This window comes from Colias croceus, chromosome 20 (assembly GCF_905220415.1).
Source record: "Colias croceus chromosome 20, ilColCroc2.1".
NCBI lineage: Eukaryota > Metazoa > Arthropoda > Insecta > Lepidoptera > Pieridae > Colias > Colias croceus.
Window position 1 is genome coordinate 8,212,340 of NC_059556.1, and position 243,697 is coordinate 8,456,036.

The following is a 243,697-nucleotide window of genomic DNA, read 5'->3' on the forward strand; positions in this document are numbered from 1 at the left end:
CGTGGGGCACAGCTACATTTACTTGCCCACAATTTTGTCTATGAAAATAAAAGAATGCTATGCATGTTTTAATTTAACTCTATACTTAACCCTGAGTTTCCATACTACGAATACGTAGGTAAAAAAACTAAAAAAATATTTTATGCTATATGTATTAAGTACCTACCTACTTTATATTTGATAAAAACGCTATTATTTTATTCTGTATCTGTGCAGACTTTTTGCTTGTTGTTTTTATATAAACTACAAAGCAGACTTCGAATAATTGTAGTATAATTACAAAAAATCGAGTTTTCCAATCCACAATGTCAAACGGAAAATAAATTATGAATTAAAACTAAAAGAAGGAAAGTCATGTAGGTAATCCCCGTTCTGGTAATCCAAATCGAGGGAACAGAGAACTCAAAGATACGTTATGATAGAGTCATATAATTGTTTTAAGATCAGACCCTTGCTGTCGAAGACGTTGCGTGCGCGCCAGCAATTTACTTATTTAGACTGATTAGTTTCAAGGAACCAAATCCGCCCGGTGGCTCGGATACTCCGGGGGAAACTGTAGAGACGATGTTGGTGCTATATTTTTTGTGTTACGATGTCGATGAGAAAGAATAAGCTTTGCTCATAATATTTAAGTAAACTACGAAATTGACTTATAGGTACCTACTTACAAACAAAAAAAGTAAAGTCACTCTGGCTTTAATTTGTATCAATGTTACTGTAAATCATAATATAATTGTAAAACTTAAAATAAAAAGAATATATAAATAGAATTGCAATTAAAATAGCATGCATAGGGTTTAATTATCACACATCGCCACTGACCACCCTGTATTTATAATATAGAGTACCTAGGCACTATTACTAATACCTACGATCAAAGCAATGTCAAGTAAAATGCATTCAAAGAATTAAATTGAATCTTTCAAACCCATGATTAAACTTTATTTAAATAAAACACAATACAACTCCAATTCATTTCAAATTATAATAATATTTGACCCACCAATTTAATATTATTACTACACGACTCCATTCATTCAGAATTTCGGTACAACATTTTAGTCTCATTACGGTGTCAATAGAAGATTAGGGATAAGGTAAGTTTTGGACAAAAAAACCTGAGAATCGTAATAAGCCACTTTTTTTCGAGCTAGCTTTGGACACAATTACCGCCGCAAGACATAATACAATTAGATTTAAAGTGCCAAGCGTGTGCCGGTTAAGGATTATTGTATTTTATGTTTAATTAAAAGATCGAGTAGTTATGAAATTTTATAATATCTAAATTGAACTGTGATCGAAAGTCTCTTGCAAGTACAATACATATTATATATTAAAATAATGTATTTTATTCTACAATAAATTATCATTATTTACTTACTTACACTACACTTACAAAAGCTAAATCCTTATAAAACATTAATGATTAAACCTACATCATTTAATCAGTTATTTCAATTACTAAAAATAAATTATTTCGAAAAATTTCTGCTAATTAAAAATCATCTCTGTGAACGTTTTGTAACAATTAGATATTTAAATGAAGTAAGTAGCCATATAATTATAATTATAGTAGATAATATTTTTCCACGGAACCCTAAATACAATGTCGAAATTTAAAGAGATTACAATACCCTAATAATAATATGCAGCATTTTGATTGACAGTTCTGTTCAGACCATTGCCGGCGCCGTTTAAAAAAAAGCACCCGATTTAAAAATCGAATCGAATTGGCCAATGATTATTATCGGTGAAATTTTCGTGGCATATGTTCGAATTTCAAATTTAAATTAGTTCTGCTTTTTAATTTCGTTTTTGTTTTGTGAATATTGCCGCCTTATTTTAATGAATGATTCAAATTTTGAAATTGTTTATTTAAACATTTAACATACCTTAGTTCGCATGTATGATTATATTATTGTTTGGTGTAGTGTGAGTGTAGTTTTAAAACTTATTTTGTGTTAATAATTAATATGTATGTATGTATCTATGCAAAGTTTATATTAATAATTTTAACCTGAAAATTATTATAGAAGCTAGCGCTAAGAATCTCTACGAAGTACGCAAGCTTATCAAAGCTCAGAGAACTTTACAAAACTACGTAGTTCGAGCGGGAACTAATAGATGGCGGTAAGGGAACCTTTTTACTATTAATTTGCTATACATTGAAAGATTTGCAGCGGGTTTGATTCCCACTATGAAAAATATTTTGTGACATGCTTTTAATATTGAAAAACTATGTCAAAATGTTATAAATTAATCAATTGGTTTCATTATTCGGGATTTTTAAATATTTCTTGATAATATAATAGATATTATAAATTATAATCGTAGTGTTTTGTAAAGGTATCTCAATTTATGTATCTACTGTATATACCTACATTATATTTAACATTACATAAATTTTATGTAAGTATGTATGCAGGAAATTTAGGTAACTATATAATATATATATATTTTTTATCCAGCTTTACAATAAAGCTTCACATAAAGACGACGACTACCTACTCACTGCTGAAATTAGAAAAAAATATATTGGAAACTTGAAACACACAAATATGCCGTATTAGAGAGAAAGAATGAAAATAAATTGTGGATTACATTAAGGTAAGCACAATTATTATCTGACTTATAATTGAATGCTTGGAAATTCTTATTTTAAAATGTTGATTACATTACACGTAAATATTGGTCGACCTATTTTATATACGTATCTATAGATAAGATAATATAAATGAAATAACCTTTTTTAACATAATAGTAATACAATTATTAAGTTAAATTATACAATTAGTTACAATAACCTTGACCTACATTACAAAATAGCAATAAACTAAAAACACCATCCTAAATTAATTAATTCTACGTAATTACGCGATAAGTATATAATTTTAAATAAATATGATTTCATATTCTAACTACAAATAATGTTTATGAGACGTTCAAACAATAAAATGAAAATAATGCCGCTTTTATAGACACTTGTCCTCCGAATTTTTACTACAATGTTGAGTGCAAGTTATAGGAGTTTGTTAAATTTTTGTTTTATTACACTAGCTTTAATCTATATAATATTATCTATAGGTAGATATATTATATAAAAATGAAACCCGTTTTGGCAAGAAGTTGTACTGATAAAGTAATATATCTTTATTAATTACAAATGCAGTGCACATATCTCAATAAATTTTACCAATTTTTTACATCGACCGGTTCAGGACAGCATCGCGACATCTGATATGTTTTTAATTTTAAATCTTCGATTATTTTGACTTATCACAAAAAATTATAGTAGGTATTCAATAAATTTGGACGCTATGGGAAAACTCATTACGTGTATCATATAATTTTCATCAATATTAAAAGCTAGATGAAGCCCGCGCGGTTATACTTTCCTGTTACAAAGATAATAAGTACCTAGGTAGTCTATATGTGCTAATATATAGACTATAATATTAATAGCTATAATATCTTTGCATGAAAGGGAAACAAACATCCATCCCTCCTAACAAACTTACACGTTTATAGTATTGATTAGCTACATATTATGAATAGCACCATAACTTAATTTCTCCGTAATAACACCTAAAAAAACCCAATTTCAAGAACAACCGACAACGTCACCAGTAACTACGTCTACATAGGTAGTTATTACAAATCCTATAAAAACATACGACATTCATCCTACAAACAATCATCAAGTTCAACTTTTTCATTTCACCTCTAACATTTAAATTCTAACCCACAGTACGAACCATATTCAAAATTCAAACGTTACAATGTTGACTAGTAATTTCTTAACTCAACATCTAAAAAATTACGTCGCGTAAAAAATTAAAAATTACAAGTGTCATTTCATATGACACTAACAAGACATTTACGGTTGCATTTTTGACACACGAAACGAGTCGAGTTGCCAAATTATGCGTGTTTTTGTGGAAATTCCCTATAAATATAATATATTTTCAAGATAAAATATGGATATAAAGCAAGCAAGTCGGTTTTAATGAAGCCCGTTGGTAATGTAAGGGTTTTTGGGCAATTTTATTTACTTTGTTATGGTCATTACTTATTAAGAACATATTTTAATGGCCCGATGTATGATGACTGCAAGGAGTTTTTATTTTATTATTTTTATTAAGGCCAACTAGCCACCTGATGGAAACTGGGAAGTGAAGCATATGGTACCTACATAGGTTATTAAAAATTAATACCTTACATGTTTTTAGCCACTTATTTTGCTGCTAAATTATCAAGATAAGATTGGGAAGAAATAAGGAACGTCTATTGTTTGCTAATGCTATATTTATCTTTAAAGATTAGAGTATATTTTATAATGATATTTTTTTGCTCAAAGGCAGCTCTACCATCTTATTTCTATTTTCTACTCGATGACTCGATGAACTTCATATCACCTTTAGTTATTTTTTTATGTTCGTTTAAGCCTTCCCTGCATCACGACAAGCATTTCAAACCGAAACTAGCTAAATCTCGAATGTAGAGACACTTCCGGACATAAATTGATTTATAATATTATGTTCAGACAATTGTTAACTAAATATAATTATTTTATACTTTGTATTGTTAGCTTTTGATGTAATTGCCTGAAGATGAAAGGTATGTGGGTATAACGAAATTGGTCGTAGTTTTTATTATAAAAATTGAAATAAAAGTAGGTACCTACCTAATTCATATTAAAATGGAACAAGTGAATTGTTATATTTCCCATACCTTGCACCAGCGCCTATCAAAAGTAGATTGTTAATGCGTGCGCGGGGGTAATTTCGGCTTGATTTACGTCAACGATGTTTTTGGGGGTGGCTTGTAAATCATAACAATATGGCACTGGCTGCGACCGCGGCTTCGCTCGTTTATTGCACTGATTTTTATTGGCTATGAACCGTTTAAACTTACTACTCCTCTTTTGTGATTTTTTGAAGTGAAATTTTTTTAAGAGTAAAATTTCGAGGTCGCTTCATGGAAATACCGTCATGTCAAATAAGGCGACGATTTGGGTATCTTTGAATCTTGCCAAAGAAGTTTCACTTCTGAGTTCTGACACGTGTGCTCGGCATACACGTTCTTTTTTTGGAAATATTTTGTTCATTGTTGTGATTTAAATACCTATTGTTGATGTTTGATTTTACAGGTCGTGGATTTACTTAAGCTTTGATATTGTAATAAATGTAATTTAAAATATTTTGCGGTTAACAGTAGAGAGGAATTAACATAAAAAGACTGATTGAGGTTTCATTGGTCGAGCCTTACCAACATGCATTAAGCAGGTAGGTATTATTGGTTAAAATTCTAGTTTATACTGCTCAAAGTTTATTTTTAAACCTATACACGTGTAACCTAGATTAGATTTAACTAAGGTATATAAAAATAATACAATAGACTAATAGAGAATCCAATTTAACGAAAGAGAATCCAATTTGATAACTTAATAAAAACTTAACATAGTTATTCTTAAATACTGACATCATTTTACAATTTTGCTGCTCGTTAATCGAACTAATTCTCCCTGTTTGTCTACATACGTGCCTACATCCCTACTATAATAATATTATAAATGCGAAAGTAAGTCTGTCTGTCTGTTACGCGTTCCCGCTTAGGTAAACCTCTCAACCGATTTTGATGAAATTTGGCACAGACAATCTTTAGACCCTGAGAATGAACATAGGCGTTACCTTTTATTGTATTATGTACCACGGGCGAAGCCAGGGCGGACCGCTAGTATAAAATAAATAGAGTTTTGAAAAACTAAAAACACAGTTATTAAAGTATTGTCACTTATCCTGGATAAGTGCAGTACCTACCTACAAAGTTTGAACTAAATCTGTCCGTTTAAAGTTCGTCAAAATCGACTCATAGAGTAGGTTACATGCAAACACTGTGCTTACAACTTACAAGTGAAGCTAATAATACAATAATTATTACAATAATACATATTGTATAATAAGTATAAGTGTGTTAAAACTTTAAAGTATACCTAAATATTGAATAATTAGAAACATTTAAAAAATTGATTTTTTTTTATAGTGGAGCTCTGCAGAGCGCTCTGCGAAATTCGAAAGTAATTCTGTCTGTCTGTTACTCAATCACGCTTAAACTACTGAACCAATTTGCATGAAATTTGGTATGTAGATATTTTGATACCTGAAAGGATATAGGTACCTAGACTAGGTACCTTTTATTGCGAAATATGTACCAAGGACGAAGCCGGGGCGGACCACTAGTATAATACTATACCTACTACTTATATAATAGGTGGGTTTTATAAAACTACGTCTTCGTAGTTTCTTAAAAGAATTTCACTTTCTGTACCATGAATGAGTTTACACGAATGTGGTAGTGGCACGAATGATATCGAAATTACGTTAATAAGACTGTTCTCTGTAATAGAGGTACTATGACTGTTTGCAGTTAGCTATTTTAAATTCTTAGAGTAATGTAACTAATAATAATATTTATTTCATATAGAGTATATTGAATTGAGAAGCAATAAATATTATACTTTATGAACTTTTCTCAAGGAGAATATTTTTAATACGAAGGTTTTCCATAGGATATTAAAAAATATTTTTGTCTTGACCATTGATATTTGACCATATTATTATGCCCTAACACATCTTAATTATTATCTAAATATTAAGGGTCGTTGTAAATATTACGGATATTAAAAAAAAAAAATGTCAGTAGGTAGAGTCAATTTGCAATTTTCAACATTATTTTAACAAGTGGCCATATTGTAGGTATGTGAAAATCATTAAACGTGAACGTAACATGTGCAATAGGTACCTAATATGTAATAATATTCAAATTTATATTTAGAAAAGTAACAAAAACATTGTCTCTACACTCTATATTTATCTATTGTTAGAGCATGAGGGAGTTTACTAAACAACTCGTAAAACAAGCTCTACCTACACTATTTTTTATGAAGTTTCAATTTCAATTCTTAATAATATATAATATTATCATGACTACATGAAACATTTACAAAAATACACAAAACGAGCCAATACTCGTTCAAACTTAAAGTATTACCTATGATAAGCAATTTGTGCAGTGAAAGGGGAAAATTGAAAAAGGGGAAAAAAACATTGTATTAAACATTCGAAGGCCGCTGGCACGTCCACACCGACCGGCCGTCGAGGGGAAAATGCGAAAAATCTCCCCATCGGCGGCCATCTTGTGACGTCACCACCATTCACGGGGGACGTATTCTAATGTGACTTTCGAAATTCGAATACACCGTAACGTTTGACTACTTTTTTATGAATTAGAATTTACTTTTAACTGCACCGTTTATGAAATAACCACAATAAAAGGATTAAATTTACTCAACTCTCGCAGTACAATCTTGATTATAAACAAAACAATATATCTACAATCGGCGGACTGATTCACGAATGCCACAAAAAGAAGCCAACAATACTTATGATATTCCCTTGTAAACGTCAGTACTGGCATTTTAGAAGCCACTGAATAAAAGCGATTTAAAAAAAATAACAGAAAAAGTTTCAAAGAAATCGCGCGATGAGTACGAAAAATAAAAATATGTTCAATACATCCCAGTGCGGGTCGAGATAGAGGCGGCGTTGCGATTGGCCGGCGGCGGTCGGTGGGCGTGGCCTGCGGGAGCTCCGCCCTGTCAGCTAGGGGTCTTTGTGGCCAAGTGGTCAAATGACATCAGGCGCTTGGCGGTCGCGCCACGCGTACACGGTCCGTCCGTAAAAAAACGCGAAAAAAATACCACAGCGTGACTTACCATGTGTTGTGTGTAGTGATCGAATTTTATGTGGATCTATGAACATGTGACGTGAACTTACGTGATCGTGAACAATTGACGAATTCTTCCAATGTATTCCGTTTGATAGGCTCAAAAATTCTTCCAAAACGCGTTAAGATTGTTTATATATTGTGGTGTCGGATTTGTAAATAACAAGCAGAACAAAAGCAATAATTGAATCTTATAAGAGGTGTTGATACCTATTAGACAAACGATCTCGAAAAATATGCTCGTAAGGAAATATGAATTGTAAAAGATTTAAGCATTTCTTTGGAAGCTGATTTCTATGGTGTGTTTTTAATACAGAAGAATCTGTAGAATAAAGAAAATTTCTTCGATTTTGAACAAGAGAGTTAATCTCAAAGAAAGAAAAGTGACTTATCTAAATTTAAAATAACATCAAGCATGTGATTATGATAAAAATAATTATGAAAATAAAGAAAACGTAACCTTTGTTGTAAATAAAGAAAAAGTGTATTAAAACAGTGACATTAAACAGTTATTGATAAGTACTATAGTTTCTTATATTTGCAAGGAATAGGAGAATTTCTCTTTGCTTCAAGCTAAGAATTTACATTCATTTTAATGCCAAATTAATTGATACCTATTTATGTTCATTACAATTATTGCAATATTTACCAAATTTATTTATCAAAAGATCATCAAATGAAGTGATATATACAATTTTACATCGTGCAATAAGTTCATTTGCTTTCAAAATCATATTTTCTAATTTTTTATAAAAAGTGATGTGTGTTGTGTCTGTTTACAATTGACTTGAAAAACTCCAAAATTGTGCAACATCAACTATCAAACAAGCCCAAATTATTTTCGATCATATAAGTTGTTCCAGATAGTTCGCAAATCTAGTGTCTTCTAACTAACATCCATAGGACAAAAAACAACGTGTTCCATCATACATTAGAAATATAATTCAACGTGTTCCAAACTAACTTATACCAACATCACATTCAACAAAACAATCTATTCCGCGGCAGAGCGTCAAATTTTTTTTAAGCCCTATCAGTTCTGGACACGTTGTATCAAAACGTTCCTAGACTGTTCTACGTCAAATAGAACAGTTCGTACCGCGCGTCACAAGACGTCAAATTGTTTACCAACTTCGTAAGTCCTGGACACGGTGTATCAAAGCGTCCCAAGACTGTGTTCCACAATAGAACTGTTCGTACCGCGTCTACCAAGACGTCAAATTGTTTTCCAACTTCGTATCAGTTGTGGACACGGTGTATCCCAGCCCGTTCGACGGCCCGGGGGCGCTCAGCAAGATAGGCACAGAGTCGAAGCTGCAAGTGTGCGGCTGGAGCGGGCCGGGCTACGCAATCGATGGCGTGGACAATGGCCTGCTCCGGCCGCCGCAGCCGCACGCTAGCCAGCTTGGCACGGTGTACGCGACCAAACGACGACGCAGGAACGGCAAGAGGTTAGTGTGAATTTGAATTGTTTGTTGAATGATGTGCTATTAAAATTTGAAATCTAATTTGAATTAGATATAAGCTGAATGAAATTATTTATAGTACCTATAGATGATAGATTGTTCATGGTTCGTGTTCATGGCTTGTAATGTAGGTAGGTACTTGCCTTTGCATAAATTAAACCTGTGAATATCGACTAGAACTAAATATGGCTTATGAGCGTAAAAAGCTCTACTCCTAGAGCTTTTTATTTGTGAAAGATTTTTGGACATAAATTCATTACACACGAATAAATTCTTTCTTCTTTCATATTATGACAGATGTAGAATATGTAAATAAAACCTACAGAAGGTATATTAGGTAATTAATTAATATCAAATCAATACGGGAAAAATATAGGTAGGTACAACTGAATAGTGATTTTTCACAATATTTTTAAAATCAGTGTCATAATTTGAAAAATCAAACGAATATTAGGTAGGTACACATTATCCTTTCGCTAGATATACCTACCTAGTTGAAATTTCTAGAAGGTGATGGTGCAATTTCGTGTAAAATATTATTTATGATATTATGATAAATATTTAATCTTTCATGTGACCATAATTCAATTAAAAGGGTTACAAAACTATTATGATATTATTGTAACTGTAAGAATAGAGATAGAGAAAATATTGCGTGTACCTAGTTACTAAGCAGGTAATCTATAATAGGTACCTATTAGATACATAATATCATAATATACTGAAATATTAATATAATATTGAAATTATATTAACTAGGTACCTAGTTAATTATTCAGGTAAAATATGTGACTCTATTTTACATTGGTATCTTAATTTTATAAACAACTGGGTAGGATAAACTAAACTGGCTTTTAAAAATAATGACTTTATAATCTACAGAAAAAACATAAATATATACAGAAATATTAAGTTATTTTTCATATAATAAACGAGGCAGAAATAAAACACGTTTGGAATTCTCGTGTCTCTGAATTGTATCTATACCTAGTGACGTAGACAAATGAAATCGAATACCACAGAATGAATATTACTGTAGACAAAATTAATTAAAATAACAATATATCAATTCACAAATGGTCGATAATTCGACAAGATTCAATATAATTCTATAATATCTATTTTAAATGCGATAATATGACCTCGCATATTATTATTTCATTTAGGATTTCCGTCGGAAAATCCGCTGCGTTTTTTAGCTCAAATTGTTTGATTAAACTTCTTATCCGAAACAAAGTAGATTTAAAACACTGTATCTAATACTAGCTTACCGCCCGCGGCTTCGCCCGCTTTGTCTAAAACCTAATAAATTATATAAGTACTGAAACCTTCCTCTTGAATCACTCTATCTATTAAAAAAACCGCATCAAAATCCGTTGCGTAGTTTTAAAGATTTAAACATACAAAGGGACATAGGGATATAGAGAAAGCCACTTTGTTTTATACTATGTACCTACCTACCTACTTAGTGATAGCTTTTATAATATTATCGGTTGCTTTTCTTGTTCCTATAAATTAAATAATAAAGAATCATTTAAAAGGAAAACATGCCCTATCGTTTCTAGGCAAAAGAATATAATAGATTATCACTAAGTACATACCGATACAGGTATTTTAGATTATTAAAAAATAATATTAAGAAAAAGAATTAGCTTCCTTTCAATCAATGGGTAAAACCGATATTATGAGACATTTAATCCTCAAGATTTTATTCAACCGTGTTTTATCAGTCTAGGTTTTTTAACGATTTTATTTTTTACCTAACATAGATATACCTATATATTCATAGAGAAAACCTTAAACTGAAGAGAACCTTTAATTTATATTTCAAAACTCTACAACAACAACAATGTAGGTACATTTTTACCTTAAAAACAATACAACAACAACAGAAACAAGAAAAACAGTTGAATAATCCTTTTAAGTCAAATTTCCTAATTTCCAACAAAATAGAAAATGGCGTTATAACGAACTGCCAAATCCGTCCGCGTGACGAAAGACACGTTCAAAAATTAGTCTCGGTCAATAAATATATTCGATTATAGTTATGAGGTGAATAATCGATATATCGATTTAAATCGATTGACGCCATGCAATTCGCGATTGGTAATAGCTAACGGATTTGGTAAACTGTGAAAATGTTAACCGTTTGGTAAGTTTCAGGCTATAGGTACCTAGTTATAATAGAAAGATGTAAAATTCATTCAAAGTAGTAGGTACCTAAGTATGTATCTATCTGAAATAGAGGTAGAATCTACCATCGACATCATCTATGATAGCTACCTACTTAAAAATATTTACTAGATACCTATTTCAAGTTTTATTAAAAAAAATGTAGTCATTTTGGTCATTCAAAAAATATTTAATAAACGTGAAATCTACACATGACTTTTTAACATTTTTATTCCAACGATAAAAGTGCTCTTCAACGCGTTAATACGCAGTCACATGGAGCACAATTCAGTTGTTTGGTCCTCACACGAAGATAAATATAATGTAATGTTAGAGCGGGTCCAGAACAAATACATTAGATATCTTTATTTTAAGCTGTATGGGGTGTACCCCTTTTACCCGTTAATGTATCCTACACTATTCATTTTGGGTATGGTAGGATACAATGAACTGAGGGTTCGACGGGAGTTCTCCATAGCGCTATATTTAATAAAGTTATTGAGGGGATATGCGCATAACCCTGGAGTACTCCAATCCCTCTCTCTATGTGTGCCGGACAAGTACATTGAGAAGCGCCACAGACCCCCGCTATTCTGCGTGCCTCAAGCACGAACCAAGCTGCTCGCGAAGTCTTCTCTTGTTCGAGCGCTCCGGGTTTTTTAATGACCTCCATGGGAGAGTGGATATATTTACATGCAAGTTGGGTGAATTAACAAAGGTTCTTCTTTATGTCATTTGTTATTAATTATATTGTTATTATTGGATGGTGTTAATTGTATGTTCTTTTAGTAGGTTGTAAGTTATTAGTTTAAGTTGTTAGTATAAGTATTAGTAGTATTAGTTTAATATATATGTATAACATCTATAGTTTTAAGTCAGTACCGAATTAGGAAATCCTGTAATGGTATTTGATATGTGTGAATAAATAAATAAATAAATAAAAAACACCGAATCTATTAGTGAATTATAAGTACCTATACGTAGGTAGGTAGGTTCTAAATTCTAATGGTACTAAATAAATTTAGATAAATTAACGACCGTCAAAATAGGTACAGTATAAATTTTGTATTTAACTTTAAAGTTTAAATACAGTCTAGAAGGTTCTATTTTATTTAAATTTCGTAGTTACAATTATGATTAATTTCAATTCTTGTATCAAATGTTCAAACACTTATTTCATTAATTTCCAATATTACCTACCATATCATTAAAATATGACCCTTATATAAAACAGAAGCAGATACCTAATAGCATAGGAGTCACTGACCAAAAATGACACATGTATGTACATCCGTTTTAAAAATGTAATGTTACTTTGTAATAAACAAAAATATTAATTTATTATTTTATATCAAAAGGCAAATGTGCCACCTATTTATGGCTAACAAGAATCCATAATAATCAACATAACCAGTCTAAAATGAGATATTATTGAAGACAAGAATGAAGAAACAGAAGGGTTGGATAGTCTGTGACCTTTTCACATATTGTCAGCGATAACAGTATAAATAAACAACACTATTGGAAAGGAATTATAATTCGATTGAGGGGTAATTAATTTAGCATTAAAAGAAGGCTTCACCCTGGTAATAATGGCCAGTACTGCTTAGTGCCTACAGTAATTTCTTACACCAACAGCTAAAATTGATAGCTACTTGTCATAAACAATTACGTAGAATGTTTTCGAATGATCGTTCTCTAGAGCTAGAGCGCAAGAGCAACTTTTGTCAACTCTATGGGCTAGTAAGAAAGTGCGCGCACGTAGCACGCAACTTCCTTAGAGTTGATGGGAGAGACAAAATAGTTGCGGAGACAAAAGTTGCTCTTGCGCGCTAGCTCTTAGAATGTTTTTATGAAAACTAAACCTAGTAGAGTGTTGTTATAAGTATAATTTTTAAATTTAAATTACAAATTCACTTCATTACCTGCATGAAAATATCTCACCTTTTTTACGATCAAAATATTCCTTTTCTGTCACATTTTTACATATTCATAAAATCTATATTACGTGAAGTAATCCTTAGATATTTAGCCAATGTCCAATAGATTCAAATGCACATAACACGCAATTATACCAATAATACTTGTGTAACAAGTAATATTGACGCAGTAAAGAGTATAATTTGTAAATGATAACCTGGTAGGTGATCGTTTGAGTGCCCAGTGACCATGCGACACCTTGGTGTTTATGTTGTTATCTGTTATGTAAGGAATTCTTTGAATCTATGGGATTTGGAGTCACTAGGTCAGAAGATTTTTTTTACAGGTAAGGTTTTATTGGTAAATATCGGTTTCGTTACAATTGTAGAATTTATTATGGTCGTTAAAGTCAAAGTCAATCGTTACACAGAATACTTAAAATTTTTTTTTATAAAAGATTTAATAACATTCAATGGAATTTTTGCAAAAATCAATGTCCAACCAAAACCACAACATGACCAAGCTGAAGCAAAGTTAGAAGTTATTATACATTTTGTTCATTTGCTGCTCGTATTGGATATTTTAATTATTATCAGTCAATAGTCAAACTCAATATATGTATTTCTTATACACAATATACCTATCTACATCATCATCATCAGCCCATATACGTTCCCACTGCTGGGACACGGGCCTCCTATGAGGGTACAGGCCATAATCCACCACGCTGGCCAAGTGCGTGTTGGCGGATGACACATGTCGTCGAACTTTTTTTTTTTTAATTCTTCGACATGTCGGTTTCCTCACGATGTTTTCCTTCACCGTTCGAGCAGTGGTGATGTTACAATATGCGCAGATAAATTGAAAAATCAATTTATTTCCTGCGCGCTCGCCTGGTCTCGATCCACAGACTTATCGATTCGAAGTCCGAGGTCTCACCACTGAGCCACCACTGCTCCCTATCTACATAAATAGATATAAAAAGTACAAACATGTACTCAAAATATTACACCAGCTCTTCAATCATCGATATCTCCAAATCTTTTGAGTGATAAATACGTTCACAAAATTGAGTATTTATTAGGTGCCATTAGTGCAAATTTATCAGTATCCGACTATAACAACGTTATTAACCGCAAGATAAAGTGTAAGAGCCAATGCATCAGTTTAATACGTTAATCGCAATATATAATAATTAAAGGGTAAAAATCGTAGGCATCTGCTGCAGGTGTTCCAAGCCTTCACACTTGCACCGCTTATATGTTATCTGTATTGTTATGATTGTAATTTTTAGGGTTCCGTACCTAAACGGTAAAACGGGACCCTATTACTGAGACTTCATTGACTGTCTGTCTCCCGGCTGTATCTCATAAACCGTGATAGCTAGAAAGCTGAAATTTTCACAAATGATGTAGTTATATTATCCGTTGCTGAATTAAAAAATATATAATTATATTAAGGCGGTGTCCCCATAGTGCGGAACCCTTCGTGCGCGAGTCTGACTCGCTCTTGGCCGGTTTTTATTTTTATCTGTATTGTTATGATTGTTATTTTTAATTGCTATTTTTTGTGTTTTCAAAGTAGCCGCTAAAATTGTTGAACTATCGCCATAATTATATCACGTTCCGAGTTTTTACGCGCGCTCCCAAGCATGGCAGAATAGTAGCGGTCACCCATCAATAGGCTGACAGCGCCTAGTGACACTTTACCCGCTTTTCGATGCGTGTGCGCAACTAACCGAAACGTGTAGACTTTCTTTATCTTTGAGATAGGTTTGAATTGGTAATTAATTTGAGGGTATAATATAATATAAATATGAATATTGAATAGTTGTAGTTCGTTTTGGAAACATGACTTAATTTCGCTGGGTTTAAGTTTAAGAAAAAAAAAAACGACGTGTGGCACTCGGGGACTGCCGCGGTAAACCTATTGCATGCTATGCCTTCAAGGCACACCTCCGCCCGACGGAGTGGGGAGCGTGAGGTTTTTTCGTTACGGAATTTCTCGATTCGGTCCCCGCGCTCAGGGCCCGCGATAGAAGCTATGCAATAGCTTAAGGCGTTAATAGGGGCTAGCGACCTTGGCGACGATTTACTAGGCGGGATAGGGCCGGCGCGAATCTATCGTAGTAAAAGTACTACGTATAAAAATTATTTAAAAAGATATTCGTATATTGAATCAAAATTTAAAACAACCATGCCCTGTGTTTCAATTTCATAAACACACTGTAAAAACACTACAATAATTGACATTATATTGACTTAGCGTTTTGGTTTAAAGTACAAAAATCGACCTCAATTCATGATTTTTTTCCAAAAAACCTGATTGTAAAATAAATAAATTAAAACAACCATGCCCTTTATCATATTCGAAACTATAATATACTTACATTTTTTTTAGATACCTATGTACATAAAGAATCTAAGAAGAAAAACGGTTATAACTAGAGTTAATTTTCGGTATCAAAAGGGGATTCTACCCGATTCAGGCCTTAAAAAACTTAATAGCATCTGTAGTGCTCTATTCTTTTTATTATGCTTTAGGTATATTAATAAGGTTGTCAAACATTATTTTTATTCTACCAAAACTTCGCATCTTCGAAAAAATTATCTGTTTTTTAAAATTACTTCTTACCTATTTATGTTGTAACTTATGCAGCTATTTCTATGAATATTATTCAGCATCTAGCTATAAAATATAACTATTATAGTGTTCATATTATAAATGCAGGGTTAACACATGTGCAGAATAGAAACGGCATATTTATTATTTACAATTTTAATAAAAAATATTAATTTTATTCCCATCATGTTCAGCATTAATGTCAGCATTATGTATTTGTATGTAAATTATTATTACTCATATTACAATATTAATAACTCTCATTCTCTCTAGGTACTATTTTTATTTAAATATGACAATAAAATTTATATTATCAACTATTTCCTGATTCAAAACGTCAGTTTACCTTCTCTACCTTGTTCTCTACATATAAAAAACAAAACAACAGAGATAGAAACGAAAACAATCACAACAGTTTTAAATTAAATAAAAATAATCCTCAAGCCTGTCAATACAAAAAATAGGTATATAAACTTATTCCATAGTAACTATTAACACCTATTAACAAGAACCGACGATCTTCAGACTAGTGATAATCTAATATACCATAACACACAGTCTTTAGGTATAATATGGTAACAACATGGTAACAACATAATAAAATCAATCACACAAGCCTCCAGCACGAAATGATTTATAGGATTTAAATCACGTCCAAACTCACAATTATCAGTCCTTAAACACAGTAATATGTACCAGCTTTGGGCATGTACCTCGTGACCCGTACGATAATTGTTACTTCTCTTGTAATATCATCAATACATGCTCTTTCTTCATTCTTTGGTTGGTTTTTGAAAGCTTTAACATTAATATGCTGGTGAGTTATGTTAGTAATAGATAGGCTTTAGTATAAATTGGATTAGATATTGTGGTAATAGTATTTTAAAGTCCTTGCACATAATGGACAATGTGCAATGTGCAATATATTTACAGTTTTTAATGTGTAGGGTCGTATTATGAAATGTATAGATGGTGATCGCTATGACGTTCTTAGAAGTCTTATTTCTTCAAATATGTAAATGGTTGAGATTCAGTATTCAATAAACTGAATGATGAAGATATGCATTTATAAGATGTTTTTACATTCTCATTCAAGCGTTACATAATTAAAAGAGTTTGATCAAATCGTTGCGATAACTATGAAATGCTGAACATAACAGAAACCGATCGACACCTTTACTGGAACCTTACGATCTCCTATCACATGGTGTTGTCGCTCCCAGCTTCTCTTTATTTTCTTACCTATTGATTGTTGGTAATCAGAATAATTTCTATACTAATATTATTAAGTTGAAGAGTTTGTTTGAACGCGCTAATCTCAGGAACTACTGTTACGATTTGAAAAATTATTTCAGTGTTAGATAGCCCATTTATCGAGGAAGATTATAGGTTATATATTATCACCCTAAGACCAGGAGCGGAGCAATGCAGGTGAAAACGCGAAGCACATCTAGTTAAATATATTATGGAGTTTCTTGTCGATTCTTCTCCATAGATATTAGATACTGCTTTCCGGAACCGTGGCAAATGTTAAAACTGTTATGACGATTCAAAAGTGCTTCTAGAAGTCTAATTGAATAAATAAATGTTTGAGTTTGACCTGAGTAACAATACTTTATGAAACCCCTCAAAACTCTTATTTTCACGCGCTCGACCACCATTGAAACAGGTAAACAAATAATTTCGCAATAAAATGCTCCATATTAAGAGTGATCGTACGGGATGCAAGAGTTGTATAAATGAATTAATTTTCTGCAGTTTTCACCGCAAGTATGGTTGGCTTCACGCTCCGTGGGTCCGTTAGAGACGCGCTTCAACTAATACGATGGATTTGGATTTTAACGTCGTTTATGTTGGCTTGGTCAGTGCGGGTTTTAGTATGAAAGCATTTACGAAGTGAGAGGATGTGATAGAGATGAGGATCAAAGGATTCTTTTTAGAGAAACAGAGGCGTATGGAAATGAAAGACTTGCGGAAATTCATTAGGTGCATTAAGCTAAGCTAAATAAACTCTACATCTTATAGCTTAGAATATGATATTCAACATCATTCTACCATTGCTTTTTGAAAGCTGCTAGTTTATAATAATACTAGCTTACCGCCCGCGGCTTCGCCCGCTTTGAGTTAAACCTAATAAATTATACACTAAAACCTTCCTATTGAATCACTCTATCTATTAAAAAAACCGCATCAAAATCCGTTGCGTAGTTTGAAAGATTTAAGCATACAAAGGGACATAGGGACAGAAAAAGCGACTTTGTTTTATACTATGCAGTGATGCTAATGCTTTGATTATGGGACGACTCATAAGTCATAACTCATTGAATGCATGGAATATTGGAATAGGTGGGTTATGCGTTTTATCTACTTTAAGATTATTATCAAGCAAATTCAATATGCCAAATCTGTTCAAAAACAAAGTACCTACCATCTTTATAATTAATAGGTTTATAAATGTTCTTGTATAAAAACTTCCAGGCGTTTAATCTACCTCAATAAGAAAAAATGAACAATAAACAACATTCAAACACTTTTCTCTTGAATAGAACGCGTATTTTCATAACAAAATACTACACAATAACAAATTCACATCATATTTTGTTCAATATGCCCCAAGTAATAAGTACAAGCATACTATGGTACAAGTAAAACCGCGTGCACAGTGCAATATAGGTAATATAACTGTCAGTACAACACATTTGCCATCTAATTTGCATACAACATGATTTCTTTGAATTATGAGGAAATGGCTTTTTGCTATTTTAAACCGTTGATGATAAACGCGGTAAAATTATATTATTGTACTTATGTTTTGTCATTGTGGGGTAGGCCGTAGGGGAGTACGTGGGTTCGAATCCTGATGTGTTTAAAAAAAACTATTTTTTAATAAATAATTGATACGTCGTGTTATTTTATGGTTCGGGAATGAACGTTTATTAATTTTCCCTATCAATAAATTTATAATAAAGTACTAGGTACTTGAAAATAATACTTGTATACGTAGTATATTATGTGTCTTTCTAAAACACACAGCGTTGGATGAAGAAAGCAGTCTATGAATCCTATATATCTCTATGAAAATAGGGTCATCTTATCAAATATCGATGGATCTTTCACCTCACTAGCAAGAGCGCGTCCCTAGTATGTAATCTATCTATACATATAATAAATCTGTAGAAGGGTCAATTCTGTACATTGAAAATATTGAAAAAATAAATAGCAGGGGGTGTTACTGGATCGATACCAAACCCAAATATGTGATTAAAAAAATTTTTGTCTGTCTGTCTGTCTGTCTGTATGTGAAGGCATCACGTGAAAACTAGCGGTTCGATTTCGATGAAACTTGGTATAATTATACCTTATTATCCTGGGCGTAAAATAGGATACTTTTTATCCTGGAAAAATACGTAGAAAAAAATTAATCTTAATTTTTCAGTTTTATCCATAGACGTTGTTCCGTAGAACCGCGAACACACGTTGCGTATTATTATAGGCCTAGCCGTATTTGGGAATTGGGTCCAATAGATATTTATAAGATGTTATTGACAGAGGTACTCAAAATGGAGAAATAACCATCCACGCGAAGACCGACATCCACGCGGACGGAGTCGCGGGCGGAAGCTAGTGAGAAATAAGTTTGAATTTGTTTCTTATTTAATACGTAATATAATAACATAAGAAGCGAGTGAAACCGCGGGAGATAGATGGTTTATATTAAATTAAATCATATTATACCTACACACATTATTAAATTATATTCAGCAAGATATGAACTAAACTCTCCATTGTTCTTTGACATTGACTGATTATCTTCAATCTTCAAGAAAAACAAATTATTACGTACTCATCTAGATAATAATCTTTGCAATCTTTTATCAATTTCTTTCTAGTACTTTCTAGGTCCAACTCAAAAATACCGAGCCAAAATGAACTTTACTTCTTGGTAATAACATCGCTATTGGATTGTTTGATTATGCCTAATATAGATAGGATGAAATACATTAATCATAAACCATCAAATTGTTTAAAATTGTAATCCGATTAAAGGATTTTCAACTCTATCCCATACGCGTAAAGGTCAAATTGGGTTATTTAGGTTATTTAAGGCGAAGGTGCTACAAGATTGACATTTAAATAGTTAAGTGGAAGTGAAAGGTGATAGTTTTGATTAAAATTTGAAAATAATTGCGTCTCCCACGAGGTTGTAATGGCTCAGTTTTTTGTTAAATCCAATGTTTAGTCGCAATTGTACTGTTCACTTCCTGTTGTTAGATTTCTAGTTCAGGTCAAAGTTAAAAAGGTTAACATGCTGTGACTAACAAATATAAAACTAATTTTTCTATAAAAAAATACATATGAATGGAATTAGCTGGTATTCTTTCAAAAATTCCCTGTTATAAACTTTTATTTGCAATAACATTAGCCAGACAAATCAGACCACCACACCAGTTCAAGACCTCCCAACGGACAAACGAACAAAATAGCGCTGCTTTTACGTTGTTTTCCACGAATCGTTGATGCGTTGTATTTCCATCAATTAGTTGGTAATTGCGAGCGGACAGATAAAAATAGTGTTGTGGAGATCCATGCGGAAAGAAAACATCTTTACAAGAATAACTGCAAATCGAATAATTTATTTGATACGCGCCTTAAATGGACAGAAAGTAATGGAGTCGAATTTACTTTTTATTTTTTGAAATTTGAGGAATGATCAAATATGTGTTTACATTGATTGATATAAGTATGAGAAATAAGGATGATAACAAACTCAGAGACCTAGCGTTAAAAACTGATGTAGGTATAGGTACGTAAAATAAGAATTAATATTAACCATGATTTAAAAGAACGAGCTCATTTCTAATTAAAAGTGCCATAATTTATGATTTAAAATTAGATTAACATTATTTAACTCTTTGATGATGATTAATCAGAACCCGTCATAAATTATTTAAAAGCGTATTAATTAGAACAAGTAAAGTGTAGAAAGTGTGGAAAAACGTTTTCAATACTGTTAGTATGAGTTTCCATTAAGAAATAACATTCTGTATATAATATTAATATAAATAATCGAAGCATACGACTGTTGGACAATAAAAACAATAGAGTAGATAATAATTAATCTTGTAAATCTTAATGAAATAATAAATAATGTAACTGAAATTTGGTTTAAACAAAGCTTCGGTCCTTCAATAAAATAACATAATTAAAAAAAACCAGTTGTTTTGTGTAAAAAAAAATTGCAAACTTATAGGTAGGGAAACAACTGCCCACACAGGCTTGCACTAAAATTTCGACCACTCATTGCAATTTTAATGTAAAAATATCAAGTTGGATTATATATTTTCAATGTTTATCCTGCTTTAATTGTCAATTTTATATCATGTTACTTTGCAAATGACAATATTCCCTTATGAGCGATTTTATCAGCAATATGTACATTGTTATGCCTCCTCCACATTACTCGCGAAGTTGAACGAGGTTAGACGAATAAACTAATGTAGAGAGGCACTTCGGCTTACTTCGTCCAACTTTACCTCGCCTCGGCCGACTTCCGTTTGTTGTCAGTTTTTGCGCCCGAGTCAAAGGGCACGAAGTTACCTGAAGTTCGTTGAACGTATGCGCTCCTCGCGAAGTTGAACGAGTGTGTAGTGTAGCACCGCGGACTTCAGTCAACTTCGGCAGAGTACTTCGCCGAGGAACTTCCCGAGTAGTGTGGAGGAGGCATTACAAGTATTGCCATATCTAAAAAATTAAAATATTTTACAGAAATAAAATGCAGGAAAACAAACATTTAATCCTGTACGTTGGATAAAATAAAAATAAAAACAATGATAAATAGCCTATGTAACATTGTCATTTAGAGAAATAAAAATTGTCGGCTATTTCAAAGGGCATACATTTAACGGTTGAAATTATAGCACGCGATATTAGTTCATATTCCTATGGGTTAAAAAACGATATTCCCGTAACGCAATTGAGACCTTTGACATTTGCGAAAACATCTGTCGATTTGAAATTTTAGCGGGTGGTCCTTAAGCGATGGTACTTGAAACTCAGAAATTGATAAGTCTAATTAAATTGAGTTCTTGTGATTACTATAACGAGAATTTTAATGATAACATTTTATACGAGATGGAAGTAATGCGAATTAAATTTAATTATTTTGTAGTATTAATGGACTCCGGCCATTTTGTATTATTAGCCTTGTCATAATAGTTCGTATTATTATGATGAATAGAAATCTTAAATGTAGGTACTTTATATGAATAAAATTAAACTGCATTTATTAAATTTATATTATACCTACTAGCTTTCCGCCTGCGGCCTCGCCCGCGTTTTTAAAGAAAAACCCGCATAGTTCCCGTTGACGTGGGATTTCCGGGATAAAACCTAGCCTATATTGCTCAGTGAAGATGCAGCTTTCTAATGGTGAAAGAATTTTGGAAAACGGTTCAGTAGTTTACACATCTATACTAATATTATAAAGAGGAAAGGTTTGTAATTATGTATGTATACGTATGTATGGTTTTCACGCATAAACACACATATATATATATATTATATTCTAAATAAATACATTATGGTTAGGGAGCCAGGTGCAAATTTGGTTCATTATTTCCTCTCAAGAGATAATTCGTCAGACGCATCAGAGTATAGTATTATAAAGCCTCGTGAACGTCAGCTGGCGCTCGGTTGGGGGGGTGAGCGGTAGTAGCCTCCCACGCACGTAGGAAAAAAAAAATACATTCATTCATTTCCTCTCAGCTAAAAATTTGTCAAATTGTAGCTAACCCAATATCTAAACGAAAAAAAATAATCAGCTGGTTACAACATGGTGTATTATACGTCAGCTGGTGTCTCGAACATGAAAAAAATAAAATTATTTTCCGTGATTTCCTCTCAAACAAAAATTTACCTGATGATAGCTTATATGTAACTGTGGATATATATATAGGACAGCTGGCTGTATCTTGGTGGAAAAACCGTCAGCTGATACTTTGAAAGTTATTACATAGGAGTTAGACAGAAGCATCTATTGCCAATTTATATGCATCAACTGACTAGGTTTTCCTCGAATTATTGCTAGCTGATTTTTTTTATTTATCGCATCAGTATATTAACAATCAGCTCACAAATTTTCATCTGAGATGAAATGACGTATCTTTAATTATTATCGTTATTTTTAAAAATTCAAGCAACACACGCTAGCATAATATAGACAGTAATAAGGTACTTGGAGGTGGTTAGTTGTGCGCATGATCGGGGTACTACGTACATTCAGCCACATCGGTAAACATGTTTTTACAAATATTATAAACTGCATTTAAAAATAACTATCATATCATCAAATTCACATAACTACCTAAAAGTGTAACAAATATGAAATAACCCACTAAAAACATTAGTTAACTATAATTATTAAAAAAATAATAGTATAATATATAATTAATAAAGTTATTACTTATCTTTTACGGGGACTTATGTTGATGGAATTCCACGTATCTCGATGATTTTGTTAATGTCTCATTATATTCGAGACACCAGCTGACGTATAATACACCATGCTGTAACCAGCTGATTATTATTTTTCGTTGAGATATTGGGTTAGCTACAATTTGACAAATTTTTAGCTGAGAGGAAATGAATGAATATACTTTTTTTTCTTACGTGCGTGGGAGGCTACAACCGCTCATCCCCCCAACCGAGCTCCAGCTGACGTTCACGAGGCTTCATAATACTATACTTTGATGCATTTTACTAATTACCGCTTGAGAGGAACTTGGTCATAATATCTGCTTCTGGCTCCCGGACCATTAAAATTAACAACACAACCTATTTCCATAATTTTCATATCGATTAAACATTTTTAAATGTCGCGCTATTATGAAACAAAATTCCTGAAAGAAATAAATTATTTTATGCAATTAATTTATATACCAATTTATTTATATTTTGCTCTTTCACGCATATCGAGTTGTTTTTAAGTTGTCAAACGTGGCTAGGATACAGATAAAAATAATGTAAAATAAATATGGTTATGAATTATGACATATCTATAAAACATAATTTAATGTCAAAGGTCCTTCTTACCCTTTTGGCTCGGAACACTAAAAACATAACAAACATTTAGACAAGCGTAAAAATAACAAATATATAATAACAAATTTCCATAAGCAAGGAAATAAAGTTGTCATATAATCCTTAATTAAAAAGATTGTTTTCACTCTTCTGAAAATTGACTAGCGGTAATATTTAGTTTGCACACAAGTCATTAGTAGTAGATAATAGATATTTCATATTATCACTACTGTTAAAAGTATCTGTAAAAAAACTATGGAAAAAACGCTATAAACGTTTTGTCGTCTGCATCACTGCTCTTATGTCATATTCTACCTATTACAAAATAAAAAATGTGCGCGTGTACTAGTGTACACACACAGGAAGTGAAACTTCTTTATGACCTTATTTTTCAAAAAAATAATTTACTATATGCATTATGGCGCGTAACGGAAAAATGTCACGCGTAACGAAAAAATGTTACACAAAATTTTATGTAATAATGTTATGAAAAATTGTTAAATAAAGAAGTTTCACTTCAATAGTTCAACTACACACACAACACCATAACACATTACACTTGACAGTTTTGAACCTGCAGGAGCAAACAATAAAACAATACCTGTGAAAGTACCTCCAGTTCTGTAGTACTACGTTACCATAAAATCATAAATAGACTGCTGATGACCATACTATTTATTCATACATAATCCAGTTAGCCAAACCCTTCACACTACACACACTTATGATACAAAATAAAATACGAACGACTTTCATAATTGGGCCTTATTATGCCGCATCAAACAAATGTTTCGGAATTCATTCCACGAAATCTATATAAGTAGCGTCAGAAGAATAATCCTGCTCTTTTGTAATAGCGTCAATTATTCGAGATTATATGTATTACTCGCCAATTATAAGTTTGTAATTTCGTTCGAAGGATGCGGGAATAGATTCTTGCGAAGTGTGTTATTTTGAGTGCGTTGACTTATAGGAAATATACATGGGTTTAACTATAGGTTTTTAGATAGGTATGCTTTTTTTTAATGTAAAAGCGTTGAAGTAAAATACATTTGGTGTGCCTTGTGACCTTTTACTGATTTCCAAAATGAAAATTTGGAAGGAAGAAGATACTGAATAAACATTTTATATTTCAACGGCGATTTGTTTACCTACCTACTTACGAAATTTGTAGAGACCTTTACATCAATAAGTCCATAGAAACTCATGATTCCTCTAATAAGTTAGAACTACCATATTATAAAGAAGTTTATCAAGCAGTTTCCATAAAAAGATGGCATGTAAATTTTTCAATTTTTTTTATAAAATGATAATGATCCAAAAAATAAATTGCCATCATTGCTGACGCTACTCCATCCTCCGGGTACCGTTTAAGCGACTTATCATTATGTAATTACTATCATTGTACACACACATTGTATTGTTCATAATCTATGTAGGGACGGAATTGGATGATCCGATTTTGAATTCAGTTGAATGATGTAAGGAAACTAGAGAGCTAAATTTTTAAAACATAAAAGTGGAAAGTTTTCTGAACATTTTTCATCAGATATGCGAATTTTTTTTGTAAAAAGTGAACGATTGTGTTTGTTTTGTGCATATTGAATAGGTAGTTGTATTCAAAATAATTTCATTGTAAGTGAATTTGAGCTTCCCAAAATTAAGCGTGGTAGAGCTATAGTTAGAGATGGAACATTTACGTATGAATGGATCGAGTTCAAATTTTGTTCAAATATTATTAATTATCTGAATACCTATACAAAATAGCTTTGCCCTCGTGAAAAAGACAATTGCTTAAATAAAAACAAATACGTATGAATTGAAAGGTAACACGAATCTTAGTTTCCATTGTTGATTATGCTGTTTTTCATTATTTAGAGCTTTATCAAATTTTAACCCCAAAAATAACACATTTTGAAAAGTTTGCATAAACCTCATTCTCCTTATTTTTGCGAAGTTATAAGTAATATGATAAAATTACACAATACTTTATATATCCTAATTCGCACATTACGATTACGTCAGTAAGCAGTTCAAAAGAACTATATTGGACAAAGAAACCGCTTCTAAGAATCCCTTGATTAAATTAATCAGAGTTATTAGATTTTTTCATGAATTCCAAAGGACAATGACTTGCTGGTTGTGGTTTGAAGGCGAAATATAAACTATTAACGTAGGATTTCATATTTAATTGATGCTAGAGAGTTCTATAATTATAACCTTTTTAAACATGGTTTAAATATTTTTTTCTTGTTGATAAAGAGTGAGTAAAAACTTAAAACATAAATTGCGGTAAAATATTATAATATAAATTTATTATATTAGGTGTGTATCGTGCATAATTCCGTCCAAAAGCTTAAATTTCTTCAGTTTTAAAATAATGACCAGTTTATACGTCGTTAAGTTGTTGCATCGGTCCGAGTTTTCGTACAAAATAGAAATGATTTAGCATTTTTCATAAAACACAAATGTCATACTACTTACTGTATCTGCTATATACCTAGACTAGAACTACGAAAATGTTCCAATTCTTGACATAAAAAGATTGTGGCTCCAAAATGAATAAAACAGGCGTGAAAACAATACAATAACTTACGACAGCCGTGCTGAGATAATTCCCTGTAAAACCTTTTCAAACCCTTTCGTCTCGCAAAAAGGTCAAACTGAAGCTGACGTTAAGAAGTTAAATGTTTAATGATACGGAAAATGATTTGGTTTAGTAACTTAATACTGTACACTGGCTACTTATTACCTGCGAGGAAATCACAACCTTATTATTAAGGCGTTTAATTTCAATTCAGGACAACACTTTTCGTGCACGAGCTTTCATGTAACTCTGAGCTTAATTTTAAAGATTTAAGGTTGAATTTTGGGTGGTAAGTTCATGACATTTGAGTTGTGGTAAGCCACTGTTTAGTGTCGGCTTACACATACGAGTTTCGATGTCCAAAATTCGATTCCCGTTTACTTAAGCTTGTTCGGGGAAAAGTGTTTTGTTGGTTCAATAAATAAAAATAGTATAGGTCGCGGTTTTAAATTATTAATTAATACAGCATCTCAAAAAATTCAGTCTTATTCTTTAGAGAAATTAATTTTACAGTCACATGCCAATTATGGGGACGTGGGGAAAATAACTTATATAGGTAAGTACCTTTTTAATTTTTTTGGCTAAAAATGTCAAGCCACATTCAAACTAATTTAAACGACTTACGACTTACCTAATGATGATATCCAGGTACTATATTATTATATCTTTTATGCTGAAGAAGTATAATTATCTCAGTCTGTGGCCTCTGTGCTACCTTCGCTGAGAGAGCTTTGTATTTCTTAAGGCACCGTTCTAAGCAAATGACCAACAGTTTTATAAAATACAAGATAGATTCGTCAATACTCTGATATACTTCTTTTGCAATACATATAAATAAATAAATATTTATTAATATTATATAGGTACCATTTCTTTATTTATTTGCAATACATATCATTCTAGACTATTGAATCCTATCAACTGCTGAAAGCAATTAGGTATTATGGTCCATATTTACTTACACTATACCAAATTCTTATTCACTGCAGTTCAGCTCGTTACTATTGATTCGGCTCCCATGTTAAAAAACACTTTATTCTTATCCTACACTAAACGATACATACGAAATGAGTCTCACAATCCAACCAAAACATTAATAAACCTCACATCTTTAAACCTCCGAAACACGTGAATATATTTATTCGCTAACAAGCTCCCCAAAGGGTAAAATACCCACAAATAATATCACAATTTATAAGATCATTTACACTAACAGTTGCATACATGTACAAGCATATTGAATTGTCCCCCACTGCGCACGCGCAAAGCACGCCGATAATTAAGACATATATCAGCCATCTTTGATAGCAACCGGATAACGATGTTCAAATAACGTTATTTTTATTATGTTTCTATTAAGGATAGTGTACCTATATGAAAAATTGTATAAAACCAATGCCTAATATCTGGGTATTGATTCAGTAAATGTTGACTACCAAAATGAAAATAGGTAATAATTTCATTCGATCTCTCTAACTAATAAGCAAGCTAACACTCATAATTAAATTCATTTGAATTTGTGCCTTCAATTCACATTGATCAATTAATTAGGTACTTGCAAGACGAACTTTGTATTATACTAAAACAGATGTATTCCATTCCTTTCGGACAAAAACCTACCACTGCCAGTAAGATTTATGGATGTACAAACCCTTTCTGAACTGAAACTAAACGGATTATGTTTTAAAATATTTTTTATTTAAAATCTAAAAAGTTTAATAAGCGCAAGTAAGCAAAGTAGCGCTTAGAACTATCATAACAGTATTGGCAAGTCCTATTTCTGGTTGTCATTCAGAAATGACTGTATCTACATATAAAAGCACAGGTTTATCTATTTTCCTAGATTAGTCTTCAGCTTACAGCTAAAAGTAACAAAATTTCAAATGATACCATTATGGCAAATAACTTATTGATAGATACCTACCTACTTTTAATTACCTATCTTCATTTCTATGTTTGTTAACATTTATAAATTTGAAACCAAAAGTCAAGATCACCATAAAATTTAAATCGAGAAAGCTAGTCACGCTAAACCTGTGATCATACATTCCCGACTTAGGGCGCATTAACCAAAAATTACTGAGCGCAACTAACAATGAGGAATGCAAATTTTGGGATGAAAGAGGCTACTATTATGAATCTGTATACATTTCTTTATTATAGAGTTTACGTTGCAACGGTCGATTCTCCCAAATCTAAGCAATACTGTGCTCATAAAATTTTATAATCTGCTTCTTGTTTTTATTTCTCCTTTGTTTTCATTAGGCTCCGTTATCTGTGGTAATTTTTGATACCTACGTAATAAGATACTATCTTTTGTTTCCATTTGCTTTCTCGAGTGCTTTATTGATTTTTTTTTATGGTAGAAGAAGGCAAACGAGCCGACGCTACGCCTTGCCTGATGGTAAGCTAAGGGCGCCGCCCATAGACTACCGTAACTGGGTTACGGGTGTTGCCTACTGGTAAGGGATTTGGAAGGAGTTAGGTAGAAGGGGCGAGGATGGGAGGGAATGAGGATAGGGAAGGAGAGGATGGGTAGGGGATGGGAAGGGATGTGGGCCTTCGGACCCCTCACTCACCGTACGGAACGCGACAGTAAACTGTCACTATGGCGCCAATATTCTGTGAGGGTGTGGTACCTTCCCCGGTGCGAGCGTGGCCCAATTCGTGCCGAAGCATGCTCGACTCCCACTATCAAAATCGAGATCGATATAGCTACTGTTTCTTCTATTCTTCTATACTTAGGTATTTGATGAATTGTGTGTTTGATTATATTATTGTAAATACCTAAGTACGTAGTCTGGATTATTATTGTGGCTACTAAATATATTATAATAGAAAGTAAGAATATCAATATATTAACGATAAAAATATGCTTAAAAGATAACATTTCTTAAGTCAAACCTTGGTTTTCTGATTTCTTACGATCAACGAAAACAACATATGTATAGCATTCTAGCATCAAGACGACATCCACAACTACATCTAGCCTATGCACATCCAACGGGAAATCATAATCACATCTCGACCTTCTACACGGCACGCCATGATTAAAAATCAGCAACCATCACGCTATCCATTGACAGATACACGGTCGCGTGCCACAACCACGTGGCCTAGCCGTTATATGTTATGTACACGCAAACACGCGAACGCGTAAGCTTACGCACAAGCTTTGGAAGTGCACGAAGGCAATTTGTATGCTTGGTATGGTCATCAAGGTGAAGACGTCACTACGTAACAATGGTAGTTGTTTCTATGCTATACGATATACGAGTTGATAGTACATAGTACAGTATAAGCCAGTACGTTAATTGAGCATAGCGTTTGTCTAACAGAGCATTTAAGCGAGCGAATGTTCATTCTAACCCTACTATATCAAATTATTTTAGTGTAAACAGACGGAAAGCATTCCTTCGTTTGTTCTTAGTGCGTTTGAAAAGATTCTATGCATGTGCATTTAGATCAAACGAACATAGAGCTAGAGCAAGAGCATTCTTTCGTGATCTTTTAGTGTAAACGTTTATTCGTATTCAGTATTGTTCAGTATTAGAACATTGCATAGTGTGGTTAGATCGAACATTCTCTGCTTTGATGTAAATGCACCGTTACATAGTATAAGGCAGTACGTTGTTCGAGCATGGTGTTTGTCCATAAAAATAGTCTGCAAAAAAAGTATTGCTATGAAAAGCAGTGCCCCGGTATTTCATCTGAACGATCGATTCGATTCTATGGTTTGTAAAGAATTTAACATCGATTTAGCAGATTGTAGAATCTTCTTAGATACATCAAACTATAACTTTCCTTTTATAATGGAATATCAAATGAATAAACGACTTAGGACTGATTTTTCAATCCTTGGTTAAAACTTAGTCATCGAATAACGTATTAAACTACCGTTTCAAAAATGAATTCTATTTGTCCGTGTATGACAGTCTACAGGTGACATTTTAAAATGTTCGTGTAATACTTTATTGGACGGATAAATTTTAATCAAGGAATGAAAAATCGGTCCTTAATGTTCGAACTCGGCGATCAACCAAAAATAAAAATATTTATTATTTACTTTTATAGATACCTAATAGATTATACATATTTAATATTATAAGAACAATAGTCTCTATAATATTACGTCTATTGTTCATTTATTACGTTTCTATTATAATAAACGATAACAAAACTCAGTCTTGTAACGTCAATGCGGTAATTCAGTGCATTCCCCTATAGCAGTGGTGTGGAACTTGCCCATGCTTTTAATGTTGTTTTTAACTTGATAACGGAAAATAATTTCTTGGAAATACGATCTGATAGATAAAAGATTTTATACTTAGTATAATGCACTTTTTGTAGTATAAAAAAATTAGATGCTTTTATGTTACTTTTATATTGCTAAGTAAAGACGCATTACTTCCTTATTAGTGTATTGAATGAGTGATTTAAAAAAACGTTGTTTAATTATATAGAGATAGGTGATCTTAAAAATATTCCTACTAACTATATTTCTTTTAGAAGCTCTATCGTCACACAAAATAGGCAATAATTATTATAGATTATCATACTGAGTAATATTATACTGTGATACTTAAAAATCTATTTTTAATTACAAAAATAAATTCATCAGGAATAAACAAAGCTTTGTAAATAATAATAGGTAGCGTTATAAATAAATTCTTTATATTAAATAATTGATATTATATTCTTAATATTAATTTAGATTTAGAAGACGATAGACGTCACACAAAATGCGCAATAATTATTATTGATTATCATACTGAGTAATATTATACTGTGATACTTAAAAAATCTATTTTTAATAACAAAATTCATAGGGACAAGACTAAACAAAGCTTTACAAATAATGATAGGATACGTTATAAGTTTATAACTATAAATTTTTAGTATTAAATAATTGCAAGATTATGCTCAGTGATAACGATCGTCACGCTGTGTGGTTACAGCTGACGGGTTCGATTCTCAGTAGATGTAGATAACTAGATAGTGGATAACTCTTGGGAGTATTTGTGTAAATATTTTTATGAATAGAAATGCATTTAAATTATAATAAATCTTTTATATTCTCTATTATTTAATTAGTTTGTTTTCTATTTTATTTATGTATAATAATTTTGCTAAGAAATTTCTACTTAAATAAATTAAATCAGCCGAAATCAAATCATACATAATCGTAATAGTAACAAAGAAAATTGTTTTATTTCAACTACCTACAGCTACATATTTCATTGTATTCAGTTACTATTATTAGATAATCCATTTATGAAAGCTCAGTATCTAATTCGGTAAATATTCAATACATTTTAGTGATATAAATCGAAACGCCACGTCTTCAAAGTGGCCATAATTTATTACAATACAATTTAGGAAACAAATTACCCAAAGCATTACTCCAGATCATTTTCAACAACATACCTATAGATATACTCTAATGTTAGAGTGGGATGGTTATACTGAATTGTGGATGTTGGAGGGAGACAGAAATCTCTCTGAAGGAACCACGCCCCAATTCTTTGAGGGTAAGTCGGGGTGGCGAGGGAAGAATGATATAGTTTTGCCTAGTTATATCGCTGATTGAGTCTTATATCTTGGTATGTAAGTAAAACCTTTATACGTTCTAGAATAATTCATTATAGATCTAAAATATTAGATATATATTATAGCATAGTAAATCGATATATACCTAGGTACGTACTGTGCATAGCTAGGTTACGTACTATGCATATACAGGGTGTAATCGTTAAGTGTGCACAAGCGATTATTCCGTAACTATTGCAGATACCAAAAAACTTTAAACTGATATCGAAAGTACTTAACCTAATGAGTAAAATGGCCATAATAAATTTTTAAAAATAAAACGAGAAATATCCAAAAATGTTACATTAAACGCTCCCATACATTTTATTTCCCATACATTTTGTATTCATAGCAGATTTTCGAAGTGATGTCCTCATTGTGCAATACAATGAGGAGCTCTATTTACAGTTTCTAAATGAACTTCCCTTCAAATTTGCCGAGTAATTAAAGCAGAAAACCAAAAAAATAAAGAAAAAGCTAAAATCTTTCATATTAAATGTACTAGGTTGATCCAAAAGTAATGATAATTGGGTATTTCCTGTGCACATAAAAATATGAAATAAATGTTTTTTGCTTGCTCATGTATTTACTAAGTAATCACAAAAAAATCATATCAACAGGCCACGTTTCCAATTATTTACATTAATTTGAATGTGAACCGTGCGTGCCAGAATGTTTCCCGACGAAAAGAAGAAACAACGATTCGACATGTAGAGGGTAAATTTCTAAATTTTTAATGATATCAGGATAATTTTTGTCACGTTTTGTGATCATGGACGTTACCCGAGTTCACCATGTTTATGCTGAAACCAAAAAGCAATCAATGTCCTGGATGCGAGCTTCCAAAGTGACGATGAAGAAATTCAAAGTGAAAATCAGTAGGTTAGATTAAAGCGGTAGTTTTTTGGGACGCTGAAGGAATAATTATGGTGGAATATTTTAAAAAGGTAGCCACTATATTGGGCTCTTACTAAACAGATCAAATTTAAAGATTGCGGTTGGTTAGTAAGGAAAAGAGACATGGAAAACTGCGGATCTGAACGCTGTTTCACCAAGACAACGCACCAGATCACAAAGAGTCAGTTGCGATGGCTGCCATTCAAAAATCGGCATTCCAAATGCCTTGAACACCTACCCTATTTTTTTTTAGATCTAGCTCCTATTTACTTTTATCTCTTTCCTCGGCACAAGAAACACTTTCTTAGCAATAAATTATTTTAAGACGACAGCAAAGTGATGGCCGCGTGGAGGGGTTTTTGTGGATGAAGTCAGTTTTTATTTTTTAAGTTTAGGAAAAAAATATTGAAGTATATTTTCTAGTTAGAAGACTATCTAGAGAACTACATAATTATTATAACTGTAATGACCTTGTTTAATATTGATTATCATTACTTTGGATCAACCCATGTACATGGGATATTCGTATCCCATACTAAATGTATGGGAGGGTTTCAAGTTAATTTTTCAGATATTTCTCGTTTTATTTTTAAAAATTTATTATGGCCATTTTACTCATTAGGTTAAATACTTTCGATATCAGTTTAAAGTTTTTTGATATCTGTAATAGTTACGGAATAATCGCCTGTGCACACTTAACGATTACACCCTGTATACTATGCACCTTACTCTTTCACGCAAATACTACTGAACCGCTTGCAATGAAATTTAGCACACATATACAGGGTAACTTGGATTAACACATAGGATAGTTTTATCCCGGAAATCCCACGGGAACGGGATTTTCTTTGAAAACGCGAGCGAAGCCGCGGGCAAAAAGCTAGTTTACGATAAAACACCCGGACAACGAACATTTCTTAAACAGTTAAACTTTAACGAGATTATTTGCCAATTTCTGTTTAAATACAGTATTGAAAACAGACCATTCCAAACATTCAAATATTAAGTTATTGTTGTATTAAATTATTTGTGTTACACAATAATAATAACTAGTAGCTTAGTAAGCTTGTCAAATTAGGGTAGATAAAGCCTTAGGATAAAATAATAATTTATTATAGTTGAATTGCATTTAAGGCACACCATCTGGGAGGGTCACGAACCATATGGTTTGACTTTGAGTTCGAGGTTTTAGTTAAAATTGTATTAAGCTTCGTGTTTTATGTTTAAATGTTTAATTAAAATTGAGAATAATTTTAATTGCTATGCATTATCATTTCTATTCTATTTTCAATAAACTGTTTATAATACAATTATGGTTAATATGATATTTAGAAATTTTTGTTAATTTTATATCGATTTTCAGTATATTCAGAGTAAAACGACTTTAACGAAAAGCTCGACAGAGCTTTGTGCTTCGAACTTATGCATCTATCTTAGATAACGTATTTCACAGTAACTACCTATCAAATCTTTTTATAGACTTCCTCTTAAATTTCATAAAAACCAACCAGATTATAGTTCATAGATATACATAAACGAGCGATGCAGTAAGTTCATATATATATATGAACTGCCTTTAAATATATGTCGGCGCAACGACAATAAACGACTACCGTCAAACTACTAAATAATTATAACTAGCTAAAGTTTACTTAAATCTTTTTAAATAAGTGATTAAATTAACGAAATAATTAATGTTTGTTAAAAATGATAAAAATTCATTGCAAAAATTAGAGTGGCAACACTCTCAAACTAATTCTTGTGAGTCATGGTTTAATTTAAATACGAGCGTCCGACGGCACAGAGCACATTCACGCGCCGGCCGTTGGAGCGTTCGGAGCTCTCTCTATAATTATGACGTGGAATAAAAGGGCAGTAAAAATACCTACAGGCGTTCTACTTCGAGTATGAGCGCCTGCCCTGATGATGGTGACGTCAGAATTGCTGACGTCACTCTTTTTAAAAATGGCCTTGGGCCTCTTCTTCCGTCATATATGAACTGAACTAATCTACTTCTTTTGCCAGTAATAATAATTTCCTATTAACCTGGCTGGTACATTTGCCAATAAATTTCTTGTAAACCTGGCTGCAGGTACATTTCCAGATCCATAGCACACAATACATTGCAAAGTCAATTCACACTTTCCAACGTTCCAACAACTCGATACTCAATTCATACACTATTCCAACCTTGTTCCAACAAGCCTATACAATTTCCTTATAAATATTTAGACGTACTCCATCGATCTGGCTCCCGGCGTTGCGTGACCAGTAATTATCTGGCCATCACATGCGCGCTGAAACTTTTATGCGACCGAGGTACGCTTCCTATTTGGATACTGTTTGTAAATATACTGTTGTTGTACAGTATAGTTGTAAGATAGTTGGAGGAAATACAGTAAATCGATGGACTATTTTTTGTAGATGAAAGAGTGTAGTATTGACCAAGTTAGTAGGACAAAAGCAATGTAGAGTTGGTTTGTGGATTGTTAATTTATTTTTTTTTAATTGGGAAATTACTTAGCGAGTGCAATGAAAAGGTGTCTACTCTAAAAATAGAATTCACGATTGATTTTATTGCTATTTATATACGTTGTTTGAATCGAAAGCCTAGATAAACTACAATATCTAGTAATTTCTATGACAAAGTGATCTCGATGTCTATTATTAGTTTTAAATTTAAAGCTTGTTACGCAAAGAAAACTTTATAAAATATCCACGACTTCTGAATAGACCAGCGTTTCACTTCTATGAGATTCGTTTACACACTTTAACGTCCTATAGGTAGTTCATATTGGTAGCATCACAACGAACGAACAATTACTAACAATTACTTATTATCAACATATTGGTTTGATGAATGATTTCGAAATAAGATAACTGCATACGATGTTGACCAAACTCTCGATGAATAGAAGATAGTAAAAGCGTTTCAAATACCATATGCTCGAGCGTACCTATTTTAACGTTGTCTTAACATTGTAACATTACAGTTAAATCCAAGAACAGTAGACAAAGTGTGAAAATCATTACCAGCGTAATGAATACTCAGTTTTTCTCCCCATAAGCTCTCGTAATTGGCAGTTTGTTTCTTGTGACCTCTGGAAACAATGGATTCGTATGAGGTAAAAACTTTTTCATTAATTAGTAATTGATGAGGGTTATTGTGTTATGGTGTCAATGTTGCCCATCTTACGATTGTTTTTCGTTTGTTGTGTGTGGTGGGATTAAGGGGGTTTCTTTGGAAGATGTTTTAAACATAATCCATGTTAGTGAGAGGCCAGACATTGGGAATGAACTTTGAATTGGTTTATCAGCTCTTCACTAATGGAGGCATTTCACAGGCAATTTTCAGGACAAACACGAACGCATTATAGAGCCTTAATACTGTTATATATTTCAATATTACTTTTATTTTTTGAAAAGTTAGTTACCTACTTAGCTATTTTGATGAGATTTTACAGTTCTTCATTTTCTGGTAGCTTTTAGAAAAATCAAAAGATTTTAAAATCACATTCTTACATAAACAATAATTACCACACATTTAATCAATTACATTAAAAACACAGGACGACCTGTAAACAATATTAGCATAACAAAAATCCAACGAAAAAATAACAAGAAACTCGACTTTCACGTAAATCCCACACTGTTATTACGAAGCAAACTTTTTTCTCTTTAATTAGTTTATTAATTATGCAAATTTGTTTGCGAATCCACAATGCTTTATTGCTTTTAATCGTATCGAGATTGCGCGCCCGATAATGTAGGGTTTGCAGTTGAAGAGGCTAGCGGAATAATCAATATGGCTTGCCCCGCCGCCATCTTGGATTTGGTAAAGACGTCGACGTTCGGAAATAGAGGGCAGAAAAGTTCAAAAATTCCATGTTTGCTTATAGAGAATGAAAGACAAAATTCAATAGAAAGATTCAAATCAACTGAAAATTTCAAGTATTTGTACTTATTTGTATTTTTTACTAACATAAGTCATGCTAGTTAGTTAATATTACAGGGGTCTGTAACATTTTACAAAAAAATCAAGCATTGACAAATTATATTTCATATTACAGAAAAAGGCATTCTGCATTATAATTTATCGCTCAGAATTAGTTGATCTTTGTTGAAAAATGCCTTCAAACACTAATACAGTAATCCATATTAATATTATAAATGCGAAAGTAACTCTGTCTGTCTGTCTGTCTGTTACTCAATCACGCTTAAACTAATGAACCAATTTGCATGAAATTTGGTATGGAGATATTTTGATACCCGAGAAAGGACATAGGCTACTTTTTATTGCGAAATATGTACCACGGGCGAAGCCGGGGCGGACCGCTAGTACTATATAAAGGCTTTAATTATTTTCTTTCACTCGCTACCGCTCATAACGAAAAGACAAAGTAAACATAATGTTAGACGATTATGACTTGCCGCTGGGGTGGTTTTAGTACAAGTGCTGTTACCAAGCACTGGGTACATGAATATTCATCATGTCACCCTAGTTTACATCTTGAATTTGTTAATGACTCATGAATGACTCACTTAGTGTGCCGCGAAAATTTCACTTCAAATGTTGTTATGTGATTGCTTAAAAAAACATGCTATCTAACTTGTTAGAATATTTATCCACACAGAAAATATGTATATATGTACCACGTATCGATACATGAATATGTCGTAGGATTTGTATCGATCTCCTGACAAATTTCATGCTTATCTTTAGTGCATGCAATTATTTCATTTGTTACATTTCTTTCAAATCGTGTAGATATCACCAAATGTATTGTGTTTATTTACATTAATTGCAAAGTTCATTTTAAAACTCACTACCATCCTAATCCATGTACCAGGAATACAGAAGTCGCAGCAGATACCTACAATCCCTCGGGATTACCAAGCTCCAAGTCCACACACATTGACAACAAGATTGTTACGCTATTAGCACACATGTGTAGCAGACATAAACTATGTACCTACTCGTTTGTACTACGGCACTATTTGCTACAATGTTTCCATGTCCTATCAAGTATTAGTTAACTAAATGGTTTTCTTCTCTTTATGAACAATTCTTCCTTTAAAAATATGATCATACTACATAGCATTGACCATTGGTTGAGAATTCTGCTTCTGACCTGAAAACAGATCAAATCGTCGATGATATTGTAACTCTTTCGTTGAAAAATCATTAGTTTCTAAGTACGTAATATGTTGAGAAGATGTTCAGTATCTCAGACCTTTATAGACAGACTTTACAGACACATTGATTGCCAAAATGACTTTAATCCTAATTGTTCGCAGCCATTAAACTAATCTTACGAGCTTTTGTAAAGCTCTCAGAGGCATATAATACAAAGTAGATTCAGTCCATCATAAAATCCTTTACTATTTCTTACATAAACTTCAACGACATAAATAACAGCAATACGTTTTTTTTACAAAGAATACAATCTCGTATATACCTACGTACTCCCTTTACACTTAATGTAGGTAATTCAGCATGACCTAATAATCCCTTCGACCTTCAAATATCGATTCCTGAACGTTGCTTCAGTCCAGAATTTTCCCGCAAACACTTAAACACAAAAGTATTATTTGTACATTAGCTATGAGCAACTGTGTCGCCAATTAAAATGATTAGACGACGCTGTGCGGCGCTAGTTACAGCGATTTCATAGTTACTTAGTCATTTTATAAAGGTATTTTAGTTAAATGCGGGTAGAAATACAAAAATATAAGCATAGGCTGAAGCAATGTTAATTTAGGAGTTACTACGTTATACAATAGATCCTCCTACTTGATGATATAAATATAAATAACTAGGTACTTAAATAGTATCTAATTCCATCAAAAGAGTAACCTACACATTGCCAAATTCAGGTATTCAAAGTAGATCTAAAATCAATACTATAGTAGATATCTAAAAGAAGAAATGATAAATTAGGTTCGCCCTCCATAAATAAAAAATGTATCAGGCATTTAATTAACGACTAGCTGTGCCCCGCGGTTTCACCCGCAATTCTCCGCTCCTGTTGGTCTTAGCGTGATGATATATAGCCTATAAGCCTTCCTCGATAAATGGGCTATATAACACCGAATTTTTTTTTCAAATCGGACCAGTAGTTCCTGAGATTAGCGCGTTCAAACAAACAAACAAACTCTCCAACTTTATAATATTAGTAAAGATTCAATATTAACACAAATAACACTTTACAAACTTCCACGCTAACACTGCAAGCAATCAGGCAAGCGATTATGAATTATGTAAATTTTAAAGTCTCGATTGTGGTGTTCTTACGGAAAAAAATACCTTCCATGCTTCGTCTACCGCTCATTAAGATAATAACTTCGCTAGTATTTATTGACGATTTCTGAATACATTTTTTTGAAGCGCTACTGGTTTAGGTTTAGTTTACTCTTATGTTTCTTGCCGGTTCTTCTCCATAGATACTGCTTTCCCAATCGGTGGTATATGTTAAAAATATGTATTGACGTTTCAAAAGTGCTTCTCGAAGAAGTCTAATTGAATAAATAAATGTTTGAGTTTGAGTTTGAGTTTTTTGACGAGAATGTTGATCCAGATCGTAGCACGACTTCAAAAAGCACGAAAAAGACCGATAGAATACTACAATGCTAACTTTATGTTACCCTTGGTCATAATCCGCATGCGTACGAAACTTTAGTTTAATTATCTTAGTAGGTTTGTCGTAAAAGATAATATAACAGCTCAACTTATAGTCTCTTTTTTAAATTTTCTATTAAAAATGTCGCAGAAAATAGGATAAGAAGTTTTTAAACCAACTTAAATTCTGATAAAATAACTACTTATAACCCTACTAGTGGTTCGCCCCGGCTTCGCCCGTGGTACCTACATGTTAAACTATCCTATCTCTCAAGTTGGATCGAACTGGACATGGTGTGCGAATTTTATTATAATCGGTTAAGTGGTTTAGGAGTCCATTGAGGACAAACATTGTGACACGAGATTTATATATATAACCCTATAAAAGTACATAATACCTAATTAATTAATGACAGTTGTCAAATGATAGTTAAATTACATGTCTCGGGAATACAGCTGATGTGTTTATGGTAGAATATAATTGTAAAATTTTATATTAGCTTAACGTTAATGTTACGTTCAGTTTAAAAATTAAAACAAGTATATTATAATATATCAATCACTAGGTATAGAGAACATTATGACCAGTTTTTATAAAAAATATAACAATAGAAATGTATAAGTTTCCTAGTATCCCTTTCCTAAAGGTAAAGTTTCTTGAAGCTTTCCCGGTAGAAATTTAATTTATTAACCGTAGAATTAGGAAAGCATTTATTTTAATCAACAATCATACATGATAAGAAAATTGTTTCATTCTAACAGCTCTTAGTCTAATTATTATTGTTCAGAGGATAGAAGCAATTACTCCACATTATAATAATTGAAAAAAGTATAGAAAATACCTTATTTACTATAGTTGTCTGTTCTGTTGTTCAAGCTTGATCTCTCAAACGATTTTATGGTGCAATTTATAAAGGTAATTTCTATTAGCAACGTATTAAATAACGTATATCTTATTAGCGATATTCAAACCCTATAAACTAAATCCGCAGAACCGCGAGTGCGTTCACCTTAATTCAATCAGTGGCCTTACTAATCGAATAAGCCGTGTTTAACTCATAGAAAGGGTTCACGTCGTACACTGGACGGAATAAACGCCGGTAAATAAACGCGCGTTTTTATATTTTTTTGCAACTGTATGGTGCGATGTAAGTACTTTATTCAATTTGCTCGTATATAAATTAGCGTTTCATGATGATAAAATCGGATAAATATTGTATTTTGAATAGAAAATATTGTCGATTGTATGGTGTTATTATGGCAATGTTTCGCATATTTTGTCCCACATACTGTCAAGATATGAAAGTAAAGTGAAAAATGTAGAGTTTGGGTGCTGATAGAATCATATTGACGACGTCAGAGGTTTCTGTCCACCTAAATATGCGTTTTTTGTTCCAGCGCTATGGTCGCTATGGCGTATTCAGGCTTCCAGTGTGTGTTAATCTTTATTAGTACTAAATACAGTATCGCCGAGCCGCCGACGGTGAATCCAATAGGTTTTCATTTAATAAAACCCTTTTATTGGTTTAACTGGGATTTAGCTAGCTTTATACGATGCCAGCTAAGCTCTTTATACGCCAACATACGGTGCATACACATAACTAAATACAAAGCTCGATATAAATCTAATTTAACTTAATCTACTCATGGTCCGATTTGCTTCGTTTATAAATAAATTGCAAACCGAGAACGCACAAAATATATTAAAATATGAACGGAATTGCGCATCTGCGTTGTTTTATATTCTATGATGGACGGTGCAAGAGTTTTGTGCAATACATATTTGCATGAATCAACTGTGTTAACGCTATTATCCAATTGTTTTTACATTTAAAACCGTATTGCGGGGTTTTAGAATTGTTTATTCTTTGTGTACAATGATGTACTTAAGGGCTAAACCCATGTTATTCTCTGATCAAATCCTTTAAGTTAGTTTGAAAAAATCCGTTGTCATTGGTTGTGAGGCGTGGTCCCAGTAGAATATTGGAGGTATAGTACCCGTTGGTATCCCAGTAATCCACCTATAGCGAATAATTGTGAAGGATTAGTAGAAATCTCGTTATCAGCGCTGCGAATGGCGTATTTGCGAGTGATGTGCTGCTAATTCAACTAACTGCATTACACGGTAAAGGCGCGTCCAATGAGGAGCAGATGATAACGTGGTGTGGCCGTAGTGAGAGCGGGCGATGTGTGGTCGAAAACCGCAGCGAATTGGGGCACCGAGCTGTGACAGGTACATGTAAATTCATGAGAAGGAAGGGTGGCGAAATTTTCGTATGCCTATTTCAAAACCCAACTATTTGCCATTCTTGTAAAAAAATGTGAAAACCGTAATATTATTTTTTGGTAAGTGTTGTTCTGTTAAAAATTATCAGATCTTGAAACCATATTCTCCGTACCATCAATGTTTGAAAAAAAAACACATAAAACATTCATACCATACGTATCTACTTGTGACATACGTATTAATAACAGTATGAATATTATAAAAGAAAAACCGCACCTGTCAATTTTGACTAACTAATCTTTGAACCTCAGTACCTCACCCACCGTTTTGTGGTAACAAAGTAAGTACGTCATGTTACAATCAACAATGTAATCAAAAGCTCTTTTACACTGAAACTAAACAAATATTTACTGACAATAATTAAAGGTGTTACATACAATATCATTATTGAATAATATAATAATAATATCGATTATTTTAGTTTTAACATCATCTCATATATATATATATATGAAATGTTAATGGGAAATAAAATAATACTAATTCACGATTTTAAAAAAAAGATTGTGATTAATCGTTCGAAAAAGACACTAGTTACCTAATATTTTTTATACTGGATTACTAGATTTACGTCCAGATAATGCTTGTCCAGACTGTAAAACTAAGCTCCTTTCTGTGTTCTACACAGAAAGCTACATTGCTTAGCTTTTCAATCTACACCTTATAATCTCATAGTTTCACTATCATACGATTCTGTTAAATAAACTGTTGTAGCTGTTCTGATAATTAGACATTTAGAGGCGTAAGGCTGGTTGCAGAGCTTGACCGACCATCAGTGCGTACCGTCGGTCCTGACGATACGCATCAACAATTTGTATGACTATGACACTCGCATGACAATACGCGTGCGTATGGTCGGTCTAGCTATGAACGGTTTTATGAATTTCCATACATATTATGACAAGCGCGACTGACGTACGCACTGATGGTCGGTCAAGCTCTGCAACCAGCCTTAAACCGCATGCGAAACACACATAGTTTAACCATTCAACACAGCTCACAAATAACAACACTTCAAATTCTGAAATATCGAATATTATTAGATTATTTGATCATATAATCTAAAACCAAACATCGTTCGGAATCCAGTTTTTCCAACAATTTCCATATATCTACCGCGCACTGGTCAAGCGCAGTGGTGCGCAGCACATCACATAATGTTTTTTTTTATTATTTACCGTTACAGACCACACTTGAATGCTGTAAGTGACCTCATTAGGGGGAATGGTAGTGTGGGGTAAATATTGTTATTGTGTGAAAACTATCGCAAAATCCTCTCAATAAGAAATATTATTCACTGGCTTGAAAGCTCTAGCCCGAGAAAATAACAAATGTGGCTTATATCACTTGTACTCGAAGTCCCGAAAATAAAAATTAGGACCTATGTCACTCAAGAACAACAAGGAAACAATGGAGCTCCATACGGATGAAATAATTTTTTAAATCGTTTTAGAAGTTTTCATGGAGAGTCTGAACCATCTGAACTTACAATTTTTTTACTGTGCGAAACTAAAATAAGAAAACGATTACAATTGTTCCACTATTGTGTCACTGTATTAGCTTCCCGTCCGATTAGGGCCCTTCTGGCCTCCTCCACTCAAGCGACAGCTCAAGCCGAGGTTCGTGGTCCCCGTCAAGGGGGGACGCCCTTGTGCATGTCGCTACCAGGGTGAACCTTCAGTTCACCCCCGCGTCCGCGTTAAAATGTAGTAGCCCTTCTGGCTAACATTGAGAAACACCATACAAAAAAAAAATGTATTAGCTTCCACTGTGATAACGTTATTATTAAGAGGTAGGTAAGTTGTAGATTTCATTTTTAATGTACAAAAAATGTATCATCTGTAAATCCTAATGTAAAATCCCCTTAATTTAAGACCAGATGCAAGATGACATTATGGCACAATCAAATTATAGCTATTATAATAAAATATCGAACAAAACAAATAAAACTGCACCGTTTACCGCCGATCGAAGCTGACTTACCCGATATCGAAGATGGATTCGCTCGTCTGTGATACATTCGCGGAATTCCAGTTATTTTCAAATAAAGGGCCTTCTACAATAGTCTTGTAGTCAAAGGAAAATAAAGATTATCGGAATTAATTTAATGTGTATATGCGCATTGTACAAAAAGAGCAGTTGCTTAGCTGTCATGACAAAAACGTCAATATTCAATTTTAAATTTTTTTGTATAATAAAAAATGTAACATATTATGTCATATTTTCATTATTCATTTATACTCACTTTTCATACTGAATGATTTCTCGTTACATTTATTAATGTATTTTTTATCAATCAAACTCATTTTCCATTTACTGCCTATTCAATCGTTTAAATATATATTTAATTAACTCATTAACATCAACAAAATACCAAATTTAAATAAAACACGACAAATGTGCAGTCTCCCCAACAGCGTATCAGGTTACCTAACTACTGTTTGGCCCAGACTTCACTCCGCGCTTATCTTTAATCGATCGAGACAACACCCGCCACGTTTTCTTCTTATTTCTCTATTTAATGACACGAAATTTAGAGGAATTAATTAACGAGCGGCCGTGATTTATTTTTACTTGGTACAGATTGTTGATATGTCAAATTTTACGCTTTTTTAAGTGGAGCGACACGCGAGTCGCTACAATTTTAAATTGTTCTGTTTTTTTTTAATGTTTTTTTGTTTATTTCTTTTATTATTGTTTTGTTCGCGTTTCACCCGCTACTTGTACATGCTCTGATGTTATCCTTTCAATCTTTATTTAGAAAATGCAATGTTAATACGAGTTTATTATACGTTAAAGTGTTAATGAATTGATTAGCTTTAACTTAAATATGTTGTTATATTTCTTTCGTGTTTTACTCCGGTGACGTTTACGTTTTTATCATCATTATATTTTTATTAAGGTATTTATACCAATATAATAATTAAATAAAATAGTTTTATCATCTTTGTGATATCTAGGTAATTTATTGACACAAACATAAAACATAATATCTACTTCAAATATTTGTGTGATGAACCTATGTTCATGTTTGCTCTGTGTCTGGATGTTAATTATCTATATAACTACTAGCTTTCCGCCCGCGGCTTCGCCCGCGTTTTCAGAGAAAACCCCGCATAGTTCCCTTTCCCGTGGGATTTCCGGGATAAAACCTATTCTATCTCTCAAGTTGGATCGAAATGCACATGGTGTGCGAATTTTATTATAATCGGTTTAGTGGTTTAGGAGTCCATTGAGGACAAACATTGTGACACGAGATTTATATATATTAAGAAAGATAAGTATCTATTTAGAAAAAATATATATTTTGTATGTTTATCAGCCATCTGGTTTCCATATCACAAGCGAAAGCTTAGTAGGTATGGGATAATGGGATAGTTTCAAATCGTGCCGTGTGTGAAAATTGTCCTGGAATATTTATTAACTACTATGTACATGCTAAAATTATTTCTCTCTCTCTGCTCATTAAAATAAAATAAAACAAATCTTTCCATAACATTAACCTTTTATCCAATAGTTCACCGCATTCATGGATATCATCATCATCATCATCATCAGCCCATATACGTTCCCACTGCTGGGACACGGTCCTCCTATGAGGGTACAGGCCATAATCCACCACGCTGGCCAAGTGCGGGTTGGCGGATGACACATGTCGTCGAACCTTTTAATTCTTCGACATGTCGGTTTCCGATGTTTTCCTTCACCGTTCGAGCAGTGGTGATGTTACAACATGCGCAGATAAATTGAAAAATCAATTTATTTCCTGCGCGCTCGCCTGGTCTCGAACCACGGACTTATCGATTCGAAGTCCGAGGTCTCACCACTGAGCCACCACTGCTCTCGGATATAAGAACTTCATGGATATAATCGATATAAGAACTAATTATGCATTTTATTAAATAATCAAAAGCAACGTTCAAGCATGACATACAAATATGGTAGAATTGTAATTATGTAATTTTTTTTGTGTTAAAAACGATAATACGTAATCAGCTTATCGACTTCATTAGTTATTCTGAAATATTGAAAGCAGATGCCACTGATAAGGGAAAGAAAAAAGACTTTTTAAATTTAAGTAGGTACATTCAAGAAAGTTTTTTTTTTTCACTTTAATTTTTAATATTAATAATTGTTTGTTAAAATCTATACTAAAGCTGAAGAGTTTGTTTGTTTGAACGCGCTTATCTCAGAAACTACTGGTCCGATGTGAAATAAATATTTCAGTGTTAGATAGCTCATTTATCGAGGAAGGCTATGTATGTAATATCATCTCGCTTAGACCAACAGGAGCGGAGCACTGCGGGTAAAACCGGAGCACAGCTACTATATCATATGATAATATAAAATGGTATAGTCATATTTAATAGGTAATATCATCATCATCATCATCACTGTCAGCCTACACTCGTCCACTGCTGGACATAGGCCTCAGTCATGGCACGCCACTGAGCTCAGTCGTTTGCTCGTTGTCGCCAGTTTTGACCAGCAACCCTGCGGATGTCGTCACACCACCGTGTAGCAGGGCGTCCTACGCTACGTTTACCGAGCCGCGGTCTCCACTCTAAGACATATGTGCCCCAGCGGTTGTCCGTTCTGCGGCACATATGACCGGCCCACTGCCACTTCAGCTTGCTTATCCGTTGAGCTATGTCGGTAACTTTCGTTCTCTGGCGAATAACTTCGTTCCGGACCTGGTCCCTCAGAGAAATACCGAGCATAGCATAGGTAATATATTAATTACTAGCGGTCCGCCCCGGCTTCGCCCGTGGTACATATTAACGTTTTCTCTACATAAGAACCATCCTCGTACTTCAAGGAATATAATAAAAAAAGAATTATCGAAATCGGTTCAGCCGTTCTCGAGTTATGGAATTACAACGAAAAGTGGCATTGATTTTTATATATTAGATCAATTAAATAGGTATAATGGTCGAGTTTTTATACGGCTTTGACGATTAAGAGGCTCTAGATTCGAAACGGGAGCCCAATGAAAAGTAAGTAGGTACCAAAGTTAATTTTTACGTGCATGTTAAGAAAAACGAAAGTGAAACAGATGTGAAGTGTGACCCATATCGCAAAAACGAGATTTCACTTTTTTGTTACGTAGGATCAAGTAAAATATGTCAAACTAGTTTTTGACACGAATGCGAAAAGACAAACTAAATGGGAACTCTATTATATTAAATGCTAATCCTCTAGATATGATCTTCAACTCGTCTAAAATAAAAAACAAAGATATGTTTTTCTGTTTTATTTATTCGCAATTATTGATTTTTTTTTTCTTTTGTTGTCAGAACCTTGTACACACAACTGTGTCTATGGCATAACTATTAACAATTAAAAATAATTATTAAACCCATGTAATTCCCACAAATATTAGGGCAAGGCGATATTTTAAATACAATCAGCTTTTTACGAATCATTCGCTAAGAACAATGATAATAAACTTAGTTTTAATTAAAGCCGATAAAAAATTGTACACAGTAAAAATAATTATTGGATGTACACGGTCTTTAAATGATTGAATGACTCTTCAATTTTTTGCAGTTATTAGTTATTACTTATTACCATTTAAAGATATTTTCATACTTAGCTAAATATACAGATAAATAAGTTTCTGCAATTTTAATTATATATTGTGGAATTGATGCCAACTCTTAGACTACCACGTGGAAATTATTATAAAAGTTTTTTTTTTTGTAAGAGCTAATACCTAGGTACCTACTTTTGCGTATAAATGACTAAATCATGTTTAACTGTGTCATCCCTTGTTTCTAATTAGTACTGTTTAATTATAACTGAAAATTTCAATAATTTAAACTTTATTACCTACCAGTTTAAAATTGTTTTATTTTGTTCTTAATGTATTGTTTTTGCGCAATATCCCAAAAAAATACATTTTCTTCAAAATGCGATACTTGTACATAATAAAAATAGTAATTAATTTTACTAAACTCATACTAATAAAACTTACCACAGAACATCTATTTATACAAAATGATATATTACTCTATATATCACCATTCGTATTAATTCATCACTTGAAGTAGCAATTATTAATTACAAGGGTCAGTATCAAGAAACAATTAACTGCAATTATCTTTATGTGGTCCATTATTGAACCACAACTTAAACATATGTGAAACTGCAAGAATAATTACTGAAAGACAGCTATTATGGAGGGTAAATCAGCCATAAAATTGTGGGCAATATACACAATTTTATTTCAATATTGTATTCAAGAGAGTCTATAGGTAACTGTCTATATACCTATTTAATACCTGATGTTTAGTTTCGTCATTCTGTTTTTAACGTAAGTACTAAGTACATCATCATCATCATCATCATCAGTACATATAGATACAATAAATCTTTTAAAATTCGGTATCTACATCTCTTAGGACTCTTACAACTCTTAGGACTCTTACAACTCTTAGGACTCTCATCAATTCAATAAAATATAGAAATATGAAAACTAGCACGTGTCACAAGTGAAACTTCTTTGCTACGATACAAAGATACCAAAATTGTCGCCACTTAATGACGTGACGGTATTACCATGATGCGACCTTGAAATCTTACTAAAGAAGTTTCTCTTCGAAAAAATCAGTAACCCTCAAACGCGGATGTAATATTGTTTTCCTTCCCCCGCTCGACTGGTCAATATGACCACATCCACGCACACTAATACGCATTAGGGTTTCGGTAACTAATGGATTGAAGGGATTATTGCGCGTCACTTTCCGAGCTTATACTTCTTTGGGGAATAAATGTTGTGGTAATTGAGATGGCTGTATGGGGTTCTTGTGTTGAAATATAAGAAATGACATAAATGTGGCGTGTTTAAACATTGACAAGCATAATCTGTCACAGAAGTATCTTAAAATATTATGCAAATAATTCAAACATATGAATTGGCAGTAAGAGAAATTTTTAGATAAAAATTAGTATTTGCTAAATAAACTAACAATCCATACTAATATTATAAATGCGAAAGTAACTCTGTCTGTCTGTCTGTTACTCAATCACGCCTAAACTACTGAACCAATTTGCTTGAAATTTGGTATGGAGATATTTTGATACCCGAGAAAGGACATAGGCTACCTTTTATTGCGAAATATGTACCACGGGCGAAGCCGGGGCGGACCACTAGTATTATATATTTTGATAACGCTGTACTACGCTGTACTATTTTTAATTCGAAGATGTTGAATATGACACATACGAATATTACATTTCTAATATAGGTAATATTAGAAATGTAATACACGAGGGATACACGCCCTTAGCTCTTTTTATACTATGTTCTTAGCTTCAAGTAAAACCATATTTATAAAACCTTGTTCACCAAACCGTGTAGGTAAATCCTAACGATCTGAACGAACGGTATCCTAACGAAAAGTTTATTTAACTACTTGACCATATAACATACGATGTGATTGAGATTCTTTTGTTTAGAACCGTGTCATTACTTAACATTGGCCTGGAGCCATCTTAATATTGTTTTAATAGCGCTTAGCCGGTGAATGCTGAGGCTTTTGTTTTTTAAACCACCCGCGTATTGTAATTTTGATATTAAAATATAACTGTATTATCAATGATACGAACCATCAAATCTTACGTTAACGTAACAACTTAATAGTTGAAAGGTGCAAAAATCATTATTATAATATGTTTTTAGTGCCAAATTATTTTTCGTTATAATAAGTACGTAACTAATATGAATGACTCCATTTAAATAATTTATGGTGACACCTGTTAAATTTCATACAATCATTTACTAACAGTACACCAAAGTCATCTCAATAAACCACAATTCAATCAATATTTAAAAGCATTTGCTCCGATCATTAATATCCCCATACAGACCGTGCTTATTCAATTAATGTGCAAATAAACTTGGAAATAAATGTACCAAATCGACCCCAACAAGTGAATAAAGGGACAATAGAGCACGCGCAGGGTTCCAATATACTCTATACAGGTAAAGACGACCCTTGTATTAACTCCTGTCAAAACACAAAGCGGGTATTTTAGACCCGACACCGATAGGGGGAAATTTGCTACAGCAGTGTAGGGTTAAGCGTGAAATCGGATTATAGGTATTGAAGAATAGTGTTATAAGTGTCAATTATAATTAAGTGTGGAATTAAATTTGCTGGTATTTAGGTTTCCTAATTGTTGGCGTTTTGTCGGTCTTTTTTAAAGCGAAAATTGCTATTTTAACAGAATTATTTCAAATATATTTTTAAGCACTTAACAAAACCATAACTTACCTTTTCTTTTATCATAGTGTAAGTGAAGAGAAGTTGACCAATTTCGTTAAAATTTTGTAACGGAAGAACCTTCTTTGTAAGCATTTAAAAGACTATACGAAACGTTCTACATGTACGCAAAAGTCATAATTGTGGAGGAAGGAAGGTGGAATTCCTCCATCGAAAAAGGGAGGATCCTCGACCAGTCTACTCGACCAGTCTACTCGACTGGCCGGCCGTGAAGGTCCCCATGGATGATGTCGGAAACTTATGTAACTAAACTTACGTATGCTCTGTAGCGAAAACATTTCGCTTGCGCGATTCAGAGCGAGGTGTCACTACAATAATTACTAAATTTTACCTGAGGATATATACGTATTTATGTCACAACAAAAAGCAAAAGCAATAATAACAGAAAGAATCAATATAATATCTGTTGTTTGAATAATTATTATAAGTTGAGAACGTGTGAGAATCTGCAACGAGAATCTCATAATGAGTCCTATAAAAACAGAATCAAATATTTCAATTCAAATTCGCTTGACACTTTTATCCAGCTATTTTACCTTATTGTACTTATCATATCAACGTAAACAGGCTCATCAAAGGTAATAGACAAGTACAATCATAATATGTAGAATGCAATTTGTGCCAATTGCAATGATTTCTAGTAATCACCTAACGACCTGGGGTCATGGTGGACTGTATTTTTATGAAGAGACTACGTAAATTATGGTAATGGGCTTATGATTCTCATTCTAATGTTGGATATTAATTTCTAAACTGTGGTTAACCCTGTTGTAGTAAAAAGTAAAAACAATAAGGAAATATAATATACTAGCAAACCGGGCGAACTCCGTTTCGCCACCAGCCTTTTCTTTGCTATAAACCTCACGGAGCCCGAGACCTTTCCAACGAATGCAAAACTGTGGAAATCGGTACGTGCATTCTGAAGATATAGCGTCAGGAAGGAAAACCCGACTCATTTTTATATATTCTACTAGGTTTCCGACCGCGGCTTCGCCCGCGTAGTCAAAGAAAAACCCGCATAGTTCCCGTTCCCGTGGGATTTCCAGGATTGCGTCATTTTCCCGGGATAAAAAGTAGCCTATGCCCTTTCTCGGATATCAAAATATCTCATGAAAATTAGTTCAGTAGTTTAGGCGTGATTGAGTAACAGACAGACAGACAGAGTTACTTTCGCATTTATAATATTATAGTATGGATTAGATAAGGTCTATTTAATAAAACGATTGTGATGAATTCGTAAAAACTTGGTAAAATGTTTTAACTGAACAATTAAATACAATACATAATATTAATATTACATGCATGCATGTATCATGTATTTGTATTTATTATACTGTTTGTATATGTTTATACTGTTTGAAGATGCCCTTAGCATTGATATCTATTTACAAGAACGGTAAATCATTAAATAGCATAGCCATCGATTCATGGAAGGTTCATGGCATTCAGTAGTTTCTACATAATTAAACTAGTGCATTGTTATAACGAGGTCCCTATTATCGCATATTTAGTAACTTTTATTAACGTTGTTGTGGAAATAACAAGTGTTTTGTAGTGTCTATTGTTTAGACTGCTTTCAAAACAATCGACACGAGCTCAGTCACCTCTAAGCGGATCTAAAACTAAGATAAAATTATAGGTATTTATTGGCTTATCTTTCTTATTAAAGTTCTTCAGTAAATGTTAATTAATAACATTAAATCTATTATATTCAGACATGTTTCCCATGTATAAGACCTTGACTGAAATAGAAATGCGTAAATACGAGAAAAATCGACGGAAAACAGCTATTCCAACGAAGGCTGGACGCGATCAAGCGAGAACGATGATATTGGCACACTTAATTTTGCTTGGCACACATGTGCATCCATGTACGACGTCTATCATACAGTCAATATTCAATCTTAAATCATCAGCATAAGAATCAATTCCACTTGAACTAAAATCGGCACTTATGACATTGGAAGTTTTCAATTTTTCAGCACATCTTACGTTAGCTAGTAGTTTCAAAGGATTTCAATCACTATGCGTATCGATATAAGGGTTGTTTTTTTATCCTTGTATATTAATGCTTGTCCTAAAATAAGTTATAGCATTCAGTTATTACAAGTGCATTGAAGGTTATGTATTGTTCATAATTAGGCATTTTTTACGAACATACTTATCTACGATGAATTGTGGAGATAATAACTTTAGAGTTTTATTTTTTCCCAGAATTCAACTAGCGGTCATGGTAAATGCCACCTTGTCCATTTGATGCACTTCTTCATTCATATGCTAAAGATATTTTATCGCTTTAAAAAGACAATTTTCTCTTTCACCCATAAAATATGATCTGTGCTAAACATAGTTTGATTTCTTCTTTGGTGTCGGCTCACTGCATGTTACTAATAGAACATAATCTTCTTCTCCATAGATCACTGCTTTCCGAATCGGTGGTAAATGTTAAAATAATTATGTAATGACGATTCGAAAGTGCTACTAAATAGTAGTCTAATTGAATAAATGAATGTTTGAGTTTGAACATGTAAATCAAGCCGTTAATTATCACTTAAAACACCTTTATCGCTTTAATAGACCATCAATATTCCTATTCTCTGACAACATAATCGAGCAATTTTCGTAATTATCGCCCGTATTCAATTTTCAATGCAGTACCAAAGTTATTAATTTCAGATTATAATTATTTATTCAAGAAACTTACGTTGTATCTGTGTTAAGAACAATAAAACTGATTCTCATTACAAAGTGGCATTTGTTTGTGTTTTATATTTGCATTTAAAATTGGTTTAAAATATTGTATTTCAATGACTGAAAAAAGTGTGTTGTGACACATTCATTAGTTTCAAACATTATTTATAGTAGCGGACCAAGAACGCACCCGCGGAGACCCTATTCATAGATTATGAATACATGCGTGATGTTTACATCCACACCAAATGTGGCCTTAAAACAAAACCTTCAAATTGGCCTTCACCCTTTCGGCCGTTGACCTCACTAATACGTTTATAATTATACCTTACAGGACCGACGCATTTGTAAACATAGGGTCTATGACGTAACACACAACTACTTGTTAATTTTTTCTTCACTAACAGCATCTTTGAGATGAAACGAATGATGGGTGGCCGACGGTACACTTTTATTTTTTGCTAGCTAAGATTTAATATGAAAGGAATAAAACTCTTGAATCAAGAGATAAAGAAACGCGCTATATTTGTATAGAGTTTCGCTTATTTATTGTGTATTACTCAAAAAATGTCTAGTTAAAAGATTTAATACGCATACGACATAGGCATTCCATAAAAGACAGCTCGAATTAAAGTTCACCTGCTTACTCACGATGACAAAAATGCATCTGAATTTACGCTAAAGAGACTTCACTTCAATCTATATATATTCGATACTAACGCATTTGAAAACTACCGCACAGAAAAACCAGTCAGATTATGACCTAACCTATCCACCAACCGAACACGAAATCTTGCAAGGAACATGTTCAGCCGTCATAACAATTATAGGTGCAAACAAGTCATTGACCAAGGGAGACATTGAATGGGTTCCGTGCAGACATGCGACCGAATGAAAACGAATCTTGCTGCTGTCACGTCACCGTAGAACCCTTTATCTTACATGCTAATGCGTGTTCTGATGTACCATGACTTTACTAGCTACTTCATTTTTGTTATTTCAAGGCTTTTCAAGGACATTTTACTAATTAAAATGAATCTTACTACTGTCACGTCAGATCATTAATCCGTCTTCTTACATGCTAATATACTGTCGTGTTCTGATACATTGTCACTTTACTAGCTCCTAAATTTTTGTACTTTCAAGGCTATTTTAGTTAGCTATGGGATTCATAATAAATCTTACTGCGGCTATCACATTATCAGTGTAGTAACCCTTTATCTTACACGCAGATACTTTTCTACGTGCGAAAACTTTTGTTATTTCAAGGACAGTTTATAAGTAATATGGCTGTCTATATTTTACTAATCGTTCAGAGAAGAATGCTATAGAAAGTCGTTGTCAAATGTAAAATATGTCTAATATGTCAAATGTGAATTGTGAAGGACGTTAATTGAAATAACAATTGTCAAATGGACATTTGAATTTGGTGTATTAGTTTGTTTTCGCTTCGTTTTGTTTCATAGTTAACTTGCAGAGTTTTTAATACGATAAGTTTTTCATTGTACATTTTAGCTTTAAGTTCTAGTTTAGTTTACGTGTAATGATAATTTGAAATGGAATAAACAAAGAAACATTTCATCAAGTTCGTCGAACCAAAACTGTCTAAACGTATCAACTATTAGGCGCAAGACACCTTAAAAGCTCCAAATATTTCTCATGTTTAAAGCTAATTTAGTGTAATTTTTACGTCTGATGAACATTTAATAGCCGCGATTTCTTATCGTTGATTTAACGGTGCTCTGAACGTTTTTGTTTTGTTCTTCTTTTAAGGATCGAGCCGAAGCTATCTCTTGTAACTATAGGTATAGCGCCCGGCAAACTTCTTGGCCAAAAAGTAGCGTGGTGGGCGAAGTTTGCGCATCAAGTTTTAGTACATTTTAATATGCGCAAGCTTCCCCCACCACGCTACTTTTTGGCCAAGAAGTTTGCCGGGCGCTATATATGATACTAAAGGAATGTGTAGGTATTGCTACATTGTTTTACTGATTACGGCCTAAAATAACATTGAAACACTAACTATATTTCTTCCTATCGTCAAAAACATATTCTGTGGAAAAATTCTAAAGAGAACCCGGAATTAGAAACTATGAAAGTTGTAATAATGTTTTTATTACGAGTTTACTATCTCTGTGCAAAAAATCACATCAATCTCTTGCTCCGTTGCAGCGTGAAGGAAGGACAAACCGACTAACACACTTTCGCGTTTATAACATAAGTATAGGTATATGATAGAAAATAATTACGTTAACACTTTTAAATTAAAAGATTGCAAAAAAAGATTTTTATTTTATTTATCTTCTTATTTTTCAACATTATCCAATTATTCAAGTTACCTCAATTTCGGTCTGAATGATTCATGGACTTCAGAAACAATGAATATTGCAAAAGAATTTACTTTCCAATGCATAATAATAAATTATCTGATTCTATTTTACAAATAAAATGTTAATCTGAAGAATTATTTATATGCAACTAGCTTTTCGCCCGCGCAGTCAAAGAAAAACACGCATAGTTCCCGTTCCCGTGGGATTTCCGGGATAAAACCTATCCTATGTCCCTAAGTAGCCTATGTCCTTTCTCGTGTATCAAAATATCTCTATACCAAATTTCATGCAAATTGGTACAGTAGTTAAGGCATGATTGAGTAACAGACAGACAGAGTTACTTTCACATTTATAATATTAGTATGGATTAACATTGAATTTGTATCAAGCAAACTGTAGGCATCATTTGGAGCTTAAAATTTATCAAACATTTATGATATTTAAGAAATTATGTTACTCTGAATACACGATATAAATCTTGTTATACTACTTTTAGAGCTACAATTGTACTATCAAGGTATTTAGCCGGAGTTTCCGTGACTAATACCTATGAGTCGAAATATACACATTCAATGAATTATTGGCGTACTGATGACAGATTACGTATATACATTACACGATATCGATTATAACTTAATCGAGTTACAATTTATAGAAATAATCGGTGTTGATTTATCGATTATAACGCTCGATACTCACAATCGAATTTAGACGTTATCACCCACGAAATATGATGTATTTTTGATAGAACACAATACGGTACGCATATAATTTGTATCGGAAAAGTATCAAAGGGCCGAGGCGCGTTGATACTTTGAATAAATCAACAAAAACGACGGGCGGCAATGAGTAATGCCATGGACGAATATAATCTAGTGGACTGGTAATGGTCATACTAGAGATCGTACCCCGTAATTTCAGACTATTACTAGATGGCGCTCTGATTTGAGCTTATTATTTAATTTGCAGCTTTAAAAGCACCACTAGTGACCAATTTTAGAACTATGGAAACAGCAAACTATCGATTTTCAATTATTACATCTAGAGGGCGTTGTTTTAAAAACTCCGGTGTTTTTGAATTATTTTAGTTTTTAGTTAAGAGCGTTCATGCTCCTCACAGGGCTTAGTGCAGAATTACGAATTAGAATTATTATTAATTTTTTCAAGCGTTGAAATAGTTTTGCTGAAATCATCATATCTGCTGTTTATAAATGTGATACTGTCTTTTAAACTAATAATTTCTTGCTTTATACAATTTAAATCTGACGAAATCCTATTCATAATTGATGATTCCAGTGAGCGCCGCAGCTTTTCCATCTCTTCGGATATAATCTCTCGAATAGAGTCAGCTGATAATGCATTATTATTCACAGCGATAGGGGATTTAAAAGATGTGCCACCTCTACGTGTTGTAATGTTATCAGGACTTCGTTGTAACAATTGAGCGCATGAGCGTACTGGGGTATTTTCAGTATTCAGAGATCTTGACTGATGAGTGGAACATTCAGGGCAAAACCATTTTTTTTTAAATTCGCTTGTCAATTGTTTCTTTTTGTCAGTTGGGAACAAACATGCAATATGATAATTTCGTTTACAATGAGGGCAAGATAAAATCCCAGCGCTGCCTTCTGTTGTAGCTTTGCAACAGGCAAACTTCATAATGATTGGAAAATTTAAGTAATTAAGAAAAAAAAAATATAGTAATATATATCTGATAATATTATGACCCCTGTCAGGATCGATCTTCCTACTAACTGTTTTAAGTCCAGTTCACTTTGTACAGAGCTACGAGTGTCTTGTAATATTCAACGAAATTATGTTTCTTATTGTATCTGGTAAATCGTCACGATAGATGACAATGTTAATTTGTAACTTTTGTTTTTAATATACCGTCAACCACTTTTATCACTTTTACGCATAAAGTTTCCAATGTTAATTTCAATAATAAATCATGATGTATAACGCGTATTCGTCCACAAATCAGATTGTTTTTGATAACTTAAGCACCACTAATAAAAACTTCCAACAAGATATACTATTTCAATTAGATTTGAATTTAATTTGTAACCCGCTTGATCAAACACGTACGCTTCACACTGACGTAAGCGACTGACTGTGTTGGTGTTATCAAGTTTGGGTCGCTGGCTAAGACATGCTGGACATTTCCAAGAAGACTTCTTTTCAGGTAACATGGCATAAAATCTCTTATCGTTGGTTCCAGCGCACTGCAAGTCATACGCTAAAGAACATAGGGAGCATCTAAGGAAGTGAGTACCTTTAATAAGGTTTCGACACCCACTACAAACATTCGACATAGTGATCAGAGTAGTGTATATATATTCTTTATTTTTTGTTAAAAAAAAATGTCTATATCTTTTTTCTTCTTAATTATTCCCTTGTAAACAGTATTACATATTTATATGAGCAAAAAATACGGGAAAAGAAAAAAAATCTAGATGTACGGCGATGATTTGAACCAGCGTCCATCAGTTTATAAGTACGAGACTGAGTCAATACAGCTACAGACACTTATACGTCTTACGTTGAAATTTATGCTCTAATTGTTCGAGTAATTCTTAGATAAAAACAGTTCATAGCAGCGTGGTCCATGATGGTGGTCACGAAGTCACTCTCGAACAGCGATGATCGAAGTGAAAACTGAAAAAATAGGCGGTTCATCCTAAGGAGCGCTAGGGCAGTGAACTCTCATAAATAATTATTATAATAAACTTGTGCTCATTCATTTAACAATTAATATATCTTTAATTTAAAATTAAATTTATCGTATACCTAAACTCCAATCGAATATCAAATGCCTAAATACGGAATCCAATAAGAGTGAAAGAGAAATTTTGCGACAGTCCTGCGGAGGTCCTGCGCGAAACCGCGATGTTGCCGCATCGCATGACAGCAGCAATTGCGCGCGACAAGCGCGCGACGTTGCCAGTTGCCACTCCTATATTATAAACAAACAATAAAAATACGCTCGCGAAAGCAAATTCGGGGATTTTCTAATTATTAATTGATGATCATTGAATTCGTTTTGAAATGGCCTGTACTTTATAATTTTTAGTGTTTAAATGGACATTTATAATGTGGTGCTCATTTTTTTTGTTATGAATTTACTACGCTACTGTATTTTCTTTGTTTTAGTTCAATAATTGAACACCCGTACAATTTTGTCACGAGCCGCCTCTTGCCTTTATAATATTTTACGTTTTATATTTAACGTTATAGTTTACGTTTTTTGCGTATTATATTTTACGTCAAGATACTATTTGGCACATTGATTTTTTTTAGAAGCGACATCTAGTTGAGACAAGAACCATTCAATTATAAAAAAATGCCAAATGATACTGCGAGTGACATCTATCGACTAAATTGGGAACTGAGAAACGAATTACGCTGTTTTCTATGGCTATGATAAGTCCTCTAGATATTTATTGGGTCCATGGTAATGCCCAAATGTATGCAGCAATTTCGAACATAGAAATGTGTGGAGCTACTTAGCGCTTGAATAATATTATAATCACGTGACATAGTAAGTATAGTAAAAGTATCTATAAGAGAAATAACTGGTCGTATAATGAGTTCAAGATATTAAAAATTGCATTGAATTATAATAATTGATTAAAAAAAATGTAACAACATTCTTTTCACAGACGATAGTGCACAACAATGTATTTTTAACATTTCAATAAAAAAATCAAACAAAAACTTGAGCGCGACTGCTAAATATTGTTTTAATGAACACCACACACTTTTATACGTAAAAATACTCATCTATATAAATGGCCATAAAATCAAACTAACAACGACTCCACAGCACCTCTGTCCGATACTAATTCGTGCTTACCTATGCGAGCGAGATGTGAACACAAATTAACAAAAACAAATACCTTTTGTATATTTAAACTGTAATTTAACGCTAACTAATGTTAATTAAAATAGATCACCGCTGCGTTGCCTTGTTGCATTTAATATAGTTGTTTGAATATGTTAATATTTGAACAAGAGCCTTTTGTAATACATGCAATAGTAATATTTCTGAAAGTTTTTCCTAATAAACATAATTTTTAAACGTCAAAGATTGAAAATTCAGCTTTCATTCAAAAAAAAAATCTTATTGCTGATATTTTACAATACCTATTCTTTATCGGACCGCGGACGGTTAGGAACTTGTAGGAAAGTCGCCCCTCATAATATTTACCCATTTAGAGTATTTAATCGTATTTACTGTGATTTTTACCCGACTACGAAAGAAGTAATGTCTTTAGAGTGTTACCTATGTCTTTGGCACGCTCTACAGCCCAAACCGCTGAACGGATTTTGAATTACAAGGCCATCTCATTGAGGCGTGAGTCGTGACCTTTTAATTATCAGAATTGTGTTACATAGGCTACATAAATTTGCCTTAGGTTTTTTTTTATAATAATTATAATTATTGTTTTATAATCTTTCTTCCAGCATCAAACCACCATCGAAAGACGGCGTCACCAAGAGCAACCCCAGCAAGCGTCACCGGGAGCGTCTCAACGCGGAACTCGACACGCTCGCTTCGCTACTCCCCTTCGAGCAGAACATACTTAGCAAACTGGACCGCTTGTCTATACTGCGGCTATCTGTTAGTTACCTGCGGACGAAGAGCTATTTTCAAGGTACGTTGTAGTATTAGTAGTAATGTCCTTTAAGTATTGGAAATTTAAAACAATGCCGACAGAGTTTTGCAGCTAAATAATAATAAGAAAAAGGTACGTTTGTCGAGAGAGTATAAATAATTGAACGATTATATTAATATTATTATTTCTTATGGGAGGTAAATATTATTAGTGTAGGTATTGTACCTACTTGAAACTAAATTCTTCATTTAATTGTGTTTATTAAAACAGTAGGTCAACTGGGAATATGTATGTATTTTATTATTATTTATTATATTTGACACTTCATTACACACATTATTTTTATAAAATATAAAAGTAAATAATAAATCACAAAGTTACAGTTTTAATGTGTAACGGGGCGGCGCGGCCTTATCACTGCAGAGTACCTATTCAGATTTTCAGATTGTATTTTTCAATAATTATCAATTATTGTTTAATGTTTATGCATAACTGTTACAACGTTACCGTAACGTTACGCATAAACCACCGATCTATATCAAATCACCGATTTTCGGACGAATTATAAATCAATCATTCACAACCAATCATTATGTAGAAGAACAGAAATACTGGACCTAGAGCAGAATATTATAAAATCCTTTCCAATCCCTTAAAAGAAAATCAAATTAAAATAAACTGATCTAATTTATTCACTGAACGCAGAACGCATACCGATATTCGATTACTTATAAATTAATGTGGACTACCGCACATATTTAACGCTGTCAGGCAATTTTATTATAGGCTGTATGTATTAATAATATTCGAGAACTCGACTCGTTTCGAAATCGATACAGCAGTTCGCGAGTGATTAGATTTCCTTATCTTCGCATCTGATACTGAGTCACGTTTGTTTTGTCTAATTGGAAATGTTTGTGAATTATGTTTAGTTGTATTTAACTTGATTTGGTGGTTGATGAAAATGTATTAGTAAATCACAAATTTATACCTGAAGAAGAAAGGTGGAGGCGAAAATTTGGTATCTCTGAATCTTGCCAAAGAAGTTTCACTTATGACACGTGTGCTCGGCATACACGCTCTTTTTTATGTAACGTATTAAATCAAAAACTACTTGATCGATTTCTAAATATCTATACTCCCGCTACGTTTGTGCCAAGCAACAGCTATAATTATCTAAAATATGCGTAATAACAAAATCGTAACCTAATAACCATACCAAACTTATAAAAGCATTAGGCATTTAATCCAGAACGTACAATCGAAGCTGGTAATTGGTCGCGTAAATCTTACCCCTACTTTGCATATGTCCGCTACCATCGTATATCACAGAGTGAGTTATTAAGCCTCTTTATAATTTTATATCGAAATTCGAATATAAAAAGCAGTGGGGGGCTACTCGTCGAAAAGTCGCTGATGAACGTGGTACTGGCGAGTCGAGATGTGGTTTTACAAGCCGTTAAACAATGTAAGTGTAACCACGTTCTAATGTGAAATAAGGGGATTTTTTTTTGGCTTTTAAAAACTTCTTAATTTTATTTGTGTGCGAACTTCTACTATATTATGATTCAATAATACCGGTCATGCATGAGGTTCTTTACTTCATGATCAACATTATTCTGATTCATTACCTGCATAATTTGACCATCAATCAATAACTACGTCACACAACATAAATAAAGAATATTGTTTCAATCTATTTAAATTTAAAATCTGTATCAGCCCTCTGATATATTTCCTTTATAACAATCACTTGCTTCACGCTTTTGTTCATAACACATTCCCCACACGACTGTACATAAAAATATCGATAATTCTAATTAAATCGATTGTTGAGGCATCGATTACAAGACCGAGAGCAGCCGTAAAGATTTCGCCGCGACGCCACGGGATCTCGATAGTTGAGATTTTGTGAAATATTTAAATTCGATATCTCGGTAGCCTGATTGTAAATAACTCGATTCTCAGAAGGTTTACCGTTTATTCCGATTATTGTGATTGTTTATGAGTGAGACGAGTACGTGTAATTGTGGTAATTAGGTTATGTATTTTGGATTGCGGTCTTACGGCGTATGTGTTGAAAGGATTTCTTTATCTGGAATAATAATAAGAAAATATTGAATAATTTGTTTTCAGTGTTATCGTTTTATAATATTGTAAAAGTATTTAAATTTTAAACATTTCATTCCACTAAAATTGTAACCGTAATTAAAAATTAATGTTAAATAAATCTCAATAATTATTTCTCTAGTCGCGTTACATGCGACATAAACTAAATTAAAATTTAAAATCCCGATGGAAACCAAAAAGATATTAATTGAAAATATTGAATACTGTAAATTAGATATCTACCTACGTTATGCTAGAAAAATGAAATCACACTTCAGAGAATCCTACTAATATTATAAATGCGAAAGTTTGAATGGATGTATGGATGTATGGATGTTTGTTACTCTTTCACGTAAAAACTACTGAACCGATTACAATGAAATTTAGCACACTTATAGAGGGTAACTTGGATTAACACATAGGATAGTTTTTATCCCGGAAATCCCACGGGAACGGGAACTATGCGGGTTTTCCTTTGCAAACGCGGGCGAAGCCGCGGGCGGAAATCTAGTTAGATAAAAACTAACGCAACTCATAGGTGTTTTCAAATAAATCAGATTATTTTTTGCTGCTTTATGTAAACTACAGTAGATTATCTATATGTACATTAAATGAACTCATAACCGACTCAACCATAAAAAATTCCACCAATAAATCCATATAATCCATATCCAAACAAAATACATATATAATACCCCGTGCCTGCCTCCGCTCAGCACTGCCGGAAGGAACTCTATCGATCTGATGTTAATTCGCCTTACTACGATTTATTGATGCCAACCCTGTTCGAACTATGTTGCGTCATATTATGCTATGTATATGAGGAATGGAGAAATGTACATAGAAGGTAAAGTAAATAACTGATTTAGAACATAGCATAAATAAGTTATTCTTTATTGACTTCAAATAAAGTTTAGTACACTTTGACTGTAGGAAAAAGCCTAAAAGAATGACATACTCTTACATGTGTGGAAAACAAAGAATAGAAATGTAAAAATGTTGTTGGTATATTCTACGAGTAAAACATACTTACTACTAATAAGTAGTAATGTATATAGTAATATACAACCTATAGAAACCATTTAAACTTTAGAACACGTTGTCTTTAGGGAAAAAGCTCAAAAAATAAGCTTACAAAGCTTATACACACATTGATTTCGAAGAAAACCAAAAACTATGTGGGAAACAAATTGAGTAGAAATGTTGTATATATATAGTAACTGGTAACTTCTATAGGATAAAAGCTTCAAATACCTACTGATCTTAAGAACATGGCAAGAACCTAAAAGGATAAATATTATGTGGAAAACCATCTGGTATAAAAGTATTGAAATTTGAAAGTATGTATGGTTACTACTAAGTATAGTGTTTACTACTAAGAATGTTTGAAATTCAAGATTTTACCAAAAAAATACACTTCCATTTTATGCATACGTCATAACTCAGTAACTATAATCCGACTTAACAAACTGTCACTAATCCCCATCGAAAAACCGAAACTCGTGGTCCACTTTAAACCAGCCGGGTTGCCATATCGGAGTATTTAATCAAGTTCGCTCAAGCAAAAACAATTGCCACCACTATGATGGATTACCGTCCCTTATCTGAGATTATTGTTTTCCATAAAACACTGGCCAGGGAAATCGACTAATTTGTTACAAGAGGTTGTTCACGAAAATGCAATTCAGGTTTTGTTAAGAGGTAGTAATGATGGATAAATTTAAAGGTACTTAAAGATTTGAAATTATTGTAATGTGACAACTCGTAGGTAAACAAGTGTGTTTTAATTATTATCTATTAGCATGGCTTTGTCAGAGTGGATGTTAAGATTTGCTGTTTGTCTGAAAACTTTCTTTAATATTATTGTATTTGAGCAAGTGACAAGAAAAAAAGGTTAACAATAAGAAAATTGCAATTGGAAAGCTGCGTTAACCAGTTTTAGATTTCCAATTTTGTGTTCTGGGAAAAGCTCTAAATTGAACGTTTAGTTTATTACACCTTTAAAGGAAAAATATCAATACCAGTCTTTTTAACGAGCAAAGCTTTCTTCCATTTTATAAAACAACTTTATTAAAAAAAAATCGAAACATCCTTAGATATTATTTATTTTAGCATTATCAGCAATAAATATATAATTATTATTTATAACAAATGTCGGTTTTCAAGACAAAAGTCAAAAACGCAATTAAGTACTTTTAGTATCCTATAATTAAAGTCCGAATAAAAATGTGCAAATATTCAACATACCAATAATTATTAATAGAATATGAATGAAATAAATTAAAATATTATTAACTTTTAACTTGTAGATGTATATCAAGATTTACGGTGGACTCATTTTAATTGCTACCATGGCAACGAAACGAATAATGAAATAAATAAACAAAACATTATAATCATTAAAAATATAAAAAATCAACTATAAAGGTGTTTCACCCCTTATCAGATCAATTATACCATCCATTCGCTGACTCACGCTAACTTCGCCTTTAATATACTTTTTATAATGGCGAAAATTGTTTAATGTTTTATTTAGGTTACGTCGTTTATTAAATTAAAGTGTGGGCTTTAGTTTTTATTTCAACGATGAATGACAAGCAAATATTATTTTCAAGCTAACGAAAATGAAAAGCATTTCATTTGCAGCAATTTGAAAGTTGACTGTTAAAATTATTTGTACATGGAAATTTAAAACAAATTAGTAAATTAAACAAAGACAGATATAACACTTCTGCAAAACTTTAAATTCCTTATATTGTAGGTATAAGGTACTTAATATAGAGTATAAAAAATATTTTACAATTAGTATCACCGATCACGCAATATCATGTCACTTTACTAGATTTCCGCCCGCGGCTTCGCCCGCATTTTCAAAGAAAACTGGCATAGTTCCTGTTTCCGGGATAAAACCTATCCTGTGTGTTAATCCAAGTTACCCTCTATATGTGTGCTAAATTTAATTGTAATCGGTTCAGTTGTATTTGCGTAAAAGAGTAACAAACACACACATCCTCACAAACTTTCGCATTTATAATATTAGTAGTTTTTAGTGAATTCTCTTTTGTTAAGATAACCTGATTACAAAAATAAATAGAAATATCTTGCCAATATATTAGAGATTTACTATTATATCTTCTATTTTTAACTTCAAATCGATATTTATGTTCCATAAATAAACACAATACACATAAATACCTACATAATATGTTATGAATTTGGAACATTGAACAAAAAGTTAAATTTGAGACACGTACAAAGTCAAGTTGCACTAATGCGACCGAAGCTTAAGTGATTAAAGGTTTATAATCGCTTAAACTTAACAGCTTGAATGCTTAACGAGTAAAACAGCTCGTAAACTTAGCGCATGCTATATGCCGTTTATTGACTATTTATACAGGGTGTGTTGTTGGCGAAACACTATAATCTATACTAATATTATAAATATGAAGAGTTTGTTTGTTTGTATCAACGCGCTAATCTCAGGAACTGCGGGTAAAACCGCGGGACGCAGCTAGTATATATGATATAATTAGCTACGCTTCGCGGTTTCACCAGCTTGGCTCCGCTCCTGTTAGTCTAAGCGTGATGATAATATAATAGCCTGCCTTCCTCGATAAATGGGCTATCTAACACCGAATGAATTTTCAAATCGGTTTAGTAGTTCCTGAGATTAGTGCGTTCAAACAAACAAACTCTTCAACTTTATAATATGTATTAGTATACATTTAGTCCATAATTTCTGAGATATCATTTTATGAATAAAACTTTCAAGCCATATTAGAATTTTTACGATAGTGAGTATTCAATGTAATTATGAATTAGAGAGGTTTGTGTATTTTCTGATATCTTTGTGTATTCTAAATAATATTCAATATATCAAATAATCTCAATAATAACAAAGTAGATGAACATAATTATAAATTTTATTTCATAGTTTATAAAACCCCATAGGCAATAACTTTTATCATTCCTTTAGCACTGACTCACAATAATTAATTTAAAACGAAACAACTGGATTGTATTTATACAGCCGGTCGTCCAAATTTAAACCTATCAGATAATAAGGCTTTCGCAACACCCCCTATATACAAGCCTGGGCGGGCGGGCGGCCGCCCACGGCTCGCTTATAAAATATAAGCCTTTTGTTGCTCAAACTTGTGTATAGCCTTTTTAAATTTGTTATAAATTATGTAGTATGTACCCTTTGTTAACGAAAATGAGAAGGAAATTATTTGAAGACATTTTCTATTTTCCAGTACAGTTAAGTAGTGTTTGTGATATTTATATTATGATATATTTACATTTAGGTAGTCCATAATTTTTTACTTTATGTAGATACTAGCTTTCCGCCCGCGGCTTCGCCCACGTTTTTAAAGAAAAACCCGCATAGTTCCCGTTCCCGTGGGATTTCCGGGATGAAACCTATCCTATGTGTTAATCAAAGTTACCCTCTATGTGTGTGCTAAATTTCATTGTAATCTGTTCAGTAGTATTTGCGTGAAAGAGTAACAAACACACACACACACACACACACAGCCTCACAAAGTTTCGCATTTATAATATTTGTAGGATTATCTTATTTTTATTATGTTTCTCGTGTTTCTCTCACAAAGTTTGTATATAGAGGCTAATTTTGTTAAAATCCAATGTTTGTGTCTGCTTATATACTTATAAATTATTACCGGATTATTTCAAGCAAATAAAAGAAAGCGTTTATTGTGATCGGTAAATATAACAAGAAAATTGATTGTCTTTATGATTCATTGCATTTCGATCGTTTTATATTCTATACGTTATTTGACATTCGGCCTGACTCATAAACTGTAAGTTGATTGATTATCATAAAGGGTATGTCTATTATAAATAATAACACCAATAAAACTGCATATCGTAAAATTCTTTGAAAGACTCAGCCAATAAGGCGCGTAAAAAAGTAACCCCACTGGGGTGTAGGTATCCCTTAAATTACGGAGGGTAGTTTGTGAAATTCGCCGACTCCTTGCGGGGGTGAGGGGTGAAACAACCCTTAATGGCGCTATTGCGTGACAGAATTTCGGCAGTGACCCAACTCGCTTGTTGAAAGTGAAAATATTTATATGGAGCTGATGGTACGCTTTGTGTTGGTTTACTTTTAAATTAAAGCGATTTGCACGTGTTCAAGTTTATTACAAAGTGGGTAGAATTTGAATATACTTTTGTAATGATTATAAATTATGACACTGCGCTAGAACTATTATGCTGTTTTATATTATTTTTATGATGATACATTTACGATCATAGGACATATTTCGGATATTAATTGATTTAGAATTAAACAGCACGTAGCTATTATAGCAGGTTATTAATGATTATAATATTAATAATCAATAAATGTATACCAGTAGCATTTATGAAGAAGGTATTAACAACTCCAGATATTTCCCTGACTATGGAGTCTCCTTGGAAAATTTTATGATAACCAAATTGTGAACAATATTTTCGTAAATATTTTGTTGAAGCTTGTTTGGGTTTTGTTTCGCTGACATAAATAATTATCTAAATATACCATAAATAAACTGGTTTGCGAGTTTCATTATTTCAAAGAATAATTGAAAGATATAGAATAAATTCCCAATTTTACAAATTACTTACCAAACCAACAGACAAACCATACCACTACCTACCTATAAATTGTGCCTATATTGTAGAAACTATGAATCATGTAAATTGTAAATTATTTTTGCCGTAACATCATTCCTTCCATTATATTATCAATTGTAGCTTAATTAATAAGTATTTTCTTAATACTTCCAAATAAGAGAAAAGCCAGGAACAAATACATAATTATTATGACTCAAAGAGAACACCAAAATGGCGTGTCAAACATTCTATTAACCTAATATAAATATTTAATTTCACGGAAAATATGACCTCGTTATACGAGGGGTAATACAGATAATATTTTATTACGAAATATTAAAATAATTTATGTGACACATTGAATATAATGAGTTTATGGTAATCACAATGAAAACCACACCGCTTTGAAAAATTAATATCGTGTTTGTGTGTGACTTTTTTACGGAGCCATTTTAAAACATTACCTGTGACATTACCCTCCTGTCAGTTTTTCCTTTAAACTTAAATTATGGACTTTCTAAATTACTTTTAAATCTAGTACTAGAACTGTGCCTTAACTGTGTATACACTATACATGGTAAAGAGTAAAGACAATAAGTACTTTGAAAAATTACATGAGCAAAATGAAATTCACAATTGACCGTTTTGTGACAGTAATAGAAAAAGGAGTGTATATTGAAAAATTAAGGACTTTACGAGCTTTTAAACGCAACTTATTCCAACTTTTTACGACGTTAATATATAACGATAGAACATAGCTTATTTAATTAATTAAAGTATCATATCACACTCGTTAAATAAAATACCCTTAAAATTGATAATTTATTTAGTTTTTTTAAAGTCTCAAGTTATACCAAAAATATCTGTAGAACAACTCTCTACTCTCTAGTGTCTACTACAATATTTAGGTAACGTCTTATAAGACATGTTTTCAAGAACCTACAAAAAATAAGTACATACATGCATATTAATTAATATTTATCAAAAGATTACCTTTAATCATATACAAAGTCATATTAAATCGTTGCAAATATCAAGTAACAGAATTAGTGCAAGCATCCACCGTAACACCATACTAACTCAGATAGATATAATCTCGCATTTTCTCTTGAAAACATTGAAAAATTACACTATACAATAAAATACAGTGTCTGGACTAGAAAGTGGAACAATCTGCGCTTAGCGGTTTAAGAGTGGGCATAAAGCCAGAGAATTTCTAAAGTTATGGGCCCCGCCCTAGCGCGCCATGCCGCGCGCAATCATTCTTCCATCATACACGGCTCACCGTACTTACGTAAAGTTCATCGGACGCTAAATTAAACACAATATTCTTCGCGCGTTCAACGCGTATTTTCGGTAGTTAGTATACAGTGAAGTTGAAATCATGGCAAATTATGTAATATGATAATTTATTATTATTTTTTAATTTTTATTTATAATTATTGATGATAATCTATACGTATATAATAAAACAGTAAAAAAAGTGTATACGTATGTAATATATTCAAAAAAACCGGCCAAGTGCGAGTCGGGCTCGCGCACAAAGGGTTCCGTAGCAGCAAATATAATAAACTTATTATGTCAATTTATACACCTGGTGAATGGAGCCTAAACTCTCCCGATATTTTGCCTTGTACTTTTATGTATGAATATTAATATTAATGGCGTATTGCTTGAATAAGCTAATATTTCTCGTAAAAAGTACCTACATTATAAAGATTTTATATCATCGCGGATTTTTAAAGGTGTACAATACTGTAGTATATTTTTTGATCTATCTTATAAGGTTCAGCCATCGTTTTCAGTGTAAGCACAATAACTTAACCAAAATTACAGTTAAATCAACCTATCTCAAAAACTATAAGAGATACTTTGATCAAACCAAAAATCGTTGAAAGAGTTAATTAGCATGCATCACCTCTATTTTTTTTAGAATTTTATACCCCGTAGTTATAAAAATAGAGGGGGGGGGGACATACTTTTTACGACTTTGAGAGCTGATATCTCAAAAACCGTTCACTTTAAGAAAAATGTTTTTTAGAAAACTTTATATCATTTTAAAAGACCTTTCCATTGATACCCCACACGGGTATGTACATCGAAAAAAAAAATTTCATCCCTCAGTTACATGTATGGGGGGCCCCACCCCCAATTCTTTTTTTTACTATTTAGTGTCATATTTTTGTAGCGGTTCATACAACACATATTCCCATCAAATTTCATCACTGTAGTACTTATAGTTTCCGAGTAAATCGGCTGTGACAGACGGACAGACGGACAGACGGACAGACGGACAGACGGACATGACGAAACTATAAGGGTTCCGTTTTTGCCATTTTGGCTACGGAACCCTAAAAACGATATTAGGGAAACAGTATAGAGCACGAATCCGTAAAAAATTCTGTCTGTTTGTTTATGTCTGTTTGTTTGTATGATTTGAATGAATGTTAAATTGTTGTGTTTATACTTTATATTATATTTATTATATACTAGCTTTCCGCCCGCGGCATCGCCCGCGCAGTCAAAGAAAAACCCGCATAATTCCCGTTCCCGTGGGATTTCCGGGATAACACCTATCCTATGTCCATTCTCGGGTATCAAAATATCTCTATACCAAATTTTATGCAAATTGGTTCAGTAGGCGTGATTGAGAGTTACTTTCACATTTACAATATTAGTACAATATTAGTATAATATTAGTACAAGGTAAATTAGCTTGGAGAAATATTTGCATATCTAGTGGTGTGTATGTCGTGGTCATATCGTAGATTTGATCATTTCATGATATGAGTGGCCATTTCACGAAATGGTCGCATATCGTGAAATGGCCAATTTAGTTTGGCCACATCATGATGTGGTTTGGGCAGATCAATGATAAGAAATCGTTTCACGATATGGCCAATTAACGCACGGTTTTTTCATGAAATGATCAAAATTATTTGATCATATCGTAAAATAGTTACATTAATCGTTGGTAGAGGCGCTGCAAGCTCTGTGTTTATGTGATAAGATGGCGGCCGCTGGCGAAAATTAAATTATTCGCAGTTAAAAACTTCATAATTCGTTTAAGAACAATATTATGAAGAAAGTCATAGCAAAGAATTTACGACGAAGAGGTACGAGTACTATGGAAAATGTGGATATCTTATATGTATTTAAGAAAAAATGCGACTTAAATAAAATAATTTAAGAAACTACTACTATATTATTATAATTGTTTGTTTTTTAAAAAGCGATCCGCTTCTGGCACTCGCCGGCCGCTGCCGCGGCACGCTCGCTTTGCTCGCTCGGCTCGTGCGTTGTTTATCAAAGTCTAACCTAACCTAACCAAACTGTTTTCTATTGCAAAAACGATTCGCTTCTGGCATTTGCCGGCCGCTGCCGCGGCACTAACTTAAATGACATTAAACAAGTTTTTAGAATATAGTTATTCTGAATTTTTTTAATATTTTATGGACTCTTTATATTTTATACGATCTGGCCAAATGTGGATGACCAAATCGTGAAACGTTGACGATTTAACGATCTGATCAAACTATGTTGGCCATTTCACGATATGCGACCATTTCGTGAAATGGCCAGTCATATCATGAAATGATCAAATCTACGATATGACCACGACATGTATATTACTCAGATCTTAGAGCGCGTTTCCACTATAACGTTCAGGCCTATACAAAAATGTTTCGATATCCTTACATTATTATTTAATTTTATACTTATTCCTAGCAACACTCTGATTTTTGTTTTCAATAAAAACAAGTTTTTATTTGAAAGAAAATGGTTTTGACTTTATAAAAAAAAAATAATTATCATTCAATTTCACGTTCTTGAGCAAACGACAAAACGACTACCGTGAAACAATAAAATATCGTGTCCATAATAATTTGTTTCGTTATTAATATTTGACCATAATAATTGCGAAACAAAACAAATAAATAAATCGTCACTTGATAGTTGAAAGTGGAAACACGCACAAAACCAGAATAAACCATATAAACCAGTTTACGCTGTCCGCAGGTACCACGTGCAGTCCGTGAGTCGCTTGGTACCGTTAGAACATAAAGCACACATTTCATTCAAAAGTTATAATTATTACGTAATTGTTAAATTTTGTATTTGTTGATTGTTGTTATTATTTGTTATTATTGTTATAATATTTGTTGAAGTGTTTAATTTGTGTGTAAGTGTTGTAACTTTATATTGTTAATTGTTAATGTAAAAGTTATACGTTTGTTAAATGTGCAAATATTAAAATAAAGTTTCATCTTTTTCAGAGGAGAAACACATATAGTTTAATTTAAAATCCCATATACAGGGTTATTTGTAAAACACCGGCAACCTCGCAGGACAAGATAGCTAACATCATAAGTAACATTTGTTCTACGACTTTTGGCTGTTGGCATAACGAAATAAATTATTTTTAAATGATTTTTTAAGCTTTTATTGTACTCTCCTAACGTTTGTAAGTCTATGTTCTACTCATCATCGAAAGGACAACCGCGACGCGACGCCCCCTTTCCCCTCCCGTTCGCTTCTTGTTTACGTAATTTTTGTGATGCGCGTAGAGTTTATAATATTCAAACGGAAAATGAAATGAACATTTATTTTTTTATGAAAATAAAATCTAACAACTTATGATGTAAGGTATCTTGTCCTGCGAGGTTGCTGGTGTTTTACAAGTAACCCTGTATATATAATAAAAACTAAAAATAAAATGTTGTTTTTTTTTATTTGCTGACCATACACTACTACAAACGCAAAAATTTAGCAAAATTAGAAAATCCCCGAATTTGCATTCGCGAGTGTATTCATACTTAGGGTTGCCAAACAGTATTCTACTGTTTTTCACTAAATTATACTTTTTACTGTTTAACAAATAAAAAGTATTTATACAAAAGACTGTTTTCAGCATCAAAGTGCAGACACATAATATAGACAGATATAATGTGTTACATTTAGACGCTCACAATTTTTTTTTATTTAGTCAGAGGGCACACACTACAATAAATACTGTTTAATATTTTTTTTTACACGGTCGTAAGAGACGCCATGGACAGAGACCGGTGGAGGCAAATCATCCGCTCCAGATGCAACCCTGATGCTGACCACGATCCTCAGACATGAGGGACCGACAAGAGAGAGAGAGAGACCTGAATAATGAATATACGTACTTTATTTCTTGTAAAAAAAGTTGGCAACCCTATTCATAGTGTTTGTTTATAATATAGGAGTGGCAAGGTCGCCGTCGCGTCGCGCGCAATTGCTGCTATCACCGTCGGTCGTCGCTTGAAACCGGCGCTCCAAAAATGGATATTCCATCTTTTGATTCACGCGCAGGACTGTCGCGAAATTTCTCTTATTGGATTTCGTATGTAGGCATTGTACTGAATGTTGTTTCATATGAGCGCAATCGAGAGCGCTCCGTTTCGCGTGTTACTTATGAATGATATATATGTATTTTATTTGTAACTAGCGGTCCGCCCCGGCTTCGCCCGTACATATTTACGTTTTCTTTACATGAGAACCATCCTTCATCCTTCAAGGGATACAATAAAAAAAGAATTATCGAAATCGGTTCGGCCGTTCACACGTGATACCGTGACAACGCGAAACGGGTTTCATTTTTATATATACAAATATTTAGACAAGTAAAGTTACTTATTTTATTTAATTTTACGATAGATTTCAAATAATGAGCAGGTATAACTTTATAATTTACTAGAGGTCCGCCCCGGCTTCGCCCGTGGTACATATGTATTTCGCAATAAAAGGTAGCCTATGTCCTTTCTCGGGTATCAAAATATCTCCATACCAAATTTCATGCAAATTGGTTCAGTAGTTTAGGCGTGATTGAGTAACAGACAGACAGACAGAGTTACTTTCGCATTTATAATATTATAGTATGGATTATAATTATTTATGGGAGTTCACTGCACCAGTGATTATTATAATACAGATTGTGAATATATTATATTATATATATCTACTATTCACAACCTATTTACGTTATTTACTGGAACAACCATAGGAATCTACAAATAGGTAGTAGGTAATCATAGTAGTAATGGTAATAAGTAATAAATAAAAAAATATACTAGGTACATATAAATCTTTCTTGATTTTATTGATGTAACACTATGAATGAAATATTTGTATCCATATAATATATACCTATATATATGTTTGTATACCTAAGATCGTCGCGTCAATACTCAGCCCACGGAAACGAATTTATGCATTTGCATAAATTCGTGTGAGTGTGATTAGATATTACATATTTATGTAATATCTAAACTCACCTGCATAAAGTTTCTGAAATGAATCGAAAGTCGTATTTTTTTATTAATACATATTATTAAATAATAATTATTATTATTTATTATAAATAATAATTAGGTATTTATTAATATGATTACAATACTATACTTATCTTCGAAAATTAGTTAGATATCATTTAAATATGAATCTCTTTTAGTTCTCGTTTCTGAAGTTTCAATGTTCTTTTGTTGTTTACCATTTTCAAAAAAACAATATTGAAACAATATTATTAAAAAATCGGCGCGCGGCACAGCAATTTAAGCATGGTCTACTCGTCTCAACGGAGCGATAGCGTCTGATGTATGAAATAGAATTATGTTTGAAGCTCCTAGAACGTGCGATGCAAGATGATTTCTTGCGTAATTAAAAATATAGTAAGCGCCAAAAGTGTTTTATCGTGATTAAATCAAAACTAAAAGTAATTAGACAAAAGTGGTATAACAAAGTTCTCACAAATGTTTCAATATAATTGTTTATGAAAAAAATAACATAATAGGCATAACCATGTCAAGTAAAAAACGTCAAAGTGTGAAATTTAGAGGTAACTTCGTGAATTATTTCTATCGAGTCAATTTCAATATTTTATGTTTTTGATCAATCAGGATAATCGAAAATATTATCAAGTTTTACATATATTTTATTTTTTATATTTGGTCTTGAATATAACACGTATCAACTAAATGTTGATTGGTGATTTGACTTTAGTCGCGTTCTTAATTATAACATTTCTGGAATCAAAAGAATCGAATTTTATTAAATAATCGAAAGGGGATGGTAAAGAAAGTATTGCAACAACTATTGACTGAAAAATCTTTTAACACGATGTTTGTAAAAAAATAATCCTATGAAAACCGGTTTAGCTATTTCGGAGTTGCAATTCCATACACTGATGATCACACACTAGCGAAGTTATCTACACTTCTTCTGTATTAACAGTAGTAACCATAAAGTATTTAATTCTTACACTAGTGCCTAGTTTGCTCCTTTTAAAATGGGGTCAATAGCAAAATGGGGAAATACCGCACCCTTACTGAAGATACATACCTACTACGTCGAAATAATTCGGTATTGTATCTACTTATGTAATGTGCATGAATAAATAAATTATTTTAAAGTGTAGGTAACATTGAGCACCATATAGGAGACGATTTTACGGTAAATAATAATTTCTATTTATTCATAGGAAGTTTTCAATAGATAATTGTTTCTCATAGGACTTTGAATATCAAACTACACTTGAAGTTTACACTATTTAGCAAGCTACAATTAATTATTCTATGCTATTGCTGAAAATAGACACAAATATAAATACCATTTAAAATATCCAATAACACGACATAAACAAATTTATCAAAACTCACCCATTAAATAAAATAGTCTTAAACGTCGCATAATATTGAAAGCCACATAGTATAAATTCCCGTGTAAGTGTAGGGTATAGCAATTGATCAAGTAATTATTGCCTTTAACTACTATTATCTAATTAAGACGTGACTGTTGTCACCAATGAGGCAGGTGGAATTTTGACGTCGATAAATCAATATTTATATGTAATTACGTTTTTACATGAGTTGGTTGAGCTTTGTAGTAGCTTTATCAATTTAAGTTCAAGAAAATTAAGTGTCAAAAATATGTATGTAAAATCGTGTATTTCCCCTTCAATCCTGGAGGTGTTGGATAAAACCTAAGTGAGTGTGAAGAGTAATTTTGGTAATAGTAAATCATGTTCTACCAAAGGTATCTATATTTTTCAATCACTTTTAATAATAAAAACTGCGTTAAAAGCAACCGACTTCAAAAACGCAAAAGTAAAAAATAAATGCTATTTACTAAAAAGGTTTGAAGTCGACCGACATCAATCCTTTTTAGTAAATGGCACATCTAAATAATATATGTAGTAATTAATAATATCAAATCTATTTTATTTTTTACTTTTGCGTTCTTGAAGTCGGTTGTTTTTAACGCAGTTTTTATTTAATACTTTTTAGTGTATTTTTCAACACGAATTAAACGAGCCCATATTCGATAAAGTTGAGTCAATATATTACTGAGTTCCTATGGCCACCTTCCGATTCCATCATCAAATCAGCTCTATGTCATGATAATGTTTCATAGCTATCCAATGTACATACTCAATCGGTTACCGGGAAGTGAATCAAAAATAACAATAAACACGTATCCTTTAGTTTTTTCCATTACAAATAATTATATAAAAATGCTCATCTGTTTATTGTCAAATGAAAGTTTCCCAACAATTAGGTCAAACCAAAGATATCTCTATAATCCTCTATAATAATGAATGTCATAATTGTATAATTATAATGTTTTCTCTCCGTTACTTTCTACTATAATTGTTCTAGTTACCAATACGACACTATAATTGGAATACATAAAATTCTTACTGAATCATTAATCCGTAATTATTACGCCTGTAAATATTCTCATTTTCGTGGAATTAATTATGATTATGAATTGCTTTTCTTTTTGTTTCGTCGCGTCATACAACTAGACTGACAATTTTCCTCTGTCTTTTTCTTTTTCTTTGTATTTTTTATCTTTTTTACTTTGTATTTGATGTTATTGTTTTTTCATTTTCTTTGTATTTTATTGGATGGTTAGATTTTATTGACTGAGCTAGTTTTCATCTGTGGCAGTCTGCATGACTATTTGTTTTTATACCTCTTTATTGAAATAGACAGCTAGCAATTTCCGGTCATATTTGTAGATGTTCTTTTGTTTAAAACTTTGTTTAAATAATAATTAAAAGTAGTAGTGGTATTTTTATTTACTATATTTATAACTAAACTAACAATTAATATAGTTACAACTCTACCTTATGCCAGAGCATAGGCTAGCAAGCTAGCTTTAAGCTATTCATCTAGCTTTAAGAATCATAATCTGATATGTATAAAATATGTCATTAATGGCTTTTCTCTGAAAAATGGATTACTAAAGATGATGTTGAAAAAGTTTGTTAAAAAATAGTCAAATGCTCATTTTATTTTATATCTTACCCTAGGTCATATCCATTAAGCTGCAGTCACGTAATAGCATAAATGTCACCGAGCAAAGCCACGGGACAACACTATATCCTCATTAACACGAGAGCCGAGGAGTGCGCGGGTGCGTCGATCACAATCGCATTTAAATGAGCACAGCCAATTTATGGATACGGACGGTTAGACGTTTCTCGAAGTGATCTAAAATTGTACTCAAATTTGTACTTTCGACTTTTTAGGATTTTCAAGAAATTAGATTTTAGAAGTATTTTCATGCAGGATAGGAGGCAACTTCATCTCTACGTCTCTCTCTCTCTCTCTCTACGTTCTATGAAGTATTTTAAGTATGAATTTGTTAATATAATTTGTAGTACGATAGAAAAGGACAAAGAAATGTTTAAAAGTTGGTAAACCTAGCTCATGCGTAGCACTTGATTACTATAAATGTACGGGCTTTTTGCATTTTTATCCGCCATTGGGTGATATTTATATTACATCTTAAAATTAGAGGCTTATAATAAAGCAATTATTTATCTGAAGTCCAAGTTTTGACTAGCTGCGAAGTAAAAATGTTCAAACTGTTTACATGTCACGTAAGCATGCAGCGTATAACAAAATAGCATGTTTTTATACACCACAGGTTTTTAGATTTACGACTGAAACGCATCTGTCTACTTTATAATTACAATTAAAATATATTGCTTTTATATTAACTATTATGCGACCGCTTAGTGACGCGTGCGGTGATCAAATAATTTATTTTTTATTTAGAACGTGTAATATAACCTTATGTGCCTTTTTAACATTTCAACTGAAACGCACAACTGTGTCTCACAAGTCACAACAATAACATTTGAAAGTTATTGCTTTAAAATATATGAATAAGAATAAAGGAAAGAAATACAAAGGTATTTTTTTATTATAAACTAGCTGTGCCCCGCGGTTTTACCCCCAGTATTCCGCTCCTGTTGGTCTTAGCGTGATGATATGTAGCCTTATAGCCTCCCTCGATAAATGGGCTATTTTACACTGAAATAATTTTTCTAATAGTTCCTGAGATTAGCGTGTTCAAACAAACACTATTTATAATATTAGTATGGATAAAATAAACTTAATTGTTATTCAATATCCACTGCTCGTCAAACAATTTATAACCGTCTTGATATTTATGTTATAATCTTTAGTTAAAAATTATTTACGTTATATGATTGTCAATAAAGTGCCATTCAATTATTTATTAAGGAGAAGCGGAATATACGAATAATAGTTTTACAATTGGGTATAAATTGAATGGTGTAAAAACAAATAAATGGTTCTTGAATAATTTAAGTACATGGTTTTACGAAAATATGGTACTTACATAAATCTGTTATATACGTTACGTTGAAAATTATTTTGTTTTTGATTTAATATAACAAAGAGAGATATTCTGAGAATATTATATTTTAATAAGTATCATAGACTATAATCATTTTTTTACTTCATTGAATATATCTACCTATCATTGAAGATTGTATTATAAATTTACACCCTCAAAGGGGTTTTAGGGTTTTATCCTTTGATATTTTTGTTTTCGGGTAGTTAATTTTATAGACAGTTCAATGCTTAACACTAGTAAAGTCTTTGTTGCAAAGAGCATGTTTACTCTAACATACAAAGATAACAAATAAACCAAGATACATACCTACCATTACATCATCACTACATAGTATAAAACAAAGTCGCTTTCTCTGTCCCTGTGTCCCTTTGTATGCTTAAATCTTTAAAACTACGCAACGGATTTTGATGCGGTTTTTTTTAATAGATAGAGTGATTCAAGAGGAAGGTTTAATTATATAATTTATTAGGTTTTAGACAAAGCGGGCGAAGCCGCGGGCGGTAAGTTAGTTTTCTTATAAATATTAAAAATATCGGTGTCCCAAAACGCAATTTACCATATTCACGACAGTTGCAAAAACCGGTTCTGCGAATAGTGTCGACGGAAAAATAATCGCAATTCATCCTAAACAATACATTTTATCATTCATTTACTTATGCAAATAACACTTCAGTTTGTCTATAATTCATTTACATTTGTGCTATTTTAATTTAAACGCATTCCTTGGAAGTTTCTACATACATTTGTTCATTGGTATCAATTCATAATATATTGTTGGTTTACATAATTTTTATGAGCTATGTTCCCGTTCATCATGCTATTGAATAAATTATTGACTTCGTATTAACTAGGTACAGCCTCTTAACACGCTTATCTTTACCTTTATGTTTGTTTGTAACAGACTCCTTCGAATTTAACCCACTTTTATTGATAGATTGAATTTAAACTTTGTATACTTTTCAAGGATGGGTGACTATACAAGAATTTCATGATTGTACTTACCTATTTTATTATTCTGAAAAATTGAAATAAATAGGTATTGTTTAAAATACAATTTTTACTTGTTGATTCTATCGCGTGTGCTTTTTATTTACTTATAGATAGTAGATACATATTATTTAAGATTATTTTATTTGCTACTGAGCATTCCTTGAGCGTCACAATAAATTTATCTCCCAGTAGGGAGATATATTACTGAGTCTGCGTCCCAAAATTGAAAAATAAATAATTATGTTATTTAGAGCTGAATAAGACGACAAAAAGTTGGTAACAGAACAAAAAAACAGCAAGCGAAGCGACCGCGATGTAGCCTGTAGGTGACAAAATACTTAACGCCTGGCTTTACTTCTTTATTTGCGTTTCCTTATGGAGTTTTAATTAAGTTTTAATTTTATCTCACGGCTCCCGTTCTTAATTTAGTGGATATTCGGTAGATCGCTTGTCGAACGTGAATTATTTGTTCGATATATCTTTAATTGTTACGGGATAAAAGGTTAAAATTCCATTGGTATCGTTTTAATTGGTTTTCCGTTAATTATGGTGTTCCCGAGTTTCCTGCCAGGTGGACGTCAGTTTCACTGCAATTATTACGAACGAATTTGTTCAATAAACTATTTAATTAGCAAAGAAAGTTATTAAGCTGTGCTGATGTCGCACGTCACAGATAATACCCATATAGGGGTTATTGTAAATTTGCCACAAAGTTAATTCGTCACGTTTTTAAAACTCCATACATTGAAAGTAAATTCGTCACATGCTTTAAAAAGTATGTGTAAGTTCGTCACAGGTATATTCGGGTTATTGTAAATTTGCCACAAGTAGTAAAGTACCGCCAGCAAGCAAGGCAAGTGAATTATACCTTTCAGCCTGCGATGAAACCAGCAATATAATGATTTACATTTTAATATTACAGTCATCATTCACATAAGGTAAATTCATCAATAACATAAGGTAAATTCATTATTGAGTCAAATTGATTTGCGCTTTTTAAAAGTTTGAAATGATTTTTTATGTATTAGAATTTTTATTTCTATGGAAAACGAAAGTTGACTTATAAAAATAATTAATGTGATTTTAACTGTGATTTATTAAGTGTCATGATAATGAAACGCGCTAGTCTGTTTGAGTTTTGATTTTTATTTGCTTTGTGTTTTTCTAATATGATAGGATATGATTTAAGTAAAGTAAGAGCAATATCTTTGCTTGTTAAAATAAAAGAATAATATTTTATCCTTATTTTTATAGGATTGTTATAAATATTGTAGAGCCGCTTTTAGTTCACTGTTCATTGCATTTTAAAAATATTTATAGAGAGAACTGTGATTTTTACGATTACCTATGTATATACCTAGATGTTTAGTAATATTTTTTATAACTGTTGTATATTTTTAGAACGTTCAGGGTATAAGTGACAGTCTTTCGAAAACTTTGACCATGGACTCAGGTCATCTTTCTGAGCAACTTTCCCCAAAGAAACCATATTGCGGAAATGAAAAAAAAAATTCGGCTTCCCATACAAAATTTTCGAGTGAGATGCTAATTTTGTATGGGAGGTTGAAATTTTTTTTTTCATTTCCACAATATGCTTTCTTTGGGAAAGTTGCTCAGAATGATTCCATGGTTAAAGTTTTCGGGAGGCTGTCCCTTACACCCTGTATACAAAATAGGTGAAAAATATTTTATCCTTATTTTTATACGATTGTGATAAATATTATAGAGCCGCTCTCATTTCATTACATTTTAAAAATATTTATAGAGAGAACTGTGATTTTTACCATTACCTATGTAGAATAATGTAGATGTTAAGTAATACTCTTTATAACTGCTGTGAATTTTTAGAACATATACAAAATAGATGTTCCTTGTTTTCCTTATGTTTTTAAAAAGTCCATCGCCATCCAATTTGACTGTGATTTTTTTACATGTAAGGTTGAAAATCTAAAACTGATTAAGAAATAAACATTTTAAATTAATTTATTGTTTAATTTTTTTGCTATCTGTACTTAAATTATCGATGTGACGAATTTACAATACTTGATATTAAATCGTGACGAATTAACTTTAAAAAAATAAAAGTGTGGCAAATTTACACATACTTTTTTAGGTGACGAATTAACTTTGTGGCAAATTTACAATAACCCATATATGGGGTATATATGGGTTATAGTTGTCTTATGTCAGTTTTTAATCTGTTTCAGACATTTTATCTGTGTTCTGCGAACATTAACCTCAAAAGAAATCAGGTGTTTTTTAGATCTGAAAATTGCAATACCTAGACTACGTTTGCCTTTTTATAACATTTTTTTAATGAAATGATATGATATACTTATGGTAGTTGGATAAAAATTTAACTTTAAATGAATTTGAATCATCAGAAAAAATGAGGCTTATTGTTTCTCATTGTTATCACCAAAAACATATAACTAGCAAGACTAAGATCGTTTATAAGTTATAAATTTTTAATAGAAATAGAAATGTGTGTAGGTTATTTAATTTTCAAATATAGGTAGGTAAGTAATTTATTTTGGATGATAAAAGGTAAACAAAAATTGATTGATTGATTTTAATTTATTGAACCTGTCTTCGTATACTAATTAACAGTGATATTTAAATGTATATTTTATCGCTCAATTTCCAAAGTCTCCCTAGTGCTGTGACATAAACTCAACAATCGATATCGATACTTCAATAAGTATAACGGTATGTAGATTTCAACTGCACTATTTTACGCTTATTTATAACCGATAACTGTGAAACAACGGTATGACGATAAATCCGATCTAATCGCCAAAGAAACATGCAGAAAATAAAAGATTTTTACGATAATTGTTATGGAATTAATGAACGGAACTAATGAGCGTTTAATAGACATAAAAGTGAAAAGCTGTTCCAATTTAAACAATGTTTTCCAATATGTTTCGGAATGTATCCACAGCTTGAACGATCGTAAATATCTTTATTAGATCTTTATGAAAATGACAATTATAAATCCATACTTATCCATACTATTAATATTATAAATGCGAAAGTAACTCTGTCTGTCTGTCTGTTACTCAATCACGCCTAAACTACTGAACCAATTTTCATGAAATTTGGTATGGAGATATTTTGATACCCGAGAAAGGACATAGGCTATAACTTTTTATCCCGGGAAAATGACGCAATCCCGGAAATCCCACGGGAACGGGAACTATCCGCATAGTTCCGCATAGCTGATATACAAAATTTAACTAGATTACACACCTATACACAATATCTTAGCTTATTATTTACGAAAAACTATGTACGTGCTAATTAAAACCAAAACGAAATTTAATTCGTAATAAGTGGTGACCTGCCACGAAGAAAACTTAATAGTATAACTCACTTTCTTTATACAGCTGTTATCTAATTATTATCGACGTATATAGGCAATTGTTAATTTAATATTGATTATAAGCCATAAACAAAGTATTATTACAGAATAAGTGACTATTAAAGCGTTCACGAGGAACATAAAAATATTATTGTTGTAAAACAAGTACACAATGATGCTTTTCGATCACCTGGTCAAATTCGAGACATTAACATACATTTATATATGTCCTTATTTATACATATAAAGTATTGATACGAAACTTTTTTGGCTCTTTATATGTCGATTGTGAAAGTATCATTTATTGTAAGGAATTCCATTTAAAATTGGTTAGTTACACAAAATTTTAAAGTTCAAAACGTATGTTGAATTGTTTTTGATCAGCTGTGCAATAAAATGTGTATTTATTTATAAAATGTAGGTAATCAGACAGGGCACCTGTAGGCTGTCGTATATGCAGATGTTACTAGTTTTTAAAATTATTTAATGCGATAATAATGCGTATTATTCGCGGTTCTGTCTTCAATATTGTCATTTTTATAATATACAATAAATATTATAATACAATAAATAACTAATACAATTTATTAGGTACCCCCTCTTCCAATGAATCTATCTAAATATCTTTTGAAGTAAAAACGATACATCTTTATTCCGTCTTATTTTGTTATGACTTAATAGAAATTAATTGTAATCTAAACCGTCACTTTTATTAATTATGCAATCAATATTCTGTCTCTTTCTTTTCTTTTAAGGGTAAGGACATAGCAATATCGTTCAAGTCGTAATCTTTATCTAATATATAAAAATCAATGCCACTTTTCGTTGTAATTCCATAACTCGAGAACGGCTGAACCGATTTCGATAATTCTTTTTTTATTATATTCCTTGAAGTACGAGGATGGTTCTTATGTAGAGAAAACGTTAATATGTACCACGGACGAAGCCGGGGCGGACCGCTAGTCTAATATATAAAAATCAATGCCACTTTTCGTTGTAATTCCATAACTCGAGAACGGCTGAACCGATTTCGATAATTCTTTTTTTATTATATTCCTTGAAGTACGAGGATGGTTCTTATGTAGAGAAAACGTTAATATGTACCACGGGCGAAGCCGGGGCGGACCGCTAGTATAATATAAAAATGAATCGCAAAATGTGTTGGTAAGCGCATAACTCGAGAACGGCTGAACCGATTTCGATAATTCTTTTTTTATTATATTCCTTGAAGTACGAGGATGGATCTTATGTAGAGAAAACGTAAACATGTACCACGGGCGAAGCCGGGCGGGCCGCTAGTATTATAATAACTTTGGCTTTAGATCAAATAACTGTCATCACTTAGCCTTAAGAATCTATACAATATTATAAAGCTGAAGAGTTTGTTTGTTTGAACGCGCTAACCTCGGGAAGGGGAACTACTGGTCCGATTTAAAAAATTCTTTCCTATAGTATAATACCTAAGCATAAAATCTCTATGAATATTCTCAAATAATTGCACACAAAGCAATGATCATTACAGCCTTAGTAACAATTCTTTTAATTTTAATATTCTACTTTCGATTGTAAATGATACAAAAACTATATTAACAATAACCATACGACCATTTTAAGAAAAGACGTGTAAGTTAAGCTGACAAAAAGACTGTAATTTATTATAAATTACCATAAAAGGGCTTAATTAGTGGTTAGCATTGGTTATTAACCATAATTTATAGGTATCGTATTAGCTCTAGTTACAAATGCTGATGCAACTATGTTTTCTGTAAAAGTTGCATTATTAATGGTCGATGCATTTCTATATATTTTATTCATGAAATATCTGTGATGTGAAACTAAATACCAATTAGTAGAGCGTTTGAATTATCTTTTTAATAATTAAATATAAATCTTGATAGTTTTCATGTTTCATTCATGTGATGAAATTTTATTGTAATATTTATGTTTTCGAATAATATTAGGTATTAAAACCATAAATAGATACTATATCTTAATAGAATCTGGACATCAGACAAAAAGTAAAGTAGGGAAACTACGTGTGTATTGAACTAGGAATGTAATGTGAAAGAAACACAATGTTCGAAAGAGCTTTTTAAAGAATCTTAGTCTAAATTGATTAGACCTTGATTTATGTCAATGTAATAAATGTATAAATTTACCCTATGTTACTTTTTACATGATGTAGGCACCTTTTATTCATAACGTCATAACAATAACAACGTCAAAACAATATCCAATAAAAAAACACCATCGTAACACATTTCGAAAATTCCAAAATAGCAACATCTGAGTCATATGACAGCATACGTTGCAATAACTCTTCCCATGTAAGTACTAAGTACTACCCATACATATTCCTTAAAATCCATAATACCAGGTAATCGTGTGCTTCAATTAAAAATTGCCCTTATTAATTACAAACAGTGGGTACCGTCAGACAAAAAATCAATCTTATTTATTGCAGAATTACGTTCACTTCACATTGCAACGATGTCGGACATCTGCCGTAGAAATTAAATGGAGAATTTTTTTAAATTGTACGCGAATATTAGCTATTGGATTTCGCCGGCACCGGGCCTCGCATTTTATGCAATTGATAACGCGGAACCGGTTTAAACCGGAAATAACCGGAGTGATTATGTACTTGTATACGGTCAGCATAATTGTGATAATAAGACGTTTTTCCGGCAGTATTGACGTAAAGACATACTTTTGATTAGCTCCGTATTTAAACGTATAAACTATAAAAATAACACGTAATTCTGTGAAATAACCTTTGAACTTAATAGATATTTTGGTAAACTACATTTTGAAATTAAAATTCAAGTGTAAACTGTGCGATAAAAACAATAATTCAGTGGATAAACAAAGGTAAAAAAAGATAAGGTTATCCGTCAAATCAACCATAAAAGCACACTGACATCTGACTTTGACAAGTGACAACGTCTGTTCAGTGCTACCAACCCAACAGCTTCATTAAACTGCGTTCATTTTACGACCAATTCCACGCATAGACAATAGCAAAAATGGATAACCTTCAAACTTTTTTTGACCAGATGAAAATAGAAATGTCAAAACAAACCGATGATATTATGATGAGAATTGATGAAAAATTAGCTCCTTTTAGACAAGAAATTCAGGAATTAAAGACAGAAAATGAGAAATTAAAGGAAAAAATATATAATTTTGAGAAATATAAAAGACTTAATAATTTAATTTTGTATGGATTTAAAGAGACTGAAGAATCAAGTAGCAACCTTATCGAAATCGTTAGAAAAAAATTTAAAGAAGATTTAAATATCAATTTTGAAGATAGGGATGTAAACACGATCTACAGAATTGGAAAAAACAACCCAGAAAAAGGAAAAGAAAGGCCAATCCTTCTGACATTCGTTAATCAATGGAAGAAAAACGAAATAATGGCAAATAGAAAGAAATTAAAAAATGTATATCTGTCTGAAGACTACCCGAAAGAAATACTTGACATAAGAAAGAAATTACAGCCAAAACTGGAAGAAGAAAGAAAGAAAGGTAATTATGCATTTATAAACTACGACAAGCTTGTGATCAAACAGGGGAAACCTGTGAACGAGAAACGCAAAAGGCAACCTTCAACCTCGCCCATTACGAAAGAGCACCCTCGGAAACAACAATTATCATCAAAGGCATATCGCCTAAACGCTTTCGACGTTATGAGGAACAGAAGTAACTCTCTGCCTTCTGCCAACTTACAAACTAATCAGAATGCATAGGAAATTGTCATCAGCCGCCGGAACAAAACTTTAAATAAATATAAACCGAAAGAAAATATTGAGAAAACATTCCCCAACCCGACTTGTCCTCGTGGGGAATTAGACTGCAACCCTCCACCTAACACGAATATAAATATAGATATAGAAACAGACCAAGACGCGAAACAAACTCTCAAAATTTGTACTTATAACGTACGAACACTTTCATCAACAGAACGATTTCTTGAATTAAATAATGCTCTAAAAAATATTAACTGGGACATTCTAGGTCTCTCAGAAATCCGGAAAATGGGGTGTAAGATTGAAGAGTATAGTGATCTTATCTTTTGCTACATTGGCGAAACTCAAGGTCTATATGGAGTAGGATTTATAATAAAGAAACAATATAAAAACAACATTACCAACTTCATAGGAATATCAGAAAGAGTAGCGCTTCTGCAACTAAAATTTGAATGCTTTTCGCTGTCAATAATCCAAGCATATTCGCCAACGGAAAGATCAACAGAAGAAGAAATAGAAAAATTCTACAAAGACATTGAATACGCCCACACCAAAACAGAAGGTAAGGTCATTGTTATGGGAGATTTTAATGCGAAAATAGGTTGTCCGAAAGTAAACTATTATCCAGTAATGGGAAAATATGGTTATGGAGTGTGTAATGAAAGAGGCGAACGTCTCTTAAGCTACGCACACCAACACAAACTGTCAATAATGAACTCATTTTTCAAAAAGAAAGAATGTCGTAGATGGACTTGGCAATCTCCTGACCAAAAAACCAAAAATGAAATTGACTTTATAATGATAAATCAGCATAAACTTATAACTAATATTGAAGTACTAAGCAACTTTAAATTCTTTTCCGATCATAAATTAGTGAGAGCAACATTACTTTTAAAGATTCCAGTAAAGAGCAGAAAAACCTACACAACACCACCTACTATCCCTAAGACAGAAACAGACATCAAAACCTACATCGAAATGCTACGAACACATATAGAAGATATAGAAAGAGACCGTATTGATATCCAATCATACTACAACATCCTGGAAAAAGGTATAACAGAAAGCTTAAAATGCAAGAATAGTAAACATCCTCAACAAGACAATATTTTCTCTAATGACACAATCCAACTTATTAAAAGGCGCACGGAACTACAACACTCAAAGAATAAAACTAAGGATATGAAAAACGAACTCAGCAAAATATACAAAGAAACCAATAGGTCAATCCGCAAAGATTATAACAAACACAGATATGAAATTATTTCAAGAAACATTAAATATTTTAGAAGTGCTAAAAAAGCATATAAAGAATTATCCACACAAAAGTCATGGATTCAAAAACTCAAAAATAATTCACTTGAAACTAACTCTAGAAGAGATGTAATAAGCCATGCAACAGATTTTTACGGAAAACTATACAGGAAACAAAACAACATCGAGATAAAAGAACAAACACCACGCATAAATACGACGGACTGCGTTAAACAAATTGATGAATCTGAAGTTTTAGAACATATTAAAAAACTGAAGACAGAGAAAAGTCCTGGACCAGATGGTTTATGTAATGAAGCCCTTAAAATAGGAGCACCTATTTTAACGCGCCATTTCAAGCAATTATTTAACATGATACTAGAAGAAGAAAAAGTACCTAGACAATGGTGTACATCAGATATAATTCTACTCTTCAAGAAAGGAAGCCCATTGGATATAGGAAACTATAGACCTATAAGCCTGCTAGCTAGTATATACAAACTATTTTCATCTATAATTTTAAAGAGAATATCCGATGACATTGATAAACAGCAACCGAAAGAGCAAGCAGGATTCAGGCCAGGTTTTAGTACAGTGGACCACATACAGACATTAGAACAGGTTATAGAAAAATACAGAGAACACAATAGACCTCTGTATGTGGCCTTCATTGACTACAGCAAGGCTTTTGACAGCATCAGCCACTGCTCAATCTGGAACGCACTGGAACAATTCCATATCAACTGTAAATACATCAATATCTTGAAATATATATACACAAATTGCACGAGTAGAGTAAAATTAGAAACTAGGGGTGACGAAATAAAAATAGAACGTGGAGTGAGACAGGGAGATCCTATTTCTCCGAAACTGTTTATTGCAGTACTTGAAAGTATTTTTCAAAAACTAGACTGGAAAAACAAAGGTGTGTATATAAACGGACATTATTTAAACCATCTGAGATTCGCTGATGATATTGCCATACTTGCTGAAACTGCCAAAGACCTTGAAGAGATGATGAGATCACTGGACTACGAAAGCTCTAAAATCGGACTAGAAATGAATGTAAACAAAACCAAGATATTAACCAACAATCATGAACGACCAATAGCTATAAAAGGGAACAATATAGAATATGTCAGTGATTACATCTACTTGGGGAAGCAAATCTCATTTAAAACGACAAGTAATGAAGAAGAAGTAACAAGAAGAATTAACGCAACTTGGAAAAAATTCTGGGCACTGAGAGAAATCTTAAAAGGGAACTACAACTTGCACATGAAAAAGACTATATATGATACATGCCTATTACCCTGTTTGTTGTATGGCTGCCAAACCTGGATATTCACAAATAAAATAAAACAAAAAATCAAATGCAGTCAAACAGCGATGGAGAGGAGCATATTAAAAATTAAAAAAATACATAAAGTTAAGAGCGAAAATATTCGTCAAAGAACTAGATTCACTGATGCTCTCAGACACGCACTCTCACTAAAGTGGAAATGGGCAGGGCACATCTCACGATATGAAGACCGAAGGTGGACCATGGAAGCTACAAGATGGAATGGACCAAAGGGGAAAAGGAATGTGGGTCGACCATTAAAACGGTGGGCTGATGATATAATACACGTCGCAGGAAAAGACTGGATAAAGACAGGCAAGGACAGAGAGTTATGGAAAAGGATGGAGGAGGCCTTTACCCAAATAGGGGTCGAAATCTCTTAAATAATATAACTAACACTAATTATAAGTAACCTTAGTTTTTTTTAAGTAACTACTTACTAACAAAATTGTATATTAGGTATTAATAAGTGAGATTTCGAATAAATGGCTTATTTATTTATTATTATTATATTATTAATTGTGATAATCGTGGAAAGGTGCTCTCTTGCGCCGTGTAAAATATGATCGAATTATTTATCAACCAAATTTTTATCGATGGTTAAAAGGGTAATTTATATCATTTTGAGGTTGTAAATTAGATTATTAAATATTTCTTAAATATCATCCACCTAATAATAATATATTTCATTCAATATCTTCATATTTTGTGTACCTAGTACATGGTCAGTATTATAATGCTCTATAATGGAGAAACCAAAATTAAACACATTATTTATTCACATTCTAATCTATATCTAAAACAGTAAATAAAATTGAAGTTGGTGTTTGTATTGTCTAAATAACGTATTTAATTTACATAATTGTATCCATCTATAAATACATAATACCAAACCTTTACGTAGGTAAGTATAATAAACAACGATTCTTATTTTCTATTTATTTATTACGTCTTGTAGTCAGTAATAATATTATGTAGTAGGTATGTCAATAATTAGCGATAGCAGTTTCTATTCCTTAGCGTTATTCTATTCTCTGACATTAGTCTCGTCCTGCAGATCAGTCCAAACAGAAAATGACGCAATATAATTATTTACAAAAGAACTAAACCAAAACTAGATCTAAATCGAAACCAACGCAGGCCACTAGCATTCAAAAATCATCAAAATCGGTTCCCCCAGTAGAAAGTTCTGATTATTTTCTATAGTTGTTACGTTATAACATAAAAAAATACAGTCGAATTCTGAACCTTCTCCTTTAGAAAAATTTGGGAATATTCTCAAACACAATTTTTAACTCTATCCTACTCAATACAAAACAAACCGCATAATATTAATTTACATCCAAACCGAAACATAACTCCTAGTTTTCAAACAAACATAAATATGAGTACAATCAGCAAGATTTAAAATCGCCCGCCTCATATTTACGGTCAGCAACGCAATCAGTGACGTTTCATTACCCGTTTGACATCTTCATATTGTAGTTATTTATGTTGCTGTCTGTACCTCGAGGCTCTCTGCCCTTGTTTGTACTTACTCTATGTAAATGACTGTAGTATAGTTAACATGATATATGAATTTGTTAATTATCATTCCTTGGCGCCGTAAATTCAATATCAGTAGAATAAATATAGTGAGATCTTAATAATATGGTAGTTATTGAATAAGATAGGTCAAGAGGAGAAAAATAAAACGAAACATCCAAACTTAACTTTTATTTTTTATCTTTGAAATAATAACAGTTTATATATTTATACTGATTAATCATATGCTATAATACGCTGTTCCTTTTAATCTACGTTATCTTAATTATACATTAATTAATGTCTTCAATCAAAAACTCAACCTTAATCATTAAAGAAATCGTCGCCAACATCTGCGGACATTCTCGCAAACAAAAACTGTTCGCAGTGTTAAAGAGTACAATTTGGAACTAATTATACAGTCATATTCGATGATAATTCGATTGCAAAGCACCTGCCTCACGCGCTATTATCGATTCAATCATCGAGTGAATCGATTTTGATCATAATTGATTGGCCGCACGAGCCGAATTTTGACGACTACACTCTGTATCAGATCTGGCGCACCCATTTCTCTAAACTACACCTTTCACCAACGCAATAAAAGTGAAATTCCAATGCCATGTCGCTCGTGTTACGACGTTTCGAAACATTCATGCAAATCGATGTTAATAGCCGAAAGTTATACGTAATCGAAACCGTATCGTACTAAAATCGTTCAATCGATTGTTCGTTAAACTTTATTTTAATTGCTATTAATATGTATTATAGTTTCAGGTTGATTTTAAAGGCTTATAACAATTATTTTATGTTCTAACGCGCATTCCACGCTGGCGGAGACGATAATATTTTATTACCACCCATGAACTAAGGTATTGAATTTTGTTCTGCCTTTTGCTTGTTTATAAAGCATACTATAGCACTTCCATACATACGAATTCTGCCTATTTAAATGATAGGTCATTGTGATCTATTATTTTTCTTATATTAACCACACTAAATTAGTAATTTCTGAATTATTGCATTAATTTATATAAAAGTATAAAACTAGCTTTTGGGCCGCAAACGTAGTAGAAGAAACACCCGCATACTTCCCGTTTCCTTGTTATTTCCGGTATAAAATCTATCCTATGACCTTTCTATTAGTTATCTCACAACCAAATTTCATCAAAATCGGTGCAGTGGTTGAGGCGTGAAGAAACAGACCGACAGAGTTACGTTTTCGCTTTTATAAAATGACTTAGGATAGTAAGGATAAAAATAACTACACAAGAAAGCTTGTAAAAGACACGAAAACGTTTACATGAATAAATACACACACAAATAAATCGTCAACATACAACAATCATTTGACATGCCACAGACTAAAAACTCAACATACCGTTCCTTAATGAGCGTTCCAAAATGACACAGATAAAACAAAAACCAAAAGCCTTCCGTTACGGGAGTACATCAGATAGGGTAGGTTTAATTGAGCTCTCTTATGGTTCTGATTTATGAGCCACCACGCTAAAAGTTATTTTCATTTCGCACCTTGGGGTTTTACTATGTGGATGGATGATGAACAAAGGGTATAAATATAATGTTACTTTAAATAGCCTTGTTAAAATCACTACATAGTATAAAACAAAGTCGCTTTCTCTGTCCCTATTTCCCTATGTCCCTTTGTATGTTTAAATCTTTAAAACTACGCAACGGATTTGATGCGGTTTTTTTTAATAGATAGAGTGATTCAAGAGGAAGGTTTTAGACTTTAGTATATAATTTATAAGGTTTTAGACAAAGCGGGCGAAGCCGCGGGTGGTTAGCTAGTAAAATATAAAGTTTACTTTTAAAATATAGTGCCACCACACGATGACTGCTACCTGGTAAAAAATATATTAATAACACATAAAATAAAAATTATTTAAATTAAATTCAAACGCCTAGAGGGCTTCACTGTGACTTAATTAATTTAAGATTGAGAGCCATCTTTACAAACAAGCCTTTATACTAAACTATGTAATTCATAAAAAAAACGTCCTTTTGGTTCATCAATTACTAAAATTAATAAAACCTGAGATAATAATTAGTTTATTCCACATTCTTTATACCCGTGTGTATCATCCGATCTTCACGGCAGATACACCTCGCATCCGAGATCTTTTGCCCTTGTTTCAATGTCCACATAAAATATTGTTTTACTTCGGTTAATTTCATCAATACCATTCAATAGTTCGTATGAAGATTTGAAGAAATGTATTTATTTATTCGGTACTAGCGGTGCCCCGGCTACGCCCGTGGTACTTATGTTTACGTTTTCTTTTCATAAAAACCATCCTCGTACTTACTTCAATCTATATTATAAAAAAAATATTATCGAAATCGGTTCAGCCGTTCTCGAGTTATGCGCTTACCAACACATTTTGCGATTCATTTTTATATTATAGACTAGCGGTCCGCCCCGGCTTCGCCCGTGGTACATTTTTAACGTTTTCTCCATCCTCATACTTCAAGAAATATAATAAAAAAAGAACGTAATCGGTTCAATTGTTCTCGAGTTATGCGCTTACCAACACATTTTGCGATTCATTTTTAATTTTTATATTATAAGATTTAAATCGCTGTATTTTAAAAACAAAGTTTTTGCTTAGGTATAGATATTAATTAAATATGTGTTCAAATTTCCACAAGAGCGTTAGTAAATAAATTATATTAACGTATTTAATTGTTTGAATAATGTGAAGTAATCGTCATCTATTAAAAAGCCTGTATCTTAAAATTTTGCCCAACCCAGTGCAATGAAATGAACATTTTGTACATACCGCAACAAAAATAGGAAGTTATAGGTATAGTTGGTATTAATATCCAAATCCTCTTATAGATGTTTTCTAGAAAACATATAAATTGTACCGCCCTTTTCAAAACAGCATAAGTGCACTATTAAAAGTACAAAATATGAATAAATGGCCAATATTTCGCCGATTAACAAAAAGGAATAATGTCGCACCTTGCAAGTATATTTGCGTCAATTTTAAATTATTTGCACCGGTTGTTGTAATTGTCAAGTAAAATATATTCCAATAATTATTTCTGTATTAATATTCAACGCGTGAGCTTTTACTTCGCGCTAAATATTATAAATTCGTTATTTAACAGACAATTTAAAGTACGTTCTTATTACGCACCCATTTTAGTAAGCTATCCATCATTCCTATATTTTTATTTAATAAAAAAAGACTTCTGAAAAATTACGTTAAGTAGAGAGAGTAGAAGAGAGAGAGAGCTCTTTGCAAAACTAGGGTCTAGTATGAGTTCAAATATTTTTTTAATTACATAGAGCAAGCAGAATGCTTCCCTACTCTACAATCACTACATAGTATAAAACAAAGTCCCTTTCTATGTCCCTATGTCCCTTTGTACTCTTAAATCTTTAAAACTACGCAACGGATTTTGTAGCGGTTTTTTTTATAATTTATTAGGTTTTAGACAAAGCGGGCGAAGCCGCAGGCGGTAAGCTAGTTATGTATAAACAATATCAATACGAAAAACCCCTCAAAACGTCTGACACGTCAATTTGAATAAAATAAACGCAATTTGAATACGAAGTGAAAAATAAGCCATTTAAAACAGGCATAAAGCAAATCAGTATATATCCGTGAGGAATAAAGCGAACACAAAAAACTTTTAACTTGTGTTAATGCAATATTTTTTATTTTATTTTTACGAGACGCGTGACCCGGCCAGGACTTCTGTTGTACTTGCTGGGTTTACATGGCGATGATACTAGCAACATTATAATTATTTTCGAACTGTTTTTTGCTTGATTGAAATTCTGCTATCAGGTCCAGATATTTTTTTCATCTTTTAAAACATCTGCTATAAATATAAAAGGAATTTTATTAAATCTCAATACAATATGATTTGTAAACAATGATACAACAAACAATAAACAGTGAAACAACAAGCAATGATAGGTCCTGAAACAGGTCTAAAGTAGGTATACCAGTTATAATAGATAATATTATAATTATTAACATTATTGTATTTCGTTATGAACTTTTAATGTTTAGTTCAACATAATACATAATTAGTACAACTTTAGTAGTGCAAGGTCTGTCTACTCATAATTGTTCTAACCTCGTTCGATCTTCTATTATTAATAATTATTTTATACCTTACATCAGAAAAAAATAGATTAAAGAACAATAAACGCTGCTTTTGTAAGCCTAATGCATCTTGAAAATCTGTAAATATTTCAATTTATTGCTATGAATAAATTCATCTAACTTTTGCTACAAGTTTTTAAATTATTTTGTTTATCCACCTAGCATAGTATCGATATCAACATAATATTGTTTTATACCTGTGATTCTAGAATAAGACGATAGAGCCTTCAAAAAGTGACTTATTAAATTAATTATTAAAATTATAAATTATTAAAGTTTTTTTTCGTCTTTATTGAAAATAAAGTGCAATTACAGCGCCATGTAGCCCCAGCATACAGCACATACGGTGTGAAATCAGTATTGTGATAAGCTAACGACCGTTTCTTCAGTGGGATTCCTCTCCTCCGTATCAATTAAATGGACCGACGCAATCTCGCGCAGAAATATTTCTCCCGGCCACTTCTTTTTAATTAATTACTCGATCCTTTTTGTTTCATCACGTTCGATATTATACAGATATTTAATATTTAACCTGCCTGTAGAAGGCTTGTTTATGTTTAGCTGTTTCGTTTTAGACTTTGAAAGGTACTTTACTAAGTCACAATTTAAATAGAGAGTTCATTTATCATGCTATAAAACAATTTTCTATTACTATCTACTACATAAACTAAGAACGCAAAAACATACAAAACCTGTCACACAGTTGCTATTTTTATTTACTATCTTGTCCATACCACAAACGTCTAATAAAAACTAATATAAAATCAATTATAAAATATACTACAGAATTAGCATAATATCAAATTAGCTCCCCACATGTCCGCTCGCTATGACAGTCCGATATCAAGTGAGCCAATCTCGCGATTACCGCGCCCGTGACGTTCCGTTTCACACAACTGACACTTCATGACAGTTGGCGTAACCGCATAGATAATCTATTCTGATGAACGGAACGTATGACGTGTATAATTAGTTTGTTTAATGCATTACTATTGTCCGTATAGCTGATAATCGAAGCGTTATAGAATTTACGTGTAACTTTTTATTGAATAGCAATGGTGAATAATATTAAATGTGTGTATGGAGAGACTGCTAAATATATATTTACTGTGTAGAAATACATTTCCAAATAGTATTTTTTGTCATAATAACTTAATTCGTTTAATCATATTAAATTAAACTGATGACAAAAGTTCTTTGTATGCCAGGTGTACGCATACCCTTTTGGACGAAAATTGTTAGAGATAGAGCATACCCCTTGGCTATCTTTTTGTTATGGTACTGATCACAAATTGAAAAATAACTTAGCTTCAATAAACAATGTATTTTTTTTTAATTATTTAGTTTTCTTTGCCAATAAAATAAATAGACAGGTGTAGTAAAAAATATTATGCGTAACAGTCACACACTTTCTAGTAATGCTACGCTAGAATTACTCAGAAGAAAACAAATGCTAGGTAGTATGTACAATGTACATGACAGGTACACAGTAGTAATATTTTTTCTAACAAAAATACAGCATACATTACAACTGGATGCTTTCACATGATTAATTGGATAGATAAACGAATAAGTCGAATACCAATCATCATTACAGAGGTGAACAAGAACAAACATACAACACTCTAGAGAGCAATACTAGCCGGTTGTTAGAAATATTCAAAATACTTACAAAATTGTAATTGTAAATTTAGAATAAAGGATCCTATAACTCTCGTGGATTCCCACAGGGAGCGTCGACAACCAATGATTTAGTGCGCGTACGCACCTTAACTAATACGAAATAAGAAAATAGCGCTGTCTCTTTCATACGTATGAATCTGCTCTATCTAGTTGCAACTGTCTCTGTCGTGTTAAGCGTAAAATGCAGAGTATAAAGACATCATTTGCACTTGATTTATACAGTCTTGGGTTTTTTTACAGATTTGTTTACTTTTGAAATTAGTGGCTCACAGGCACCGGTGTCATTATATTTGATTGTAAATCAAATGTACTAAATAGTTACATGGATTTGAAATGGGATTATGAGGTGTGGACTGTGGAAATAAATGTTAGCGTTGTAAGGTCCATAAGTCATCAACAGACAACAATCATTGCATCGAAAACTGTAAAGAGGTTGTTCCTAATTCTAAATAAAAACGTTTGTATCGATCTGTATGATGAGTTTTCTAATAAATGGAATGAAAAATAGGATCCTAGTACAAAGAGTAAACAAAGCGATGACCTTGGTATTATATAATATTTATCTGCCATTGTACCTATTGATTATGTCATTTTTTGCATTTTCTTCACAAAGTACGATGTAGAGCATTTTCAAATGCACAGATAATTAATTATTGCTGCTTGTGGTTGTCTATTTTATATCCTTCATCTTATATCTATTCCGTCAACTCTATAGCAAGTTGCGTGCTACATGCGCGCACTTTCTTACTAGCCCATAGAGTTGATGGGAGAAACAAAATAGTTGCGGAGACAAAAGTTGCTCTTGCGCGCTAGCTCTTACGTAAGCCGTCCTTTTAAAATTGTTTTATTTTATTGATAAAATCCTTCTTTCTAATCAACAATATGGAAATTAAAGGAAACATTTTAAATTTGCTCCAAGCTTCTTTTACGATACGTAAAACTATCGGACCTTATAAATTGACACATATGTCGCGTTACGCCCTAAGGGTTACATTAAGGGTCATTTGAGTCCTTCTGCCTTTTTGGATATTTCTGGATGCAATAAACAGGATTCATACTTATCTCTCAATGAATATTATAAGTAAAGTTCTAGAAGTAGGTATAATTAAAAAAAGTGTAGACAGATTTTATTATTAGAGTTTCTAGTGTGGCACGTTGAAATGTGGCTAATCTGCCAGAATTCACTTTAGTTTGACTCTTATTCGCACACGATGCTTGATTCATGCCATTTCTTTGACAACTAAATCGTGTGTGCTTTAGACTTTAGTGTACCGTTTTTGAAGATCGAATGTTGTATTGGTTAACTTATCTAAAACTTTTTACTCCATAGAAAGCAGTTGGAACTAGAAAACAATTGTATTTATAAGCTTAGTCAAATAAGTTTATGGTTAGCTACAAACGTGATAACCAGCCAACTCAAAGAAAAATATAACCTTACTGCGTAATTATAACCAAAGCGTAAACCCCAAAGGACTTGGCCACTTAATCAATACATACTTATCAAGCATCTTTCGCAAAGTTTTGACCCTTGAATGTCTAATTAGACTGGCAGCGTTTGTGTTGCCGGCATTAAGCAGTGTTGACATCGCGCGCGAACGAGCACGCTAGCGTGTCGTGATACAGATTAAAAATAGTCACGATGACGTACCGGTGCCACAGAGTATAAATTTGGAAGTTGGGTTTGACCACAGATTATACGTAACCCGTTGTTTAAATCTTAAGAAAACATATTTAATTAATGTTCCAAAAAATTTAAGTCCGCAGAGATTTTACTTACTTCTTTATAATTATTAACTCATCAAAAAAAAAAATGTTGCATAAAATGTGTGTCCAAATTGTTATAGCATTGCATAGCATTTATCGTAGGTACTTAATAATATAAGCATGGATAATTATTAATTATATAAGATTCTAACTCTGATTTTCAGCTTATAAAAACAAAACACCTTCTCGTATTATGCAATAAACAACAATCATGAATTTATTATTATGAATTATATTTATTATTTATTTACAGTATAGAAAATCTTATAAATAATTTATGATATAATATCATCATAGTAAGATTAACAATAGTCAATAAGTATCTATAAGAAACATCCATATTTATTAGTTAAATATACAGAAACTTTTTAAACCTAATTATTTATTCATTAATTCATAAATGCAATTTAAGCTTGGACACGAATAAATCATTATAATCAATTTGTAAAATAAACTGTCAACTAAACACACCAGTTAAACAACTTAAAAGACAATGATTTTTGTTAAAAATATTAATCGTACGTTTATACTTATATTTATATTTATTCATAAAATCAAAGAAGTAGATATGTTTTTAATCATTATCTATAGCCTTAAGCAATAGAATCCATAAACAAAAAAGGCGCGAACTTAAAAACTGGCCGAAAACAAAAAAAGTAAATTCGAGAATAATTAAAAACGTATTCGAACAGATGTTGCCAACCGTTTTACAGTATGGCACGCGTCATGGTATATCACCCTTGACCAGCGAGGCGAAGTAAAAAAAATCCATTTTACTTTTTGTTAGCTCGTTAGGGTTATAGTCTGTGGTCATAAGTTCCGAAATGAGGTGTAAACGTGCTTGAAGTTCTAAAACGTATTTTTATGTTATACGATTTTTATGACGTCTTATTAGCTGTTGTTAATCCGAAAAATTAGTAACAATAAAACATTTTTCTACAAAGTAAGATGACTTTTGTCCAGAATCATACTTCATCGTACTTACACAAAAACAAGGTCCCCAATATTATCAAAGTTGATCATATTTTAAACATAATACCTATTATACTCACAAAATATACAAAATACCGTGCTTTATGAAATTCCTTTCTCAGTAGGTAAGTAGGTACCTAGTTAATAAGTATACACAACTATTTTAGTCTATTTTTAGTTATTAATTGCGGCCGCTTAGCATAAATACATAACCTAAAAATATCTTGACAATTGCGTAAGATAACTCTCAATTATTATATGGAATTAGCATTCAATTTATATAAATTGGCTTATTTAACTGGATCTGCGTGACGCAGGGCCATAAAGTTATAGTAGTTAAGATTGCAAGTGTGAGGAGAAAGAAATAATGGGGCTTTTGCGCGAGCTTTATGTCACAATCGAATACTTATGTGAAAATGCTTTATAGATTTTTCCTGGTGAAATTAAAGTTGGTCATAAATTGAATTTATTGCTTAATAATATATTGCTTGTTGTGCCAATAGATGATTCATATAAGAAAACTAAATAACTTATTTTATATGAAATTGATGCTATGATATTCAAAGTCACTATCTAAAGAGTCTTTTTATCAAAATGAATCAAGCTGTTTACATTACAGAAGATGCCAAATAAAATACACATATGCTTACATACACGCAAAAAGCGCCAATATTTACATATTTGGCTCCATGATAGACATAGAGTAAAGAAAGTTAATAAAAAAAGGTCTAGTTTTTTTTTAAGATATCTTACTCTTTAATTAAACAAAAACGCGCTATTGTTAAAATCGATCTTCACAAACTACAAAATATAACAATAAGAAACGTTTCAAACTTTTTCACAAAATAAAAATGTAGCAAACATTCAAATAGAACATTTATGTGTAAGTTGAAATAATTTTACAAAAACAATAATTTCATACATATTTATTCACTACAACCCTTTACTATGAATAAATATGTACTTACAAATATGGATTTGATGCACTTAACATTGTTGCGATATGTACGTGTAACTATAATAAATAATATTTAATGATAAATTGTTCTCCTTGTAGAGCAGTGAAGCGTTTGTTTGTTTAATCAGTACATATAATAAAACAAGTCGCTTACTCTGTCCCTATGTCCCTTTTGAAAACTACGCAACCGATTTTGTTGCGGTTTTTTTATTAGATAGAGGGATTCAAGAGGAAGGTTTTAGTATATTATTTATTAGGTTTTAGACAAAGCGAGTGAAGCCGCGGGCAGAAAGCTAGTATTTTTTATATATCAAAGCTTATTTAATTAACGAAGATGTCCGTTATGTGTTCGTTATTGTAATTTACGCGTGATTACACTCGTAGAGTTTTCGAATCGTGGGGTAAATAATATGTACATGAATAAATCGCGTTTTAAATCAGTTAAAAAGACCTTAATTCCTAGGTTTCTTTATAAATAAATCTAATATATAAAGCTTAGTGTACATTACAAACTCAAACAAAATAAAAATGCTTTTACTTATAAAAATATGCCTGAAACGCGGGCAAGTGCTTACATTTTTACGTACGATATTCTTTAAAAATACAACCTAATATAATTAAGCTAACAATTTATAAAATTAGCGTCTTTACCTTAAAAACTTCACATGTTTGCAACAAAAGATTACAGTTCCCTGAAAATAATTACGTAGAAAACTTACACTTGAAGCAAATTGCATTCAAAGTACAGAAAAACCTACGTGCGCTCATGTAATGACCTAAAAGCATAAATTAATTACCCAACATATATAACAAAAACATTTTAAATGCACATTAAAATAAAGAGGTTGCAAATTACATATAACCACTTTGTTTAAACACATTAATCGAATATTAATAGTTTATTTTTTTATTTGTGAACTACATAATATTATCAACTCTGTTCTTTATTTTCGAGTTAAATTAAAACACAGTATTTAATGATGGCAATGCAGCAATGAAATACATTTATTGCATTTATGATTGCAGACTTAGTAGATAGATACAGAACTGTCGTAGAACTACGGAGCAATTAAATGTATTTTATGCTCTATAATCACTACATAGTATAAAACAAAGTCGCTCTCTCTATCCCTAATCCCTATGTCCCTTTGTATGCTTAAATCTATAAAACTGCGCAACGGATTTCAATGCGGTTTTTTAAAGATAGAGTGATTCAAGAGGAAGGTTTTAGTATATAATTTATTAGGTTTTAGACAAAGCGGTTAGCGGGCGATGCCGCGGGCAGTAAGCTAGTGTAACTATAAATGGGAAACTAGATTCATCATCATTGTCATAATAGTTTTTTTTTTTAATATTATTATGCCATAGTTAAAAACCAACGAAGTGCAGATGCCATATTTTGCATTATTATATTATATGAATCACGTCAATTGATATTTCAAACCGTTTCAAACACTCCTACTTCTTTGCTTTGACAGATTTGAACTTTTAACTTATCGAAATTTGAGGAAAAGATCTCTTTCAAGCCGTCAAATATAAACACATTGCAAATGCCCCACATACTAACCAATTGACATATCTGTCCCTAAAAAAGGGTAGGTACAATTTCCCTCCTTCGTTAACCACGTCGCAGCTGACACAAAATTAGGCTTTTTCACTTTATATTATACATGTTCATCTAGACATTCTCAAGCTTATAAAAACGATGTTCACGTCAATCAAAGATATCATATACGGTATGATAATATATTCTTGTGCGTGCAATTTGCAATATACATTTTCATTGTCCACAAAAACATGTTTAATGCCACTATGAGACTAATTTCTAATTAATTAGATACGCTTAAAGTGATTAATTTGGATAGAATGCCGGATATTTTGATACGATACCACTTGTCTAGATTTTAGTTATAATTATGTTTCGTTTGGAAAAAGACATGCAATTGTTTTATATATACGTTTTCAATGGTTGGTTATTTTTTTAACAAAATTCAGGCGAAATCGACACAAATGAGGGTAGTTAATGTTAAAAGAAGAGCTTTATTTTAAAAGCTCTATTTAAAAATGAAACTATGACGATGGAATTTTATTAATTTTTTTGTTAGTTTTATAAAAGATAAATATATTTTAATAGTGTTTACTTTAAACTCGCGCCTTCACAAATAAATAATTGATACGCGATTCCATAAATTGCAATCTCCTTTTAAATGTTCAGAAGATAACAGTAGATTTAATATTCAATTTGAAAAAACGTCGATAGTGCTATAATGACGATTATAATGGGTGATAAGACCAACGTATAGTGACGCGCCGACGTTATCGATACATCGAACGGGTTATCTTGATCGTAGGAAAGTAATAAATCTATTAAAATACCGACGTTTATAAAATTGAGATTAAACTTGATACCAAATCGTGGCTAGTGTTTACCTTTTTGAGCATTGGAAAAGATTTTTAGATCTATAATAAAATTATGAAGGTGGCTACTGTCAATCTCTATATTTTGTATTAATTTCAGACAACATAAGATTATTAACTGTCTCACCGGTAATCGTGTTATTTTTTAAATAGCTTTAGACTTTAAAAACCTATTTTATGTCATATGATTCCGTGAGCATGTTTTAACTATTTAAAATCATTTTTAATTTAATGGATTATAAAAGTTTCATAGATTACCTTGCTTATAAACTTATTATCAAAACCCCTAATTAAGTATAAAAAAAGCATATAAATCCGATAGTTATCTATGTGAATCAAAAGTATCGATATTCCAGCAGGCATCACTAGCGACACATGGTGAGTCCCACGTATGCCGGTAATTGGCCGTTGGAACAAACACTATCCTTTATTTGTGAACCCGAAAGCGAAAACTTAAATTACACCGATCGCCATTTCAAACAACGCGGACATTTTGATTTTCACTCAGATTAATATTGACAGGACAAATTTTATTTAATCTGTGCTTATGATGAATGGCGGGAAGTCACGGAATAATAGTAATTCGCGAGCTATTTTAAGAATTAGTTTACATTGTTTAAGAACTTTAATGTCTAATATTTTACTTGAAATTATAATGAGAAGGTAAAAAGTTTGACATAAATGAAATCTAGAGTAGCAATTTGGAACTCTAAATTTGTGGTTCTTCGCTATATAGAACGATACTAAATTATAATTTTTAAGTACATAAAGGTAACAATATATCTTATGCTAATCTAATACCTACTTATCGCAGAGAGTCAATAGAAAATGTACATACATTTGTAATGTACTTACATAGCTATAACAAGATTATTACTTAGCAAATGCTTATTGGCTTCTGTTTTAACAATTTATTTATGCAATTTTAGTCCTTATATTAATGCAATATAAGTATGTTTTTGGCTTGTCGTTTTATTATGTAAAGAGGGATGCTGTGAGGGGTGAATCCCTAATTCAATTGAGATGGGAATTGTCACCTTTAACCACGCCTTTCAGGGGTTTAATATATAAGAACTTATTATTCCTCTTTTATATTAGATACATACCTACTAGATATTTTATGTATCTTTCTCTTTTTCAGATTTTGTTGTCATTAATGATTTTTTCTGAAATATAAAATGGACTAGAAATGAAATTGCTAAAAATCAAGTAATAAATTATCTTTTTTTTTTGTCGTTGTTTATCACCTTTATAAACATTTTGTTACTTTAATAGCGAATTTTCTGCCTAACCTATTAAATTTTCTTAAACAATAAAAATAAAATTGCTCTTAAAATTATTAACAAAAGTAGCAAACTAATAATATTATATCTCTTCCAGTGGTCATGCACAAGGAGAAGGAAGAGCTGCACACACACAGACGCGAGCACGCACACTACGACCACGTTATGCCTGACGGTGAAATGTTCTTACAGGTATAATAGATTATATGTATTTATAATTAGTTAAATATATTATTGAAATCCTTCAACAAATATTTAAATTTTAACAGAGGCCATAACCCCATGTATAGGGGGAGGTTTTTGTTAAGGAACCATTACTTTTTGAATTTTGATTCATAAATATAAGGCAGGCAGAGTAGAAAAATGGCGGCTCAATCGATCGTTATCGTACTTGATAATTGATACTTGTATGTAAGTATGATACTTTATAATTAGGAAACAGGAACGCATGTGAAATCACAGGCAAAATTTTTTAAAAACAATACGTATTACATCTGAAACTTGAAATAACAAAGAACATATCAAACTCGAACCACAATAATTAACTCAACAGAACAATAACACAACCAATAATTCGTCATAAAGTTTTTGGTAAGCCTGGTAGCGAATTACATGCAATGCCAATGAAACGGCCACATAAATACATCGTCAATAAATCTATAGCCGCTGTAAGCTATAAATAAACCTTCCTCTGTACGCGATATTTCACGTTTTCGATCGGTTGTGACGCGTTTCCAATGTTTTGTACGGTACGACTTTTAATTTTTTTGTTAGTGGTAACTGGTAAGGTGGGTCGACTGTGGTAAGGGATCACTCCCGTCCATAAGAATGGGTATTGGTAGAGCCTATGCAAGTGTATTGCCCACTTTTAAGGATTATGGGATAAGGAAATAATTTGGCGAGGGAAGTATAATGGAGGAAAAAAAGGGCTTAGTGTATCGTGCTGGAAGTGGAATAAATTAAAATTGCGAAGTTTTTGACTTAATTTGTTTTAAGTGTGTATCGTAGATCATAAGTAACATAATAAAAGGAAATGGCATGTAAGATAATGATTAATTTGCTGAACATTGTTATACTATTATTTGTGTTTGGAATGTTGATGAGAAATATTTTTTTTGATAACTTAAAACAATTCATTACTGCAGACATTATGCTACTTCTGAGAAACCGTATGTAAACATAAAACAAAAGAAATAAGAATTATTGAGTCAAAATAAAATAGTTATACTAAATAGTCGTGCTGTCTACGATTTTTCCAGACTGAAGTCGACCATACATCGTCATGAAACTTTAAAAGATTTTTTTTTATTATATTTTATACAAGTAACCATTCTATCAGCATTGTTTTTTTTATATTGCCCAAATATCGTATCGTACAATACAACGGAAACGGTAAATATAGAAAGAGCTCTATATACCAGTAAATAAACTAAATGAAAACACAGATTACATCTTTTGTTAGTGTCTTAACCTTAATATAAAGTTGATAATTAACGGCTTAATAATATTAAAACATTTTATGGTTAAATACATGTATGTATTACTATCCGTTTAAAAGAAAAGAATGTGTCATACTTGGTATGTTTTTTAATTATAGATACTTGAAGGAACATTCTATAAATCTTCAAAATTAAAATAAATAACAACATGAATAAAGTTTCACAACGCATTCGAAAACACATGTTTCGGTCTAAAGCTTACCCATCTACCATACAAAATAACTAAATTACTAAAAATAAAAAGACTCAAACTTATATAACATCAATATTGTCCTTTATTTAACAATAAATTATCATTTTCCAGGCACTCAATGGCTTCCTTATGATCCTGACTTGTGAAGGAGAGGTTTTCTTCGCAACACATAGCATCGAAAGTTATTTAGGATTTCACCAGGTTGGTCTGATTTTTACTACATTTTTCTATTAAAACTAGGTATTATATTATGTTTGTCTAGATGTAAGGGTTACTAACTCAATTATTATGATTTTTCAGCCCAAAATCCTCAGATATGGGGGTTTTGCTAATGACATAAAAACTTATTTTTATGATAGGTTTACGTATTTTTATACTCTAAACTGTTAGATTAAATAAGGATTATATTATTCATATCATAGTAGAAGCTATAACATAATAATATATTATATCATAATATGAGAACCCGACCGTTTTCTATTATATATAGTACCTACCCTTTTATTTCACAATTTTTCACACATCCATTAATTAATTAAAATTAAAGTCATACTTCATACTTACACCAACTTCCGTATTCAGTAAGTCAAATTAATTATCCTGACCACCTTAATTATGTGGAAAAACGCGAAAATGCCATATTATTAATCAAGGAAATAAACAATACAACGATCCTCAAGCTTGGAACTCTATAAAAATATTAATTACTACGATAAGTACTTTAATACGGTTTTACTGTTAAATTATAATGTTGACCCGAAAAATTCGGTTGACTTATGAAATTATACAGAAATATCAACATCTGATAAACGTATATATTTGTATAATGCTATATAGGAACCTTTGTGTAAGCGGTATTATGTAAAAACGTAGGGAACAAATAAATAAGGTACTTTAAATAAGGTAAGTTGTAATGAATTAGGATTGGAATTATTTACTTTTAGCAGTAGGTACTTTAATTTATTGTTAATCCGAATAAGTGTTTTGGTTTCTTTCCATTACGATAAATAAATATACTTTAGCATAAATACTACTCAGCATATCTCTGAAGAAATCAGTTTGAATGAAATTGCTATAACTCATAAGTATATTATCATTAACTTATAACAATTCTATGAATAGTTCTAGAAACCACAGCAGACGAATTCATAATGAGCCAGACAAAAAACTTAGCGCATACCAAGCGTCGTTAAACCCACTGTATTACAGCTAATAAACCTGCAGTGAAATATCACAAGAAACCCCAATTTTGGCCCGTTACCAACCCTCCTATAAAACTTTCATTTCACAATCGTATAAATTTTAATCCACCCCTGGTTTTCTTTTGTTTTGTGTCGAATCAAAAATGTTACTTTACCTGCAACATTAAGTGCCAAAGATTATGTTGGTAGACGTGCTTCGTGCAGCTTAACTCGTCCTGATAAACGCGGGACGTATAGGGAACATAAAGGCTAACAATATATTTGTTCACTTTATTCCCTACTGGAAAGTATTTGAACTTTTATCTTATAAAATAGATATGTTTTTGTAAATTGGAACTAGCCCGTGCTCAAATACTTATGTAGTGTTTGCACACATTCTATGAAAGTTAATAAACTTGGAGAAACGTAAATAATTCAAGTATTTTTTGCATAGTAATAAAGAACGTTAAAACATTTTCTTTTTTAATACTACATCAATAAGATTAACCACGAATAAAATTAAATACGCACTATTAAACTTTATTTAAATGTTGATCAAAAACCAAAATGATCCGATAAAACTATAAAATGTTCCTAACATTAGGCGTATCTGCGTCCCCTTTATTCAGGCTCGCCACGGGGGTGGGTTGCGATAAAAGTTAATCGATTTCAAAATCATTAAATCGGCTGTACTTGCTACTTCCTGACGCGGGCACGTGCCACTGAGTAATCGATATACACTTTGATTAAACTAAATAAACTCGAATGTCCGTATCGATTCCGAATCGATTCCATTTGAGACATTGAATAATGAGCGACAAATGTTAGATTGACTGGGAGTAATTAATGAAGCACGCTCGCTGTCGTTGTTACATAATTATTGTCTCGTTCCGTCCAGTTTTGCTTCGAAATGGACGTTGCAGGATAACGCGATTTATGATTATTTAAGGCGTTGAGAACAGACTAATGTGGTCTCAATGTAATCGCAATCGCATCGTTGAACGCCTCCTTGGTACAGTGGTCGACGCGTGAGTATAGAACCGAGTGGTCCTGGGTTTGATTCCCGGTGGATACGAAGAAAAAAAATGTATCGGTCTGGTAGGACACAGAAGCCTGATCACCTACTTGTGCCTAAAGAAAATGATCAGTGAAACAGATATATAATGCATCTGCCCCTTACCCCACTAGGGGACACGGGACTTCACTTTAAATGTAATCGCAACGTTACAATTTTAAAGTTACTTAGTTTATATTCCTAGGTTAATAACAACTAACTAAAAACTATTTATTTTGACCAAATACACAAAATATATCCAGTACTTCTAAAACAATATTAAACTCTATCATCATCAATCACAACATCACAATAAGATAAACGCTCTCACAATAGGTACAACCATCAACATTACCCAATATTTTACCTTCACCGATCTACACCAGTGAAATAATAAGTTTATTTAAAAATTACTATAATTTCCACCCTCCGAGGGTCGGTAGATTGCCAAGCTGTCTCACCAGGTGGCCGCCATCGACCCGAGGCACATTACACCCTAATGCCATAGTTCACCGCTCTGTTTAAATGACCATAACTACATTGTTTTAAAATTTAGGAGAAATTTTGGATGCTCTTGTTTCTTATAATTATAATCTGTTAATGCTTTTAAACTTTTCATACAGTTTATCGATTAATAAGGTTGTGGTGATAGCGTTTAGGTTGTGATTTTATTCAGTATCTATTAACTGTGTGAAGGATTTTTTCCACAAAATTAATATTGCTATTTCAAGACGCAATCGTCGCAATAATTAAATTTCAAAATTTTTTCGTTATATTAAAAATAAGCTTAAAATATAAGATTTCCAACTTTCTTCTGACCATATTCAAACAACACATTATTGTAACTAATGTTTTACCACTCCGCCAACCGCGTCGTCTATGTTTGTTACTCTTTCATGGGTAAACTACTGAATCGATTTTGATAACGTTAGTAAATTTTACCAATGTATCCAATGAACCATAAAAACATAATATTGCAGAAACAAATAACATATCAACAAAACAATATTTCTTACCATAGCAACTATAACCCCTAAAAGAGGAACAAAAAGCAATTACCAAACAAATCATCCTCTGACATTTAATGCCATCGCAATATGTTCGAACCCACATTCAAACATTACCGTACCCTTGCTAACTATATAACCTTTGGGTTACGTTTTGTACGCGCATGATTCATTTACATGTCATTCCAAAACTAGGGGGCCCAGTGTTGCGCCTTGCACAACCCCATTGATTATCAATTAGTTTTCTGCTTGGATCATTTGTTGTCGGCGCATTATCCACACTGTTTATACGAATTTGTTATACGATGTGTTAAAATTCAAATTTATAGAGCCATAATGCAAACTATGCCGTAACACGTGGTGTTAAGGTTGTCATTGGCTATTACGAATGTAAAAATGAACATATCCATCTTCGTTACAGATGATTCTTTAATGACGGGTCTCGAATCGATTTTAGGGTCATCGATGCTTTATTGATTTACGGTTCAGTTATGACTTGCTCTTTTTACACTGATGAATAGGTCTTTTAACGGCTTATCAAATAATTATCTTGTTATTTTGACTATATTGATTATCATTGAATTACATTAGGCTTTGATTTGCTTATATTAACATTATTGATGAGAAAGTTTTGTTCATTAACCACAAATTTAATTTCGCTTACATCATCGCATTTAACTTTTTTTACATCATGTCTATTTTAAATCTACATGATTGAAACACATTTAACTTATATTTCCTTTTCTAGTCAGACATAGTCCACCAATCGGTCTACGAACTGGTACACTCTGAGGACCGGGAGGAGCTTCAGCGGCAACTCCTGTGGAACTCCTTCCTTCAGCCAGAGGTCAGCAACCTCACACTACAAGATGTTCTACGGTCGGAACGAGCCCATCTGCTTGAGAGGAGCTTTACTGTACGCTTTAGATGTCTTTTGGACAATACTTCTGGCTTCCTAGTAAGTATATAAATTCCTTTATGATATTTAATTTCAACATTTGATATTAGTAATTATTTTCTAAAACACGGAGACACACATTTGAGAAAAATATTTTAACTTTTTTAATGTATAAGGTGTGTAGTTAACTCAAAACATCTTATTAAACAATACATACGTAAATAACTAATGTTGTTTTCTTCGTTCGAAGCCGCTCTTTACCTGTGTTATATAATCCTTCATAGTTCATACATACAGTGTTTGTATTTATTGTATCTCTTTTATACATCTATTTCACTATAGTGTGAGTGGCGTGGACGCCATATATCAAGAGTTAGCAAAAACATCTTTTTTTCTACCATACATTATATCAACATGTTCTATTCTTTCAGAGGTTAGACATCCGAGGTAGAATAAAAGTATTACACGGGCAGAACAAGAAAACCGAAGAGCCTCCATTAGCACTATTTGCAATCTGCGCGCCCTTCGGCCCTCCGAGCCTCTTGGAGATCCCTCAGAAAGAAGTCATGTTTAAAAGCAAACACAAACTCGACCTGTCTCTAGTCTCTATGGACCAAAGGTAAGTAGAATATTGTTTATGACACCCTATACTATTATAGACGCTTAAGTTTTTGATCATATTAGGTATGTTTGTAATTTTTCTAGATTTTCTTTTTGATGGCTCTGTGATCTTTAGCACGAATAAAGATTCTGTAGGTAGTCTGTATTTCTGAAATTAAACATCATTCATTATAAAACTAGCAGTACTTTTGGTAGTAATAAATCATAAGTAGGTAATCTGATCTTCTATATAGCGCATTTATAAGAAAATTTACGAATGATATACATATAAAGTGGTTGATATTATAAAGCAAGTTACGGAATGTCTTTTACACAATGAGTACAACAATGAGTTTATGTCGATTAAAGAGTTCTTATTTCTTACACCATTCAAGAAAACTACACAACTTCCTTAAGCAATTACAAATACGTTCAACATTTTTAAACTTAAAATCCCACGTAGACATGGATACATTACCTGACCACAAAAAACCACCGCCCGACCACAAAAGCTCATGCTTAACTATCAAAGTATTAAAAATACCGTGTCCCATACAAAATGTATAATTGGTATACACGTACGCCGTGTCCAAAGGAATTATCTATAGTATAAAGGCGTTAGATTAAAAAATATGCCGGCTTTTTGAATAACAATAGGAAGTGTTATGTAAGCTATGTATTATAGGCATAACTTGCAACTTATGAGTATGATTTTCTTCAAATTTCACATTAAATAGCACATGCCAAATCCGTACACAACGACCATAATAATATTACTCTTCCTTATAAAAATTGTAGTACCAAAAAATTATTTACTTATGAACTTAAATAATAATAGTTTAAAAAAACTAAAAAACACGCTTTTTATAGAAAACCGAACTAAAAAATAGAAAATTTTATCAAATTAGTGTATTGTCATCGGTCCTCAATAAATCTACAAAGTTTGAACGAAATCTGGCCGTTTAAAGTGGGTCAAAATCGCGCCCAAAGAAGTCGGTTACAAACATACAAACATACAGGTGAAGCTAATATAAAGCGTGTAAAAATATATACAACTTAAAAAGCTTTATAACGGAAAATAATTTCTAGTTTTCATGATTCTATTTTTTTATTTCAGAGGGAAAATGCTTCTAGGCTACACAGATGCTGAGCTTGCAAATATGGGAGGCTATGACTTAGTGCACTACGATGACCTAGCTTATGTTGCTAGTGCTCATCAAGAATGTAAGTATCATAAACTTAAAACCTAAAAACGTAGACAATAAATGACATAAATAAATAAAAAATGTTAGCTTTTCTCAAATGCTTGAAAGTTTCTTAGAAATAAAGATTAAGTAGTTATACAGAGAAAATTAAATTCCAAATTACTTTCTCTGGAAATAAATTAAAAAAAAATACCATAGCATTGATGTAGACAAATTTCGGAATTTTTTAAGTCCTCCAAAAATACAATTTTCTTCACAACCCAAGTAAGTTAGTAAAAACTTTATCCTAATCCATATTGTTTTCAGTACTAAAAACTGGAGCATCAGGTATGATCGCGTATCGGTTCCAAACAAAGGACGGTCAATGGCAGTGGCTGCAGACCTCCTCACGACTCGTGTATAAGAACTCCAAACCCGACTTTGTTATTAGCACGCATAGACCGTTGATGTGAGTATATTTTTATTTAATTAATGGCTTATTGTTATTTACTTTTCAGTTATTTTAGTAGTATGTATAGGTGACTTTACCAGTACCTATTCGTTTTTAGTTAGGTCAGGATTATTAAATGTAGTGGGTCCAACTTAAACTATAACTTATAAGGATGTTATTGAAACAACAAATTAATAGTATGGCAATATCATATTTTATTGAGTTCTGTACATGATATTAAGGTAAGAGAAAATGGTAGAGACATCATATAACTACAAATTTAAAATGTTTCCTTAAATATGGCTCAATGCTTACGCCTTATTCTATTCTCAGGGAGGAAGAAGGCCGAGATCTCCTTGGCAAACGTACCATGGACTTCAAAGTGAGCTACCTCGACACCGGCCTCACCAGCTTATACTTCTCCGAAACGGAACAGCTCTCTGGCTGCGAGTCCACCGTCACCACACCACCCAGAGCCGCGAGACGATACAAAACACAACTACGGGACTTTCTCTCCACGTGTCGGAACAAACGACGAATGCCCAGTACTCCAGCACCACCTCCAGTTGACTATCTAGCGGCGGACGCTGTAGCAGCCGCGTACACCAATCTAAATGGCGCATATACCGCGCCGTATGGGGAATATCCACCGGCTCCAGCGCTGCACTACCCCCCTCCACCGTTAGACGACAGATTCCTTGCAGCGGACAACCTCTTCCATCAATACAAGCCGCTGTCCTACCACTACACGTATCCTCCCAACGGGTTTCTAGAGCCCGCGCCGCCGGGGTACGAAGTGGCGCCCGCGTACCGGCCGCCGTCGCGGGAGTATTACATGGACGCGCGGTACGCGGCGCCCGAGCGGCGGTCGCCGGGGGCGCAGGGCGCGGGGGCTGGTGGTGGGGGCGCGGGGGCGCCAGGTACGGGCGCGGGGGGCGCGGGGGGCGAGGAGCGGCTGGAGCCGCGCCAGACGGTGCTGATGTGGGGCGCGGGCGCGGGCGCGCAGGAGGCGCCGGCGGAGTTCTCGCCGCCGCAGGTGTGGCGCTACCCGGCATACCACACGGCTGAGGCCACGCAGTAGCTCGCCTGACCTACGGTTTTGTTGCTGGAATTGCATTGCATTATGGCACATTGTTTCTATCTTGTCGTGTTATGTACACGAGAATGTATCACCAGTTTAAACTTTTTCGCCTCTTTTGCGACTCATTCATACAACTTTACTTTTAAACTATTCAATAAAGATAAATCTTCATTTTAAACCTATTTATTTTGTATAACAACTTCAATTCTAATGAAATCAATATGAAGTTCACTGAGTCTAGCTTAATTAACAAAATTTAGTACCTAACAATCTCAACTAAGCAATACGTTTTTCACAAAACTATCAATTTCTTCTGCATGCAATTCACACTTTCAAAGTGCACTCATTCATAAAATACTTGAGACAATTTCAGCAACAGAGTTGCATCTCAAACAGGGTCCATCCATTGTAAATACTAAATGTAATTAATTTACGAAACAATATATAAATAAACATAGTCCTCCGTTTGTCGCCACGCATTGACACGATTTAGTTCATATTGTGTAAATATTTATATAATTTTGTATGCTTTAGCTTCTAGGATAATAGTGATGTGTGTAATAAATAAATAAATAAGAGTAATAGCTCAAATATAAAATATAGTTTTTGCGCTTAACGTAATCGAACATATCACCGTCCCTATAAATACTTTAACAATTACACAAACAGACATTTCCTTACGACAACAAACCATTATTAAATCATACTTTTAAATACGCAAAATAGATCCTTCAATTTTCCATCGAACATCGAATACATATTTTACATGGAAAATACATGATTTTTCTTAACTCAATCAAAGATATTCCATCAAATTTATGTATTGTTAAATTTTATAGGGACACAGCACCGCCTTGCCAACGCTAAAACACATGTACATACACGCGTGCCTTCACAATTAAATTTAATTATTAATAATTATTAATTAATATTAATTAATAATGAACAATTGCATTGCTACAGTGAGGCGTTGGCTGGGCGGGTCTCTTCCGACAACGTAGAATAAGTTTAGTTTAATTTATTGATATTATATTACGAGGACTTGAATTAAAATATCTTGAATACTGTTATTTATTTATTTTAGTACAATTGTAAACTATTTTGTGCTCACTATAATTTTTGATGAAAGACTGGCTTAATTTTCTGCCTTATATTACTGTTTTATGAATTTAATCAAGAACTAATAGTGTTATGTATGACAGCATTGCTATTATATAAATAATAATATAATTAATAGTTCTTTATCAATCCTGTGTGTAATTTTTTGTGATCAGTGCGATCAAGTCAGTATTACTTTAAACTTTTATAGAGCAATGGAGTTACTATATATAATGTATGGTTGTAAAATGTTTCTAATGTAGAGACAATTTAAATACTGTCTAGTAATTTCTTGAAATAACTGATAACATAAAAAAGAGCGTGTGCCAAACACGTGTCAGAAGTGAAACTTCTTTGGCAAGATTCAAAGATACCAAAATCGTCGCCTTACTCCATGACGCGACCATGAAATTTTACTCTCAACGCGCAAGAAGTTTCACTTCAAAAGTAGGTACCTATTTTATTATCAAGTGCAATTGAGGAACATACCAATATGTTTACTTAATAAACAATGTTCTATAAGATTAAAATGAAATTCTTCGTCTTTCGTGATATAATAATCAAATGGTCTTCTCATTGTATATTCGTTACAACAAAACGGGTGAACCGACGTTAGTTTTGTATCAATCGAGTCATTTAACGAATTTATCTTCCATTGCAAGTTCCACTGAATTTGTTATTTATTAAATCGAAAAATTAATGATAATTTAGTTATAGTAATCAATAAGGATAGCACTTTTTCTTACCACGTTACTGCATGTGAAATGCAGATAATATGCAAGTGTGAACCAACAAACAATAAATATTACAATTCGATAGATTTTTGTGCCACATAATAAAGATGCAATATTGCAAGTGTGTTATAATGAAAAATCAGACGAAATATTCGTAGCCAGTAATAGTTTAAATAGCTGTCGAAATCAAGTCTTATAAAAGCAGATTCGATGGTCGATAGTCGATACAACCCTACATCACATGTCCAATTTCACGTTAAATAAAAGAATAAAAAGGAATGTAACAAAACATCCAGACAAATATATGGCCAGTCCTCTTATTATTTTTAAAAATGTTTTTTATTTTGACTGTGAAATATAGTTCTTTTAAACCCCTATGAATCCAATATCACTTGCATATAAATGATAATGTTGAAACGTATTTCCTCCACTTATGACGTCACCTTAAAATTAATATTTTAATTATTCCTTGAAACTGTAAATAAACTAGGATAGACGCTTTAATTACCTATGTATTATTAATATTTATAATTATTCAAGTAAACAATGAAATTCTGTATTTATTTTAGTTTAGCATAATGATGTAATATAATGAAAATTAAATAAATTTTTCATGCCACTGATAATGTGTTTTATGATTGTTCCCACTTCCCATTCAAGAAAAGATTAATATGTATCTACGCAATATAAAATAGTGCATATTAATATTATTAATTATTTGTTAGAAGATAGCCCATTTATCGAGGAAGGCTAAAACCTATAAATCATCACCTGTGATCATCACCTAGACTTATAAAAAAATTGTTAACAGCGCCATCTGGAGCTTTTCTCTATAACTAATATAAGTTAAAGGTACATGAAGGTTAAAGTGAAGACTTCTAGAGAATGAAACGTTTTTTCTACAGATGACGCTAATCTAAATCTAAAATCTATAATAAAGCTGAAGAGTTTGTTTGATGATTTGAACAGGCACAGCTCCTGTAGCGAGATGATAGTAGATATATTATAGCCTTCCTCGAAAAATGGGCTATCTAACACCGAAAGAATTTTTCAAAACTGACTAAGTAGTTCCCGAGTTTAGTGCGTTCAAACAAACAAACAAACTTTTCAGCTTTATAATAATATAGTAAAGATTAGTAATAGAAGTAGAGAGAAAAACGTTTCCATATTATTTAAAATAAATTTAGTTTCGTTAATTCTTTTTAACGATTAACGAAAATTTCCTTTTATAATTTTGTAAGTACCATCTCACTAAAATAATATAGGTGCAAAACTTGCTCAGTCACTTTTACTAGTAAGAGTCGTACCTAATACGCGAATACCGTGAAATTATAATTTGCACACAATTAAAATTTAAAATAATAAAACTCTTTTTCTAACATTTAATTTCAATCATCGAAATTCTTTTAAAACTTTGATTCTCTCGACTCAAGTGTAGCAGAATCTTGACCCATTGGGGTCTTGATGTCACGATAAGTACCCTATAATTAATAAGGGATGAATATTATTTTTGTTATCTATCTAGTCGGTGATCTCAAATCAATAGCCTCTCTATAGCCAAGCTTATCAAATTTATATCTACATTCTACAGTAACAAATATCTTATGTTAAATTAGTAAGTTTGCTTCATTTTCAATGGAAACTTTTTTTGCTACACTATTTGAACAAATACCTTAAATTAAATCGGGTTAAATAAAAATTAGGCTACTTACTGTAATCAATGAAAATCTCCACACCTCGTTTAATTAGAGAAACACCTACACTTATCTATTAGATAAGTACCTATTAGATCGAGTTGACTATTTCTTTATACTAAATATAGTATCTATACTTACTATTATAGGTATATATATAGGTATACCTAAACAAAAAAAGTTCCTTGTAATAAATCCTTCCACATCATTGCACTGCAATATCAAACCGTATTCTCAAAGAATGAAGCATCATTCTACTTTCTCAAGTAAGTATCTATTACATAATGCATTGAATATTATGTATTCTTCTTAGACAATCATCATCTAGTGTCACTGTAATAGGCCTAATATTAAAACATAATTCATAGTTTCATTGTTTGAATAAAACATACATTAGTTTATGTGAGAGCGACGCACGTTTGGATAAATAAATATAATATCACCTATATGGAGATGATAAAACGTATGTCTTCTTGGGTTTAGACGTATTAGAAATATTTTAGAAGGTCAATACAAAATATAAATTGTATACCTAATTAAATAGAAGTTTCATATACACTATTATCAATTATGTTATGTTGTGAATGCGCTGTTGAATGTTTTGAACAAAAGAATACTATAATATATTTTATAGTACTTAGTAAGTAACTAGGTATGTAAATTATCAAAATATTCTAAAATTTTATTTCATAATAAAAAACTAGACAATCGTAATGTTATAAAGATAAACTTTACTTAATAAGCAATTTGAATAGTGACATACATTCAAAATTGTCTTTTCCCAGGGGATACGTCATATTTTTTAAGCTCCAAATACACGGAAATGCACCAGAATTTCCACTGAACCGTTTTAAAACTAATAAATAAATAAATGTACACATATTAATAGTTAATTTTACTAAACATAATATCAAGGAAACTAAGTATTTCCTTTTATATAAGTAAAATGTTAATATTAAATTAAAATAAACAGCTCTTTATAAATCTATGCTTTTCCTAGGCAAGTACACGCTTTAGCTATTTGGAATCACGCACATTTGATGTCGAGAGTCTAAACAGGGACCACGTCTCATATTTATTATTTACATAAAAGTATTGAGTTGTTTTGTGTTTAATATTTGTTAATTATAAGTGAAAATGCAGTTAACTGATGTATTCTGTTTTGGAATGTTTGTGGTAAGTTAATTTTTGTAATATTTTTTTTGTTTTCGATTTTTACCTTGCCTAGTCAAAAATGTTGCCTTAGTTGGTATGCTTTAGTTTCAGCTTTTAAATTTATTAAATTTAACTCAAAACTAAAATATTTTAGTGAATGCGAAAAGTAAGAAAATATTATTGAAGCCTATCCTTATTTTCCCGACAAATTTGTAGCAAAAAAGAAGGATATGATTATAATTAATCTTCTAAATATTTTTAACTTACTTTCTACTGATTAATTATCAAATTTTTTGAAGATCATATATTTTATCAATAAACATAGATAGAGTTCAGCATAAAGCTAAAATAATAAGGTTACTCCACTGAACTTCTATAGTTTGAAAGATCTATGCTTACAACTTTTCAGTTGAATGCAGATGAGCTTTTTCATGCTTTTCTCAATTTTTTTTCATTTATCAAAGAAAATCCACACAAATCTCAATAAGAGTTCTGATCACAAACAATGTTTTTCTCACCAATATCCACTCACTTGTATCAAAATATGCATAGGAGATAAAACAGATTTAAATAGAGCCTAACGTGAAACAAAAAATTAGCACGGAAGTTATTTCTATTGCAATTAATACGTTAATCGATTATTGATCGAATGTAGATCGTATGGGAAAGTAATTATGTATGGTAGGTAGTGGGTAGTGAGTATATGGTAGGTAGTATATGTATGCAGCTCTGCAAAAGCATTAAGAAAATGTAACCCAATTAAATGTTTACGTAGCTTATCTCAGACCAATCTAGATGAATTAAAATCAATAATAAATCATTCATATCTCTTTACTTTCGTTCTGTAGATGTACATTACCTGTCAGATGCAAGGAATGTTGCGTGCGACACGTTTTCGAATCTAAAAACAAATAAAATACACATCTTGTGTGTTGTGTTGATAATGTTGCAGTTTTCATAAATTGACACGGCAGGATTATTACGTTTTACGCTTGTTTTACGTTATCTAAATTCTAAAAATCAATACTGATTCGCGTGGTAATGTATAATGTCATTGAATGCAAGCTGTGTTTCCCACACTGCAATTACTATACCTCTATTATTTATGATTACTTACCTACTAATATAAAATGTTTTAATATTTTCTAAACAAGAACAAGCATCGCAGCCGTACTGTAAGATAAATAAATACCCAAAAATAAAGGTGAATTTAAAGTTGATGAAGTTAGTAATTACTAGCAGTCCGGCCCGGCTTCGCCACTGGTACATATTTAAATTTTCTCCCCGTAAGAAAAGCTATGAAAAAAATAGTTATCGAAATCGGTTCAACCGTTCTCGAGTTTTGCGCTTACCAACACATTTGGCGATTCATTTTTATTTTATAGAAATAATCTGGAATAAAATATCTAAGCATAATAATATTATCTACCACTCTAAGAAAATTAATATTCCATTGAAACTTTATTGATTCTTGCAAGTGAAGATAAATAAAGGATGTGAAATTAATAAAATTAATCGTGGTAGAGATTATATTGACGATGTTAGTCAGTTGACCGATTTGCGAAGAAAGTTATCTACTTATAAAGAAAGTAGGAATAATAAATTGATCAATAATTTGCCCTATCGCTTATGACCTTCTACGAGGAATTTACTTATTACTTCGTTATAAAATAAAAATGTTTTAAGATGGGCATTATGAACAAATAATTTCAGAAATATAATATCTATCTATCTAATTTTTGTACTTTTACCCATATTTTTTTGAATCGAGTTCAAAATAAATAGTGTTTATTTCAACATAAATATTGGAAACTCCTTACTTAAAAACTTACATAATTTTTTTTCCTTAAAACCCTGGACATTCTAAAACTCTCCTCTAAATAAACTCTCCCTCTCGACAAATAATATGATCATTTCAAAGTGGGTTTTGAAGTCATGCAACATGATGGAACAAAGATACATTTGAATGTAGGTGTGTAAAACCATTATAATTACTTCTTTAATCATAACATGAATTAAAGTGAGCAAAAGATAACTTTTATAACACTTTAATTGTACGTGCCAATTATAGAACTTTCTTATTTGTTACGTTTTTGTTTTATGAGTTTTTTATTATGTAAATAGTTAAATTGTTGTAAGAGATAATATTCGTATGAAATATGCGAAGTTTATAACCCAGTCGTATAGTAAAAGCCAGCAAACTTGATCGCTTAACAGGAAAGTTTTTTGTTGAGAAATCATTCCAACTGAAACCGAATTAATATCTAGATACTTATAATTATAAAGCTGAAGATTTTGTTTGTTTGTTTGAACGCGCTAACCTCAGGAACTATTATCTGATTTGAAAAATTATTTCGGTGTTAGTTAGCCCATTTATCGAGGAAGGCTATATATCATCACGCTAAGACCAACAGGAGCGGAGCACTGCGGGTAAAACCGCGGGGCACAGCTAGTGGAATATAGTGTTTCTAATATAATAAATACCTACATACTAGGTCATGAGAAATAACTGACTTTCCTATGAAGGTAGCAATCGAGATCATAATATGGATATATTACCGCTTTCATCTGAACAAAAAGAAAATTGTAGTGGAATGTATATTGGTTATTTATAGTCTCGATAATTTACCAGTATCTTTTGATATCGTGTATCCTGTTTTTATTTACAATATATTTTTTATTATTTCATAATGAAAGTCAAAATATCGACAGCGAAGCAAGAGCTATAGTAGAGCCATTTTAATAGGTAACATTTGACAGTTCAACAAAATTCAACAACGTAACCTAGTAACGACGACATAGAATAACATGATATTTCGTTTTGTTAGAACTGCACATTTGCTTAACTTTTTTCAATTATGATTACATATTTATAATAATAATGACCGATACAAGTAATTTTAGGATTTGATTTTTACTGATAAACCATTCTAAACATAATAAACAATTTCTGATTCAAAGAACTGACGTCGCTACAATTTTGTGTCAATAAACCTTTTTTCTTTTTAAATACCAGAGACGTTACTCTAAAAATCGAAATCTGACTTCTACTTCTACTTGGGAATAAAAATTATCATAAATTATTGATATGTGTTTCAAGTTCGATTGACAAATGTTTCAAGTCCGTATCGATTAATTTACTTTAATCGATGTTTTTAAGTAGGTTACCACCCTATGAAGATAAAATTGATAGACGTCAAATGTTGCCTATTAAATTGGCTCGACTATAGTTCTTATAATATGTACCTATAGTCGAGCCAATTTAATAGGCAACATTTGACGTCTATCAATTTTATCTTCGTCGCTACAATATTGACACAAAATTGTAGCGACGTTAGTTCTTTGAATCAGAAATTGTTTATTATGTTTAGAATGGTTTATCAGTAAAAATCAAATCCTAAAATTACTTGTATCGGTCATTATTATTATAAATATGTAATCATAATTGAAAAAAGTTAAGCAAATGTGCAGTTCTAACAAAACGAAATATCATGTTATTCTATGTCGTCGTTACTAGGTTACGTTGTTGAATTTTGTTGAACTGTCAAATGTTACCTATTAAAATGGCTCTACTATAACATTCTTACCTTCTTAATCGATTTGAAAATTGATTTTACTAAAGTAGGTATAGCTAATAGCTAGTTCATCTGTCCTTCAGGACAGGCTATATTTCATTGATTTTAATTTAGAATCCTCTGAAAACCGGGAGAATTAACTTGTTTGACATAAAACTATGTAGGTATTTACTGTATCTATTCTAAGACAGTCACCGACCGCTGTCGTTGAACTCAAACTATAATTTTCTTCCTTCGATCATAACGGAAGAACGGTCACTTATAGCATTATGGATGCAAAAAGATAATTTACAAGCTAACTTCATAGAAGCTAACATACCTAGCTAATAATATAATACTTATGTAGTGCTTTGCTATGCCATCTTCTCTTTTAATATCTAGAAAATACTTATATAAAATAGTTTTTAGAAAAAAAATAGGTAACTAGGTATGTTTTGTAATTAAGAACATTCTGCTTCTTCTGATTTTTAGATCTTATTTCAATTTTTATCTTCATAAATTCATGTTTCAAGAAACATCAATAACAGACAGTTCTACATATTTGCTGTGCAATTAACACTAGTTAAAGTGAAAAGTAATTGCTAGTTAAAATATTATTTCTATATAAAATAATTATTCCGATCATAAACCATAGATTCAAACAATTCTAAGCCCACTTATTAATTCAAACCAGAATTTTGTTTTGAAATTTCTAAAAATTCAAATTAGACGGCTCGTAAACTATCTCCATTTTATTAGAGAAAGTAAAATATAAGTAGGTACAAGGTAGGTACTTTGTTTTTAATATTATGTAAAAAATAAGTTTTGTATGGTAATTATTGTTGTACCCGTTGTACCTGACAATCTTAATATATATAAATCTCGTGTCACAATGTTTGTCCTCAATGGACTCTTAAACCACTTAACCGATTATAATAAAATTCGCACACCATGTGCAGTTTGATCCAACTCAAACTCAAACTCAAACATTCATTTATTCAATTAGACTACTATTTAGTAGCACTTTCGAATTGTCATTACATAATTATTTTAACATTTACCACCGATTCGGAAAGCAGTATCTATGGAGAAGAATCGGCAAGAAACTCCATAGTTGCTCTTTTAAAATCATGTCAATATTACATAATATGTAACTTATATCTAACTTATACATAATATATCATAATATTCCAAAGAACTGTCCTGTGGTTTTTACGCGACAACCCTCCATGGGTCTTTATCGTCCATATATTCCTGAATACTGTAGTACGCTCTCTGAACTAGTACATTTTTTATATAAGTTTTAAATTTAGAACTACTAAACTCTTTAATATTCAGAGGAATTCTATTGTATAAGCGTATACCTTGACCCATAAATGAATTTTTAACTTTAGCTAATCGGAAAAATGGCATTTCAATTCTATTCCTGTTCCTTGTGCCATAATCGTGTCTATCTCCTACTCTTGTGTGTAAGTCGGCGTTTTTGTGAACATGCAAAATATTATTAAATATATACTGTGATGGTACAGTAAGGATACCAGTATTCTTAAAATGATCTCTTAGTGAGTCCCGAGCACGTAAATTATATATAGAGCGAATGGCTCTTTTCTGTAAGATAAATATAGTTTCTATATCTGCAGCCTTGCCCCACAGTAGAATTCCATAGGACAACTTGAGAGATAGGATAGTTTAAATCTCAAATCGTTTTAGAGAAAGCGGGCGAAGCCGCGGGCGGTAAGCTAGTATTATATAGAATGATAGTGCATTTTTTTAACACGGTCAAAGTATCTATTTTCTAAAACATTTTAACTGTTATTTTAACGTGTGGGACAAGTTGTAGGTACTTTAAAATGGAAGTTTAAATTTTCCTTTTAGTGGAGTTTCAACATTACTATAATAACATAACACAAAATGACTCTTTATTACTCTCAACTCTTTATTAAAATAATCACCATGTCTGCAATGGTAACAGACATACTTACCTAATACCTACAGATAATTCAATAAACTATCATTTTAACAAATAAATAAACTTGAAAGTTGAATGTAAAAACATAATATAAGATTACGAAATTTTTGGACGATGGTTAAATCATCTCTATCTTAACATAGAGCTTAAGATAGAGTCTGTGAGTGTAAATGACACTATTATAAAAACAGAGTTCTATCCACAAAAATACTTATAAAGTTATTTTCATAGATAGCTAATTATGAATACGATAAGTATAGTAGAGAAAAGCAATAAGTGAAACAAATGTGAGATTCATTTGGTCCTTAGGGACTTGGAAACAATCGAATCATTCTAATTAGATAGCAGAGAAAACGCTGATAACATTATAGAATATGATATGAGTTCATTCATTCAGAAAGGATTAACTATTTGAATGTGTACATCGTCCCCGCCGTAGTAACGAAGAAATTATTGCCAGATTATACCGTTTTAATTTTTTTTAATGTTTGTTAATGGTCACACCTACATTTTTGCAAGTAAATTTATTTTAAAATCATACTCAAAACCATGAACCCTTAAATTTAATAATTAAAAATGTAATTATTTTAATTTTCAGGTAGTGCTAATGGCAACGAATGTAAGAAGTGATGATGAACAACAGGAACTCCAAGAAGAATCAAAGAAACATCAAATTAGTAAACGTGAAGCTGTATTGCTATTTGACAAATATTCATTAGAACCTATTCACAAACATAAACCAAAGGTTATTTACCGCAGAATTTCAAGCCAAAAACGGGACCCGCGCCCTAAATACGGTCCTCCTAGAACTAAGTACAGATCGTCAAAACCACCGAGAAAACCAGTGAAGAAATTTAAGAAATCAGTTCCTCCCAAATACGGACCACCGAGTTATAAAAAACGCCCAACTAAACCGAGATACGGTCCTCCAAAGCCAAGCTACAAGCCAGTTTACGGGCCACCAAAGAAGAAGTACCATAGCGCCTATTTTACATCCGAACCAACAGGTTTCGGCGAACCCCCACGCGATTTCTATCAAGATTTCCACAGCCCCAAAATGTCATTCGGAGAACCGCCAGTAGACATGTACAACGGCCCAGTGAAGCCGCTTTATGATCCGTATGAGACAGCTCAAGATGTTATTAATCCAACAATCTTTGACGAAGAAGCAAACAGATTTGGCCAAGAGTTTAGAAATTGGAATGCAGTTCCACATGAACAGATAGATACAAATTACGCTAGCTCTCATAATCATCCTGCATTCAGAGAGCAGGAGAACCTATTTGATCCATCATCACCTGATGAAGATGACACTTTGAATCCATATTTAGATCGATATAAATTCCATCCGGAAGACGACTCGAGCCTATATGAAAGAAAGAGAAAGCCATACTACATAGATAGTGTTATAGCAATGAGACCAAGAAACCCGCAGAAAACAAGTACTGAGGATGAAGAAGAAGTATTAGTAGGAGGTAAATACGCAGAACCGCCGGCTCGAGTTGTACACAAAAGTTATTCCTCTATGAACGAATCGCCCTATTCTGACGATGAAGATTCCTCAGCACCAGGCTATGTAGACCCCGATGTTGCTGTATCAGCTAACATTTCCCCATATGTTAATTATAAAAACGGTAACATAGCATTCAGTCCACAAAATCTAAACGATGCGTTCAGCATAGTAGATAAAAAATAGTAAAATCTTTTGATTCTTCTCTTGAAATATGTACAAAATTGTAAATATATGTCAAGTTCTAACAAAATCATAGTGTGTAATTTCAATGATTTAATTCTATTAAGTATTCAGACGTGCCGTCATGGAAGAGTGACCAACTTTCTCATGATTTATTAAAACTCTGCAATATTATAAATTATGTATTTACTTATTATTTAAATAGTTAATTATAACTTTAGTACATGTAAGATAAAAGTTAAGACTGCTCTAAATTATTTGTAATTTATTTAAATAAAAATTGCTTGTTGTTATTTATTTATTTTTAATTAATGAAAGTTGATTTAATTGTATTCTAGTATGAGGTATTTAATAAAACGACGTTGCTGTACCAATATCTAATACTATATTTATCAGAAGCTTAAACGAATGTAATTCTATCAAAAATCTTAACATACGTAACACACGCACCTACAAAACTGAAGTATACACATTTATTCTAAAAGTAATATTATTTCTCACACTTGTTCATGAACCAAGCATTGATTGCTAGTTACCAATTATCTCTACAGTCTTCGGATTCCGGACATTGTATTGAAAGTGAAATTTTGTTATATGTACAGAGCTTCGAATTCATTAATTTCTTTACGCTTACATAAGAGCTAAAACGATTCTGATCCTGTATTCCTTTACCCCTTCTATTTTCATATTTTTATCATCGTCCTGGTTTAGGCACTTTATGTAAGATAGCGTTTCGCTTAATTATATGTTTCTTTCGTCTTGCATTACCACACGCTGCTCTTGCGGCTTCACACGCTGCATGTGCGGCTTGTTTCGTGGCTGCACACTCGGAGCATGCGCACTGTAGCTTGTGCTGCAGATGGGCTAATCTAGCCCGAGATTCGGACAAATTGTGACACTTTTCCTGTAGACCACATTTGATTTTATCGAGAAGACCATGTGCCGCTTTTTCAAGTTGTGCAGACAGTTGAACCGCTTGCATTAATAGCTTGTGCTGTTGACAATTTATTCAAGAAATAATTATGAAAAAACGATGAAAAGAAAAATAGATGACAAGAAATAAAATTACTAGAGGATAATGAAAACAAATTAAAATTTATGTATCAACTTTAATAACGAAACAAATACAAGAATTTAATGTTATCCACCAATTCGATACGCTCTATTTCTTAATGCTGCATAAGCAGGAGAGATATTTACTATTACAGACATTGGCATAAATAACTGGAGTACAAGATAATAAAGATGCAGCCGCTATGAAGGTGTAGATTGACATACAAATCACCATCTTTTTGATTTAATTCTGGTTTCTTTTTGAGTTTCGATAGTCTTGATTCTTCAACTTTCGTTACCCAATCAGGTCCTTGAAAAGAATTAAAGTAGCGTTATACGAAGTGATTATATCACCAGGGTGTTTGTTCTTCAACAATTACTACGAATCCTTAAAACAATTAGTTTCATGTCAATTTATTATCGTCATTGATTACTACGCACCATTATGCACCCTGTTGCATTAACTTCGTATAACATTCTACTTTGAAATCAATTTCAAGAACTGATTGGGTAGGAATTGTTGAAGATACAACACAGCAAAATTGATGTAATTCATAATATGTGCACTATTTTGGATCTAAACGTGGAAAATTAATTTAAATCATATGCAATTCTCACCTGCGCAGTAGCTTGTTGAGCTGCTTGCACACCAGCATTAACAGCTGACTGTTGTTGGTGAACAGCTGCAGAGTTCTCAGCGACCACCGCCTCAGCTTCCTTCACTTCTTGTTGCAGCTGTTCCACAACAGCTTGCTTACCAGCAAGAGCAGCTTCTGCAGCTTTGGCTGCTTGTAACGCCCTTTCTGCTAACTGTGTTTTGACCTGAAATACAAAAAGCTCTTGTTAAATAATCTTCATGACTACAGTCAAAGATGGTAGAAGTTGTTATAATAGTTAATACGGATAAAACTAGATTAATTTTAGGTACGGAGAAAGGTTCGACTATTGAAATCAGTATAGAATTTTTACCATATGAGCCGCCTGGGCCCCTGCAGCGTTCTGTGCAGCCTGTGCAGCTTTAGCCTCAGCTGCAGCCTTCTGCGCTATACTCGAAGCACACTTCCCTTTACAATCCCGCTGCGTTTCTCTCACTTTATGGTCCTTTAATTGTAAATCCCGAAATATATTTGATTCATGACCCGATTGCCTCTTTTGCCGCGGATGTCCCCACGCAGACACCAGCAGTGTCAAAATCAACAGCAGACAATATTTCATTGGTAACCTTGTGATATTACATTAGAAAATTGGTTATCGATATTCGCATGCTTGGAATGTGATAGCTACATAGATGCTTTTAAAATATTGGTGGATAAGAATGATAATAGAAACTTTGCAATCAATGGAAACAAGTTACTATCAAATGTGACGCTGACAGAGTGACTTGTATGTTTAGTTTTAAATTAAAAGCCTGAAAAGTTCAAATTCATAGATATTTTGTGACCCACTTTAACAAAGCGGGAAATTGCGCTGGTCGTCTTTAAATCAAATGTTAGATACCTAGTATTCTAGTATTGCAAAAAGTACTAATAGTAGGAACTAGGATATTATATCCTAAAATTATACGGTGATAGTTTCTCTATGTTGTATGCACAGGTTGTATGGAATTTAGGGAATGTTGAAATTTCAAATTGCAGTTTATACGCAACAGCGCAAATAAAAATCAGCACTGAATAAGCAAAATAAGAGCAAGAGTTATGTTATCAGCAAATTGGAATTTTTAAAAGTCTTTTTCTTATTTTAATATAAGTTATTAACCAACTGGCTGGTAAGAAAGCTGTATCTTGTCATAGTGTCCAAAGTGTCAGTGTCAAGGTTCTTGCAAAAAACCTGTGCAAAAAACTTACAAAGTACAAAAATCGATGAAATTATGTTTAAGTATGCGTTATTAATACCACTGCTTTGCATGTTCAAATAGATCTGAACATCATTCGGAGAGACAAAGTTCTAAATTTAAGGGTAAGTATTTTTTTCCACAGAGTTCGGATCTTTCCTCGATTAAGCTATGTTTTCCATGCACCTTTTTCATTTACTTTAACAACTAAACTCACTTTTTCTAAAAGGATATAGGTACTTATAAGGGTACTTATTTAAGAAGTGCTTTTGAATTTGTGTGATAATAATTAGTTTCTCAAGTGATAACCGAATTCAAGGCCAAGGATGAATAATTATTGACGATTCATGGTTAAATTAAAGAGATGGAGGAATCTATTTATATTTTTTTCTCTTTTCAGAAGGCAGTGTACCAGCTGGTTTCCCGTATTTAGATCAATCCGTTGCCAGAAGAAAAAACCCAATGAAAAAATGATTTGTCTCTCGATGTACGCCTTGATCGCTTCGGCCACAGTTCTGGCGTGTTTCCCCGTTTGCTACAAACAGATTGAGTTAAAAAAATTGTTCAAGTGTCTCAAGAAAAAGTAATTTATAAATATGGCCATATGTATCACGTTCCTCACAGCTTTCCTTGCAGCCAGTATTATATCGTGTTGTCCAATAATGTTAGAGAAATATTTAAAACGTGAACAGAATCACAAGGGTACTACGCCTTCAAGAGTGTCCTGCAAAAGTCCGTGCTGCCCGAAAAAATCTAAATCAAGATGAGTGATCGTCCATTATTACGAATATAATAAATTGCTCTCCAATATTGTTTGTGTTTCATTTTTAGTTTCTGTATCATACATTTCTATTCTGATCATGATAATTATCATTACTTCTATAATGCTCTTCATTCTTTATAAATCAATTAATTGGTTCATTAAATTATAAAAAAAACTAAAGTTATCCTTATACCAAGCTTATACCAATCCTTTACAATTTACATCTTTCGTGTAGCCTGTAGAAGTGTAGAGACAGAGTTTCAGTGCCTTTGAATAAAAATTAGCCAATATTCTTTGCTGAGAATTGTTGTTGATAGTCTAGTGATTTCAACCGTGTTTCAACCTTATTTGGTAGTAATTCATATAGACCGGGATCCCTCGCCCTTTTTCGTAAGTGATTACTAACAAGCTAATTTTTCGTCAGTAGCTTCATTTTGACGAGACGCCCAACATTAGCTAGTACAAAAATTTCGTAAGTGGTAGCTAACAGGGGTAATGAGAACATAATTTGTTGATTTAGTGGTTATCAAAAATTCATTACTAACTGGTTTTTTTATTTATAATTCTTATAATAATAATCTAAATTAGCCGAAAAAATATTTGTCCTACAAAATGCTAGGTTTGATCAACGAGGTCCCATTTTTGCAACATGTACTATTTACGAGGTCATGAAAAATTATTACTAACCAGCTGATTTTTTTTTTGTTGGTTAGTTAATAATTATATAATTTAACGCCCACATTGTCCTACACATTACGTGGAACGTTTTTCTAGTCCTAGACTCCTAAGTTGTCCATACCACAGGACCATTTTTTTTATTAGTAACTGTAGGAAAAAAGTATCACGTGATACATTAGTGTGTTTTTTATCCGAATAAAACAATGTCCTACAAAAAAACTGGTATGCATCCGTAGTCCTACAATAATCGTAATTTTCCTTTTTCCTATGTGCAACATGAGGTAAAGTGAAAATATATTTATTGAAATAAATCAACTTTATTATGTAACATACATGAAAAAGTAGATATTTTTATATAAAAAAGTAATTAATTTTCATCTGACTCATCAGAAAAACATTCATCCTCACTACTGGCATCACTCTCCTCATCTTCATCAGTATCTTCTTCATTCTGATCTTCCGTGGTATCTAAATCTGTAATAATATGAAAAAATTAATTAATGTCGCCGAAAAATTAAAAACCAAATTTCAATAATATTAATAGGGTACCTTGCAATTGAGAAGATAATTCTTCAAAGGATGGGCTTTGAGGACCATCAAACCAATAATACTCGTATTTACCATCAATTATTGTCCATCCATAATTTTCAGGTACTTTATCTGTGGGGCACCGCATGTGTGCATTACACCATACATTGCTGATGAATACCGTTCTTTTAATTTGTTGCAACAATTCTTGTTTTGTTGGTGGCAAACTGGAAGGATCATATCCTATAATATTTTTTTTTAATACTTTTTCACTTCCACCTTTTGATCTATAGCCTTTTTCAAATAGTTCATACCGTCCTCTGTTGATATCATTTTTGGTTTTTAATGAGTACACTCTACATACATACTCTTCAATAATTCGAACTATTTCATTTGACGTTGTTAATACTGTATGATCTATATATAATTATATATTATTAATAAGATTGCTCTCTTTAAAAATCTTGATAAAGTTGATAGTTTTTAAGATAAATGATAAATAATGATTCAAGACACAGAGAGGCCGATGCAGCGCATGAGTAAGAGAGAGACGGCGATACTTAAAGGTAAGCGGCGCGTACTTGTGAGCGCGCGAAGTTAACAATTAAAAAACAGATATAAACAATGAAATTTTCTTAAATCTCTATTAACAATATTATTAACTATTGTATAGAGAATTGAAAAAAAAATATTACTTATATATATATATTTTTTTTAAATATATTTTTCATGGGTCGAAAGTACCCAAATTTGAGATTTTTCAAACCTTAAAAAATTCATATCTTTGAAAATATTAACTTTATCGTGAAAAGTAATTGGACCTTTTTTATTGGTATTTCGATAAAAAATATAAAAAATAATTGTCCGTTTGAAAAATAACAATTCCTTGCAATTGTTTAAACAATTTCGGTTTAAACAATATGGCACCGGGTTGCCCCATGGCAACATGCATTTATATCATCAGTAGGGCAATTTGAAGAGGATCACGTAAAAAAATTGAGGTGGAATAGTTTTCGGTACTCATGCGCCGATTCCTCCTGGACTAGTACGCAGCATCGCGCGCATGCGTACTAATATAACTAAACTCCAATAGAAAAATGTACAGAATGAATAGATTTTTATTGTTATGAATTTCAAATTCCATTGGAGGATCAGCAAAATATACCATGCAATTTGTAGGACAATGTGGGCGTTAAATTATATAATTATTAACTAACCAACAAAAAAAAAAATCAGCTGGTTAGTAATAATTTTTCATGACCTCGTAAATAGTACATGTTGCAAAAATGGGACCTCGTTGATCAAACCTAGCATTTTGTAGGACAAATATTTTTTCGGCTACTTTAGATTATTATTATAAGAATTATAAATTAAAAAACCAGTTAGTAATAAATTTTTGATAACCACTAAATCAACAAATTATGTCCTCATTACCCCTGTTAGCTACCACAATCGAGCATTTTCGTAAAGGAAATTCTTGGGCGTCTCATTGAAACGAAGCTACTCACGAAGTTTCAACTTGATACTAATTATTTTTACATCTAGTATTTGTACTACAACCTAAGAGTGTCGGACTAGAAAAACGTTCCACGTAATGTGTAGGACAATGTGGGCGTTAAATTATATAATTATTAACTAACCAACAAAAAAAAAATCAGCTGGTTAGTAATAATTTTTCATGACCTCGTAAATAGTACATGTTGCAAAAATGGGACCTCGTTGATCAAACCTAGCATTTTGTAGGACAAATATTTTTTCGGCTAATTTAGATTATTATTATAAGAATTATAAATAAAAAAACCAGTTAGTAATGAATTTTTGATAACCACTAAATCAACAAATTATGTTCTCATTACCCCTGTTAGCTACCACTTACGAAATTTTTGTACTAGCTAATGTTGGGCGTCTCGTCAAAATGAAGCTACTGACGAAAATTTAGCTTGTTAGTAATCACTTACGAAAAAGGGCGAGGGATCCCGGTCTAATAGCTCGAATTCTTGATAAAATAAATAATAATAAATGAAATCTATTGAATTTATACGCACTGCATTAAAGAGACGTCCTATTGGAATAAATACTGCCATTGATGATAATATAGCAAAAAAATTGTTTACAAGATTTGCTCTTGTTTGCTCTCATTTGCTCTATACACAGGCTTTATAGCACTCTATCTCACTCTATAAATAGTATACAATTTCATAGAAACTCATTCAAAATTTGAAAAGAGAAAAAAATATGCAATTGGTTTTGTATCCGTCATCAGTGTCAAAAGCAAAAATTATTGTAAAATTTTAAAACAACATGAGTGTGAAATTATTGTGGAATTGTGCGCGAATAATCCTTCTTTCAGGATTATCGTTTGGTCTGTGAAGAGGTATCCAAAAATCTAAAAACTTAAAGCACAAAGAGTAGATATTGTAACGTAAGTAAAATTCATTCATAATAAATATCTCGTGTCATTAAGAGCTTCATAGAGAGAGATACCATACAGGGAACTTTAAGCACGAGTTCTCTTTAATCTGATTTTGTCGTATAACACATAGACAACTATTGAAGTGACAGATCCCTGGTTTAAAGTAAGACTGTGTTTAAATTGTTCTGTGGTAAGACCATAAATTATCATTCCAGGAACCGCCTCGCAGGCCCGGGTACTATAACGGCATATGATTTGCGTATCGCTCCTGAGCCTCGTGAGTGCCGCCTCGTTGGTGATCTGCCTGCCCCTGTGTGCCCGCGGCCTGTTTCAGCGCAAGTGTGCCTGCCCCACCGTGCCTATCTGCCCCGATTGCGGAATGAACTATTGACTATTTGAAAAATAACATTTTCAAATTCTGGTTTTGTAACTGTATCATTGATAGGAAAGTTGGCATCACCTACATTTTCTACTACCTACAGTTTTTGTTAAAAAATATTACTTGAAATTTCTGTTTTGGAAATTTAATAATCGATACAGGAATTACGACACTTGCTATTACAGTTTTTGTTTTAAAAGATCCTTTGGTTACTTCTGTTTTTGTCACTTTATCGGTAAAAGCTATATTTGCATCTAAATTTGCTATAATTACTTTATTTATTCATGTATCAATGATTTGAGGTATTAATTTTTTTCTGTGTTACTAATTTTAGCAATTACATTTTTCAAAAATATGATTTGTATGACGTGCGCAACTGCATTAGCGGCTATGGGCTTTATTGCATGCGGTCCATTATTTTGTGAGAAATTATTACGCTGTCTGAAATCTAGTAGAAAATAATTACAGTTATTTATTAAGTCTCGTCAATTCTGTTTATAATAAACGTTTTATATTATTTGTGGGCCTTTTATTTGAACATGTTTTAATTTTAAGATGGAGACAAATGAAAGTCGTTAATTAGGAAACAAGTTTTTATTCTAACAACTAAAACATACACCGTAATATCACTTGACTGAACCTCAACTAAAGTATAAAAAAATTGAGCAACTACGTAAATCAGTACATTTGATTCGAGTCTCAATAGTCGAGGAGCCAGTTGTTTATATTTTCAATTTTGTGTCATCGAAGAATTTCTAGAAGATTCTTTATATAATAGATATACATAAATGCTTGTTGATGTAGAAAATTCAGCCTTTGATGGGTCTTGTTAAACTAATTGATAACAAAGACAATTTTTTACTCAACGAAAAGATACAAAAGGCAGAGTTGGGTAATTATTTAAACTCAATTCTACATAACTATATTACAGCATTCCTTATTTATAATATAGAAATAACGTAGTATAATTAAAAAAGAGCATGTGCCGAGCACACATGTCAGAAGTGAAACTTCTTTGACAAGATTCAAAGGTACTAAAATAGTCGCCTTATTTCATGACGTGACGATTGATTGCCATAACATGACCTTGAAACTTTACTCTCAACGCGCCTAAAGAAGTTTCCCTTTAAAAACAAAAGTTCATTTCTGATAATTATGATAATTTTCATTGTCTATAACTAGACCAAAACACCTAACAAGAAATATTTCATAAGAATTGAAAAATGCATTACTTTTTTACTAAAATATCTATTATTAATAGAAATAGTCGATGACACAACACAACAGGCTCTCGAAGAAATAAATAAGTTCATATGACACTAAATAGATTATTGACTACACGCACTACCGGTACACTCTCGATATATCCCTCCTAAATCTATAACTTCCTAAAACTGCATCATTTAATTTAGTTTGAAAAGGCGTAGGTCGAACAATTTGCACTTTTTCATTATTTATTATAGCTATTTCTTTTTCCGCACTAGATCTATAAAATCTTCGTACGGGAGGAGATTTTTCGGCTTCTTTTAATACTGTTTCTGGGTCTATTTGGTCTGTTAGAGTCTCTTTTGCGTCTTTGATTTCGTCGATCGTTTTGATTTCTTGTTTTTCTATTTCTATTGGATTTTCTGTTGTCGTTGTTGAGGTTGTTGTTGAAGTTGTTGTTGAAGTTGTTGTAGAAGTTGTGGAAGTTCTAGAATTTCTTGCAGCGATTCTTCTTCTTTCTGAATTCTTTGTGTTATTAAAGTTAATACCCGCATTGACAGTTATAAGTTTATATTCTTCTGATTTCTGTGGTCTTCTTCTTCTTTCTGTGGAATTTAGTTCTCTATTTCCACGGTATACTGGGGCTATTTCTGCTTTCTTGTTATTTCTTTCGTCTATCAAAGGTGAAGGGGTTACTATTTCTATCTTTTCTGATTCAGCCGGTTTGGAGTCATGATTTTCAAGGATTGATATTGCGTCTTTGATACCGCCGACGTCTTCTGGGTTCATGGGTCGACCTGTAATGAAATATTTATATATTTGTTTTATGTTTATTCGTCAACAAAATATGAAAACAGTAGATTAGAAAAAAAAAGGTGATTAAATTGCATCATAGGCCAATTTCTCACATGAATTAAGTTATAGAATATTGTATTAAAGGTAATTTAAGAGCATCAAAGGCAAATTTCTCACTTCAATTAAACTATGGGATATCATCTGAAGATATCAGAAATACTATTCAAGGTATTGATCTTCAAGTTTGAAGATCGATACAAAGGTATTCCTGAACAATCAACAACAAAATTATTAAAAAAAATCTCACCATCCTCCATCTCCTTTTTATACGAGCTGAAGAACGTCAAAGCCTTCATAAGTTGATAACTCTTGGACACCGGTATATTCGTATCGTATAGCGCTTGTGTATTCTTGCAGTCTACATAGAACCACCAGTTGCACTTGAGAATGGTTTGGTCGAAGAGAGTGGATTCCGGGCAAAGGAAGGACTTCATTACTAGACCGTCGTCTGTTAAGGCGCATACGTGGAATACCTGTGTTAAAGTTTTTGTATAATTAAGAGGTGTAAACTAAAAAAAAAAATATACACAAAAAATGTACAAATTGTAATTAAGAAAATATATTTTAAAAGATTTTATCTGAATTTTGAAACCGTTTTCATAAAACAGTTAATGTGATTTGTTCGTGATGTTTAAAATACTTAATGGCCTTAGGTTTTGAATTGTATGCAATTCTCTAAAATGTACCTCCATTCTATGAAAAAATTCGATTGATTAGAATCTATGCCTTAGAATTTAGGTGATGCAAGAATGGCTAATAGAACAAAATGAAAATCGATACAGAAATAGATTTACACATAAGTAGAAATTGTTAAATTGTAACACCTTTACTCAGTGTTATAATAGTAACTATATAGAAATCTGAAGTGTTATTTCTAGATTTCCAATTTTGCACTTAATACTTACCATACATCCAAGGTTTTCATCACCATATAACCCAGGGAAGTACTTCTGATCACCACAGTGGAAGTTGGTGTCCGGTAAATCGACTTTAGATTGGAAGTGATCGTCGAAATTCTTCTCGTAGCCCACGGGATAGTATTCTCTTGGAGCGTTCATTACTTTGCCTGTTGTGGGGTTTCTGGAATATTTGTTTTTTATGTTTAATTTAAAGGCATGGCAGGCAAATGATTTATGATGATAAAATTATCTATAGAAAAAAAATATATTCTCAAAATACTTTAAAACGTAGTTCGTAGTTTAAAAAATATTTTTAACTACGAAAAAATAGAATGAAGTAGACCAAGCCATTCAAGAATATTGTCACATATGAATTTTAATTATTAGATTTAAAAAATAATTAACCGTATTTATGACCCAACTGATCAAAATTATGTCGAAGTAATTGCATCATTTAACCCTATGTTGTAAATAATAAGAGAAAGAATAATCAATTTTCCTAAAAATACCTCTTAGGTTTCGATGGTGCAGGGGCCACTATAATTTCCGGTTCAGCTTGCATTTCAAACACAATGGGAGCTTCTGTTGTTGTCGTAGTACTTGTGGTTGTTGGTACCGGGATATTAGCGTACTTGTTCAATAATTGCTGTTGTCGTAACGCAATAGCCGCTTCCACCGCTTCCATAGAAATGTTTCCAGCCTTCGCTATTTCAGCAATTTTGGCATTTATATCTTCTTTGTTAAGCTTCAAAGTCGTATCATCAGCGTAACCACTGATACTGTTATAGTCGTCTACCTTCTTCGTGTTATAGTACGCTATATCCTGCACTTGTTGAGGCACGGGGTCTACAAAATTAGAAACAGGATTTGGAACAGAATTATAGGTGTTAGGTGTGAAGTTTGGTGCGGGTATGATAGATAGGCCTTGTGGCATCGGAACAAATGGATTAATGTTAGTTTGAGTGGATTTGTAAGGGTTCATTTGCGAGACCATTTTGGATACGTTATCGTGTAAAATGGGTTGTTTCTCACTTTCGTAAGTTCCGGAGGATTGTTGAGGTACTTGGAGAGGTGTATAGGTCTTTCTCGTGGCTATGGGCAGTACTTTGAGGGTCTCTTCTTTGGGAGGAAGAGGCCTGAAGGGAGGGACGCCCATAGGCATCGGCTTTGCCATAGTGATAGTTGATTGAGGTCTAGGTAAGTTTTGAGCGGTCGATCCAGACACAATAATAGGTTGCATTGTAGTGGAGACGCGTTTGTGAAGAGTGGACAGTTTGTTCATGGCGGCCTGGTTTGGGCGCGTTGAAGGTGGGACAGGGCGCATCATGATTCGGTTCTGTTTGCCACGTTTCTGGAATTGAAAAGTTTAATAATTAATGTCAGTGAAGTGTCGTGAAGTATCATCTCAATTTTTATGCTAAAGTTTCTGGTATTATTATTACACGCAGTTTCACTGTGATTTCACCCGAGGACAAAACCAGGGTGGAAATAATTGTTATTCAACTATAGTTATTTATTTATCGAAATTGGTGCTACGATTTACAGAAATTGATATTTTTATAATGGTATTAAATGTTTAAAAAAAAAAACTATTGCTATCGAAGTACCTAAACAAAAATAGTCACATTAACTGCCAGATTACAAAAAAATATAAAATAATATACCTCTTGTTTAGCAGCCGGTCGATTGGTAGTATCAACAAGGATATTAGGTGCTCCATTCTTGATACTGACTGACCTCCGTCTACTCGGGTCCTGGTTGGTTAGTGACTGGTCGAAGCCGAGCTCATCGCCAAGACTGAACCCTGGAAATTATGGCAAATTATCAAGTTAAGCTAATTATGTTATTATTGCATAGCAATAAAACACTGCTTGAAAAATATTCACGCAAGTTGAATTTGAAACTTAACAAATTATCTTCTTAAAATATCTTCTTCGAGTAAAACAGAATAAAAATCAGTATAGTAGTTTTTTTAGTGATAAGTGTATATTGTTCCAGACTAAACAATTAAACATACAGTCAAAAAGTTAAAAAATAAATTAGAGCAGATCCTACAATTTTTTTGTTCAGTGTGACCTTTCTCAAAGGACATTATTTTATTATATACAATTATTATTTATTAGCATAGACCGTAGAGTATAATATTATCATCGTATTACGTAAAATAAATACGACTTACCTAAACTAGCATGAGCTTTGATGCCTCCAAGGTTTCGTACCCTAAACAGTCCGGACTTTTTGAAAGCGCAGTTTATTTTGAAGCCAAAATCTGACTCTAACACGCAGAGCGGCTTTACTAAATCTGAAACAAAAGTTTGTTTATTTTGATCATCGAAACAATTTAACGGATACGAAAATAAATATTATAGACTAATATATAAAATTTAATATCGTCTTGTACTATTTTGTCTTGAAAACGAATAAGTCCTACAAATAGAATAATTGCTATTTATCGAAAGAAGTTAACACAATAACACAATATAAATTATGCCAAAATATGTAAATATGTTGGCATCATTTACAATCTAAGAATAAAACAATGTCTGACTTTAAAGCCCTTGCAAAATCTCACTTCCCAAACGTATTAGGCCAAAGTAAACAAGAACATTATAATTTCATTACGATTATCACATTGTATAAACAATTTTCATTGCATCCACGTTACAGACTCTTATGTCGTTTAAGTGATTTCAAACAATAGAGCACCGTCAAATTTCGTAACTTTAGAATCGCGTGACAAAAATAATGATTTAATAAAACGGTTTTTAAAGGTCATTTGACACTCTGGGTGTGAAAAGTTACATGACAATGATTTTATAACAAAAATGGGCATTTTGAGGTGAAACATTTATGGCATTGATTTTGCAATCGATAGAAAATTTTATATTTAAAAAATGCCCATTTCGTCACATGTGCTATAAGTGTAATAATATAAAAGAAAAACAGAAAATAATTTTTATGAAGTTTCACTATTGTCGCGTGAGTAAAGCAGCGTGTGTAAATATCATTTTAATAAATGATATTTAAATTATTTTAATTTTCATTATCTATGTGAGACGTTATCGTATTTAATTAAAATATAAGATTTAATTTAAGATCTTTGGATATAAATTAAAATTATTGTAAATTGCTTTTTATAATTCTTATAAGTTATAACAACATAAAATTATTTATTTTATAAAGTGGTAGTAGTAGCTGTAGAAGTCCATTCCAACATAGAAATAAAACGAACCTTCAAAAACGAACCACCTTTAACAGTTAACTTATTACCTATTCATAAAATCACTAACTATACTTAGTAAGCAATAAACCGTTTTCTAATAGGCCAATTAGTATTATCATCCGCCATAATTTCGTCAGAGGATACCACATTTGGCCTAGATTTCTCGTCCTGTTCAATATGGCCGCTACCACACCTACGATGTTTTGTTTTAAGATTAGTGATGAAGAAATTTTGATTTCCTAAAAATTGTGTAATGGGATTACAAAACACAAAAACAAGTGTACAAATTGCATTGCAATGATCACATTTTGAAATAATTTTTACTTAAATATTAGACACTTGGTGAAGATATAAAAAAACTAAACATATTTGAATATGGTGGGAACTTTTCATTACTTAATCTTAAATTTAAGATGTAAGTTGTAACGAATATCTCTCTAGCACGTATTTAATAACAATAACTTGTCCTGTAATCCGATCACTTATAACATTTTGATCGAAAGATAAGAATAACAATCGACGTCTTAGGTTCGTTCAATCGATACGCTTGAATGCATAGTTTTGTTGTTGAAAATTTCTGAAAAATACTTTGATTTGGGACCTTTCAGTAACTATCGATAAACAATTACCAACAGAAAGTGCCTTTATTGTGTATTGAATGGTCTTCAAATGAATGCAATTTGACGAAACTTACCTTGCGCCAGTTATTGTAAAATTGTAACAATTCTTCAAATGCCTTTGTGGTAATGTTAACATACCAAAAATTTTGTTAATGTTAGTAGAAACCCGCATAGTTCCGGTTCCCGTGGGATTTCCGGGATTGCGTCATTTTCCCGGCATAAAAAGTAGCTTATGTCCTTTCTCGGATATCAAAATATCTCCATACCAAATTTCATGAAAATTGGTTCAGTAGTTTAGGCGTGATTGAGTAACAGACAGACAGACAGAGTTACTTTCGCATTTATAATATTAGTATGGATTTTGAAATGCGTAATAGAAAGTAATTTATTGTAATAACTAGCCACTTATATTTGCGTGTGATCAGGAATTATTATTAGTGCTAATTAAAGCAAAGTATTTTCTAGTGCAAGTTAGTCACTGATACTTATGACATTACTAGTTTTCCGCCCGCGGCTTCGCCCGCGTTTTGAAAGAAAAACCCGCATAGTTCCCGTTCCCGAGGGATTTCCGGGATAAAACCTATCCTATCTCTCAAGTTGGATCGAACTGCACATGGTGTGCGAATTTTATTATAATCGGTTAAGTGGTTTAGGAGTCCATTGAGGACAAACATTGTGACACGAGATTTATATATATTAAGACTAAGCACTGAAAAGCAACGGTTGCATAAACGAATATGGTACAGCTGTTTTTATAATATATTTTATAAAAACTTTCAGGGGAATACTCTTGTATTATATACTGCAGGAGATTTTATTTAGAACACAGTTACCCCAAAAAATAACAATGAGCAGACGAAGTTTTATAGACCAGCTGGTAGGTAGTGTAAAAAGTGGTGCAATACCTAAAGATAAATATTTTGTCAGATTTCCGAAAAATTAAAAGCCTGCTAAGGTAACAAAATATTCTTCAGACTGCATTTTTGGAAATACGATAAAGTCTTATATAATAAGCAGAGAGTTTTGTTTTGTTCAGTCCATCGGTAATGTATTTCATAATAGCACTAGCTTACCGCCCGCGGCTTCACCCGCTTTATCTAGAACCTAATAAATTATATAATAATACTAAAACCTTCCTCTTGAATCACTCTATCTATTAATAAAAACCGCATCAAAATCCGTTGCTTAGTTTTAAAGATTTAAGCATACAAAGGGACATAGGGACAGAGAAAGCGACTTTGTTTTATACTATGTAGTGATAAGTTAAATACTTTCGATGTAGCATCTATCTTACTAAAATGTAATAACTAACTAAAATAATAATAACTTTCAGAATAAAGAATTTCTTAAAGCAATTACTACATCACACACGTTGCATACCTTCATGACAGCATGATCGCACGCAGGCGATACACTCGGCCTGCGTCCGATAAAATTGCACATGCAGTTTCGAATATGGGGGGAAAGTATGTGACATTCCCGAATATTCTATATAATTTATTTTTATATCCAGTTGATATATGGTTCATATGTGACGTAATTACTTTTTTTTTATATCGAGCTTAATCTTATTAGGTTTGTCATAAGAATTTACATTATAATATAGGTACGGTAAGTAGATATGTATATTTGCTTTACTTCTTGTATTAAATATTAAAAGTTTATAGTGTCTGTGTCTGCTTATTTTCATAATTTTAACTCTCCGTCTTTAGGGCTAAGAATAAATAATAAAATAATACATAAATCATTAAGGGCATTATACCTTCCGACCAAAACCCCTGTTTGCCTTATAACATGTCCTACAGTTACAATACGTTATGGTCCATAACCTTATCAGTCACATCACTTTCACTGGTCACAAGTGACCTGCCGATTCTGAATCACACTGACCGGTTATAACCGGATGCTCAGAGAAAGGCTTGTACGGACAGCAGATGCGATTTGGAAGGAATTTTTATGTTTATTTCTGCGGTTTTCTTTTGATGATCGGATCTTCTGATTGTGATATATTTATCGCATGCAAGTAATTTTGGACATACTTTTTAACCGACTTCAAAAAAAGGAGGACGTTCTCAAATTTTTGGGAGCATTAGTTAGGAATAGGTATTTTCATGTCTGCATATTTCATATTTGCATTTTTGTTTGCAAATATGATATTGGCTTGACATTGGTCATCAATTTTGTAAATTGTAATGTATATGAGGCATTTAGGAAAAGGAGGAAGAAGAAGAAATAATGTAAAGCAAAATAGTAAATTTTTATTTATATAATGTTTTGCTAACGGTACCTGGCGTTATGCTTATTGTTATACGCCTGTCTTATGTTTCAAACAATAAACAAGTTATTGTAAAGAAAATATTACTCACTAATTGTTGCATTAACGACTTTATTTTATTCTTTTAATTATGAAGTAACTAAATTTTACCCATGGTGATTATTATTAACATAATTGTATAATGTATATTATAATTTATGTAATAGTTTTACCATTGTATTAAAATATAGTAAATAGAAGAGATTTACGTTAAAATTAATGTGCATTTTTAAGTTTATTTTAGACGAGGAAAAGTATACAAAAGGACACGTCAGCCTATGTACTAGGAGCTCATAAAAAACAGAAAATGGTTAAAATTTCCGTCGAGCAATATGGATCCTTGGATGGAACCTTGGGCATACAACCCCATAAAAGTTTTGTTAAACATGTACCACTAAGTTTTGTGTTTTTTTTATTGCCTACGTATATCCTCAGTTTAAGGGTGCTTTTCCACCATGTGCGAGGATGTGTAACGAGGAATGTGTTTGTAAATTACCAATCATATCGCTTCATTTAGGTTGAAGTTTATAGATTTTGGCATTTGAAGCGATACTATTGGCACTGAATAATAACTATGTTTTGGTTATTTACAAACACATTCCTCGCTACGCATCCTGGCACATTATTGGTATAATATTAGAGGTATAACATTATGTCAGACTTTTTATAGACTACAAAAGAAGCGCTGGACTTTAGATTTAATTTTTTAATGTTAACCAGCACTATTGTGTACCATGTGTGTACATATTTTTGCATATATTCAATAGATAATACTTTTTACCTAGCCAAGTAGGCGGAGGGTAGTCTATAACTTTAAAACAAAAGAATGAATCAGAATGAATTGTATTTAAATAATTTTTATTCGTGTCATGGTTAAAAATTATTAAAGGATTTACGGCTCATCTTAGCTTGCTAATACATACTCTAAACGGCTGATTCATTGGGAGCAGAATTAATTATAAATTTTTGAAGTGAAACTTCTTTAGTCACATTGTGAGTAAAATTACAAGGTCGCGTCATGGAGTATGGCGACGAATTTAATATCTTTTAATCTTGGCAAAGAAGTTTCACTTCTGAGACTTGTGCTCAGCACACACGCTTTTTTATACTATGTATAGAACATAGAGTCAAGTAAAACCTGTAAATTAAATATAATAAATTGTTAGCAATAACGATTTAGATTTAATTTGTAACGGTGTATGGATACCACAAAATGTGCGTCGCAAATTGCCGTGAAATCCCACTATTGTATGGTGAATTACCAATAAATACGGTATTGTTGTTGTCTGTTTGTGCGTTGAGTGATTTGTCAAAGGGGAAAATAAGTTTCCTTCATTTGTAATATTAATTGAGTACCTGTTTAATGAAGAAACATGACATATTGATATTTTAAAAGGTAGGTACTTTATAAATACCTACGCCAGTTTGTATGTAATGTATAAACCCTAGATTTGATCTAGACTCTAGAGTATTGATCTTGCTAAATAAAAGCAAAGATAAAAATGTAACGAAGGAAACTTATCAGATATCTTAATAATGTACGACCTATTTATTTTAGTTAGATTAATATAGTTAGCCTTTTCCATTTTTAATAAGAGAATTTTCTTTTTTACCTGATCAGAAGCTCTAAAATTATATTAAATTTAATGATTTTCTTATAGAAAAATATTTAAATTTATGTAATATTTAGTCATGAATCCATTTACATATAACAACATAGCGGATCGCGGGTCACTTTCCATTTCACAAGGTCCGGTTGAGTGACCACAGCCGCTCCTACCTTATTTTATTAGTTTTATTGTTTTTTTTTTTTGAAATGTTTTATATTTATGTGTGTTTCTATGTTACTGCATTTGCGTGCAGTGGTTATAAAAACACACACACACAAATTACACATTTTTCATAATTTTTCGTACATTTTATAATATTTTAAGTCACAAACTTGTCGGTTTTAATGTTCATTTTTTGGAATATATCTTTCAAGGCTATGCTGATAGAAGGTGGTGAGTCTCTTGGCAAATATTGATCAACAGATTTTAGCCTACTCTACAAATTATCCTAATCGGCCTAATGGATGACATTTAAGAAAACGTTACGAAATCTTAATTTACATTTCATAATTAATTGCAAGGTTAAACATTAAACTATATTCTAAAGGAGATAATTATAACCTAGTAAAACCATCTAGGTATTTGTATTCCAAGACGGAGGTATAGACAAGCCTCTGAGACGGTAATCTCTTTATAATGATCTTTACGTAATTCAAGTTTATTTACCCTAACCACATTCTATTTATATATGAGTTAAATGACAACCGTGTTTCGGATGTCTATCATTATTTGATATGGCTAGATATTATCTTGATTCTGTTTGAGTTTTGGGAACTGCAAAAACAGTAAAACTGTAGGTAACTTGTGATTTTAAAATGTAATTAATTCCTATGTGTCTTTCTTATTCATTGATACATTCTTAAATCTACTTAAAGTAGGTAATAAGAGTCTTCTCTTATATGTATAATATTAAATGCTCAAACTATTTATTAGTATGTTTTATCCTATATGAGCCCCGCATTGCTCCGTTCCTGTTGGTCTTAGCGTGATGATAACACCGAAAGAATTTTTCAAATCGGTCCAGTAGCTCCTGAGATTAGCGTGTTCAAACAAACAATTAACAAACTCTTCAGCTTTATATTATTATACCTATATAAGTATCTATAGATAAAATATAGAAACTCCCTATCATTTATTTCATAAGAGTAAATGTAAGTTTTAAGATTCAAGAGTAAAAGTATATTTGTGGCTTTGAAATCCAATCGTTTTATTTCTAAGCATTAATACTTATAAAAAGATGGATCCGTGAGAAAGTAATATTAATAAAAAAGTTTAATAAGGAATCGGAAGAGCAAACTTTCTCTAAATCTATTCTATTAAGAATAATGGCTACAATATAATTTGCATTGAGGCAGACATTGAGAGAAATAAACCATTAGTATTTAATAGTATATTATTTTCTCTTACCCTTTTATACTTACTTGATCATAGTGTACTGCGATCGATAACTCATAAAATGCAAATTATATCCAATGGAACTTTATCTTTCTTTAAAGTGAAACTTCTTTAGGCGCGTTGAGAGTAATTCATGTCGCGTCATGGCAGTACCGTCACGTCATTGAGTAAGGCAACGTTTTTGGTAGCTTTGAATCTTATCAAAGAAGTTTCACTTCTGACACGAGTGCTCGGCAGACACGCCCTTTTTTTCTATCTACATCACTCCATCGTATAAGTATCATAAAAATACTCAATCCTTGACCTTATTGCGAAATCGCCATACAAATTCTACAATAACGTTTTACTAAGAAATATTTCTCGTGAGCAACGTATTATCAACAAATGTTATAAAAAATCCATAGGTACTAATATTATAAATGCGAAAGTAACTCTGTCTGTCTGTCTGTTACTCAATCACACCTTAACTACTGAACCAATTTGCATGAAATTTGGTATAGAGATATTTTGATACCCGAGAAAGGACATAGGCATCTTTTTATTGCGAAATATGTACCACGGGCGAAGCCGGGGCGGACCACTAGTTCTTTATATGTACAATAAAAAAGATTCCTCAATAACTTGGTAGACATTAGATCTACTTGCATATTAGTGTTTAAAAGTTCGCGTGTGGCCTCAACTATAGAGGCCACGGACGAGAGGCGTACTGTAGGAAATGTTGCTTTTATTTGATGAAAAATACTCAAATAATACCTTAATGTCTATATTTATTGCTGCTAATGATTGCACGTAATTATGAGTTTATACGCGCTTGAGCGCTTGCGTTTTGGTTGCAACAACACTATTGTGTTATGAATTGTGTTCAGTAAATCCTAGTATAATATCCTGTCAGCCTGTGCTACCCGGGTTAAATACATTTTCCTTACAGGCGTAGATTAAGATAAGTCTTAACAGATACAATAAGCCTTTAATAGTCGAAATAATAAAGGAGACTGTGTAACAAATAAACCAATCAGTTCTTTCTGTATTTGAAAAAAATATCATACACAAAATACAATAAAATATGATTGTGAAGACTTAACCGTCATAGTATTGTATATGTGGTGACTGAAAACATATCTTGATTAAGTATGATATTTAAATTTACCATACTTATAAAAAGGTGAAAGGTGATATTATGAACAGATTAAAAAATGAGCATTGCATTTTACAAGTATTACCTGCAAGATATGAAGAGGATCTAAATCTGCGTAACTGAATGTTACAATATGCGTACGTGATTGACTATGTACCTACTCGTATTACAACGAATTAAGAACAATATTTTATTCATAATATGATATTAAACTATATAACTAAGCTTTCCGCCTGCGGCCTCGCCCGCGTTTTCATAGAAATACCCGCATATTTCCCGTTTCCGTGGGATTTCCGGGATAAAACCTAAAAACCTAAGCCTATGGTTCGCAGTGAAGATGTAGCTTTCTAGTGAGTAGTGGTGAAAGAATTTTTGAAATCGGTCGCGTGAAAATCATACATACATACATCCATAATTACAAACTTTTCCTCGTTTCCAAACGTTTAATTATAACGTTCGAACGCCTAGTTGCAGAAAAAATAAAAATCAATGCAGAATGCTTAAGGCCGTGTACGCGGTCCGTGCGCTGTTTGGCTCTAATATGTGATTTTTCAAATCAGATTGTCCATCAACCACTTATCTTACAAACATATGAATTACTAATAATTTTAGGAAATTTTATTGTCTATATAGTTAGTTAAGAGTTTTTTTCAATTAATACAGTATTTGTGTATACCATCAAGATAACTGAGCCGATGATTACTTGATTTCGCTTTTAGTGTCAATTTCGAAGCTAAAAATATCTGAAATCGCTGACAGATCTAACACACAATTTTTTTTAACTAACTGCAAAAATCCTTATTAAAATAGTTAGTTAAAAGATTTTTTTATTTTGGACTCCTAACTTACGAAATTAAAATCCGAACAATGTGAATTTTTTTAGAAATTATAGTCGACAAAATGATTATTTTCACCAAGATATTTGACTTAGTTTAATATAATTTTTACATATTGCAATAAAAGAACGTCTTACTTATAAGATAAAATTTAAAAAATCAACTAAGGTACCTCTATTATTTTTCTACAATTTTTTTTAAAGTACTATAACGCACTGCGCGCGACCCGATTAAAATCAGTCGGCAGCGAGCCTTTCCAGAGAGAGGATATGTTGCTCGGCGCTCTCCTGTGGACTTATGCTGTTCATAGTAAAAGGATAGCGCAAGCCGCGATCTATCGTAATAGATCGCGGAGATTTTGACTTGCGTTAAATTGAATAAGCCCTCTTAATGCTCTTTTGAACTCACTTCGATCTTTATTTTCTAGTTTTTACTACTCCAAAAGGAACAAATTTAATAAGTATCTAATAATCTACGTAAATAACGGTTTTCAACGTTATTCTGCTGTTGTTCTAATCCTATACCTATGATTGGCAATACTTCCTTACGAAAATGTTCGCATAACTAATTAGTTATGTTAATTAGTATGAAAATCAAGATTACCTTGAGCATGTGTCGCTTTGGTATTTTGGAACTTTATAAATCTATATGTCTGAAGCAATGAATTATTAAGGTCAATCGTTTTAGTCATAATTCAAAAGTAACAAAAAACAATATAACCTCTATAATAACTAACAGGACTATAATAATTATATACCAAAAATAAATAAATATAAAATTTCGTATGTGTACCTACTAATGACTTTTTACATAACTCTTATTATCCTGAAAAACATTTATCACTTACTATACCTATATTTTACTATAGTATTCTTTTGACCTTTCTCAGTATCATATTATGGAGAGATCTTGAGGGTCGCTTCAGGTCAAGCTTTTATAATACTATGATGTACTTCTTGTATAGATAAAACATCAATTGTTTAATATTCTCATAGAGTATAAAGAAATGTGAAAGTTCAATAATTCATATAACTTTTGTGAAATTAATACATTTCACGTTAACTGAAAAAAGAAAACCATTTTCAATAAAATTGTATTTTCCTTCGTTTCATTTAATAAATAGTAATCTCTATGCCATAAAATCGAAATCAATAGTCAATATTGTATCATTTAAAAGAGAAAACAGTGAATCTCTTACGAAACAATAGCATTAAAACCAAAGTAAACGAAAGGGCAGACGAGTACGGAAACTGTTTAGCTCATTATGGTGAATCCATGTTGAACCTCTGATCCTGAACGTTATTTTGAAATCTCCTATACATATCTACATATATTTATGAACTAGAATTTCACTCGTAACTTTGCTTTCATGATAGACATAAATTCACAAATGAAACTCAATGCTATTTGAAGATTTCAAACCAAACCCGGTCCTATAATGTAACTACCTAGGTCCTAGATTAAACTAGGAATTAGTATTGTTTAGGTAAAAATGTGTATTAATAATTACGAGCTTTTTAGTTTCTCCGGAATACGTACGTCTGTATGTGCCTCATTGAACTTAAAAATGTTGCAACAATGAAGACTTAGTAATTATCACGTTGCTTAATTATTTATCTAGTAAGTAAATATATGGTCGGTAAATAGTTTTTAATGTGGGCAAGAGACAAGGTCGGCAAACTTTCAAAAAGATCGGAATAGCTTGTGATAAAAATGTGTATTGGTAGATATATAAGATATATAGTAAAATTTAAAATAATTTTACTAAATTATTTTTAAATTTTGGCTTTGGTTTTGTATAACCTGAGAATGCAAATAAAATCTGGTGCAAATATACAATACCTTTATTTCAAACTTACAGATTGAAAAAAGAAAGTAGGCTAACCTTTATTTATACCAGAATGAGCATAATAAAATCGATTCCGTATTTGGTGTACCGTTAAAACTTAAAATAAATACTGAACTATCATACAACGGTTGCAAAATTCTTACAAATAAAAATGTAACTATAACAAACAATATTGTTCAAATTGGTACAGTTGAACCAAGTGTAATTTTTATCGAACATTTCAACATAGGTACGTTACTTGCCGTCTTCTTTGCCAAAGATCAACTCAAAATCGAGTCATAGAGCTGTCGTACTGCGCTAATAATACTCTACATTACACTATGTATAAACTCTACATTACACTATGTATAAACTCTACATTACACTATGTATTTAAACTCTACAATTTAATAACAACAAGCTTACATCCAATAAAACCATTTACTCGTCGTTTTATACTAAAAGCTTTCAAAATCGATTCCAAAGCTTCACCAGCATATTACACCATAAAAAACAATTACTAACACCACTCTCAAAACAATTTAATAACATCGTATACTCAATAAAATGCGTAGAAGTCACGACTTACGGTTACACCACGTAACTCGGCCAGCGTCCGATCACGAGAGTAATCGAACTTTTTGCGCATATCGTGTGACATACTGATCCAGTGGCTTTAATGTGTATAGAAATTATATTTTCTCAGTAAGGCTGTTTATTATTGAAAGTATCTTGACTGTGAGCTGAGCTTTGAGAGCTTATTTATTAAAAAATACCTTTTATCTTTTCACTAGCTGTGCCGTGCGGTTTCACCCGCGTGGCTCCGCTCCTGTTGGTCTTAGCGTGATGATATATAGCCTATAGCCTTCCTCGATAAATGGGCTATCTAACACTGAAAGTATTTTTCAAATCGGACCAGTAGTTCCCGAGATTAGCGCGTTCAAACAAACAAACAAACTCTTCAGCTTTATAATACGTATTTGTATAGATTTTATTTGAATGGTTTCTGAACGTTTACGTCTACTTCACAGTCTACTTTGCTTTAGTTTTGCTAACCTATCTTCTTAATATATATAAATCTCGTGTCACAATGTTTGTCCTCAATGGACTCCTAAACCACTTAATCGATTATAATAAAATTCGCACACCATGTGCAGTTCGATCCAACTTGAGAGATAGGATAGTTTAAACATGTGGGTACCACGGGCGAAGCCGGGGCGAACCACTAGTGTTTTATAAATTTGAGTACAGTAATAGCAATAAAGCAGCTTATCCCAGCTTCACCAGGTTATAAAAATATGTTTAAAGTTAACATGTATGCAGCCTTCATTAATATAGGTAAATAAATGTATTGTAAATTATTGTGTTAAAGAGCAGTGGTGGCTCAGTGGTGAGACCTCGGACTTCGAATCGATAAGTCCATGGTTCGAGACCAGGCGAGCGCGCAGGAAATAAATTGATTTTTCAATTTATCTGCTCATGTTGTAACATCACCACTGCTCGAATGGTGAAGGAAAACATCGTGAGGAAACCGACATGTCGAAGAATTAAAAAGTTCGACGACATGTGTCATCCGCCAACACGCACTTGGCCAGCGTGGTGGATTATGGCCTGTACCCTCATAGGAGGCCCGTGTCCCAGCAGTGGGAACGTAGTATATGGGCTGATGATGATGATGAAATTATTGTGTACGTATCAACGGAGATTTAAATGGGCATTGATTATTAATTCATAGTGTTAAAAGTCACGAATTTTGTACCTGACTCTATTCAATCATTTATTGATCTATTATGATACATTTTTCATATTAAACCAAACATAATAATTGTTCCATGATAATCCAATGGTGCAATCATGCTTCAAAGTGCATGAATAAACATTTTGTACGAAAAATTACACAGAAATTACAACGCAATGAAGGATATCTGCGCAATATATTCGTACATAATGTTTAGTCATTATTTACTAATTAAAAGAAATATACCAATAAATTTGTTAGTCTGAGTTTTTAAATAGCTTTCAAAATTCTAGCAGAAATATTGAGTCATCTCATATAGATATTTCTTTATTCTATTTTATATCATCAAATTTATGTCTGTTAAACATTTAAGTATTATAACTTCTGATTTTAATCTTAATTTAATTAAATCTTATTTAAAATCACCAAAAATTAAAGATAAAATGCAAATTGCAATACATTTATTCATACAGAAATGAAATGAATGTGCATTCAGAATTCATTTGGAGACGAATGGTGAAAGTGAAACCGTGTGTAGTAAATTTGGAGAAGGCATTAATTAAATTCCAATTTCCTTACTCACGATTTTAATTAATTGCCTGGATTCTATTCTTATGCTTTCTTTATCTTTAATTTAGTGGATTGTTTTAAATATCTCTGATTAAAAGATAATGCCTATGGAAGCATTAGTTGCTATCTAATTGTTGTATAATTTGAAGATTCGTAATTGCTTTGAAAGTGTGCGATTTCCGTTTGCGAGATTCTCAATTATTACACGTTAATTGACTTAAAAATATCACATAATCTCAATTAAGTAGGTATACTTCTTCCATGAGAATATAATGAAGTAAAGACGTTACCAATACGCTAAACGATACCATTTTATAACAAAGAATTTCGTTCCACAGTTTTATTAGTATTAATTAATGCAAGTTTTCCCTTAATAAAATAATAAGTTCTACGAGGGTTCAGGTTAGCAATCAAGGTGGGATTCATCCCACCTTGATCGTTTTTTTATCGTCTTTATAAATTTCTCATTTGAAAAATATCAAATAGAGTTACAAGTTTTATCTACCGCATCAAAGTTATCACACTCCATGTGTCTGGTCAAGGCTACACTTTGCCTTACAAATGCGCCCGGTTTCACTCACGACACCCATTTGTATTGGCAACCTTTCCAATAGTACGACTTTCTTCGAAGTTTTTACTCAGGTTTTTACGCGCTGACCTACATTTTTTCGGCATGATAATTACTTCCTTTATTAAAGCCATGTTTCTTTTATGTGTTGAATAAAGGATCTTGACTTCCGTAAATTTTATATAAAAATATATAATATTAATAATAATAGTTAAGATACGAATCAAGTGCTGTTTTTAAATGAAACAAAGCAAATAACTGAACCATTTGTAATTCCAAACGGTAAAATATTTATATAGTATGTACTTATTTTATTTACAAGTAATATCTAAAAAATAATAGTTAACGAAAACTAAATTCGTCTGAATTCATCGCCTTCTTGTAAGTTAATCTATACATATAATAAATCTGTAGAAGGGTCAATTCTGTACATTGAAAATATTGAAAAAATAAATAGCAGGGGGTGTTACTGGATCGATACCAAACCCAAATATGTGATTAAAAAAATTTTTGTCTGTCTGTCTGTATGTGAAGGCATCACGTGAAAACTAGCGGTTCGATTTCGATGAAACTTGGTATAATTATACCTTATTATCCTGGGCGTAAAATAGGATACTTTTTATCCTGGAAAAATACGTATATTTTTCAGTTATCCATAGACGTTGTTCTGTAGTAGGTACCGCGAACACACGTTGCGTATTATTATAGACCTAGCCGTATTTGGGAATTGGGTCCAATAGATATTTATAAGATGTTATTGACAGAGGTACTCAAAATGGAGAAATAACCATCCACGCGAAGACCGACATCCGCGCGGACGGAGTCGCGGGCGGAAGCTAGTGTATAATATAATATAGTCATGTTACAATTTAGATTTGACGAATCAATGTTTTGATCCCGAAACGCGATACCTACGTAACTAAAAAAATTCTTACAGCATTTGTTAGGAAAATTTAGTAGCAGGTAGCTTTTTAGAAACCCTTACACAACTTAAGTTCAAGTTTTCATAAGATTTCAAAGAGCAATTTGTATGACATGGTGACGATACTTTAACCATAATTTCTTCACAATATAAATGTCGCAAGTCAATTAGCAGGCTCGTGAAATGTCTAGCTAACATTAAAAACGCATCTGTAGTAAAATGATATATTAAAGGTGTTTTTTTTTATAATATTTCCTAAGTAAATCTTCTCTATTACATCATTTTACTCTGAAGCTTATTTTATATTATTGGTATTGGAACTTTGCAAGTTGAATTTTAGTTCATTGAATTTTAGTAAATAGTTCTTGCTTATAAATGACATATCAAGAGTTCAAGTATTAAGAGATTGGCAATCATTATTTATATGCAGAAAAATAAAAACTTTCGCAACAAAAAGTTACAAGCAATACATTAATTTTGTCATATTTTGTTTAATACGACTGTTCGGTTTTTTTGAATGAATTGAACAAAAATGAATTGTAATGAACGTGTTGAATATGTAAAAAGTAAGAAATTGTGTTTTAACTGTTTGGCCCCAGGTCATTCGGCATTTAAATGTCGTATACCTTTGTCGTGTCACATATGTAAAAAGCGTCATCATTCTCTTCTACACCGATCAAATATAGGTATAGGTACAGATTCGTCGGTATCCGAGGTAACTACACAACCGTCGACATCAATGCGGACCGATGTAGATGAGAAGAAGGTGCATACTACAGTGACGTCTTTACATAGTCTAGGAGATGGTGAACATAAGGTAAGTCTCTTGGCAACTGCGGTAGTAGTGATTAAAGGTGAAAATGGACACACTACTACTCTTAAGGCATTAATAGATTCAGGGTCACAGGCATGTTTTATTACCAAACGAGCTGCACAAGTCTTAAAGTTACAGCTCAAGCCGGTTAATATGATAGTAACTGGCATGGAGTCTTTGAAGGTACATGTAAGGAATGAGGTCAAAGTAAATATTTTGTCTCGGTGGGAACCTAAGTTTGAGTTACCAGTACACGCCTACGTGATGTCAAAGTATTTAAAAATAAACTTACCTTCGAGAAATAGTATTAAACATGAGCTTGTACACTTTAACAATTTAAATTTAGCAGATCCAAACTTTTATGAGTCGGGTTGTATGGATCTTTTATTGGGTGTAAATGAATACACAAAAATTCTACAAGAAGGGTTAATCAAGGGTCCCTCAGGTACTATATGTGCTCAAAATACCAACCTGGGCTGGATCATTATGGGTGGAATTAATATGAAGGTTAACACTATACATAAGTCCTTAATGGTTACAAATTTAACTAGTGATTCAAATATTAATGACTTACTTAAAACTATATGGGAGATAGATATTGATACAAATAGAAAGTTAACTAAAGAAGAGCAACTATGTGAAGATATATATGAAAGAACACACGAGAGAGATACTAATGGAATATATATAGTTACATTACCTTTTAAAACTGAAAAGCTGCTTTCACCTGAAGGAAACACGAGAGAAGTAGCTGTAAGAAGATTGATGCAATTAGAGAGAAGATTTAAAAGAGATCCAGATCTGAAAAAAGAATACCTGAAAGTAATAGAAGAATACAAAGAATTAAAACACATTGAAGAAGTACCTGAAAAAGAAATAAATAAAAAAGCTGTTTACTTACCCCACCACGCCGTTGTACGCCAAGATAAGGAGACCACGAAGACTCGAGTTGTGTTCGACGCTTCCTGTAAAGGTTCTAACAACATATCATTAAATGATGAACTCTTACCTGGTCCAGTATTGCAAGAAGATCTCAGAAACATTATTATGAGGTGGAGAACTCATAAAATCTGTTTCGTATCAGACATTCAGAAAATGTACAGAAAGATATGGATGAATAGGAATGATGTCGACTACCAAAGAATAGTCTGGCGAAATGATCCAACTGAAAATATACAAGATATGAGATTACTTACCGTCACTTTTGGCACAGCGTCCGCTCCATACCTAGCTGTAAGAACACTTAAACAACTTGCTGCTGATGAAGGTCATCATTTTCCTGAAGCTGCTAGAATATTAAACGAAGATTTTTACGTAGACGATTGCATGTCTGGTGGTGATGATTTAGAACAATGTATTCAGCTAAGAAAAGATTTGACGGAACTATTGCGAAGAGGAGGTTTTGATCCTAAAAAGTGGTCGTCTAATAGTGCAGAATTTTTACAATCTTTAGAACCAAATGATAGATCTACAAAGGCGCATTTAGATATTAAATTAGATGGTATTGTCAAGGCATTAGGTGTTCAATGGAATTTGGGAACGGATCGATTCGAATATAATTTTAGTTTAGAATCAATAGATGATGATAATGTTATAATAACTAAACGCAATATTCTTTCTGATATACAAAAATTATTTGATCCATTAGGATGGATTGCACCTTGCATTGTTTTAGCAAAAATTTTAATGCAGAAGTTATGGCTTGAAAAAGCAAACTGGGATGAGGATCTTAATATTTTTATAAAAGAAGAGTGGAAGAATATTCGCAATGATCTCCAGAATATAAAGGATATTACTATAGATAGATGGCTTGGAACAGTAAATACAAATTTTGATACAATTGAAATTCATGGGTTTTCAGACGCTTCGACATTAGCTTATGCTGCAGTTGTTTATTGTCGTGTTAGAAATGATGATGGAACTTATAGTACAAGTCTAATTGCTGCAAGAACAAGGGTTGCACCACTTAAGACGATATCATTACCTAGACTTGAACTCTGTGGAGCTTTATTACTTTTCAAACTTTTGAAGCAAGTATCACAATCACTGCGTATACCAACGTCCAAGGTTTTTGCTTGGACAGATTCATCAATTGTTATTGCTTGGCTATTTGGTGAACCTTCAAGATGGAAAGCTTTCGTCGCAAATAGAGTAGTTGAGATAGTTTCTACAGTTAATAAGGAACAATGGCATCATGTTCAATCTCACGATAACCCAGCAGATATAGCATCGCGAGGAATGCTTGCTATAAATCTTAAAAACTGTGACATTTGGTGGAAAGGTCCCACGTGGTTAAGAAACGATGAACTACAACTAGAAAGACCAGAATATATACAAACTGATTTAGAAGAAAAGAAGATACCTATTAATACAGTCCCACTAACAAACACTAAACAAGATAAAATTTCATTGAAATTTGAAGAATTTGATACATTAAAAGAATTATTGAAAACAATAGCTCATTGTAAGAAATTTTTGAGATTTAAAAAGAATAAAGAAGACATGAAAATAACAATTGACTTATTTGACTAGTTTACAACAGCGAACTAGATGGTTGAAGAAGAATGATGAATTTAAAGTAGGTGATGTTATTTTGATTAAACAACCTAATTTGCCACCTGGCAAATGGGCATTAGGGCGTATCACTGCCAAACACCCGGGGCCAGACGGTTTCACTAGGGTTTATAGTGTAAAAAGCGGTGATAGTGTAATAAAAAGAAGTGTATCTAAATTATGTTATCTTCCTATCAATACAGATATCAATTAATCATTTAAAACAAGCGAGTCAATTCATTTCGCATGTAATTGTTCTTTTGCTATGGTATATGTATGTGTATTTGATTAATTGTATAAGTGTAAATTAATGTAAACCTATCTGTACTGATATTATGTGTAAACAAATATTTAATATAAAACTGTCATAAAAATGTATAAAATTGTGTAAACTAAAATAAAAAAAAATAACAAAGCTTGCAAAGATGTATTATGATGTGTATTTGATAAATTTATTAAAAATTAAAGTCAAAATTATAGTGTCGTAAACAAATGTTCAATGTAATATGTATGTAATGTATGTAACATTCAAATTTAAGGTATATATTGATTTTTTACGGTGTTATTTGTTAATTCATACAGCATGCCGCTTGTTTGTAAGTAAAGGAGACTAATTTCATTGTTATTTGAAAGGACTAGTGTAGTCCTTTGGTGGGCGGTATGTTCGGTTTTTTTATTAACTACGTTGACGTCTAAGTCACTAGTGTATCAATCAGTAATAAAACAGATTCAATAGAGGAAAGACGTTTCATTTCAACACGAAAACACGGGTTATGCAAAAACAAGCCTTATTGCCGCAACAACGACAAAATAACAAACATATTTATATGTCAAATATTACAAAATATATCTTGTACAATAAAATAAATAGCTTGAATGAAGTATCGATTTTTATAACTGTTACGATCAATAGATTTTGATATCATCATTTGACCTTTGGGATTTACAAATGTATTTAAATCCAAACATTGCATAAAAATGCTCACAGCATTTTGCAATATATTTAAAATTACTAATTTTATGAAATTATCTTCTATTTAAAATATAGAATAAATGATATTTACACATTGAAGAAATTAATACTTCGTGATATGCCTAATAGAGCTTTAATTTTTAGACAAATAAATTTTATCTGCAAAAGGTACCTATTTGTGTAGTGGTTTAAAAAGCTTTATCACTACATAGTATAAAACAAAGTCGCTTTCTCTGTCCCTATGTCCCTGTGTATGCTTAAATCTTTTAAACTACGCAACTGATAATGATCCGGTTTCTTTTAATATACAAAGTGATACAAGTGGAAGGTTTTAGTATATTAGGTTTCAGACAAAGCGAGCGAAGCCGCGGGCGGAAAGCTAGTAAGCTAGTACCAAATAGTAAAATGATTAAAGCTAAGCTTATTCTATCGCATTTACTACTATTATATAATTCGTGTACCAATAAAATAGATTACTTATTTGCACATCTTTCACAAGTTTCTCAAAACAGTAGCCAAATCCTACTTTGAACAAGCCAAGATTGCGTGATAAACCTTGAGTGGTGCTATATTGTAGCAATTACTATTAAATTTTTCACACATTAGTACTTGTGTAACACTGAAGATTCTGTATGTAAACACAGTGATTATAAACTTATTACGAGACATTTTTATAAAGCACTTATAATTTTCGACTTGTGTAAGCTGGTGAAGTAATTTCATGTATTTCGCTAAGTTAATGACTACCCTAGTTTGGAATATAATAGTAATAATCAGTACGCTTACATCCAAATATAGAATGAACAAAATAGTTTGAAAAAAATATTTTGTACTTGATTTCTGCTATCTGCGATTTGAATGCATTGGGAGAGCTTAATACAGCGTGGTTAAATTATCGATCGAAGTTCTCCTAATCTTTTATCACTATTTATTGTGGATATACCTAACACGTGATTACAGCCCCGCTAGCCAAGTGGCTTTCTGTTAGCGTAGCGTTCAATAGAATAGACTACGAATGTATGAGATTGACGTAAGCTTTAGATACGTTTATCTACAGCTTACGTCAATCTCATACATTCGTACGTATCTACAGCTTACGTCAATCTCATACATTCGTAGTCTATTCTATTGAAGGCTACGCTAACAGAAAGCCACTTGGCTAGGGGGGCAGTTCTTCTAAGTTTATCATACTTTTACTAGCGAAATATTGTTAATTTCATCACATCACACTATGTTACTTTACGTCTTTATCTATAAAAAAGCAGTCACGTCAGCTGTCAATCAAACAGCTACGCATGGTTACGCACTGTACTCACCAATCACCATCTTATTTGCTACCCATTGATGCGTTCATGATGATAACGTACCTGTAACAGAGATTGTTTGTGAGAAACTTGGTATATATTGACATAAATCTATACTAATATTAAAAAAACTGAAGAGTTTGAATGTTTGTTTGAAAGCGCTAATCTCAAGAACTACTGGTCCGATTAGAATTTTAATTATTGATGAATTGATAGCCCATGTATCGAGGAAGGCTATATAGCCTTTGTATATACCTATCATCACGAAATTTTGTAGAGTAACTGCATTCTTTTTTGTCCAGAAAAGAATCTCTACATACCCTATCCTAATAGAACATAGCAACATATTCAACAGCTTTATGACACACACATGCACTTATCTTCCTTATTAGACATTCCACGCACACATAACAGAGAAGTTATTAAAAACAAAAGTTGTCTAAACACTAAATAACGTTTAAGTAGACATAAATGACTCGCTTGTTAATTGCACTATCCAATTATAGCGCGTGTTCTAACAATTTCTGACTCTCACAATAAATATTAGCCATTGTGAATGTATGAACAGAGAACGGTGAAATTACCGCGTTTCTAGCTAAACAATAACGCTATCGATTATTTGTTTTTACACTAATATAGCGGAGAAATGTGGAAAATTAATAAGGAAAGTATTTGCGTTATAATTATAAGAACCTTTGTTGTTGTGTGAAATTATGTTTTGTTGAATTGACGGATGCTTTTCCGAAAGAGATTGTAAAGGAAATACACGCTTTCGATTAATTTCCTCTCGTTAAGCAGCTTAGGTATGTAATTATTTTTTGTGTCAATTACCTTAATTAAAATAATGAAAAAGAATCGCGTATTCCCGTGAGAATGATGGGGGCAGATATTAGATACCTATATATTTTATCATCAGTCGTTTCATTAATCACGACACTTCATTATACAGAGAAAGATTTTATAAATGTCTATGCTATATCGTCGGTGATACTGCAATACCGCGTAAGTAACAATTGCAAATACCGCGGAAGTACGAAAAAATCAAAATTGAAATTTCGCGCCTATGAATTCTAGACAGCAATTGGCATCGTCCTGTGTAACAACGCGAGCGCTATAACCAATCAAATCGCTTCAAACTACACTTGTCGAAACCGCGTGAGTTGTGGACTGACGATTTTATCCTCAATACCGCGTATCTACACAGCATTACTTGGAGCGTGTGGTCGTTGTTTGTGCCTCCGTAATATAAGTGATTTTCATTGATATTTTGGGATCAAACGGTAAGTAAATGTTAAACTTTGATTTTTTAATACCTTAGGTACAATTTGAAAGCATTAGTTGATTTAAAACTTATCTTATTGAATATTAAAAATGTTAATATTTTTGTTATGGTAGTTACGCGGTATTTTAACATTCTCTTTGCATAATGATTTGCCTACTTACGCGGATTTAACACTCTCATTGTAACTCATTTTTCTTCTGTTTAGGTAAAAAAAATATTATGGAAGAGATAAATGATCATGGTATGAAGGTCACAACATTGAGGGATCTCCAAAAACGACGGCAAGAACTTCTTCGTAAAAGGCAGAGTATTTTAGACAAAAATCGTTCTCAAAATCCAACCATAATATATTATACCTATCATAATATACCTCAAAAAATTCATGAGTTACCCAAAAACTTAACAGATGTTGATGAGGATATAGCTTATTGCGATACGCTAATAACATGTTTACCTCCAGACTGTACTAGTACTTCATCTACTTTTGTGCCAATATTCACTGAAGAAGTGGCTACAGATTTTACTCATTACGATCCCAGTTCTTCATCCAATATTATCCCAAATGTTGCAGAAGAAACAGTTATACAAATTCACCTTGAAAATCCTAGCACTTCGTCCAATGATGTCCCTCCTGTTGCTCAAGAAACCATCGTACATTTTTCTCCCGATGACTCCACCACCGATCCAGACTACGTGCCGTTATCTGATATTACTAACATAGAACCTATGGAATCTAATGATCCTGAATGGTTTCCAGAAAGAAATTTGGAACCAGAAGCTGGAAGAGACTCAAGGAAAAGAAAACGTAAAGCTGACTCTGAAACCTGGAAAAGACAACTAAACAAGAAGGATAGAATGTTAGGAAAAGCTTATCTTGGATTTAAGAAAGTAGGTAATAAGTACCATCAGAAAGAGCCGAAACCTGAAAGATCTATGGGCCCTAAGTGTATGTCAGCATTTTGTATTCGCAGCAAAATTTTTTTTTGCCCAAACCTATCTGAAGACATTAGAAAGGACGTTTTCAATCGTTTTTGGAGCATGACATGGTTTGAGAAAAAAATGTATGTAAGATCAATGATTGACACGGAACACGTTAAAAGGAAGACTATTGAAGGCAATTCTAGACGATCAGATACTAAATTATATTATTTACAAATACATGGCAAAAAGGAAAGAGTTTGTTTAAAGACATTTCTGGCGACCTTAGGCATAAAAGAGTGGACTGTTCGCTACTGGCTTGGTGATAAGACCCTTGTGAATTCGGTTAATTCGAACCCGGCTCCGATTTCGCATAATTCTAAACGAGATTCTGTCAAATGCTATTTATCTTTATTACCCAAATTACCCTCACATTATTGTCGCCAATCAACAACGAAACAGTATGTAGAACCGATAATACAATCGAAAGCACAATTGTACAAGCTATACGTTGAATATTCGTCGTCAGAAGCCAAGCCAGTAGCTTCGAGAAAACTCTTTTTTGACATATTAAGTGAGGAAAATATAGCTCTTTTTCAGCCAAAAAAAGATGCATGTGATTATTGTAGTTCGTATGCAGTGGGTAATGTTTCCGAAGAAGATTATCAGCGTCACGTCGAATTGAAAAATTTAGCTCGAGCTGAAAAGACTAAAGATAAAGAAATTGCAAAACAAGGGATTGTTCATACTATTACTGCAGATTTGCAAGCCGTGAAATTATGTCCTACTTTGTCGGCTAGTGCGCTATATTTTAAAACCAAATTGGCAGTGCATAATTTCACAGTTTTTAACATTGGTACTAACGATGTTACCTGTTATTGGTTCGACGAGACCGCCTGTGATCTGAAAGCTACCACATATGCGTCGTTCTTTGTAGATTATATAACGAAACTGTTACAAGATAATCTTAAGGATGTAATTATATGGACGGATGGTTGTACTGCGCAGAATAGGAACAGTATTGTTTCTAACGCTCTCCTGAGATTAGCGATGGATAAGAAAGTTACCATTACACAGAAGTATCTGGAGAAGGGCCACACCCAAATGGAGGTGGATTCGGTGCATTCACTTATTGAAAGAAAACTCAAAAATGTCGAGATTTTCCTGCCATCGCAATATGCAACTATTACCAAAGTTGCTCGAAAGAATCCTTTTCCTTACAAAGTCGAACAACCCGATCATACCTTCTTCAAAGACTACAGTGTTAAAGAGTACCAAGTTTACGACTCTATACGCCCTGGGCGTGTTTCTGGCGATGATTGTGTTGTGGACTTGCGAGTTTTGAAATATAATCCTAATGGGACTATCGAGTTTAAAAAGCACTTCGAAAGTGAATTTACTCCACTACCTCGAAGACCAAAGAATATTTCTACATTGATAAGCAACGTACCAAGGCTTTATGAGTCTAGATTGTCTATACTGGAAAGTAAATATGAGCATTTGCAACAATTAAAGACTGTTATTCCTCGTGATTGCCATCAATTTTACGATGATTTACCCTCTAAAAAAAAATAAGTTCCTATATCAAGATTTAAGATCTCATTATTTTAAGTATCTACTTAATTATTACCAAAACTTCGTTAGATGTTTTTTAAATAAGAGTATTTCCAAATGTAAGATCTCATTACTTACTACTACTACCGACTACGTAGTATGTAGAACTTATATTTTTCTAAACTTTGTTAGAATTATGTTTTTGTTGTCTTCTATGTATCTACTTATTAAGCTACTTATTTAGTAGGTAAACTTTATGTTTCTAAATGTTTATTTTATGTTTTTGATGTTTCTATAGTTATTGTAGGCAGCTTAAAACTGCTTACATCTAAAGTTAATAATATTTTTACTTATTTTGAAATATATGAGACTGATATCGTGTTCAAAGACGCATAAAAATAATATTTTTGAATACCCAATCTTTTATTTTATCCCTCTTACAAATAAGCGTAAATAGTGAAAATGCTCAACAACAATTCATTTACGATGATTCAATACCGCGAAAGTGAATTTATTAATCGTCTATGAGGTTTTCTTACTAATGGATCATATTGATAGCTAAAGTACATCAATTTACAATTAGTTTCTAGTTCAATCAGCCGAAGATGTAATAAAGATAAATATATATTCAGTTTTTTCGCTCTCCTGTAAAATTTGTCACCCATCAGTTACGCGCTATTAGCACCTGTGGCTTACGCGGTATTGCAGTATCACCGACGATATCTTAAAACTAAATTCATATAATTACCCCGGGATTGAACCTAATACATATTTTTCTAAGACGGGATAAATCACTGAACAATTCAACAAGGGACAATAATTAATACAACAGATAGATAATTTCAACCTTAACACAAGAAACAATAACATGCTATTAAGTTGATAACCATCTAATGACTAATCCATCACGGCTCTCGCTAATCATGAATAATGGACACCAGATGACAGTATCATGTTATTTTTTATCTGTTAAAGTGAATGGAATTTCAACGTTTTTATTAAAGATTGAGTTTACTATCTAATAAATCTGAAGGTTTATGCATGAAAGCCTTGAAGATGTTTTGCTCTTTCATGCAATGTAGTAAATAGTTAATAATACTGAATTTGGTGAAATTTATTTATAAAGTATTGCTCAATATACAATACTTCTAAGTGTATTGCATACAATACTATTCAATATACAGTGGGCTTCAAAATTACAAATATGACGAAAAAGGTCTGTCGTTAATGACGTTATTTTTGCAATTTGAAATTAATGGGTTTCTCTAGTTTCTCTTATATGGTAGGTACTAAAATTCAAGGCAAATAGGTTATTCAAATTTGACCTTTACGAAAACATTAGGAAAAGACATTGTAGTGTGTGTTATTATTCTCAGTAATCAAATATCGTAAATTCAGCGGTTTGTGGCGCGGCGAATGGCGACACTCCTGCGAGAGCCAGTCGCCTGCCACTCGCCTATCTAAGTTAACGTGTAATAAATTATAAATTTATAAATGTAATAAAGTAGTTCAGCATATACAGTATTTTATTGGAAGACCCCAGCCTCTGTACACTAAACTGGTGACCCCGACGAAGAACTCTCGAAGAAAGTTTGTAGTGAAGGGAATCGGCGTAATTAGTGACATTGGCTGTGGGGTAAGTTTTGTTCGAGATCAAATTCCACGCGGCACGGCGACAGGAAGTTAGCGTGACGCAATCGAAGAGCGCGCGTGGCACGTGGCGACTACAGCGGCAGGCGGCTCACAAGCTCATCGGCTAGTAGCTCATCGGCTTAATAATGAATAAAGCAGCAGCTTCAGACACGCAGATCAAGGAAGAGGCGTCAGGCGCGGCGTTGGCATCGATAAGCGTGTCCACCAAGCTACCAGAATTTTGGACAGACTTGCCAAGGTTATGGTTCGCACAGTTCGAGTCTGTGATGGCCCCACAGAAGCAGGGGGAAGAGACCAAATTCAACCTGGTCATATCGAAACTCGGAAAAGAGGCCATTCAGCAGGTCAGCGACCTCGTGATGTCACCACCCGCCCAGGACAGGTATACGGCGCTTAAGGAGAGGCTGCTGCAGGTTTATGAAGAGAGTGCCGAAAGACAAATGCAGAAGTTGGTGTCGGAGCTGGAATTGGGTTCGCAAAGACCCTCCCAGTTTTTAAGGCGCATGAAGGATCTGGGTCGCAGCGCACAAATTGCGGACAACACACTCAAGAGCCTGTGGTTGTCGAAAATGCCGTCATCAGTTCGAGCAGTCATGGCGGTTTGTGAAGATCAGTCTCTGAACAAGCTGGCGGCCATGGCAGACAAGATTACCGAATACACCAACGTCGGGGATGTGGCAGCCGTGTCATGCAAGAAGGAAACAGATGAGCAGCCGGACGAGAAGATGAGCAGATTGGAGCTGGAGGTTGCAGCGCTCCGCGCCGAACTGAGGGGTCGCGAGCGCTCTAGGAGCAACGACAGACGGACCGACTTCAGGAGAAGATCGACATCGCGGCCGAGAAGAGCACCTGGAGACCCGGACTGGCTGTGCCGTTTTCACTTTCGGTACAGATCGAGAGCTAACCGCTGCGAGCAACCCTGCGCGTGGCGAGCCAAGCAGTCGGGAAACTAGACGGAGTACATGCGGGCGCGGTGGACGGATGTACTCAAGGTCAGGTAACCAAAAGCCATCGTTTATTAATTAGAGATAATTTAACGAAATATAGTTTTTTGATCGATACAGGCGCTAACATTTCCGTCATTCCAAAGTGGTGTGTTAGAAAGCCTATCGAAAAAGTCGATCTAAAGTTGTATGCTGCAAATGACAGCGAAATTAAATGTTATGGAATATGTAATTTAGAGTTATCGTTGGGCCTAAGACGGTCATTTAAATGGCCTTTTGTCGTATGTGATGTAAAACAGCCAATAATAGGTGCCGATTTTTTGAAGAATTTTAAATTAAATGTAGATTTGTATAATAATAAGTTAATCGATTCAGTTACCAGTTTAAATGTCTGTGGAATTAAAAGTACACATTTTTTCGGCACTATTAAAAGTATAAATAGCAACCATCCTTACGCGGATTTACTGGAACAATTTCAGGACATTACGCGCCCGCCAGCCTTCAAGGATGTCCCAGAGCATTCCGTGTATCATCACATCGAGACTACTGGACCACCTGTGCACGCGCGTGCCAGGAGGTTACCGGCCGACAGGTACGATAGGGTTAAAAAGGAATTCCAATTGATGCAAGAGCTAGGCATATGTAGACCTTCAAATAGTGAGTGGGCCAGTCCTTTACATATTGTACCTAAAAAGGATGGTGGTATCCGACCCTGTGGGGACTACAGGATGTTAAACGCAATTACAAAGCTAGATCGTTATCCGATACCTAGGGTACAAGATTTTACGTATGGGTTACATAATAAGAATTTTTTTTCAAAGTTAGATATTTGTAGAGCGTATCATTTTATAGGTATTAATCCAGACGACATTAAAAAAACAGCCATTATTACGCCGTTTGGGCTTTTCGAATTTCCAAGAATGACGTTTGGCCTGCGTAACGCGGCACAAACATTTCAAAGATTTATCAATAATACAGTTTTATCAGGCATAGAACAATTGAATTATGGCAGCGACTGTACAGGGGGCAAAGGTCAGTCAGTCGTGTTCGGTTACATAGATGACGTCATCATAGGATCGGATAACCCCGATATACATAGAGAACATTTACGATTAATATTTGAGAGGTTGAGTAAATATAAAATGTCTATTAATTTAAGTAAATGTGTTTTTGGACAGTCCTCTATAGAATTTTTAGGCTATTTAGTTTCAGAAAAGGGCATAAGTCCGATGCCGGAAAAAGTTAAAGCTATCGAGTCATATCCGAAACCGGAGACAGTAGAACAATTACGTAGATTTTTGGGCATGTTAAATTTCTACAGAAATCATATTCCTAACGCTGCTCGAGTTCAGGGAGTTTTAGATAGGTATTTACACGGGACTAAAAAACGAGATAAGACGCGTATAGATTGGACAGACGAGGCGAATAGTGCATTTGAAGTGTGTAAAGAAAATTTAAAAAATGCCGTTACTATTGCGCATCCAATATCTAGTGCCAAATTAGGGTTAATGACCGACGCGTCAGATTTTAGTATAGGGGCAGTGTTAAATCAGTGGGAAGGAAATTCTTGGAAACCTTTAGGATATTTTTCAAAAAGGTTATCGGAACCGCAAAAGAAGTACTCCACATATGACAAGGAGCTTTTAGCGATTTATTCAGGAATAGTTTACTTTAGGGATTTAATCGAAGGCAGAAATTTAACAGTTTACACGGACCATAAACCTCTCACTTTTGCTTTAAGTAAATTAAGTTCTAATAAAGAGTTACCTAGGCGAGCGCGTCAATTGTTGTATATTAGCGAATTTACAAGCGACATACAACACATCCAAGGCACTGAAAATCAAGTGGCCGACGCTTTATCGAGAATCGAGAGTATCGTATGTCCTAGTTCGAGTGAATACGTGGAGGTTGCGAGAGCACAGGCGACAGACGCTGAGCTCGCAGATTTGATGAAAACAAATGATAAATTGCAATGGAAACAGTTAGCGCTCGATAAGAATGACGATATTAAAATATATTGTGAAACGTCAGCTCAGAATATTAGGCCGTATATACCAGCACAGTTTAGGAAAAGTATGTTTAATAAATTTCATGACGTATCCCATCCCGGAGTTAGAGCATCGCGTGCGTTAGTTAGTAAAAAAGTTTTTTGGCCAGGCATGAATAAGGACGTGGGGACTTGGACCAGGACGTGCGTTAGGTGTCAGAGAAGTAAAGTTATTAGGCACACTGTTTCAAAACTTAGCGATTTTAACAATAGCGAGCGTTTTGAACATTTGCACGTGGATCTGATAGGACCTTTACCGGAAACCGAGCACGGTTTCCGTTATTGCGTCACTATGATCGATAGGTTAACGCGGTGGCCTGAGATTTGCCCTGTGAAGGACATGACTGCGGAGTCGGTAGCTAGAGCAGTTTATGAAGGATGGATTTGTCGTTTCGGTTGTCCTAAAGTTATTACCACCGATCAAGGTAGACAGTTTGAAAGCGAATTGTTTACAGATTTAATGAAATTATTAGGTATTCAAAAAACGAGAACTACCCCGTACCACCCGCAGTGTAATGGTAAGATAGAAAGGTGGCATAGGTCCTTGAAGTCGGCTCTGGTGGCTAGATTGAACAATAATCTAGCATGGTTAGTAGAACTACCTACGGTCATGTTAGGATTGAGAGCAGCTTGTCAAGCAGACACTGATAATATCAGCGCGGCGGAATTTGCTCTGGGTCATTGTTTAAGGTTGCCGGGAGAATTTTGTTCGGATAAAAGTACGAAAATTGATAATCCACATTCGTTTATAAGTAAGTTAAGAGACACTTTGAATAAAATTAGGCCCATAAAAAGGGTATGTAAAAATAGTAATAGTACGTTTGTGCATGCTGATCTAAATTCCTGTTCACATGTTTTTCTAAGAGTGGACGCGGTACGGAGACCGCTGACGCCTCCGTACAGCGGACCATATAAAGTTTTAGAAAGAAATAGTAAAGTTTTTAAAATATTAATTGATAATAGAGAATGTAATGTGTCGATTGATAGACTTAAGCCCGCGTATATTTTAGAAGAAAATGAAGTTAGACATGACAGTAGATTAGATCAGCATAGTGAGGCTAGTGTGTGCACGCCTTTAAAGAAATCACGTAGTGGCAGAATAATTAAAAGACCTGTAAGATTTTTGGACTGTAATTAGGTTAATGTTGCATTGGCATTTTTGTTAGAAGTAGGCACGCGAAGGTTGCGTAATGTCACCTCAGCACATATTAATGTTATAAGTAATTGTTAGGAATATTTGTATTCATTTTATTTCAAATCTCGGCTCAACCAGTTAATTATATATAATAATAATATATAAATTTGAGTGTCGGTTCATTTCACATAGTTTAAACTTTAAAGTTATCAGCATCAAACAATATTTAACAAAATGGGAAAAACATATTCGGTTGAAAAGAGAGATGAAGAAATTGTTATCGCTCAAAACGGAGCGAATCACGCCACAGCATCCAATACTGACGTTATGTGACGGTGACGGTGGTGACGGTTATGGCAGTCATCCTTTTTGTTTTGTGCGCTATATTAATATATAAAGTTTGTGTTATACGTGCAAGGAAAATGTTAAGGAAGGAATTAAATTGTAGTCAAGGTACAGATTTAAGTGTTTTGTCACAGCATAGACTCCCAAATGTTAATGTTTGTTAATTTTTTTTTTTTTTTTTATATTTGTCAGTTATGTAAATCATTTTTTTTTAGAAGGGGGTGTATGTAGTGTGTGTTATTATTCTCAGTAATCAAATATCGTAAATTCAGCGGTTTGTGGCGCGGCGAATGGCGACACTCCTGCGAGAGCCAGTCGCCTGCCACTCGCTTATCTAAGTTAACGTGTAATAAATTATAAATTTATAAATGTAATAAAGTAGTTCAGCATATACAGTATTTTATTGGAAGACCCCAGCCTCTGTACACTAAAACATTAAGCATTACTACAATATTATGAATATTTATATACCTTTGCCAAGAAAAGCTGTCAACTTTGATTTGCTCACACTTTTACACTTGCATAACAGCCTATGTAATATGTTTGTCGCCTCAATATGATAACTAATGAGTTAATTATCCATTTAATTTTATATCAAAATTCTATAATATTATGATAAATTGGAAACATTAATAACAATATTACTACATGATATTACAAAAATTGTACTACGAAAAATTTTTGACGTTTCAACATAGTAATTATGGTTTATATTAAGATTTAATCATAATTCTCTTACGTAATAGTGACCTTACATTTTACTAATACATTATAGTTCCGTTATAATGCTATAGAGAGGGAAATAGAGCATTCCTATTGTCATAGAATGGCTTGTAGCAAATACTTTCCATTTTTATAATTCTTCACATATAATATGTCTTCTATTATTTAATTTTTTTATTTCCTATTGATACCATAAGCCAAACAATTAAACCAAGCTATTCTTTAAATTAAACCGTAAGTACCAATACAATGTATTGTATGTCTAAGTAGTAAAAATTAAAAGCTCAAAGAACATATTAGAACATTTTTTTCCGACTTTGCCTTAAATAGAAAAGCAATTACATACTTTGTAAATTGTAATTCTTTATATGTACATAACAACGCTCACAACGAAGACATTAGCAAATCATTGAAACATACCCTACAGACAGAAGTACCTAAGCAAACTGTTCCTTCTTCAATCTGTAATTTTGTGTAGTATTTATCTTAAAACACTAGTTTCCTAAATAATGCTAGAAGAGATTCCGATAAATTGTAAATTTATTTTTGAAAAACACGCGCATTAGAATATTTGAATGAAATCATTTCTGTTTATGATGTTTCATGCTTTATCCACTATCCATACTAAAGAATAAATTATTGAGTACCATTACATAGGTATATATGCCAAGTACAGTGGATAAATATTATAAACCCTTTAAGTTTGCTAGTATGGTTGTTTATCGCGCTCATTTCAGTAAAAACCGTTTCGAATTGAAATATTTTTTTTATATTGAATAGCCAATTTATCGGGTAAGGTAACGTAACGTAAGATCACACTTCGACCAAGCATCGAAAAACATTCCACTTACGAGCAAAAGTTGCATGGGTCAGTCCCATATAACTCGATTAACATACACATTAACAATGTATTTCATACATGAGCTAGCGCGCAAGAGCAACTTTCGTCTCCGCAACTATTTTGTGTCCAACCCATCAACTCTATGGGCTAGAGAAAGTGCGCGCACGTAGCGACGCAACTTCCGGGAGACTTTTTTTATTAGCCCGAGCTAGCGTGCAAGAGCAACTTTTGTCTCCGCAACTATTTTGTCTCTCCCATCAATTGTATGGGGAGTTGCGTCGCTCGCTACGTGCGCGCACTTTCTTACTAGCCCATGTATGGCATCAGTTGTACGGTGCTTATATGCTCGTGCGCGCTACCTCATAGAGTTGATGACAAAAGTTGCTCTTGCGCGCTAGCTCCTTGCGTTCATTCAAGTACTGTTACACAATAACTGGATATAACTGGATAGGCAATAAAAGCTAGAAAGCACTATTGTCTACCTTAACGGAACTCGTTAAAATTTACTTGTTTACATAAAACACATACGTTAGGAAAATGTATATGTAGGTATATAATTTTTGTCTGTTTTGCATAATCAGACAATGTTAATAATATGTGTCAGATAATTTATTGTTATTTATAACGGAAAATCTACCGGTACATGTGAATTTCTTCATTATAGTATTAAGATATAACTGTTATTTAATAATTAAACTAAAGCTTGAAACATTTTATTTAAACTTCTTTTGAAATTAACACCGATTCTAAATGTTCGAAGAATCGTCAAGAGATGCGATAGTTACTCTTTTTAAAGACAAGTTAAGGTAATTTCAGTCTTCAACCTTCCTAATGAAATAGTTTTGCTTCAACATCATATTCGTAGCTTGGATTCCCGATAGAGACTTACAAAAAGCTCTCCTTTTTGACAAAAACTTAAAAAATTACAGTAGATCCTTCTATTAAATTTCATACGCGGGAAATGCCGGGGCGGAAAGCTAGTTTCACTTTTACATGCCATTCTCGTAATTTATGGAGACAAGATGCGTAATATCAGTATACAGTTACATTGTAATCATTGTACGCTTTATGATTTTTGATGTAATTACATTATTACTGCAGGTTCTATATAATTTTATACGTTTAGTAACATATATTTAATGCGCTAAGCGTGTCAAGGCGTTGTAATGGCGAATACTTAGTTTTTGTAAAATGTATGATTGATATAATTCTTTTATCGTTTTGGTCAGTGTTAAGATTAAAAAATAGAAATACAATCGAGTTATTGTGATCATAATTTCCAAGTTATCCAATATATTATTATCTATGTACATATAATAAATCTGTAGAAGGGTCAATTCTGTACATTGAAAATATTGAAAAAATAAATACCAAGGGGTGTTACCTACTGGATCGATACCAAACCCAAATATGTGATTAAAAAAATTTTTGTCTGTCTGTCTGTCTGTCTGTCTGTCTGTCTGTCTGTCTGTCTGTCTGTATGTGAAGGCATCACGTGAAAACTAGCGGTTCGATTTCGATGAAACTTGGTATAATTATACCTTATTATCCTGGGCGTAACATAGGATACTTTTTATCCTGGAAAAATACGTAGAAAAAAATTAATCTTAATTTTTCAGTTTTATCCATAGACGTTGTTCCGTAGAACCGCGAACACACGTTGCGTATTATTATAGGCCTAGCCGTATTTGGGAATTGGGTCCAATAGATATTTATAAGATGTTATTGTCAGAGGTTCTCAAAATGGATATATAAACCATCCACGCGAAGACCGACATCCGCGCGGACGGAGTCGCGGGCGGAAGCTAGTGTAAAATATTAATCGATAAACTAACAAATAAAATCCTACAAACTTTTATAACTTCAAAGTTCATACACATACGATTTAGGCGCTCCCTTTTTAATTTATAAGTCAACAATTAAATAGCATAGATTTTAGGATAGCCTTCACATAACGAGCGTCAGCTTCGCTGAAATAAAATTTCTGGTTGAAACTAGAATCGTTACATATATTAATATTTTTCTACGTTTTCTTTTTCATTTAAATTACGTTTATAAAGAGACTTGTCATACGAAAACACTAATTTATACCACTTTATACTGCATTTATACGCTATTGACAAACAAGTACTTTCTATTCGTGGACTTACCCATGCGGGTTTCTCCAGCAGGCGTTGCAATCTCTAGGTACATAATATCCTTTTACTGTTTTAGATTTAGATAAAGCCTTAGATAAAGCTGATCAAATTTTACTTATATGTATATAATACTTCATACGCTACTGAAATAATTACGTTTAATTAAAATAAAAACAATAATTTGTACCTCTACCTTAGGTCTAATTGAGTAATAAATATATAAAAAGTTTTTTTTTTTATTCGAGGAACATTAATTATAATTACTATAAAAAAGATTTAAATAATAACACTTTATAATAAAAGTAAATGTATATTACAATAAAATTTAAATAATTAATTGTTAAATGGAATGCAAATTCTCAGAAAAACCAAACGCATGATTTCAATGATGATAACTAAAACAGACAACCGTTAAGTAAATTAAAATTAAAAAGCAGCTATAATAAAAACTTTTTTTATACATAGGTACTTTCATTACATACTATAAGATATTAATCATGTACGTGAAGAAATTCTTTGATTATCGAGATTAAACAAGTAGCAGGTAAATGCACAACTACTTACTTGCGACTGATATGAAAATAAAAACATTTTTCGGGTTGACAGCATTATCGGGAATTAAAGTATTCCAGAGACCATATTCCAGAGGAAGCTGAGACAACAACCTGAGATGGAGGGTGCCTCTTTTAAAAAAATGATTAACGTGTTTATTTAATATTTGAAAAAAAAAACTTAAAATTAAAAGTAGCCACTTATAACAACACTTTCGAATGAAATAAACTGCACCCTACCACTAGGTAACAAAGTTCAAATTTAAATAACAATTTGTAAAGTAATAATACTTTAAGATGGAAAATACTGAAATTTACGACCTCTTTTCACCTACTCCAATGAGAATGCGCAACAAAAAATGAAAACCATAATTTGTGTAAGAATAAAGACTCTAGGAACATGTTAAAAGCCAATGTACTCATATATTTTCATGCACGCTTCACGTAATCCTTGTTTTTGAGATTATTCAGATTTAAATTGTCCAGTTTCCATAATGAATGAGGAACTATTCATTACATAATTTCACTTTTGAAAATCTTAACGCATAACAAATTATGAAACGTGTTATGTGTAAATTAGCGGCATATTGTATTACGTAGAGATCTTTGTCGGTAAATATTTTAATGTTACTTTAGTTCCTTGACGTTGTAAATTTGAAAGTATTTTAAAAATAAGATGGATGGATGATAAATGTTTGACGCTTTAATCAATACAGATCGACATTTTAAATTAACACAGATTCGAAACACTTGTTCATTTTATTAAAATTATATAGATTTAAATATCAAAATAACATGTATATTTTAATATAACTATAAATTTATAAAGAACTAGCTTTCCACCCGCAGCTTCGCCCGCGCAGTCAAAGAAAAACCCGCATAGCTCCCGCTCCCGTGGGATTTCCGGGATAAAACCTATCCTATTTCCCGGGGTAAAAAGTAGTCCTTTCTCGGGTATCAAAATATCTCTATACCAAATTTCATGCAAATTAGTTCAGTAGTTAAGGCGTGATTGAGTAACAGACAGACAGACAGAGTTACTTTCGCATTTATAATATTAGTATGGATAGAAAAATTTAATATAGTTGAAATCAGACCCAAATACTACTATGAACGTTTATCACAGAACATCATAATCTACTAATAACTAAATAGTATATTTCTATTTGATATGGAAACAACATCTCTGTACTATTAGATGAGAAGTTTCTTCCTAATTCATTGTGGGACATTACAGAGATCTGAATAAATAATAAATGGATGCAATTTGCACGTAGCATACATGCATTTTGCAAAGTGGGTTAATATCATGTACATAGGTATATTATTATGGAGAAATGTGACTGTCCGTCGGTCAGGTTTATCAGAGCAAATGATGAAATTGTACGGAAACTAGTCATTTGTTGAAAATAATTGTAATATTTGATGTCGTTTTACTTGACTGCAAAAGTTATGTTTTTCTAGTTAATAAAATATAGGTACAGGCTCGATGAATTATACTCGTCAAATTCGACTTAATTGTATCTAGTCACAATAAAAAATGTGTAAAAATTCCGAAAGTAGTCACAATAAAAAATGTGTAAAAATTCCGAAAGTAGTCACAATAAAAAATGTGTAAAAAGTCCGAATTTCGTCCATATAATCTCGCATAGGGACGAGTTTTTTTGCAATAATTGCATCGCAATTTAAATAAAAAATACATTGCCCTTTTTTGCGTTGTTTACATTATATCTATATTTTATATAGGTACAAGAAATATACCATATTCTACTAGATGATAGAAGTTTAATTATACCATATTATACACAATTTAGAATCTACAGAGGCCTATTATACCATTAAATGTGAATGACACCATTAAAACTTGATCACACTTTGAACATTGGTTAAGTATGGAGTTAGAACACTATAATATCACGGGTTAAGTTTAACTGAAATCTGGGTTAAATTAAATTATAATGTAAGTGTATAGAGTAATGTTGTAGAGTTAGTTAATGCAATATTGTAGAGAAATCCAATATAATTTGTTTTAGTCCAATTATGATTTATGATCACAAGATAACAATTTATGTGTTAAATTTTATATCTCTGTACTTGTAAACATAAAATTTTATAGTTTCTATGCTTTTGAATTATACCACTATACAAGCAATATATTTTATTATTAGATGATTAAAACTGTAGGTTTTTTAGGCAAGTAGTTAAATTATTAAAATTTTTACATCGTAAATTGTCAGAGCATTATTTGTTGGTACACCCAAAACGGTAACGACTGGATGATATAATATATGGAATTATGAAACAAAGACACTTATTATGTAACCTTTTAATTAGAATTCAAATTTGCAGAAATAGGTAACGATTTAAATAAATTTTATATCTACACCAAGATCCTAATCTTAACTAGCCGGTAGCCTCGTATAATAAATTATTCATCACACGAATTACACAATAAAAATATACACTTTGGCCTTATTAGTGAGATTAGACATCAATCAAAATTACCACCAATATCAAATCAATAATTTATCATATAAAAGTTTACAAAGGCTTTGCTAGATAGATCGCGTATTTATCGCGCGTCATAGCGCTACAATGACGCCGCCCTATGTCTCCGAGTTGTATTATATTACGCGCTAATGTTACATAGAATGCTTACATAGCGAGACTGTGATTCTATTTGACGGTATGTTAGCGCGCAGTACAACATAGCTCAGCGTCATAGCGCCTCGTCAGGTTAGCGCTCTGACACGCACTATGTACACGTTCTATTTGACAAAGCCATTAAAGTTTACACAAATGATGACATTTATAAGCAACATCTCGTTAAAAATGTGGCAAGTTCACACCTAGGCACAAATGTTTGACATTCGTATGTAAATTAAGGAGATAAACACTTTCCCAAGAAAATTGAACGATGTGGCATTAAAATCGAAATTATTTATTAACATACTTACTATGATTCTTTATACTATTTCTTTATTCTGAAAGTTATCCAAGGATAAAAATTCGAAAAAACGCGTAACTATTTAAAAATAAAATAATAAAAGCGTAATATGGTTGCAATAATAATCTAATCTATATAATTTTTATATTATTCAGTATAATTTAATAAAGCCATCGTTAAACTTATCACGAGTAATTTATCATAATAATCAAGTTAAAATAAACAGACACGCCTTCCTTCGTCATTACACAAAAATACTTTAAAACATTTAGGATATTTCCTAATCCGTTAAACATATAAATATTGCATACAATACTAGTCGAAGGTTTAACGTTGAAAGAGTTAAAATAAATAATTTAAAAGGTACTATACGTAACTAGAGTGCACAGGAAGAACGATTAAACATATGTTCAACTTATAAGGCTTATTAGGACAGATCAATTTAGAATGCGTTAACTGCATGTAAGTAATCAATATAGGTATAATGTAGTAATGTTAGATTGAATATTTTTTCCGAATATTTATTTAATTAATAAATATTCGGAAAGAATAATTATTCATACACTGTAATATTTAAACACCAGTTGACCCAAGATCACTTTTTTAGGGTTCCGTAGCCAAAATGGCAAAAACGGAACCCTTATAGTTTCGTCATGTCCGTCTGTCCGTCTGTCCGTCTGTCCGTCTGTCACAGCCGATTTACTCGGAAACTATAAGTACTACAGTGATGAAATTTGATGGGAATATGTGTTGTATGAACCGCTACAAAAATATGACACTAAATAGTAAAAAAAAGAATTGGGGGTGGGGCCCCCCATACATGTAACTGAGGGATGAAATTTTTTTTTTTCGATGTACATACCCGTGTGGGGTATCAATGGAAAGGTCTTTTAAAATGATATAAAGTTTTCTAAAAAACATTTTTCTTAAAGTGAACGGTTTTTGAGATATCAGCTCTCAAAGTCGTAAAAAGTATGTCCCCCCCCCTCTATTTTTATAACTACGGGGTATAAAATTCTAAAAAAAATAGAGGTGATGCATGCTAATTAACTCTTTCAACGATTTTTGGTTTGATCAAAGTATCTCTTATAGTTTTTGAGATAGGTTGATTTAACTGTAATTTTGGTTAAGTTATTGTGCTTACACTGAAAACGATGGCTGAACCTTATAAGATAGATCAAAAAATATACTACAGTATTGTACACCTTTAAAAATCCGCGATGATATAAAATCTTTATAATGTAGGTACTTTTTACGAGGTGTATAAATTGACATAATAAGTTTATTATATTTGCTGCTACGGAACCCTTTGTGCGCGAGCCCGACTCGCACTTGGCCGGTTTTTTTATTAAGTAAGTACCCAACAATATTTTTATTGCATATTTACGATACTGTATTTTATCGTATGGTAGATGTTTGATATCATAATATTTTAACTGTAAAGTTTTTAAGCTAATTAACTAAATGTACGGCTCGTCCCATTCGTAAGGATACGGCAATTTCACCAATCCTTATATTTCCAAAACAATTTCGTTACACCTATTAGCTACAAAACCGCTACAAAGTAAAGCGGCAAAACAAAGTTTTCTCACTATAAAGACGTATAATAATTCAAACTCCGCTAAGTATATTTTAATATTGTCAAAAGGCTTTCCACACACGTGTCGTCAGATATTGACCAACGTTTTGAAATACTATCAAATGACAGAACTAAAGTTAATTTGTCAAACGTAGGTATGTTGCAAAAAGCACCTGTAGGTGATAATAAAAATCCATGGTGAAATCGTGACCTTTGACATAATTGACACCTTTGAATAGTTTATGAGAATGGCTTGTTGAGTGACCTTATAAAATTATTATCAATTTCAATGGTAACATAAGATTCTTATGATGACGTTTGTTCTTAGGTCATTGGAAAATGTTTTTGGACAATGTTCTATTATTTTATATATCTAACTAGCTTTCCGCCCGTAGCTTTTCCTGTGTAGCCTAAAACCAAACAAATTATTTTATGCTGAAACCTACCTCGAGAACCACGTTTTCCATTGAGGATAGCAGAATGAAAATCGGAACAGTAGGTTTTGAGTTTATCGCGAACAGACGGACAGATATTATTGAGCAATTGTATTAAAAGTATTTAAAAAAACGTAAAGTACGCAGGAATTGGAACATACTTACAACAGGGAGGTCACCTTTTCACAAAAAAACCGGTATAAGTCATGTACGATATCGATATAGCGTGAATACTTACATTCATTAAATAAGTTAAAGTGAAATTCGAAAAATAATTTGGTATTTAATATTTATACTTTTCACTAGATTAAAAAAATAGGAAATTATACAGATAATTAATTATATCTCACTGTTCCTAATCTGTAAATAGTAATGTAGAGACTTATTCATTTATTTATTTTGATCTGTCAAAAGTAGAGCCTTTAGCAAATTAGTTAATTTGCCAGCTAACATTAAAAGTAATATTTTAATTCTAAATTGACATCTGTACATTAATTTTAATAACAAATTTTATATATCCTGTCATAAAATTTTTAACATTATATCATGTTTGTGTCGAGCAATGCTAATGTGTTTAATTTCACCGATTTGTATGCAAAACGTTAAAACCGTGGGATTTTCTATATGCAAGAATGCCATCGCTTATTTTCATCATATTATACTGTCCTTGACTGGTATTTTTATATACATGCAACTGTAGTTTATAGCTAAAATTTTAAATGTTTTGGATAGCCATAAATATTAATAGGAGCTAGTGCATTGCCACAGATCTAACTCGATCGTGGTGAATAGTTTATTTATATGGTAACTAGCTTTCCGCCCGCGGCTTCGCCCGCGTTTTCAAAGAAAAACCCGTATAGTTCCCGTTCCCATGGCATTTCTGGGATAAAACCTATCCTATGTGTTAATCCAAGTTACCCTCTATATGTGTGCTAAATTTCATTGTAATCGGTTCAGAAGTTTTAACGTGAAAGAGTAACAAACATCCATACATGCATACTTACAAACTTTCGCCTTTATAATAGTAGTAGGATAACATAAAATATTAATGAGAAAAATCGGATGCGAATGATTTTGATGGATACTTGTTACCCAATTACCTACGCAAGAACTACTTTACAAGAATTGGTGGTCGACTTAGTTGAAAATTTTCATACAGATAAATTGTAATCTGAAGTAGCACTTCACAAGTTATTTTTATGCACTGTACTGTATTTACGCATGGTATATGCGATAAATATAAAATAAAAATAATAATTTATAAAAATCACTTTTTAAAAATTATAATTCCACTTAAATCTTACGTCTATAGATAGAAATCAATAATAGATAAGCCACAAAATGATAGCCAAGGTTTTACAAAAATGGAGCGCTCATTTACATAAAGTTTGATCCTTTTATGTTTCGCAATAATTAATTCCATATTAAGAAATTTTTAAAACTACATAAATAGACTCATTGGTAAAACCTATAGATTATTTGAATTTATGTCATGCGTGATGCGATACCGCGGGAAATGCTCAAACGAGTATGATGACCTTCACTAGTTCATGATAGTTTATTCATTATTATATTAGCCTGTTACTTGCACCTAATAATATCCGATTTTGGCATCCGTTCTGCCAAGGTAACAAACAAGTGGTTTATTTTTTTATATGTACATTTGGTAGCAAAAATATATTGAATTTAAGTTTTATATTTAATTTGATTTAATTGACGTAGAAATATTCGGAAATAACCTCTTTAGCACAGAATAACAATTTACCTTTTGACCTTCTGGCCTATAATTTTAAATGAATTAGCGCCTTTTGTTTTATTTTTGATTCGAAAAAAATAAATTATGTGTTAGTTATGTCCAACGATAGCATATTATTCAATACTTTTGAAAGAACTAAAATTAATTAAAAAAAATATTTTCTTTCACCTCTAAAAAAGGTTGAATTAAACGCATATATCACAAAGATAAATATTATATTATTATTATGTATTTAACAAGAGAACACTAATTTGTTACTATATTTAATAGGTAACCTTTTGTTTCGAGTCAAATATTCATGTTCAAACACAATAGTAACCACTAACTAATGCTTCATGTCACAATAACTTGTAAATGGACATTTGCATGCTAGTTTCAATTAAGTATATTTCATACTTCTCACAAGCACTGTTTTTATATTGTAATCTATTCTATTCTATACATATAATAAATCCGTAGAAGGGTCAATTCTGTACATTGAAAATATTGAAAAAATAAATAGCAGGGGGAATGGATCGATACCAAGCCCAAATATGTGATTAAAAAAATTTTGGTATGTCTGTCTGTATGTTCAGGCATCACGTGAAAACTAACGGTTCGATTTCGATGAAACTTGGTATAATTATACCTTATTATCCTGGGCATAAAATAGGATACTTTTATCCCGGAAAAATACGTAGAAAAAAATAAATCTTAATTTTTCCGCGCGGACGTAGTCGCGGGCGGAAGCTAGTTCTTAATAAGATGGTTATGTATGCAACTGTAGCTATTTGAAATATTAAGAAATGGCACTTTTCGTTACAATTTTTAATACGTCGTGTTCTTAAGTTTGGTAAAGCATTATCTCATGTTTAAATAACGTAAGATTTACTGTCTAGAACAAATCTTTTATAATATTAAATTAAATACACATAAATAAAACGCTCTTTACAATACAGATAGGTACATTTTCAGTACAGCACGAAACAAATCATCAACTATTATTTTCAATACAATATAATACTACAATTATTTACATATAGAATAATGTTGTATATTATTAGCATCAATAATATTATGATGCTAATAATACAATTCTAATGCACCAAACAAATGAATACATAATAATTTCTCTCCAAAACGATCCTTACATGCTAATCAATACGTCATAAAGAGAAACCAGTGAAAGTGGTCGAATTAGTCATTGCTTGTCTTCAACCGAATAATTTGCAGTGAAACGCGTTAGTATGTTTATGTGAACACCCGTTACGTAGTTGTGATAATCGGTATAAATACAATAAATTGTTGTGTATGGCGAGTGACGTCATGACGTTTGTTTTTTTTATTAGATAGTTGAACTTTTATCACCCGACTTTAAAAAAAGAAAAGATTCTCAATTCGACTGTATTTTTGCGGGCTTGATATTAAGCTGATGCTCGCTTATCAATATAAAGAATGAAACTAAGAATTGAGTTTAAAGATTTTGAAGGCTAGCCTAGTTATAATATAATTAATAAGTACCTTATTATAGTTTAAAAGTAAAATTAAGTTTGTAAATTTAAACTACCACTTTATAGTTTAGTTTTTTTCTACGTAAGATTGTCTCTAATTTATTAAATGGTTCCGTATAATCTGTACGTACTCTACATGTATTTATGATAATTTATACTTTACAGAAAGTGAAGCAAGCTCGAACCCGCTTGCTAAATCTGCTCCATGGCCCGTAGGTTAATGTTCAACCACTCGACCTATGTTAATAGCTTATATTTAGGTATACTATTCAGTGCCCACGATACAGGCTTGCCTAGTGTGGGTGCTATAGGGAATCCTTTTTAATAAACATAGATTAAGCCAATATGTGTAAAGCGAGCAACGTCAAACTAAGTGTATCAGCTGTGTAAAAAACATTTGGTTTATAAATAAATATATTTTTCATTTTCATTTTCATTTTCACTATCAACACAAAAGCTTACATAAGTATACTTAAATTATATCATTATACATTTTATGAGATCTGAAATAAATTGCCGTTTTATATAGAGACAAATAGATCGAAAACATTCGGATTTTATGTCAAAAATTTCATTCAACCTAACTTAAGAACAAAGAAAATTATTATTATCAATTAAATGTAAAAAATTATCATTACAATAATGTCAAGGAAGTAAAAATGGTATTATAATTTATGCATACGGTATGACATAACAAGAGAATTAAACGCGCGCGCACCCAGCTTTTTGAAGGGCACCCAGTTTTCAGATTTTTCTGTTCTTGTTCTATGAAATGTTGTTAAAAGAGATTTTATGTAATCGATATAGCTTTTATATATATATATATATATATATATAGAAAGTTCATTACTTTAATTAAAATTAATAATACGATGTCATATTCACAAAAATTCATAAGAAATAAACGTTAATTTTTATTTTTGTGACACGCATGCATATGTTTATTCATTATTTTGTGAAATTTTATCTTCCGACTCCTATAATTGATGTAAAGATAATTTGCTACTCAACCACTTAAACAAAAGAAAGTTAATTAACCTTCAATTTTACAAACTAACCCATAATTTAGCATCATTTCAAAAGAAAGTAATTTCACTTTGAAGCTAGATAAGATAATAATTTTCATACAATTTTCAAATGCCACTAAGGCATCGTTACTTTAACAATGACTTATATATACATAATTTTATACAAATAGAAATAGAAGAATAGACTTGATTTGAATGCCATAAAACCAAAAATACCAAATTCAATTACTAAGATTTGTAAGAGTTTTGAATAATTTGCGTGATCACATTAGACATTACCTACTCAAAATATGCAACACATAAAAACCACAAAATCACTAGAAGGTCGCGGTTGAACACTCACTAGGTTTTGCCTACCATAGCTTAGATGAACTAGAATAAAGTACATTAACGAAAAAATATGTTTAAATCGTATAATTGCATTTTATTCAATGTTGAATTTAATAATAACTTCTCCGTGTAACACAAAACATAAGTAGGTAATACATATATATTCTATCTTCAGCGATCATTAATCAAGAGCATTGTAAATCTAAGAATAACATTATTTACATAATTGTACACAATCCCTTTTATATTTATTACAATATGAATAACCTTTTATAAGGTCATTACGCCATTACAATTTTTTTTTGACTTTGCTCTACTGTTAATTATTGTAAACTATAGTATTTTTAAACCTACTTTGTTGAAGTGAAAACTTCTTTAGCGGCGTTAAGTATAAAATCTTAAACTCGCGTCAGGACACGTGGCCTGATCGAAAAAGCGTAAGACGGATGTTTTTTTTTTTTAATCCCTTATATTCCATGCGTGACGGATATTTATATACCAGCTGCTCCGCGCGGTTTCACCCCCGTGGCTTCACTCCTGTTGGTCGTAGCGTGATGTTATATTATATTATAGCCTATAGCCTTCCTCGATAAATGAGCTATCTGACAATGAAAGATTTTTTCTAATCGGACCAGTAGTTCCCGAGATTAGCACGTTCAAACAAACAAACAAACTTTTCAGCTTTATAATATTAGCATAGATAATGTTTAATACAATAAATAAATCCTCTCTACTGGTTTTATACTTTCATACACTCACACTTTTACATAAATTATTGGTTATTTTCCCGAAGCTCATAAAAATAATAACTGCAACTCATTTAAATGGTCTATAGTTTCGATCCAAGGTTGTGAAATCTATCAAACTTTCTCTAATTTAGTGTGGGAAGATACCCAACAAAGCGTAGATTAAAACCGTGCAAATTCACATTAAAACATTATATAATATCTTTTTTTTTTTTGTAAGGTGTTTCTCAATGTTAGCCAGAAGGGCTACTACATTTTAACGCGGACGCGGGGGTGAACTGAAGGTTCACCCTGGTAGCGACATGCACAAGGGCGTCCCCCCTTGACGGGGACCACGAACCTCGGCTTGAGCTGTCGCTTGAGTGGAGGAGGCCAGAAGGGCCCTAATCGGACGGGTATATAATATCTATAGAAGTACTTATTTATGTAATTACGATAAAAAATACTCATCGACGATACAAAAAACACACGCACTTTTAAATAAATAAATAAAAATACTTTATTGTACATACAGATGAAGTTGACAGAAAGACAATAAAAACAGCAAAAGAGGTTAAGGTACAGTAGGCGGTCTTATCGTTCATGAGCGATTTCTTCCAGTCAACCAAAAAGCAAAGGAGAGCTGAGAAGTAGGAGAGTAGGCGTGGTACAAGAGTTTATATTCACTTTCTGTGAACATAAATTAATGAACTGGTTAATGGTGAAACAATTTTATGACATTGAAGAATTTATGACTTTGAAGTATTGTAAACTGAATTGTGTGTGATATAATCGTGTAAATTGTAGTGTGTTCGTGTAATTTTGAAAATTGAATTGTGTGTACATTTAAATATGTAATTAGATTAATTTAACATTCTATTTTAATATTTGCACACCAAATCGATGGGTAGAATGTATTAGCCACATAATACTGTAATTAAAACATCTATAATTTGTAACTACATTCTTGCAAATAAATATAATTTGAATTTAACTATGATAATTGTTGATACGGGTCTAACCGTAAAATCATCACAATCTTTTACAAATCATGTTATTATAGATTAACTGTCTAGATAACCAAAAACGTACGCAAATTATTATGAATAACGGTGACATTTAAATTACTAGAATGATTATTTTATTTTTATCCACTTTAATGTCTTTAAGTTCATTACCATGAGTGTAAAGGTTCTTGGATGAAAATTAAAAAAAAAAATAATTGGGTTTATTTTATTTTATCAAAAAAATATTTTACACCTTCCGGTTTTCACCATACCTACTTGTGACCACACCCCGAAGCAGGCCTTACTGACAGATAATAATAATTAAGTTATTAAGTAAATAAGTGCATACAAAATATTTTTACTACTTTTCATGTTGGACGACAAATTTTATAATCTAGATAGAACATTACATATAACATTTTGGAAAATCAATATCAACCTACATTAAGATTATGTATATATACTATTTAATCAACAATCACAACTACAAGTTGCATGCAATAGTCTGTAAACACTGGGTTTTGCAACCTGAGGCGCGATCAGTTTATTGATGTATGTAATGACCCTTGTATTTTAGCTAGCCGCTCGTACCGTCTTCCAGTGCTGATCCAGTATACCGTATAATAACGAAATAAATATAGCCTAAAGACTATGTGGAAAAGTGTAACAGGTGAATTCTTTTTTAAATCATTACAGAGTAGTTTTCGTGTGAAAACTTTACAAATATAGACATTCAAAACATGTTTTCTCTTTATAATGTTACTTATTAGTTAACACGACATATGTGGGTATGTTTTATTTTATTACTACTACTGCTTCCTGTAACGTCCGCTACAACTGAAACATCTCATGCAGAGAAATCAATTTGGGCAAATACTTCATGCTTATCCGAACAAAGTTTATGTACAAATCAATGTATTTGACACAGATCAAATTACCAGCTATATATTCTAGTACAATGTCAATAGAGGTCATATACGAACCGGTCGGGGCACGTCCAGTATAGGTACTTGGCTGTACTGCGAAAATTATTGGCCGTGAAAACATAATAAAAGGTCGTGTTTTCATATAGCGTGGCGACCTGACCGAGATATTCTTAATTTGTATCTAGTGTCGTTTTCTGAATTATATACTAAATCAAATATAATAAGGCGATTTGCAGAAGGCTATGGGCTTTTACTTGTCCACCTTGAAAATTCTGTAATTGCTAGTGATTAAAAATCTGAAGCCCTGGCAAGAAATTGGCTTCTGGAATCTTGTTAATGTGTTATGTAAGGTATGACATAAAGTTAAGAATGTTAATTCTACTATAATAAGTAATTTCAAAGTGTGTTTGGATAGACATTTTGAAAATTAAACGCCTAATGAATATTAAAAGAGCTGTTACTGAAATTGAAAGGCAATTAAGCCTTATATAGATTTCACATATATACCTATGACTATTTTAATAAAAAATTTGGTCAAATGATTTCTCAAATAAAATAATTATATTATACTGTCTTACTCACGAGATAAATGAATTCTTTCAATATTTGACCGAATTGAATACTGGCATGCGGTCAGAACTCAGTATGGACTCAAAGCCACGCGTAACCAGATTTTTAAACAAGTACTAAAAATTTAAGAACGACTCACGACGTTCCTATTACATAATTCTGATAAACATAGCATTTTTATTTTTTGTTGCATATTATTAATAATTCATTGATTTTCATTGAATTAGATTGGAATGTTTTGCTGAGTTTATTCGCCTCGGAATTCCATATTTCCTGATATATTATAGTACCTATCATCATATAATGAGAAAGTTCTGATTGTAGGTAATTGTACACCGATAGGCTTAATAGAAAGATAGTATAAGTATAAGTATCGTTATAAATCCATACTAACTAATATCATTAGGTATGATAAATGCGAAAGTAACTCTGTCTGTCTGTCTGTTACTCAATCACGCCTAAACTACTGAACCAATTTGCATGAAATTATATGTAAATTGTATGTAAAGTATATATGGTATGGAGATATTTTGATACCCGAGAAAGAACGTAGGCTATCTTTTATTGCGAAATATGTACCACGGGCGAAGCCGGGGCGGATATAATTTCATAATATTCGAAAAAGCGTAATGCGATGCCATTGCCTTTAGAGGTTTGAATTTAATTTAAATTTTCAACAGAATTCAAAACAAGGAAGAGGTCTTCGACCCAACAGATTTTTTTTTTGGCTTTTTTACCTCCGACTTGGGAAACCGATTTGGACATTTTTTTTTATTTAAAAGCTGACAGTGCCTTCCGCGTGGTTCCATTTAAATTAGATCGAGCTGATATTTTGAAGGCGGCTCAGTTTTTTTGTTAAAAATAATTACGGTCTACTTATTTGGTTTCTTTTTTAAGTAATCACAATCAATTCTTAAAGACTACGGACACAATCCATAACTAGGCTATCGGATGTATCTATTACTATGTATCCATTACATAAATATCAATAAACAAATGAGTCGATACATATCAAACTCCGGTAAGTCCATTCTAACAGATATGTGGGAATCGAGGTATTTTTAATAACTTAAAAAAACAATATGTTTGGACCTTTATAATTTATGACGGATATAATATAATACATTAGAATTATTTTTACGAAGAAAAAGAAATGAATTACTTGATGATTATGCCACAAAATTAGATTTAAATCTGGACATACAGGCGTTTGATATGTAACAGCAAAACTTACCGGGTTTTGAAAAACATCGTCTTGGACTTACAGGAATTTGAAAAATCTCTAATGGACTTACAGGGATTTGATAGAACTAAGTTTTGGGACGTACTGAGGTGGTGGAAATGGGTAGATAGTTCGTCGCGTTGTAAGTATTGGACATTAAAATAAAATATGTAAATTAAAAGATACAAATTATTATTATTATTAACCTTTATCATCCCACTATTGGGCAAAGAGAGGGGTCAAAAAATCAAAACGGTTGAAAAAATCTCAGTACGGCCCTGGTCTTCATGGCTGGGAATAACTACGGTGCGCGTGCTGTGCGTCTAGTTTCATTTATCTTTTAGCTGTTTTCTGAGCCTTGTCAGTTTTAGCTTTTAGTATTGCTTTTTCTTTGCTTTGTCTAGAACCACCACCTCTAAAGTAAAACTGTTTTCTTCCATCATTTATCAATTAAAACGATTTATAAGCATTGGTCACACGTGTTAGCTTCAACAAAATTGAGAGAAATGGCAGCCATTTTACTGCCATACTGAGCTGTGATTGCTCGAAATGGACTTACCTGAGTTTGATAAACCACTGTCGACGGACATACCGGAGTTTGAAAAAAAACATTTACTTTAAACCTTATTTTAATAGAGATACGATTGACTTACCTAACTTTGAAAAGTACAGACTGGTTTAGTTTTACAATTCAAAATTGGCGCCATTGTTATCTCAATTTTGGCGGGGAGTGGACTTACCGGAGTTTGATATGTATCGACTCAAATGATTCATTCAAAGACCTTACTAAAAACCTTTTTACGCATATAAAATTACCCGAGTACGGCCTTCTAGTGACTTTGAGAGTACACATATATTTTTAAGTAGGCTTTATTTCAGTTAACCTACTTACATCTTTAATAGAGTAATGAAGGTGATGGAAATAAAATTAGGATTTAGAACATGTACATTAAATCATATAATAATGAAAGTGCCTGACTGTTTCGACTTTCGACTGCCTGACTGTTTACGCTTTCGTGAGTAAACCGCTGAGACAATTTTTGTGAATATTAGAAATTAATAATTATAAAGATATATTTGACATTGGAAATGGACTGAATTAGCGACGAGAAAATATTAATGCGAGCGAAGGCCTAGGTATATAATATCCTGAAATATATCTTCTGCATTGTCACGCACGTAAGTTGCATGAAAATGCTATACAAGCCACTGCAGAGTTCTCTATTAACTACCTATAATCAATGTGCAAATGACTAACAGGTACAATCGTGTATTATTCAAATTAGATACGAAAGACGATTGCGTCAACCGAAAGTGAAAACCGATGTTTGGTTTATTAGCGTTTTACGCGTTTTAGATGAAAGTTATGAATAACTAACAAGTTTGGCTTTGAAGGTAATTTATTGCGTATTTAACTATGTTGGAAAGTTTTCAAATCCTCTCTTCTATTTGATGTTGGTCTTATAGAGTGCATTTGTCATCGACTCTTTGTTTGTTCGTTGCTTTTTCTTTTATTTTAATGAATTATTATGATATTCAGCTATATTTTTAAAACTAGCGGTCCGCTCCAGCTTCGCCCGTGGTACCTACATGTTTACGTTTTTTTTTCATAAGAACCATCCTCGTACCTACTTCAAGGAAAAGATTCCGCAGCGAACTCGATGACATAATTTTTATTAATGAATTTCATACACCTTGGGTTACATTATTGCATTTTTGGTAAGAACCTCTAATTTTTTGAAAATGCAATATAGCCTATATTGCTCAGTGAAGATGCAGCTTTCTAATGGTGAAAGAATTTTTGAAATCGGTCCAGTAGTTTATGCGTGAAATCCATACGTACATACATACTTACAAACCTTTCCTCTTTATAATATTAGGCGTGCAGTAAAGTGTTTTCTATTAACGTAAAATTTTGAACAATTTTGCCCGTAATCGATACTGCGTGTTGAAGCTTGTAGCTTTAAGCCACAAGCCACACACAGCCACAAGCTGTGGCTTTAAGCCACAAGCTTCAACACGCAGTATATATCTTAACTAACTTCCTTATTTCCATTGAAAAGTTTATCCCTTCTTAAAAAAAATATACAACCTTATAAAAATAGCCCAGAAAGCCCATATACCACAACCACAACTCTCTATTTTGTGGTATTGCCAAGACAGCTTTTACTCATTACGCTGTTAATTTTCCTGCTAAGCAATTTCCGATGACGTTTTAAAGATAACTCAACCGGAATCCATTCGTTACTATACCTATAGGACAGCTTTCTACTACGCGAAAGTAATATGTCCAAATACGAAAACAAATAATTTTAAAATGACTTATTTATGATGGAATTTGGAAAGTCTATGATATGCTTTATGAGCTTATATAAGATAGTATTTAATATGTAAATACATAATATTATAATAAATATCCGGTTTTCGTGTGATGTCGACTGTTGACCGTTTACTCGACTAGGACCTAGGTATGAATATATTTTACACATGGTTCATTGATAGATTTTTGGCACAAAAATAAACATCTATTTATGTAGAACGAATTATTGTTGCGATATTTTCTATATTCTTTAAAACTAGGTACGCAACGGATTTTGATGCGGTTTTTTTGTATATAGATATAGTGATTCAAGAGGAAGGTTTTAGTATATGATTTCATAGGTTTTAGACAAAGCGGACGAAGCCGCGGGCGGAAAGCTTAGCAGGGTTAGGTTATAGGTATATGATAAACGTTAGTAGGTACCTATAGGTATAGTAATTTTCCGAACGACTTTCTTCAGAAATACGAAATCAATATTTAAATAGGAACCTTCTAAGCAACAGCTGCTATGTTAATGGCTGACTGATATTATGTATTTTGCATCTGTCAAGTTAGCGTTATTTATAGTGTTCTACTAAACAAAACTAAATTGAAGATTCAATGTGTCACTACAATATTTTGCTTTAAAATATTAATTTTCTCTCGAATGCATAATGATTTGATTCTACAGGTTTTTGCTCTCAATTTCGGTTTGTTGTTATTCTCATTTATATACCTATGTTTTTTTAATTATAAAAAATAGGGTAGGTACTACTGGTTAGTTCTATATAGCTTCGATATAGCTTCGATATCGCAAATATTTTATATTATCTAGAGTTTATACCTAACTAAATATAAACACATTTTCACATTTATAAAAAAGATTTTCTTTCATATTTTCCATTTTACTTAGGTACCTAGGTATATAAGTATGCACTTACGTGCCTTCGTTTAAAATTGAAAATGCACAATCTAGTACCTAAACAATCGAATTAAGTCAGACGATACCTAGGTAGGTATATTTTTAACATTTTCATATATTTTTATTTTTATTCATAGATTTTTCGTGTGATAACTAACGTCCTTCTGTGTTGCAAACTGAAGAGATACCAACCATACCGTAACGTATAATAAAAAGTAGTATTATATTGTATAAATTATATGTAAGTAATGTTTTTATTTAAATAAACCGTAAACAGTGTACGAATACGGATACGCGCGACCTTACCCTCAAAACATAGTGATTACACTTGAATTCGATTAAATACGATAATGTATAGTTACCGAATTAAGAACGTAACTCAACAAGGAAAACCTCTTTTGGTAGAAAGCCAAATATTAATTAAGTACTAATTAATAGGTAAGTACCTACCTACAGTTCAATTGATGATATTTTATCAAGAGTCAAGACTCAAAATCAAGTTAATGTTTGTTATTTATACCGATAAAATACACTGAAAAATAAGTGAACAAATATATGTAAGGTTTTTTTTTATTAATTGTACTTACCTATCATGGCAAACAGGCAAATAATTGCTCCAATTAAGCACCGAGTGAGCTTCATTTTTAAAATCCAATAGCACATTCACTTATTAACACAACTATTTCATTACGACGCTAAAAGTATTTTGACTTTATCAAAAACGATAACTAGTCAACATTTTTTATCACACACGAAAAATATTCACAAAGAAAATTCAGTAAAAAAATCGAACTGTCAAAAATCCCGCCGAAATGTATGACGAACGCGCTTACTTTTTTTTTTATCTACAGTTTCGTTCGAAAGTCAAACGTCAACTGCATGCTTGCTTTGGTGGGCAGCGCAACTCAGGTGCGCGTATCGTAAGCGGACCTGTTACTCGACCGATTTAAAAGTAATCTAATTATAATGAAAAGCGAATAACTGAATGAGCAATAGAATTGAACAGGTTAGTACAGACATTCACAGTGCGTGATAAAATTTCGTCGCTGTTAAAACAGATTGGAAAACTAGCAATTGCAAATTAACATTGAACTATGACGTATATTTACGTGTGGTAATAATTATATGGTCACTTTGATTGACCACGTTGATATTTTCATTTTTCAGTTTTCAATAGACATGACTCTTGAGTCTTGACTCATGCTTTTCGCACGCAGCTTCGCTCGCTTTGTGGAAAATATCTAGAATCTATCTATTAAAAAAACCTTATCAAAATCCGTTGCCATTGTTTTATACTATGTAGGTATCTAGTGATGTTTCCTTTTCATAATTATTACAAATCATACATGCAAAGCTACTGCGTACCTAATGTGAAAACTTATCTGAGAGCTTTTAGATTGCACTTGACGATCATAAAATTTAATCAACAAAACACATCAAAACATTATTTAGATTCGACATTCTCCTTGCAGAATGAAACGAGTCATTATTTAAATTCATGTCAGAAAGTAAACTTTCGCCTGAAATAAAGTCATAGTGATGTTCTGTGTACAAGTGATTGTGTTTATAGATACGTATTTTAATATTATGTATATACCTATATTATGTATGTCGCAGTAAAATAGTACCTAAGTTAGCCGTTTCGTTGATCGCCTAGGCTCTTTATTAAATGCCGGCATTTAATAATTATTTAGTTATTAACAAACAGATATCTTTCTTCAACATCTAGGTATACTTATAAATGCGAAAGTAACTCTGTCTGTCTGTCTGTTACTCAATCACGACTAAACTACTGAACCAATTTGCATGAAATTTGGTATGGAGATATTTTGATAACCGAGAAAGGACATAGGCTACCTTTTATTGCGAAAATATATGTACCACGGGCGAAGCCGGGGCGGACCACTAGTACTAGATAAATTAAAACTGCGCAGAGAAGAATGGATAATACACCATACATACAACTTAATTCTTGTGTCTTTCGAGTGTGTTAATAAATGTTATTACCTACGCCGAAGTTATGTTTGCTTACATTTTCCCATATTGGCAAAATCTAATATCATTAAAAATTTAAAAACAAGTACTTATACCGTTATACCTACGTTTTCCAAGTTTAATAGATTTTTTTGTAGCAATGAAAATTATTGTCCTAAATCTACACTAACATCATAATTTATATAGAAATTTTTTATTCAAAAAGCGCCAACGGAAATATTAGGGTAAATGTAAATAATAGATAGGTATTCATGATCTTATTCATATAGGTAAGTTATAATAATATATAATATACAGAAGCACATAATATTTTATATGAGCTATTATAAGTGCGAAAGTCAGATATCAGGGATAAAAGCATTTTAAGAAAAAATGTCGGATTAATAAATTGAGACTGCATACTACCACCAAAAAGTTAAAGAATTTTTTAGGAAATTTTGAATGATTAAAATAGCGGTTCGTTTGGGTTCGTTACTTCGTGACAGCATTAAATATAGCGCCATCCTTTATTTTATTCTCCGTACTACCCAATATTAAAGTTTTACTACATCAATATAGGTGGCGCTGTTTTGAAACAAGTTTTATTTTTTAAAAGACAGATGTCTCTGTGACACCTATGTTTATTAAAAATTTTGTGTTTTTAAATTAAATTGGAACACTAATTATTGTAAATTATTTTTGATGTCAATTTAAATTAATCCTCAAAAATACTTATTTGTTTAGTTGCTTGATTTAATTTATTAATCAACAGATAATATATACCACGTGTGACATTGACATATGTATGCTGTCATTATTCATAACTTTTAATTTATTGTATTTTTTTTATTTATTTTAAAACCAATTTTTGATTATTTTACTACCTCACATTTGCGATTCGTTATGATGGATGGAAATAATACAAAAAATAATTAATTCAAGCTAAATGCTTGTACATATAACATGTTACATGACCGAAGATAATAAAAAGTTTTTATTGACGCCATTTTCTTTTTAATGACATTTGTTTGCCACTCGCCGTCCAAACGTCGTTGGCAGTGAACGGAACGAAGCGCTGTTGTATAGATCGCTAGCTGGCCGTCTGGCTGAAAATAGTGAACGAAGTATGAGTTTTCGAAATATGTTCGAATAAAAAAGTGAACAGTGAGTGACTGTCATCGAGCAAGATGGTTGATGACGTGAAAGATATTACGGAAAAAGCTGAAAGTAAAGGTATTGTGTGTTTTTAAAATCGATATGTGCCGTTTTAGTGTGAAATGTGATCAAAACCGTCTAACCCTAAACCGCGTCGTGGCCCCACGTAGTGAATTCGTGCACAGCTTTCGAGAACGTCCGCAGTGGGTTGTGGCCGACGCAAGCCGATGTTTTGTTTTTCATCTGCATTTGGACGTCTTTTGACGTCGTGGTATGTTCTATAATTAGCGAAACGGCTACCAGACGACGAGAAGTGCGCAGGAATGCGCCATGAACGTAGGGGGTACCGGACCTCCAAATATTTGGTTACCGATGGTGCAATTTTACCGGATTCCTTGCATAGTTACCGTTTAATTCGGTTCATATGTCGTTTTCATGTAGATATTTCGTCATAAGTTTCATTATCAAACGATAGTCTGACGTAATTGAATATTCGTGTGCTGTATTTTCGCGAAGGTACATAAATTTATTTGCTTTTTAGATTATCTTATCAAATTTTTTATCAACTATATACTTATATGTGTATATGCAAGTGCATGCATGTACACAGGTGAAGATGATATTAATTTTGTACAAGGAATTCGCCAATATTTATCATTATCTTCACCATTTCTTCGTGAAAATGATGTTACATATCTTTATCTAGTGTTTGTAAAACATTCTTGATACTTACTTCAATACTTTTAATATTCTATTAACCCATTGACCACCTAGCGGCCCAATGAGACCACGGCACAATAGATTTTCTATGGTGTCTGTGATTCCGGGGGCTGAGGCATTAAATATTGAAAGTAATGTGGAGGCACAAAAAGTAATAACTACTCCATCATTACAATGGAATTAAACACATGCCCAATGCAGATTTATAAATTATTAAGCTTCCAAATATTCTATGACACAATCTAAATATAATCATTACTTATTAAGACCATAAACTTTTTATCTATATTGTGGGCTAAACAAAGAAACTAGATAACAGATGAAGGACATGCAATTTGGTGCAACTGATAATTTGCAAGATTTAGCGCAGAATAATTTATTCTTGGACGACATACTCTCTGTATTAAGAATACAATTAAGTTAAAGTCATCCAACTTATTACTGAATGAATAGCCATATATTTCTGTTTACAACTAAATATTTAAAGGTATGACATCACTGACTTGACTCGACCTCGTCTTATTTTCGTTCTGTGCGAATATTTATCAATTGAACAGAATAATATTGGTTGTTAATAATCAATTAACATACAGATATACAAAAAAATCCTAATATACCTTGATAATCATAATTTTTGTGCAAAATTGTAGCTTTAGTCTACATTATACAAAAAAAAAATTAACTCTTTCACAATTTTAATTGAAATGTTAGTCACATAGATAATAACTCTATTTGTATGAAATATATAGTAAACTAGCTTTCCACCCGCAGCATCGCCCGTGCAGTCAAAGAAAAACCAGCATAGTTCCCGTTCCCCTGGGATTTCCAGGATAAAACCTATCCTATGTCCTTTCTCGGTTATCAAAATATCTCTATACCAAATTTCATGCAAATTGGTTCAGTTGTTAAGGTGTGATTGAGTAACAGACAGACAGACAGAGTTACTTTCGCATTTATAATATTAATAAATTAAAATGTTCTAGAATCTAAATAGAGATGGCCTATAATAGTTATTAGAGTTTAAGTAAAAATAAGCACATGGCTATTTGTAGATAATGTTTTTAAATAACATTTTACAGATGATTAACGGATGATATACTATTTTTTAGATTAACGTTTATTGTAGATAGTTAGTTAACATAAATTAAAACTAAATTCACTCTAACACTGAACACTAATTCTTCAAATCAGACATGTTGTTCTGGAGATGAGCATGCAAGAACAAACTCGTTGGCTAGTATAATAGGATAGATTAATATTTTCACTTTACAAATTAGTTACATATTCATTGGTGTTATTATAATTTTAGAAAAATTGTCATGCCTCTATTAATAACTGATTTTTCTGGAAATATTCAATGATTTTCTTATACAAGGCAAGCCACATTCTAGTGAATTATGTTTAAAATTAAAATAATTTATTAACTATATTTATAAATGTTTGAAGGTTTGACACACCCATGCACAAACACCTTATTAGAACTATGAGTCAATGTGTGGGCTGTACAAATAAATTTAGCCAAAGAAGCTCTCTAATTTATGGTAATTTTATGCTAAATTATAATGTTGGAATTTTCAAATAATTCCAAATTAAACTTTAATTTTAGTTTTCAGAAATTTACTTATTCCTTAATTTTGTTTATGTGCTGTGAATTCCAAATGTGAGTGTCTCGTATGGTTCATATTGATCAGGCTTTGATTGTCAGTATATATAGCTGATTTCTGTAGAATATAAAATGTTTTTAATTATTTTACTTGAATTTTAAATAGGAATAAAACTGAATTATCTGTCAATATGCACTGCCGAGTTTGGATAAATAGAAAGCCTTTTAAATATAATATATATAGGCTCTTTAAAGCAATTATATTATAAACTAGCCGTTCCCCGCGGTTTCACCCGCATTGCTCTGCTCCTGTTGGTCTTAGCGTGATGATATATATAGCCTATAGCCTTTCTCGATAAATGGGCCATCTAACACCGAAATAATTTTTCAAATCGGACAAGTAGTTCAAGAGATTAGCGCGTTCAAACAAACAAACAAACTCTTCAGCGTTATAATATTAGTATAGATAATAATACTTTTAATAATTAATGAGTAGTCTATACAGTAAATGCCTTTTGATCATTCATATATCTTTGCTATACTAGTAAGTAGTGACTGTCACTTGTAGAATGTTACGATAATTATTACAGTGTACATGTCATACTGTGCAAATGCTTAATTAGTCTGAATAGTTATGTACTACATATTTGGGTTTATGTACGTGTAATGATTAATTTAATAAATATGTTGTTAATTGCCACTTATTTGAGTTCATGTTTCATGTGTGTCGCAATGTAAGATAACTAAGATGTTTCATGTTTGTCGCAATCAAAAAGTCATGTTTAAATAAACATTTAAACATTCCTTCCCCCCATCCCCTTTCCTAATATGGCAGCAGAATTATTCCTACCTGAAAGGCCGGCAACATACTCACAATGTATCTGGCACTGTGGGTACATATGGGCGACGTGGAGCACTTACCACTAGGTGACGCGTCTGCTCTGTTGCCTCCTATTGCATAAAAAAAAACAATCTGTAAAATTTTATTCAGATTAGTACCCATTATTAAATTACAAATTACATAAATAAATAAATAAACATATAACAAAATGTTTGTAACTTGGTAGAATCTTCCCAAAATTTTTGTGTACAACAACATAATACCTAGTTGGTAGGTCTGACGAACGATAGTAATTTATTCAATTTCCATATTGATTATCCATTTTCATGGTTTTTACTACATCCAATTTTACATTCACTTATTTATTAATTATTCTGTCATATAAATTACTAATAAATACTATGAATTTAGGCCAGTATTTCTGTTATTAAATATTATTAAAATATAACTGAAAAGTTCAATCAGTTTCCATTGATATCACCACATTATTTTTATTGAAACACCCGCAAAAAGTGTCAGTCTCAAACAATCATTTCTCAATAGAATAGAAATCTTAACTAAACGCTGCACAATTTCTTAGTTCTTCTTACACAGAAAGTCGTATTGACACTATGCATAATTTATAACTATGACTAAACATATTTTAAATTTAGGCAATTCGAAATTAAACTCGTGAATACAATTTTTCTAATCTTGGTAGGTATTCAAAAATATGCATATTTTTGTCCTAATATTATTGTTCCCAATTCAGGGTACGTACCCTCTTTTTTGTAACGCTGGTTATGCACAGAAGTCGTTATTTTTTGCTGCAAAAACTGCAGATAATGAGAGATAGGAACAGGTCATTTACGTAAAAAGGGCTGACGGAATCTTGATGAAATTTTGCATAAAAATATCCAACTTATTAAACTTTTTCTTTTCCGTCCTAATACCACGAGCGAAGCCGCGGGCTAGTGTGATACAAAATAAAAGACAAGGGCATGCATTGGCAATAGAGTCATTATTTATCTATGCATCGTAGATGAAGCCTACGTACTTGAGATTTCTTGGCTGGTCCTTATATAGCGGCGCGTTGACCTTTGTATACTGCATCGATTGATGTTGAATATATTATTGCCTTGCGTGTTATCGAGATTCTGAAATCACGCGTGAAATATTTGAAATTAGGGAATTTTGTGGAAGCCTCCTTTTACCCTTTCTGTTTTGATGTAAATTGGAGTGATATTGCTGAATGTTAGTTAGGTTAGGTTAGGTTATATTTGACTTCTATCAGAGGTTTTATTCACGAATATCATACCCCGCTTTTATAGACTTAGTTATATTCTTTTAGCCAAATTATGGGCGTATTACCTGGGTAATATGCGTCTAAAAATATGAATAGGATTGAATGTCGATATCTGGTGGTTGGGTCTTTCCTTCCTTCTAAAATTTAAATATTAAAGCGATACTTGAGACGTCCTCAAAGCTGGTCCTACCGCTACAATATTCATGGTAATGACAATCATGATTCTATAATTGATTCAACATTTGAGAATAGGAATATGTTTTTGGCGGTAGTTTGGAACACACGGTCTATTATTAAATTGATTTTTTTTTATTTGGTTTTACGGTTTAAGACATTTATTTCTCAAAAAAGATTTATTGTTGCTTTCTTAATCTTGTTTGTTGTTTATTTTTGTGTCACACTTTCTATGGAATACTTAATCATTTGTTTTTCTTTCTTACAAATAATAATTTTACCCCGTAAGCGCATAACCGTGGAGACTAGAAAAAGCCTCAGCGTGGCCTTTTGTACGTATTCTATTTCCATCTTAAGATGTGACCTTGAACCGTTATCAAGATCGGCTTCATTGATTCACTTTCGAGCACCGAGTTTAACATTCCTATGATTTAGTTATTGAGCATTTATAGTCGTATTTATATTCTATGGATGATGTATGAAGTATGTAAGGATCGATTTTTTTCTATTCTTTATAAATTTATATTAATTATAAAGTATTTGAATGCCATAAAACCAAAAATATCAAATTATACAAGGATTACTAGTACTTTTGGCTATTATTTTAATTTATAAACTTTAAGAATGACTTGGGTTGGTTGCTTTGGAAATTTGCACCCAGTTAGCATGTTTAATTAGGGAATTATTAATGACAGTTTGAGTCTCTTGGAGCAGAACGGAGAGTTAGGTAGGTTTATAACATTTATCAAATATGTAGGTACCTAGTACTTCTATAGTCTTGTCTGCAGAGATTAACATTATGTTTAAAAACTTGCATTGAATTTTATTGTAAATTTGTGTTAGCTATACATTGTCTGGACAATGCAAATCTCGTTTCAGTACGATGGCCAATAATAAAACATTAACTTTATGAAAATGACAATTTCTTGTGCGGTAATGTGACCTTGCCGTGGGTTCAATCAACTGGGCGTGCGATTCGCTAAAGCGAACTCTATCGCAGGTGTCCAGAGTCGGAATTTAATTAGCATCTCTGTTGGTTTTTGTATAATTTGATCCTTATTACGTGGAGATAGAGGTGACGGTCTGTGTGGGTGTCAATTAGGTGTCTCGGAAACTTGGTCGGATGGGGAAACGCTAGGCTCTGCATATTGATGTGAACCCACGGATTATCTTATATGAAATTGCGTCAGACTCTAAAATAAATAACTTGAATCGACATCGACGACCGGCTTGCCTTGAATTGTTTTACAGTTATCTGCGAGTCTTGCAAGAATTTAAAATTGTTTGTAGGGCATTCTGATTGCCCTTATTGGGACGAGAGAAATGAACATTTTGTATCGTAAGGGCTTAGGTGCAGCTGTGATGCAGTCGGTCATATCTATGCATGTTTGTTTCGATGAAGTTAGGTAACTACCTATGTAGGTTTTTATTCTGATGATTATTTCAATGTTTTATGAATGCAGCTAAAACATAAAAGTAAGGCATGTTAACGCAATTTTAAATAACTGATTCAGGATAATTTCGAAAATCTAAATTAACTCCTACCGTCCTCTACTTTTAAGTTTCAAATGAGATAATTTCATATTTTATGAATTATCTCATTGAATTTATCCAGCACGTAGACTTTTACGAGCTCTTTGAATGCTCTACTTGTAATACTAAAGTATTATCTTGTTGTCCTCAATCATTCTTGGACTAGCAGTACCTGGGTCAGTTTTAACTAGATTCAATAAAATATTCGATACGACTTGTATTATCAAACAGTAATAATAAGATGATATTTTTGAAGTGGAATTTCTTTAGGCGCGTTGGGAGTAAAATTTCAAGGTCGCATCATGGCAATACCGTCACGTCGTGGAGTAAGGTGATGATTTTGGTATCTTTGAACCTTGCCAAAGAAGTTACACTTCTGACACGTGTGCTCGGCACACTCGCTCTTTTTTATTTTTACAAAACGTTATTGAACAATATAAAATCACATCGTTATTCCGATAGTAACCCTGTATCTGTAAAGCTTTCACGGCCATATGGTGGACCGATTGCGATGAAATTTAATACAGGCGATTTACGCTCTGAGTTATTATCAATTTTTTAAAACAAAAATTAATTATTTCACACCTTAACTATAACATGTCACCTCTAAAAATTCCTGTATGCATTTTTAGTTGGTGCATATATGCATCTCTATTAGTCATTCAAACTCAAACTAAAACATTTATTTATTCAATTAGACTTCTTCTAGAAGCACTTTTGAATCGTCATAACATATTCTTAACATTTACCACCGATTCGGAAAGCAGTATCTATGGAGAAGAACCGGTAAGAAACTCCATAGTTAATCTTCTTTATTCAATAAAGTAATCGGTAAATGAGTATTATCATTCAAATAGCCTTTAAATTAATATATCTGTGAAAGCATATCACTTGTTATTGGTATATCTATGGACTTGGCGTGTTATCTCGAGTTTTGCGTCTTATTTTGATAGCGATAAACTGTTTTATACATTGGAATTGTTTTTGAAAACAACCGTCCATGTTTAGGTGGAGTTTTACTATGTTTATCTGCCTTTTATTCAAATTCAAATTATATTTATTTGCAAGAATGTAGTACAAATTATAGATCTTTAACCTTTTGACCGCCAGAGCAAAAACGCATCGCCGTGCCCTCCACGCCAAGCCACAAATTCAATGAGATAACCTTGAAAATAGTAGGGATTCCAAAATGTTATCGATAAACATAATAATTCACGTCTGAATATTTGAATAAACAGCTTATAACACAAAAATAATATTTATTTAACCTCATCTCCTACTGTAAAAACTTAAGACCACATTTATAGCAACTATCAACAAAAAAAATCAACCTTTTGAGATACAAAAATACATATAAAATTGCAGCAAGTTACAGCACTATTCTCTATCAGTTACGCCCCATTGGCATGTATACATGCCAATGGCGCGGGCAACCATCCTTTTTTTTATAATCTCTCGCTTCTGATTAGGGATGTGTAGCTGTATATTATTATAACTTATCGAGTTTATTTATTAAGTTTATATGAACTATAGGTATTATTGTGGAGTGTTTATTTGTAAATATCAAAACAACTATTACCTTTAAATAAAGGGAATTGCATTAAAACTACATATTTATTTTCCAATCATTTAGTTTAATACTTGAGTTTTTACAAATACTAATTATATGTAGGTACCTAGGTATTTAGGTCAATTACCATATTTTGATATGACATAGCGACAATTTGTATCATAAGAATATTCTAATAAAGGCACTGATTAGACTTATTAGGTAATAAATTTTGAAAACTGCTAAATAGGTAAGTACCTACAGATTTTTAGAGATATTTATACATTTTGGACCTAAGCGAATTTTTATCATTACATGGACAATAAATATTATGCTAGAACGCATACATTGTGTTTGTGACGATAAAATAAAAAATAATAAAAAATCAACAATTGTATATAATCATTATGTTCATTAACAGCCTTGCATTTACCTACCTATCTATATAATTATTATGCTCATTAATAGCCTTGTACTTATTTGATTATAATATTGGTAGATACCTACTCGATAAAATATTTTTACAACTTTCCGCACTTAACAACACGGCACGCGCTTACGACGTCACCAGTCCGACATCTATTCATGTCAATGGCGCAGAAGGGATTGCATATCGATACTGTGCTAGGGATGCGCATGATTGGCGAAAAGGAAAATATTCAAATCAACAATATCCACAATATAGACAATATGGTATTATACCAAAGAATGTAGTTTTTACCTTTTTTCTCAGTGACTAAGCTTATATATTTTTTTTGTAGTTATTACAAAAATTAAGCGAATTAGAGTAATTTCGCTGAAATTTTAATGAAGTTACTTGAATATTACACTACATCACTAGTAGGCACGTATACATGTCATTGGCGCGAGAGAACATGCTTTTTTAGCCATTAATTAAGTTATTTTTTGTCATCAAATATTTGAATAACTACTTGGCAATTTTGTTTACTGTGTACAATTATGTAATAACTGGGGATTCAGTTCATAAACTGTATAAATAAAACACGTAAAAGTAAAGGTTTAATATGTTTATTTTGTATTTATCTATGATCTGTTTCTTGGCATGTATAGGTGTCGTTGGCGCACAGGGTACGATTCCGCATGACATATATAGATGTCATTGGCGTTCAAAAGGTTAAATTACAATATTATGTGGCTAACACATTCTACCCATTGATTGGGTGTGCAAATATAATTCTTGATGTCCGAGTTTTTAATAGCAGATTACCTAGTTGATGACGCTTATTTATGTAACGTTTTCTACCTACTAGGTTAGGTACCTACTTCATACTAGCGAGCTTTAAAATATTTACAATCTCATATCCTAACAGCAATATTATAACAGCTGATAGATAATAAAACTGGAATAGCTATCGATTTCTATTGAATAATAAAATAAGTAGATAGATAGCATTACATAATCTTTTATGTGACTACTTGAAAATTAGATAATATCATTTTTAGAAATGAATTTCTTTGAGTTATTGTAATACAATACATCAAACTTCAAAAAAATGCAGACAAATATCCTCCTCCTTTTTAAAATTCAGTTTAAACGCAAGCCACGAAGCTGCCATCGAAAGTATTATTACAATGAACACATTGGAAGTTTAAAAACGCAGTACAAAATTATAAACTTCACCAGACGACGGCGAGTCTAGCCATTTCGACCAGGTGCACTTTTTGTCCGGTTCAACGACAACGACAGCTTGCAGCATCCCACAAGATCGCCAGTCATCCAGTTTGCGATAAGCTGCGGGGAATGGCTGTTTGATTTATATTTTGCATGCTATACACGCGACGCCTAAATACAATAAGAATCTATTTTAAAACCGTGTTTTTCTGTGTATAGCGAAATTAATATTTTTTAAATGTTTTAAGAGCGTCAGACGTAGTGCTCTGAAACAATGGGAAACCTTTTCTCAATTAATAGCATCTTTATATTTTAAAAACCTTGTTACTTTGAATCTGATATAGAATACCGTGTGGTAGGTAGGTACATACATACTCGTATTACGTACGTAGCAACAAATAAATTGCTTTCAATTTTAAGCAGAGCAAGTAAACGCGTGTCACCTGACGTCAATATCAGATGTTCTCTTGAAGCCTCGATCCTCAGGCGTTTTGCACGCTCGCTTGCTTTGACCTGAATTCCTGTGGCGTTTCAATAAATGTGTGATGAGACCTCAGCCTGGATCTTAAGTAAAATACGCTAGTACTCCACCTGTGTATTTGACTTCGTTGGTAGTAGGTAATTAAACTTTCGCGATGCTATCTACCCTAGTTTTTCGTAGAGAAAGGTAATTAACTTTAAATGCTGTTTATTTAATGCTGGTAACGCATTCGAACGATATAACATTGTAGAATGTTAATAATCAAACATGGAACATGTTGATATAATTATTTACAGAATTTCCTACTTTTAGTGTTTTTTTCTAGAAATTTCCACACAAATCACGAAAATGCAACAAGATCTATGATTACAAAACACCTGTGTATTATCCATATAGTAATACTTCGATGAAATGTTTTATAAGATGCAAGGTAAGAATCCAAAGATTAATACGCTAAGAAATACCACTTTTGTGACCCATTGTTTGTTTACCTTCTAGATTGTAGTCAATAGATGTATTTATACGTTCAATGAATAGCGAGACATTCCTTCATTCATTGTATCGGTTCGAAAGATTCATGTAATGGCTGTTTGGAATGGAAACAATTTGACAAACGCTTCTGGGATGAGTGGAGAATCTTGAAAGCTAAGAAGAATATCAATATTAATATGTAAGCTCCATTGTTTGTTACTTTTAACATCCTCGTAAAAATAATCAAACATTTAACGTAATCAGCTGATCCGAGTTAAGTTTCAAAAGGTACTCCTTCTGAATAGATAAACACTAAACTTTTTTATTCATGCAAAATCCGCCAATAACTGATAGCCTCCATTGCACCATAAGCTTTACAAACGATACAAGAAATGGCCAATATATCAATCCTACATAGCAATCCGAGCACCACATTACCATAGCACTCAAAAATATTCCGACATAACTCTGGCATGTCAATACGACCTCTACAATCCACATTTCTCATTCCCCCTGCGTGCGTAGGTGATCAATACACGTTAACATTATTCATACCGCCTTTGCTTAAACACGGAAATGCTTGGAAGAAAATATTAAAAAAATTGGAATCGTGGAGACCATAAATTGGCTTTGGTTCCTGTGTCCTGTGCGCGGTTCTATCAGAAAGCTATTACCGTAAATGATGACAATTGGAAATAAGTTATACGTGTTACTTTTAAGATAGATGAACATCGATTTTATTTAACTAAGAAACAATCATTTAAGAAAATGTCCCGTTCAGTAGATATAACGTCTGAATTCGTCTACGTTATTTTCTTGCTCATGTCATACAAAATAGCTATTGCGTATATAGTTCGGATAGGGCTAAATAGATCATCATTTACTTCAAAGAATACAAATATTCCACAAACAGGCTTTTTCTGACGTATTCGTTCCAAAAAGCTTCCCTGAAAATACGCCTAGATTTGTCACTGTATTTGTCACACCAGTTACAGTATGATTTATTAATTTCCCCAACGTGGTAGTTATAGCTCCTTTGAATCATTTACAATAGGGAATAGTTTCCCCATTCATTGCCACTGAGCGATCACCTCAAGCGTAGTTAGGATCTAGGTCATACAGTCGTTAAGGGCCAAATTACTATGATGGGTCAGACCAGACGTCTGAGATAGTTTAATTGAATGCGTCTTATACACGCTAAGGCATATTTTGTATTGGAAAGTTGAAGTTACGAGTAAATAGTTTGTTTCTACATGACTTTGAAAATGCTGACAAATATTGAAGACAACTTTAGGTATAGCTGGCAAATTGGCTGGTTTTTGCGAAGATCCGAGGTAAAAGTTTTTGTCTAAAAATAATTGTCCTAGTATAATTAAGGATGTTATTGTGAATTCACTTGAATTAGCTTTAATCGTTTCATTGAGGGCAAGAGCTCTCCTGTCTAGGTCTAGATTGGATCGTTATTATTCAGAATAAAAAGAAATGTAGGTAGAGAAAGAAAAGCAGTTTAGAAATGTGAACGTGTTAAATAATAAATTTAAAAACAAATCGTGAATTTTATGTTTTTAATTTTACTGCCATTTCTGAAGCAAGTCTGATAATTCGTTTACATAAAATAATGAACGGAAAATTGATAATAATCTCAATTTAACAAGTTTCTTTTCTTACATACCTTTCAACTTTTAATTTCATGCCGTTTTGTTTTTTATTTATCGTCAATGAATGCAACGGTAAAAAAATACCCACCGCAGAAGTTACTTCGCACGAGTACCTAAAGATAATTTCGAAAAGTGGCAATTTGTATACATTTCCATTTCGTATCATTTAATAAAATTCAATTTATAATTCAAGTTTATGACCACTTTCACTCGTGCGCCGAATGCAGCTCGATTCGTAACGAGTAATAAAAATTATTTTTAAAATGGACCGTTACGACGTTAGAACGGAGGAAAGTAAAATTGTCCGATTTGGGCAACTATTAACTATTGTGGATTCGTATCGTTTATTTTTATCCGTATAAAATTTGTGATGGATATTTCGTGTATCATGAATTTCGGGTGCTTATTGCAATTTTGCTGTTGAGTGAACGCGATCCGATTTATTGGTTGTTTCTCTTGATTCATTGCTCCAATTTTAATACATTTTAATTTTATCATAATATTTCATTGAAGAGTAAATACAGTTGTATATCGGTAACTTTCTTCTGCATGTCACTTTTGTGATGAAATGATGAAATGATGAATGAAATGAAATGATGAAATGATGTGATGATGAAATGAATTATATAATTTATTACATAAGAAATGAATTATATATTATATAGAATATGAAGAATATCAGTGATATCAATTTTAGAGTAGATTTCAAACATGCTATTTTTTTTTTACTTTTCACAAACAGTAACCAGTAGTCACACGCAGTCTAAACGATGTGTATCGCAAAATGCAGTCTAAAATGATCGATCGACAATCTAAACGCACCTTTATCCGAACCATTGACATTTCTTTCCATTTGCATGGAGTACTTTTGTGGTTTCCAACGTTTTGTACCACCCTCGAGACGTTGCATTCGTAATGCATATCAGTGCTTATGTAACAACGCCTTGTATGATTTCTTATAACATGTTCGACTCGCATTCTTACTTCTTTCCAATGTTTGTTTCACGATGTTTGTCAATAGAAAACCATGGAGTGGGTATTGTGTCTGCAAAAAAGGAATAGAGTAGCATGTGGTCTATGGAATTCTAAATTGGTGGTGACTCATCTTGACCGGTTATCATCAAATATGCATGAATGCATAAATTAGTTAATTATTTAGATAAAATATATATAGCTCAATCTGAATATTATCTAAGTATATGTGTTTAATATTCAATTGAAAAGTTTAACATCATGGTGAGAATCGTATATGCTCAAATTGCTATATCAGCGGATTACATAAAATTATTACTTAGAAATTTCGACTCATCGTGTTGTGTGTTTATTTCTGGGTGTTGGCCTGCATCAGTCGATTTCTATCACATTATATTTTACTTTTTACTGGCTTCGATCGATTCTACATGTGTTTTGATTAATAATATCCTATTATTTTATACTACACAAATAAGTAGTTACATATTATTATTTATTTTTCTAATTGTGTAAATAAAGTAAAATTACCAAAATGTATTGCGAAAATCAATCTATTTTTTAGACATATCCTTCAGAATACTCCGCTAAGCATGCAATGAAAAGTGAAAGCAGTTTTATTTGTCTCCATTTCAATATTATCAAGCATTATGTCATATTTTTACATATTAAATTACATCTTATCTTTCTGCGAATACAAGTTTTTTGAATATTCTCCTACATCTATCGAGATGACCTGTAATGATTATTATCTAATAGTTAATCGTCTAGTTTTTGAGATTAGCTTTTTCAAACAAACTTCTTGTTCTACTGCTTATAAGCATACATGTACTTGACCACGTTATTTCAATAAAGCTAATTTCCCACCAGAGGCCCTAGACCGAGCGCGTTTGGCGCGCGAGCGGCGCGAGGCCGAGCAGCGCAAGCGGCTGGACGAGCTGCGCGCGCACGCGGCCGCAGCGCAGGCGCAGCGCGAGAAGCGCGACGAGGACAGGCGGAAGCGGCAGGCGGAGCAGCGCGCGAGGGATGACGACAGGCGGCAACAGGTGAGCAACGAACGGGGAGTTAGTGCTTTTCAACCAATAATGTGCGATGATGTGTAGCGAGAAATGTGTTTGTTACTAAACCAATCATATCGCTTCATTTAGATTGAAGTTTGAAGCGATACTATTGTGGTTATTTACAAACACATTCCTGGCTACACATCCCCGCACATTATTGGTGGAAAAGCACCTTTACGTGGTTACGGGTCGGTTCCTGAATTGAGTATTTAAGAACGTATCAAACTGTGCTTAAATGCTGCTTAAATATTTTCTTTTTCTCCATTCAGAAACTGGCCTTATGGCGTGTGCTTTGTATATTGTTTTGGTTGTCAGAAGTGGGTCGCTAATGTCCATTAAAATTAAGTAGGTATTCAATCTTTGACACAAATGCCTACGTACTAATATTATAAAGAATGAATAGATGATTCTTTGAATACTTCTTACCCGGGAATCACGCGAGTAACGCCGCGGATTTGCACATTCAGCATGTTTGTGCGAATGTATTGAGGTGTCACGCAAAACGTCTTGTATTATAGAGAAGGCCAGTTTGTGAATGAAGTAAAATTAAGAGGCAAAGGTTAAAGGATAGTGACCCTGGTATACGTTTGTGTCCTTTGACCCGGTATACAATATGTAACTAATCACATGCGTTTATTTCCTTCAAATGCAATGGGCATTGAGTTGTCAGTTACATGCATGGTGAATAGGGAAATATAGCTGTTTGTAAGTTTCTATGTTTTTGAGGTGGTCCGTTCGTAAAAGATTACAATTTTGTAGAGCCGCAGGCTTACCAAAATTTATTGATAGACTTTTCCATGTTATGGTGTCATTTGTAACTTTTACTTTACCTACTTACCATATTTTTTTTACTTTCTGGTATGATTTCAAGATTATGATTATAGTGATATAGATCTGACATAAACTGATGAAAGAGGGCAGATTTTTTCACGGCATTATGCGTATGGGCTATAATTTTGGCCTATAGGGAAAGATTAGCACCTAAATTGGCTCTAATCATTGAATTGTACTATGGGAAACTGCGGCTTTCAACTCTTTTATGGTGAGAAGGGAAAAGTATAATATGCATAATGGTAAATAAAGCGTTCTGTTATAAATTTTAATATGATCGTGAATAAATTTTCAATTTGGCTGTGTTGAAATTGTTATACTTCAAGCTTGTACCTCACAATATGTAAATTCGAGTAAGTAGGATATTGAAAGTAGTAATACGATTACAATAATATTAGTTAAATTTAACCGTACCTAAATTTGTTTTTATTTTTATATTTTAGCTTTTGAAGTGGGACTGGTTCATCAAGCTAACTCAACCTCGACAATTATCTTAAAATTTTTAGATTTTTTTTATATACAACGACGAAGTAACTCGTTCGCTATTCGAGATGCTATAGCATCTATATTAATGTGCATTGTGCCAAGTATTACAATATCACCGGCCTTTGCGTATACAGTAAAGTGCAACTTTCTCTACTCTAGTTATAATATAGCGTTTACGTACGATAGTGAAAATTAGAAAATTGGAAAGTGAAGCTATTAAATGTGATAGAATCATGAGTTGCTTGTTATAAAATTATAAAAATACACACCGGTGTGATTATATACGATTATACAGGGTTGATCGTTTATCATGTTGTGGGGTATTTCTTTAATCGGTACCGAATTGCTGATCAAAAAATTGCGTTATCTACATTTGTATTATCACAATGTGCGTTTACCGCTATTTGTAGTATTATCTTTTCCTTTCGTCAGGATTTTGTCATGCCAGTATTTTGATAGCATTTAGTGAATAGTTCAGGATACATCGCCCATTTTTGCAAGTGACTACTATCAAGATAATTTTCCGTTTGTAGCTTTATTTTGATGAGACGCCCAATAATTTCGTGTACGAAAGTCTCGATTGTGGTAGCTAACAGAGATAACAAGGATAAAAATTTTTGATTTGATGGTTCTCAAATATTTATTACTAACTGAATGAATTTTTTTTGTTCAATCTCAAGATAATTACCTAAATTATTCGAAAAAATATTTGTCCTACAAAATCTATGGTTTGTTCAAAGAGTCCCCCTTTCCAAAGTGTATCGATAACGAGGTCATCATAAATGATTACTAACAAGCAGATTTTTTTGTTTTCACTTAGTTAATGTTTATATAATTCAACAGACATATTGTCCTACAAATTGCGTAATAAATATTTGAGAACCATCAAATCAAAAAATTTTATCCTTGTTATCTCTGTTAGCTACCACAATCGAGAGTTTCGTACACGAAATTATTCGGTGTCTCATCAAAATAAAGCTACAAACGGAAAATCAGCTTGATAGTAGTCACTTGCAAAAATGGGCGATGTATCCTGAACTAGAAATAGTAGCTATAGAATGTATGTTTATTAATAAGTTCTATATATTTCTGATTGTGTAAGTGACTTCTAGAATAATCAATAATTACACGCTTCATTGGTTTGATGATGACGACACTTAGTAAACGGAAGCGTTTATGTAAATTACATTTTTCAATTTACGATAGTAGCGTCGAACGGTCTTGAAGTTTAACGGGATCGTTGAGAAGTTTTTATTTGTTTTGGAACGTTCGAAAATGGCCCATATAAAACGATTATCATTAAGAGGCATACACCACCGAAACTAGCGCCACCGAACATTTTATTTTTTTACTCCTTAACCAGATCAAATTTAAAAAATTTCTCCTAATTTACCGAATGCAAAATAATGAAAAGTAATACCAAAAATACTACAAGTAATATACTAGCAAAGTACCGAGCTAGATTTTTTAAATTTGATCTGGTTTAGGAGTAAAAAAATAAAATGTTGGGGGGGCGCTAGTTTCGGTGGTGTAAACAAGCACTTAATGTATAAAATACGGGAATGGACCAAGTATTGATTCCTGACGCGGGACACAAGAATCAATCTATTGAATAGAGTAGATACTTTTCGTGTTTTTACCAATAATTTATTGATGACATGAGCATATTTATACAGATATGATGATGAACTCCGCAATAAAGTGTCCTCTTATAGTTCAAGCCGGCAAAAACTTACTTTTATTACATTAAAATTTAAAACAAACCTAGACCAAGGTCACCGTGAAACCGGAACTGAAACAATTAAAATTATCAAAGGAATTCTACATTCATTATATACGAAGCATTTCGGTTTTAATGGCCATTACGTTCAAATATGACTGCAGTGAGATCATAGGTGAATGGAATGGAATTCTGCAGATCGTCGATAAGGCTGATAATTTATTAGTAGCGTAGCAGTATTGCGGAGGAAAACTATAGACCTATACATTCTCTACTAGCTGTGCCCTGCGGTTTTACCCGCATTGCTTCGCTCCTGTTGTCCTTAGGGTGATAATATATAGCCTATAGCCTTCCTCAATAAATGGGCTATCTAACACCGAAATAATTTTTCAAATCTGATCAGTAGTTCCTAAGATTAGTGCGTTCAAACAAACAAACTCAGAGAATCGGCTAACATCTATTTTTCATACACCTTAGGGATAAGAGTAAGGCAGAACAACGTTTGCCGGGACAGCTAGTATTCTATAGAATATAGAGATGTAATGTGTCCGCATTGACAAAAAACACTGGCTGCAATGAAATATTCACCGTTATTTTGCTAGCCCCGATTTGTTAGGCGCCAAACGCTTTCTAACTTTGAAATGTCTTGATTGTTTTTGGATGCATAAGTCTGGCTGATTTCATGTTCGTTGTGCAAGTTTGTGGGGACTAATCAAAGGGTGCCGATCAGCTCCATACTCAATGCTTTTAATGAATATTAATTTGTGAAACAAATGTAAAATACTTCATCAATACTCATATTATAAATGCGAAAGTAACTCTGTCTGTCTGTCTGTTACTCAATCACGCCTAAACAGCTGAACCAATTTGCATGAAATTTGGTATGGAGATATTTTGATACCCGAGAAAGGACATAGGCTACTTTTTATTGCGAAATATGTACCACGGGCGAAGCCGGGGCGGACCACTAGTAGACAATAAGGGAAAAACATTTTCACCCAAACACTTCATGTCTATTCGGAGCTCATCGATTACATATTATCGTTGTTTCTAAGGAAGTTAATAAATCATATCGGTTTTGTTTACTAGATATAAATATATCTAATGCAGTGTGAAAAGCAGAAAGATACATTGACTATGAAAATGACATTATAACGCAGATTTAATGCCCTAGACTGAAGTGTTATGTAATCAGTAAGCCTAAGTCCATTAATTAATACGATTATAGTAAAATCTGACACGTCCAGTGTCGCATCACATGTGCATATACATAGTATCACACATCTCCTTAATCTTGTAGGAGATGATATAAGAACTAGTGCCCTGGCTTTGCCCGTGGTACATAATATATAACCTAGCATTCATGTACACCTACATATCCAACGGTGACAGAATTTATGAAATCGTTGCAAGTTGTTACAGAGATTATCGCGTTTAAACAAACAAACTATTCAGCTTAATTATAGATGAAGGTAGCGGCAGTTGCAAAGAATTTCGAGATTGTACAATTAAATACTTGAACCGAAAAACATTCGACTCAAGTGAAGTAATGAAGAGGGATGTCCTTCTGAAGGAGGATCACCGACCTTGGCAATACAGGTTAATTCCCAATTGAAACGGGATAATTTATGAAGCTCTCTACACCTGAAAATCTAATCAACAGTCTTAATGCTCCATAATAAATGCTCAACGTGACACTATGAGATGAGATAGAATATATGGATGTAAGTTCCAATTTAGTTACGAAGGTCTTTACCAATGTCGTGATTATGTTAATACTTTATATTGTTGTTTGCTTCACATGGCAGGAGAATAATTAGTTCAATAAGTGGAGAAGACCTAATTGTCTCATTTGCAAAATATTACGTACCTAGCTCTATATTAAAAACACTCGTATTTATCTTGCATAAGCGGCAATTAAACGACGTGCCTCGTTCCTCCGCAAAAGAACCCTTGACTTAGTTGTTTCTGAATGGAGAAATGCTCTTATTTTATGTCAACTGTTGCGTTAATAATTTTGTCTTTGAGACTCCAAGGCCAGCTCTTTAGAGCTAAAATGTAGGCGTGCCATTTTCTTAACTTATACGCTTGTTTAGATTTAAAATATCTTTTAATGGCTCATTTTAATTAAGAAATGACAACAAACCAGACTGGTTGTCTATTTATTTAAATCATTGTAGCAGGGATAATACGTATAATTGTTGTAATGAAAATGCAGGCAAACAATTTATGCTAATAATCAGTAAATACAACAATTCTATTTTTACGACTATACCATCATTCTATAAGTTTTGGTGTCCATGTCACATTTTGGACGATGCAGTCTACACTACTCTACCTTGACAACCCAGTACAATTTTAATTATAGCACAATAATAATGAAGTCGTTAAGGAAACATGCACCATTTAGTCTATTAAATATGCAATAACCTCAGTGCAGCGGAATGTTGTCACGATTGTGGAGACCGGCAGATATGCGTTACGTAAAGGGTCAGTAATGCGCCAAGGGTAGCCGCAGTCTTTCTGGTCATTTGACGTGCTCTGGAATAGATATTTGTGATATATTTTGAGAAATAAATCTATATATAGATGTACAGATGAAGAAAATGATTGAGAAGAAAATAGGGTAGTCATTTTATTGAATCTTAGAGCACAACTATAGAGATGTTTATGAAACGTGTAAGGTTTCCTCTTCGATAGTACCTACCGACTTTTGGTTAAATAAAAAATATTGTCTGGCGCTTAAAACGCTTTTAATACTGAAATGTATAATATAGGTAGTTCGACGGATCTAATATAAAATAATAATTTATTATAAACATAAATATAACAATAAATACGAGTAGCTAGTTTATATACAATTCCTTGAATCCAGGTTTGTTGACCCGGTCACGTCATCGAGTATGTATATTATTCGAGAATTATTTACACTTAGTAGTTAGCACTTATGCCCCAATTTATAGCTATATTTATAACCCGAGAATAACACGACGCACATGCAAGAAGTTATAAAGTTTATCTTTTATTTATTGATATTCGAGATATGCTATCGACGATAAAGCACGGTTCGCTATCGACGATAAGTATGGGGAAGAAAATATTGTGCATTCACTCAAGTCGATGTACTTACTTTGTCGCTATAACGTAATTTGATCACGTTTAGAAAAACTTAATTGGAAAATATAGACTGGGTCAATCAAGACCTTTAATAACTAGCATGTTTTATAGTGAATTTTCAATTTGATTAATACCAAAGTGCATCAGGCAAAATCTCATTATTCCACAGACAGTACAAACGGTTGAATTCGATCAGCTTTCTTTCTAGAAAACCGGGCGATTGATGAGTTTCGTAACTGCATATTGTTGCCGTCTGCGGCTCCAATTAGCGCCTTGATTACGCGCACCAATTATCACATTTTACTGACCATGCAAATAATGTTAGCACGATTCCGTGCTTTCGTATCTTATGCGAAATCCAACAGATATAAATGCAATGTGGACGAAGATTGAAAGGTTGTGTTAAATGATTTTAGCGTATGGCATATGTTCAACTTTTAATATTACTCAATATAACTAACGTAACTGCATTCCTCTATGGGAGACAATAATAATTAACGTTTTTAAACGAAGTTCGAAATCCTTGATGCAGTACGTATTGTGATAAAACGTTTAAGAAAAAATACATTGATGCACCGCCCGCATGATTCCAATTGAATCTCTCGACTCGTGGCTACAAAACACAGTATAATTCCATTACTTTGTATTAGCTGGTAAGTCGACGTTTGGAAGCCAATATAGATAATACGTTATCTAATCGTGGATATGAATAATCGTGCAAATGACGCTTGATTGGGTGATATGATAGAAAACAACTGATCAATAAGTGTCCTGTTTTAAATAGCAACAAGGTGTAATTACTTGCTTCTGCCTGATTCAAGTGGCAGCTTAGCAAGTATGAAAACGTCGCGTCGGCACTATTGTTGTTGAAATTAGATGAATTGAACTTACTCAGCATTCATCATCATCATTAACAGCAATAACAGCCCATGTTTGTCCACTGCTGGACATAGGCCTCAGTCATGGCACGCCATTGAGCCTGGTCATTCGCTCGTCATTCATTTTTTTTTTGCTTTAATGCACTCATTAAATTAAATTCAATTATTGATTCCTTCTGATAAGAATAAAATTAGGAGCAGGATTTACAAAATTCTTATATTTACAAAGTTCTGGAATATTCTGTATTCTGGCCTAATACCTACAACTAAAAGAATAACTAATAAGTAGGTACCTGGTACATATTGACATATATGTTGGTTTCATTCTTCGTTTCTTATTTACCGTCTTACTCACTCGGCATTATCATATGTCCTTTTTATAAGAAAGACAATAATGTATTGCGTCTTAGCGACTTGCGTGCGTCAGAATCACGATCTAAAGTAGTTTTAAACCGGTCAGTTATTAAAGAGATTATAACATCAGTTCCACTTGCAACAAATGGAAATGCAATGATTGAAACATATGTAGAATGTAGATCAGCATGAACCAGAAGATGTTTTATTTGAGAATGACCCAACATGCATAGGACATATTTTACTCGATGACATTTTTATTTCATATTTGTAATGAATATGGAAAGGACATAACTTTAGCAGACCTTCAATAAAATATGTTGAGTGGGATGTGACAATGGCTCCCTAATATAGGGATATTAACATGCTCACAATAACAAACAGTGGCAAGAAGATTTCCCATCTGTAGGTGCATAAGATCAAAAAATGTATCTATCCACATGAAATAAACACGAAAATGGCAATAGGAAACGATCGGCACCGCGTTAATGCTCCACAAGAATCTTTATAATTCCATTCAACCTACGTACGTTGCATAACGACGTCCTTGTGCGGTGATGTCATCAGCTCTCACGCGTTTAGGAGCAACATTATTATGGTAATTAATACGTCACTCGGTGTTTTTTGTTGTTCCGACTGTTTATTGTGTGTGACTGGATCGTGATGGTATTCGAGATGGCGGAGTTGAGCCAACTTGGGACATAATATATAGAGATTTTACGCGGTATTTTGGGCAAAAAAGAACTTTGGTAAGAATCAAAGAAACCATAATCGTCGCCTTACTCCATGACGTGACGGTATTTAAATGACACGACCTTGAAATTTTAATCTCAACTCGCCTAAATAAGATTCACGTAAATAGATGTAGGACACTTTGTTCTGAATGTTAGGATGTTTACAGCATAAAAACATGTCTCATTTAATTTCAAAACATTGGTAGGCTTTCAAACTTACTGGATGGATACGATTATAAATTGCTACTTAAAAATCTTAAGAAAGTGTCAGTGTTATGTGTAGAAATTGAAAAGTTAAATATGCTGACTAATCACAACTTTCACGTAATTTTTATTACAAGAACTAATATGATATTAACGTTGGAGACATATCATAAAGAAACAGAAAATTTCAAATTGAAATTACTTTTTAATTGACTTTTCCTATAAAATATTTTTAATGAAATAAAATGTCGTTTCTCCAATGTTTTTAAATAAAAAATCGGTAGTATCAGAAATAATTATCTTCTGTTGTACATGTGCTTTAAAAAATGTTACTGAGACTATCCATTAATGCTGTTCCAGAGACTTCAAAGAACGCTCTCCTTTAAGAAGTTTACACGTAGTTTACCTAGACTGAAAATTGTTTTGTCTAGGTCCAGTAATATCTAGAGGACAAAAGAGTGATCTCGTTGCGTCGTAAATATTACATATACGTCTAAACATTGTGTGCAAAGAAAGCGCAATTTCAATTTAGCCAGTCATGTACAGCACAGCAAACAATGCTACAGGAAAGCTGGCACTTGACCTTAAAGACTGGAAGCGAGCCAAAACCAATAAGGCAGATTTGGGACGACACGCTAGATAGCCTAGTGTAATAGTGGAGGAATTTTAATTACTGCTTTATCTGGTTATAAAAAAATTCTGCTTGTTATTCTGTGATTTGCAGAAATAGATTTATGAGAAAGATTGTGACTTTGCATCCTACCTGTGACTGCATTCGTATCCTAAACTCGACTCTTACAATTATTTTCGGGTTTAGTCTTGCCAACAAAATATAGCCTATATGCTTCTCCAAGGTATAAGCAATCATCTGAAATTGGGTTATATACCAACCAACCAGTCAACAATATATGTATCAAGTTTGTTTGCAACGATTTCTGAAGCTAATTATTATTCGTGTATGATTCATTAAGCTTAGTACAGTTGATTGCCCCATAATCTGACAATTAAACAAAACACACGATTCATAATTAAGAAAATGATCCCCTTTTAGTTTTTGATACTATGTAATTGGTGCAATTATACAACGATAAGGCACCAGCCGCCAGGTGACCGGGTCATCTTATATAACATACATGAGGTCATGCGCAGTGACCGGCTGCGCAAACGCATGACGGCGTGTGCTTGTTCCACATTGCGTATGTACGGTGATGTACAGTTAATTTTAGATTAAAGGAATTGCAATAGTTGGAATTGTACTAGAGTTGGAGTTTTTTTTTTGCATTTTATAATCTCGCGTTCTATGGCGATTTTTTTGCCGATGTCAGAAATGAGGATTTTCCCAAAGAATTAATTTACGGAGAGAGAAAATAAAGGATAATAAAATAAATATGTGATTGTAATCATTCGATGTTCAATTAATTCAGTTGAATTGTTTTAAAATAGACTCTATTAGCGGTACTACTACTCTACTCTAGTAGGATTTTGTCCCATTTTATTTCAAAGTATATTTTAGAGGAGACATTTCCTCTTTTGATCCCTAAAGCGACAAGCATTATAAAGCCCCAAGGGAGCGAAATTTATTTTTTATGATAAACACGCACTACAACATTTTAACAGTCCATATTTTAAGCTGCGTTAGTCTTGAAATCTTAAAACAAGATGATCTTTATGTTCAAGAATGTAACATGTGTCGTGTTACATTCCATACTACTAAAGCGTCAAGGAAGTATGGCGAGTGGTAGAAGTGCATCAAAAATATTTATAATTAACTCCGTGAACAGGCGACCGAAATAACGCTCACTTCCTACAGGATCGCGTTTGGCTTTCATTGTAAGCTCTTAACTATGATTGGTGTGAACATTGTTTTATTCTGGATCAGAATGAGCGTTGGCTATTGGAGATTCTAGTACTATTTATTCAATTTTGTCGCGTTGCTAGGTTTCATAAAGATTGTTGTCCTTCGTGCAGATAGGCCAAAAGAACGATGTTTATTTGTACAGCAATGTAGAAATTTAAATTAAATTGGTGGACACCATTCACCAAGTTTTAGAGCTAAACATTTTGATTGATAAGCATTACATATTAATTTGGAATTGATCCAATAATTGGATCATCAACAATGAGTTTACAAACTAATGCACGTCGATGATGCATTATTCTAATGAAATAAAAATAGACCATACGTTGTACAAGATAAGTGATTTCTCGTCCGATACCGAGAATATAGAATCCACGTCTGTACGTCGCAAATAACATTTGTCATTTACTATCGTTAAATATTCAAGTGGAATGCTAGATGCCATCGCATTTGCATTTCCAGTGCCTTCTAGTTTGCATTTGCAGGTGCGTTTTCTATAAATCTAGATTGATCTATGGGCACTGTGCCGTCTCGAATTAGACCTCCTGGTTAGTTTCCGCTAGACGATTGTCAATTACAACTGCGGCACTTTCCACCGTTTTTATAAGGAGTTTATTGAGTGGTTTACAGATTGTAATCTTTGTTAGAATCCAAGGTGTAAATAGTCTATCATTTTCATTTGTATTATCTCGTTTGGCCTCTTTTACAATTCATGGCTCAATGTAATTGATATTTGTATAGTACTTGGTGTTTCTAGGTGTTAATGTACTTCTTGATTGATTTAAATGAAGCTGAATGCTAGTTGTGACTTGCGACTATTTCCACGTTATAACGAGCACATCACGAAACGTTTTGACATTCAGCCAATAAAGTGTTTTCACCTTCCTCGGAATATTGCTAAATGCACAACATTTGCCCATTCCATTCATCAAAATGCTAATGACTTCACGCTTCGGCAGCAGCCGTAGAAACAGTATAGAACTAATCGATCACTACACGTTGACAGTGAAAGTTTGCTTATTTTGTGTGTCTTAACTTTTAATTGTTTATCAATTAACTGGCGATAAATCAGCTCGTCCATGTTTATGATGTTATGACGATTTATTCTACCGTAATTGACCGTAAATTCTAATTGGATGAAACGTGAGATGCATCTTGAACAGCAATTTCTTTCAGGAAATCGAATTCCTGTAGTTTATGTAATATTTATGGAGAACCCATGTTTCAAAATACATACTATGAATCGGATTTATTCAATTTTATGCAGTTAAAGGACTGACCCTTCAATTTTTGAAGGGTCATTCATTACAAAATTGAACCTATTCCAAAATTTTAAGACACAATTATTAATTTTATAGGAGGTGATCTCCGAAAATTCTGGACCGATCACCAATGGAAAGGTAATTTAAATTTGTACATACTAAATTACAAAATGGAATTGTAACATGTGTGTGTCTAAATTATTGTATTTTCTCCTATTGTAAGGACGCAATTGTAAGGACGTAGTGTCCCATGTTCCATTTAAAGTAAGGTTAGGTTAGTACATGTAAATCTAAACTAGGCGAATATTATCACGTTCTTAGAGCATTTTTATATTATTTTAAATTAAGGTCAGCTACTGTAGATGTGATATTTGCTATCTTTGGTTTTTATTCGTCAATTACTTTTTATATTATTGTTACGCCTTTAAATTTATTGGACGTATAAGTTTGAATCCAGGAATTGGAAAATCTGTCCAGAAATGTGTGATATACGAAGATTATATATATCAACCTTGTCTACAGGTAGAAGAGCGTAAACGCGCGATATGGGAGGCGTCCATATCGCGACGGGAGGCGTTGCTGCAGCGCGAAAAGGACCGCACGGAGCGGTTGGAGCGCGCGCGCGCCGCCCGCTCGGCGCCGCGGCCGGCGTTCGCGTTCGGCTCGTCGACGCCACGGCTGCTCGAGCCGGTCGACTCGGCGGGATTCTTTTGGGCTGCGCGCAGGTATGTGGAGATAGGAGTAAGCGGGCTTGTTGTAGGCAGGGTGGGAGTATACACTAGAGCATTTTCTAGTGTTTTCCATAGGTAGGGTGGATAGACTAGAGTTATGTTATAGAACGTTTTGTACGAATGTTCGATGTTCGGGGTAATGCACAGCGAATGCGCATTTAACCAGAACATTTATTTGTACTTTTGCATAGTAAAATGTTATGACAATCAATGAAACAGCATTATTATAAAAATTAACTATCGTGGTGGAAAAGTGGTTCGAAAAAACGGCCAATGTTCGATTTTATGTCACAAGTAAACGCTCTAGTGTATCAACAGCAACACCCTTAGTTCCAATATAGCTATAGATGTTTTCAGCTAGGATTTTAATGTTTCACAGTCTTATATTGTACTTATAATGTTGGAAGTAGGCGAATAAGTTAGGTTACGAGCAACAAGCAAGATAGCACGCGATAAGCGAAGCTATTACATTTACATTTATATATACAGCTCTAATTGCCCAGGTTATGTTAATAGAGCTAGGCATCATTCATGTTTAATTATGTTATTAATTAATCGTAACGACTGCTCAAATATAATTAGACTTATATTTTAGACTGTGAAACATGTATTTTTATAGAATTCAGTAGGTTTCTATTTTGTTCTCAATTATTTGTTTTTTTTTTATTGAGTATCAGAAATACATTTTGCTTTTGCTTTTTACAATCAGGACATTCGGTTGTGGGTCTCAACAACACACAGTGATTAATAAACTACGAAAAAATCACATTTTTTATTTATTTGTTTTGCACTAATTGTTCATTTGTTTCTCCCGCCAGTACCAACCCCATAGATCAGATGAACTTTTTTGAGTCACTGTAAGCAAAATTTTTTATTTTTTTTTGTTATGTTGTTTATTTTTTATTTTGATTTATGTATAACAAATAACATTGGAACTTTATTAACATCAACTGTAATATAGACAAAGAGTGTCTTAAACCGACTAAAATACGTAGATAGATTAATATTTAGTAGATTGCATTCCTTGCATGTTGTTTTGTTGCATGTGTATGTAGATACCTAGTTGTTGTATATCTGAGTATGTTTTATATTAGAGTAAGATCCCAGAGCGATAAGACATAACTTATTTTCTAAAAGATGAAACTTTAAGTTCTCAGTAGTGTCTCATGTACTTTGTATACCTGCGTGTTTGTGAAGTTTGCCCAGTGACACCTGGGCAGGTACCAGGTGAGAAAGGTGACTAAAAATAAGAGTTACTTTACTTAAATTTAGATGGCTGATTTTTAGATATATTTTATAGAATATCATTCTCAAATGGTATCGCAAGTATCAGACACTTTTCATGGACCAAAACTTTTGTTAGACGCTTTAAAGCTCACCAAAAATAAATAAACTTTACTTATTTTTTAATGTCTGATTTTTTAATATGTTATCAACATAACTATTACAAAATTATATTTAATCAGTCAGACAAATTGGAATGACCAAAAATCCACTAAACACATAAATTATTCGGCCGTGAGTACGAACGCGAGAGCATTATGCATGCGTTTCAGAGCGAGTGTAACACAATATACAGAAACATACAGTAAGGAAACTTCATACAAAACGTCCGAAATGGCTCACGCGCACAAGAAGGCGTGTTTACTGTTTACGAGTATCCTAAGGGTATTGAGGAGGATCGATAGTAGCGGGTGACACATCCACAGATTTTGAATAACAAAGATACGTAGTATAGAAACAAGTTTAAAGTGATGTCAATTCACATTAAATAAATATCGATTGTTTCAGTTTATAGCCCTTTCAATAAATATATTTGTACATACCGTACAGGGCCGCGCCGCCCCTGTGTGCGAAGTGTGCGGCGCACACAGGCGCCAAGACAATAGGGGCGCCGCGCCGCCACTGCCACCTAAATTATTTTTGTTACCTATATGATTGTTTTTTGTAGTGGAGTATCGAAAAGTAAGTAGGTAAATAGGCGCAACGTAGGCCTTGTAAACAACAAAACATCTATAACGCTTATTGAACAAGTCTCTCAATATTTAATGTTTATTATTATTCACGTTTTAAACGGTTTCATTTTTCGTTTAGGGTTTTAGTTTACATTTCTTACGAGCTCAACGTTAAAACGGCGGCAGTTCTTTGAACCAGAGAAAAAGTACTAGTTATTTTAAACCGTAGAGGCGCCGAGTTTGTATGAGTATGAGTGAGTTTCTGAACGCAACCCGATGCGATGCGTGCGACGCAAGCGGGGTGGTGTCACGGGTATTCCCCGATTTTAACGAACGAGATAGCTAAGGCAAAACAAAACAAATGAACAATCATTTGATTGAAAGTGTGTGTGTGTGTAAGGTGCGCATTGAATTTTTATAATCATTGTTTGGGTGTTACCTACTGATTGTTTTAACGTGTTTTCACGATGAGTGATAGTAATCATGATAAAAAAAAGAAATTATCTGGTTACCAGCATCTAATAAGGAAAAGAAAACAAGAAGAAGAACTTCACAAAAATGCAACTAAAATAAGTAAATATTTTACGGCTCAACCATCCACTTCGACACAATCATTAGAGACAGAAACCAGTCATGTTATCGATGAAAGTGTTATTAAATCTGATTAAAAAAACGCTTCATGTAGTGGTAAGTGTGTACTTTTTATGTAATTTTGTATAAAATAAATATTATAACTTCTGTTTGGGATATTTTAAAATTTTTTTTTTCAATTTTGAATAGAATAATTAACTTTTTTTCCGGCCGTTTTTAGAGATTAGACGGAAGGAACAGACAGACAAAAATTGTAAAAAAATATATTTTATTTTATGTACTTTTTACTGAATGCGTACATCCATAAGCATTTAGTAAAATGCGGTTATTTTAATATTACAAACAGACACTCTAATTTGTATAAATATAAATAATTATTCATAGATAGATAAATCAGTTTATTCAGACAAGGAGATAGATAGGTACTCATGTGAACAATATTATGTATTTGTTTGTCTGTTATTAATTTAAGATGATGCCGCCGAAGTTACGTCTGTGCCTGTGCCTGATACACCATCGTCACCGTCAAGACAATTATCGCCACCAATACCAACTTTTTTTATAATTTTGTATAATTTGTATCCTTGCAAATGTTAAGACTCTTGTTGTTTTTTTTAAAACATAACATAGGTAGGTAATAGTCATATTAGTATTATTATTCTTAGAAAAAAGTCAGCTTCTTTGTTATTCATATTTAAGTATTAAATTCTTTGTATTAATAAAGCATGTTAAAATTTTGTTCGAGTTTTATTTTTCGCAGTAATTGGCAAGCAGAAGCGAACGGGATTTACCTATTTAGTATCCTAATTCCTAAATGTTCCACAGTTTTGTACACTTAGATATTAATGATAATATTATCTAAGTACTGTAAAACTGGAGAACGTTTATTTCAGTCAAAATTAACAATTAAAAATATTCATCAAATATTTTTTCTATTCTTTATAAATTTATATTTAAAAATTTAAAATATTCATTCAAAAATTAAATTCGTTTTTTATGATGATTCGTTAAAAAAGAGGCGCTTCATAGGTTTCGCACACAGGCGCTGCCGAGGGTCGGCGCGGCCCTGATACCGTATCTGACTACAAGTTAAAAAGAGACTATTTTTAAATTTCTATAGATATGGCAGCATGAGTTTTAAATTATGTTGACATATTTTCTCCCAAAATGATAGCTACAAATAGTCACTATTAGCCTATTAGGAGTCCAGTCTGTTTAAAGATCGCATCTATTTTTTACGCAATCTAGAAGAGCACAAAAATCTAAAAAAATGGAAACCTTAAAAAATCTTGTTTAAATTTATGTGCATAATTGCGTAAATATTAGGGAAGAAAAAGATAGATATTATAATTATTGTATTTTTATCGATACGTGACTTTACCACTTTGTCAAGCACTAAGCCTGTCACACTATTTTCTTTTTCATCCTAAAACAAAAAGGTGGAGTTCTATGCTAAAAATTAATTTACCGAATATATGCAATAAATAATTTTAATTTTAATAATTATTAATTATTATTACCTTAATGTTGAAATTCATTTTATTTGAAAAGAGATGCAGAAATATTTTATCAAAAGCAGTAAGTACTTTTTGGAATATTAATTACATTCTTCGCTCTGACACGCATGCGCATAGTGCTCTCGCGTTCGTACTCACGGCTGAATATTTTTTGTGTTTAGTGGATTTTTGGTCATTCCAATTTGTCTGACTGATTAAATATAATTTTGTAATAGTTATGTTGATAACATATTAAAAAATCAGACATTAAAAAATAAGTAAAGTTTATTTATTTTTGGTGGAGCTTTAAAGCGTCTGACAAAAGTTTTGGTCCATGAAAAGTGTCTGATACTTGCGATACCATTTGAGAATGATATTCTATAAAATATATCTAAAAATCAGCCATCTAAATTTAAATAAAGTAACTCTTATTTTTAGTCACCTTTCTCACCTGGTACCTGCCCAGGTGTCACTGGGCAAACTTCACAAACACGCAGGTATACAAAGTACATGAGACACTACTGAGAACTTAAAGTTTCATCTTTTAGAAAATAAGTTATGTCTTAACGCTCTGGGATCTTGGACTATATGTGTGCGTTATTTGTTTATCAATTGATTTGCATGTAAGATGAGATCTAAATATTTCTTCCGTTTCTACATACGTTTATATTGTGTTGGTTGTTGTGGAATTTAGTGTAGAAATAATCTTAGGTTTTAAAATTACTTTTCGTGTGTTAGATTTCAAGGAAGCCTTAATTTTTGTTTATACGGAAAAGCGACATCATATATTTTATTCGTTAATGCTATATACAGCTAGCAAGATATTATTATTTTATTTGCTTTTGCCCTTTATTTGGCAAGGATATTATAACTTTCTACCCTTATCCATACGGCATACTAAATGGGTCACACGCACTGTGTCACCGCGCCCTCTAAGATAATAATCAGCGTCGAATTGGCAGCATATTTACACGACAAACTATATAATAAATAGACGTGAAAGTTTGTAAATTATAGATCTTATTAAAGTAAAAACAGCTGATCGGATTGATTGGATTGATAGTAGGAATAAAGTTTGGTACCTACAGAGATATATTATTGTCTGTATTAGAGCTAGCGCGCAAGAGCCACTTTTGTCTCCGCAACTATTTTGTCTCTACTCATCAACTCTATGGGCTAGTAAGAAAGTGCGTGCACGTAGCGACGCAACTCCCCATAGAGTTGACGGGAGAGACAAAATAGTTGCGGAGACAAAAGTTGCTCTTGCGCGCTACCTCTTAGCCTATAGGCTACATTGTATCTGGGTGTCATGTAACAAAAGCAGGAGGCTCCAATTAATGACCTAAATCTATTATGGGATAACTCATTCATTTGTTTGTTTGTTTTTATAATGGTAGTGCCTGCTCAGGGCACCTAATGTTCAGTTATCAAAAACGTATATATTTCGTTAATAACTAGCCCTCGTTCTAAAACATTAATCTTTGTATTTACCACAGTATCAAATAACGCGTCTGCTAAATTGTCTTCATAGTAAGTGGAACATAACTCGATATATTTCTACGTATACGGGAGGCAGGATATATACTGTTATACGCACACACGGAATGGCTAATTAGCCGGCTATAAATACACAGTGCAAATACGCACATACTGACATACATTCCTTATTTGTGTGCAATTATTGAGAGCGGCTTGCGGCGGCGCGCGAGAGAAGATTAGGCGAAAAGATTTGTTTTGACTTTTGACTGCGTGTGTGTGGGGAGGATTCCCTGAAGATATTATAAATACGAATGTGTATGTGTGCGTGTGTTGATTTGATACCAAAATTTTGTATGTGGGCGTGTGTTGATTTGATACCAAAATTTTAAATAGGCTTTGATGAATAGATAAGAAGGATCTTCAGGACTGTTGTAAAATGAACATTAATATTACATTGCTATTCTGATCAGGTTGAAATGTATTAGATAATTTGTATTGGAATATCGTTGTGTGAACGAAGCCACGACTGGACGGCTTGTAGCCTCCATTTTTGATCCACAGACAACTCGAGATACCACAGATTATTACTGAAAATAAAGTTAATGAATGAATGAATGAATATTTTATTCACACCAGTAACAAAATAATAACAAAAACACAAACAATAGAAGTAGTTACTAGTTACTATGAAAACTAAGTATAAATGATTAGAGTTTTGTTTTCATTACATTGAAATAATAAAGAATTCAAGGAAGTTACGTTGAAATGTATAAAACAGGTAGGTACCTATCTAGAACTATTGAAAATTTTCCGCACAATAAAAGTAATTATCAACAATCTTATCTGCTACGAGAATGGCGGCTTAATTAATTTTAAAACGGTTTGAATTCGCCGTTTCGTATCTTGTTTATAGGGTTACCTATATTATAAATTAACTTAATTAAGAATTTAAAACTTCTTTAAAGATACCGGCATTTTTTAGAGTTCATGGGGGTTTATGTTTCATATAATATGATGAATTCTTACAATAATAATTATTTATCACTACATAATATAAAACAAAATCGCTATCTCTGTCCCTATGCCCCTATGTCCCTTTGTATGCTTAAATCTTTTAAACTACGCAACGGATTTTGATGCGGTTTTTTCTAATAGATAGAGTGATTCAAGAGGAAGGTTTAAGTATATAATTTATTAGGTTTTAGACAAAGCGGGCGAAGCCGTGATAAACTGATTAAAAAAGGATTAAATGGGTTAAATTTTCATAATAAAATAATTCCAAAATACTTTGATAATGTAGGTACATTTATTTAAAATACAGTAGGTATAATTTACGGAATAAGTATCTTTGTTTTGCTATACTGTGTCATAATATGTAGCATTGTTTATCTTATTCTATCAAAATACTAAACAATTGTTTTATTTTGAATGCAACATTGAAGTGGCAAGTAAAACCTAGTGATATGACGTGTATAATGCCGCTATAAGAGCGTATTAAGATTATATATTGATTATATGCAACGTTATCAATTTTTCACAATAAAATTCACACTCAAACAATAGGTCTGCTTTCCAACGTAATTACCTTCTTATATGGCTGTTATTCAATATTATTCTGAAAGAAAATTGGTTTTGTAAAACGGTTTCAATTGGCTGACAATATATGATTATAATATTTAGTGTTATTGTCTGTAATACGTAGTTTTTCAATATCTGCATGCAAAAGAATTGCTAAAATATTCCGGCTAGATATTTAAGCTTTTTTTTTAATTTTAAATACCTAGTAGTTCTGTTCGTAATTATGCAACTTTTTTGCAATTTTAGACTGACTTTTAATTTAAATTCTGCTTTGCCAATTTTTTCGATCATTTCTTTTTAAGATTTTCGAACATATATCTATACATATAATAAATCTGTAGAAGGGTCAATTCTGTACATTGAAAATATTGAAAAAATAAATAGCAGGGGGTGTTACTGGATCGATACCAAACCCAAATATGTGATTAAAAAAATTTTTGTCTGTCTGTCTGTCTGTCTGTCTGTCTGTCTGTCTGTATGTGAAGGCATCACGTGAAAACTAGCGGTTCGATTTCGATGAAACTTGGTATAATTATACCTTATTATCCTGGGCGTAAAATAGGATACTTTTTATCCTGGAAAAATACGTAGAAAAAAATTAATCTTAATTTTTCAGTTTTATCCATAGACGTTGTTCCGTAGAACCGCGAACACACGTTGCGTATTATTATAGGCCTAGCCGTATTTGGGAATTGGGTCCAATAGATATTTATAAGATGTTATTGACAGAGTTACTCAAAATGGAGAAATAACCATCCACGCGAAGACCGACATCCGCGCGGACGGAGTCGCGGGCGGAAGCTAGTCTGCTATAAAATTCTAAACTAAAATTGCACCCAAAAACGTGTCACAATTTTAAGGAAGTGACACTCATGAAAGTGCAATACTGAATACTCGAAAAGCGAGTGTTGCCACACCGTAGTGACGTCAGCATCCTTCAAACGACCCGCCATTGTCGTGAAACAATAGCCCAAAATTGACGTTGCAAATTATTGAATGCCCCATTTCGAAAGTACAAACGGATTATGTAAATGGCCCAATTAATTGTCGCTTTGACGAAAGTGTGGTGTAGATGATCTTAGTATGAGTAATGAGAGTTTCTACTGTGTTATGGATACAGTAAAAAATAGGATTATTAAATTTTGGAAACGTTTTAATAGATTATAACATGTTGTTAAAATATCATCTTAGTCTTAATAATAGCTACAAATTAGGTATTCATTTCGCTCAATGTAGCGCTCATTTCGAAAAATGCCCCAAACACTGTACATAAGACCTTTAAAACTAACTACAAAAATAACTGAGGGTAGAACTGAAAATAAATTTAGATCTACGAAAATATACAATCTATTCCTTTATATCAGTAGACATCGATCTTAGATAAATAGTTTAAACTACTATAATAAATATTATGGATTAGTTTTTCTTTAATTAATTTAATCAGATAATGAAGAAATCTGATCAAGTATACATGTCTAATAAATATTATCCATTCGTGTACCTTTAGATATTGTATATATAATTAGTATATAATTTCCATTTATTTATAACAATGATGAATTCTTAAAGAATCACGATGCATGTACAATTTAGAAAATACACAATATGCTTATGCACAGCACATGTAGCATGAATACACTTGGATGCATTTTGTAAAATTTTATGATGTTTTGTTTTTTGAATTATTTTATTTAGAGACATTTTATAAGTTTAATTTTAGTTCGAAAATACGCCTTTTCTTAAAAAAAAGTCCCAAACATTCACACACACACATCTTTTTTTTGGAATGTTACATTTTTCATGTTTGATTAGGTATATGAAGTTTGTTTTTGTCCTACATAATAAATACATGTTTGAACAATCACATACGTTTACCCTTTAAACTTTAATTAATTATACTTCACGCCACGCATCCGACACGATATCGCACGACATTCCAATCCCATACACTATTATAATGTCCCAAATATCACGTTCCAGGGCGGCATCAACGACTAATGTGATGTTCGCGTCTGCGCCGCTGACAAGACGTGCCTCAGCGCTTCAGTTGGACACATCCGACACTGATAACAAAGGTATGTCGTAAGGTCGTATCGTAGGGTGTAAAACGATTTTCTCATTAAAAATTAATACCTATATAGAAATTTTTTAATTGTTTTTGAATTTTTGGTTTAATTGTGGTAGATATTCACTTTGCTAAGATACCATTGACTTATTGGTTTAGAAAATTTACAGTATCATTTGATAGTTTTGTAGAAGTAGAAAGTAAATTGTAGGAGTTAATTATTAAAAAATGAATTATTTTATGACGAATGTTATTTTTTTGTATCTTTACGTCGAGCATTTTTCGCCGTCATTACATTGTTATAAATATTCTTATTTTCATATACTTTCTTGAATTTTTGTACGCATCACACAGCTTTTGCTATTGAATAGGAAATATTGAACACTCTTTCGCTTTAGCACCGCATGTAGTTTACTTTTAGGTAATATCTAGTCTAGCAGCTATGCTATTCGGAGCTTTATTTTGCTTAGGTATTGAAAATTGGTGTATAACTGTATAGTAATAAATATACCATTGCTATATTTGGTTAAGTATCTAGTAAGATTTTTGTGTTTTGTTTTAAATATTGTTTTGTTAAAAAAATTTTCATAAAAATGATATCTTTATTGCAAAAAATGTTTATGTATTGAAAATGTTATTTTTACGCTGCTAAGGATTAATGTTTTCGAGTTTCCGTGAGTATTAAAAATGTTTTTTTAGCTAAAGTGGAATAATAAAAAAGGATTTATTTTAATAGTGAATCGAATGTAGAAATAAAAAATAATAATCCTATTCTCGGTAGTCGGTTCTACTATTTGATACAATTATGAAAGTAGACAATCCCACTAAAGAATTCATTATTTCGCTTCTACAAATATCAAATGAAATTTTCAGTGTATTAGATTCATACTAATATTATAAATGCGAAAGTAACTCTGTCTGTCTGTCTGTTACTCAATCACGCCTTAACTACTGAACCAATTTGCATGATATTTGGTATATAGATATTTTGATACCCGAGAAAGGACATAGGCTACTTTTTACCCCGGGACATAGGTTTGGTTTTATCACGGAAATCCCACGGGAACAGGAACTATGTGGGTTTTTCTTTGACTGCGCGGGCGAAACCGCGGGCGGAAAGCTTGTATTTAAATAAACGTAATTCGTAAACGCCATTAAGTTTGAATCTTACTGTAGCAAATACTTTACCACAAATAAGTGCGCGCGCGTATTGTTGAATGGAACATTCCGGAACGTTCCAGACGAATCGGAGCGTTCGCCGGCTTCCACGTGGACGTCGGTGGCCCGGCGGCGCACGGACCTGGTGCCGACGGTGCCGGCCCCGCGCGCGCCAGGTAGGGCGTACTCTATGACGCGCCTGGACAGGCTGCCCGCGCCCTCCGTGCAACACCTCCACAGGAGCCGTATGTATTGTGTGCTGGTTGCCGGTGACGCTTGGGTTTCACCTCTGCCTCTGCTAGGGTTCTGTTGATAACGCTTGGTGTTTTCCCTGCTAGGGTTTTGTTGATAACGCTTAATTAGGCTCTGCCTCGGTAGGGTTCTGTTGATAATGCTTGGGTTTCGCCTCTACTTGGGTTTTATTGATAACGATTCATTGCACCACCTGAACCGGAGCCGTATGTATTGTGTGCTGGTTGCCGGGTGACGCTTGGGTTTCACCTCTGCCTCTGCTAGGGTTCTGTTGATAACGCTTCATTGGGCTCTGCCTCTGCTAGGGTTCTGTTTAAAACGCTTGGTTTTCACCGCTGCTCCTACGGTTGTTTTGGTAACACTGGTTTTCATTTGTGCTAGGGTTTTGTGGTAACGCTTGGTTTTCTTCTCTGCTCCTAGGGTCTTGTTGATAACGCTTGGTGTTTTCCTTGCTAGGATTCTGTTGATAACGCTTCATTAGGCTCTGCCTCGCTAGGGTTCTGTTTAAAACGCTTGGTTTTCACCGCTGCTCCTACGGTTGTTTTGGTAACACTGGTTTTCATCTGTGCTAGGGTTTTGTGGTAACGCTTGGTTTTCTTCTGCTGCTAGGGTTCTGTGGATAATCCTTCATTGGGCTCTGCCTGCTCTGCCTCAACTAGGGTTCACTTGGTAACGTTTCGTATTCATAATAAGGGTTTTGTGGATTTGTTGATAAGGCTTGCTTTCGCTGCTAAGGTCCTGAAAACGCTTATTGAGGGTTCTCGTGTTAACGCTTGGTTCACATCTCTGCTAAAGATCTTGTTGATAACGCTTGGTTATCGCTTCTGCTAGGGAATCGTTGATAACGTTGACAAAGTAATGCTTGGTTTCCTTTCTGCCTCAGCTAGGGTTTTGTTTAACGCTTCGGATTCACAATTAGTGTTTGTGGATTTGTTGATAAGACTTAGCTTTTTTCTCTGCCTCTGCTGCTAAGTCTATGTTGATAACGCTTGGTTTGTGTTTTCTGCTAGAGTTGGTTTGTTAACGTTTCGGTTTCGCCCCTGCTAGGTTTGTCTTGATAACGCTGTGTTCCATATCTCATGCTAGGGGTTTGTTAATAATGCTTTTGTTTCGGGTTTGCCTTTGCTAGGATTCTGTCGTAATTCTCCTGATAGGATAACTGTAATGAATAGGTACATGCGTAAAAGGTCAATAACGCTATGAACTTTAGCTTCCTGCTGGTTGCTGAAGGTTCTGTCATTAATAAACTTGTTTTTGCTAACATTTCCGATAGGAGTTAAAATTTAGGTAAACAGGTTAATTTACTGGTGATTACTTATAGTGAAATTGGACAAAGAGAGGGTAGAAGTACACAGAAATAAATTTTAGAGTAAATGAACTTACCAGTTAACAAGGCATTTCAATTTACTAACATTATATGCTACATTCATGTTTCCTCTCGATTTAGAACCATTTTCTTAATAATTTTTCTGAAATGTTTTTATGTTCTCCATCTCCATCATCATCATCATCATATTACCTTCTCTTTAGTATATTATGTATGCTTATTTTTGGTTAGATCGCGGGTTGATTTTGTTATTTATCAATAATGCTTTATTTATTTCTTCCTTTAGTTAAGTTTGCTTCCTTCTGTGACGTTGAATTACTTCGTGAATTTCGAAATGGAAAATTTGATGATAGGACTTAAATAATAATTTTCCTTTGATGACATTATTTTATGTCGCATGATTCCGTTATAATTCACCTGAGAAAACTATTCGAAATATTAGCTTACATTCGAAATGTGTTTTTGAATTACTAATTTTTTTTCTTCTTCTTTAATAATACATCTCAAACGTTTTGTTAAAGTTAAAGTTAAGTTGGTATCTTAATTTGAAATATAATTGCTTCATAAATGTGAATTGTTGACAAACTCTTATATGTTCTTCATCTTCTATATCAGAAGTTTAGCATTTTTTGTTGTGTTCTAGTGCTGTCGATAAAATTAAAAATAATTCAAGCGCTTTGTCTTGTGTTTGTGTTAATTCCCATTTATCGTGCTTATTTTGTGTATTCCTAAGTTTTGTTACCTGTAAATTTTTGTGCTAATCATGGAAAATAATGTCTTTAACATCTACGTGTATCGAGATAGTTCTATATCTCGTAATGTTTGTTAAAACATGTTTTATTGTTTGTTAAAAGTTTGTACGCATCTAAAAGGTGCCAAGGATCTTTACTTCTGCTGTACAGGTAAAATATTTATCTTCTCTCAATATTGTTACATACAGATTATAATTTTTCTAAGTACATATATTTATTGTTTATTATAACCTCTAATATGCTTTTATAAAACCGTTAAAATATTATGTTACCTGTTTTAAATGTCATTACGGTCTATCCCTAACGTTTTGTATTCCTTTAAGCGCTTAATGTTGACAGCACTTTCTTGCAAAATAACAAAAGTATATCTGTATGTAACAATATACTCTATCTCTTCCTTTCTCTTACGGTAAGTGGGAAATCTCTTTTATTATATCTTTGCACTGTAAATGACCTACGGCTATTAACACTTGCTTAAACACTGATGCTAAATATTGAATAATTTGCACTTGCTCTAATGTAAGCTAAAATAATGTTTCATGTTTAAGTTGGCACATACTTTATACACTATCATAACCTTTAATTTTTATAAATAAATATTATTGATTGAATTAATTAAAAATTACGATAATAAGACGAAAACTTATTGCTCAAACTATCAGATATAAATTGTAGTATACATATTATAATATTTATATATTAAAAAAAACCATCACCAAACACATACAGTATACACTCTTTTTATGGAGAAATCCTGTGTTAGATAACTCTCATAGTTTTTATGGTAGTTATGTCTGGTTCTCAGAGGTTTACATCATAATATATTGTTTCAATTCACCAAATCGCAGGAACACATTCTAACTTCGGAACTGGAAAATATACCAGGAGTTTAAAAAATAGACGATTTTACAGATTTTGAGGTGTTCTTTTTAAATTTCCACTCGCGATCCCTGTTAGCGCCCCTATATCAAAATAAATTACGTTGTACAGCAATTTTTGAGTTATATCTCTTCAAAATGTGCAGTTTGTCAAACTAGAGAAATTTCTAACATTTTATAATATCACAGCGTGAGTGGGAAAAAAAATACCCCGTCCGATTAGGGCCCTTCTGGCCTCCTCCACTCAAGCGACAGCTCAAGCCGAGGTTCGTGGTCCCCGTCAAGGGGGGACGCCCTTGTGCATGTCGCTACCAGGGTGAACCTTCAGGTCACCCCCGCGTCCGCGTTAAAATGTAGAAGCCCTTCTGGCTAACATTGAGAAACACCTTACAAAAAAAAAAAAGGAAAAAATACGCGCCACTTAGTGGTAAATTCGTAAATTTCACAACAAAATCTTTACAATCACACATTTTCATAACTTTTAAACAAATTTCAGGTCAAAAAGTTTTCTACAATTATAAAAATTTGCTTTGCTATTTGATGTGCTATGCACAGCTGATACATGCAGGATTTCTCCATAAATTTTACATGGTCGTTTCTCACATACACTTGGGTATACAATCACGTATATACATGTAATATTTTTGGTCATATCCATGTATATTAATGAAATGTTGGTATGTATGTGCGCACAGAGGGGCGGTCCGGCGACACGACGCCCGGCTCGCGGCCCGGCAGCGCGCTGTCCGGCGCCGGCGTGGTGCGGCGCGCCAGCTCGGCGCCGCGCCGCCCGCGCCCCGCCTCCATCGCCGGCACCGGCTGCAACACGCCGCGGGGTGAGTGTGTGCGCACAGAGGGGCGGTCCGGCGACACGACGCCCGGCTCGCGGCCCGGCAGCGCGCTGTCCGGCGCCGGCGTGGTGCGGCGCGCCAGCTCGGCGCCGCGCCGCCCGCGCCCCGCCTCCATCGCCGGCACCGGCTGCAACACGCCGCGGGGTGAGTGTGTGCGCACAGAGGGGCGGTCCGGCGACACGACGCCCGGCTCGCGGCCCGGCAGCGCGCTGTCCGGCGCCGGCGTGGTGCGGCGCGCCAGCTCGGCGCCGCGCCGCCCGCGCCCCGCCTCCATCGCCGGCACCGGCTGCAACACGCCGCGGGGTGAGTGTGTGCGCACAGAGGGGCGGTCCGGCGACACGACGCCCGGCTCGCGGCCCGGCAGCGCGCTGTCCGGCGCCGGCGTGGTGCGGCGCGCCAGCTCGGCGCCGCGCCGCCCGCGCCCCGCCTCCATCGCCGGCACCGGCTGCAACACGCCGCGGGGTGAGTGTGTGCGCACAGAGGGGCGGTCCGGCGACACGACGCCCGGCTCGCGGCCCGGCAGCGCGCTGTCCGGCGCCGGCGTGGTGCGGCGCGCCAGCTCGGCGCCGCGCCGCCCGCGCCCCGCCTCCATCGCCGGCACCGGCTGCAACACGCCGCGGGGTGAGTGTGGCCACGGACAGATCGAAACTAATAAAAAAAAGACGTGTGGCACTCGGGGACTGCCGCGGTAAGGCTATTGCGTGCTATGCCTTCAAGCCACACCTCCGCCCGTCGGAGTAGGAAGCGTGAGGTTTTTCGTTACGGAATTTCTCGATTCGGTCCCCGCGCTCAAGGCCCGCGATAGAAGCTATGCAATAGCTTAAAAATTAGATGTGAAATGGAACCATTGGAAGGCTTTAGTTTTTAAATAAAAAGTCAATCTAAAAATTAGGTTCACCCAATTCAAATTTACGACGTAACAACTCACGAATTTAGAACCTCCTCCTTTTTTGCCAAAGCTCAACAACAAATATAAAAAAATTCAAAAACAGAAAAAACCCTAAAGTGAGGCAGCCCTTCGCCGAGCCGTGTGCCACGCAATAAACTACGAAATTTATTCACACTTGAATTTTTTGACGAATAAAATGGCGAATATTGGCCAATAAATGAAATTTAGATTAATTTAATTTCAAATATTTATACTAAAAACTCTTACTTATATAAATGTTTATTTTCCAGGTGAGCTAGGCAGTGCAAGCGCGGCCAGCACACCAGCGGTGTCCCGCGACGGGTCGACAGTGGCCCGGCCCGCGTCCGCGCCGCGCCGGCCACGCCCGCTGTCCCTGCACGTTGCTAACACTCCCACTAGTGCGGGGAAACCGGGTACGATTGATATTGTAGTTTATAATTGTGTAATAATTGGTTTTTAGGGGAAAACTAGACAGCCTTGTGACAGAAATAGATGGAATTGAAATGGAAGCAAACCAGTTTAAAAAAAACTGTTTAAAGTTTTGAGGTAACAAAACCACAAAAAAAAAAAACAATCGAATTGCCTCCACCTGTTTTTGAATTGGTTGAAATTATTGAATGCTTATTGCTTATTCCAAAAGCGTTTAGACACGTATTGAAATAGGAAAATATCGTTTGTATCTCAACTCCTATAAATAGCTAAAAATAAGCAAAACTTTTTTTTTTCGAAAGATTTTTTATTAAATAAATTTAAAAATTAAATTAATGAAATAAATATCATTCCCTAAAGTGATTTCAAGATTTTTTTTTAATAATTGTATTTTGTGTATTACAGCAGCACCTTTGGGTCCCGGCGAAGGCAAGCCGCCCGTTCACAGAAAGCCAAAACCAGCCAAAGAACACGAAAAGGTGAATTATTCCTTTGTTTTTACGGTATTTTTCTATATTTTATTTGTTATTCACGCTAATTACCGATTAACAATTTTTTTGATATTGTAGTCCGTAATTTAAGAAAAAAAATATCTTCCCTTGTTTGAATGTTTAAAATTAAAAAATATATTTTTTTTACAGAAGGGAGGCAAATCGCTGTCAGTATCGCCGGGCCCGCGGGACCTCGTTGTCGACGATATGTCCAAGGTAATATGTCCATAATTATATTTTGTAACGAGAACAAAATAAATAAAACTAAAATATAATATTTTAACGTCATATTTCTTGATAAAGGCAAATAAAACACAGATCGTACTTTAACTAATTAGCTGTGCTCTGCGGTTTCACCCGCATTGCTCCGCTCCTTTTGATCTTAGCGTGATGATATAAAGCCTATAAGCCTTTCTCGATAAATGGGCTATCTAACACCGAAAGAATTTTTCAAATCGAACCAGTAGTTCCTGAGATTAGCGCGTTCAAACAAACAAACTCTTCAGCTTTATAATATTAGTATAGATTATAGTATATAGATTTGATCAAGGCGGTCTACTGGTTAATTGTCTATACTCTATGGTTAATTTTTGATAGAATATAAACATAGCTGTTAAATTAATTAAAGAATTATTTCCAGTCGGTGACGTCGGAGATACGGCAAGTGGACGCTCAAGAGGTGACGCAGAAGCTCGAAGCGCTGCAGGTCACTGACGATGCGCCTGCGCATAATCACGTTAGTTTATTTTTTATATATTTTAAACCTCTCACCTTTTTATGGGCAATAAAAAAATTAGAGTTTATATTGATTTTGTGGAAGTACATTTAAATACGTTTTATTTGTTATTTAAAAAGGTATAAAATATGCAGTGAAAATGCATTAAATTGGAATTTAAAAAATATTATTATTATTAATTTAAATCAACATAATGTGTATTGTATTTGAAAGCTCGCAATATAATAAGCTAAATTGCTTATTGAGTGAGAATATTTAGATTTCTAAGATTTTTTTAAAATCGTTCTAACATCCTTGCATCTTAATTTTAATTCAATGAAACATATCATTTACAGACAATCGAAAACGTAGAGAACATAGAAGCCAAAATAGAAACGAACACACATAAAGTACAAGAGAATAGAACAGAAGAGAAGATGGAAGTGCAGAAGGAGACACAGAAGGAGACGCAGAAAGAGACACAGAAAGAGACACAGAAGGAGACACAGAAGGAGCCACAGAAGGTGGAGCCGAAGAAGGAATCTTCTGTTGAAAAGACTGAGGAGAATGAAATGACTGGTATGTGTACTTGTCAAACCTAATTACTAAAATTGAACATAAACCAAAGCTACATAGACTTTTCATCTTCTATTGTAAATTGTTCAGACAATACATTATATTATGTTTGTGAAGTAGTGTGGCATTTTTTATTTCTTGTGGTCGAAACGTGGCTTTTGTCTGGTTGTGTTGTTTATTATATTTAGCGTTTCGATAGCAATAGTTATTTCTTATTCAAGTCAGGGTCCATGAGTGTAAATTGAATTATTATCATGGCATCTAAAAGTGTTCAATTATCCCATTTTAGTATTTTATTAAAGGCTAGGTTATACCTAAATAACGATGTGTAAGCCTTATTGTATTATTGAAGTTATACTTCTTTTGGCGCGATGGAGAAAAATGATGAGAGTGAATTTTTACGACACACACACTGACACCTAAATTTAACAGCATGAAGTTAGTTCTAGGTGGTATGAAAATTGATAACTGTGTTCAAGTTGTACATTCTAGTATTTTTTTCCATACGCCAAAGAAGTATAACTTCTAACATAAATATACACACTCTTTTTTTGGTATAGTTTCTGTAAAAACACAATGGATGAACATTGAAACATTTAATTTGGCAGCGTCAATGATATCGCGCCGCATCACAACGGAGGAGGAAGCGAAGGCCGCGCTCGCGGAGCGGAGACGGCGCGCCAGGGAGGAGCTCGAGAGACAGGCCGAGCTCGAGAGGCTCAGGTGAGATGGGACTTGGGACCTGGGAGATGCGGACTTGGGACCTGGGACTTGGGAGATAGTGAATGGGCTTGGGACCTGGGACTTGGGAGATAGCTAATGGGTTTGGGACCTGGGACTTGGGAGATAGCGAATGGGTTTGGGACCTGGGACTTGGGACTTGGATAGGAAATGTTGGATGATTTAGGAGTTAGGTCTTGGGGACTTGAAAAATAATGCGTAAAAACACGCTGAAATGTATGAAATTATTGTATTGTGATCGTTCCTTGATAAGTGTACAAAGTGTGAATTAATTTGTTCGTATAAAGGGAGTTAAAATGGGGTTAAAAAGTGAAACATCTGTATGTCACAGGTATGTAAACCTGTGAAAAAACGAGGAATGTGCCAGTTAAAGTAATTTGAATTTCGACCACCACAATATGTTTTAAAATGTAATGTTTTCCACAGATTGCAGCGCGAAGCCGAGGAGGAAGCGGAGCGGCAGCGGCAGGAGGAGGAGCGGCAGCGGCGCGAGGAGGAGGAGGCGCGCGAGCTGGCCGCGCTGCAGCGCCGCCACGAGGAGGAGAAGCTGCAGCGGGCCATACAGGTGCGGGGGAGTGGGGGGAGGGGGAGGAGCGGCAGCGGCGCGAGGAGGAGGAGATAGAACTTTTGACTAGACTATTCAGGGAAATTTTGATTAGATGGAATTAAAAAAATTAGTGGAAAATTGACGCATATTAAAAAAGATGATAAATTTTTGAAGTGAAACTTCTTTGGGCGCGTTTAGAGTGAAATTTCAAGATCCTATCATAGCAATACCGTCACATCAAGGAATAAGGCAACGATTTTCGTGTATTGGAATCTTGCCAAATAAGTTTTACTTCTAACACGTGTTTGACCACACATGCTTTTTTTTTAATTATATCTGCATGTTATTTTTTACTAAAATACAATAAATGTTTCACTCTGCAGGCGCAGCAGCAGCTCGAGCGCGAGGAAGCGGAGCGGAAGGCGCGCGAGGAGGCGGAGAAGATCGCGCGCGCGAAGGAGGAGGAGGAGAAGCGGCGCGCCGGGGAGCTGGCCGAGCGGCGCCGGGCGGCAGAGCTCGAGCGGGAGGAGAGGGAGAGGCTCGCGCGCAAGCAGCGGGTGGAGGCCATCATGGCCAGGACGCGCCTCAAGCGGGTGAGCGGCAGTGTGGGGAGCAGCGAGTAGAGGCAGTCTGGGGAGCAGCGGGGGTGCGGCAGTGAAGGGAGCTGCGGGGGCGGCAGTGAAGGGAGCTGCGGGGGGTGGCAGTGAAGGGAGCTGCGGGGGAGCGGCTGTGTGGGGAGCAGCGGGGGAGTGGCAGTGTGGGGAGCAGCGGGGGAGTTACCTAGACGCACACGTAATAATGACAGCTTGGTCTAGACGTGACGTCAGTTATAACAAAGCACCGCGCAGTCGGCAAACAGCAGCTTAAGCTCTTTAGCTATCAAAAGCACAATAAATAAATACCAAAAAATTACTTTAAAAGTTCCAATCTAAAATGTTACCCTATCTTTTCAGCAAGCTGAAGAGGACAAGAAGAAGCAAGAGCAAGAACAGAAACCCGCTGAGAGTCAGCCGTCAGCCGACACACAAAAGCAAGCACAAGCGAACGACGCGCCGAAAGACAGCGCTGACAACAGCGACGCTGCGAAACCCGCTGAGACTGTACAAGTTGCTGAACTACCTAAATCAGCGTACGAAATTGCTGAAAAAAATGAAAAAACAACTTTAAATACAGAGGCAGAGAGTCAAAATTCGGTTACAGAAGTGAAGACGGAAAGTGCAATTGTTGATACAGTGCAAAGTGAAGATAATGTACCTAGTGTGACGGATAACAGCAACGGGAATGTACAAACGGCGGATCTGCTTTCGCTTGCAACTAGTCAGGTATGTGTGAAAGTAAAAAAAATATTTATTAATAGATAAATCAAACATAGTTTATTTTGTTATCGTTGTTTAATTCGATAATTTGTGAAAAAAAGAACAGGTCCATTGCGAGATATCATTATAAACTATGTTTTTTCAATCATGAGCAGTGCTTTTTCTCGTTTGAGTATGATTTATGAATCAATTACTTTAAATATGCTTATAATTAGCAGCTAAGTTAGACAGCTATCACCTATAGCATTTTTCCAATTATGTCACATTGAATATGAACAACCAATATATCATAAAATAATGTTTATAAGCAATAAATATTTTTTTTTAATTTCCAGCCTGAAGAGAATTCATCTCACGATGGTCGCGAGCAGCCGCACGCCGCCAACAATGGCAACGTTACTGCCGACCTGCTGGGACTGTCCGACGACAATGAGGTAAATTGTCATTAATTAATTATTTTACTATATTTAATTGGTTACTATCGGTGAAAAATTTAAATGGCAAAAAACAAAACTTATCAAAAAGCTGAATAATGGCTCTTAAAACTTTAATGCTACTATTAAAGCAGACTTAAAATTAAATCAAAAATTTTGTAGATTTCTCCAATACGATAATATTTACAAACGAATCAATATTTTGTTTCCAGAGTAAGGACACCACCGGCGAGCAGTCGACCATCAAACAAATCGACAACGCGAGCCAACCGGAGGCCAACAACGGCAACGTGTCGAGCGTGGCCCACGTTGGCCACATATCCGCCAACTTCATCCAAACGGAACGCATGGCGGAACACAACCAGAAGATCGAGAAGCTTCTCGACGACGACTTCACCACGCACAACGGCCACGGGCTCAATCACCCGCTGACGTTGCAAAATGCGATCTAATTTGTATGGAATAAGGTTGAGAATCGCTTGGTCGAGCGTGCGTATTGGCTAGTCTTGTACTAGGCGCTCTTATTCACTGAGAGGTCGAGTGTGATGGCAAATGATGACCAAATCGTTTGCGTTAAGGCTCAAATTCGATTGTACTGTCGTATTGGCCAAGCTTGCCATGCAAAAAGATTATATTACTTCAAAATAGAGTTCAAATTCGTTTGGCTAAATGCAATCGGGCTAGAGATACGTTGGAAAAGCGAATGAATTCTACGTTCTAAATTTCGATTTGTTATGTGTAGATTTACATTGTAAAATAAAATCTAATACCAACGTAATAGATATGAAATTTTATTGATCTTAATCTTAATATTGACCATATAAGTCCTTGAAGAAAGAAATATTTCTGTAAATATACGGGCTAAGAGCATTTAATCCATTGAAAATAATACAAAACTTATGAAATACAACAAAAAATTAGAAAAAAACCAAAGTTCAACGAGAAATGAATTCCGTTCACTTTGCCAAAGTTTATCGTCATGATGTTTATTTTTAAATAAAACGATGGTGCCTTTGATTTTTGAAATTCGGTGCTGTTTCCCAAAATACTAGCCAATATGTATGCATTGACGGGGTAATGATTCGATATATATACAGATACACAAAAATTACGATATGTAATTAAAATGTCTGTAATAATATATCGAAAATGTTGGCACATGTAATATTCAATGTAATTATTGCATTTATAAAGCAAATCCAAGATTCTATTAAGAACAATAATATATTAGCTTATTTTGCTGTATAAGCGATATTATTCACCGCTTGACGTTCCTCGTGTTTTAGAAAATTAAAAAAATAATAATAATAATATTTTCATATTGGAGTAACATTAGATCACTAGGGATGTAACGGGATTAACTGTCATTAAATCATCAATTAATTGTCATTAATTTTTGATTTGTTCGTTGGTCGGATAGGTTGTGTATAGGAGAGCTGTGCTTACAGTGTATACAATAATTATTATTATAAGTTTTTATTTATTGTGATTTTTTTTTATTAATGAAAATTATGATCAAATACATTGTTTGGTTTCTTTTTTCAATTTTGCAGACGTTTCGTTTTGTTGTTTTTTTTTATAAAAGTTCAATCGAAGTGAAATCGATTACATGTTTTATTGGCAATTTTCCCTATGTTGCCGACGCTACTGTGCGAGCGAGACGCATATAGCGCGACGCTTGAATGCGAGCGGGATGGACGTATATGTAAATCCTGTACTTTTGCGTGAAATGCACCTTACTTGGGATTTTAACTTGAAGTTCCCAATAGTAGAATATCAAATATTCCCATTAAATGCTTTTTGTCGCCTTTCAAATATCTTAATTGTATGACGTTTATTATTAAAAAAAAACCTCTCGCCAACGGAGGTAGTGAAAAGGGCAGCTTTACATAAAAAAATGTCCCAATATCAAATATAAATAAAATAAATTTAGCCTTATTTATGACAAAGTCATCAGTAAATGAAGTTAAGAAATTTGAAAGGAACACGTCGTTGGCCGCGAACAGTTATATACAATAATGTTAATTTGTTAACTATTAAGTAATTTACATGCATAAACAATTTTTGTATAATAAGTAGTTAGCGTTCTATGAAATTTAATCAATTCTTTTTTTCTAATTAATACAATAATTCCCTTCCTAAGACTAATTTGCTTTTAATTTATATCGAGTTTGTGTCTGTCAACATTGACTCTACTAAATGTATAGACAATATTGACAGACATCAAAATGAACGCCCAAAAACTTGGATAATTTTGAAATATTTATGTATTAGTAGTTGTAACAAATTGTAATAATAATTAATTAATTATTAACCGTAAATAGTCTACGCAGTGATGTGTATATTCCGTTTTTTTATTGCGCTTTAGAGTTGTCTATGGTCCACGAAGGAGGTTGTGTAGTAAGTACCAAGGAGTGAAGAATTTAGATATGTTCAAATTGTGATAGCAAATGCGTGGGAAAAACGAACCATAGACAACAATGCCGTCATATTGCTTCGTAGATTTACAATTTTGCTAATCGTCCATTTTTACGGTTCCCCGATGCGAAATCATGTAATCTGTATACAACAATGGCCTTATTATTTTATTAGCTATTTTTCTTATGATGTTTTGTTTGAGTGCGTATAACGACGGTCCGCCATTTTGATTACGCTTTTCCTAAACTGTTCTAAAATAGGTAGATTTTGTGAAATTCCAATTTAAAAATTACATATCCATAATAAATAGATGGATGAACAAAATGGCGGACGGTCGCACGGCGTGGATGTGTGTATAATGTTACACAAGAAAAGGTTGTCGAGAGCATTGTATTTATCAAATTCGAGACATGGCTTCTATGTATGTTCTATTCTACATTATGTTAGCAATCGATGGATTTATAAGGAGAAAGTTTTAATAAAAAATATTATAAATTTATGAGTTGTTTATTTTTTTACCCTTATCTTCGCTACTTATTCATACCTATTAAATGATCATTATCAGTTCTATTAATGAGTACTTAAATGACTTTGATGCTAATAAATATTAAAGAATCAGTACATTACAATATAAAAATTCGCATATTTAAATCAGTCAGTTATAAGTTAGTTAATGGGCGATGGTTCCACCCTGTGACCTAGTAATAATATATTGGAAACACTTATTCCTGTTTACCAAGAAAAAAACATAACACTATACCATCGATGTGCACAACGCCAATCGACGAATCATCGCACTGAACCATTTAACATTTTTCTTATTAGGTAATTATCATGGAGTTATCAATGATTTCCTTTTACCACAAACATACTTAGGTATTACTTATCTCGCATTTTGGCTGTTTCATTGATCGATGAAGCCCAAAATTTTCGTGTAAATTTTATTTCTTACCTAGTAACCAAATCGGTTTCAACCATTTCGTTACATGATAAATACGTGCTACCTACAACTAAACGGTTGGGTCCAGGTGGTTTTGACTTGATGGCGTTGACGAATTACGTGAAAATATATTGCTGTAAACATAATATCTAATGTAATTCTAGTAATAATTTTGGACCTTAAATCGCAGGTCAATTAACCTAATTAAATGTAGACCGTAACACAATATGCCTTCTACTAAATGATATTCGTCAATTTGGAAAAGGTATTCAATCGCAAATATTAAAATTTAAATTACCTACTTGAGTCAGTTACAGCTTCCCAAAAAATATCAAAATTAAATGCAAACACACCAATTATATTATTGTGGCCCATTAAGATATGAATCACGCATAAATAACACGCCGCGGCCGACCTAACGTAGGAGTTGGCATTGAGTGAAAGCCGAAAATTGTAATAGCGCTCTTTGATCGAATATCGATTCACATTCATATCATTTTATTTAATACTAGATTTCCGCCAGCGGCTTTGCCCACGTAGTCAAAATAAAAATTCGCATAGTTCCCGTAGCTGTGGGGTTGGAACTTGGCAGCCTAGTTTTGTCTTTAATTCTGGGTCTTCAGCTACCTACATACTCATTGAAATGTTCTGTAGAATTTGCGTGAAAGCATAGAAATAAACAGCAATCCATCCTCACAAACTTTCAATTTATAATATTAATATCCTAGGATGTACACATTATTAAATCCTTACATTTGATTCCAATTTCATTACTTTTCTAGCATTTAGGTACCAGGTACCAACGAGAGTATCATCATCTACGAAGAATAAAGCTGCTTAGTACGAGTTTTTAATATCAGCACGCCTTTTGCCTTATGAACTAGAACCAGCGCTTCAGTAGTTCTACCCAGAAACACTAGGTACATGATGAGTTACTTAATACTTGATATCATTAAAATTTTAATGAAGTAAAATATACACGACATCCGCACCTTGCGACTTATAAATAATATTATTTTTAGGATTGACTGTTATTATGGCTACACTATATTCCTCAGAGTTTGTATTTTTGAGCAAAAAAAAAATTAACAAGAGGTTTGTAAATTTCTTCACTGAATGCTTTGACTGTTTCGTGTGGTGTGTTTAAAATTTTATTGAAATTAATGCCTGCAATTATTATTTCAGATTGTAAATGACGGCCACATTACTCTTTTCAAAGGTTGGTTTTTACTTCTTAGGTAGATTAGTTATAGGGCCGATTATAAGTACTA

At 33.0% G+C, this 243,697-nt stretch overlaps 5 protein-coding genes and 1 long non-coding RNA gene across 12 annotated transcripts; 4 read left to right on the forward strand and 2 right to left on the reverse strand.

Moving 5' to 3' along the window:
• The first annotated feature begins 8,981 nt into the window (after nucleotides 1-8,981).
• Nucleotides 8,982-113,084, forward strand: LOC123700635 (aryl hydrocarbon receptor). The gene is made up of 9 exons (XM_045647878.1): nucleotides 8,982-9,236; nucleotides 59,797-59,987; nucleotides 103,924-104,018; nucleotides 105,630-105,719; nucleotides 109,509-109,718; nucleotides 110,090-110,277; nucleotides 111,376-111,482; nucleotides 111,770-111,911; nucleotides 112,227-113,084. The coding sequence occupies exons 3-9, from the start codon at nucleotides 103,929-103,931 to the stop codon at nucleotides 112,972-112,974; spliced, it is 1,575 nt and encodes a 524-aa protein (XP_045503834.1). The 5' UTR covers nucleotides 8,982-9,236; nucleotides 59,797-59,987; nucleotides 103,924-103,928; the 3' UTR covers nucleotides 112,975-113,084.
• A 4,479-nt stretch (nucleotides 113,085-117,563) lies between these two features.
• On the forward strand, nucleotides 117,564-125,114 carry LOC123700859 (DNA-directed RNA polymerase II subunit RPB1-like). The gene is made up of 2 exons (XM_045648210.1): nucleotides 117,564-117,676; nucleotides 123,777-125,114. Exons 1-2 carry the CDS (start codon nucleotides 117,638-117,640, stop codon nucleotides 124,872-124,874), a joined length of 1,137 nt encoding a protein of 378 aa, XP_045504166.1. The 5' UTR covers nucleotides 117,564-117,637; the 3' UTR covers nucleotides 124,875-125,114.
• Nucleotides 125,115-125,245: 131 nt separating this feature from the next.
• LOC123700858 (tol-Pal system protein TolA-like) lies at nucleotides 125,246-127,283 on the reverse strand. 2 transcript variants are annotated; one of them, XM_045648208.1, is made up of 3 exons: nucleotides 126,894-127,283; nucleotides 126,543-126,746; nucleotides 125,246-125,865 (listed from the first exon to the last, which is right to left on the reverse strand). In XM_045648208.1, the coding sequence occupies exons 1-3, from the start codon at nucleotides 127,137-127,139 to the stop codon at nucleotides 125,566-125,568; spliced, it is 750 nt and encodes a 249-aa protein (XP_045504164.1). In that variant the 5' UTR covers nucleotides 127,140-127,283; the 3' UTR covers nucleotides 125,246-125,565. The 2 variants fall into 2 exon arrangements, with proteins under 2 accessions (XP_045504164.1, XP_045504165.1); XM_045648209.1 differs by lacking the exon at nucleotides 125,246-125,865 and adding an exon at nucleotides 126,179-126,234.
• A 458-nt stretch (nucleotides 127,284-127,741) lies between these two features.
• On the forward strand, nucleotides 127,742-128,565 carry LOC123700885. The gene is made up of 2 exons (XR_006752656.1): nucleotides 127,742-127,880; nucleotides 128,156-128,565. It is a non-coding gene; the product is annotated as an uncharacterized LOC123700885 (long non-coding RNA).
• A 4,530-nt stretch (nucleotides 128,566-133,095) lies between these two features.
• LOC123700663 lies at nucleotides 133,096-190,130 on the reverse strand. 3 transcript variants are annotated; one of them, XM_045647923.1, is made up of 8 exons: nucleotides 189,833-190,129; nucleotides 137,656-137,778; nucleotides 137,141-137,280; nucleotides 136,509-136,827; nucleotides 135,986-136,322; nucleotides 135,483-135,657; nucleotides 134,825-135,050; nucleotides 133,096-134,519 (listed from the first exon to the last, which is right to left on the reverse strand). In XM_045647923.1, exons 1-8 carry the CDS (start codon nucleotides 189,906-189,908, stop codon nucleotides 133,861-133,863), a joined length of 2,055 nt encoding a protein of 684 aa, XP_045503879.1. In that variant the 5' UTR covers nucleotides 189,909-190,129; the 3' UTR covers nucleotides 133,096-133,860. The 3 variants fall into 3 exon arrangements, with proteins under 3 accessions (XP_045503879.1, XP_045503877.1, XP_045503878.1); XM_045647921.1 differs by having other exon boundaries at nucleotides 135,986-136,827; nucleotides 189,833-190,130; XM_045647922.1 differs by lacking the exon at nucleotides 189,833-190,129 and adding an exon at nucleotides 157,892-157,930 and having other exon boundaries at nucleotides 135,986-136,827.
• Nucleotides 190,131-192,238: 2,108 nt separating this feature from the next.
• Nucleotides 192,239-241,985, forward strand: LOC123701084 (protein split ends-like). Of its 4 annotated transcripts, none has more exons than XM_045648509.1 (19): nucleotides 192,239-192,452; nucleotides 206,162-206,337; nucleotides 217,893-217,934; nucleotides 218,319-218,521; nucleotides 219,346-219,384; nucleotides 227,607-227,701; nucleotides 228,933-229,094; nucleotides 232,754-233,530; nucleotides 234,089-234,232; nucleotides 234,654-234,727; nucleotides 234,890-234,955; nucleotides 235,380-235,475; nucleotides 235,811-236,033; nucleotides 236,639-236,753; nucleotides 237,198-237,336; nucleotides 237,702-237,911; nucleotides 238,272-238,640; nucleotides 238,970-239,068; nucleotides 239,281-241,985. In XM_045648509.1, exons 1-19 carry the CDS (start codon nucleotides 192,407-192,409, stop codon nucleotides 239,518-239,520), a joined length of 3,315 nt encoding a protein of 1,104 aa, XP_045504465.1. In that variant the 5' UTR covers nucleotides 192,239-192,406; the 3' UTR covers nucleotides 239,521-241,985. The 4 variants fall into 4 exon arrangements, with proteins under 4 accessions (XP_045504465.1, XP_045504468.1, XP_045504466.1 ...); XM_045648512.1 differs by having other exon boundaries at nucleotides 228,933-229,025; XM_045648510.1 differs by lacking the exon at nucleotides 219,346-219,384.
• Nucleotides 241,986-243,697: the final 1,712 nt, after the last annotated feature.

Coding starts and splice junctions, on each gene's coding strand:
- LOC123700663 (XM_045647921.1), bottom strand. CDS start 189,908: ATGTGCTATTGGATTTTAAAAATGAAGCTCACTCGGTGCTTAATTGGA. Junction 137,281..137,655: donor CAAAGCTCATGCTAGTTTAG/GTAAGTCGTATT, acceptor CATAATTTCCAG/GGTTCAGTCTTGGCGATGAG. Junction 135,051..135,482: donor ATGAAAACCTTGGATGTATG/GTAAGTATTAAG, acceptor ACTTTAACACAG/GTATTCCACGTATGCGCCTT.
- LOC123701084 (XM_045648509.1), top strand. CDS start 192,407: ATGGTTGATGACGTGAAAGATATTACGGAAAAAGCTGAAAGTAAAG. Junction 219,385..227,606: donor ATGAACTTTTTTGAGTCACT/GTAAGCAAAATT, acceptor ATCACGTTCCAG/GGCGGCATCAACGACTAATG. Junction 239,069..239,280: donor GACTGTCCGACGACAATGAG/GTAAATTGTCAT, acceptor TTTTGTTTCCAG/AGTAAGGACACCACCGGCGA.
- LOC123700858 (XM_045648208.1), bottom strand. CDS start 127,139: ATGAAATATTGTCTGCTGTTGATTTTGACACTGCTGGTGTCTGCGTGG. Junction 126,747..126,893: donor GGGCCCAGGCGGCTCATATG/GTAAAAATTCTA, acceptor TTTGTATTTCAG/GTCAAAACACAGTTAGCAGA. Junction 125,866..126,542: donor CTCAACAAGCTACTGCGCAG/GTGAGAATTGCA, acceptor AATTGTCAACAG/CACAAGCTATTAATGCAAGC.
- LOC123700859 (XM_045648210.1), top strand. CDS start 117,638: ATGCAGTTAACTGATGTATTCTGTTTTGGAATGTTTGTG. Junction 117,677..123,776: donor TCTGTTTTGGAATGTTTGTG/GTAAGTTAATTT, acceptor TTTAATTTTCAG/GTAGTGCTAATGGCAACGAA.
- LOC123700635 (XM_045647878.1), top strand. CDS start 103,929: ATGCACAAGGAGAAGGAAGAGCTGCACACACACAGACGCGAGCACGCA. Junction 104,019..105,629: donor ACGGTGAAATGTTCTTACAG/GTATAATAGATT, acceptor ATCATTTTCCAG/GCACTCAATGGCTTCCTTAT. Junction 110,278..111,375: donor CTAGTCTCTATGGACCAAAG/GTAAGTAGAATA, acceptor TTTTTATTTCAG/AGGGAAAATGCTTCTAGGCT.